Here is a 235,401-nt window from a genome sequence, read left to right on the forward strand (position 1 = left end):
GCACAAGGCTGCAGGCTGAGTTATACAGGGAACTACGAGTATCATTTGTGTATTATAAGGGATAATGTACCTCCTACTGTAAATTATAAGGATATTAGAAGTCACTGAGGGGTTCTGTGACCATATAAAGGCACAAGGCTGCAGGCTGAGTTATACAGGGAATTCTGAGCATCACTCATGTATTATAAGAGATAATGTACCCCCTACTGTAAATGATAAGGATATTAGAAGTCACTAAGGAGGGTTATGTGACCATATAAAGGCACAAGGCTACAGGCTGAGTTATACAGGGAACTCTGAGTATCACTCATGTATTATAAGGGATAATGTACCCCCTACTGTAAATGATAAGGATATTATAAGTCAGTGAGGGGTTGTTCTGTGACCATATAAAGGCACAAGGCTTCAGGCTGAGTTATACAGGGAACACTGAGTATCACTCATGTATTACAAGGAATAATGTACCCCCCATTGTAAATTATAAGCTATGAGAAGTCACTAAGGGGGTTATGTGACCATATAAAGGTACAAGGCTGCAGGCTGAGTTATACAGGGAACCCTGAGTATCACTTGTGTATTATAAGGGATAATGTACACCCTACTGTAAATGATAAGGATATTAGAAGTCACTGAGGGGGTTATGTGACCATATAAAGGTACAAGGTTGCAGGCTGAGTTATACAGGGAACTCCGAGTATCACTCATGTATTATAAGGGATAATGTACCCCCTACTGTAAATTATAAGGATATTAGAAGTCACTGAGGGGTTATGTGACCATATAAAGTCACAAGGCTGCAGGCTGAGTTATACAGGGAACTCCGAGTATCACTCATGTATTACAAGGCTGCAGGCTGAGTTATACAGAGAACTCCGAGTATCAATTGTGTATTATAAGGGATAATGTACCCCCTACTGTAAATGATAAGGATATTAGAAGTCACTAAGGAGGGTTATGTGACCATATAAAGGCACAAGGCTGCAGGCTGAGTTATACAGGGAACTCTGAGTATCACTCATGTATTACAAGGAATAATGTACCCCCCATTGTAAATTATAAGGATATGAGAAGTCACTAAGGGGGTTATGTGGCCATATAAAGGTACAAGGCTGCAGGCTGAGTTATACAGGGAACCCTGAGTATCACTTGTGTATTATAAGGGATAATGTACCCCCTACTGTAAATGATAAGGATATTAGAAGTCACTGAGGGGTTGGTCTGTGACCATATAAAGTCACAAGGCTGCAGGCTGAGTTATACAGGGAACTCTGAGTATCACTCATGTATTATAAGGGATAATGTACCCCCTACTGTAAATGATAAGGATATTAGAAGTCACTGAGGGGTTGGTCTGTGACCATATAAAGGCACAAGGCTGCAGGCTGAGTTATACAGTGAACTCTGAGTATCACTCATGTATTATAAGGGATAATGTACCCCCTACTGTAAATGATAAGGATATTAGAAGTCACTGAGGGGTTGTTCTGTGACCATATAAAGGCACAAGGCTGCAGGCTGAGTTATACAGGGAACTCTGAGTATCACTTGTGTATTATAAGGGATAATGTACCCCCTACTGTAAATGATAAGGATATTAGAAGTCACTGAGGGGTTCTGTGGCCATATAAAGGCACAAGGCTACAGGGTGAGTTATACAGGGAACTCTAAACATCACTTGTGTATTATAAGGGATAATCTACCCCCTTCTGTAAATGATAAGGATATTAGAAGTCACAGAGGGGGTTATGTGACCATAAAGGCACAAGGCTGCTGGCTGAGTTATACAGGGAACTCTGAGTATCACTCATGTATTATAATGTACCCCCCAGTGTAAATGATAAGGATATTGGAAGTCCCTGAGGGGTTCTGTGAAAATATAAAGGCACAAATCTGCAAACTGAGTTGTACAGGGAACTCTGAGTATCACTCATGTATTATTAGGGATAATGTAACCCCACTGTGAATGATAAGGATATGAGAAATCACTGAAGGGTTCTGTGACCATATAAAGGCACAAGGCTGCAGGCTGAGTTATACAAGGAATTCGGAGTATCACTCATGTATTATTAGGGATAATGTACCCCCTACTGTAAATGATAAGGATATTAGAAGTCACTGAAGGGTTCTTCTGTGACCATAAAGGCACAAGGCTGCAGGCTGAGTTATACAGGGAACTCTGAGTATCACTTGTGTATTATAAGGGATAATGTACCCCTACTGTAAATGATAAGGATATTAGAAGTCACTGAGGGGTTGTTCTGTGACCATATAAAGGCACAAGGCTGCAAGCTGAGTTATATAGGGAACACAGACTACTACTCATGTATTATAAGGGATAATGTACCCCCCATTGTAAATGATAAGGATATTAGATGTCACTGAGGGGTTATGTGACCGTATAAAGGCACAAGGCTGCAGGCTGAGTTATACAGTGAACTCTGAGTATCACTCATGTATTATAAGGGATAATGTACCCCTACTGTAAATGATAAGGATATTAGAAGTCACTGAGGGGTTGTTCTGTGACCATATAAAGGCACAAGGCTGCAAGCTGAGTTATATAGGGAACACAGACTACTACTCATGTATTATAAGGGATAATGTACCCCCCATTGTAAATGATAAGGATATTAGATGTCACTGAGGGGTTATGTGACCGTATAAAGGCACAAGGCTGCAGGCTGAGTTATACAGTGAACTCTGAGTATCACTCATGTATTATAAGGGATAATGTACCCCTACTGTAAATGATAAGGATATTAGAAGTCACTGAGGGGTTGTTCTGTGACCATATAAAGGCACAAGGCTGCAAGCTGAGTTATATAGGGAACACAGACTACTACTCATGTATTATAAGGGATAATGTACCCCCCATTGTAAATGATAAGGATATTAGATGTCACTGAGGGGTTATGTGACCGTATAAAGGCACAAGGCTGCAGGCTGAGTTATACAGGGAGCTCTGAGTATCACTTCTGTATTATAAGGGATACTGTACCCCCACTGTAAATGATAAGGATATTAGAAGTCACTGAGGGGTTCTGTGATCATATAAAGGCACAAGGCTGCAGGCTGAGTTATACAGGGAGCTCTGAGTATCACTTGTGTATTATAAGGGATAATGTACCCCCTACTGTAAATGATAAGGATATTAGAAGTCACTGAGGGGTTCTGTGACCATATAAAGGCACAAGGCTGCAGGCTGAGTTATACAGGGAACTCTGAGTATCATTTGTGTATTATAAGGGATAATGTACCCCCTACTGTAAACGAAAAGGATATAAGAAGTCACTGAGGGGTTCTGTGACCATATAAAGGCACAAGGCTACAGGGTGAGTTATACAGGGAACTCTGAGTATCACTCATTTATTATAAGGGATAATGTACCCCCTACTATAAATCATAAGGATATTAGAAGTCATTGAGCGGTTGTAAGGCCATATGAAGACACAAGGCTGCAGGTTGTTATACAGGGAACTCTCAGAATTACTCAAGTATTATAAAGGATAATATAACCCCTACTGTAAAGCATAAGGATATTAGAAGTGATTGAGGGGTTGTAAAGCCATATAAAGACACAAGGCTGCAGGTTGAGTTATACCGGGAACTCAGACTACCACTCATTAGGGATAATGTACCCCAACTGTGAATGATAAGGATATTAGAAGTCTCTGAGGGGGGTTATGTAAACATATAAAGGCACAAAGCTGCAGGCTGAGTTATACAGGGAACTCTGAGCATCACTCATGTATTATAAGAGATAATGTACCCCCTACTGTAAATGATAAGGATATTAGAAGTCACTGAGGGGTTCTGTGACCATATAAAGGCACAAGGCTGCAGGCTGAGTTATACAGGGAACTCTGAGTATCACTTGTGTATTATAAGGGATAATGTACCCCCTACTGTAAATGATAAGGATATGAGAAGTCACTAAGGGTGTTCTGTGACCATATAAAGGCACAAGGCTGCAGGCTGAGTTATACAGGGAACTCCGAGTATCACTCCTGTATTATAAGGGATAATGTAGCCCCTACTGTAAATGATAAGGATATTAGAAGTCACTGAGGCGTTCTGTGGCCATATAAAGGCACAAGGCTACAGGGTGAGTTATACAGGGAACTCTAAGCATCACTTGTGTATTATAAAGGATAATGTACCCCCTACTGTAAATGATAAGGATATTAGAAGTTATTGAGGGGTTATAAGGCCATATGAAGACACAAGGCTGCAGGCTGAGTTATACAGATAACTCTGAGTATCATTCATGTATTATAAGAGATAATGTACCCCCACTGTGAATGATAAGGATATGAGAAATCACTGAAGGGTTCTGTGACCATATAAAGTCACAAGGCTGCAGGCTGAGTTATATAGGGAACGCTAAACATCACTTGTGTAATATAAGGGATAATGTACCCCCCTACTGTAAATGATAAGGATATTAGACGTCACAGAGGGGGGTTATTTGACCATATAAAGGCACAAGGCTGCAGGCTGAGTTAAAAAGGGAACTCTGAGTATCACTTGTGTATTACAAGGAATAATGTACCCCCCACTGTAAATGATAAGGATATGAGAAGTCACTAAGGGGGTTATGTGACCATATAAAGGAACAAGGCTGCAGGCTGAGTTATACAGGGAACTCCATGTATCACTTGTGTATTATAAGGGATAATGTACCCCCTACTGTAAATGATAAGGATATTAGAAGTCTCTGAGGGGGTCTGTGACCATATAAAGGCACAAGGCTGCAGGCTGAGTTAAAAAGGGAACTCTGAGTATCACTTGTGTATTACAAGAAATAATGTACCCCCCACTGTAAATGATAAGGATATGAGAAGTCACTAAGGGGGTTATGTGACCATATAAAGGAACAAGGCTGCAGGCTGAGTTATACAGGGAACTCCATGTATCACTTGTGTATTATAAGGGATAATGTACCCCCTACTGTAAATGATAAGGATATTAGAAGTCTCTGAGGGGGTCTGTGACCATATAAAGGCACAAGGCTGCAGGCTGAGTTAAAAAGGGAACTCTGAGTATCACTTGTGTATTACAAGAAATAATGTACCCCCCACTGTAAATGATAAGGATATGAGAAGTCACTAAGGGGGTTATGTGACCATATAAACGCACATGGCTGCAGGCTGTTATATAGGGAACTCAGACTACCATTCATGTATTATAATGTACCCCACATTATAAATGATAAGGATATTGAAAGTCCCTGAGGGGTTATGTGACCATATAAAGGCACAAGGCTGCAGGCTGAGTTATACAGGGAACCCTGAGTATCACTTGTGTATTATAAGGGATAATGTACCCCCTACTGTAAATGATAAGGATATTAGAAGTCACTGAGGGGTTCTGTGACCATATAAAGTCACAAGGCTGCAGGCTGAGTTATACAGGGAACTCCGAGTATCACTCATGTATTATAAGGGATAATGTACCCCCTACTGTAAATGATAAGGATATTAGAAGTCACTGAGGGGTTGTTCTGTGACCATATAAAGGCACAAGGCTGCAGGCTGAGTTATACAGGGAACTCTGAGTATCACTCATGTATTATAAGGGATAATGTACCCCCTACTGTAAATGATAAGGATATTAGAAGTCACTGAGGAGGGTTATGTGACCATATAAAGGCACAAGGCTGCAGGCTGAGTTATACAGGGAACTCCGAGTATCACTCATGTATTACAAGGAATAATGTACCCCCCATTGTAAATTATAAGGATATGAGAAGTCACTAAGGGGGTTATGTGACCATGTAAAGGTACAAGGCTGCAGGCTGAGTTATACAGGGAACCCTGAGTATCACTCATGTATTATAAGGGATAATGTACCCCCTACTGTAAATGATAAGGATATTAGAAGTCACTGAGGGGTTGTTCTGTGACCATATAAAGGCACAAGGCTGCAGGCTGAGTTATACAGGGAACTCAGAGTATCACACACATACCTGCTCGCGGTCACTCTTCCGTATCGATTAGTTCTATCTGAAAAGAGCAGCAACTCGTTTATCGCCGCCTGGTTATCACCCCTTTTACTAAACCCCGTCCTCGGTGTCCCCGACTTCATAATCGTGCAGGGTGGGACAGAGATTGGGGGTGCTGCTCTGTGCGACACTGTAATGAGACTTTTTTCTATATTATATACGATTTTATGAACCGACTCTTCATGGATATTCCCTGTTCCAGCAGCCTGAGCCATGGAAAGCCAAAGCTTTTAGCTAGAGCTGCCATTGGTACAGAGCTGTCATGTGACTAGTGACTGGGAGGGATGTGGCCTACAGGCCTTGCTAGAGTTGTGGCCCTTTTACCAACTCCCTTCTGTAGGGGCCCCTCTTGTTTCTGATGTAGCACAGATTTCAGCAATGCATTTCCATATTTCAGTCCCTCCTTTTTAATCCACTTCCTGGTTGCTAGGGGAAATTGGTCCTAGCAACCAGGTGGCCTCTGAAAATCCAAACTAGACAGTTAATGAACAAAATGCTCCAGACTTTACACACATTCAAATGAGTTGTTCACCTTTAAAATTTACTTTTCTTATGATATAGAGAGTGATATTCTGAGACAATTTGCAACTGGCTTTTAATTTATTATTTATAGTTTTTGAGTTATTTGGCCGCTCTCCAGTTTGCAACTTCTTTAAGCTGGTTGCTATGGTCCAAATTCCCCTAGCAACCATGCATTGATTTAAATATGAGACTGGAATATGAATAGGAGAAAGTGTGAATAGAAAGAGGAGTAATAAAAAGCAAGTTGTAGGTTCATTTAACAGCCTGGTACCAAATAAAGATGCCGCACTTCTTGTATTTATAATGAGACTGAACGCAGAACTGTCTGTTTTACTAAAAGGTGTAAATGAGAATAATAAAGAGCAAATAGAAAGAATGTCAGTAAAGAAGGACAGCCATGAAGCCTGTGGTGCAGCACATATAAGTGACAGTTGTGCTTGTTGTGTAGACTTTGTGTTGGTGCCACTTATCTGTAATCCCTGCTGTTGTCTCCATGAATTCCACGACACACAATGTGTAATCACTTAGTGGATATCCACGTTCCCAGGGAGTGCAGTATCCACTCTGTCGTCCTGCCTCTCCTGTTGTGTAGAACTGGCCCACTAGCTAAGCCGGGGTCGCTGACCCTAACGGACACTGGAACCTTCAGGTCTAACCCCAGAGAAGGGACCTGACTAATGAACCTTCTGCTTCTTATCAAACAATTCCCTGAGTCCCTAACTGGGCCCTAGATCTGCACCAGCTACAGTGAGGCCTATTGGAACTGGAACCTGAGGAGCCTCAATTGCAGTGAGAGTGAAATCCTTCCCTGACTAGGGTTGTACCTCACCCCTTTACAACTGAACACATAATGAATCCACAGCCTGTATGGCTAATTAGCAATTCATTTACATACATCATACATAGGGTTGCCACCTTTTATGGAAAAAAAATACCGGCCTTCCTGTATATTTATATTTTTTCCCTATTAAAGGAGAAGGAAAGGCTGGAGACACTTGGGGTGCCAAACGTTAGGCACCCCCAAGTGATTGTAGCGACTTACCAAAAACCCAGGGCCGGTGCTCCTATCAGGAGAAATCTGCACTGGCCCTGGGTTATAGGAGCGAGCACCACGGAGATATCTACTTCCGTCTTCGCGCAGCTGCGCATTTCCCCGGACTGACGCATGCGCATTTGAACGAAAAAGCCAACTTTAAAGTTAAAGTTCGGCTTTTAGTTCTAATGCGCATGTGCAGCTGCGCGAAGACGGAAATAGATCTCTCCATGGTGCTTGCTCCTATAACCCAGGGCCAGTGCAGATTTCTCCCGATAGGAGCACCGGCCCTGGGTTTTTGGAAAGTCACTACAATCACTTGGGGTGCCTAACGTTTGGCACCCCCAAGTATCTCCAGCCTTTCCTTCTCCTTTAATACCATTGGGATCAACCATTATTTTTACCAGCCAGGTTAGTAAAATACCGGCCAGGTGGCAACCCTGAAGATGCATGGCTGAACAGAGAGATCCCATAAAACTATGGCAGCATAGGTATTCCCCTGTACTAAGCACAATTCAGCAGGAACAGTCCCCTAAGTTTGCTCATAGTCTGTACAGAGAGATCCCATAAAACTATGGCAGCATAGGTATTCCTCTGTACTAAGCACAATTCAGCAGGAACAGCCCCAAAGTTTGCTCATAGTCTGTACAGAGAGATCCCATAAAACTATGGCAGCATAGGTATTCCTCTGTACTAAGCACAATTCAGCAGGAACAGCCCCAAAGTTTGCTCATAGTCTGTACAGAGAGATCCCATAAAACTATGGCAGCATAGCTATTCCCTGTACTAAGCACAATTCAGCAGGAACAGCCCCAAAGTTTGCTCATAGTCTGTACAGAGAGATCCCATAAAACTATGGCAACATAGGTATTACCTGTACCTTTAAGCACAATTCAGCAGGAACAGCCCCCATTATGGCCCTATCACAAGAGTCTTAATACATTAAGAGAAGACAGTGGAGATGATACTTAACCTTTCTGCCTGCCCAGTGCTCCTTTTTCATTTAACAACCTCATTGAGTATTTGGATATAAATAGAGGAGTCACCATGTTTATTCTACTCCCAGGTGTTCCTTATACAGGTACCCATCACTGATCTTAAAGGAGAACTAACCCCCCTTTAGTCAAAAGTCCCCAATGGCCCCTCCCCCCTCTAGAAATAGTGACACACATGCAGAGTCAGCGCAGCGGAGCTCACGGGCGACATCTTCGGTATTCTCAGTAATGTGAGCACCGTATTGGCACATATGCAGAGTTGGAGAAATCTGCCGCTTCGAGACAACTGCGCATGCGGCAAAAGTAAAGGAAATTGCCGAAGGGACCAGATTATTACCGAAGCACCGGAAGATGGCGCCCGTGAGCTCCGCTGCACTGACTCTGCATGTGCGTCACTATTTCTAGAGGGGACACAATTCAGGGGTAACACTGTGCAGGGAGGGCAGCGGAGGGGGGCCAGTGGGGACTAGAGGGGGTTAAGTTCTCCTTTAAATGAGTTGTCCCCCTTAACATAACTTTAAGTATGATGTAGAGAGTGATATTCAATTTGCAATTGGTTTTTATTATTTGTGGTTTTTGAGTTATTTAGTTTTTTATACAGCAGCTCTCTAGTTTGTAATTTCAGCAATCTGGTTGCTAGGGTCCAAATTACCCTAGCAACCATGCACTGATTTGAATAAGAGACTGGAATAGGAATAGGAGAGATAGTTATAAATACACTGGGCAGGATGATCAATGAATGAGCAGTTTGACTTACTGGCTCTGGAGAGAGCTGTGCTGGGTTATCAGGATCTCATTCTTTTTTCTTTCCTCCCGTTGGTGCTGGAGTGGTCGCCTTCTGTGATACTCCTTCATCTGTGGAGAAAATGGGACAGAGTTACACCATGCTTAGCTATGGATAAAGGGGAAGCAAACCAGAGTGTGAGTTCATATGCTTATCTCCCATAATTCCACAGGTTCTAAGTCGTATAAAAGTCAGTTTGAGGGTTATTGAGGTTTTGTTGCTTTTGTATCTCTTTCTGCTTAAAGCGAATCTGTCATCACTTGAGAAGGAAACATATTGCAGAAGTGGCAAATGATTAGGTGCTGGGTTACATGAGTAACTAAGCGCTTCAGTGAGTGCTTCACAACAGACCCTGCAGCTTTCACTGTGAGCAGAAAAACCTCTGTATCTATGGTTCACTCAAAAGAGGGACAAACGCACATTCCTGAATATAAAACATAATATAATTATACAATTATAATGCACCATTGTAGCTACAGCTTTGTCATAGGCAATTAACAGTCCATTGGATCAGGGCTACAGCTTCCAGCCCAAAAGCCAAGATGTGGATCAACAACATACAGGGTCGGACTGGGCCGGCAGCGATAGAAAAGATGTTATTTTAGATACTGGGGCATACAACTCCCAGCATCCTCCCTGCCAGTGCAACATACAGGAATATGTGGCACAACAGGATCAAACTTTTTGTTCTATATGTGACATTTGCTACTAAAGTTACACTTCCTACGCTGAATGCAGAACCCCCTGTACCCCCTCAGTGGTTGCCCCCATCACTGTCTCACTGATCTGTGTCTCTAGCCATTGCTAAACTACCCAGCAGTCCCTGTGATAACTAGTAGCTGAGCTGTAGTTCAGTGACAGACACAGAGCTAAATGGGGACAGGGGGAGTCCAGTCAGGGGTCCCAGGAGATCTGATGGGGGCGCTGCTTCTAAAGCTGCTTATGTTTGGACTTTATTAGTGTTGTTTTAGACTGTGCAAGTTTGATCTGTACCTGAGCATGTGATTGGCTGTCAGTTACTGGGATATCATGCCTTATCTCCGTGACATCACTCCCAGCTCAGCTCTGATTGGCTGAAAGCTGCAAGGAAGGTGATGTAACGGCTCAGGTACAGATGACCGTTATTTCATTTCTGGACTCAGAGGTAAGTGCAGCTGATCCATTTACGGGGAGCAGGGGGGGCATATTTAGATGATACAAAGGGCAATTTCGGGTGTTTTGTCACCCATCATTTATAGCAGCTTGGGTAGTGGGGCCATCGCTGCCAAAATTGTCCCATTGCCTAGCACTCTAATTGCTTGGGGAGCTGCTTGTCATGAAACTGTTCCAAATGACATGTGTGTGACAAGCAGGAAAGGGGGGAGTCATTTAAGGCAACTTGGCATGACTTTCCTGCAATAAATACACTATGATGGTATAAGATCCATTGTGCTCTCTGGCTATTACTTTATTTACATGTGACATGTCTGTAATTGTACACGGGGACTGCAGCCTGTTGAGAGGCACTGAACATATATTCCATTAATACTGACTTGTCTTTTTATTTGGATACAGACACCTACATATTACACTTATACAGGGAATCAGCTGAAAATGGGCTTCTGATGGCAGCCCTGCCCCCCAATCTACTAACACATGTGGGTGTCAAAGTGCCTAAAATCTCCCCATATTCCTCTCTAATGGGAGTGAGAGCAGAAAAACTTCTAAGGCAATGGGTGTTTGGTTTACTTGTTTTTGTAGTTTTTTCTGAACCATTAGACAAATTTCTCTGCCTCTGCTGTAAATGCCAACGGTCATTTTCCAACTGTCATTTGCCAACGGTCATTTGCCAACGGTCACATTCATCGTAGCGACAGTCAGTGGCCTCAGCACTAGAGTGGGGGACGGTTCAGAGAGGCTTAAGTAGAAAGACAAGTAGCACAAATCAGAAGAATAAATGTCTGCCCTTAGGATTCCTGGCATTATGGGTGCAGGGGGCACTGATCAGAGCAGAGCTGGTTATGGGAAGCAGCCACACTGGGTACATGCAGGGGGAAATGGATTCAATAGGAATGTGGCCCCTGTATTGATATAACCAAGGAATCATAGAGCATGATGGGATCTGTAGTCCTGTTACAAGCCAGCCCTGATCATGACATTATAAGCAATACAAACGCTACCTACCTCTTATGGTCAACCCTTATAGTGCATCATGGGAGATGAAGGCCCTTTCCACATGCCAGTGATAAAAGTCTACAGCCTGGTTGCCCAAAATTTTTGTCAGCTAAATAGCACACGCAACAGCAGTCAGGCTCCCTCACTTCCAGTAATAGCCTTATAGTGGGTAAAGACCTCACAGTGCATTATGGGATCTGTAGTTTATGCATTGCCATTTATTTGCTCCTTCTAACAGTCTCTTATTTCTCCCCAAAAAGTGAAATATCCTGTGCGATTTGAGAGAGAGAGAGAGATATTGTGAGAGAGCGATTTGAGAGAGAGAGAGCGATTTGAGAGACAGCTATTGTGAGAGAGAGAGACATCAAAAGAAGAAGAAGAGAGAAGCAAGGAGAAGAAGAAAGAAGAGAAAGAAGAAAGAAGAGAAAGAAAAAAGAAGAGAAAGAAGACTTCAGTGACCCCCTGCCAGAGATAACATCTTCCCATTTGGGATCCTCTGGACAAAGGTACTGCTCCTGTATTTCCCCCTCTATAACATGTGCTTGGAACAGTAAGATTAGCTTATACCTTGGCTGTAGGAGTTGCCATGCTGCTCATTATAGATGTAGCTATAACTGTTCTTCTTTATTCTCACCTGTAGATTTGTGAGTCGGGGGATTCATCTTTTATCTGTCCCTGTACATGGCAGCCCCCCCCTCCCCGGTTGGTCCCAACCCACTATTGTCCCTGAAATTGACTGTACAGCCCCACCCCAGCAATGCACTTTATCCCACTACTAAAAACTGGACTGTATGTTTTCCAATTCCAGGGCACCCCTAACATTGGGCTCCGCTGGAAAATTTCCAGGGTGGGGCAAGTGATGTATTAAGCAATTTAGAGCAGACGGGGAGCCAATCAGAGCATTAGAAGAGTTCCAGTTCAACAGGTTCATGAAAAGCACAATAAAATAGGGCTCATTTACTATTGCGCTGGGCATAATATCATGGCAAATAAATCCTATTAGTAAATGTGCTTGTTCCTATGTGCTGTCCCTATACATATGGCACCTCTCCACATTAACTCTAACCTTCCCAAATCTCTATTTTATATTATAGGGGCGTCGGAGATGGGCCTGCGTGCCATCATGGACCTTTATATAAAAGGCAATCAGAAGGTAAGTCTGCTCTCTAAAGTGGCTGCTGATAAAGGTACCCGAGTGGTTAAAGGGGATACTAACCCAATGATAAACATTGTGTATCTTCCATGTAAATGTGATTAAAAAGAAATATAACAGGGTTTAGCTTAGTGTTTGCCCTGACTGTTACAATTCCCATATTTAGTGAACTTACTAGTGAAAAAATTCCATGTTATTTGCTCTGTCTATAGAGATCAATGTAACAGCTCCCCTAGTGGTAATAAATACATATTGCTTTGCTTATTGTGCCTATAGGAAGAAATTGTTACTCTCATTATTACTGGGGATTAAACACAAACTGCTGGAAACCTTAATGTCTTCTTGTTTCTTAAATTTCTCTAGGGCTTAGAGAGGATCTACATGGAGGAGGAGGGGATCTGTGAGATCATGGAGTTTGAGGGACCACTGGCGGCCCTTTATTTGAAGTGCATGAGGCAGGACATCATATGCCAAATGAAATGGGCACTCTTTGATTATTGGATGGCCAAAGACAACATGCGAAACACCAGGTGGTGGAAGATCAGATTGATGTCCGAGTTCCAGCAGGACAAGAGGAAGGTCAAAGCCCAACTGAGATACCTCTACAAAATACTAGAGGCGATAAACAGGGCAATTCTCCGAAGAACATGGAGAGATATCCAGGTACAGCATCTAATGAATATATTTCTTAAAATATCACTATTTTGTAATGGAAAGTATAAGGGGCTGATGTATTGAAATCCATTGCAATGCTGCGATTTTGTGAAAAACAACCACAAAAAGAACATATAACTCCTGCGCAACTGAAACCTATTGAGATGCCATAGAAACCAATGGGAAGTGTATATTCATCATTTTGGAAAGGAATTGGGATTGATCAAAAGGCTTGAAAATAAAGAGAAACCTGCGATTTGCAACTTGTCCCATGATCACAAAAAGTCGAGGGAAATGGTGCAAAAGCATTTAGTATAGTAATGTTAATTTGCGTACCTGCCATATTTCTGATTAAAATGCCCCAAAATGTAATGGAATTTCTACAGAGATATCACTTGCTAATGTAAAAACCTGTTGGTATGAGTTTAACGTTATTTTGTTTATTTTTGCAGACAGCCCTCACAACCACCAAGCGGCCACCAACACCACCGGCAGTTTCCTCTGTGTAAGTCATCTTCATGACACAGAGGTAAGTGAGCCATTCGCAATTCCACCAGCGCTGCCTCCACTCTAATCCACCATAATTCCGCACATGGTGCTCCCCCCTTATAACTAAAATATGGTCCCATAGACAGGAGCACCCTTAAGCCACTTGGTAGACCTGCATTCCTTTCCACTCCATGCCTCAGACTTAAGAAGCCGGGTCTATAGTCTGCCTGCGGTCCAATGGAATGGAATGGAATGCAGTGTTCACCTAGCAGCTTAATGGCGCTCATGTGTATGCTGCCATATTCCCCTCTGTTTCAATTCCCTCCACTGTAATTCCACCAGCGGTGCCCCCACTTACACCTGTAATATAGTTTCACAGACAGGAGCACCCTTAAGCTGCTCGGTAGACCCTGCATTTCTTTTTACTCCATCCCACAGTCTGCAAAGCCGGGTCTGTAGGCTACTTGGGGTCCAATGGAATGAAAGGAATGCAGTGTTCACCTAGCAGCTTAATGGTGCTAATGCGTATGCTGCCCTATTCCCTTCTGTTTCCCTCACCCTGCTTCCCTTGCTTTAATTTGGTGCATTGATCCTGGGAGAAAATCCGATCGCCGTTAAGGGGTCAGGAAGGAATTTTTTCCTCTAGTGAAGCAGATCTTGCTAGAGGTTTTTGCCTTCCTCAGGATCAAATAGCACAGTTTATCTAATTATTATCAATAAAAATGTGACTTACACAGATTTAACACCAAGCTGTTGTGTGTGTGTCTTTATTCTGGGTACTGGTCCCATTTGGGAGAGGTAACATATAGACGGGGCGGGATGTGTGAAAATGGAATGAATAAGCTGAGAAGAAACAGAAAAGTTAAAGAAGAATGAACGTGAAATTTACTCATGTTCTTGTTTTATAAGAAACCCTGCTTTCCATGGTATATGTCAGTGTGATTCCTTACACCCCACCCAGCACTTCAGTACCTGTGAGTGACACGTGCCAGTCCTCCTGTGGGTACAGCTGCTCCACCAAGCATTCTCACACTGGATTAACTGGTTGGAGATTCTGTTTCTAATGGTCATTCCTGGGAATCTCCCTCCATTCCCCATCATTGAATGTAGTCTGTATACTCATGTACCCACTGGCATATACAGACATAATAAAGCTGGAGGGAAAGATAAAAATATATATAATTGAGTTTAAAGTGATACAGACTCTCAAATGTATTGCAGTAAGAACAAATCCTTCTAAAAGGGAAGTAAAAACACAAGACACATATTTACTGTATTTCAGTGCACAGGGATGTTATCCATATCATAGTCAGACATTTCTGGTGCTATCACCATAGGGGTGAAGGTTAAAGTGCACAACACAATATTCATTGGGCAGATGAGAAGTTGCCTGTGGGTACAAAGCCTAAATCTGTCTCTGTAGGGATACTTGTGCAGTCATTGCCCCCGTGTACTCAGAAAGCAAAGCAAAAGAACAATAATGTACAGAATCCATCCATGCTATAGAACCCCCATACTAAGGGAAATTATTTCTGATTTGTGACACACAGGTGACTATTTTCTATGAGACCCATTCCCTTTTCCAATTATATGGATCCCGTATCCTGTTGTTACTTTTGCTCCCCCCAGAATTTTATTTTAAGAACAGATCTTGGTTAGGGCAGAATGAGGGGGTGTAACTATATAGAAAGTAGACCCTGTCACTGTTGGGGGGGGGGTAATGACTGATCAGCAGTATCACAATAAATATTTTATTCTCTAAAGTCAGTGGGCGCTAAAATGATGTTGCTTTGGGGCCTCGTATGGTCTAGTTTACAATTGATAGAATGCAGAGTTACAAATCTTACATTACGATTGGTATTTTAACATGTCTCACTGCAATATTCTAAAGAGAACAAGTAGATGGATGATGGGTTATGGCTCAGATGATCGAGGCAGTAAAACATCCCAAATTTTGCAAAGAAAGTGACATTTTCCCAAATGCCCCTCTATAAAGGGTTTGTTCACCTTTGAGTTAACATTTAGTATGATATAGAAAGTAATATTCTGAGACAATTTGCAATTGGTTTTCATTTTTTTATTATTTGTGTTTTTTTAATTATTTGGCTTTTTATTCAGCAGCTGTCTGGTTTAGAATTTCAGCAATCTGGTTACTAGGGTCCAAATTCCCCTAGCAACCATGCTTTGATTTGAATAAGAGAAAGGAATATGAATAGGAGAGGACTGAATAGAAAGAGGAATAATACAAAGTAGCAATAACAGTAAATGTGTAGCCTTACAGAGCATTTGTTTTGAGATGGGGGTCAGTGACCCCCCATTGGAAAGCTGAAAAGGGTCAGAAGAAGAAGACAAATGATTCAAAAACTATAAAAAAAAGAATAAATGAAGGCCAATTAAAAAGTTACTTAGAATTAGCCATTCTATAACATGCTTAAAGTTAACTTAAAGGTGAACCGCCCTTTAATTGGTCTGTTAAAGGCACAAACCCAGAAAAGTATAGACATGTCCCAGGTGTGTGCATCACCGAGGTCTGAATGGAGACAGGAAGTAGCACCGTGGTGAGGTCCAATCAGTCAGCGGCTGGTAGTGTTGAACTGGGCAGTGGGTGGTGAGGTTGTTAGTAAATACTTATTTTTCCAGATATTCCAGGCTAGAAACAGGGGAAACACAAGGGGAAAGTGATTCAATGATCTCCCCTCTATTAACATATAATGGGCAGGGTACAGTGTGGAATTGGGGTGCACTGCAAGATCTGCCAACTGAAAGATGTATTAGAATGGTGGCACTGTCCATACAATAATGAATGTAGAACCCTACTTAGAAGTGGATTGGTATCTTAATGGATATACAGAGATTTCAGTGGATATATGTAAAGCCCCAGATACACAGATGTTAATAAAAATGAGTATTAATGTACAAGGTTGCTGCACCTAACACTATATCTCCTGTACTGAGTCCTGTGATCTACCCACAGCGCTTGTCTTCCATTGCCGGCCGTCCCACCTCCATATGATGTTGTGCATTAGGCCTAGTTAGGATTTTACCCCCCTCTTGACTAAAGTCAGCCATAGACGAGCCATTCAGGTGTATTTTCAGGTCAAACAGAAGGAACACGTATGAGGGTCGGCTTTCTGTTGTGCTGATCTTTTGTTCAAACAGCAGCTTCTCTATTTACTTATCTGCCAAAACCCCCTGAACTGAGCAAAATGATGTACTGGCAGATTATATTTATACACCTATCTGATTCCCAAACTGACCAAAGTCCATGGGGTACAAGGTAGGAGATGGATAAGGGGTGCAAGGAGAAGCAAGCAGATCTGTATTCATGAAGCAACTGCTCCGTGTGGGGAGAGGTGACCTGTACCAATTTAAATAATGAATAGTGATATAATGACGACAGTGTGCAATAATGGTGGCCTGCACTTGTTCTCTGCACTTTGCCTTCCACTTAATAAATGAACCCTGGGTCTAACTGACACATGTATGTACTATGTAGGCCAGACCATATGTACTGAAAAGATGAAAGAGACATAACCACATCTGCATACATACATTAGTGAACAGGACCCATACTGAAAGTTGAAGACATTGGTGGCCAAGGGAAAAAGAAACATTGGGGTTCAGTGAAACTTACCTCTAAAATTCAGCAGCAAATACTTTTTCACCCCCCTCCGGTGGCTTCTTATCCGGTGGCTCCTTTATCCTTCTCCAGCGACAGCAGAGTCAGCGACAGCAGCAGGAACTGTGCCCACATGCTGGTGGCCCTGTGCAGAATGAGAGAAGGAGTGAGAGAGACTCCTCTGAACTACAATTCCCACAAGTGAATTACAGGTGGGAGGCACCGGGAAATCAGAATAAATTCTGCATTCAGCCCGACAGTGGCATCTGGAGGGTTAACTCGGTGCAGCAGCCACAGGTAGCCACGGGCACACTTACTGCACTGTAATGCTCACTCACTCACACTCTTTCTCTGACGCGCAGACAAACAAGCAGAATTAAGGTCTCACCCACATGGCAGCAGCAGCAGCACCATTTTGGTGGGCAGGTAGTTGCTTCCATACATACATACCAACATATTACTTGGGTATAATCTCCCATAATCCCTCTGCTCTGATCAGACCGTGTGGGATGTAGTAGATCCTTCTCCGCTGGTGCAGTAGGTAGAAAATCAGTAAAGCAGAGTAAGTCAGGGCACTGAGGTTGGCAGAATATCACTGGGTTGTCCAAGAGCTGAATCTGAGTCTGGTGGAGAGGTGGGAAAAGATAAGTGGTACTGACTCCCCTCTGTGCTCCTCCATGTTCCACACCAGGCTTTGGTGGTAACTGTTCAAAGCTTTCTCTGCAACCACTTCCGGAAATGTAATCAGATTCTCCTTCTCAAGTTAAACTCTGAATGAAATACATCCCCACTCTCACTTTACTGTGCAAGGTCCTTCTCAATCCTCCAGTTATTGACATCATTGTATGGGGAGCAGGTGACCTGTTGCTGGTGGGAGCTCCCACGCCCCCTTCATATCTGCACAAAGAGAAGATCTATGTAAGCCTGCAGTCCTGTCACATTTAAAGGGAAAGTATTGCCAACATTACAGTGGTTTAGCAAATCTGGGTCATTTATACTGCCCTGCAAGTGAGAACAGGAGGAGACAATGAGGATTCTCATTGAGTTTCAAACTGATGGCAGAATAGATTTTCAATGTGCTCCCAAATGAGGCTGCTGGGTAAATAGTCACCTCACAGGGTACGTGTGTTTGTGCGAGTGAAGCCAAAAAGGGACAGGTTTGCCACGAGTGTTCCTGAGAGAGATCTGAGAGCCCAACACCACTTCCAATGGGTGATCTGGGAAAGGCCTCCCTGGTTTGTACAAACTGCCACTGTTTCCATGACAACACAAGTCAAGTGCAGCAAGTGAGTGCATTTGTGTTACTCTTTAGCTCCAGGCTGCCTAGAAAGGCACTGCTCATGATGTGGTTGTGGGGCCTGGAATGTGTTAGTAGTGACAGGTGGAGGTACAACAGTGGCAGCATCACAAGCAAGGCTATGCACCGTGCCAGCAGATGGAAGAGTAGGCACACCTAGAACAACACAATGTGAGAACACAGACACAAAAAAAAGGGATTTTGTACTCACCGAAAAACCCTTTTCTAGTAGGCCCTCCTGTCAGTGCAGACGTAGTGGTTATGTTATCCTTCACCTCTGGAGGCAGGACAGAAACTGTTGACTCCTGGCCCCTCCTCCTGTTATAAGGGCTGGCTCCACCTCCACTCCTCAGTTCGATTGAAAAGCTCAGCTGGTGGAGACAGTAGATAGATAGAAAGAAGAGCAAGAGACAACAGGCAGAAAGATAGCGAAAAAGATGTCCGGAACCCATACTAAAATCAGCCTGGGTGGGACTTACTGCACTGACAGTTCGGGCCTACTAGAAAAGGGTTTTTCGGTGAGTACAAAATCCCTTTTTCTCTAGTCGGCCCTCCTGTCAGTGCAGACGTAGTGGGATGTCCAAAAGCTGTCCCCAATTAGGGTGGGTAAAAAAAACTGTAAACTGTGTAGCTGAAATTGACAGTCAGTGTGCCACTGTAGCTTGTAGAACTTTTCGGCCAAACACAGCCGCTTGTGATGCAAAAACATTTAACTTATAAAACTTAATGAAGGTATTCGGTGAAGCCCAAGTGGCTGCCTTGCAAATTTGTTCGGCAGTTGCCAGATTCTGTAGTGCCCAGGATGTACTCTGTGCCCTGGTGGAGTGAGCTTTGACTGATAAAGGTCTTGGCTGGTGGTCGAAATCATAAGCTGTGTTTATAGTCTCTACCAACCACCGAGCAATCGTCCTCTTGGAAACGGCTAGTCCCTTGTGGGATACCGCATACGAGACAAATAGAGAGTCAGCACGTCTGTAAGACGATGACCTTTTAACGTAGATTCTCAGCGCCCGCACTACATCCAGGGTGTGAAGAAGTTGTTCACGATCATTGGCTGGTCGAGGGCAAAAGGATGGTAAAACAATGTCCTGATTGATGTGGAAATCGGACACGACTTTTGGTAAGAACCCTGGCAGTGTTCGAAGTACAACCTTGTCGGTATGGAAAGAAATCCAGGGTTCCCTACAGGAAAGGGCAGCCAATTCAGACACTCGCTTAGCGGACGTGATGGCCACTAGGAAGGCAACTTTAAGGGATAACCACTTGAGGTCACAGGATACGAGTGGTTCAAAAGGCGGTTTTTGTAGGGCACGGAGCACGAGTGGTAAGTCCCAGGTAGAAAGTGGCTGTCTAAGTGGTGGACGCTTTCGTGCAACACCCTTAAAAAATTGTTGAATTTCCGGTTTGTCAGCCCAACGTTCATGAGTTAAAACTGCTAGAGCTGAGACCTGCGATTTAAGAGTTCGGAGAGCAAGGCCTTTCCTGAAACCATCAGTGAGGAACTCAATGACAACAGCAGGCGAAGTATCGTCCCAGTGGGAACCACGATGGCGGCACCACGTTAAAAAAGTCTTCCACACTTTATGATATGCTTTAGTTGTGGACTGTTTGCGAGCTTGAAGCAAAATGTCTATTGCGTACTGTGAGTACCCCTGCTGGGTCCACCAGTCGCTCTCAATAGCCACGCCGTTAAACACAGCAACGGCAAGTTGGGGTGATTGATTGGTCCTTGAGTGAGCAAGTCTGGACGTTCCGGCAATCGCCACGGTTTGGATACAGACAGTCGAATTAGATCCGTGTACCACACTCTGTTCGGCCAGTCGGGTGCTATCAGAATAGTGGTGGCATTGCTTTGCTTTAGTTTGGAGATCACCCTGGGGAGGATGGCCAGGGGTGGAAATGCGTACACTGTGTGGAAGTCCCAAGGGATGACCAAGGCGTCGACGAACGCCGCTCTCGGATCTTTTGTTCTGGCACAATATAGAGGGAGTTTGTGCTTGTGCTTGGAGGCTAACATGTCGATTTGTGGAGTGCCCCATTTGTTCACTAATTGTTGGAACACAGCATCGTTGAGCGACCATTCCCCGTGGTCGAGCGTAGTTCTGCTCAGGTAATCTGCCTCCCAATTCAGTATTCCTGGTATGAAGACCGCAGAAAGGTTGGTCACTGTGAGCTCTGTAATATCCTGGACACCTCCTGCATTGCCAATCTGCTGCGTGTGCTGCCCTGTTTATTGACATATGCCACTGCCGTGGCGTTGTCGGATTGCACCCGGACGGCTTGGCACCGTAGGAATGGGGTCCAACCCTCTAGGGCTAAGGCGATCGCTCGGAGTTCCAGAATGTTGATCGGTAAGGCAGCTTCTCCCGGACTCCAAGTGCCCTGTAAGGTGTGGTTGCGATAAACCGCTCCCCAGCCGGTGAGACTGGCATCTGTAGTTACGATTTCCCACTGGGGGGGAGCCCAACTTCTGCCCCACTGGAGGTTGGCTGGATTCATCCACCACTCCAAACTCTGAAGCGTTAAGCTGGATATGGTGATGAGTTGGTTCAAATTCTTGTGGTTTTTGTTCCACTGACCCAGAAAATTGTTCTGAAGTGGGCGAAGGTGGAATCTGGAGAACGGGATTGCTTCCAGGGCAGACACCATGAAGCCCAGGAGACGGAGACAGCCTTCTGCTGAATTCGTCTGAGATGTTTTGAATTTTGTGGTTGCGTGAACTAGTCTGTCCACCTTGTCTTGAGGTAGGAATACTCGCTGCAGTCGGGAGTTGAAGTCCAGACCCAGAAATCGGATGGTCTGGGTTGGTTGAAGTGCACTTTTGCGGTAGTTTATTAGCCAGCCGTGTTGTGATAACACCTGGAGGCAGGAGTGAGTGTCTATGGTTACCTGGGATGCCGAAGGGGCTGAAATGAGTAGATCGTCCAGGTAAGGTAGGATTTTGATTCCTAACATTCTGAGGTAGGCTATCACTGGTGTTAGAACCTTGGTAAAAACTCGTGGTGCAGTACAAAGTCCAAAGGGCAAGGCAGTAAACTGGTAATGAAGGTCGCCTATAGCAAAACGGAGGTAACGGCGGGATGCTGGACAAATGGGCACGTGAAGATACGCATCCTAAAGGTCTATGGATGTCATGAAGTAGTTTGGTTCCATAGTCGCAATCACTGATCGAATGGACTCCATTTTGAATTTTTGACTGGAGACCAAGGTGTTGAGGGCCTTGAGGTTTAGCACCGGCCTGAATGAGCTGTCTTTTTTTCTGACTAAAAATAGATTGGAGTAAAACCCTCGAAAACGTTGAGTTTGTGGTACCAATTGTATCACTTCCACCTGCAGTAAGGATTGGACCGCCCGTTGGAGTAACGGCGCTCGGTTGGGAGTAGTCGATGAAATACGGAATCTGTTGATGGGAAGATGTGTGAAAGGAATCCGGTAACCTTGATGGATTATGGTGAGGACCCAAGTATCTGTGACGTGTGTTTGCCAAGCGCCTAAGTATCTCTGTAACCTGCCGCCCACCTGATTGTGTCCTTGGAGGGCCGAGTCAGGCAGATGTGGTCTATTGGGGATAGGTTTCTTGACGTTGGTTCGTGCCTGCTGGTGCCAAGGTGGTCTGGTGCGCTTGTTCGTCTGGTCGGAGGGCGTTGGTCTGAATGCCGACCGAAAGGGCCGGGATTGGGGGGACCAATTTTTTCTATTTGGGAATCCAGTAGAATGGTCAAATCGTGGTTTTTTTCCCGTGGGAAGGAAAGTGCTTTTCCCCTCCAGTGACATCCGATATTATCTGTTTAAGATCCGGACCAAAAAGGGATTCGCCTGTGAAGCGAAGTGACAACAGTCTCATCTTGGAAGCCGTGTCGCCTGACCAGTGTTTGAGCCATAAGGCACGTCGTGTTACAACGGTATTCTCTGTTGCTTTTGCTGCTAACCTGGTAACTTCCATGGCTGATTCGGCAAGGAAGGAGAATGTGGTAACGAGTTTGTTAACTTCTGACTGTAGTGCAAGTGCCGAAGATGGTGGATGGGTGGCAAGTTCCTGAGCCCAATGTTGTGCTGTACGGGCTAAACCCGCTGAAGCAATAGCCGGCCTGAGAATTGCTGCTGCTTGGACATAGGACCGCTTAAGAGTAGATTCCATGTGGCGATCTAAGGGATTCTTAAAGGCCGCTTCTTCAGCCGGTAAGGCCGTGTGTCTGGACAGGCGTGCTACCGCTGAATCAACTCTCTGGGCTTTTTCCCACTTCTTGTGGTATTCTTCCGGAATTGGATATGTTTTGAAAAAACGTTGAGTGAGAGCAATCCGTCTATCTGGTTGATTCCATTCAGTTTCAATTGCTTGTGTGATTGAATTGAACACTGGAAAGGCTAATTTAGATTTTTTCTGGACGCCTAACAACTTGTCGGCCTTAGATAGTGCCACCGTTTCATCTTTAATCTCCAGTGTTTGCATCATTTCCCTAAGCAACTTTTTAGTGACTTCTGGATTTGTAGTTTGAATGCGTTCATCTTCGGAATCAGACTCAGTAGAATGATCAGACAAGTCTTTCTGTAAGTAGGGAATGTCTTCCTGATCCGAGTCTGAAGCTAACCCTTCTTCTGAATCTGAAGTGGAGTCTAATGTAAGTGCGGCTTTACGCTTTTTGTTTTGTTTGCCTGATTGAGCATTGTCAGAAGAGGCTGTTGGAAAAGGCTGAACGGATTTCATGATCCATTGTAAGAAGTCCCCAAATTGTGGCGGGACTGGATTTGAGGAGCTTGGTTGGTTCCAGGGTGGCACTGGAGAAGCATCCCCAGTGACCTGCAGTGGAGTAGGTGGTTGTGATGAAGACAAAATGGGTCCAGGAGATGACCGTCTGTCATCTGAGTTGGCTGGGTCAGGGGGTGGTTGAGACAGGGTATATTGTGGTGATAAAATAGGTGGTCCCTGGGCCTCTGCATTTTTGTTGGCTTTACAGTCAGAGCAATAATTTCTCTCTGATCTCCGTAAGGAATGTCTACAGGTTTTGCACTTTGGTAGTTTTTCTGTTTTTTTTTGTCTTTTTAATGGACTGTATATCAGCTCTCAATTCTGTTAGTGAGTCTGATTTTTCCATGGTTGTTGAATGTGTTCAAAAACAAAAACGAATCCACTCACCCCTGGGGAAGAAACGTTTCTGTAAGCTGGTAGCTAAGAGTGTCACAAGTTGTCCCTGCTGATGGTCTCCGTGATTAGTGGAATAATTTGTTGGAAAAGGTTGCACTGAATTAACCTGCACCCACACTAGAGCTGGTGTGTGAGCCGCAGTGAGAAAGAGCGACCGCGCCTGATAACATGGATGCGCCTATGCCTTGGCGCGAAACACTGGCGTGGTGCGTATAGAGATACATGTGCGGCCCGTACTGATGACGTCAGTGCGCCAACGCCGCGAAGAGCCGTTGGCGCGTCTATGCGGCGAGGTCTGTTGCTAGTCAACCGGCCATTACCGCGATCCCACATACTGCTGCTTTTCCCTCCATGCAGAAGATTAGGGACCACTAGGAAGGTACTAAAACTAGCAAGAGGACACAGGTAGTACTTGCGCGCGTCTAAAGACCATGCGACTCTGTGAATACCTACCCTGTGCAAAGAATACTTGCTGCACTGATCACTCTCTGATCTAATCTCGATAATTATAGAACAACCTAGTGAACATAGCGGGTAGCTCTGCATACCCTATAGGTTGTGTGCCTGTGACAGCTCTGCATGTCACCTATGGCCAGTTGGAGCCGTCAAAATCTGCGTTGTAGCAGGCTCAGGTTGGAAACTTGCATCAAGGGAACAGTTCAGCATGTCCCATAACTGATGTAGAATCCTCATTGCTTGTAGAAAGTAAAAATCACTAAAAAATAAAAGAGATTGAAAGAAAAGAATTTATCTGTCCATAACCTCCTGAGGCAGGACAAAGAACTGAGGAGTGGAGGTGGAGCCAGCCCTTATAACAGGAGGAGGGGCCAGGAGTCAACAGTTTCTGTCCTGCCTCCAGAGGTGAAGGATAACATAACCACTACGTCTGCACTGACAGGAGGGCCGACTAGAGAAAACACATTTTTCATTTTTTTTTATCAATAAAAATCAATTTGTTGTCAGTGGAAAAAAAATAAATTTTCTTCTAAATTATTTTGCAGAATTTTGCCTGGACAGTGAAAAACAAAAAGCTGGGTGAATCTAGGATACATTTACCTGGAGAGCCAATTGCTTTACATGAGATTTCAGCTCCTCTGACTGAAATAATAAGGATATTAGAAGAAACTGAGGGGTTGTTCTGTGACCATATAAAGGCACAAGGCTGCAGGCTGAGTTATACAGTGAACTCTGAGTATCAATCATGTATTATAAGGGATAATATACCCCCTACTGTAAATGATAAGGATATCAGAAGTCACTGAGGGGGTTCTCTAACCATATAAAGGCACAAGGCTGCAGGCTGAGTTATACAGGGAACTCTAAGCATCACTTGTGTATTATAAGGGATAATGTACCCCTACTGTAAATGATATTAGAAGTCACTGAGGGATTAAAGCCATATGAAGACACAAGGCTGCAGGTTGAGTTATACAGGGAACTCAGACTACCACTCATGTATTATAATGTACCCCCCATTGTAAATGATAAGGATATTGGAAGTCCCTGAGGGGTTCTGTGACCATATGAAGGCACAAGGCTGCAGGTTGAGTTATACAGGGAACTCTCAGAATTACTCAAGTATTATAAATGATAATATACCCCCTACTGTGTATGATAAGGATATTAGAAGTTATTGAGGGATTCTGTGACTATATAAAGTAATAAGGCTGCAGGCTGAGTTATACTGGGAACTCTCAGAATTACTCAAGTATTATAAAGGATAATGTACCCCCTACTGTATATGATAAGGATATTAGAAGTTAGTGAGGGGTTATAAGGCCATATGAAGACACAAGGCTGCAGGTTGAGTTATACAGGAAACTCAGACTACCACTCATGTATTATAATGTACCCCCCATTGTAAATGATAAGGATATTAGAAGTCACTGAGGCGTTGTTCTGTGACCATATAAAGGCACAAGGCTGCAGGCTGAGTTATACAAGGAACTCTGAGTATCACTCATGTATAATAAGGGATAATAATAATAATAAGGGATAATGCACCCCTACTATAAATGATAACGATATGAGAAGTCACTAAGGGGGGTTCTGTGACCATATAAAGTCACAAGGCTGCAGGCTGAGTTATACAGGGAACTCTGAGTATCACTCATGTATTATAAGAGATAATGTACCCCCTACTGTGAATGATAAGGATATGAGAAATCACTGAAGGGTTCTGTGACCATATAAAGTCACAAGGCTGCAGGCTGAGTTATATAGGGAACACTAAACTTCACTTATGTATTATAATGGATAATGTACCCCCACTGTAAATGATAAGGATATTAGAAGTCACTGAGGGGTTATTTGACAATATAAAGGCACAAGGCTGTAGGCTGAGTTATACAGGGAACTCTGAGTATCACTTATGTATTATAAGGGATAATGTACCCCCTACTGTAAATGATAAGGATATGAGAAGTCACAAAGGGGGGTTATTTGACCATATAAAGGCACAAGGCTGCAGGCTGAGTTAAACAGGGAACTCTGAGTATCACTTGTGTATTACAAGGAATAATGTACCCCCACTGTAAATGATAAGGATATGAGAAGTCACAGAGGGGGTTATGTCACCATATAAAGGCACAAGGCTGCAGGCTGAGTTATACAGGGAACTCTGAGTATCACTTATGTATTATAAGGGATAATGTACCCCCTACTGTAAATGATAAGGATATGAGAAGTCACTGAGGGGGTTCTCTGGCCATATAAAGGCACAAGGCTGCAGGCTGAGTTATACAGGGAACTGAGGGTTACTGCCTGCTCTGCTCTAATTCCCCTGCAGAAATAGAGGTTGGTAGTACTAGGTAGGTACCTAATATATATGGACAGAGATAATGTGAAATGGTGAAAGGGTTACTGCCTGCTCTGCTCTCTACCTACAGAAATAAGGAGCAGTATCTCTAGATCAGTGGAGTTTAGACTTCAAGCCCCTCTTTAAGACCCAACATTTCACCTACCCCCTTTGCTCATAACAAGGTTACAGTCGTATGTAACTATTAGCTTTTACCCAAATCTCACTTTAACTGACCTTCAAGCTGGGATTTTAGGAGAATATAATGAATAATGGTTGAATTTTACCTTTGTGTTTCATAAATGGAATAGACGTCTCATGGCTGGAACATTACCATCAATGACCCCCCCTGCTGTGAGACACAATGGAATATACCATCCCATTCTTCAACCAATCATCATCATCATCTTCTTTTATGCTGCCTGGGATTCTTATCTCCCAACAACATCCAGGGATTGTGGGATTTGTAGTTCAACAGTAGCTGGAGCATCTCATGCTGGAAATCTGTCTGCAGTGATTCTCAGTCTAAAAAGAAAGTAACAGAGATCAGGTGGGAGTTAAAGGAAAACTATACCCCCAAAATGAATACTTAAGCAACAGATAGTTTATATCAAATTGAATGACATATTAAAGAATCTTACCAAACTGGAATATATATTTACACAAATATTGCCCTTTTACATCTCTTGCCTTGAGCCACCATTTCGTGACTCTATCTGTGCTGCCTCAGAGATCACCTGACCAGAAATACTACAACACTAACTGTAACAGGAAGAAGTGAGGAAGCAAAAGGCAGAACTCTGTCTGTTAATTGGCTCATGTGACCTTACATGTGGTTTGTATGTGTGCACAGTGAATCTTACGATCTCAGGGGGCGGCCCTTATTTTTTAAAATGGCAATTTTCTATTTATGATTACCCAATGGCACATACTACTAAAAAAGTATATTATTATGATAATGGTTCATTTACATGAAGCAGGGTTTTACACATGAGCTGTTTTACTCAGTATCTTTTAATAGAGACCTACATTGTTTGGGGGGTATAGTTTTCCTTTAAGGCCTAGATCCCTTTCATTCTCCAATATGGCGGAACAGGAGAGAGTTGTTACAAAGCAGCAAATCTGCTAAATGGACTGAAATGAACTTCAGCAGAACTCCAGGATTCAGCAGGAACAGCCCCCATTATGGCCCTATCACAAGAGTCTTAATACATTTAGAGAAGACAGTGGAGATGATACTTAACCTTTCTGCCTGCCCAGTGCTCCTTTTTCATTTAACAACCTGATTGAGTATTTGGATATAAATAGAGGAGTCACCATGTTTATTCTACTCCCAGGTGTTCCTTATACAGGTACCCATCACTGATCTTAAAGGAGAACTAAACCCCCCTTTAGTCAAAAGTCCCCAATGGCCCTGCTCTGCTAGCCCCACCCTGCCTCGCCCTGCTCAGTGTTACCCCTGAATTGTGTCCCCTCTAGAAATAGTTACACACATGTACAGTCAGCGCAGCGGAGCTCACGGGCGACATCTACGGTATTCTCAGTAATGTGAGCACCGTATTGGCGCATGCAGAGTTGGAGAAATCTGCATGCGGAGGTCCGCTGCACTGACTCTGCATGTGCGTCACTATTTTTAGATGGGACACAATTCAGGGGTAACACTGAGCGGGGGGGGCAGTGGCGGGGGGGCCAGTGGGGACATTTGGCTAAAGGGGAGTTTAGTTCAACTTTAAAGGGGTTGTTCACCTTAACATAACTTTTAGTATGATATAGAGAGTGATATTCAATTTGCAATTGGTTTTTATTATTTGTGGGTTTTGGGTTATTTAGTTTTTTTTATACAGCAGCTCTCTAGTTTGTAATTTCAGCAATCTGGTTGCTAGGATCCAAATTACCCTAGCAACCATGCACTGATATGAATAAGAGACTAGAATAGGAGAGATAGTTATGAATACACAGGGCAGGATGATCAATGAATGAGCAGTTTGACTCACTGGCTCTGGAGAGAGCTGTGCCGGGTTATCAGGATCTCATTCTTTTTTCTTTCCTCCCGTTGGTGCTGGAGTGGTCGCCTTCTGTGATACTCCTTCATCTGTGGAGAAAATGGGACAGAGTTACACCATGCTTAGCTATGGATAAAGGGGAAGCAAACCAGAGTGTGAGCTCATACGCTTATCTCCCATAATTCCACAGTTTCTAAGAATACTTCCCTTTGTATAAAAGTCAGTTTGAGGGTTATATAATTATACAATTATAATGCACCATTGTAGCTACAGCATTGTCATAGGCAATTAACAGTCCATTGGATCAGGGCTACAGCTTCCAGCCCAAAAGCCAAGAGGTGGATCAACAACATACAGGGTCGGACTGGGCCGGCAGCGATAGAAAAGATGTTATTTTAGATACTGGGGCATACAACTCCCAGCATCCTCCCTGCTAGTGCAACATACAGGAATATGTGGCACAACAGGATCAAACTTTTTGTTCTATATGTGACATTTGCTACTAAAGTTACACTTCCTACGTTGAATGCACAACCCCCTGTACCCCCTCAGTGGTTGCCCCATCACTGTCTCACTGATCTGTGTCTCTAGCCATTGCTAAACTACCCAGCAGTCCCTGTGATAACTAGTAGCTGAGCTGTAGTTCAGTGACAGACACAGATCTAAATGGGGACAGGGGGAGTCCAGTCAGGGGTCCCAGGAGATCTGATGGGGGCGCTGCTTCTAAAGCTGCTTATGTTTGGACTTTATTAGTGTTGTTTTAGACTGTGCAAGTTTGATCTGTACCTGAGCATGTGATTGGCCGTCAGTTACTGGGATATCATGCCTTATCTCCGTGACATCACTCCCAGCTCAGCTCTGATTGGCTGAAAGCTGCAAGGAAGGTGATGTAACGGCTCAGGTACAGATGACCGTTATTTCATTTCTGGACTCAGAGGTAAGTGCAGCAGATCCATTTACGGGGAGCAGGGGGGGCATATTTAGATGATACAAAGGGCAATTTCGGGTGTTTTGTCACCCATCATTTATAGCAGCTTGGGTAGTGGGGCCATCGCTGCCAAAATTGTCCCATTAGCTAGAACTCTAATTGCTTGGGGAGCTGCTTGTCATGAAACTGTTCCAAATGACGTGTGTGACAAGCAGGAAAGGGGGGAGTCATTTAAGGCAACTTGGCATGACTTTCCTGCAATAAATACACTATGATGGTATAAGATCCATTGTGCTCTCTGGCTATTACTTTATTTACATGTGACATGTCTGTAATTGTACACGGGGACTGCAGCCTGTTGAGAGGCACTGAACATATATTCCATTAATACTGACTTGTCTTTTTATTTGGATACAGACACCTACATATTACACTTATACAGGGAATCAGCTGAAAATGGGCTTCTGATGGCAGCCCTGCCCCCCAATCTACTAACACATGTGGGTGTCAAAGTGCCTAAAATCTCCCCATATTCCTCTCTAATGGGAGTGAGAGCAGAAAAACTTATAGTTCTAAGGCAATGGGTGTTTGGTTTACTTGTTTTTGTAGTTTTTTCTGAACCATTAGACAATTTTCTCTGCTTCTGCTGTAAATGCCAACGGTCATTTTCTAACTGTCATTTGCCAACGGTCATTTGCCAACGGTCACACTCATCGTAGCGACAGTCAGTGGCCTCAGCACTAGAGTGGGGGACGGTTCAGAGAGGCTTAAGTAGAAAGACAAGTAGCACAAATCAGAAGAATAAATGTCTGCCCTTAGGATTCCTGCCATTATGGGTGCAGGGGGCACTGATCAGAGCAGAGCTGGTTATGGGAAGCAGGCACACTGGGTACATGCAGGGGGAAATGGATTCAATAGGAATGTGGCCCTGTATTGATATAACCAAGGAATCATAGAGCATGATGGGATCTGTAGTCCTGTTACAAGCCAGCCCTGATCATGACATTATAAGCAATACAAACGCTACCTACCTCTTATGGTCAACCCTTATAGTGCATCATGGGAGATGAAGGATAAAAGTCTACAGCCTGGTTGCCCAACATTTTTGTCAGCTAAATAGCACACACAACAGCAGTCAGGCTCCCTCACTTCCAGTAATAGCCTTATAGTGGGTAAAGACCTCACAGTGCATTATGGGATCTGTAGTTTATGCATTGCCATTTATTTGCTCCTTCTAACAGTCTCTTATTTCTCCCCAAAAAGTGAAATATCCTGTGCGATTTGAGAGAGAGAGAGAGATATTGTGAGAGAGAGTGATTTGAGAGAGAGAGAGCGATTTGAGAGACAGCTATTGTGAGAGACATCGAAAGAAGACGAGAGAGAGAATCAAGGAGAAGACAAGAAGAAAGAAGAGAAAGAAGACTTCAGTGACCCCCTGCCAGAGATAACATCTTCCCATTTGGGATCCTCTGGACAAAGGTACTGCTCCTGTATTTCCCCCTCTATAACATGTGCTTGGAACAGTAAGATTAGCTTATCCCTTGGCTGTAGGAGTTGCCATGCTGCTCATTATAGATGTAGCTATAACTGTTCTTCTTTATTCTCACCTGTAGATTTGTGAGTCAGGGGATTCATCTTTTATCTGTCCCTGTACATGGCAGCCCCCCCCCCCTCCCCGGTTGGTCCCAACAAACTATTGTCCCTGAAATTGACTGTACAGCCCCACCCCAGCAATGCACTTTATCCCACTAGTAAAAACTGGACTGTATGTTTTCCAATTCCAGGGCACCACTAACATGGGGCTCCGCTGGAAAATTTCCAGGGTGGGGCAAATGATGTATTATCCAATTTAGAGCAGATGGGGAGCCAATCAGAGCATTAGAAGAGTTCCAGTTCAACAGGTTCATGAAAAGCACAATAAAATAGGGCTCATTTACTATTGCGCTGGGCATAATATCATGACAAATAAATCCTATTAGTAAATGTGCTTGTTCCTATGTGCTGTCCCTATACATATGGCACCTCTCCACATTAACTCTAACCTTCCCAAATCTCTATTTTATATTATAGGGGCGTCGGAGATGGGCCTGCGTGCCATCATGGACCTTTACATAAAAGGCAATCAGAAGGTAAGTATGCTCTCTAAAGTGGCTGCTGATAAAGGTATCCGAGGGGTTAAGGGGATAATAACCCAATGATAAACATTGTGTATCTTCCATGTAAATGTGATTAAATAGAAATATAACAGGGTTTAGCTTAGTGTTTGCCCCGACTGTTACAATTCCCATAGTTAGTGTTAGAACCTACTAGTGAGAGATTCCATGTTATTTGCTCTGTCTATAGAGATCAATGTAACAGCTCCCCTAGTGGTAATAAATACATATTGCTTTGCTTATTGTGCCTAAGGGAAGAAATTGTTACTCATTATTACTGGAAACCTTAATGTCTTCTTGTTTCTTACATTTCTCTAGGGCTTAGAGTGGATCTACATGGAGAAGGAGGGGATCTGTGAGATCATGGAGTTTGAGGGACCACTGGCGGCCCTTTATTTGAAGTGCATGAGGCAGGACATCATATGCCAAATGAAATGGGCACTCTTTGATTATTGGATGGCCAAAGACAACATGCGAAACACCAGGTGGTGGAAGATCAGATTGATGTCCGAGTTCCAGCAGGACAAGAGGAAGGCCAAAGCCCAACTGAGATACCTCTATAAAATACTAGAGGCGATAAACAGGGCAATTCTCCGAAGAACATGGAGAGATATCCAGGTACAGCATCTAATGAATATATTTCTTAAAATATCACTATTTTGTAATGGAAAGTATAAGGGGCTGATGTATTGAAATCCATTGCAATGCTGCGATTTTGTGAAAAACAACCACAAAAAGAACATATAACTCCTGCGCAACTGAAACCTATTGAGATGCCATAGAAACCAATGGGAAGTGTATATTCATCATTTTGGCAAGGAATTGGGATTGATCAAAAGGCTTGAAAATAAAGAGAAACCTGCGATTTGCAACTTGTCCCATGATCACAAAAAGTCGAGGGAAATAGTGCAAAAGCATTTAGTATAGTAATGTTAATTTGCGTACCTGCCATATTTCTGATTAAAATGCCCCAAAATGTAATGGAATTTCTACAGAGATATCACTTGCTAATGTAAAAACCTGTGGTTTGAGTTTAACGTTATTTTGTTTGTTTTTGCAGACAGCCCTCACAACCACCAAGCGGCCACCAACACCACCGGCAGTTTCCTCTGTGTAAGTCATCTTCATGACACAGAGGTGAGTGAGCCATTCGCAATTCCACCAGCGCTACCTCCACTCTAATCCACCATAATTCCACATATGGTGCTCCCCCCTTATAACTAAAATATGGTTCCATAGACAGGAGCACCCTTAAGCCACTTGGTAGACCCTGCATTCCTTTCCACTCCATCCCTCAGACTTAAGAAGCCGGGTCTATAGTCTGCCTGCGGTCCAATGGAATGGAATGGAATGCAGTGTTCACCTAGCAGCTTAATGGCGCTCATGTGTATGCTGCCATATTCCCTTCTGTTTCAATTCCCTCCACTGTAATTCCACCAGCGGTGTCCCCACTTACACCTGCAATATAGTTTCACAGACAGGAGCACCCTTAAGCTGCTCGGTAGACCCTGCATTTCTTTTTACTCCATCTCACAGTCTGCAAAGCCGGGTCTGTAGGCTACTTGAGGTCCAATGGAATGAAATGAATGCAGTGTTCACCTAGCAGCTTAATGGTGCTAATGCGTATGCTGCCCTATTCCCTTCTGTTTCCCTCACCCTGCTTCCCTTGCTTTAATTTGGTGCATTGATCCTGGGAGAAAATCCGATCGCCGTTAAGGGGTCAGGAAGGAATTTTTTCCTCTAGTGAAGCAGATCTTGCTAGAGGTTTTTGCCTTCCTCAGGATCAAATAGCACAGTTTATCTAATTATTATCAATAAAACTGTGACTTACACAGATTTAACACCAAGCTGTTGTGTGTGTGTCTTTATTCTGGGTACTGGTCACATTTGGGAGGGGTAACATATAGATGGGGCGGGGTGTATGAAAAAAGAACGAATAAGCTGAGAAGAAACACAGAAAAGTTAAAGAAGAATGAACGTGAAATTTACTCATGTTCTTGTTTTATAAGAAACCCTGCTTTCCATGATATATGTCAGTGTGATTCCTTACACCCCACCTAGCACTTCAGTACCTGTGAGTGACACGTGTCAGTCCTCCTGTGGGTACAGCTGCTCCACCAAGCATTCTCACACTGGATTAACTGGTTGGAGATTCTGTTTCTAATGGTCATTCCTGGGAATCTCCCTCCATTCCCCATCATTGAATGTAGCCTGTATACTCATGTATCCACTGGCATATACAGACATAACAAAGCTGGAGGGAAAGATAAAAATATATATAATTGAGTTTGAAGTGATACAGACTCTCAAATGTATTGCAGTAAGAACAAATCCTTCTAAAAGGGAAGTAAAAACACAAGACACATATTTACTGTATTTCAGTGCACAGGGATATTATCCATAAGGCACAATTCAGCAGGTACGATCCCATTCTCCCTTTCATAGTCAGACATATCTGGTGCTATCGCCATAGGGGTGAAGGTTAAAGTGCACAACACAATATTCATTGTGCAGATAAGAAGTTGCCTGTGGGTACAAAGCCTAAACCTGTCTCTGTAGGGATACTTGTGCAGTCATTGCCCCCATGTACTCAGAAAGCAAAGCAAAAGAACAATAATGTACAGAATCCATCCATGTTATAGAACCCCCATACTAAGGGAAATTATTTCTGATTTGTGACACACAGGTGACTATTTTCTATGAGATCCATTCCCTTTACCAATTATATGGATCCCGTGTCCTGCTGTTACGTTTGCTCCCCCCAGAATTTTATTTTAAAAATAGATCTTGGTTAGGGTAGAATGAGGGGGTGTAACTATATAGAATGTAGAATGACCGATCAGCAGTATCACAACAAATATTTTATTCCCTAAATTTAGTGGGCGCTAAAATGATGTTGCTGTGGGGCCTCGTATGGTCTAGTTTACAATTGCTAGAATGCCGAGTTACAAATCTCAAACCGATTGGTATTTTAACATGTCTCACTGCAATATTCTAAAGAGAACAAGTAGATGGATGATGGGTTATGGCTCAGATAATCGAAGCAGTAAAAAATCCCAAATTTTGCAAAGAAAGTGAAAATCGTGGTTTTTCCCAAATGCCACTCTACAAAGGAGATGTTTGCCTTTGAGTTAACATTTAGTATGATATAGAGTGATATTCTGAGATATCCATAGGGGTTAATCTAGAGGGCACGCACAGTAGGGAGAGATGGTGTCTATAGTAACAGTGGGATAATAGTCTCTGGGAAGGGAGTGTGACTGTGGGATAGCAGGTATAGTAGGGAGAGGTGGTGCCTATAGTAACAGTAGATAATAGTCTCTGGGAAGGGAGTGTGACTGTGGGATAGCAGGTACAGTAGGGAGAGTTGGTGCCTATAGTAACAGTGGATAATAGTCTCTGAGAAGGGAGTGTGACTGTGGGATAGCAGGTATAGTAGGGAGAGATGGTGCCTATAGTAACAGTGGATAATAGTCTCTGGGAAGGGAGTGTGACTGTGGGATAGCAGGTATAGTAGGGAGAGATGGTCCCTATAGTAACAGTGGATAATAGTCTCTGGGAAGGGAGTGTGACTGTGGGATAGCAGGTATAGTAGGGAGAGATGGTCCCTATAGTAACAGTGGATAATAGTCTCTGGGAAGGGAGTGTGACTGTGGGATAGCAGGTATAGTAGGGAGAGATGGTGCCTATAGTAACAGTGGGGATACTAGTCTCTGGGAAGGGAGTGTGAGTGTGGAATAGCAGGTAGTGATTCAATTACTGATTAAATGTATGTGCCCCAAACCTATGGGTATAAAACATTACCAGGCAGGTCAGACACATATTAGATATTGGAGGCTGTGGAATGACCCTAGAAGCTGTGGGATCCTTGATGCATTGGAGCAGCCCTAAGATGCAAATGGACAAAATGGAATGGACCAAATGTAGTAGATAAAATAAAGGTCTGTTTTGTTTGAACAAATAAGAAAAGGTGGCTGAACACAGCCATTGATAAAACACAATAAAACAGGATTTCTGGTCTGAACTAACTGGATAGAAATAACTGGAATGGGCACAGACTTACCTGGTGCTTTGCCTGGGGCTGGATTCTCTACAAGATGGGTGGTCCACGTCCTATATCAGGGTTCTGGGGTCATAGAGATAAAACTCCCTGTGGGTGTCAGGGCTGCTGATGTTGGTCCCTTGCACTTCTTTCTCTAGGCCGTGTGCCGACTGCTCCAGCATTTGGGCAGATTTATCATTCAGCAGACTTTCAGCAGCTGCACAAAATAGGAGACACTGGCTAAATGTTCCAAGATTGTGTCATTATTAGACTAGGGCAGAGCCAGGCGCCTCCTCCTGTTTCAAAGGAAGTTCAAGCAAAGATGAGAATCTAAACACTCACATACAGTATAATACGCCACATTGATGATCTCACACAAGTGCAAAACATTATTTTGGAAGCAAAATGGATCTTGTATTGACACTACAGAGTCACAAATGCTTCTTGTGCCCGGCCTTCAGCCTGATGTGATGAATTATGTGCAAGTGAGATACAAATCCTGTGAGAATTGAATCCATAACAAACTTGTAAGTGATTTGCACTAAGTGCACTGTAACTGAAGAAAAGGAAGACTGTATTGTGGAGTAAAAAACATGGCAATTTGTATCCGAATTACTACATCCACTATGTTGCACTTACATTAACCAGTTTTACTGTGATCTTGTAAAAAAAAAAAAAAAAAGAATCCAGAGTGCTGAATGAGCGGATAAAAGAATAAATTATATATTACAAGTACAGCCTTTCCTAGGGAGTAAACAGGTGAAAAAAATAGAGAATAGACCCAGCGTTTGCTGAGGGAGGCATAATATATGTATAACTGAATCTGGTTGCTGCATAAGCTGGTCCCTAGCAACCATCATAGCCCAGAGAGTCTTGTAAGACTGGAAAATCCTTTCTAGCAGTCAATAAAATGTGGATCTGTTTGCAGCAGCAGTACTTACTATTCGCCTCATTGCAGCTTTCTCATCCCTTTGTCTCAACTTCAGCTCCTGCACTTGTCTGTCCAGCGTCTGTACGTCAGCCTGAATGAGAAGGAACAAAACCAAGAGCTTAGCGACCCTTCAACTGACGGTCAACTTATTGACAAGAGTTATGTTGCCCAAATTTAAATTTCTCATTACTTCTTTATATTGGGGAGGGGATCAAAAATCACCACAAATAGTGATTGCTCCTCTGCAAACTACTGCAGTTCCATTGCAGCATTATACACTTCAATGTACAGCAATTCCACCAGCAGTGATTATAAGTCTGACTGCCACATTATAATTAGTGACACTTTCTTTTCCATATACTGTAATATCACCATTGGTACTCACACTTCCATACACTGCAAACTGCTGTCTGGCACTTGTCACGCCTGGTTAGTAGGAAATGCTGGGAGCTGTAGTTCAGCAACAGCTGGAGTTACATAAGGGTCCCAGCCAGGTCAACAACCAATCAGCAGCCTCACATAGTGCTCTCCTGAGTATGAAGTAAGTGGGGCACAGAAATACAATATTTGTATATACACCAGACCCAGTAAAAGAGACAGGCATGTATATCTATATCTTAATAACAGATGCACAGAGTTATTTACAGGCTTAGCTCATTGGAAGTAAATAATATGGCAGCTCCCTATAAGTGGGACGCCATTCCCCCTATTATATTGTTCATAAGCAAGTGATATAAATGTAAATATCCCCCCTTTTAATCATTAACTATGCGACTTAATGACCACCCATAGACGTCTGTTGCAGTCTGTATTTATTTCCAATCAGAAATACACACACAAATGCAGCACCACAAATACAATACACAACACGAGGAGGGGGGTCAGGCATGGGTGCAATAGACATATAACGGTGCTGCCCATAATCAGAATATTTCCTTTAGGGCTCTCACACATGCCCGGTTTTTTCCTGTACTCCCCTGAGTTGCGCTTTCTTCCGTTCAGCCGCAGGGGAGCACAGGAGTAGACACACTCAATTATTGTGAAGGCGGCTGTACTCACACAGACGCATGCATGTGCTGAACGCAGGTGAAATACAACATGCTGCATCCTAACCTGCGTTTGGTGCTTACATGAGCTGAATGGAAGAAAGCACAACGAAGGTGAGCGCAGGAAAAAACAGCCGTAAGAGCCCGTAGGGGACTGGCAAGGCCTTTTCTGTGCAAAGCAGACGTTTTACCCCAGAATGTGATGAATCAAGACAGACTTTATTCAGCTGCTCTACACAGGGGAAGGCAAAATAGAAAAACATCAAGACAAAACTAGCCCGACTTTGATAAATACTACAATAAATACTTTCCAGCATTCTCTCTCTCTCTCAGAAGCCTGCAGTACTGCTGTCTTGTGGAAAGGAGAGTGTCGTGACCATTCAAGGGCCTCCTCTCCTTATCCCTTCATGTTTTCTTCTCTGTCCGGGGTACTAAGCCCAATAACTAACTCCTCATCGGGGCCATAGACTGCTCTTGCTACCTGACAGCTCCCTAATCACCGCTGAAATGATTCTGACACACTGAACTCCTACTCACCTTAGTTCTGGCTTAAGTGTGGCCCCTTGTTACCTTCAGACTGGCCCAGGTTCCCACCGTACTGCCATCAGTTTTCCTTAGGTCAAAATGGAAGTGCCAAGCTTATGCCCCTCATTTTTATAAGCTCCTGCTGGGGAATTCCTCTATAGACCTGCTGGCATATTGCCTCAACTATTTACAGTGAGAAAAAGGGGGTTACACAGCAAAAACAGCAATGCTCTGCGGGAGCAAATAAACAGCAATGCTCAGCAGGAAGTCAGTGTCTGCTAGAATGAGATGGATTTTCCTGTGTTTTGGTACAGACATATAGCAATTAAATATATTAATATAAAATATTGTATAAACATCACAGACACAACATTCTCCCACCGCTATTCAGCCGGGCTGCAGAACTGCACGTCCTTCCCTGTACCAGGATTTCACGGATCGGCAGTGACAAAGTCTGCAGGAAACACAATGTCAGAAAATGAGCAAACAAGCCAAGAATTCATAAGAGGAGGAAAGAGCAGAAGGCAGAGGAATGGAGGGACACTAAAGTGGCACAGAGATAGATTTGGGGTGGTTCACCTTTAAGTTAATTTTAGTATGTTATAGAGTGGCTACTTTTCAGTTGGTCTTCATTATTTATTTGTTATTGTTTTTGCATTATCTGCCATCTCCTTCTAGCTCCCAAACGGGGGACACCGACTCAATCTAAAAACAAATAATTCTGTAAGGCTACAACTGTATTGTTATCTTTAGTTCTCATCTTTTCAGGTCTCTCCTATTCATATTCCAGTCTAATTTAAATCAGTGCATGGTTGCTAGTGTAATTTGGACCCTAGCAACCAGGCAGCTGAAATTCCTAACTGGAGAGGTGCTGAATAAAAAGCGAAATAACTGAAAAACATTGCAAATTATATCGGAATATCATACTAAAAGGTAAATCAAAGGTGAACAATCCCTTTTAGTGGGAAAATTGACACCTATAAACCCATTGGTTGGCGTGTAGTAGACACCACAGAAAATCAATATTCTGACTCAAGGGTTTAATGCCTTTATTCCAGTTACTTTCAGCAGTTCTGTATGGCCCTCAAAGCTTTTGTTGTGCTCGGAGATGAGTCTTGGGAATGATCGTTGCCCGTAGTTATCTTATCACCCTGCCTCTTTCATGCTGTCACCCAGTAACAGAAGCTGATGAGAGTAATTGGAATTGTACATTACCTGCAGTGACCTCTGCTTAATTGACCTAACTGGGGAAAGATTTTCCTGTATGGCCGGCAGAGCAGATCCACTATCAGACAGATGCATAAAAGGTCACCCCCTGCACCAATACAGGGAGACCCATGTTCACTTACCAGCTTTACATTTAGTACATATTTTCTACCGAGTGTTTCTCAGGTCAAAAGATCATGGAAAATAAATACCCCCCTTAATAAATTGCAATAAAATGTATCATTTCGGGTAAACATATAACAGATTTGACACATATATAAAAAAAAAACATATGGCTTACCCAGGAGGATTCCAAGAAATCCCAAAGCAGCAATCCACTGCAACTAATAATTCTGATATTGTTTGGCCTCTTGACCAATCGGTGTAGTTAGAACAGCAAAGTAAAACTTATATTAGCACGCAATTAATGAGCAGGAAAAGTGGCTGATATGCTGAACAAAGTTTTGCCAGGCACCCGATATGGACTAAAGCTTCTAAAATCGGTAGACTTGCTGCTGAACTACATCTGCCAGCAAGAGCTATAGGTCAAATGATATAGAGTAAAGATCTGCAGTTCAGATTCACAGAAAAACACAGCGAAAACAACACATGAATTTGTGTTTATTTTTATATAAATTGGCAATACACATTTTTGTCTGATAAAACAACACTTGTACTGTACAGTGAATTATATATATTTCTCAAACCAAGGGAAATCCTAGACTCGGGGGAGGAGGGTATGTCCGATGCTGCAACATGGCCCTCTGTCTTGGACTTAGTAACGTCTGTTCATCTTTTTGAACTTTTCATAATGGTAGTCATCTGTGGCCTTCTCATTGGATGGCCTCTTGCGGTTGGGGGGTGACTCTGCAAGGAATAAAGTGAGGTTAGTGTGTTAGTATTAAGACAAGAATTTGCAACAAGGCTGCGTATGTGTCAGACACACCTGCTAATGTGAGCACAAATCTTTAAAGAGGCAGTTCAACTCGAAACTAACATTTTTAGGTTGTAAACTCTACAGGCAGGGACCTCCTATGTCTCTAAACATGTTCCACTAAATCTTTTTTTTATGGTAAAGAATACTTACTTTCTGGTTCTGGCTTTTCAGTGTCACCCACACGGAGAGGGCGTGGTTTTGGCTCCTCCTTGTGGCGCCTCATGGGAGTGTTCTGGTCCTCTTGATAAACTGAAAGCAAAAAACATATGCTATAAAAAGTGCAGATCCATAAAGGGAATGCATGTGAAATCTGGATGTAACTTATCATTAGTGAAGTGTCCTTTTTATATCGTTCACAAGTTCCGCATGGGGCAGTAGGCTCAGGTGTAGTTGAATGGGTTTAAGGCAGAATAGGAAGGGTAATCACATACTATAACACCCATTTTAGTTACGTGACCTGCAGTAAGTTTTCTAGACTTACATCGATTGTGTTGCACATAGTTGACAGCCATGTTGGTGGGCACAAAAGAAGTGTGCTTGTCTTTTTTCTTGTTCTGTTGCTCTGCTAATAGCCGAGCCTTTGCCTCTTCTGTGGAGATTATGTTCTTGATCTTGGCACTGAAATTAAACATTGCTGGAATCAGTGGCAAACAAAAAAAAAACACCCCAAAATTGGAGTTGAAATATGCAACTTGGATATAAATGTCATAAATGGAGTCATTTTGCCTGAAAACGTATAAAGAACTATTACACAAATGTTTTCTATCAGGCACCAAACCCAAGAAGCCTACACAACTTACTCTATTCCCAAGTCGACTTCTGGGATCCCACTTAGCATCTGATTGGACAACATCTCCTCTGTCTTCTTGGCAGATGACACTTTGATGCTCTCAGGGAGCTCATAGAGACAGTCCTCCGCACTCTTCGGCTTCACCTTCTTCTCCTCATTTTCCACAATTCCTTTTCGCTTCTTTAGCTCTGTCTCAATGTACTTCATCCTGATTGTTAGCAGAGGACAGTTTAGACCAACAGTAATGACATCCATTTCACCACCCATGCCAGGCACACAGCATTTGTTAATAGCATGTAGCATAAATATCTCCATGCTGGTTATGACTGAGGCTGCTGGAAATACAGTTGTGGGAGCGGATGAAATTCAAGCTAATTCTCTTTTGACCTGGAAGGGTTGGACTTAATGATCCCTTCTCCTACAAAAGCATTATCAATGATTTCACATATGGGTGTTATTGTAAATGAAGTGTGGTTTATTTTTACACAGGTTAAAGGGAGATGATCCTCAGATATATATTATATTTCTCTGCCCTGCCCATTTTAGCCCATACTAATTCAAATGCAGAGAAGCACAATGGGGATGTGGCTGGCATCTCCCACTTGGCACATATCTCAGCTTTCTGGCTGGAGCATACATAGCTGAGGTCAGGATCAAGTCGGCCTCAACTATGCATTCTCCTGGCTGTCAGAGAGCTGGGAAAGCCAATCCAGCTGGACTACTTTAAATTATTACATGTACAAGCAAACAGGGGAGTGATGGTGGTGCTTTTTTTTTTTTTTTTTTTTGGGTAGCCTTTACAAGGGATGTATGATAAATATTATATTTCTTGCCTTTCAATTCAAACATGACTGATGTTACAGATCAGATAAGTATTGGTTTCTAAGCCTCATATGCTACTTACATGTCAGCATCTTCATCCCTTCTGTTGGTTTCTGCTGAGAAAGAAGTTCCTAAATTCAGGTCCTCTTCTTCTCCAATTCTACAAACCAAAACATGCACTGATTAGTCTTCTGGTGGAGTATATGATTTAATACAGATACGAGGAGTTATAGTATTGCACGGGTAACATGCATTGTGCCCACCTGTCTTTTCCACGGTCCTTTAGCTTCTTCATATCTACCATCCCACCATTTTGCATCTTAAAAGGATCATCCTATAAAATGATGGAATACAATGAAATAAAGCAAAGGCCTGTATGAACCAACAACTTGTATTTGCAAAAGATGCAAGATTAGCCTCACCTTTGTGCTCAACCCAAGCACAACACATTTCTATAGTGAACTTACCGCCATGTTCACCTCTTCTGGCAATTTTTCACCCACCAGCAGGGCTGCAGCACTGCAAATAAAGAATACATAACTGAGAAAATAATGGGAGGCAACAGACTGATGCTCCCTATATTAAAGGGGTGATTCACCTTTAAGTTAACCAAGTAGGTTACAGAGTGGCTAATTCTAAGCAGTTTTTCAGCTGGCCCTCCTTTTTTATAGTTTCTGAATTATTTGCCTTCCTTTTCTGACTTATACCAGCTTCAAACCGAGATCACTGTCCCCAGCTAAAAAAACAAATGCTTTGTAAGGCTATGAATGTATTATGTCTACTTTTCATTACTTCTCTTTCTAGCCAGGCCCTCTCCTTTTCATATCCCAGTCTCTTAATCAAATGATGCATGATTGCTAGGGTAATATGGACCCTAGCAACCATATTGCTGAAATGCAAACTGTACAGCTGCTGAAAACTCAAAACACACAAATAACAACAATAAAATGAAAGCTGACTGCAAACTGTCTCAGATTATCACTCTCTACGTCATATTAAAAGTTATTTTAAAAGTGAACAATCATTTTAAGGGTCCAGAGTATATCTCTCTATAAAGGCATAAATACAGTTATACTTGGTGAATTGCTGGGTCGAAATATGCAGGTCGGTTTTTGGGTGATAATGGTATAACTGGTTGGTGTACACGATGGAACAAGCCAGGAGAGGTTTGAAGGCAAGAAGCTGCCATTGCACTCTGGTGATCATCACATTTTTATACAAAACAGAATATTAAACTGCAGCATCTTTAATATACCTTTAAGGATTGACCAAACTAAACTCCTCTTGGTTGTGAAATGAGAAATAAACTTTTTGCAAGATGAAATGGATATATGCTCAAAAAATGACCATTATGAGGGGTGAAGCACTCGTTCCCAAGACAAAAGCCTTTTGGGACTTGGTTACTACCAGTTAGGACTTACCTTACACCATTTTGCCTCTTTCTCAGACTCTGCACTTCTTTGGCTTCCTCCAGCTTCATTCTAAGGGTAAAATTGTCAGATGAATAGGCATTTAGTTCCTACAGCTACAAGCAGACAGAAGGAATAGAACAAGCTCTAGCAAGATGACATGCCTGTATATTAGCAAGGAAAGCATTTGCACATATCCTCTTGCTAGTAAATACAAGGTATTCTATAAGCAAGCTATAGATTATTGGTTGGAGGGATGCGTCCATGCCCAGACTGGGATTGCAAGTATATAGAGGCCCAAACAGCCCAATAAATAGTGACTGTCTGTGCCACTTACAGAAGCCCCTCTGCCATTTGCCAGAACCCACAAATTGCCAGTTCAGGCCTGGTTATGTCTAGTTCCTAGTGGGTTAATAGATGACAGCAGGGAGGTAACTACAGAGGAAGCGGACCCTGAGGCTGCAGGAGGTATGGGGGCCCCATGAGGCCCTAATTCATTTACAATTTCAATAAATATTGGTAAAACTGGTCGCTCTCGACATTTTGGGGGCCTGAAAAATAATATGCAGTGGGGCCCAGTAATATCAAGTTACTCCACTGGATGTCAGACCAGGGTGTAGCCCATATATTTAATTCAGCGTTTCTAGTCACAGAACTGCTGGTTCTCACTCCTGAAGCAAAGTAGCAGACAGCAGCTGACTAAGAGCCCTGGAGTAGAACTGACTGAGAAGCAAAGAAGCTGAAGGAACAGAGGAACACTGCCATGATTCCAGCAGCAGCATTATGAATATGACTAGCTGGTATCCATAGCAACGTGTTCTTGATAATGGAAAACCATAAGGATACGACTCCCAGACTATTCACATAGAGGCAGCGATATCAGGGGACATACCTAACCTCCCGAGTTACCCCTTCGTCTTCCACTTCTTCATCTGACGACGAGGCCTTGCGCCTCCGAAAGTTTCTCCCCGCGGGCATCTTTTCCCTCAGAGCTACACACAGAACCTACGACACCCCGGACCAGATAAACTTCCGGCGCGGTATAATGACGAAGAAATGGCAGTGTGAAGCTTCCGGGTCTCCGCCTCTCGCCTTGGCAGCTTGGGGGCGGAGTTTAGTATCATCCGTCAACATCTGCGGTGACAGAGTCGTCTGGCTTCAGGCTGGCAGGGTATAGAGAGGTAAGTGTGCGCTGCAGCCCGGATCCATTCAGCGCTCCCCAACTAGCCCCGGGCTTAATGGCTGTACTGACAGGGCTCAGTGTAATTCTGTGCAATAAGCACAGGCCTGGCCACTGCTTCATATTACAGGGGAATAACCTTCCTCCTATTTATTTACATAGAGCTGAGCCGGGCACAGGCTGGAAGATTCACAGAACAGGGATGGGCATTGGCTGAGGCTAGTAATGAAGGGACAGACTGTAGTATACACACACGACAGGCTATAGTATATACACACAGGACAGGCTATAGTATATACACACAGGACAGGCTATAGTATATACACACAGGACAGGCTATAGTATACACACAGGACAGGCTATAGTATATACACACAGGACAGGCTATAGTATATACACACAGGACAGGCTATAGTATACACACAGGACAGGCTATAGTATACATGCAGGTCAGGCTATAGTATATACACACAGGACAGGCTATAGTATATACACACAGGACAGGCTATAGTATACACACAGGACAGGCTATAGTATACATGCAGGTCAGGCTATAGTATATACACACAGGACAGGCTATAGTATATACAAACAGGACAGGCTATAGTATACACACAGGACAGGCTATAGTATATACACGCAGGACAGGCTATAGTATACACACAGGACAGGCTATAGTATACACACTGGACAGGCTATAGTATACACGCAGGACAGGCTATAGTATACACGCAGGACAGGCTATAGTATATACACGCAGGACAGACTATAGTATACACACAGGACAGGCTATAGTATACACGCAGGACAGGCTATAGTATACACGCAGCACAGGCTATAGTATATACACACAGGACAGGCTATAGTATACACACAGGACAGGCTATAGTATACACACAGAACAGGCTATAGTATACACGTAGGACAGACTAAAGTAAACACACAGGACAGACTATAGTATATACACAGGACAGACTATAGTATATACACACAGGACAGGCTATAGTATACACACAGGACAGGCTATAGTATATACACAGGAGGGGGGCACAGACTGGCTAATGCACAGAATCTAGCATGGCACTGGCTGGAATATACACAGAACAGGGATGGGCATAACCTGCTATATACACAGAGGAGGTGGGCACAGGCTGGTATATGCATAGAGAAGGACAGACTGGGAATATATACACAGGAGAGGGGCACAGGCTGGTATATACACAGAGAAGGGACAGACTAGGAGTATATACACAGAGCAGAATGGGACACAAGCTGGAATATACACAGAGCAGGGATGGACATGGCCTGGTATATACACAGAGAGGAGGTGGGCACAGGCAGGGTTATGCATGGAGAAGGTGACAGGCTGGTAACATATACACAGTAGAGGGGAACAGACTGGTATATGCATTGGGTAGGCAGTTGGTAGTGTATATAGAAGAAATGATTGTGAATGTTATATTTCCAGCACAAATGGGTCACCCTGGTGTGTGTGTGTATTATATTAAATATGGTTCCACCAATCCAAATAAATATAGGACAGAATGGTGCCAGCTGACATATACCGCCGGATTGGTGGAACACTATTCATGTGAAGCTGATGGGAAAATGACTCACACTGTTTATAAATCTGCTGACTTTTTTTATGCAATGAAATTGAGATTTCTGCGAGCTGCTGGCATTGTGCTTGGTATCTAAGGGTAACCGAGTGCCGATGTATGCCATCCTTTCATATACAGGCATCATGATTGCAGCCTTGTTCTAAGAGTCAGTGTTTTTTTTATTACAAAAACGGTCATGTGACCTTATTATCCCTATTCTGATTGAACTGCTGCCCAGGCAATCCTATCCCTCCTCAGTCTTTTCATCACATATAGAGTTTTTTTTGTTATAAATATTATTTATATCAGTTAAAACTTAAAGGACATAAATTCAAAAGAGAACATGTCCCTTTTCTTCTCCCTGCTGGGAGATGGGACCTGTTATCCAGAATGCTTGGGACCTGGTGTTTTCCAGATGACAGATCTTTCCATAATTTGAATCTCCATACCTTAAATCTACTAGAAAATAATGTAACCATTAAACAAACCTGATTGGCTGGTTTTGCTTCCAATAAGGATTAATTAAAGTTGGGATCAAGTACAAGCTACTGTTTTATTATTACAGAGAAAAAGGAAAATATTTTGAAAAAAATTATTTGGATAAAATTGAGTCTTTCAGGATAATGGGTTTCCGGATAACAGATCCCATACCTGTACTCCTATGTCAGGGACGGCTGCATTCTTAGCTTTTTGGGTACCAGAGAGCACTGGCATAAGTGGGTGACACTTGATGGTTGATTGGATGAGTATGACAGTTTGGAATTCTATAAATTATTACATTCTATAATAAGATTTTAATATGTACTTTATTAAAAGTATAAAGACACTAATAGATTAGGCCTACAGGGCACATTAACCTGTAGTACATTTTGTCATTGCCATGAACCTGGCACCTACTGATGATTTTTCCTCTTGGGCTGGGAGGACAATATAGTGGGTGTCCATCCTGCCTGGTGTAGGTTATTGCCCAGTCAAGCCAAGAGAATATGATGGCAGGAGTGGAGAGATTCGTGTAGGATAAATGTAGTTTACCTGCTCATTGTAGGAGTGTCTGTTTAGCCAATGGGCATCTTCCCATGAGCTGCTGCCGCCATATTGGAAGGTTGGTTTCCAACCGTTCCTTTAAATTGTGACAGCCATTGGTTTGATATTATTCAGCAGCTCTATTTCGCTGTGGCCAATGTCGGACTGGCCTACCGGGATACCAGGACCAACTTCTGGTGGCCCCAGGTGTCAGTGGTCCTCTTGCTTCTAACCATTTGGTCTATTTCATGGTCAATCCCTATTTCTTTGTGGGGGGAAAAAGAGGCTTAATAATGGAAGAATAGAGTAAGTAGATATAAAAGACTAGGGGAATCAAGAGGTTAAGTGAGGAGAGGATGAATAATTGTTTGGAAAGTAGGCCCATGGTCTAAGGTTCTCTGGTGGGCCCCGTCACTGGCTGTGGCAGCCATCTTGCCTTCCTGTTTAGTCATTATCCAGCAGTTGAGTGAAGCTGTGGCAGCCATCTTGGCTAGTGATTATTCAGCAGAACTGACAATTGAATGCATTCGTTATTTAGTAAATAACTAGCCTTGTTCTACAGCAAGCTCCAGGCTGGTGGGGCCACAATGGCGGATGCCGAGGATTTCTGCCCTCACCTGGACTCCATTGGAGAAGTTACCAAGGAAGATCTTATCTTGAAATCCAAGGTCAGTAGGGTGTGAGTGGGGGCAGAATATATGTGTTATGGGATGCAATCAACCAGGGTTAAAGGGCAAATATACCTCCATTGTTGTTGCAGTTTTAACCTTGGCTCACCTGCCATTGTCTGTCATGCTGCCTTCCTTATCTCTGCTCATAGCCCTCTTATTGTGTTATCATCTGCCAGTGAGCCTGAAGAGGTGGGGCCTGGCAGCAAAGGCGTGGCTTCAGTGAGAGGGTGTGGTCAGTAAACTGGACTATCCCTGTATGTATAGCAGGAATATTATGGGGCTTATTTTCTGTGTTTAATTATTGTAGGGAACGTGTGAGTCGTGCGGCGTGGGAGGACCCAACCTATGGGCCTGTCTGCAGGTAAGTGACATCGGCTTAGGCCTCTCTTTACAGGTTTGTGCCGGCTGTGTTTCTAACTCCCAGTCCTTCTTTCCAGGATGGCTGCCAGTCTGTGGGATGCGGCGAGTCGTATGCTGATCATAGTACCCTGCATGCACAGGTCAGCAAACAGAACGACGACCATTCTAGTTGGTAACACAGTTCAGCAGATAAAATATAGCCTTAGTTCCCCTTTAACCTGTAATCTGGTTGCTAGGGTCCCAACTTCACTAGACAGCAGTTAAAATGTCAGCAAAAAGCACAATAAAAAATAGCTAATGTCCAAATCACACCACAATGTGCATTGCCCCTTTAAATGCCTGTATGCCTTTCTGAATCATGTTATTCACAGCAACAGGGGTTATATTTAGCACCCATGTATCACCTGCTTCATCCATAACAACTATAATCAAGTGCTATACTGTGTTTGTGCATTTAGCTTTCCTCTCTCCCCCCTTTAAACACTCTGTTAACCCTTTAATATCTACAGCAGACTTGCTTTTGTTGTTGTTGATGGGATCGGAATTAATTCTATCATAGAATTAATGATGTCTTGTAACTAATATAGTCTAGTAAATGTCACATTGTAGAATCACACCCACTCTAAACACCACGAGGTGCCTATTTTGGGTCCCGATCCACAGGTTAAGAATCGCTGATCTACAGAGAATATTTATCCCCCCCTTCCACTTTAAAGGACAAGGAAAGTTAAACTAAAGAAGTAGCTAGAAATGTTGTAAATTATGTTTTATACTTTTGTACCAGCCCAAGGCAACCACAGCCCTTTAGCAGTAAAGATCTGTGTCTCCAAAGATGCCCCAGTAGCTCCCCATCTTCTTTTCTACTGATTCACTGCACATGCTCTGTGCTGCTGTCACTTACTGAGCTTAGGGAGCCACTCACAATATAAAGTACACATAGAATAGAAATGTCACAATATGAGGCTGATTAGTAATTAATACACATAATTACTACATGGCAGCACAGAAACCAGTGCAATTAGCATCAGAATTTAATAATCAGCAAACCTGTAGCATCAGCTTATATTACAGGGGAAGCTCATTTTCTGCTGGATAATTAGTGACGAGCCCTAAGCTTAGCTTCTCAACAGCCAATCAGAGCCCACTGAGCATGTGAGTGTCACAGACACTTTCCAAGATGGTGACCCCCTGTGACAAGTTTGAAGTCCTGGATCATTGCTGCTATTGACAAGCTGAAACTTTAAGCTGGTGCATTAAGTTTAGTAAATAAAATGGCATTTTTAGCCATATTCATTTTTAGGGTTTAGTTCTCCTTTAAAACAGGCCACACACATGTCGATATTTCAGTACTAAACATTCTTCTTTGTCTTCTTCTTCAGTCCAAGAAGCACAACCTCACTGTTAACCTGACCACATTCCGTGTGTGGTGTTACACCTGCGAGAAGGAAGTGTTTCTGGACCCCCAGGCACCTCCGGCCTCGCAGACAACGTCTCCCAGACTCAGTCACAGGGTGCGTGTGCTTCACAGGCGGACGGGTTATGGCACGGTGTAGCTTTATAGACTAAAATAAGTTGGTGGAGGGCACTCCCAATATTCACAATAGAAAAAAATACTTTTTTTTTAAGGTATATGAGGTGCAAAATACCCAAAACAGAATATAGAAATGGAGAGGGGTTGCACACTCAATACTAATAAAGTATTACTATTTTTTAATACCCCTCTCCATTTCTATGTAGCTTTATAGACTGAGTGCTGTGTGTTCTTGTCCCTCCTCCAGGACTTCCCTTCTCCTGCTCATCCACTGAAGTCTGTCCCCATTGCTGTTGGAGATGATGGCGAGTCAGAGAGTGATGAAGACGACATCAAGCCACGAGGTAGCGCTTATCTTGCATTGTTCCCTGTGCCGCTGCTGTATTTAAATACAGCCATTTAATGCGGTGCTTTTGAGACTGGGCCACTGCTTGGGGAGCCACTGTTTAAAAGATGGATTGGCTAAAACAATTGTTGATCGACTGATCTCCTTGACCGCTGTGCTTCCATTTCTCCTGCAGGACTCACGGGAATGAAAAACATTGGCAACTCCTGCTACATGAATGCGGCCCTCCAGGCTCTGTCCAACTGGTAATTATTCTCTCGGCTGCTTCTATACCACTCGGGCATCAATAAGTGCTCTAGTTAACCCCTTCTTCTCCACAGTCCTCCCCTGACGCAGTTCTTTCTGGAGTGTGGGGGATTAGTCCGGACAGACAAGAAGCCAGCACTGTGCAAAAGTTACCAGAAACTCGTCTCTGAGCTGTGGCACAAGAAGCGGTATGGGACCCCTCCAATAATATTCCCTTGTATTTCATCTTTTGCACAAAAGTGGGTTAAAATGATCAGTCATCTCATTTTATTGGTTGGATTATTCCAGTATGGAGGGTAGGGTACAAACCTGAATACTGTACCGGTATGGGACCTGTTATTCAGAATGCACGGGACCTGGGGTTTTCCAGATAAGGGATTTTTCTGTAATTGGGATTTAAAGGGGTTGTTCATCTTCCAAACACTTTTTTTCAGTTCAGTTGTTTTCAGATTGTTCCCCAGATTTTATCAATTACTTTCCATTATTTATTTTGTACTGTTTTTCCAAAATCTAAGTTTAAAGTTGACTGTTCCTGTCTCTGGTGTTTCAGTCGGGCAGCTCTGTAATTCAGGGGCAGCTCGGTAATTCAGGGGCAGCTCAGTGATTCAGGCTCAGCGATTCAGGGGCAGCTCAGCGATTCAGGGGCGGCTCAGCGATTCAGGGGCGGCTCAGCGATTCATGATCAGATTCTGAACTGTTACAATTTTGCAACATTTAGTTGATACATTTCTCAGCAGCATTTCTGGAGTATCAGCAACTATTGTATCAATTCTAACAGCTGCCTGTAATGAAACTCAGGGATTTTGCTCAGCAGGGACAAATATAAGAAATGTATCAATTTAGAACAGTTTACAAGGTCGGCGACCCCCCCCCTCCCAGAGCTGCTTTAGAAGGTGAAAAATTACATTTTATACTTCAATATTAGAAAAACAATCACCCACAGAAATAAAAAGTCATTGGAAAAAGTCATTATTTCAAGTGATCTACCTGAAAACAACTAGTTTGAGTCTACTAGAAAATCATATAAACATTAAATAAACCCAATGGGCTGGTTTTGTTTCCAATAAGGATTAATTATATCTTAGTTGGGATCAAGTACAAGGTACTGTTTTATTATTCCAGTAAAAAGGAAATCATTTTTAAAAAATTGGATTATTTGGATAAAAGACAGCCTTTCCGTAATTTGGAGCTTTCTGGTTACAGGTTTCCAGATAATGTATCCCATACCTGTTCTATGAAACAAAGGCGCTTGACTCGTCATGTCAGCTGTTTTACTTTTATACCCATGAGCTTATGGGCAAAGTCAGAACATATAACAATTGTTTATTTCTCTTTTGTAGGCCAAGTTATGTGGTGCCCTCCAGCTTGTACCATGGGATCAAACTGATTAACCCTCTGTTCCGGGGTTATTCCCAACAGGTAAAATCTGAATGATGGATAGGGAAGAGTCCTTGGGATCCGAGGAGTCATCTCTGATGGCCATCACTCATAACGCCTCTGTTCCATCTACTTCTACAGGACACCCAGGAGTTTCTCCGCTGCCTGATGGACCAACTCCATGAGGAACTGAAGGAACCCATCCTGCCTGAGAACCAGGAACAGGAAGAAGAGGAAAGGGACGATCAACGAGAGGGGGAACGAGGCGGCACAGCGGAGGAGGACTTCCTGTCGTGCGATTCTGGTGGCGAGATGGGGGACGGGGAGGGTGGAGGAGGCGTGGGCACATTGTCCGAGATGGAGCTGCTAATCCGGGAGGAAGTTGGGAGGGGGCTCTCTGAAAAGGAGAAGTTGAAGGAAAGGAAGCTGTCATATTGTCACAGAAGGACAAGCTCAGAGCAGGCAGATGAGGATGCAGATGTGGACACAGCAATGATTCCAGGTGACAGCACAGTGGCAATCATAGGGGTAGCGATTAGGGAGCTGGTATGGCCCACAACACAGATCAGAAGTTTTATATCTCCCAAGCTCTGCTGGTTCGCCTATCCGCTACCAGACAGCAATCCTCAAGGGCTGCTTATGTGTTCACCCTGAATGCTGAGCTTAGTAGTGATGCAAGGTCTTAGCTCGTAGGCTAGTGATACTGTTTGTATAAGTGCTTCAAAGCACTTGCAAATAAGTCCATATAGCAAGAGCGCCTCCCTGTGTCTGGCACATAGATTTTTAGTAAATACTTCATGCAGCTATTTACTGTGTTCCTTTGTGTTTCAGATTCATTCCGTTTTTATTTTCTAAGCAGTATGAGAGTGAATGTAATCAGACTGTCTCTGAATACGTCTAACCTCCAGAGCCTGATAATGACGCCTACATGCACTGCTCCTCTCGGTCCTGCAGCCCACACCCAGTGGAATCCATCTCCAAGCACTCCAGCACCCCTCCTCGCTCCAGTCCACTGCGCACCGCCCATTCCTACGTCTTAAAAAAAGGTATTGTGCCAAAGAGAGAGAGAAAGAAAGGAGAGTATTGTAGCATTTATATGCAATGGGAAATTACAAAAGAGAGCTGTGTAGCCTTTTTGTTGAGGCTTGCTTGAAACTGATTCCCAGGCCCAAAGCCTTTTGCAGCCCACCTTACTGTTCCTGACCATTCAGCCTGTTATTCTCATTGGCTCTGGTCTTAGTGGTAATTTGCTGAAACAGATTTGGGCTTGATGGGTAAATGGTGCAGACTCCTTTGTGGTCTGAGCAGCATATGGAGGCCTGAAGGGCATCAGAGGGATTAAGGTCCTTGCATGGGCAAGACCAACTCTTCATTCTATTCACAGCTCAAGTTCTGAGTGGAGGAAAGAAACGCTCCGAAGTCCGATATCGAAGCGTTATTTCTGATATCTTCGATGGGTCTATACTGAGTCTGGTCCAGTGTCTGACCTGCGACAGGGTACGACAAGCCTTTTCCATAAGGGTTTTTTATATTGATTAGAATCTTTTTGAACTTTAGAACTTTTTGTTTAACAATCCCCATGTTATGCCCATGGTCAGGTCTCTACTACTATTGAGACCTTCCAGGACCTTTCCCTGCCCATCCCTGGAAAAGAGGACCTGGCAAAGTTACACTCCACCATCCACCAGAGCACTGTCATTAAGGCTGGCACTTGCGGGGATAGCTATGCTGCCCAGGGCTGGCTGGCCTTCGTTATGGACTACATACGCAGGTACCTCACTCTTACATACCTTAATGTCTTTATGTGGGTGGGGTCTTTCATTTTTAAGGGTACACTAACTTAACCCACATGACCCTGCCCTGCCAGTGCCTTGTTGCCAACTGCTGGCAATGTCTCTACATTTCCCATCCGTACACACTATATATGTACATTATGGTTTCTCTTTTTCCCTTTGCTAAAGGCCCAAAGGAACCATCACTTACTTGTTCTTATTAATCCGAACTCTAGATTTGTGGTTTCTTGCATCCCAAGCTGGTTCTGGGGTCCCATGATAACGCTGGAGGATTGCCTGGCTGCTTTCTTTGCTGCTGATGAATTAAAAGGTAAGCTTACTTCTCCATCTCTGTACTCTCTCCACTCGGGTATTATTGTAAGGAAAGAGGGATCGAGTAGCCGTTTAATGCAGCCCCCATTTATACTTATAGGGCTGCAATGTGTAAGCATCACACCAAAGCCAATTATTTTGACCATTGTTGTTGTCTTTCTTTCCTCGAAGGTGATAACATGTACAGTTGTGAGCGCTGTAAGAAGTAAGCATCCTTTAGACTTGTCCTTTTCTTCCTCCCTTTCCCAAAAAGAATTGTAAGCTTCATGTGCTTTCCAATCTTTGCAGGCTTAGAAATGGTGTGAAATACTGTAAAGTTTTACGTCTGCCGGAGGTAAGTCCTGTGGTTCCTAAAGTTATGCAACATTATATGGCACCTAGTGTTTCCGTATTAATGTCCCGTATCCTCCCTTTGCTTGGCAGGTTCTGTGCATTCACCTGAAACGTTTCCGGCACGAAGTCATGTACTCCTTTAAAATTGGCAGCCATGTTTCATTCCCTCTGGAGGGGCTTAATCTGAGACCCTTCCTGGCTAAAGAATGTGTTTCCCGTATCACGACTTATGATCTCTTGGCTGTTATTTGCCACCACGGCAGTGCCAGCAGTAAGTATGAGGGTCCAGTATGGGGCGCATGGCTTATTATATAGCAGAATACTGTATACAAAAACCCACCCCTCTCTGTATAGGTGGGCACTATATATCTTATTGCCAGAATGTGATCAACGGACAGTGGTACGAGTTTGACGATCAGTACGTCACGGAGGTGCACGAGACAGTGGTTCAGAATGCAGAGGCCTATGTTCTCTTCTACAGGTAAAGGGTTACTAGACCCCTTTCGTGCAGGTTCTGTTATTCTCGTGCCTTGGTTAGCTTTTAACACTTTCTCTGCCCTTGCTCGGGGGCCAGGAAGAGCAGCGAGGAGGCTGAGCGGGAGAGGCAGAAGGTGGTGTCCTTGGCAGCCATGAAAGAGTCGGGCCTCCTGCAGTTCTACATCTCCCGCGAGTGGCTTAACAAGTTCAACACGTTTGCAGAACCTGGACCAATAAGCAACCAAAGTTTCCTATGTGCACATGGAGGTACAAATATCCAGGTCTCTCTGTGTTTTTATACTGGAGTGGAGCTCCTGAATCTGCCCATAATTGGCTATAATGGAAACTACTAGTCACTGAGCAGTTTCAATGTAAGCCAACGACGGCATGGGCAGACTTGGGCACTTATTTGACGGCCATGTGCCATTTCCTTCTGCATTGCTTGCTCAGATGAACAAGATGGATTCCATGTTTTTATTTCATCCACACTTAAGTTTTACTCTTTCTCCAGCTCAGCCTAATGGGTGCCCAGCTCCGTCTAATGGGTGCCCAGCTCAGTCTAATGGGTGCCCAGCTCATCTCCCTATGCCTTTGACTGAGCAGAGTAGGTGGGAGCATTACAGTTACATTTCCCATCTCCTTGCAGCATGTATTAGTACCCACTAATGGCAGATGATGGAACTGTGGCAACTGAAGTGGGGACATTACAGTCACACTCACAAGCCCAATTGCTCCCCTCTTGCCCCCAGATGCTCTTGTGTTGAGGTCTGGCCTCATTAAGGCTCATTGCATCTCCATGTTTTGCAGGGATTCCCCCCAACAAATATCATTATATTGATGATCTGGTGGTGATTCTCCCGCAGAGTGTGTGGGAATATCTATATAACAGGTAAGTAACTCCCAGTGGGCACTGTTGTATCTGCTTAGTTACATCTGGTAGTGGCTGTGAGAGGCAGTAATGCATGGGCTGTCATTGGCTGCTTCCCCAATTAATATCTGATTGGTCATAGTCTTATAGCAGGAAGAAAGCCTGGTAAATCCCTTTGGATGAGGATTGCATGGGGCTGTTTTTGGTCCTCTCCAGTTGGATCTGCATGGGGGAACTCAGCTTATGCTTAAGGAGGGTTTTTATATCATGTATATGTCTTATAGTACATAATGAGCATATAGCTTTTTGTATTTATACATATGGGTGGGAGTTGCCTTAATGAATAAATATCTTAATCCAAAATACCTGTTGTGTGTTCCCTCAGTTCACTTATTTATTGCGATGTTTAAACCCCATCAGGTTTGGAGGTGGACCCGCAGTGAATCACTTGTACGTCTGCTCCATCTGTCAGGTGGAGATCGAGGCCTTGGCGAAACGCAGAAAGACAGAGATTGACACTTTCATTAAGGTCAGTTAAGACCTGCAAGTCATAAATAGGGTTAGTTATATTTACTTCACTTTGAAATGACCAGTTATTAATACAGTAAGCACTATGGGTATATTGTAAAAAAAAAGTGCCACATCTCTCCATATAGGCTATGAGCAAACTTAGGGGACTGTTCCTGCTGAATTGTGCATAGTACAAGGGAATACCTATGCTGCCATAGTTTTATGGTATATCTCTGTACAGACTATGAGCAAACTTAGGGGGCTGTTCCTGCTGAACTGTGCTTAGTACAGGGGAATACCTATGCTGCCATAGTTTTATGTGATCTCTCTGTACAGACTGAGCAAACTTAGGGGGCTGTTCCTGCTGAATTGTGCTTAGTACAGAGAATACCTATGCTGCCATAGTTTTATGTGATCTCTCTGTACAGACTGAGCAAACTTAGGGGACTGTTCCTGCTGAATTGTGCTTAGTACAGGGAATACCTATGCTGCCATAGTTTTATGGGATCTCTCTGTACAGACTATGAGCAAACTTAGGGGACTGTTCCTGCTGAATTGTGCTTAGTATAGGGAATACATATGCTGCCATAGTTTTATGGGATCTCTCTGTACAGACTGAGCAAACTTAGGGGACTGTTCCTGCTGAATTGTGCTTAGTACAGGGGAATAGCTATGCTGCCATAGTTTTATGGTAACTCTCTTTACAGTATAAAAGCAAACAGCACAACTAAGAAGGCAAAACCCATTAGTTAGCTCATAGTTTGCATAGATAGATAACAAAGATATGTCAGCCGGTATTCCTATATAAATACATAGGTTTTGCCCTTTAAAGGGCCTTTTTAAAGTGGTCTTTAAAGCTAAAATTACTGAAATATAAAAGAATATTGCCCCAGATATGGAATCCCATACCTTTGTATCTGTTACTTCTGCAGCTGAATAAAGCATTCCAAGCAGAAGAAGCCCCCAGTGTGATATACTGTATCAGCATGCAGTGGTTCCGGGAGTGGGAAGCCTTTGTTAAAGCCAAGGACAGTGGTAAGTGATCACCTTGCTTGCTCCTGTTCTATATTTAACATTTGATTTCAAGGACGAGAGGCTTCTGCCCTTAATTACTGGTGGATCAGTTAGGACATGCTCAGGGTGCACCTTTGATACTACTTGAGGATGCTGGGAGTTGCAATGAGAAGCCAGTAGGAAAGAGAGCAGTGTCTTTAGATTACTTGTACAGGTATGGGATCCGTTATCCGGAAACCTGCTATCCAGAAAGCTCCGAATTACGGAAAAGCCATTTCCCATAGACTCCATTATAATTAAATAATCCACATGATTTTCTTTTTCTCTGTAAAATAAATATATTGTACTTGATCCAAACTACGATATAATAATCTTTATTGGAAGCTTATTGGAAGTTTACATGATTTTCTAGCAGATTTAAGGTATGAAGATCCAAATTACATTAAGATCCGCTATGCAGGAAAACCCCAGGTCTCGTTAACAGGCCCCATACCTGTACTGCCCATTAGGTGGAGCGCCTGCTTTTCTCCAGGTTCGCTTGGGGGACACAGGGACAGAGGGTATAACTTGTACCACTAGGAGGCAGGACACAACATAGGAAAAAACTGGCTCCTCCCCCATCAGGCGGAGACTTAGCTCAGTTTTAGTTGTGTCCTCAGGAGAATAGGACATATTGTCGTTAATTATTTTTTCAAGAATTTTATGGCTCAGCTGGACTGACTAGATAGAGGATGTTCAGGCCCTCTACACTGAGCAGAGGTTCCATTGACTTCCTCCACCGTGGGATGTGCCTCCGGTGATCTTTGGAGTACTCTGTACACACCAACAGCTGACAACGGACTCTTTATTTTAGGTTTTTTCCTTTCTACTTATTGTGCCCCTGCTAAGCAGGACACAGGTAGGAGGAGCTGCTTCCCCCCTCCTCCGCACCAGACAGGTTCGTGCTGATCTAGGCATACTGGTCCCTAGAGATTTATACTTAGCTCGCAGCCTTGCACAATCGACACCCTCTGACATGTCTGAGGGACAAAGCGTCAGCCTTTTCTCCAAGGCAGCACCTACAGCCACTGTTAAATATCTTGCTTGTGCCAAATGTCGCAAACGTCTGCCTTCAGGGCACAAACATCCCTTATGTGTTGGATTTAAACCCACCGAACATGATCCTTAACTTCAGAACCTACTCCACTCCCACTAGTGGACCAGGATTCTAGGGGGGAATCCTCCTCCCAACAGAGGGACTCTCCTCCACGTAGGGGCCCCCCCCTCCAGAATGGGCATCTCAGTTAGCCACGGGGATTCCAAAATTGGCTCAATCCTTAGACAAACTCTTGTCCCGCCTAGATAATCCCAGGGCTAGGGCCCCAAAATGCAGAGCTCCCTCTCCATCAGATGAAGAGATTGATTCTCCATCCAGAAGGGGGTTCTTCTCCTCCACTATTTTTTGCCGGCCGATGATTGTGACTGCTCTGAGGGCGAGCTGTCATCCATCTCAGACCCAGAGGAGGAAGGGTCCTCTAGGCCCTCATCTGACTCAGTGGATTCTCTAATTGCATCCGTTCTAGAGACTCTTCACCTTCAGGAACCGGAGGCCACATCCGACTCCTCTAAGGTACTCTTTAAACGCCACACCAAAACTTCTCCAGTTTTCCCCTATCACTCTCAACTTGACCAGATCATACAACAGGAGTGGGATAAACCGGAAAGGTGTTTCCAAACTAACCGCAGATTCCAGAAGCTTTATCCTTTTCCTACAGACACCACGGAAAAATGGGCTCTACCTCCCTCAGTGGATGCTCCGGTACATCGTCTTTCCAAAAACACAGCTCTCCCTGTACCGGATGGTTCTTCCTTCAAGGACTCTATGGATAAGAAGCTAGAGAGCCTTCTGTGTTCACTTTTTACCGCAACCGCCACTTCTCTACGCCCTGTGTTAGCCACGGCATGGGTGAGCAGAGCCATCCAATCTTGGTCAGATACTCTTCTCCACGCTATTGAGTCGGGCGCACCTCACCATGAACGGTTCAGTCTTTCTTACCAAAGGTGGTCTCAGAATTCCACTTGAACCAAGAGATAATTGTCCCGACCTTCTGCCCTTCTCCGGCCAACCCTAAAGAAGCGGCCTTACACACCCTGGATCCAGTCCGAGCTCTCAAGTTCTACCTACACAGAGTCCAAGACATCTGCAAGACTGACGCTCTGCTGCTACAAAACCTACCATTTCCTGTTGGATCAAACAATCCATCCAACGAGCTTACGCTGCTAAGGGCAAACCCTCTCCAGCCAGACTCACCGCCCACTCCACTGGGGGGATGAGTACGTCCTGGGTGTTCAGGAATCAAGCGTCAGCAGAACAGCTGTGTAAAGCAGCTACCTCACCGTTAAATCTCTTTGTCTTCAGTCGCTTGGGGGACACAGGGCTTCCCTCCCAGGTTTGAGACTCTCTCTCTTTTGTCTATCAGACATGTTATTGGTTATATTGTTAATGTTACATGTTATACTAATTCAATCCTATTGACCTGTATACAAACTGAGCTAAGTCTCCACCTGCTGGGGGTATAGCCATTAGGGGAGGATCCAGTTTTTTTACTATGTTGTGTCCTGCCTCCTAGTGGTACCAGCTATACCCACTGGCGACTGAAGAGAAAGAGATTTAACGGTGAGTACACAAAATCTCCCTTTATTGCTCACGACTTCTAACCTTGGGATCATGGTAATCAAGAGCTAAAGCCTGCTGGAAGTTGTAGGTGGTGATCATCAGGGGGCTGCAGATTTAGAAAGAGGGTGCTACAGAACATTATGGTGGGGCAGTTTCTCTCAGTCCTTCTATGGTCAATTTAAAGGACAAGGTAACCCTTTCTATGCTGTTTTTTTTTTTTTTTACCCATCTTGTGATATTTGGCTTCCTACCAAGTAACCGATTCCCTGTTTCTGCCGTAGACCCTCCCGGCCCAATTGATAACAGCAAAGTGGCACTTACCAAGAGTAGCGGGCACGTGCAGCTGAAACAGGGTATGTCTGCAGACACTGGATCCCCGGGTAACATGTTCACCCCCTGGCAAGTCCTTATTTTCCTTTATCCACAGGCGCTGATTACGGGCAGATTTCGGAGGAGACGTGGAATTACCTGTTGAACATATATGGAGGCGGGCCAGAGATCGCAATCCGCCAGACGGTGGCGCAGTATCAGGATCCGGAACATCTGCACGGAGAGCAGAAGATTGAAGCAGAGACACGGGCCGGGTAGCTGGACCCAAGGTGACGTTCGGTTTTATATTGATTGATACGTACTCACCCGGCTATTGGCAGGAATATCCAGTCAATCACAGGCTCTGTAACATAACAATTCTGACCCCAACAAACCTTTATACACCCCTAATTGTTATCTCTTGCCATCAGGTTCTTATGGATCCCCCGATGCGCTACAGAACAGACTGCTGCCTGCCAGTCTAACGCACTTCTAGAAGCACCTTGAGAATAAGCCGTGCAGAGACACTGTGTTTTACTCTTCGTATCGTTTGGAGCTAATGTTACAGATAGTACAGATATTTATTAAATATATATATATATATATAACTTCCCAGGTCTTTAGTTTACCAAACAGCGAGTTTAACATAAAAACTGCAGCTCAGCGACTTGTAATTGAAGATTCAGTAGGAAGATCCTTCCACGGAAACTCTGGAAGCGTAGAGGTTGGTTCAGCGCAGGAAAGGGATATTGAGCGAGTGCAACCAGATTACTGCTATAACTGTTGTTTACAAAGAGGCGCAGCCTTGTGATGATTACAGTGTACAACTCTCATCCCTAAGCCGGCTTGTCTTAACAGTACTGCCTTTCTATTATTCCCTCACGTGCGCTCATGATCAGACACATAGTAAAGGGTTGCAGGGAGTTGTCTACAGTGCCGGCCTATCGATTTAGTAATCTGGCAGAGGAAAGAAACCTAAAAGAAAGGTTACAATGCCAGTGACAGCGCCTATCTCTGGCTACTTTTGGTAAGGACAGAGCACGGTTGTCACTTTCCCCACTCTCTTTCTTCTTAGCTTTATGAAATGTGCTGTATCCTGCCTCCGACCTACTTTTCTCTATTCACTGTGATGTGCATGTCGTGCTGTAGTCGCACCATCCTGTACAGTCAGTATTACATTGGGCTCAGGCTGAGGGCCTGCTGCATAAAATCAAATAAATGTATTCATCGACTTTAACTGCGGCCTTGGGGTGTTTGTATCGCTTCCTGCTGTTCAGTTGTAGATGTGAGCATCACCCAATGGGTCTCCATAGGCCCCTATTATGATGCAGTCACTGGCCAAGTCAGCAGCTCATTGGCCAGTGTATCGGGCCATCCGACGGGCTTCCCCAACCAACCCAAGGCCCCAGATCAGCCCCACATTTTGTGGGCATATTGGACGAGATCCGCTCATTTTTCTACCTCTCCAAACTAGTGGATCTGCTTATCTATGGCCACCTTAATTTGGCCTATCACATGGGTGGCAGAATTGGATAAAGATACGTTCGTTCAGCAACCTCACCAGCACCAGATTAAAGAAAGAAAGAAGACAAAAACCATAGAAACCAGTAGAATTTTGTAATATTAGTTTATTTCTAGCAGTATAGCAGTTCTCAGAACTGAATGGCATATTGTATCATGCTTATGGCAATGGGTCCTCAAAGCTTCTCTGTGTTCAGACTCTTATACAACCCATCCAATGTTAGAAAGACCTAGAACCCAATTCTACTGTTTGACATACCTGCCTTCAGTAGACAACTACAAGAACAGAAGTTTTTAGTTCTAGATGCATGTACCCTTGGAACGGGCCTAAGACACAATTCTACTGTTCCAGGTGCATTTGCCTTCAGAATAATGATGAGCAGGTGGACCCTAAACCTGCAGGTTGGCCAAGTATGTGAGCTCCAGGTGCAGGTTTGGGTGGTGGGTCAAAGTTCAAGCAGGTACCTGCCCCTTTGGTCATCAGAGGGGGGTTTGGGTACAAGTTATAAAAGTAGAAGAGGACTTCACACTGGGTTGGGTGTCGTGTGTTGAAGTAGCAGGTTAGGGTTGAACAGTTTCTGACCCGCTCATCACTACTTCAGAAGGCTACCTAGAACACAAGTCTCCTGTTCTAGATGCCTTTACTCTCAGAAGGGGGATCTACAACAACATAGCTCTACTGTTCCAGGTGCATCTACCCTTAGAGGCCTACCTAGAAAGCAGCTGTTCTCTTCTAAATGCCTTCAGAAGGGAGACCTAGAACACAAGCCTACTGCTACGGTTCTTTTTTTAAAGAGCTTAAATCCTTTCTAGTTATTAGGGTGAAGAGACCTTTGCCGACCACAGGGCAAGACTCCTGCCCACACTAGGCAACTGAACTGCACAGAGATTTCTCTTTCAATACACGAGTGATTAAAAACAAGCACAAAACAAAGGAAAACAGGGAGAAAGGTGCTTAATATATTTTAGTTTAAAATAGAATTATGTACAATTTGGCAGTTTAATTTTTTTTTAAACCTTATAACTATTTGACGCGAGAGGAGAATTGTAGGAAAGGGACTGGGCTGTGAAAAGTTAAAAAAAAATAACAACAGTGCATAAAAACTTAGTTTTTATCAGTTTGGAAAAATACCTCTTGTAAGAGCTTTGGCAAGCGAATATCTTTCCATACAGTTTATTTACAGCCCGTTTTTGGGGTAACAGCGTAAAAACCATAGCAGGGGGTTACTGCAGGGCTGTATGAGTGGCATATGGACTGTTCTACTAGCGCTGGGAAAGGTTCTAATCTTTCTCACTACAGGCAGTTTGTAAACATGAATTACTTTCCTCCTCCGATTGCCTCTACTCTTTAGGTTTGATAACATGGCGAAAGCAAAGTGATGCTCAGATGTGCCATCAGTACTGACAATAATATACTGTCCACCTAAACTAGATAAGTACAAGAAGCGTTAGGTAAGTCGCTTGTTTAACCACGTAAATACACAACACTGGATACTCCTTTGAAAACAGAAGGTTCCCGTACGGGACAAGGTCTCGGGATCCTTTAGCCCACAAACAGATGTAGAACGGACACAAGAAGAACATACGATTTCCCCTGAACCCGGGGGGAGGTATAAATGTCAACAAGACAAAAAGAACTTGGGACACTCACAGCTTCTTGTGTTGGATGGAATATAAACGTCCTTTCCTATTGATGCTCAGTTGATGAGGACTCCTATGTTGGGTTGGCTTGCATCATTATCGGACGTATGTCCTGGGAGGCTTAACTTCATATAAACCACCATTAAAAAAGTCAATAGCTGGTCTTTAGTTGGGTGGTGGCTCCATCAGGTCTTCAATGGTCAACAGCAGGTTCTGGAAGTCTTCTGTGAAGTATTTAGGCAAGTGATGGCCTTCTGAGGGGGACATCATGGCTCTTGATTCCCCAGCAGAAGGTCTACTCCACTAGCCACCACCATTGCCCCAACCCTGTGACTTAGTAGTATCTATTAAAGGATGGTTGTCGATTTTAGCTTTCATGCAGCAATAAGGTCAGAAACCCAAACAATAATTTAGAGTGACCCTTCAGGTGAGCAGAGGCAAGGAGACAGGGCGAGCATGCAGGCAGAAAAAGAGAGTGACCAGATGTGACAGGTCCAACAGACAGCGAGTGACAAACCAATAGGCAGAAGCGTGAGGAGGACCCCAAGATAGGGCCACATAGTACAGAAGGGAAAGGAGAGATGGAAAATGGCTTTAAAAAAAAGGGAGAAGCAAAATAAAAATGAAGCATTGAGGTTCCTCAACCAGAGATGTCTAAGAGGGTGATTGGATAGATATGGCAGCAGAAGCCTCTGTCATTGTGGAAACATGGCATGGGGCATACGAAATAGACTCTCAATATGCTGTAGACAGCAGAACAATGGGGCATATGAAATAAACTCTCAATATGCTGTAGACAGCAGAACAATGGTGCACAGTGATATTCCTCATGTCACATCACTCAAACTTGTATATTATGAAAATAGAGGTCCGTGACCGGTATAAAAGCAGCTGCAAGGCGACAGTTAGTCTAAAACATACTGAGAGTTATTGTTTTTAAACCGTCCCTTGTGATTTAAAGGGACACTATGACCATTTTCGGATCTATGAATGTATTCTACATTCTGCCTCTACGTGGAACATGTAGTATCACACCCAAAATTGCCTATACCGCTTCCCATTGCTTTTAATGGACACAGCTGGTACAGGTGGTTCTCAGTTCAAAAACAACTAGCAGGCTATTTCCATTAAAATCAATAATAAGTGGCATGGTTGGTCCACTACTAGATGCACGTTAGTAGAGATACCACCCTGTAGGCTGGGAGAATTAAGGTCAGCTTCTGACCCTAAGGAGTCTATGGCTGGAGAATGCAAACAAGAGAGACCTTGCAAGCATGAAAAATACAGTTTTTAATCAGAATAAGAGCATTTTAATATACTTAAATACTTCCTGTTTATGTTAAATGATGGCTACAACTTACAGTGTTTAAATAAAAAAGCAATAGTGCCCCTTTAATATTGCAAGATATTCTTTAGGACAGGGACGTAAGGCCAATGTGCTGAAATGACTGCAAAGCCCCATGGGACGCTAAGAAGCTGCCTGTTAGGACCACAGAGTGCAACAGTTAGTGGAGCGCCGGTTTGTTTGTGTACAATAAAGACTATGGTGAAAATTAAAGGGCAACTACACACACACACACAGAAAAAAATTAAATTAATTAAAAAATTAATTAACTCGTCTCTCGCCACCATTGCCTGTTCACGCACAAAGCTGCGACCATCTGATTTTAGTGAAAATGCCTAAAACCAGATGTGTGGGCTACAACGGAAGCAGCCATATTCTGCGATTAAACTGTATGAGAAGGGATAACATAGGGCACTAATATATAAAATATAGACCTGAGTATATATCTATAACATTCTGGAAGCAGCTTCATCACCCCAAGTTGATTGGTTATGGGTTCCATGTCATGTGCTGCATGTGGAAAAAAATCAAAAAACTGCAAGTGCCATGAACGAAAGCAGCGGCGGGCGAGAGGCCGGAAATGTGCTGTTAATTGAGCCTAAGCTTTTTTTGAAGTTTTATTAGAAATAATCAGTGTGTGTGTGTGTGTTTAACTCCTGTTGGAACGGTCCGGCGGATTGGGGTTTGTGTGCGTCTGCCTGGGTGTTTCTCCTCCTGTTACAAGCTCGCCCCAGAGTCCTTGCTCCCGGCACACCTTTAGGAATCTAGAAATAAAAGAGAAAGCCAGGTTAGGCAATTAAATAGCAAGGGGAGCCCTAGGGTTATTATGCCCCAGAAATACAGAACTCAGTGCATCCCTGTGACCCCCCTTTTGCTACAGCAGTTAGTGTATCCACATAGGGCCCTGGATCTACACAGGGGGCAATTACATTGCAATACATTCTGGGCAGGGGGCAGGGGATCTGCCCAGAGAATCTGTAAAGTATCTGTCATTTCGGCACCCGTAGGTAAGAAACAAGTCCCCGATTTCACAGACACATCATTAAATCAGCCACAGGGTTCTAAAAAAATAATGGGATTTATTATTCTGTTTAAGAGATTCTGAATAGCACACAGTAGCACCTCAGTGCAGTTGTACAGACATGAAGACCCGTGTCCAAGGGAAACAAGCAGCAAAATTGTGAGGCGCTGTAAGATATGGGGACACGGGAATTAAGGGACCCTTGACACTGGGGGGCGTAATCACTGGGATGCAACATGCAGTACAAATAAAGATCCCCACCACCAAGAGGGGGTGGTGGTGCACATGGCAGAGATGGGCACATGGGTACATATACAAGCGCTTATATATCTGTTCTTAACAAAAGGATGTTTTTATTTAATTCCTAGGAAGACAGGAACTTTCTGACTAAGCGTGGGTGGTGCTAGCATTGGTACTGCAGGGGCGGGTGCAATGTTGTCCCAGATACAGGAAGTCAAGGGGAAGTGCTGTAGTTTCTTGTTCAAACATATAAGGATTGGGCAACCTGGGGCTGTCCAGATGTCCAACTGACTGGGGGGTATTGGGTACTGAAGTTTAAAGACCTGAGCAGCCACAGGTTGTTCATCTCTGAGACTAAGCCCCTGCACTTTAAGCTGTTTTTTTCCCCATATGCTCAATGTTATACTGATAACACAATCCCACCGTTTGCCTCCAATGTGCCATATGAACAGATGCCAGCCACAGACAGCAGGCTGAATACCCCATCCCGACAGACAGACGCAAATGGGGGTTTCAAATGTAAGTCATGGCACCTTTGGCATTTCTGTCCAAATAAACTTCAATGTAGGATGTTGGCACATAACCCTCATCCTCCTCGCTCCTACGGATCCGTGTCCAGCCATCTCCTTTGTCCTCCTCGATCACTTTGAGTATTTCTCCTTCTGTCACGGATATTGTTCCTTCATTTTCCCCTAATGAGACAAAAACATGGTCAGCACCCAGGGAACCTGTGCGCCCACACTGGCCTCATTCTATAATTCTATAGAAATCTTACCATCAAATGGGTATATAGCTTTACACGTCCCAATTGTTGGCAGAGGCTCCTCATCGTCAAAATCATCATCAAATTCGGTAGGCGTCACCTTCACTTCTGGCTCCTGGCTGTGATCTTCCGTGTAACTGCCATCTGGGCTGCTCAAGAAAGGAAACCATAGAAACACTATAGCAACTGACCCCAGGAAGCAGTTTATTTTTTTTTAATTATTTTAGGCCAAGCTCTGCATATAGATTAAGGGGTTCCCCCGCAGAAGGGAGATATTGGTACAATCCAGAATTCCACAATATGAAAAAAAAAACTATCACTGTGAGACAGGCCCGGACTGGCAATATGTGGGTTCTGGCAAATGCCAGAGGGGCTGCTGTAAGGTCCCATAGACAGTCACTATTTATTTAGTGGGCTGGTGGAGGACAATTTGGGCCTCTGTGTACTTGGAATGCCAGGGCCTATTTTGACTCCCAGTCCAGACCTGCTGTGAGACTTCTACTGTCCCCTTAAATTCCTCATTGTAGTAATGTTACAGAGCAAAGCCCACTTCCTACATGCCATGGTACCGCGCATACTATACTGTACCTCTCTCGATCCTGTGCACAGTTGTTGACCGTCTGTGTGTTCTGAGTGTCATATAATCCACTCTGTCGGCGTGAGCTATCATTTCGTGCTGAAAGCCTGCCCTCCACCTCTGCTAGCCAGCCCTATGAAAAGACCTCATATCATGAGTGCCACAGGCCAAACATCCCTCCAAACAACCTTCCAGTAGCAAAACATTGACCCAGTATTAAGGCACTGCTTATGATGACATGTTGTGGGTTTATTTGGTAAGATCTTTTCACTGAGGAAACTATTTCACTCTATAATAAAAGAGATCAAGATAGAAGTTGTGAATGGAGAGGACAAGATAGAAGAAAAGAGGGAGAAGCCAAGGCAAGTAGTAACAGAAAGAACAAGACAAAAGTAATGAATGGAGAGGACAAGATAGAGGAAGTGATGGAAAGGCTGACATTGAAGTAGCGATGGAAAGGCTGAGATTGAAGTAGTGATGGAAAGGCTGGGGTAGAAGAAGTGATAGAATGGTTGAGGTAGAAGTAGTGATAGAATGGCTAAGACTAAAGTAGCAATGGAATGGCTGAGACTGAAGTAGCAATGGAATGGCTGAGATAGAAATAGTGATGGAATGGCTGAGATAGAAATAGTGATGGAATGGTTGAGATAGAAGTAGTGATGGAAAGGCTGAGATAGAAATAGTGATGGAATTGTTGAGATAGAAGTAGTGATGGAATGGCTGAGATAGAAATAGTGATGGAATGGTTGAGATAGAAGTAGTGATGGAATGGTTGAGATAGAAGTAGTGATGGAATGGTTGAGATAGAAATAGTGATGGAATGGTTGAGATAGAAGTAGTGATGGAAAGGCTGAGATAAAGATAGTGATGGAAAGGCTGAGATAGAAGTAGCGATCGTATGGCTGAGATAGGTGGCGATAGAAAGGCTGGGACATAAAAAGCGATGGAAAGGATAAGATATATATAGTAAATAGACAGAAAAAAACAGAAGTGATGCAAAGTTTGAGACAGACGTAGTGATAGTGAGGCTCAGACAGAAATACTGATGGAGAGGGTAAGATAGAAATATTGAATGAGACTGAGATATTAGTAATGATGGAGATGACAAGCAGAAGTAGAGGGCAAGTGAACTGTAAGGCAATAGAGAAGAAATGAATGAGATCAATAAGAGAATGTTAGTCAATGGTCAGTAAGAGAATGTGCAGAACACAGGCTAGGGACAAAAAGAAGAGAAAACCTACAGGTAAAGCACAGGGACAATATCTACACATTAAATTCTACACAGCGTATCTTTTGCTTTATCAACAGAGATGTCCTTGTGGATTTGCACCTACTTCAGAGCAATAACCCGGCCAGGACCCTTATCCCGATATCATTTCCTGACCTTTCCAAAAGAAAAGAAAATAAATAAATAAAACAACTCGCCTCAAACTTCTGGACTTCCACTCGCAATTTCTCTATGTTATTTCCAATTTCCACCAACTTCTGCCCCACGCTGGCTGCGTCTCCCATCTGCGGATTCTTCGTATACACGTCTCTCATCTTGGTTAAGGCGTCTCTGCCAGGGACAAGGGAGACTGTTAGACAGCAGAACTGGCTTTGCTCCCTGGGAACGCCGGGACATCTCAGTGGGAATTCTGTGCAGCCTTACAATACCCATGCCTACCTCTGATCAATTTCTTTCTGGATGTCTTTGTTTAGTTCGTCCACCTTCTGCTGCAGCTTCTTTCTCCTCTGCTCCGGAGGGAGGTTGCTGAAGTCCTCGGGGGTTGAGCCCTGCCGGGAACCGAAACACTGGAATGTCACTTTTACTATCGGCTCTTGCTGCATGCACTGGCTATAAGCATGCACGACATGCCAAATGAAAAGGGGCACTCACTCTGGGAACGCCACCTGATATGTGGCTATAATAAGCTACCTTACTAGTAATTCTATTTTATTGCTGTGCTTCTACAAACTAACTTTTTTCCCTGGTGCAACCAACTTGTGCTGCCTGTTTGAAACGCATGGGGCAGTTGGCAGCGCTAGATAAACAAGGTAAGGCAAAGAAGGTGGGATCCGGTCACTGGTTCCCTTGGTGTGGAAAAAAGAAAGACTCTGTAGGGACATTGAGTGACTATTATTTCCAGCTGTGTCCCAGTCAGTCCCTGGTCGGTTGAACCAGGGGAAAAAGACCACAATAATACACAGCTTGGACAAATGAAAATTTAATATATGCTTCATGATACTGAAATAAGAAACTTTCTAAGGATGCCCCGAATCCACTATTTTGGATTTGGCCAAACCCCCGAATCTTTTTTGAAAGATTCGGCTGAATACTGAATCCGAATATGTAAATTATGTCTGGGAAGGGGAAATAATTTTTTTGTTTTGTGACAAAAAGTCAGGCGATGTCCCTCCCCAGCCCTAATTTGCATATACAAATTAGGATTTGGATTTGGTTCGGCCGGGCAGAAGGATTCGAAGCCTGCTGAAAAAGGCTGAATCCCGAACCAAATCCCTAAAACTTTCCAAATACAATCAATTGAAGATTCTGTATTGTTTCTGAAATAATCAAGTTTATCTTCACTATTCCTCTCTCAGCATCTGTTTCTCTTCATGCAGGAGTTGGGTGTCAGATATTTATTGACAGTTAGATCCAATATATCTTATAGGGGGGCTCCTTTTGCCCATAAAATGTTTTAGAGCTCACTCTATTAAAATCACCAGACATCGTGTCTCTCTACATGCAGAATCAGTGGCGGAACTACCGGGGGAGCAGGGGGTGCGAGCGGGCCAGGGCCCGCACCCCCTCAGGACCCCCCGGCAGTCCGTTCACCGCTGAAAATGTGGCGATGCGGAGGGGGGCGGGGCCCGGGCTGCGCATCATGCACCAGGGCCCGCCCCCTCAACGAACGCTACTGTGCAGAATACAAAAGAAAGCCCCCCTGTAAGATATATTGGATCTAACTGTCAATGACTATCTGACACCCAAATGCTGCAAGAAGACTGAATGAAGAGAAAAAGATCCTGAAAGAGGAATAGTGAAGATAAACTTGATTATTTCAGAAACGGTACAGAATTTTTTTTTGGTTGTATGTAGAAAGTTTCTTATGTCAGTACGATGAAGCTTATATTTAATTTTCTTTCCCAATAGTTCCCCTTTAAACACAAGGTGGTGCTGATGTGCTGCTGATCTGTGCAACAAGAAAATAAAGTGCCGCACCTCCCTGGGCTGGATAATTTCTGATTTCTGTGTATAGACCATTACGTCTTTGCATATCTGTCTTTATACATGAGGTGGGAGCTGCCATATATACTGTATGTTTCCCTTAATAGAGCATGCAGCTTATTGTGTGCACAAAACAAGCTTTCTTTGTAGATTTGCAATTATCATGTACAAAAAAGACAAATCTCTACACACCCACCGACAGCCACAGCCCAAAAAGTCAATCCAGAGAGAGAGGCCAAAGAGCATTTAAGAGGAGGAGGGAAGGATTAATCATGGTAAGGAACATCCCCTCCAATGATTCAGTGCTTTTATTATGTTGGTGTAACGTTCCTTTTAATCAGTGGAGTATTAAAGAATTCATTTTTAGTATGTTAGAATGCCCAATTTTAAGCAACCTCTGGTCTCAATTATTTATTTTTATAGTATTTGCCTTTTTCTTCTAACTCTTTCCATCTTTCCGATTGGGGTCACTGACCCTATCTAAAATCAACTGCTCTGTAAAGCTGCAAAATGATGGTTGTTGCTACTTTGTATTACTCATCTTTCTATGCAGGCCCTCTCCTATTAACATGCCAGTTTCTTATTCAAATCAATGCATGGTTGCTAGGGTAATTTGGACCCTAGCCACCAGACTGCTGAAACTGAAAACTGGAGAGCTGTGGAATAAAAGGCTAAATAACTCAAAAAACACAAATAATAAAAAAATGAAAGCAAATTGACTCATACTATCACTCCCTACATCATACTAAAAGTTAACTTAAAGGTGGACAACCCCTTTAAGGACTGTAGCAACAGCCAAGCCTATATATACCATATATAACATGTGTATATATATATATATATATATATATATATATATATATATATATATATATATATATATATATATATATATATATATATATATATATATATATATATATATATATATATATGACCCTGGATGTGCTATTAGATGATGCTATTAGTTACTTTTCCAATGGATCCAATGGAAGAGAGTTTAGGAATACACATTGTGGTTATGTGTAAGGTTACTTTTCATAGGTCAGAGAACACTGTAATGAACAAATACAGTTAATTGTGGATCAGCTGATTAATCTGACACCTGATTGGTTGGACAAAGGAAATAAAAGAATTTAGAAGGAAAGGAAATAATTGGAGAGGGGATTATACACAGCAAACAATTCATGCAATCTATGGGCCAAACCAGAGGCACAGTGGGGCACAGTTAGGAGACCAGCCGTGGGTCCAGTTCCTAATATTCTATCCAATGAAAAGGAAGAGACTTCTTTGGGGGAAAAGAAGCCATGACGGGATGATGCAACAGTCAGTTCCAGGGGTTCCTGTGCCTCTGATTCGGCCTGGGATTTATGGGGGCGGGGCATGCTAAAATGGTTCTTACCAGCTTCAGAGAAAGCTTCGTTTGGAAGAAGGGAAAGCAGAGAGAGAGAGAGAGAGAGAAAACAAGAGCACATCAGCATATGGAGGTGGTTCCAGCGGTTCCCCTGCTCCAGAGATGTGACTAACACTATGGCAAACACTAACCCAATGGAAATATGGAACAAACAGGTTACACCGGTGCTAAAAGTTCACAAGGTCAGAGGCTCACAAATGCCAAAATGGCGAAAAGTAGGTTAAGGCGGCACCTGGGGGAGGACATAGCGATGGGGTCGGCATACAAGGATATTCCTGGCCCTACAGTTTGATCACACCAAATAATGTACTTATTCATATATATATTTATCTATATATGTATAGCATTCAGTGGCAAGCCAATCAGCACTCTTCCTTCTGCCCCCCTGCACTGCTCATTGGCTGCACCATTCACTCTGGCTGTGAGCATGGCACCTGCCCTGCACCTCTATTTAAGTAAAAAAGCGGGTCTGTTAGATAAAATCTATAATACAATACAGGATTCCAGCAGGCAGAGTGGGGGCCTAGAGGAAGCACTTTGGGGGGGGGACACTGATATTATTTAGAAAATAAACCAGGCAACTAATACAGTTTACAGAGTCTTTCTGAACACTGAACATTGCCTTTGTCTTGATGTTTGTCTCCATTCACACAAACATTTGATTACTAACACACACACACACACACACACAGTATGTGTGTCAGTATGTATGTCAGTATGTATGTCAGTATGTGTGTCAGTATGTATGTCAGTATGTATGTCAGTACGCAGGTATCAGTGTTGGCTCAGCTCATCCTATCCTTCTAACATTGGTTTAGTACCAGGAGGAAAATGGTGGATCCCGCACTGGGGGGCAGCAGGAAAGGGATATATTCAGACTGAATAATGGGGGGGATGCAGGCAAATCTAAACTGCTGGTAACCCTTACTAATCCATAAACCAGGGCTACACACTGCCATAATAAAGCAGCACTAGCAGTCTTTCCAGTGTCTCTACAGCCCCTGGTGTGTGACCTTCCCCAGATTTCGGAGAAGGAGGAGGAGTAAGCGGGCGAGGTGACAGATGGAGAGCACTTACTGCAGTGACATGAATGGGAGCATACCAAATACCCATGCAGAAAGCTAATTGCCACAGACAGCGGATGGGGAGTTGGAACAAGGACCTGTAGCTGATTTCTGTCCTTTGCCTGCAAGGGGCTTGTGATCTGGAGACTAGGGATGTTCATGCATGGGGTGGTCTTACCCAAAATCCAATGCTACGAATGCTTTGGCAACAAAGGTACTCATCGAAAGAGGGACCAACACCCATCTTATCTTAAATGAAACTCATATATATATACAGTATATATATATATATATATATATATATATATATATATATATATATATATATATATATATATATATAGATAGATAGATAGATATATAGATATATATATATATATAGATAGATAGATAGATATATAGAGATATATATATATATAGTACTAGTGGTGAGCACAACTTTCCCCTGTTTGTTATAGTTATACAGGAGCAGTGACCAGCTCCATGTTGTAGCTCCCACCCCTTCCAACTATAGTCAGGTGATCCCACTGGTGTCTAATAAAAGGGCAGCCAAGTTTGGGAGTTTTACTTTGAAAGCAGCTAGTAAGTTGCAGGTAAAACATATTCGTCCCTTTTATAAAATGTATAATTAAACCATAGAATTCTTAAGGAATCAGATGAAAATTGAGCATAGGACTGGCCAGATATGGGATGACTTTGACGTAGTTGGCCAGCTTAAATATATTGCAATATATGGACAAACAATCCCTGTTTTGTTTAAAGGGTAAGGCATTTTTCAGTAGCAGTATGCACAAAATGTCGCTGTCTTAAATATATTGATAATGGGTTGAGTGCAGAGGAATCTTGTATTTGTCTATGTTTTTTGTGGTCACACCCTCATTGCACCCCCGCCTAATGTTTTTAAAAACTAGTGGTGAGCACAACTTTCCCCTGTTTGTTAGAGATATATATATATATATATATATATATATATATATATATATATATATATATATATATATATATATATAGAGATATATATATATATATATATATATATATTTATATATAATGCTACACATTCTGTTTTAAGCCACTGTACCAGCTCAAGGCCTCAACAGCCCATAAGCAGGGAAGGTCTGTGCCTTTGAAGATGCCCCCAGTAACTCTCCATCTTCAATTCTGCAGATTTACAGCACATGCTCTGGGCTGTTCTAACTTCCCTGAGCTTAGGGTCCCACTCACAATATACTGTATATTAGGGATGCACCGAATCCACTTTTTTGGATTCGGCCGAACCCCCGAATCCGTTGTGAAAGATTCGGCCGAATACCGAGCCGAATCCTAATTTGCATATGCAAATTAGGGGTGGGGAAGGGGAAAACATTTTTTACTTCCTTGTTTTGTGACAAAAAGTCACGCAATTTCCCTCCCACCCCTAATTTGCATATGCAAATTAGGATTCGGATTCGGTTCGGCCGGGCAGAAGGATTCGGTGCATCCCTACTGTATATACACTATAGCAGCAGGTTCTATGGCAGACATACCTCGCTGAAGATTTTCCACGGTCCCTTAGAATTGCTTCTCAGCAGCAGGCCAGATCACACTGAGCATGTGCAGTGCCACTGACACACAAAAGATGCCTAACATGATCCAACATGAGAAAATGCTGGCGACAATTTTAAAAGCCTGGATCATTGGTGAAGCCCAAAGTTCAGTATATAAAATACAGCATTTCTAGCCATAATCTTTTTAGGCTTTAGTTCTCCTTTACATTTTTGAAGGCTCATTTGTGAGTAGCCATTGAACCTTCTGGACCAGTATGTTGCAGACACACAGTACTAATTGAATGAGGATTTTTTTAATTTCCAGATGAGGCACATGACCCAATGAAACCAGTTATTAGCCCCCTGCTGTCATACCAGCAATGAGGATTGGCCACAATAAAAGGGGTGACAAATGACCCGTCTGGAAGCATATACGTCGGAGCAACGGCTGACCCAGGAAAGAAGGAGGGCTGCATTGTGGGAAGGAAGGCACGTGACACAACAAGCACTGGCAACTCCAGTTTCACCCAGGGGGTGGCAATAAAAATATGAGCCTCTATAGGGACCCGCTTGTGAACTTTCGCATAGACCTGATGGATGCAGTTCTAGATCTGAAATACAGTTGCACACACACACAAACACACACGCAGCTAGAAACACAGACATCACCCGAGGGTAAGCGCCTAATAATATTGGCTGGGCGGCCACATGTACCCAACACAACAATAGTTGCCACACAAACACATATAGCAGAGCATATATTACTCATTACACATGTATTACTCTCTAGCGAAAGCCTATCTAACAGCAGCACCAAGGGGAAAATAAGGCAGTAGATATTCTCTAAACTAGGGTACAGCTAGGGGTGCTAATGAGGTGTTAAATGTGTTGTTTTTTTTTTGATACTTGTATTTCCCAATTATAATTTCCCAATTATAGGGCCAATATATCTTAAAAAAAAAAAAAAACTATGAGCAAACTTAGGGGCTGTTCCTGCTGAATTGTGCTTAGTACAGGGGAACACCTATGCTGCCATAGTTTTATGGGATCTCTCTGTACAGACTATGAGCAAACTTAGGGGACTGTTCCTGCTGAATTGTGCTTAGTACAGAGGAATACCTATGCTGCCATAATTTTATGGGATCTCTCTGTACAGACTATGAGCAAACTTAGGGGCTGTTCCTGCTGAATTGTGCTTAGTACAGGGAATACCTATGCTGTCATAGTTTTATGGGATCTCTCTGTACAGACTATGAGCAAACTTAGGGGCTGTTCCTGCTGAATTGTGCTTAGTACAGAGGAATACCTATGCTGCCATAGTTTTATGGGATCTCTCTATACAGACTATGAGCAAACTTTGGGGGCTGTTCCTGCTGAATTGTGCTTAGTACAGGGGAATACCTATGCTGCCTTGATTTTATAGATTGTTATCCCATTAACACCTCTACTTGAAGCATTGCATATTTATAAATATATCTGTTATCAATACCAGAAGCTTTTTCCTATTAACCAGCATGCCTTTAGTGGTCCTCCCAGAGCAGCAGTGTTGGACTGCAATCAGCAGTGTTCTCATCTCCACGCATTTAAAATATGATCAGCTGTCTGATCTCTATCCACTGCCATAGCAAAGCCACAGGCTACACCCTAATGCGGTTACCATCCCACACAATGACACGGTGCCAGAAAAGAAAAAAACACATTTAAATTTGTTTACTGGGGACGTCTGACATTTTGGGCACTACCACTTCAGTCCGCCATAATAAAACTAGAGAACCAGGTGGCGCAGCTCTGTGAGGTCAGTAGCACAAGATGGAGAGCAGGCCAGGTTAGTACAGGTATAGGACCCCTTATCCAGAACCCCGTAATCCAGAAAGTTCCAAATTACGGGAAGGTCATTTCCCATAGACTCCATTATAAGCAAATAATTTTTAAAAAATAATTTTCTCTGTAATAATAAAACAGTAGCTTGTACTTGATCCCAACTAAGATATAATTGATCCTTATTGGAAGCAAAACCAGCCTATTGGGTTTATGTAATGTTTACTTGATTTTCTAGTAGACTTAAAGTATGAAGATCCTAATAATGGAAAGACGCCTTATCCGGAATACCCCAGGTCCCAAGCATTCTGGATAACAGGTCCCATACCTGTAGTACAAAATGGGACGGCAGAATGCGACGGGCACAGGTCAGTGGCACACAATGGAGAGATGGATGCCGACATTGTGTTAATGGATAATTTTTGTGAATCCCTTGGGAGCCAGAGATGACGGACACCCTTAGACTTGGCATGCACCCCAATGTCTGCCCATGCATTAGTATTGAGGAGCAGTGAAGCCAAGAGGCGGGGTGCGGGGCACAGGTAGGTGAAAATATTAGAGCAAACCAGCAGGGTAAGCGGGTGCTGCAGTTGAATTCCCATTACTGGTGTTAGTGACTGCAAGAGCTGGCTGGCCACCTATAACAGTGACACTTACAAAATATTCCCTAGCCTCAAAGGCACACGTGGGCTTCCCTATAGTCCTCTTCATCATCCCTTTGTCAGCACAACACACTGTGTCTGACTGTGTCTGCTGGGAAGGGAGGGGGGGTCAGCGAGAAAACAAAAGCAAGAAGGTGGTTAATAATATTAGTATTATTCTGTGACCCCATTTTCCTTTTGCATCTGGGCCTAACCAGACACCAACATCATAAAGGAGAACTAAAGGCTGTCTCGGTCCTAACAGTAACTATCCAGGGCTTCAAAACCATCCACAGCCGTTCGCCACCTTGAATCTCATTAGCAGTGTCAGTGGCACTGCACATGCTCAGTGCAAAACAATTCTCAATTCTTTGTTAAGCTTCAGTTCTCCTTTATAAGATTAGCGCTGATTAGAGGAAACTGTAAATACCTCTGTATAATGCCCTAGGGATTGATAATGGGCAGCTGGTAACAATAGGTGATCTCACTGGTTAAGTCTGGTTAAAGCACCAAGCGGCCACCTAGCTAAAGAGACATCTGGCAGAGGAAAGCTCACATAAGGACAACAACAAACCCTAGTTCCTCTGGCCTGCTTTCTCTTGGATGATTCAGTAACTGGAAAGCACTGCTGCTTACACATGACTGACTCATGCCGTATGGCAGGACAAGAGTCATTAGTCACTGGGTTGCACCAATATCTTTGCTAACTTCTCTAGGTTGGCTAAGCAATTATTATGTTTGTCTATAGCCATTTGTTGTCATTTCAAACTTGCAGGTACTTCACATTTCGATGCTTATCAATGGCTGCAGGGAGGATGGAATAAAGGACTTTTAAGGGGTTCTGTCATTTTAATTTCTAAATGACACTGTTTACACTGCAAATAATTCACTCTACAATATAAAATTTCATTCCTGAACCAGCAAGTCTATTTTTTTATATTTATAATACTGGTGTGTAGGCAGCCATCTCAAGTCAGTTTGCCTGGTCATGTGCTTTCAGAAAGAGCCAGCACTTTAGGATGGAACTGCTTTCTGGCAGGCTGTTGTTTCTTCTACTCGATGTAACTGAATGTGTCGCAGTGAGACCTGGATTTTCATATTGAGTGCTGTTCTTATATCTACCAGGCAGCTGTTATCTTGTGTTATCTCTTGTGAGATATCACTCCAACTAAAGCTGGCCATAGACACAAAGATCCGATCATTGGAATCCTCGAACGATCGGACTTTCCCATCTCCAGACCTGCCACTAACCTTTCAGATCAAATAAAGCAGTAAAAGCCGATGCTCTGCCCCTGACAGCAATCGTACGAAAGTTATTTGAAGATCGTCCGATCGGCAATATATACAGAGATATTATCGGCAGCCGACAGAAATCTTTTAACCTGGCTGATTGACCAAATAACCAATCTCACAGACGGTCCGAAAATCGTACAAATCCGAGGATCTTTGCGTCTATGGCCAGCTTTGTAGTACAGCAGTAAAGAGTGACTGAAGTTTATCAGAGCACATGACTGGGGGCAGCTGGGAAACTTATGGCTACCCTACGTACCTTGCATCAGATTGATAGTGAAGTGCAATGAATGGTGCATGAAAGCTCTGTACTTCTGCCCTAAAAAGGATAAAAGTAGAGGCCTCCTAGGGTAGCTCCCTGCTGTCAAGCGCAGGCAGCCCTGTTTACTGTGAGAATTGTGCCTATGGTTACAATGTTAAAAATGGTGGTAGCGCTTGTGTATGTGCGTGCTCTTAAAGAAGATTCTGTCTATTCACAAGGTGGTGCAGATTGTGGAAGTCAGGCCTTAGTGTACAATGTAAATACACCAGTCACTACAATGGAAAATGGGGTTGTCCTTTTGCACCATCTTGAGCCAATTGCACCATTAAACCTTCTTCATATATTGATTTAAAGGCAGCACTCCAGCCAATTATGCAGATAAACCCCCCCCAAAACTGAGCCCGATTCCTGACATATAGGTTGAGCCCGAAATATCTATTTGCGCCACAATACTACAAAAGCAAAAGATGAACAGGGAGCATGAGAGACAGAGCACAACTTACCCCTCGCTTTAGGCTTCGGAAGCAGTGCATTTTGGGTTTGGAAGTCATGAAGTCGTTGAAGCGGTGGGAGAGGGGTTCCTTTTGCTGCTTGGGAGAGTGGGGGCCATTGGGAACAGCAGAGGGAGAGGAAGAGGCAGGTGGAGGAGGAGGGGGCTGATGAGGGGATGTTAGGAGGGACATAAGCTATGTATAAGAAAAGGAGCAGTGATAGAATATAAAAAAAAATAAAACAAAAAGGTACAGGAAAAAAAAAACAAAGCAAAATCAAAATGAGGATTAAACAATACTTATTCCCAACAGAAAAGAAAAAGGATAAATATGAAAATGGCCATGGAGCGGAGAAAAATGAAAACTCGCAGAATGATAAGAGAAGATAAATGGAATACAAGGATTATAAACACCATGGATGGAAAGCGTCGGTGGAAAGAGGTCATGCAAATATCCGCCATGCAAAATACCCTTTCATTGCTTTCTAAATGCCTCTTAATGCCTCTAAAAAATGGTTGCACCCAAAACAACGGCTCTCCCACCGTCTATGCCATGCAATATTGTCCGTGCTAATGATATGCAGCCCTTGGATGGCTATGAGTGACGAATGTGAACCCCAATCATCAATCATATTGAGCAGGAACCCCAAGTTTGCCAAAACATACATGCCCGAGGGGGAAATTTAGAGGTATACGACTTTTTTTTTTTAAAGGCAGGTGAAAGGAATGTTTTGATTCGCTTAGAAGCGCATCCACCAGTGCAATGTGTTGGACCAGAACCTGAATGAAGACACAGTGGAGAGGAGACTTGAATGAGGTGATTCCCTTCTGCATGAAACTTGGGTGCCTGTTACCAAATGTTTAGATGGCAACAAGGCACTCCAGGATTCAGACAGGATTTCATTCAAGTGTGCCATGGCAGCGACCCCTTCATCCCTGAAGAATTGGGAAGCCAACTGAGCGCCAACCACTTTGTAAGGCTGTGCCCAACTCATTAAATAAATTGGTAAGGACTATATGGTGCATTTGCTAATCAAGGCTGAAGGGGTCCTGACCGCCACTGCATTAAATGCGATGGTTTGCAGCACATACCCACTTTCCAGATGCCAAGTTTGAGAAATGAAAGCCCAGGAACGTGGCATGTTTATAGCGAGTTGTATAAACAGCCGGCTGGAATGAGAGCGGTTAGCATGCGGATTATAATGAATAGCCATGAATCAAGTAATGGAGGAAATAAAAATACGATGGAGGTATGAGAAAACCAAGAACAACATCAAAAAATACCATGAAACCTACAAAGAAAATGAAGATAATGAAAATGAGGCTTTTCCCAGATCAAAAAATGAAAAAAAAAAAAAATGAAAAAAATAAAAAGGCGAAACGCCAACTAAAGAACGCCAGGAGATAAAGCAGTAAGAAACAGTTGCAGCTCCGGGAGCCGTTACCTTGTTTTTCTTGATGAAAGGCCAGAGTTTGTTGCGGGATTTACTGGGAACCTTGGGGTCTGACTTGCTGTCGGCCTTTGTCAGGCTTGTGTCAGACACTGTGCGCTTCATGTTCTGCGTAAAATCTTCAAAGTCAATGTCTCCCGGAGGCTCAAACCCAGATTTAAAGGATTCTACGACCATCTGGGAGTCCTGAAATGAAATAAGCAGAATATGCAACTTAATCAGCAGGGAACCGATAAGGTCTTAATCACCCCAAACCATTAAGGCTTGTCAGCCATAAAGCATGGCAGTGGTGAGGCCAAGGCAGGACTCCCTTCCCACTACAGAGTTCAGTAATGAGCCCAGCCCCATTATACAGCACCCCCTGAAAGAATGGAATTATCAGTACAAATATAGCGGGATAATGGAGGAGAAGCATTTTGCTTGGAGTCGTACTCGGCAGGGATAAGTGAAGCTTAAATGTCAGGGCTCTGACCCACTTGACTGCCATGTGATTGGATTAGGAACGGTGTTGCCCTATCATTAAGCTTTCTGCGTGGGTCACTACAAAAATACAAACAAGTCAAGAGCAGCAGTAAGAACCAGGCAGCGAGCCCCTCGTGTTGGTTATGTTTAAACTTAAAAATTCCGTACAGGCTGCTGATAGACTGTAACTATTTCAGCTCCAGTGCTTATTCCATTCCCCACCCCACTACAGCTCTGTCTAGTGGAGCTTTCTTTCATTTCATAATGCCTTGGCCTTTATGAGCCCAGCAATGGCAAAAAAAAGAGTTTGGTTGGTCCAAGGGGGCTTTATAAAAATACCAGAAGTGAACTAGGATGCCGCTGAATTTCAGCAAGTGTTGCAGAGTTTACATGAATGGACTCCAAGGGGCAAATTCCCTAACCCGCGAAAATTCGCCAGCAACGGCTTAAATTTGCTAGGACAACGCTAATTCACTAAAGTGCAAAGTTGCGTCCAGGGCGCCGAACGATGGCGAATTTTTGCTAGCGTTACTTACGCAAACAAAGCGAACATGCGCTAGCGTTGCCTAATTTGCATAAGACGGAAAATGATAAAGTTACATGGACATACAGTATATGCTGCAGTAAATACATTACATTACACAAGTCCAGGGAACCTTAATAAAGAAAATAGAGTTGTTATAATATCCTACACATGAGCCCACTGTATAGTTTATGTTCCATAAACTATACGGACATTTGCAGGCTATCACTTAGAAAAAAGGAAAAGACTTAAAAAAATTTGCACTAAAAATTGAAGTCCTATGCACTCCATTGCACTTCGCTTGGTCTGAGCTGGTGAAAGGCAAGTCTGCTAATGAGGTAACGTAAAATTCGCATCTTAGTGAATTTGTGGCATTATGTCCGTTCGCCAGAGCGAAAATTCACGAAGTGCGAAGCAACGCTAGCGTCTGTCTCCTTCGCTAGCGAAGTGACGCCTGCGCCCATTAGGAAATCAGTGAAGTTCCGAAATGATGTCACGCTGGCGAATTTCTCGCTAGAGTTAGTCACTTCAACCTTTATGGAATCTGCCCCCAAGTCGTTAAAGCGATGTTGACAGGTTCCTATGGAAAGGCTTGGACTGACAATATAAGGGTTTTGGCAAATGCCAGAGGGGCTGCTGTAAGATGCCATATAGACCATCATTATTTATTGGGCTGTTGGGGGATGTGTGGGCCTCTTTGAACTTAAAATACCAGGGCCTATTTTGACTCCCAGACCTGTTAGGAATGTATCTGTATTTATAGGAAAGTGGGTACACATACCCATCCCCCAGACCAGTGGTACTTTCTCCAGGCAGAGGGTATGTGCCTAGTACCCCCTCAAAGTTGAGACCTAGGCATGTGCCCCTTCTGCCTTCCCCTAAGTTGGATTCCATTGATAAAATCACAATAGTAAAAGGGAAAAACTCCATAATAGATTCAGTGAATTCTGACAATGAGGGTCTTGTTTTTCCCATAGGTAACAGGAAAGATAAAATATGTTATCAAACTGCCGTGCTTCCTCGTTGTGGGTCAGCATTTCCCAGCGTCTGATAACAGATAACAGGGTTAAAGGGTGGAAGGTTCCAGTGAGAACAAATCCCAGGACACAGGAAGGATGTGAGCAGTCCAAGAGAGATATGGCTATCTCTCTGACCAACATGGAAGCCGTGGTTTGGAATGGTGCCCAGAGAGGAACCACTGACTAAGGAGCTTGTTTTCATTCGGCTTTTTAGATGTATGGTACAGCCGGCGTCTGTAGGGGTTTAGGTTTCTGCATGGGAAAATACTAGGAAAACACCGTTATAAAACAGATCTGATTATAAATAAATCCATCGTTTTAAAGCTATTTCTATTGAAAGCAGTGTTTGTTTATATTGCTGGTTTTTACAACGTGGGAGTTTCCCAACTGGTCTGCTAAAGGGGTTGGTCACTTTTAAATGAACCTTTAGTATGATATAGAGCAGTGATCCCCAACCAGTAGCTCGTGAGCAACATGTTGCTCTCCAATCCCTTGGATGTTGCTCCCAGTGGCCTCAAAGCAGGTTCTTATTTTTGAATTCCAGGCTTGGAGGCAAGTTTTGGTTGTATAAAAACCAGGTGCACTGCCATACAGAGCCTCAATGTAGGTTGACAATCCACATGGGGCTACTAAATGGCCAATCACAGCCCTTATTTGGCACCCTGGGAATATTTTTCATGCTAGTGTTGCTCCCCAACTCCTTTTACTTCTGAATGTTGCTCACGGGTTCAAAAGGTTGGGGATCCCTGATATAGAGAGTGATATTCTGAGAAAATTTGCAATTGCTTTTCATTTTTTATTATTTGTGGTTTTTGGGTTATTTAGCTTTTTATTCAGCAGCTCATCAGTCTGCAGTTTCAGCAGTCAGGTTACAAGGGTCCAAATTACCCTAGCAACCATGTATTGTGAATAAGTATGGAATATGAACAGGAGAGGTCTGAAAGACCTAGAAAGATGCGTAATAAAAAGTAGCTATAACAATACTATTTGTAGCCTTACATTCTATAACATGATAAAAGTTAACTCAAAGGTGAACCATCCTTTTAATCTAGTGTTTCAGGAGAAACATGGCAGATACTCACTTGCTTCTCGCTGATGGATTCCGCAGATTTCGTTATTCCGTCGAGACACTTTCCGATGATCGGGACCACTTGTCGGTCGATGTCTGCATACGTTTTCAGGGATTCTCCCATTCTTCCTATCCTCTTCTCCTCCATATCTTGAAGTTTCTAGGGAAATTGGCATATCATTATTACAACAGGTTGTAAGGACATGCCCAGGAGTATATCCCGGTGGTTGGGGAGACTCCTGAAGGCCTAATACACACTAGAGAAATTTAGGATCTGCTCCTATTCTGTAGCAGAATTGGACTATTCTGGAGTAAATGTAAAAACAACCTCCAATGTAGTTGAGTGAATGTTCTGTGTGATCTGCATCAACTGTTGGACTAGTGTTACCTTCGGAGGCGACACACTCAAAGCTATAATTTAGTGATGGAGGAAACATGTGGGGTGGATATTGATGGCTGGATCTGATTCCAGCATTTGTGAGACCAGAAAATGGCTAAATGGAGGTCATACCTACTTTGTAATTAAATATTATTAAGACAAAATTGACAGGGGAGACATAATTTAGAAAAGGGATCCCCAACTTTTTTTTTTCTTTAACCTGTGAGCGAAATTCATATGTTCCTGCTGGTGCCAATTATTGTCAGCCCCTATGTCACAGCCTACAGGAGACTCTATTTGACAGTATACCTAGTATTTATGCAACTAAAACTTGTCCCCAATCCAGAATATCAAAATTAAGCACCTGCTTATTTTTTCTTTTGTTATGGGATGTCATAAGTTAAAGTTCCAACAAATTGGGGCATAGAAGCATAAGGAATATCAACTATAGTTCCAGGGGTACTCGGGGCACAAATAATCACTCACTCCAAATCTGCCCCTAACTTGCCTTCAGGCTGGGCCCCTTAATTCGTAATAAGGTTACAAATATATAGCAACATTGAGGTAACCGTCACCTTGCTATAGTTCCAGGGGTATCCAGGGCACAAATAAGCACTCACCCCAAATTTCCCCCTAACTGACCTTCAGGCTGGAACCACTTAGCTCATAACAAGGTTACAGATATATAGAAACATTGGGGTAACAGTCACCCTGCTATAGTTCCAGGGGTACCCAGGGTACAAATAAACACTCACCCCAAATCTCCCCCTAACTGACCTTCAGACTGGGCCCCCTTAGCTCATAACAAGGTTACAGATATATAGAAACATTGGGGTAACAGTCAACCTGCTATAGTTGCAAGGGTACACAGGGCGCAAATAAGCACTCACCCCAAATTTCCCCCTAACTGGCCTTCAGACTGGGCCCCTTAACTCATAGCCAGGTTACAGATATGTAGAAACATTGGGGTAATAGTCACCCTGCTATAGTTCCAGGGGTACCCAGGGTACAAATAAACACTCACCGCAAATCTCCCCCTAACTGACCTTCAGGCTGGGTCCCCTTAGCTCATAACAAGGTTACAGATATATAAAAACATTGGGGTAACAGTCACCCTGCTTTAGTTCCAGGGGTACCCAGGGCACAAATAAGCACTCACCCCAAATCCCCCTAATTGGCCTTCAGGCTGGGCACCCCAGTCAATTCTCCATGCACCGCCCAGCTCCACAGTTCGGATACCACTGAATAGTAGGTTAACTAGTTATCTCAGGCGAATATTCTGCATAGCTACATGTGGTTCTTGTCCCTTTTGCACAGACATGCAGAGCAGAAAAGCGCTTAAAATAGGTAATATTTACGAAATAGTTTTATGAGGAATGGTCCGATAAAATGGCATGTCAGAGACATATTGGGGAGGGGGGGTGATCTTTAATCTGATGTTTTACCTGAAATATGCCAGGTATGTGCGTGAAGTAGTGCTCGTGCTGCTCACGATTAAACTTCTGTAGCACCGAGGAGTAGTCTCCTTTGCTGTCGTCAGACATCTGGTGCCGTATCTGGGCTTGCTGCCGAGCCTGCACAGAGGGAAGAGTATCTGGTTAGTAGGCAGTCAGTTGTTCTTATATAAGAGATATCAGTATACAATTACCCTACACTGGGAATTTCCAGGTGGGTCCTTCTCAGAACGACTAATGACTAATAACCTATAAAGAGGCCCATCAGGATATTTCCTGGTACCCCAGTGGGCCCTGACAAAAGATCGAAAAGCTAATGTCAGCTCAGGTTGTAGAATTAAAACAAAATTCTCATTGGTTATACTTTTTGAGGTCCCCCACTAATATCCAATAGTAAGCTCGGGGAACAATGCATTAGAACTGTGAAGCATAAAATGAAACTATGGGATTTGTCTATCCATGGCGCAGAAATAATAATGCTGCACTGTATCAGATGTTAAATCCATTTTTGTATTTTTAATCTCAATGACAGTTCCTCCTTTTAAATCACAAAAATGTACTCTGTCCTTCAAGTGAATCACCGGGGTGGTACAAGATCTGCAAGGGCCAGGGATGGGCTGGGCTCGTACTTGATTACTACGAGTCCCTCACAGGCCTAAGTCCACGACCCGAATACAGAGACAATCGTTTCTGGACAACAAATCTCTGACATTCCAGCAGACGGAACAGTTTATTCACCAGAAATGGAAACTTCTTTCCGGTGCCAAAAGGGACAGCCATGGCATCTCCTTAGAGGTTTATTTGTGAGGACTGGCACATGGGAGGTGAGAGAAGACAAATCCCTGGCTACTGATTTGGTCACTAAGCACATAGGGAGAAATGTCTAGGGCCACTATAGCCCCCACCCGGGATTCAATATTTCCTTTCTCAGCAGTGCGTGGCGGCCAAGAAAGTACGGGGAAAAGGGGGGATGATACAATGTGCCTTATTCCCTTAAGACTCCAACTTATTCTTTTAATTAGCTGTGATGGAATCAGGAGACATCTGGAATATTAATTAGAAAAAAGAAAGAAAGACAAAAATAGGACTTATCTTGACTTAAAGGCATGGTTGAGGAGATGCAAAGCACAGAGGTTTTTTTTTTTGGGTAATTACAACAATAGATAGACAGATACACATACAGATAGCTAGATAGATATTAGATAGATATCAGATAGATAGATGATCGATGGATAAACAGATATTTGATTGCTAGATATTAGATAGATGATCAATAGATAGAAAGATAGATAGACAGATATTTGATTGATATGAAATAGATGATAGACAAAGTGGTATTTGATTGATAGACATTAGATAGATGATAGATAGATATATTTGATAGATATTAGATAGATGATCAATAGATAGATAGATAGATAGATAGATAGATAGATAGATAGATAGATAGATGACAGATAGATAGATAGATAGATAGATATATTTGATAGATATTAGATAGATGATCAATAGATAGATAGATATATTTGATAGATATTAGATAGATGATCAATAGATAGATAGATATATTTGATAGATATTGGATAGATGATCAATAGATAGATAGATAGATAGATAGATAGATATACAGATATTTCATAGATGGTACATGAGGTAAGGTGACTGTATATTTAGCACCTATGAGTGAGGTATAGAGCACAAGGCAGAGCAATCGCTACAAAGTGAATATAAACAGGTCTATGTGCCAGGCTCCTTTCTGCACTGAAGACAAGGGAGTTGGACAGAGCCGGCAATCTGCCATTGGCTGCTTATTCCCTGGAAGGATGAAGTCATATTTTTAATCAACACCCCCCCCTCCACCCCATTCAAGTTCACTGGTTTAGAAATTTCCACATTCCATTCTTAAGAAGAGGAGAAATAAACCTAAAAAATAAAAGAGTCCAGGAAGAGTCCAGGGTTTGTTGGAACTTTTCATCCCAAGACAATGCAGAGAGCTGAACAAGAAAACAACTTAGCCAGCCCAGTACTCTTTCCCAATGAACTAAATGGGGAATACATCATTATCCTTTATTTATATAGACCTTTACAGAGATTATACATCAGTCCCTGCCCCCCGCAGAGATTACAATCTAAGGTCCCTATCACAGTCATTTTATCAGGAGCCAATGAAGCTGCCTATATGTTTTGGAGTGTGGGAGGAAAGCCACACAGGCACGGACAGGCATACAAACAAACTCTTTGCATACTGTGCTCTGGCTGGAATCGAACTCTCCAGCTCAAATATAATAACTGAATATCATAAAGACTGTTTGGGTAAAATACTTCTGGTTGTTCCCCTTTAAATTAACTTTTAATATGATGTAGAGAGTGATATTCTGAAACAATTTGCAGTTGTTTTGTTTTTTTAATTATTTAGCTTTTTTATTCTGAATAGAAAGTAGAGTAATAAAATGGAGAAATAAGAATAAACTTGTAGCCTTACAGAGAATTTGATTTAAGACGGGGTCAGTGACACCCCCCCCCCATTTATATCTGGAAACAGAAGAAGGAAAATAAAATCTATAAAAATTAAGACCAATTGACATACTAAAGGTGAACCACCCTTTTAAACAACCACTGTTCTTGTTGTATTTCTGTGTTTATTTCTATTTTTCTGTTTTTACTATTATGGAACGGAGTGCATGGATGGTTGCCATGGTAACATGCGTACTCTCTATTCGGGCGATGTGATTTATCTGGGAATCAATGAGTTGTTCTAGCTCCAGACTAAACACACTGTGGCCTCTTCATAGCAGCCCCAGCCAATCAGGCATCTTGATTGTGTCATGATTATCAAACCCTTTGATTATAAAGCACCAAGATATTTTATATATTCAGTATCAGACTTGGGTATATGAGGCCACCACCCGAACAGAGGAGAACCCCATTCCCCGCGCTGCATATCTCCTTACTGTTTCTGCCGGGGGTTGCAAAGTTGCAAAGTTCAGGCCACCATCATGATTATAGATTTATTAGGAGACAATAAACCTGTCTTTATGCTTTTAAGAAAAGATGGAGATTGGGGTCCCTGGAGGAAATCTACGCAGAAACTGGCGGTGGAATCAAACCAAGGACCCCAGCCATTGTGGCACCCCTAAATCAGGAAAAATGAAACTATACTGGGATGTGATTATATGACACCCTTAACTATGTGCCCCTCTCCGTAGGTACACAAGTTGCTCAAGTGGCTTATTGGGATGTACCTGGGCAAATTAGGGGCAAATTAGGGGACTAGCATCTTTCACTTAATCCTCACCCTCTTCCTAGAGATTAAAGGGGTGGTTCACCTTTGAGGTAACTTTTATTACATTATAGAACGTCCAATTCTGCAATTGGTCTTCGTCATTTATATTTTATAGCTTTTGATTTTGTCTTGCCGTTCAAGCTTTCCAATGGGGGGTCACTGACCCCATCTCATCTCATCTTTCCGTTCAGGTGCTTTCCTACTCATATTAGATTTTTTTGGTCAAATCAATGCTGGTTGCTAGGGTCATTTGGACCCTAGCAACCAGATTGCGGAAAATGAGTTGTTGAATAAACAGCTAAATAACTCAAAAACCACAAATAATAGAAAACCAAATCCAATTGCAAATAGTCTCAGAATATCATTCACAGTGACATCACTTCTAGTTTTGTGGGCCCAATGTCGGAAAGGTAAGCTCTAGGTCTAGGTAAGGGAACACAGGGCCACCATCAGAACTTATGGGGTCCCATTTTCCGAGGCCCCTGGTTCCCCCCCACACCACAGTAAAAAGGCCACACAGACATCAGCGCTTAAAACGGTAAACAAACACACAAGTTGTAAAAAGCCATTGGTGGCCAGGGCCCCCCTACAAGTTAAAAAAAATCATTGGTGATCAGGGTCCGCTATTAAAAAAAAAACATTAACGCAAGGGCCTCCCATAAAAGTTTTAAAAAAACATTGGTGGTCAGGCCCCCCTACAAGTTAAAAGAAATGAATTGGTGGTCAGTCCCCCCTATAAGTAAAAAAAAAAAATTACCAGCCATAAAAGTTTTTCAAAAACATTGGTGGCCATTGTCCACCATAAAAGTTAAAAAAAGACTAGCTGTAGCCAAGGTTTTAAAAAAATTATTCGCCAGGTCCAATCGGAGGCTTTGGGCTCTTTTCATGGCTTTCAAGTCCAATATCGAGGCTTTGTGCTCTTTCCGCAGCTTTTGGCTAGAATCGACGGCTTTCGGCTCCAATCCATGGCTTTTGGCTCTAATCGATGGCTTTTGGCTGCAATCCTAGGCTCACAGCGTCAATCAATGTCTTTCTGCTATTTCCGCGGCTTTCAGAAGCTTTTACCATTTTCGGAAGCTTTTGGAAACTTTGGCAGGTTTTGGCGACACATGGGGGGCCCGGCTAATCCAGGAAGTTCAGCACGGCCAGGCCCCATTTAAAGCACTGGGCCTGGTACAGTTGAGTCCCCTGTGCCCCCCTGATGACGGCCCTGGGGGAACATATTGGGTTGCAGGTGTGGGCCAGTTTGCAGGTCCTGGTTGAGCATGGGTCTGCCCGACTGGACCTGTGCAGGACTCTACTTTAGGGGATAAAATCTCATATTTTCACAATTTATCAGCAGCAAACAGATTCACAAACAATTTTTAGGTGTTATTTGTCCTTTAAGCTATTCTGGGTGGACTTGAGCCCCCCAAACAATAAAGCACTAAACAATCAAATTGGGATCCCATCCTGCTGCAAAGCCACAAATGTTATAGCAAATAACAAACCTTTTCGGCTTTCCAGGAACGTAGGGATACACCCACAATACCAGTAGCTAAATATAAAGGGGGGATGAAGGGGGGTAGAATTTGAGAGTAAAATCAATGTACGGCCTATTATTACACAACAAAGAAAATGTAAATGTTCCTTTGTCTTGTGTTACTGCTACAGCTGCTCCCTGATATTAGACTTCTATTGCCTGGTGCTCTGATATACCTGCTGAATTAGCCCTGTGTACTGGCTCTTATTGCTGAAGTGGCTCAGTGCTGCTCTTTATGCACAAACAGTGAATACAGAGAGCCGTGGCCGGTTGCCTGATCTCCCATCCAGGAATTCACAGGCCCAGATCCTGCCTTTTTTTTTTTTAGCTCACAGAATCAAAGGGCAAAGCTGCTGTGCTGCAGAGACAATATGGCAGGGCTGAGATTTGCAATCTCATCTGCATAGCAATACCCAGCTTGCCCGCTGCTGCCAGCTCTGTGATTTAGCAGGGCGGGCGCCAACCCTTTAGAGCTGAAAGAAAAGGCCGGGGAAGATTTAATGGCATGAGATCAGCAGTGGGTTGTGGGAAAGAATAAAAAAAAAAAGTCCAACCTGCAGGGGACGGCTGAATGGATTCCATTTGGGCATTATGAATGCTCCGTGCCATAAACATCATAATTAAAAGGCCGATAAATAATTATGTTCAACCCAAAAGCCCAAGGAATAAACCCAAATGAATTCTCCGTATTGTTCATTTTTTACATAAAAAAAAAAATCAATAGTTTCCAATTAAAATAAAACTATTCCTCTTTTTAATTATGCCTGAGAGCACAGGCAGCAGGGGAGATAAATTTACATTTCATCCAATCTTGCACTGGGAGAGAGAAGGTGACATATATGTTCACTAAAGGAGGAAAAATTATGAGCAATCCACTATTTTGGATTCTGCCCAACCCCCTAATCCTTTTTGGGATTTGGCCGAATACCGAACCGATTCCGAATCCTAATTTGCATATGCAAATTAGGGTTGGGAAGGGGAAAACATCTTTATACTTCCCTTTAGAATTCGGATTCGGTTCGGCCGGGCAGAAGGATTTGGCCGTATTCGAATCCTGCTGGAAAAAGGCAGAATCCTGGTCGAATCCCAAACCGAATCCTGGATCCCTAATATATAATACACAAAAGCTGTAAATTATATCATTATAAACTGTGAGTAGTGATGTCATTTTTATCACATGACTCAGTAAAATGTGTGTATTATAATAAATAAAGTACCCCTTTTTGGAAAATGAGGATATTCGAAGTAACTTTCGGCCTCGTGCTTTTATATGGTCATGAAACTCCTCTGTGACTTATAATATCCTTAAACAATACGGGGTACTTTATTCAATATATAATACACAAAAGCCATGAATATCTTGTAAATTGCATCCTTATAAACGGTGAGTACTGATGTCATCAGTTATAAACGGTGAGTAGTCATTTCTGGCACAAGACTCACTGAAACTTGTGTATTATAATAAATAAAGTACCCCCTTTTGTGTTTTTATATGGTCATGGAACTCCTCGGTAACTTATAGTATCGTTATAATTGACAAGAGGGGGTACTTTATTCACTATATATATAACACACAAGAGCTATGAAGATCCTGTAAACTAAATCCTTATAAACAGTGCTTAATGAGGTCATCGTTTATAATCGGAGCTTAGTGTTGTAATTCCTGTCACATGACAGAAACGTTTGTATTATAATAAATAAAGTACCCCCTGTTGCAAAATATGAGGATATTAGAAGTCACCATGGAGTCCCATGACCTGTATAAAAACACTTTGCCTTTGGCCTCATGTTTTAATATGGTCATGAAACTCCTCGGTAACTTATAATATCCTTATATTTTACAAGAGGGGGCACTTTATTCACTGTTGTGTGTGTGTAATTGTAGCACATTAGGCTGGGTTAGAAAAGGGCAGATTGGGGTTGGAACGGGTTAATAAAATGTGGCTGCTGGGGTCAGTGACCCCCTTTTGAACGCTGAAAAGAAGGCAAAAGAAGAGGGTAAATAATTAAATTAAAAAATTTAGACCCAATTGATAAAGTTTCCAAAAAAAGGCCACTGAATAACATAAAGTTGAACTGCCCCTTTAATACAAAAAGTGACAGTGGAAATGTATTTGTGTTAAAACCAGGGGCAGAGCACAAGTGAACAATAGGGCTCTTCTATTTGGGTTTATATAAAAAGCAGGTGCACAAATCCCTTCTGGCTCTGCTGCATTAGGATTGGTCCAAGTTGCAGACCCATAATAGCACTGGGATTTTCTGGAAAGGGTGTGGGTTTTAGGGATGGTCTAAGAGCGGTTTAGGCAAATCTCAGGCTACGAATTATACTAAGGTATATACTGTGCTAAGGCATCGGTTAGTTCCCCTTTAAATGAAATCATGTAAACTGTAACATTCCACTGCGATTTGCAATTTTCCTCCTTTATCATCTTTATGGTAATAATGGAAAAAAAAAACCCCCAATGCCGTGTACGCGGGGCAGCGCTGTGAGATAGGGAGCAGCAGCACACACTTATCACATTACAAACAAACCCTACTAAAGTAAAACGATGATGGAGTCTGGCGCGTAATAGACAGGCGATAATCAAATCACTATATGTGTTTGGTTTCCCAGATGACTTGGAACATCAGTCATAAACTGGATATGACATTAGCCAGAGGAAAATGAAATATTAAAGGGGAACTCCACCCAATAATTGTTCCTTGCCTAATGAAAGAAAATGCTAAACAACCCTCCATGTATTAAAAATGTTCAATTGTTTTAATGTTATATATATGTGTGTAACAGTAACTGCTAGTGAAAGCAATGCTTCTGTTCTGTGTGTCTGAATCCTGAAACAAAGTAGCTGGTCTCTGCCTACTTGTTTCAGGAGTCAGAACCAGCAGTGCATAGAACATAAATTTATAAGCAGCGAGGATGAGGAATGAAATGTATATTGGGAGAATTACAGTTAATTACTGAGGGCAACAAGCTGCTTGTCTCGTAATGATAGTGAAACCCATGAGCGCCCTGATGGCTAGAGTCACAGGAGATCACTCGTTCCCTTCCTCCCTCTGTGATTTGGGAAGGGAAGTTCGGCGGGCTAATTACCATCATGTCTTTAATTAGGCAGAGCTGGTTTTGGAAGCAGGAGCTGATGACAGGGCTCACACTGGGACAGTATCAGTGACATTGGCCAGGCTGGCAACCTGCACCAATCACAGCTCTGCCTGGGAGTGGTTAACCCTTTCGGCGCTGTCAATAAGTTACTAATCACAGCTCTGCCTGGGGGGGTGGTTAACCCTTTCAGCACTGTCAATAAGTCACTAATCACAGCTCTGCCTGGGGGTGGTTAACCCTTTCAGCGCTGTCAATAAGTCACAGCTCTGCCTGGGGGTGGTTAACCCTTTCAGCGCTGTCAATACGTCACCTATCACAGCTCTGCCTGGGAGTGATTAACTCTTTCAGCGCTGTCAATAGGTCAAATGATAACCTAGCAAGGTGGCCAAAGTTGTCTACAGCAAGCCTACAACTCTTTATTCTGCAGCTGAGCCAGATGGCTACCAATACTAATTAACTAATAGCCATCTGGCTTGTGATGTCACACCCGGGATCTGGTCATACATGTGCAGATCCGCTCATTTGGAGAAGTTGCTAGACGAGTGGACTTTGTCCCGATATGCCCATCTTGAATGGGTGAGATCGGGCTGATTCGATTGTGGGCCCTAGGGCCCAATGATCGGATCACAATGTGGGGAATGCAGGCAGTCGGTGCAAAGACCGCATCAACACATCGATGCGGCCCTCAATCCAACAGGGTTTATAAACCTGCCAGATTTTCGGCCAAATATCGGTCGGGGAAGCCTGTCGGAATTTGTTGGCAACTTTTATCTGCCCATGTATGGCCACCTTTAGTCTACGTGGCACCACACTAGTAGCACTGGTCAGTTCCTATTATTTAGGTATAATACACAAGCGCCATGAATATCCTGTATATTATATTTTTAAAAAAAATTGTGATCAGTTATCATAGGTGCTTAGTGATGTAATTTGACACGACTCACTATTATAATAAATACAGCCAGTGGTGTATTCATGGTGTGATATGCAACACTAAATGGACCCGCAACTTCTGCTGCCCGATTTATTAGGATATACAGGTATGGAACCTGTTATCCAGAATGCTAGGGACCTGGGGTTTTCTGGATAATAGATCTTTATGTAAATCTTCATACCCCTACTGGAAAATCATTAAATAAACCCAATAGGCTGGTTTTGCTTCCAATAAGGATTAATAATATCTTATTTTGGATCAAGTACAAGTGACTGTTTTATTATTACAGAGAAAAAGGAAATCATTTTTACAAATTTGGATTAAATGAAGTCTGTGGGAGATGAATTTTTTCTGTAATTCAGAGCTTTCTGGATAACGGATCCGATACCTGTATAAGCATAAACATCCAGTAGCAGGGGAAGTAGGGGTTTTTATATGTTCATGAAACTCATCTGTGACTAAAAATATCCTATATACACAAAAGACCTGAATATCTTGTAAATGATGTCCTTATAAACGGTGACTAGTGATGTAATCCGTTATAAACGTTGAGTAGTGATGTCATTTTTGTCACATGACTCACTAAAACTTGTGTATTATAATAAATAAAGTACCCCTTGTTGGAAAATATGAGGATATTAGAAGTCACCTTGAAATTCCATGACCTGTATAAAAGCACTCCACCTTTGACTATATGGTGATGGTTCTCCTGGGTGACTTATAATATCCTTATATTTTACAATAGGGGTACTTTATTCACTATATATATATATATATATATATATATATATATATAATAGGGATGCACCGAATCCAAGATTCGGTTCGGGATTTGGCCTTTTTTAGCAGGATTCGGATCCCTTTTTTTTCATCCCCTTCCCACCCCTAGGATTCAGATTCAGTTTTGTATTCGGCCGTATCTTTGGCGAAGGATTCAGGGTTTCGTCTGAATCCAAAAAGAGTGTATTCATTGCACCCTAATATATATATATATATATATATATATATATATTAGATTAAACAGGGACCCGCACTCCAATGTTGATTGAAGAAAATTAGTTTTTATTCAAACTTGTGTATCCAACGTTTCGGCCCAGGCAACGTTTCTTCACTCAACATTGGAGTGCGGGTCCCTGTTTAATCTATATATGCTCAAGCCTTGACCCAGCACCCACAGTGAATCCAAGTCTGGATTAGAGTGCGGGCGTTTACCAATATATATATATATAAATGTATCCCATGCACAAGTAATCTCCGTGATGAGATGCCCAAGAGGCCATAATTGTGGTGGAACTGGACACCTGGAGGGGAAAATCACTTGGAGCTGTTTGTTCTCCTGAATAATAAATATGGCTGAATATTAAATGGTGCGGAGAGGGAGAACCCACTGTGCAGCGACACTGCTCATTCTCACCATGAGCTTGTCACTGCTGTCAGACTCAATTGCTCAGCCATAATATTAGATGTTCTGCCCGGCTCCTCCTCCTGGCTGGAAGCGACTCATGAGCCCAGATCATTCCCAACACACAAAGGGGGCTGGGTTGGCTTGTGAGACTCCCAATTTCTGAGCCTAATTGAAAGCATTTCAGGATCCAGAGGAGCAATGGCATCAGCCAGGATTGCACAAGGCCAAGCTCAGGGGAGTTATGTAATAGTTCTGCCTTATAATATTTATTTCAGCTGGTTAAAAAAAACAAAGGGGAACTGAACTCATTAAACATCAGTTCAATCGCAATTCCGGAAAGGTGGTACGTGGTGGGCTATGCATGTGACAAGGTTGAATTTTAGGGTGCTCCCACCATGGGCACACTTGTGCTGAGCCCCAACCCCATGCCTCCCCTTAGAACATATAAGGAGGATTATGGGAAGAAGACAACAATGGAGTTCTAGAGAACTAGTGAACTGGCTTTCAACTCAACCCAGGTTCTCTTTCATTTGTGCAGCACTTTCTGTTGTTTGGTGACACGTGGAGTGGAAAGACACCCAGCACAGAAAGGGTTAATGCAGCAAAGTAGGAGAAGATGGTAGGGGGAGGAGATGCTCTGGAGTAGCAATGCTGAGGATATGAATTATAACCAACCGATTGTCACACTCCACTAATTTATAGCAATTATTCTTCATATCTATTCTCCAGCCTCAATACCACGTGTTTGATTTGATAGCTCCGCTCCAATGAACCAGGGAAATGTAACCACTGTACCGACACCACTACCCACACTTGTAATGTTACTGCTGTGCATACAGAATCAGTACTGAGCCTCATACTGTACTGTCTAAGGGAATCAATATGGCACCTCCTCCTCCCATATGTATAAATACAAATATACAGAGAAGGAATGTTCTGGGCACACAATAAGCTATACCCTCATATTGTACTGTCTAAGGGAAACACTATGGCACCTCCTCCCATATGTATAAATACAAATATACAGAGAAGGAATGTTCTGGGCACACAATAAGCTATACCCTCATACTGTACTGTCTAAGGGAATCAATATGGCACCTCCTCCCATATGTATAAATACAAATATACAGAGAAGGAATGTTCTGGGCACACAATAAGCTATACCCTCATACTGTACTGTCTAAGGGAATCAATATGGCACCTCCTCCCATATGTATAAATACAAATATACAGAGAAGGAATGTTCTGGGCACACAATAAGCTATACCCTCATACTGTACTGTCTAAGGGAATCAATATGGCACCTCCTCCCATATGTATAAATACAAATATACAGAGAAGGAATGTTCTGGGCACACAATAAGCTATACCCTCATACTGTACTGTCTAAGGGAATCAATATGGCACCTCCCTCCCATATGTATAAATACAAATAGGGAAGGGATCCAGGAAATTATAGTGGAAACTGCTAGACGGGGCCCACTGGGACACCCTCTGGATTGTCAGTATGACTGAACCCTAATAAATAAGATATATTTCCCTGTAATGCAGATCTTATTGATTAGGTTTATCATTTTCTTTCTTTTAGTGTTACAACTGTTGAAAATGGGTATAAAAATATCCCAGTTAAGATTAAATGCATAAATATGAGAGTGTGGGTTTATATCTGAGATGCAGAACACTGAATGTGTTTTATTATATGTGTACAAATAGCCAGAAGGTGGCGCTAGCTCTGTCTGCAAGTAAACAGCTTAGAGACCAGAAGCCTCACGCAGCAAGTTAACCCCTTCTTAGCTGCTGCAAAAAAATACTTAATTATTTGGAATGCGTTAGGGGGATCACTTCTGAGAATGTAATGTATCTGTTACGCTGCAGGCAAGTCCCCCTGTTAGAAAACTAACTCAGTCCAGAAATCAAGAAAATCAGTTACAAGTTGCTGAGAGTGTTGTCAGAGGCTGTTACAGGGAAACTGTAATCTATTTAGACGCAGGGAATACATTTAATTCATTTACAAAGAAGCACGAGGGCCTTGCATTTCAATATAATTGTGATCATGCCGTTTAAAGGGGTTGTTCACCTTTATATTAACTTTTAGTATGATGTAGAGAGTGATATTCTGAGATAATTTGCGATTGGTTTTCATTTTTTTAATGGTTTTTGATAGGGATGCACCGAATCCAGGATTTGGCTCGGGATTCGGCATTTTTCAGCAGGATTCGGATTCGGCCGAATCCTTGTGCCTGGCCGAACCGAATCTGATTCCTAATTTGCATATGCAAATTAGCGACGGGGAGGGAAATCACTTGATTTTTTTTGTCACAAAACAAAGAAGTAAAACATTTTCTCCTTCCCACTCCTAATTTGCATATGCAAATTATGATTTGGTTCGGTATTCGGCCAAATCTTTCGCGAAGGATTCGGAGGTTCGGCCAAATCCAAAATAGTGGATTCAGTCCATCCCTAGTTTTTGAGTTATTTAGCTTTTTACAGCAATCTGGTTGCTAGGGTTCAAATTAACCCAACAACCATGCGCTGATTTAAATAAGAGACTGGAATATGAGTAGGAGCTGTTCTGAATAGAAAGATGAGTAATAAAAAGTAGCAATAAATGTGCAGCCTTACAGAGTTTTTTTTATTTATTTATTTTAGATGGGGTCAGCGACCCCCATTTGAAAGCTGGAAAGAGTCAGAAGAAAAGGCAATAATTTAAAAAAAGCTATAAAAAGAAAAAATGAAGACCAATTACAAAGTTGCTTAGAATTAGACATTCTATAACATACTTAAAGTTAACTTAAATGTGAACCTCCCCTGGTACAGCTATAAGAATTGAATGTTAACAGGTTGGAGCTGCCATAACAGTACAGTATGAGGACAAGGAATGCTCTGGATTTGCAGTAATGTGTTGTAATACTTTATTATGCTTATAAGGACAAAGATGGGGAAGAAAGCCCCTAATTGTACATGTCGCTTTTATGCATCTGCAAGAAACCACTTCCTAAAAGAACTTCTGAGCTGACAAATGCCTTTTACTGACACACAGCCCATTTTACAATCTGAGTTCCCCAATTAAGCAGCAGCCAAGTCCCTCGGTCAGTACCTGGTGTCCAATAAGCTCTGAAACAGAGGCACTAGAGGAATGTGAGGATAAAGGGGTTGTTCCCCTTTAAATTAACTTTTAGTATGAAGTAGAGAGTGATATTTTGAGACAATTTGCAATTGTTTTTTAATTTTTTATTATTTGGTGTTTTTTTCAGTTATTTAGCTTTTAATTCAGCAGCTCCCCAGTTTGTAATTTTCGCTGTATGGTTGCTAGGGTCCCAAATTACCCTAGCAACCACACATTGGTTTGAATGAGAGACCGGAATATGAATACGAGAGAGTCCGAATAGAAAGACGAGTAATAAAAAGTAGCAATAACAATAAATTGGTAGCCTAACAGAGCATTTTGTTTTTTTAGATGGGGGCAGCGACCCCCATTTGAAAGCTGCAAAGAGTCAGAAGAAGGCAAATATAAGCTACTGCCTCTGTTGATGTCATGGCATGAAAGAAAGTGAGCCTGGGCAACTTGTCAGATAGACTTAAAGCAAGACTTTTCTTTACCCAGCCCTATTTTCTTTTTTTAAAGGAACAGTAACATCAAAAACGAGAGTGATTTAAAGTAATATGAGAGTGATTTAAAGTAATAAAAATATAATACACAAAAGCCATGAATATCCTGTAAATTATATCCTTATAAACGGTGAGTAGTGATGTCATCAGTTATAAACGGTGAGTTCTGATGTCATTTCTGTCACATGACACTAAAATTTGTGTATTATAATAAATAAAGTACCCCCTCCCATATGTATAAATACAAATAGGGAAGGGATCCAGGAAATTATAGTGGAAACTGCTAGACGGGGCCCACTGGGACACCCTCTGGATTGTCAGTATGACTGAACCCTAATAAATAAGATATATTTCCCTGTAATGCAGATCTTATTGATTAGGTTTATCATTTTCTTTCTTTTAGTGTTACAACTGTTGAAAAATGGGTATAAAAATATCCCAGTTAAGATTAAATGCATAAATATGAGAGTGTGGGTTTATATCTGAGATGCAGAACACTGAATGTGTTTTATTATATGTGTACAAATAGCCAGAAGGTGGCGCTAGCTCTGTCTGCAAGTAAACAGCTTAGAGACCAGAAGCCTCACGCAGCAAGTTAACCCCTTCTTAGCTGCTGCAAAAAAATACTTAATTATTTGGAATGCGTTAGGGGGATCACTTCTGAGAATGTAATGTATCTGTTACGCTGCAGGCAAGTCCCCTGTTAGAAAACTAACTCAGTCCAGAAATCAAGAAAATCAGTTACAAGTTGCTGAGAGTGTTGTCAGAGGCTGTTACAGGGAAACTGTAATCTATTTAGACGCAGGGAATACATTTAATTCATTTACAAAGAAGCACGAGGGCCTTGCATTTCAATATAATTGTGATCATGCCGTTTAAAGGGGTTGTTCACCTTTATATTAACTTTTAGTATGATGTAGAGAGTGATATTCTGAGATAATTTGCGATTGGTTTTCATTTTTTAATGGTTTTTGATAGGGATGCACCGAATCCAGGATTTGGCTCGGGATTCGGCATTTTTCAGCAGGATTCGGATTCGGCCGAATCCTTGTGCCTGGCCGAACCGAATCTGATTCCTAATTTGCATATGCAAATTAGCGACGGGGAGGGAAATCACTTGATTTTTTTTGTCACAAAACAAAGAAGTAAAACATTTTTCTCCTTCCCACTCCTAATTTGCATATGCAAATTATGATTTGGTTCGGTATTCGGCCAAATCTTTCGCGAAGGATTCGGAGGTTCGGCCAAATCCAAAATAGTGGATTCAGTCCATCCCTAGTTTTTGAGTTATTTAGCTTTTTACAGCAATCTGGTTGCTAGGGTTCAAATTAACCCAACAACCATGCGCTGATTTAAATAAGAGACTGGAATATGAGTAGGAGCTGTTCTGAATAGAAAGATGAGTAATAAAAAGTAGCAATAAATGTGCAGCCTTACAGAGTTTTTTTTATTTATTTATTTTAGATGGGGTCAGCGACCCCCATTTGAAAGCTGGAAAGAGTCAGAAGAAAAAGGCAATAATTTAAAAAAAGCTATAAAAAGAAAAAATGAAGACCAATTACAAAGTTGCTTAGAATTAGACATTCTATAACATACTTAAAGTTAACTTAAATGTGAACCTCCCCTGGTACAGCTATAAGAATTGAATGTTAACAGGTTGGAGCTGCCATAACAGTACAGTATGAGGACAAGGAATGCTCTGGATTTGCAGTAATGTGTTGTAATACTTTATTATGCTTATAAGGACAAAGATGGGGAAGAAAGCCCCTAATTGTACATGTCGCTTTTATGCATCTGCAAGAAACCACTTCCTAAAAGACTTCTGAGCTGACAAATGCCTTTTACTGACACACAGCCCATTTTACAATCTGAGTTCCCCAATTAAGCAGCAGCCAAGTCCCTCGGTCAGTACCTGGTGTCCAATAAGCTCTGAAACAGAGGCACTAGAGGAATGTGAGGATAAAGGGGTTGTTCCCCTTTAAATTAACTTTTAGTATGAAGTAGAGAGTGATATTTTGAGACAATTTGCAATTGTTTTTAATTTTTTATTATTTGTGTTTTTTTCAGTTATTTAGCTTTTAATTCAGCAGCTCCCCAGTTTGTAATTTTCGCTGTATGGTTGCTAGGGTCCAAATTACCCTAGCAACCACACATTGGTTTGAATGAGAGACCGGAATATGAATACGAGAGAGTCCGAATAGAAAGACGAGTAATAAAAAGTAGCAATAACAATAAATTGGTAGCCTAACAGAGCATTTGTTTTTTTAGATGGGGGCAGCGACCCCCATTTGAAAGCTGCAAAGAGTCAGAAGAAGGCAAATATAAGCTACTGCCTCTGTTGATGTCATGGCATGAAAGAAAGTGAGCCTGGGCAACTTGTCAGATAGACTTAAAGCAAGACTTTTCTTTACCCAGCCCTATTTTCTTTTTTTAAAGGAACAGTAACATCAAAAAACGAGAGTGATTTAAAGTAATATGAGAGTGATTTAAAGTAATAAAAATATAATACACAAAAGCCATGAATATCCTGTAAATTATATCCTTATAAACGGTGAGTAGTGATGTCATCAGTTATAAACGGTGAGTTCTGATGTCATTTCTGTCACATGACACTAAAATTTGTGTATTATAATAAATAAAGTACCCCCAGTTGTAAAATATGAGGATATTAGAAGTTACCTCGGAGTTCCATGACCTGTATAAAAACACTCGGCCTTCGGCCTCGTGTTTTTATATGGTCATGAAACTCCTCTGTAACTAATAATATCCTTATATTTTACAAGAGGGGGTACTTTATTCACTATATAATGCAGTGTTGCCCTGCACTGGTAAAACTGCTGTGTTTGCTTCAGAAACACTATATAAGCTGCTGTGTAGCAATGGAGGCAGCCAGTCAAAGGAGAAGAGGCTCAGGTTAAACAGCAGATAAACTCTGTACAATACAATGGTGTTATCTGTTATCCACTATTTAACCTGTTCCATATAGTCTTTTTTTTCCATTTCAGCCATTGCTCCACAGCAGCTTGTTAATATGAACTATAGTAGTGTTTCTGAAGCAAACACACCAGTTTTACCAGTGCAGGGCAAATGTACATGATATTTTCATTGCTTTAAAAAATGTTCAGCTCTGGTGCCTATAGGATGTGGTTAAAACATAGATAAACGCAGTGACAGTCTGTGGGGCTGAATGAAGCTTGCACTCTATGCAGAGTGAGACTCGCGCTCTTAAGACAGTCTGCAAAGGAGTTAAAGAGAGAGACGGGGGGCATCCAACCAAGCTGGAGGGCAACCGACTCCCAGCAGCGGTGTCATGCGGCCACTAACAATATCCATGAGATTATTACTGGCTCTTCTAGGAACAATCAAGTGTTTGAATTCTGTCTCAACAGCCTCTTATTCGGTACGAGAGGGTTATGTAACTAAAGGGCAAGTCACATGCTGCAGCCCCTTGGCTAAATAGAGAGCATTCACCCCCCCCCCCCTCCGTACCACAAGACACTATCTCCTTTGCACACACCCAGCTGGCGAGGCACAAATACCACTGCTGGAATTTTGATAACCATTCAGCAAAGGGCCACAATACCCCCACAAGTTGTGCATAGATTTGGCAGCATATAGTGCACTTTTAGACTGGCACTGGCCAAGATAAACAAGAGTCATTGCTTCAAGTATACAAAGAAGGAATGTTCTGGGCACACAATAAGCTATACCCTCATACTGTACTGTCTAAGGGAATCAATATGGCACCTCCTCCTCCCATATGTATAAATACAAATATACAGAGAAGGAATGTTCTGGGCACACAATAAGCTATACCCTCATACTGTACTGTCTAAGGTAATCAATATGGCACCTCCTCCCATATGTATAAATACAAATATACAGAGAAGGAATGTTCTGGGCACACAATAAGCTATACCCTCATACTGTACTGTCTAAGGCAATCAATATGGCACCTCCTCCTCCCATATGTATAAATACAAATATACAGAGAAGGAATGTTCTGGGCACACAATAAGCTATACCCTCATACTGTACTGTCTAAGGGAATCAATATGGCACCTCCTCCCATATGTATAAATACAAATATACAGAGAAGGAATGTTCTGGGCACACAATAAGCTATACCCTCATACTGTACTGTCTAAGGGAAACAATATGGCACCTCCCTCCTCCCATATGTATAAATACAAATATACAGAGAAGGAATATTCTGGGCACACAATAAGCTATAAAAGGCTCATCTTACCTTTTCAACATCGGCTTTTGTCACGTTAATGTCGGCGTCCATTTTCTCAAAGTGTTGCTGTGCTCGTTCAGCCTCCTTGCAGTCCCGTTCGAACCTTCTTTTACTCTGAAAAAACAGGGACAGAAAGGAAGTGAATGTATATTTTGGATTTGGCATTTTAAAGTAAGTATTGTATTTAAATGTTGAACAGTCATATAATGCACAAAGATTTCTCTTGGCTATGCAGTGTCTTTTACAAGACAATTTGCAATTGGTTTTTATTTTTTATTATTTGTGTTTTTTAAATTATTTAGCTTTTTATTCAGCAGCTCTCCAGTTTGCGATTTCATCAGTCTGGTTGCTAGGGTCTGAATTGCCCTAGCAACCATGCATTGATTTAAATAAGAACTGGAATATGAATAGAAGAGAAACTGAATAGAAAGATGAGTAATAAAAAGTAGCAATAACATTTGTTACAGAACTTTTGTTTTTTAGATGGGGGTGAGAGACCCCCAATTGACAGCTGAAAGAGTCAGAAGAAAAATGCAAATAATTAAAAAATTATTAAAAATAAGAAAAATTAAGGGTTATTGAGAAGTTGCTTATAATTTGCCATTTTATAACATACTAAAAGTTAACTTAAATGCAAACCACCTCATTTAATATTTCCATGATAAATTCCAGTTAAAGGGGTTGTTCACCTTTGAGATAACTTTTAGTTTAAAGGAGAGAGGGATATTGTGAGACAATTTGCAATTGGTTTTCATTTTTTATTATTTAAAGATTTTGAGTTATTTAGCTTTTTATTCAGCAGCTCTGCAATTTGCATTGGCAAATTCCCCTAGCAACCATGCATTGATTTGAATAAAAGACTGGAATATGAATAGGAGAGGCCAGAATAGAGCAATGAGTAAAAAAAAGTAGCAATAACAATAAATTTGTAGCCTTACAGAGCATTCGTTTTTTTAGATGGGGTCTGTGACGCCCATTTAAAAGCTACAAGGTGTCAGAAGAAAAAGGCAAATAATAAAACTATAAAAAATTAATAATGAAGACCAATTGAAAAGTTGCTTAGAACTGACCATTCTATAATATACTAAAAGTTATCTTAAAGGTGAGGCACCCCTTTAAGCTTTGTGATGACACCAGAGATGGGAGGGGCATATAAGTAGTTACATCATAGGAGGTGATGTCACCAGCAGCTAAAAACCTTCCGTTTACAGAAAAGAGGAATATCCAGGTTTATAACAATGCTTTTAAAGGGGACATCAACCCAAAAATTTGCATAATGAAAGAAATGCAATTTCAAAGTAACTTCTCTTTCTACATGAATTCCTCGTTTTCATTGGTTTAATAGGATATATGTTAAAGAGGCTGTTCACTCTCCAAACCATAAACTTTTTTTCAATTGCTTTATATCTTTTATTTTTTACTGTTTTCCCAAAATTAAAGTTTAAAGTTGAATGTTCGTGTCTCTAGTGTCTCAGTCTGGCAGCTCAGTGATCCAGGAGCATCTGAACTGTTACAATTTGCTAAATTTAGTTGTTACAATTAGTTGGTCTATTTCTCAGCAGTGTCTGTGGAGTATTAGCAACTTGTATCAATTCTAACAGCTGCCTTTATTGAAGCTCAGAGATTCTGCTCCGTAGGGATAATGAACAGTTAAACAGTTGGCGAATAGTGATGTGCGGGCCAGGCCCGATACCCGTGGGACCCACAGGTTTACCCATGGGTCGGTAGGGTTCGGACCAACCCCGCACCCCCCTTTGCGGGTCGAGCTCTTCCTCCTGCTCTCCCTGCCACGCCTGCTTGACCCACCCCTTTTGTGACGTCATCGGTGTGGCGGCTCGGTGCCGGTCTGTAAAGGGAAGCCGGACTCGGTGGAGGGAGGGCGGGTGCGGATCAGGAAAAAACGACCCGCACATAACTATCGGCGACCCCCCCCCCCCTCAGAGCTGCTTTAGAGAGGTGAAAAATAAAACTTTACTTTAATATTAGAAAAACGGACACACATAGAAAATAGAAAGTAATTGGAAAAAGTATTTATGCTTGGTGAACAATCTGAAACCAATTGAACAACCCCTTTAGGGCAGAGACAGCCGAGAAGATTCGGGGAGATTTAGTCGCTCGGAGACAAATCGCCTATTTTTCCGGGCGAGTAATCTCCCCAAATTGCCTCCCCGCTGGCTATAATGTAAATCACCCGCGGGATGGCACTTCCGAAGTTCCTCGTGAGGCAACTTCGGAGGACTTCGGAAAACGAAGCACTCTCGTCTGAGATTTTCATTCTAGCCAGCGGGAAGGCAGTTCAGGGAGATTAGTCGCCCAGAAGAAGAGATTTGTCGCCGGACAACTAATCTCCCCAAATCTAACCGCGCGTCTCTGCCCTTATGTAACTGCTACTGAAAGCAGCTTCTGTGTGTCCCTGTCAGGCCTCGGGATGTTTGTTTGCCAATAGCAACAGCAAAAAAGATAAAACCTTCCCATGCCCATAATTTGTGGTTTCACTTCTGAATGGCAAAGGTCCAGCCAGAGATATCTAATGTCCTTAATTTCCTATAAATGTACTGCGGTCACTGCAAAACCAAGAAGCAATGCCACTTAAACTACTAGATACTATGCAATTGTATATTAAAGGAAAACTACAGTACTATCTGTCTTCTGTCAGCACCAGGCAAAACTATGCAATTGGGCTTTATATTTTTTGGATTTTTAAAGGATTTAGCTTTTTGGCTCTCCAGACTGGAAATTCAGATGCTATCTGGTTGCTAGGGTCAAATTTGCCCTAGCAACTAGACTGTGGTTTGAAAGACAGAATGCAAGCAGAGTAGAAAAGGGCCAGAATAGAAAGATACAGGTATGAGATCGGTTATCCACAATGATAGGGAAATGGGTTTTTATGAATATTAGATCTTTCCATTATTTGGATCTTAATTCTACTAGAAAATCATATAAACATTAAATAAACCCAATAGGCTGGTTTTGCTTCCAATAAGGATTAATTATATCTTAGTTGGGATCAAGTACAAGCTACTGTTTTATTATTACAAAGAAAAAGGAAATCATTTTAAAAATTCTGAATCTGAATTATTTGATTATAATGGAGTCTATGGGAGACGGCCTTCCTGTAATTTGGAGATTTCTGGATAACGGGTTTCCAGATAACCGATCCCATACCTGTAATATCAAGCAACAATAATATTGAAATAAAAGCTTCACAGAGCAATAGTATTTTTGGCTGCCAGGGTCAATGACTCCCAACAACCAGAAAGCATTGTAATTTGCAAGCCAGAAATAAGCAAACAATTCAAAAATGATTTTAAAAAAATGAAGACCAATTGAAAAGTTGCAAGGACTAGGGCATCATATTAGTTCACTTAAAGGAGAACTAACCCCTTTGCAATTGGTAAATGTAAACATTTAGGGGCATATTTATCAAGGGTCGAATATCGAGGGTTAATAAACCCTCGAATTCGACCCTCGAATTTAAATCCTTTGAATTTGAATATCGAATTTGAAGGATTTAGCGCAAATCCTTCGATCGATCGATCGAAGTAAAAATCCTTCGATTCGAACGATTTTAAGTGGTCGATCGAAGGATTTTTCTTCGATCAAAAAAAGGTTAGGAAAGTGCTGGGGAAGGTCCCCATAGGCTAACATTGTACCTCGGTAGTTTAAACTGCCAAAGTATGAAGTCGAAGTTTTTTTAAAAGTACTTAGACTATCGAATGGTCGAATAGTCGAACGATTTTTAGTTCGAATCGTGCGGATCGAAGTCGAAGGTCGTAGTAGCCTATTCGATGGTCGAAGTACCCAAAAAAATAATTCGAAATTCGAAGTTTTTATCATTCGAATCCTTCACTCGAGCTTAGTAAATGTGCCCCATAACATCACAAACTGACAGCTAACAAAGTTAGTGTAAGGTATATGTTAGTGGCAGGCCTCAATTGACCCCCCATTAAAGGGATGGTTCACCTTTAAGTTAACTTTTAGTATGTCATAGAATGGGCAAATCTAAGCAGCGTTACAATTGGTCTTCATTATTATTATTTTTTCTTTTTTATATATAGTTTTTGGATTATTTGCTTTCAACTTCTGACTCTTTCCACTGACTTCCAGCTACATAACAGATACTCTGTAAAGCTCCAATTTTATTGTAATTGCTACTTTTTATTACTCATCTTTCTGTTCAGGCCTCTCCTATTCATATTCCAGTCTCTTATTCAAATCAATGCATGGCTGCTAGGGGAATTTGGACCCTAGCAACCAGATTGCTGTAATAACAATCTTAAAAGCTGCTGAACAAAAATCTAAATAACTCAAAAACCACACATAATAAAAATGAAAACCAATTGCAAATTGTCTCAGAATATCATTGGGTACATCATATTAAAAGTTAACTCAAAGGTGCACAACCCCCATTAAGGTGCTGCACGGTGCATGGACACCGTATGGGGGGTATTTTCGTGGCTGCGCTTCCTCTTCAAACCATTTCCTGCGCTGAGTAATCGCTTCCGTGTTCTCGGCTCGCTCTCTTTTCTTCTAGGTGCTGCCGAGTCAGATTCACAATAACAGAACTTCAAAGGGCTTTCTGTAATAAGGAACCTCTGGTGCAAAAACAAAGGTTGCTAGGGAAGTGTTTTTTCCTTTGCACCCCCCCCCCCTTGCTATTGGCAAACTGAGTTTAGAGTTAGAGGGACATTCACCTTCTTATTCAGAAAAATATTCGGAAGAAAAAGGGAGTGGTACACCGCCTCTTGGAGTAAAAAATACCATTTATTAGACATTAAAAAATTGGAGTGCATAGGACGTCTAACGTGTTTCAGGAACACCCCTAAATCATAGGCTATGATTAAGGGGTGTTCCCGAAACCACGTTAAGCGTCCTATGCAGTCCAGCTACTTAATTTTCTGGTAAAAAATCACCCCCAGTATTGTCAACTTTGTCCCCTTGGCTTGCACTCGTCTTGGTTTAAAGATGCACTGACCCTTAGAATATTAACAGTTAAAGTTAACTTTCAGTATGTTATAGAATGGCCACTTCTAAGCAACTTTTCAATTGCTCTTAATTTTTTTTCTTTTGCATAGTTTCCAAATTATTTGCCTTCTTCTTCGGACTCTTTCCAGCTTTCAAATGGGGTCACTGACCCCATCTAAAAACAAATACTCTGTAAGGCTACAAAAGTATTGTTATTGCTATTTTTTTCTATTCAGTCCCTCTCCTCTTCATATTCCAGTCTCTTACTCAAAGCAATGCTTGGTTGCTAGGGTAATTTGGATCCTAGAAACCAGATTGCTGAAATTTCAAACTGGAGAGCTGCTGAATAAAAAGCTAAATAACTAAAAATTAACTATATATATATATATATATATATATATATATATATATATATATATATATATATATATATATATATATATATATAGATAGATAGATAGATATATCTATATCTATATATATATATATACACATACATACAGATCCTGCAGCTGCAGGGGGGCCCAGGAGGCATAGGGGGCCCCATAAGTCCCTAACTGAGTAGTTTTAATATATACAGTATTGGTAATACAGGGCAACCCCTAGATATTTTGGGGGCCCTAAAATTATTTTGCTGTGGGGCCCCAGTAACATCTAGTTATGCCACTGGAGAAGCTCATTGATTTTAGAATGACCCATCCCTGCCCTGAAACACAACCATCCTTTACACTAACCACGAATAGTGGGTGTATCTGAGGAATAAAAGGACTAGGAGGAAATGGGCTAATAAAGTTATCCATGTGACTATAAAGAGAGCTACCCATGCACACAAAAAAAAGCATTTTATTTTGATGTGTTATTTAACACAGCATGAAGCCACGAGCCTGTAACAATACACACATTTCCTCTTTTCTGCTTCCTCCGGTTACTACTGATACTTGTGCCACTTCCTCCTGATCACACAACTGTTATTCTGGTCAACATAACTTTACAAGCAGCTCATGTATTCAAGTCTCTGGTCCAGGGGGGCCGTGGTCACAGACAGATGGACAGGTCCAGTTGGTGGGTATGTTTAGGGGGGACTGGACAATAAAGGCAGCTGCCCTGGGCCCTGAACTTGCCCCGGCCCCTCAACCAACTGAGCAGATTATGATCATGGTCAAGTGTACTGTAGAAGCTTATATATATATATATATATATATATAATACACAAAAGCCATGAATATCCTGTAAATTATATCCTTATAAACGGTGAGTTCTGATGTCATCAGTTATAAACGGTGAGTTCTGATGTCATTTCTGTCACATGACTCACCGAAACTTGTGTATTATAATAAATAAAGTTCCCCCAGTTGTAAAATATGAGGATATTAGAAGTTACCTCGGAGTTTCCTGACCTGTATAAAAACACTCGGCCTTCGGCCTCGTGTTTTTATATGGTCATGAAACTCCTCGGTAACTTATAATATCCTTATATTTTACAAAAGGGGGTACTTTATTCACTATATATATATATATATATATATATATATATATATATCGATATTCGACCGTCGACGTAAAATCCTTCGACTTTGAAGTCAAAGCATTTACCGCTATTCGGTCATTTGAACGATCGTAGGAACGATTAAATCCTTCGAATCGAACGATTCGAAGGATTGTAATCCATCGATCAAACTATTTTCCTTCGATCAAAAAAAGCTAGGAAAGCCTATGGGGACCTTTCCTGTAGGCTAACATTGATGCTCGGTAGGTAGGTAGTCAAAGTTTTTTTAAAGAGACAGTACTTCGACTATCGAATGGTCGAATAGTCGAGCGATTTTTAGTTTGAATCGTTCGATTCGAAGGTCGAAGTAGCCAATTCGATGGTCGAAGTAGCCAAAAAAATACTTCGAAATTCAAAGTATTTTTTATTCTATTCCTTCACTCGAGCTAAGTAAATGTGCCCCTAAGTGTAGTGAAAATGAAAAAAACCAATAATAAGGGCTAGTTTGACCACAGAAAGGTATATGGCAGCAGTCTATAAATTAGTGAAAGGATTCTGCTTACAGGCCCCAGGCACATGGGCCCCAACCTCTTCTAATTTTGGTATGTTGTGACTCAGGGCTTACTGGGAAATTAAATAGCCTGGGATCGACCTCTGACCCCCATTTCCTCACTTACTGCTTCCAGCTGTTTCCAGCATGTCTCGATCTGTTGCTGTGCTTTGCGACCTTCATGGAAGTGCTGTGAGAGAAAAAGAAAATAAACGGGGAAAAAAAGAATTAGGAGCCAGAAGTGACAAACAACTGGGAACTTAAAACACACACATTTCTACTATAAACACATCACATTCTCCCTTGCAGTGTTGCCCTAAAGCAAACAGCCTCTAGAACAAGATGCTATAAAACTAGGTCAGCATATAGGTATTCCCCTGTACTAAGCACAATTCAGCAGGAACAGTCCCCTAATTTTGCTCATTCATAGTCTGTACAGAGTGATCCCATTAAACTATGGCAGCATAGGCATTCCTCTGTACTAAGCACAATTCCGCAGGAACAGTCCCCTAAGTTTGCTCATAGTCTGTACAGAGAGATCCCATAAAACTATGGCAGTATAGGTATTCCTCTGTACTAAGCACAATTCCGCAGGAACAGTCCCCTAAGTTTGCTCATAGTCTGTACAGAGTGATCCCATTAAACTATGGCAGCATAGGTATTCGCCTGTACTAAGCACAATTCAGCAGGAACAGTTCCATAAGTTTGCTCATAGTCTGTACAGAGTAATCCATAAAACTATGGCAGCATAGGTATTCCCTGTACTAAGCACAATTCAGCAGGAACAGTTCCATAAGTTTGCTCATAGTCTGTACAGAGTGATCCCATAAAACTATGGCAGCATAGGTATTCCCCTGTACTAAGCACAATTCAGCAGGAACAGCCAACTATATCTGCTCATAGCCTGTACAGAGAAATCCCATACCTCTATAAGGTTTTGCTTATATTTGTCTGGCTACTCCAGAGGAAACAGTTTTATCCCCTTGATGATAATGTTTTCATTAGAAATAAACATTTTTCTTCCTGCCTCCAGAAGATGTCACAAGAGCCAAATAAGTTTCTGTCACTTCCTTGGCAACGTAATGTTGGCAGCATCTCCTATACCCACAGCAAGAGAGTTCCCTGCAGGTTTAATGCTAGTATTTCTTGTACCTATATTTGTTTAGGTAAGAGACAACATTAGAGGTCACTGCCTGTACCCCGATAAGGAGAGGTGTTGTAAAGCAATATAACATTATAGCCACACTATAACCAAGCCCAACGAAGAGAATTCTCAGCAGCAGCTCAGCACCCATAAAAGGCACTGCAGATATAATCCTGGCACCCGTACAGCTCCCCATATCAGATGTGCTCACATTAGTGCAGGCAGAAGGCACCACCGCTGACTCCTAGCATATTAGGCAGATACACTGCAGCAGGCTCCCCCATTAAGGACTCCCTACATCCTGCCCCCCTCCTGGCCTAAAATAAAGAGCTCCTGGGGGGCTGGAATGCTGTGTATTGTGTTTTTCATTCCACTTGGAAACCATTCAATTAAGGCTTCTGTGTATAATGTCATACCTTCCCCTAATGAGCCTGCGGACCTTACATGACCTCAGTTTCAAGGGACAGTTCACATCTAAATTAACTTTGGGTATAATGCAGAGAGACAGTTCTGTTCTAAGACAATTTGCCATTGGTCTTCATTTTCTGCAGGTTCTAAATGATTCTGCTCTGTGTTCTACGGCTCTCCAGTTTTGAATTTCAGCAGCTATCTGCTGGCTAGGGTTTAGTTTACCTTAGCAACATGTAGGGATGCACTGAATCCCCTATTTTAGATTCGGCCAAACCCCCGAATCCTTTGTGGGACATTTGTCCGAATATTGAACCGAATCGTAATTTGCATATGCAAATTAAAAACGGGAAGGGATAAAGAGAACCTTGCACATATCTCACCGCTAGAAAAAAATTTCACTTCCTTGTTTGGTGACAAAAAGTCACGTGATTTTAAGGATTTGGATTCGGTTCAACCAGGCACAAGGATTCAGTTGAATCAGAATTCTACTGAAAAAGTCTTCTTGCTGAATACCAAACCAATTCCTGGATTCGGTGAATCACTAGTAACATGGCAGTGGTTTAAATGAGAGACTATGAACGGCAAAAAGCTCTGAGAAACGTTTGCTTCTCTACCCCTTTTGGATTCGGTTCAGCCAGGCACAAGGATTCAGTTGAATCAGATTTCTGCTGAAAAATGCCGAATCCTGGCTGAATACCAAACCGATTCCTGCATTCGGTTTCACTAGTAACATGCCAGTGGTTTAAATGAGAGACTAGAATATAAACGGCAAGAAGCTCTGAGAAATGTTTGCTTCTACTTCTTTTATCATCAAGCTGAGCCCAGAGGGGTCCGAAACGTTGCCTTTATTTTGATGTATATGAGCTTAACCAACCACTTTTGATATAACTTTAACAAAAAGGTGTGCATCCTGATTTTTTAGCAATTGCTCCACTGACTCTAAAGGCAGCTTATTGGCCCGTGTGTGGGGCCATCCAACGGGCTTTCCAGATCGATATCTGGCCGAAAGTCGGGCAGATCTCGATCAGGCAGATTAAAAAATCCAAAACGGGTGGATCTCTACGTCTGTGGCCACCTTTATGCAAGGGAAGGGTCTTCAAGGTAAGCACCAGGCCCGGACTGGCAATCTGTGGGTTCTGGCAAATGCCCGAGGGGCTGCTATAAGGTGCCATAGAAAGTCAGTATTTAGTGGGCTGGTGTGGGCTGTTTGGGCCTCTGTGTACTTGAAATGCCAGGGCCTATTTTAATTTTCAGTCCAGCCCTGGTAAGCACCCTTTACTTTCAAGAAGTGTTATCCTTCAAATTGGGTTGAGCTCTCCCATTATCATGCAAGCTGAGCAAAACAGGAGAAGTTGGCAATATAAAAGTTAAATTGTAATTTTCACTTCCATAGATCCCTCCCTTCTCCAATCTGATTTTAACATCTGGAAGCCGTGTTTCCTGCGTGGACTGGTAGTTTTCTCTCATAAAAAAAAATATTCCAAAGCACAAACAAGTCACTGATCATCGGCTGGACTCTCCCACGGTGGGGAGCAGATGCCACTGCCAGAGAATGGAAAGTATGGCCATTCTGTGCTGTTAAAGGTAAGTGGTTCCTCCAGGTTATGACCATGAACAGTATGTGGTTTTTGGTCAGCAGTAGTTGGCTGTGCAAAGCTAGAGGAGGTACAATTTTTACAAACATTTTTACAAAAAAAAGCTTTGTGGAGTCATTAGGAGTCATTAGGAGTTGATTCAGATGGCATGATGTTGACCTCCCCCAGTGCCCACTATAACAGTTAATTACCGAGCCACTGCCAAGATTATGATGTTAGGCTAAAGATTTGAATAAAAGTTATTCATGGCTGGCCTTCAAACCTGAGCAGGTCTAATTGGGTAGACCCACAACCATGTCCTGCCTGTACTTGAGGTTATATCCACATAAACCTGAAGTGTTTCATCCATGGGCAGGGAAAAGTGACAAGTTAAGATAGAAAAGCCCACTTTAAGGCCTGACAACCAGCACCCATGCTCTCTTCGGTCAATGAGAAGAATATAAGGTCAGTAGCCTAGACTTGGATTCAGTTATAACCTGCTGAAACCTCTGTTGCTTTTAACGGACCACCAAAAATAAGAGCATTTCGGCACATCCGTTATCATTGCTGCCACCTAGCACTGGGGTCCTATGTTTGATCCCATCTGCAAGGCGTTGTTTTGCAATGTAGACAATGTCCAAATGAAGCGGCTTCTCTGAGCGACACGTAAGTAGTGTAGGTGCAGCAGACCACGGCACAGTTTTAGGCATGACTTGTAGGCTCATACATGTGAATGTTTGCCATAATGGTTCAGTAAATAAGTGGCAAAATGAGTTAACAGGCCAGAAGATTGAATTACAGTGTGGGCTGCACCGGTTGGTATGGAACGTATCTATGATGCTTTTGAACGCAACCAAATCTCATTCTTGCTCAAATACTCCCCCACTGCAAACACAGCTCTATAGTCCAGGCCCCCTCATATACTAGTAGGGCGATTGAGCTCTGGAATGTTGCCTGGAACTTTAAATACACTCCAGGCTGCAGCTACATCATGACCTCTGCTCATTAAGAGAAGGGGGAAGTTGCATTTAAATGTTTGCATTGAAACAGGGCTCTTTCTCAAGTCGATTTCTACCGAAGTTACCCAAAATTTAGAGTGAAATGAAATTCTGGGGGTGCGCGTTATGCTTCCTGCCTAGATATTAATATGCACGGTACTATAAAAAAAAAACAATCAAGCAGGAAATAGGTTTCTGTTTTTGAATAATTTTACCCACAAAAGATAGCACGTGGGGGAGGTGGCTCTCAAAAAGCAGAGGGTAAAAACTTGTGATATCGGCTATTTCCTATGCAACGCTGTTGGCTCAGCAAACAGATCAGACAGGGACAGACTGGTTTTTGAAGTAAAGGAACTGACAAAATGCACCCAAAACTGCTCATGTTGGCACCCTTTAACCTGAACTGGGAACTCCCGACAGACAGGGCCGTACCAAGGGCAGAAGTTTTAAGGGTTGGCCTATATGGTAAAGAAAAAAAGTGCACAAAAAAAATCCCCCCAATCCTTCCACTGCTTGTCCTTCAAACCAACCTTCCAATCAAACATTAAAAACTTGTTAAATGTTATTTATGAAACCAAAATGTGTTGCTGTCGTTTCCCCTGCTATCTTCCATGTGCTATTAGTGGTACTTCTGCACTCTACACTAGAACTCCAAAAATAGACTCATATCAGTGTTTCATTCTAAGTGCTCACATAATATCTGCATGACTCTATCCGTTGCCTTCCAGCTTACAGGGTGCATGTAATCACAGCTTCAAAGGAATTGCCACCATCTCCCAGAGTTAGTTTGGTCCACTTTACAGGGGTCTGTAGAAGCTCCCAAACAGTTTCATTAGCAATGCATAACAAAGCAAACTTATAAGGTAGCAGTTCACTTATGTAAAAATATGGAAGCGGATGCCTTAATGTACCGACCCCTTAAATGTGGCTCCCAGTTGTCTCAAAGCAGATGCTATTTTTGAAAACCAGGCTTGGAGGCAAGTTTTGGGTGGAAAAAACAGATCTACTGCCAAACAGAGCCTCCTGTAGGCTTCCAGTTCACATATGGGCTACCAAATAGCCAATCACAGCCTTATTTGTCACCTCCAGGAACTTTTTTTATGCTTGTGTTGCTCCCCAACTTTTTATTACATTTGAGTGTGGCTCATGGGTAAAACAGGTTGGGGACCCCTGCCTTATTGAATTGGTTCCCAAACAGTAGGGCTGGCCCTTCTGAGGGACCTGCAGCAATGGCTGGAGAGGGGAGGTAGGCTGAAGTCCAATTAAGGATTTGGGGAGACTTCAGATCTGTTCTTTTATATACTCCTGGAGGCTTAGCATAATTTTTAAAGAGTAGAATTTAGGAACAGGCGCGTATATATATTTCTATATCTATAACCTTGCTATGAGGGTGCTCAATAAAGGTTCAGCCCCCAAGGGATCCCTTGGTGCTAAAAAGAGTCCAAAAACCAGTCACTTGGGACTGAAACAAAACATGAAACAAAGACCCTCTTTCTTCAGGGCTGTAGTTGCCTTGACTGTAGGCAGTGCCTTTCCCAATCAAACAAAGATAAAATACAGCTTAGCGAATCACTATATTCTCCTTTTTATGCCAAAGGCCAGTTTCCGGTTAGAGATAAAGCTGCTGAATGAACAATCCATGTGTGACTTCCTAACTACGTCTCTTCCTACTGAGTACTTCCTAGCCGAAGGTTATGTGGGAGATGAATGTTTCCCTTTGAGCCCCTCCTGTTTCCGTCTCAATGTGTCAGGCATAAGTGATTTTGCACTAGACCTTCGACAATCGGTGAGATGTTTCCACTGGCAATAGCGTCAAGAGAAGAGTTTATCTGCCAGGGAAGGGCCCTTCACCTTTTGCTTGGGATAAGTGTTCCCTCAAAATAATTCTACGCCTCCATCCTCTATATTTGTGCATCCGCAGGCCGATGACCTCAAACTCATCTCTTGACAAGGACTTCTTGCGTTTATACATGCCTACCAAGTACTCAGAGAGCCCACTTGCCCAGAACACAGTCATATTCTTGTTTCGTTTTCAACGATATTGGCAGTTGGACATGGTGCAGGATAGCCATACCCATTCTGCCAAACTAGATTGAATTAGCCATAGAATCAACCATACTGCAACAGAGAAATGAAGACTCCAGCCTCACGAATCAACATGGAGATGAAGGTTACTACCCAAGCAACCAATTTGAACCATGAACGATGTAGTTTTTGCCCAAAACGCTCGTATTGATTTTCACTTGGAGGCGCATCAATGGTACGCAAATTCCCAACAGCAGTCAACAATGGTCTACAACCCTAATTGTTAATTGAATCCAATAAGAAAAAAGTAAATGCAGATGAAAAACAATCAAAAACCACATTTTTCAACTTTTCTGCGTTATCATGACCAACAGAATCCAGCACATCACTAAATGTGTCTGGGATGAGAAGCCAAGTGAAGTATTTAAAGGTGTGGATTTTAAACCATACCAATGACTAGAAATAAGTAAGAGAGCCTCTCCCTGTTTCCCGGATTACTCAAGGCAGGGGGTGAAGACAGAAGCCTAGGTTGCCTAGTTATTAATCCTGCCATAAAATCAATTCTATAACCCATAAAAAAAAAAAAGAGGCGAAAGAGAACTCTCCCATTAGTTCTGTTCCTGTACGCTGCGCTGCATTTGCCACTACAAAATATCATCTGGCTTATTAAACACAAGAACTTGAATTTACAAGAGAAGACTGTAATTGAAGCTAACTTTCCACGAGTCCCCGTGACGGTCGTTGACCAGTGGAAATATAGCTGCTACAAACCAACGGGTCAGCAGTTTAATCCATCAAGAAATGCGCTAAGCCAACCTTTATATATATAGAAGTCACGTCCTTCACTGACCCAGACTTGCCTTCTTAAGCATTCCATTATTTCTCTGCCCAACTCTATCCATGTGAATTAACCTCTACCCTAACCTCATTCTCCTTATAAATTTCCCCAATGCCAATCCTTTCAATATTAACCAACCATTGCTCTACTCTATACTGCAGGACATGGAGGTCTCTTAGCTCTACTGGAAGCCTGTGGACCAGGTTTGGTCCCTCATGAGATTTTTATGCCCCAAGGAGGCTCAAGACCTCTGTAGATAAAATTATTTTAATAACCGGCCCTCTGTATGGAAACAGTTGCGAGTCTTTACTCCCGAGTGTAAGTTGGACTTTCTTTGTATGCACCACTCTTTATATTTATAATACACCCACACCATCCCAAGGTATTATTGTCTCAAAACCAAACCAAAACCAAAATATTACCTCTAATCCCTCCCAAGCCAAAATGTTCCACTTGTGCAGGTCACCTACACCCCGTTACCAGGCAAATATTTACTGAGAAGCCATCTATATTTATTTAGCATTCATAGCATGCATTTACTAACAATACAGCATGTTTCCATTTAATGCAGATCAGGTGCCAGAGATTATTTTAACACAGGATGAGAGAAGCTTGAGAGAGGGGGAGATGTTCCTAATATAGAAATAGATATTCCATGTATCTAAGTGTATAGAACAGTGATCCCCAACCAGTGGTATTTGAGCAACACGTTGCTCATCAACATCTTGGATATTGCTCTCAGTGACCTCAAGGCAGGTGCTTATTTTTGAGAGGCAAGTTTTGGATGCATAAAAAATAGGGGTACTGCCAAATAGAGCCTCTAGTAGACTGCCTGTCCACATAGGGGCTACAAAATTGCCAATCACAGCCCTTATTTGGCATCCCCAATAATTTTTTAATGCTTGTGTTGCTCCCCAACTCTTTTTACATTTCACGGTGGCTCACTGGTAAGAAAGGGCCCCCCTGGCATAGCATATAAATGCTTCCAAATTATGTTCTCCTTCTTTGCAACCTTCCCTTCCTGCTTAGAAGGGTTATTTAGTCAAATAAGGAAGTCATTGAACTAAAACAACTTTCCTGCAACAGAGAGAAGTACATGTACGATTCCTTATCTGATCCGCAATAAACAACATGTTCATCTAGAGTTGTCTCTACCATTTTATTTTGCATTCTAATGATACTTTTCAGCCGTTTGACTCTGCTGAAAAGAAGCAGAGATGGGGGTCACACAGGCCACAAATATAATTTGCAACATGTATAGGAGACACTGATAATTAAATACAATGTTCTCTATTTCCTTTCTTAAAGGACCAGTAACATCAAAAAATGAAATTGTTTTAAAGTAATAAAAATATAATGCGGTGTTGCCCTGCACTGGTAAGGGTCGGGCCCACAGGCAGATTCGGGGAGATTAGTCGCCCCTGGGCAAGGAGGTTTAAGCTGAAAACAAGAGGACTCAGAGCAGCATTACTTTAAAGGTTTACTGGTGTATTTACAGTGGTGTGAAAAACTATTTGCCCCCTTCCTGATTTCTTATTCTTTTGCATGTTAGTCACACAAAATGTTTCTGATCATCAAACACATTTAACTATTAGTCAAAGATAACACAAGTAAACACAAAATGCAGTTTTTAAATGAGGGTTTTTATTATTTAGGGAGAAAAGAAATCCAAACCTGTGTGAAAAAGTAATTGCCCCCTGAACCTAATAACTGGTTGGGCCACATTTAGCAGCAATAACTGCAATCAAGCGTTTGCGATAACTTGCAACGAGTCTTTTACAGCGCTCTGGAGGAATTTTGGCCCACTCATCTTTGCAGAATTGTTGTAATTCAGCTTTATTTGAGGGTTTTCTAGCATGAACCGCCTTTTTAAGGTCATGCCACAACATCTCAATAGGATTCAGGTCAGGACTTTGACTAGGCCACTCCAAAGTCTTCATTTTGTTTTTCTTCAGCCATTCAGAGGTGGATTTGCTGGTGTGTTTTGGGTCATTGTCCTGCTGCAGCACCCAAGATCGCTTCAGCTTGAGTTGACGAACAGATGGCCGGACATTCTCCTTCAGGATTTTTTGGTAGACAGTAGAATTCATGGTTCCATCTATCACAGCAAGTCTTCCAGGTCCTGAAGCAGCAAAACAACCCCAGACCATCACACTACCACCACCATATTTTACTGTTGGTATGATGTTCTTTTTCTGAAATGCTGTTACTTTTACGCCAGATGTAACGGGACGCGCACCTTCCAAAAAGTTCAACTTTTGTCTCGTCGGTCCACAAGGTATTTTCCCAAAAGTCTTGGCAATCATTGAGATGTTTTTTAGCAAAATTGAGACGAGCCTTAATGTTCTTTTTGCTTAAAAGTGGTTTGCGCCTTGGAAATCTCCCATGCAGGCCGTTTTTGCCCAGTCTCTTTCTTATGGTGGAGTCGTGAACACTGACCTTAATTGAGGCAAGTGAGGCCTGCAGTTCTTTAGATGCAGGCCCGGATTTGCGGCAAGGCCGCATAGGCCCGGGCCTAGGACGGCAAAGAAATAGGGGCGGCATGCCGCCCAGCCGCCGTTCAACTGCACCAGCTGCGCTGGCGTTTTTTCGCAGGCGCGCTGGGAAGGCGGGCGCTAGGACCGCGCGGCCGCCTGGTCAGACCACGCGGCCTAGGGGAGCGCAAAAGTCAAATCCGGCGCTGTTTAGATGTTGTCCTGGGGTCTTTTGTGGCCTCTCGGATGAGTTGTCTCTGTGCTCTTGGGGTAATTTTGGTCGGCCGGCCACTCCTGGGAAGGTTCACCACTGTTCCATGTTTTTGCCATTTGTGGATAATGGCTCGCACTGCATTTTGTGTTCAATTATGTTATCTTTGACTAATAGTTAACGGTTTTTGATGAGCAGAAACATTTAAGCGTGACAAACATGCAAAAGAATAAGAAATCAGGAAGGGGGCAAATAGTTTTTCACACCACTGTATATAGACCTTTCTGATAAAGCTTACTTAATTTTAACCTTTTCTTCTCCTTTAAATAAAAAACAGGACATTGCCTATGGTAGACATGGCACCGATACAGTAGGGATGCACCAAATCCAGGATTTGGCTAAGGGATTCGGCCAGGATTCTGCCTTTGTCAGCAGGATTTGGATTTGGCTGAATCCTAATTTTCATATGTAAATTAGGGGCAGGTAGGGAAATCACGTGACTTATGGTCACAAAAGAAGAATTTTTTCCACTTTTTCCTTTCCTGCCCCTAATTTGCATATGCAAAAATGCGGATTTGGTTCGGTATTCAGCCGAATCTTTCCCCAAGGATTTGGGGATTTGGCTGAATCCCAAATAGTGGATTCGGTGCATCCCTAATATACAGTGGCGGCACAGCAATAATTTTATACCCAGAACTTAAAAAGATTTAGAACCTGAACGCAGGTTCTACAAACCCATGCAGCAGCTTGTCTGCCCTTTATATGAATACTAAGTAATTTCTCAGTTATTACACAAGGCTATAATCTTGCCAAGAGCCCCATTTTGAGGCTGGGGGCCCAGAGCCAAGAATTTATAAAACATCTTTGCCAGATTGCCCATGAAAGCTTCCAGTGCTCGCTACCTGTGTGTCAGAAAGCTTCTAAGCATATTTGCTGATTAATCCTTAACAGCTTACATTTGAAAGCCAGACATATTGCATTTCTGAGTTGGAAAGGGGAATCTATAAAGAAATATAATGGCAACAGAGAAAAGTACCGAGCTTGGGCACTGGGGTATACAGGCTCCAAATACCAGCGAACAACAAAAAAAAATCAAGAGGACATTCGATAAATTTAAGTTTGCACAGAAAATGAATTCCGATTCCATTAAACACCCAAAGGAATAAGAGAGATAGCATTAAAGAATAAGGTCTTAGCTCTGAGGGCCTCAGGCTATTTCTATGCATGCAACATCCTTCCTCATATTTCATAGAACATGCACTTAAGAATTCTTCTCACTTGAACGGAGCTGATCCATTCTTTCCGTCTATAGAAGACCCTGACCCACCGTGACCCAGAGAGGAGAAAGTCGGGATAAGGCGACATCTCTGCCAAGTAATTTCACTTTTTAGTGGAAAAAAAAGTGCTTGACGTTCTCATATTGCATTGGACTTTTTTTATGAAAGGGGCACCAACCACTAATCAAACTGGTGTTTAAAGGGCAGCATAACCCCTACCATCAACCAGCCACCTTTTGGAAAAGTTTTTGAAAACCCATATTAAAAAGTATAAAATATTAAAGGGATGATTCACCTTTAAGGTAACTTTTAATATGTTATAGAATGGCTCATTCTAAGCAACTTTTCAATTGGTCTTCGTTTTCTCTTTTTTATAGTTTTTGAATGATTTGCCTTCTTCTTCTGGCTCTTTCCAGCTTTCTAATGGGGGTCGCTAACCGCATCTAAAAAACAAATGCTCTGTAAGGCTACACATGTATTGTTATTGCTGTTTTTATTTCTCCCCTTTCTATTCAAGCCTCTCCTATTCATTTCCCAGCCTCTTATTCAAATCGATACATGGTTGCTAGGGTGACTGGACCCTAGCGACCAGATGGCTGAAATTGCAAATAAAACGCTAAATAACACAAAAACCACAAATAAAAGATGAAAACCAATTGCAAATTATCTCAGAATATCGCTCTCTACATCATACAAAAAGCTAATTTAAAGGTGAACCACCCCCTGCCTGAGAAAAATCTTCGCTACTGCGGGAGACTAATCCCCCTGTAATGCCTTCCTACCAGCAAGAATGCGAATCGCCGGTGGGATGTCATAAGCATCGCTTCAGTTTTTCAAAGTCATGTGACCGCGTCTGAGAGGTGCCTGTTTCACTGCAAGTTAAGAGAAGTTATCTCATTACTCCAAATTGTGGGGTCAGTTTTACTTGTGCGTCTTGCTGGGAATTCCAGTGAGGACTCTGGCTCTCTATAACCGACTCCTAATTTATGTCTTTATCTAGAACAGAGTCCAAAAATGTTTTTATGCTTAAAGGAGAAGGAAAGACACAGAAGCAGTTTATTGCCAATAGATTAGCCACAATAGTGCAAGCTATAAGACTATATTTATTCTACAGAATGCTTTACCATACCTGAGTAAACAACTATAGAAGCTCTCTCTGTTTGTTTAGGATAGCAGCTGCCATATTAGCTTGGTGTGACATCACTTCCTGCCTGAGTTTCTCCCTGCTCACTGATAGCTCTGGGCTCATATTACAGCAGAAAAGGGAGGGAGGGAGGGAGAGAGGAGCAAACTGAGCATGCTCAAGCCCTAGCCCTGGAGGTTTAAGCTGAAAACAGGAAGTCTGATACAGAAGCCCATGAGTACACAATAGAAGGAAAGAAATGTGGTGTTTCTTTTGACAGAGGAGCATTACTTTGAGGGTTTACTGGTGTATTAGGGATGCAACAAATACAGGATTCGGTTAGGGATTTGGCCAGGATTCTGCCTTTTTCAGCAGGATTTGAATTTGGCAGAACAGAATGCATGTAAACGGTTTTTCCATTCGGATTCGTTTCGGTATTCGACCGAATCTTTCGCAAAGGATTCGGGGGTTCAGCCAAATCCAAAATACTGGATTCGGTGCATCCCCAATTTATATAGACCTTTGTGACAAACCTTGCTTAAGTTTAGCGTTTTCTTCTCGTTTAAAGGCATTGCATTGTAGCTCATCTGGTTGCACATCTTCCTATACGCAATCTATAAAACAGCAAAAGATACAGATATCCCTAACTGTACTTTTGGCTGTGACATCTATGAGTGAGGCTCCCAATATTCAAAAAAGAGTCAACTGCAGAGGTTTAGCAACTCTGCTGCGCCCGATCTTCTTTTTATAGGTCAAAGCCGATAGAGCGTTAATAAAGGAAACGGATGTGCATTAAACACAAGACATTCTAAGAAAATCTAACCACATAGAGCACAGGAAAGATATCTCTGCAAGCAGATCCACTGCAAGACAGTCCAATGTATTAGGGGCCCCTGATGTCACGGCACCGCCCCCTCCATGTCACCGTCCCGCCCCCTGGTGTGTCACGGCCCTGCCCGGGTTCTACGGGGGAAAAGGTGGCAACCCTACTGGGCTAGCTGCTTTCTATCAAACACCGACTACCGCCTTAACTATGAGTCTGATATTACACGTTTCACTTAAAGATTGAGGTGCTCTTAGATCTAGGCCTTCTAGAGTCCTTTTAGAGAAATACATATATATATATATATACATATATATATATATATATATATATATATATATATATATATATATATATATATATATATATATATATTTAATTTTTTTATTTATTTAATTTTTATTTATTTATTTTATTTATTTATTTATTTTTTTAACACGTTAAGTATACTACAAAGTTAACATGTTTAATGAGAATAAATTGAGACATTTGGATGCAATATTTGGGGACAAATATGTATTTCTATGACACATATATATATTATATATGTGATACTATTATTTATACAGGCTACATGGAATAGGAATACGACCTACGAATAGGAATATGGTTGATAATATGTGTAATTAATGAAGTGGTTTGACCAACTCATTTGATTGGTTTTAAATTGAGAGTGGTTTTGGAACTGTTGTAATGCTGACATTATCACCTATGATCAAGTACCGGCAGGTGCGAAACGCATAAGGTGGATCGTGGAGGTGTCGATATGTAAACTATTTCATTACGTGAATTGATTAAAACTGGATTTTTATGGATCTTGAGCTACAGGATATAATTTTTGCAAAGTCGGCAGCGTTATGTCCAGCTGAGTAGACACAAATGGAATTGTCTTCTTTGAGCCACTATACTTTCCATTTACTATTCATCTGCCCTAAAGGCACAGGCTTGCTCTAAATCTGCTGCATATTTTGTGTTTATTCCGTCATGCAGAACAGGGTCTGTGTCTACTGATATTCTGCAACAGCAGTAAGCATTCTATTGTGTTACCCCAGCCATTTATACAATTGGCCAACACATGACACAGATAGATGTAATGTAAGAAGCAACTGTGCTTGGAGCTTAGGCTAATGTCACACAAGGATGCTACTGCATCAGACTGGGTGCTGATTAATTGATTAATATTAATAAGCAGTGACAGACGGACACAGGGACACTCCTGCAATGAGAACCTTGCCTCGGGCAGCAATGTACAGTAGTTTACCAGGCGGGTCAGGCGGGTTCTGAGTTGAAGCCTGCCAGTGGCGTAACTAGATATTACTGGGCCCCACAGCAAATTATTTCTCAGGCCCCCAAAATGTTTAGAGGTTGACTTGTTTCTACAATATTTATTGAAATTGTATATGAATTAGGGCCTCGTCGGGCCCCTATACCTCTGCTTCCTCTATAGTTACGCCCCTGAAGCCTGCATATGTAGATAGGGTTTGGGTCCGTTGAGGGTTACTATGGACTAGCTGCAGCATACAATAACTACTAACTGCACAGCTGGTCTCTTTGCCAGTCGTTGGTTGGAAAGTGCTGCCCCAAACACACTCCATTGGGCGTAACTACAGCCCCCACGAGTATAGAGGGCCTAGTAATGCCCTAAATAATGAGCAGTTTAAATATACATTGGCAGACCCATTCCCTGGGGCGTAAATACAGAGAAAGCAGACCCTGAGGTTGCAGGAGGGCCCAAGAGTGTAGAGGCACTAGTAAGGCCCTAATAATGAGCAATGTCAATATATATTGGCAGACCAGTTCCCTAGGGTATAGCTACAGAGGAAGCAGACCCTGTGATTGCAGGAGGGCCAAGAGTGTAATTTATGAGCAATTTCAATATATATATATACAGTATTGGCAGACCTACTCCCTGGGGCGTAACTACAGATGAAGCAGACCCTGCAGTTGCTGGGAGGGTCTAGTAAGGCCCAAATTAATGAGCAATTGCAATATATATTGGCAGACCCATTGTAACTACAGAGGAAGCAGACCCTGAGGCTGCAGAAGGGCCCAAGTGTGTAGAGGGCCTACTAAGACCCTAATTAATAAGCAATTGCAATATATATTGGCTGACCTACTCCCTGGGGCATAACTACAAAGGAAGCAGACCAGTGGCGGAACTATCAGGGGGAGCAGGGGGTGCGAGCGGGCCAGGGCCCGCACCCTCTCAGCTGCGCGTCACGCTCCCCTCTAGTTACGCTACTGAAGCAGACCCTGAGGTTGCAGAAGGGCCCAAGAGTGTAGAGGCAGGGCCGGAACTGGGGGTAGGCAGAGTAGGCACGTACCTAGGGCGCAAAGCTGGGGGGGTGCCAGGCACATACCTGCTCTGACACCTACCCAATTGTCTGGTCCCGTCTCTCCCCGACTGCCACGGATATTTTTTTGTAATTGCGCTTCTGAGCGTCTGCGTGCGAAGTTTCGTGCATGCGCGCTCGAGCGCATTTTCGAGGATGCGCACCAGAGCACGCACTCAGTCGACGCCGTGCCCAGGCCCGGATTTGCGGCAAGAACGCATAGGCCCGGCCCTAGGGCACCAACAAATAGGGGCGGCATGCCGCCCAGCCGCATTATGGGGACGTGCGTGTCCCCATTCAATTACACCAGCTGCGCCGGCGCACTGGGAAGGGGAAGTGTAGGCGGGCGCTAGGACCGCGCGGCCGCCTGGTCGGACCGCGCGGCCTAGGGGCGGCCGGCAAAGAAATCCGGTGCTGGCCGTGCCCAGCCAGGTTGCCTAGGGCGCCTGGCTGAGTTGGCCCGGCTCTGTGTAGAGGGACTACTAAGGACCTAACAAGAGTGTCAAGGCCCTAGTAATGAGCAATTTCAATTTATTATATTGACAGAATTGGTCAACTTACCAATGTTTTAGGACCCTAAATTGAACCATTAGGCCCAGTAGCATCTAGTAACACCACTGTCCACTCCTAAATGAAGTCATCTCTGGGCATGAGTAGAAAAATCCTTACTCAACCTTGGGCCGGGCTGAGGTTGGGACAAGGAGTGCACAAAATGTTTAGCGTTTGACCGGTTTTACCAATATTTATTGAAATTGTACATGAATTACATGATATACCTCCTGGGCCCCCCTGCAGCTGCAGGGTCTGCTTCTTCTGTAGTTACACCCCTGCAAGCAAGGTTCACAAGGGAGGCTGGCATGACACTGATCTACAGAATAGCTCATTGATCCATCCTGCTGTCTAATCTCAGACGTGCATTGCTGCTACATGTAAAGTTTAACCCCTATGGGCTAGTCCACACGGGGAGATAGCGACGCGTTTGCGGTCGCGGCGACAAAGCGCCGCGACCGGCGCAGGCGACAGTTTTGTATGGGCGCCTATGTAAAAACGCCTGTGCTAACCACACGAGGCGATGCGCTTTTCAACAGTCGCCTGAAAAAGCCTGGCGAGGCATTTTCAGGCGACTGTTGAAAAGCGCATCGCCTCGTGTGGTTAGCACAGGAGTTTTTACATAGGCGCCCATACAAAACTGTCGCCTGCGCCGGTCGTGGCGACTGTCGCGGCGCTTTGTCGCCGCGACCGCAAACGCGTCGCTATCTCCCCGTGTGGAATAGCCCTAAATAGAATTCCATACAATGGTGTAGTAACGGCTAGTGCTGCTGTTTCACAATGGGGGTCTTGGACTTGCTTCAAACCACATTGCTGCTTTATTCAACAGCCCAAGTTGCCAAGTGATTAAACTGACCGTAGAATATAAAGCACAATAATCTGCATAATAAAAATAATGATGCTAATTTTCCAGTTTATTAACAAGATGAAAGGCTCACCCTCACGGAGGTTTATAATATATGTCAGTTTTGAGTTCATTGGTCCTGGCCAGTCTTCAGTCACACAAGAAACCCCTGGCATGGAGTGTAAGAAGTGGAGAATGGCTGCCGCACAGTTATAGGGTTAAAGGAACAGTAACGCCAAAAAATTCAAGTGTTTTAATGGAATGACAATATAATCTAGTGGTGGTACCCTGTATTGGTAAAACTGGTGTATATGCTTCAGAAACTCTACTATAGTTTATATAATCAAGCTGCTGTGTAGCCATGGGGGCAGCCGTTCAAGCACAGGATACACAATAGATAATAGATACGTACTACTATAGTTTATATAAACAAGCTGCTGTGTAGCCATGGGGGCAGCCGTTCAAGCACAGGATACACAATAGATAATAGATACGTACTACTATAGTTTATATAAACAAGCTGCTGTGTAGCCATGGGGGCAGCCGTTCAAGCACAGGATACACAATAGATAATAGATACGTACTACTATAGTTTATATAAACAAGCTGCTGTGTAGCCATGGGGGCAGCCGTTCAAGCACAGGATACACAATAGATAATAGATACGTACTACTATAGTTTATATAAACAAGCTGCTGTGTAGCCAGGGGGGGCAGCCATTCAAGTACAGGACACACAGTAGATAACAGATAAGTACTACTATAGTTTATATAAACAAGCTGCTGTGTAGCCATGGGGGCAGCCATTCAAGCTCAGGATACACAGTAGATAACAGATAAGTACTACTATAGTTTATATAAACAAGCTGCTGTGTAGCCATGGGGTCAGTCATTCAAGCACAGGATACACAGTAGATAACAGATAAGTACTACTATAGTTTATATAAACAAGCTGCTGTGTAGCCATGGGGACAGCCATTCAAGCACAGGATACACCATAGATTACAGATAAGTACTACTATAGTTTATATAAACAAGCTGCTGTGTAGCCAGGGGGGCAGCCATTCAAGTACAGGACACACAGTAGATAACAGATAAGTACTACTATAGTTTATATAAACAAGCTGCTGTGTAGCCACAGGGGCAGCCATTCAAGCACTGGATACACAGTAGATAACAGATAAGTACTACTATAGTTTATATAAACAAACTGATGTGTAGCCACAGGGGCAGCCATTCAAGCACTGGATACACAGTAGATAACAGATAAGTACTACTATAGTTTATATAAACAAGCTGCTGTGTAGCCACAGGGGCAGCCATTCAAGCACTGGATACACAGTAGATAACAGATAAGTACTACTATAGTTTATATAAACAAGCTGCTGTGTAGCCACAGGGGCAGCCATTCAAGCACTGGATACACAGTAGATAACAGATAAGTACTACTATAGTTTATATAAACAAGCTGCTGTGCAATAATGGGGGCAGCCATTCAAGTACAGGATACACAGTAGATAACAGATAAGTACTACTATAGTTTATATAAACAAGCTGCTGTGTAGCCATGGGGGCAGCCATTCAAGCATATTTTCTTTACTTTAAGACATTTTCATTTTTTGGTACAACTGTTCCTTTAAGGGAAGGGAATGGAGATACAGAAAGGATGAGTTACTGCATGCCCCTTGGCCACAAACTTGGCTCTCGTGTGAAGTGTCCTTGTGTATTGCAGACATAGTTTAACCATATTCCTCTGACACAGACGGATGGAGGGACTTGTGGGAATTCTGACCTGATTTCCTGGACATTACCCTGCAGCTCTTAGGAACGGCTGGCTGTGTAACATGCACGTCTGTCCTAGTGAAAATCTCAGACTTACACTGCAGGGCAAACATCTATCTCGTCCCCAAATACCTTGTTAACCCCCTTGAATAAATTAACCTCTTGTTCCTTATGCCTGAGAGCATAAGTAGCACAGAAGGACTGCTCAAGCGAAGGTTCAGCTAGATATTAATACTAAAAAGACAATGAAAAAGAAGCAAAATACCTGTTTCCTCTCCTGTTTCAGCTCCTGCACGAACCGCGTTAGTTCCACCGTTATTAGGGACGCGGCGTTCTCTGAAATGACCTCATGCTGCCCGGCGTAGTCGTTCATTTCATTCAGTGTGGTTTGGAAGGCTTTGCACGATGTGTATCTGTGAAGGGGCGCGAGAAATAATGAGACGCGTGCTTGAGAAATAATTGGGACGTAATATTAAGGCTTCAGCTACATTACAGATATGCTTATTTCTAAATGTATCACTTCATAAAAACAAGTAAACATTCTACTACGGGTATGGGACCTGTTATCCAGAATGCTCAGGACCTGGGGTTTTCCAGATAATGGATCTTTCTGTAATTTGGATCTTCATACCTTAAGTCTACTAGAAAATCATGTAAACATTAAATAAACCCAATAGGCTGGTTTTGCTTCCAATAAGGATTAATTATATTTGAGTTGGGATCAAGTACAAGTGACTGTTTTATTATTACAGAGAAAAAGGATTAATTGGATAAAATGGAGTCTATGGGAGACAGCCATCCCGTAATGCGGAACTTCCTAGATAACGGGTTTCTGGATAACGGATACCATGCCTGTACATCGTTTTGGCTACAGGAGGTCAGCCTTTTATTACAATGTGTGTTTTATTCCCACTCCAAAATCTATAGGGCAGATTTATCAAGGGTCGAATTAAAAATTCGAATTTTGCAGTTTTCTTATCGTCAGATTCGACTAGGGAGATATTTGAATTCGATTTGAGTTTTAAAAAAAATTCAAATTCTATTTTCAAGATTGATCATACTCTGGCCCTTGAAGAACTCAAATTTGCCTAATTGCTACCTAAAACCTGCTGAATTACTGTTTAAGTCAATTGGAGACGTCCAGGGATCACTTTTGAGCTGTTTGCAGTCTTCCTGACATTCAAAGTTTTTTTGGAGTTCGAGTTTTAAAATTTAATTTTTTTTTAATAAATTTCGAATTTATGGGAGTTTTTAAGGACAGAGACACATGCGAAGATTCGACAAATCGCCTCTTCTTCAGACGACTAACCTCCCTGAAAAGTCTTACCACCGGCTAGAATGTAGATCGCCGGCGGGATGGCACTCACGGGCGATTTTCAGAAAACGAAGCGCTCTGAGTGCCATCCTGCCAGCGATTTACATTCTAGCCGGCGGTAAGGCTTTTCGCGGAGATTAGTCGTTCGAAGATGAGCCAATTTGTCGCCAGGCGACTAAATCTCCCTGAATCTTTGCGTGTCTCTGCCCCAAAAACTCAGACGAATTCGAAATTCGACTCTTGATAAATGTGCCTCCCAGTGTTCCCTTTCCATACAGACCATCCAGTGTCTACCTTCCAGGAGTCCCCTGTATTTATACTTGGTAGGAGAGTGGTAGGTTTGTATTTGGCTGTGGTCATGCAATCACCTAAATTTGGTTCCCAATAGGTTGACGTCTCTCATCAGTAGTGGATACTACCTGATCACAAGTTAAGGAGATCTACTGACTGCTCTTTCCGTAAGGGAGGAGAATTAAGCACCCATTCAGGCAGACCCACCCAAATACAGGTCTACCCAGTACTGCATATTAAAGGGATTGTTCACCTTTATATTAATTTTTAGTATGACATTCTAAATTTATTTATTATTTGTGGCTTTTGAGTTATGCAGCTTTTTATTCAGCAGCTCTACAGTTTCTGCAATCTGGTTGCTAGGGTCCAAATTCCCCTAGCAACAATGCATTCGTCTGAATAAGAGACTGGAATATGAATAGAAGAGGCCTGAACAGAAAGATGAGTAATAACAAGTAGCGATAACAATAAATGTGTAGCCTTAAGCTGGCTATACACAAGGAGATCTGCTCGTTTGGAGATGTCTCCAAACAAGCGTATCTCTCCCCGATATGCCCACATTGAGGTGGCCGATATCGGGCTGATCCTATCGTGGGCCCTAGGGTTAAGAATGGAGGCCATATGGGTGCCTTTACATTTGTTTTTAGATGGGGTCAGTGACCCCCATCTGAAAGCTGGAAAGAGTCAGAAGAAGAAGGCATATAATTCAAAAACTCTAAAGTATAAATAATGAAGAGTAATTGAAAAGTTGCTTATAATTACCCATACTATAACATACAAAAAGTTAACTTGTGAGCCACCCTTTTAACCTGAGCGCATGCTAAGGAAATCTGGGCATTTCTCTCTCTGGCACAGGATAATTAGGTGCCCATTTGGGGTGCAGACCCGGCTGGCAATCTGTGGGTTCTGGCAAATGCCAGAGGGGCTGCTGTATGGCTCCATAGAAAGTTACCATATAGTGGGCTGGTAGGGGGCTGTTTGGGCCTCTTTGTACTTGGAATGGCAGGGCCTTTTTTGACTCCCAGGCCAGGCCTGAGACAAAGCATAGAGTAAACTATAACTGGGAATCAGGAGCCGTATTTTCTCTATATACACCAGACCTAGAGCAACGGCTTCAGCAGGGCGGCCAATAGTAGCCTATACAAAAAAAATCCTTCCAAGCCCCCACCCTTCTACCAGGCACTTCTAGGAAACCATGAAAAGAGCAAAACCTCTGTAGGGGCTTTTTATGTAAATAATAACAAGAATGGGCGCACTCACTTTGATTCTTCCTCTTCTTTGGAGTTCTTCTTGGTTTGGTATTTTTTGGAAAGATTCCTACAAGAAAACAAAGACATTTCAAAAGCGGAAATAAAAACCAAAGCCAAGGACACTGTTTGTTTAATCATCTCTAGCCGGGCAACCAATACAGGTATTGGACCTGTTATGCAAAATGCTCGGGACCTGGGGTTTTCTGGATAATGGATCTTTCCGTAATTTCATATAAACATTAAATAAACCCAATAGTCTGGTTTTGCTTCCAATAAGGATTAATTAATTATATCTTAGTTTGGATCAAGAACAAGCTACTGTTTTATTATTACAGAGCAAAACGAAACACTTTTTTTAAAATTTGGATTATTTGGATAATATGGAGACTATGGGAGACAACCTTATTCTAATCTGGAGCTTTATGGATAATGGGTTTCCAGATAACTGATCCCATACCTGTACAGTGAGACCTATAAATATAGCACTCAGCTGTTCCAGGCTATTAATATGCACCAGGGGAAAAGGATCCGCAGCACTGCCGGCAAGAACAAACTTGTATTTTATTTGTCATATTAACATTTTCTTATTAGTAACAAAGTTAGCTCATAGTCTGTACAGAGAGATCCCATAAAACTATTGCAGCATAGGTATTCCCTGTACTAAGCACAATTCAGCAGGAACAGACCCCTAAGTTTGCTCATAGTCTGTACAGAGAGATCCCATAAAACTATGGCAGTATAGGTATTCCCTGTACTAAGCACAATTCAGCAGGAACAGTCCCCTAAGTTTGCTCATAGTCTGTACAGAGAGATCCCATAAAACTATGGCAGCATAGGTATTCCCTGTACTAAGCACAATTCAGCAGGAACAGCCCCTAAGTTTACTCATAGTCTGTTCAGAGAGATCCCATAAAACTATGACAGCATAGGTATTCCCTGTACTAAGCACAATTCAGCAGGAACAACCTCCTAGATTTGCACATAGCCATTCCATTAAGCTGCTCTAGTCTTGGTATTTCACTGTACTAAGCACAGTTAGTAAATTGCAAGTCCACACACTATTTAAAGGGTACACACGAGCCAGAGAGATATTGCAGAATAAAACAAACACAAGTTGAGCAAAAACATTTTTTTGTTTTGTTGCAGAAATGGTTTCAGTGCTGTATGAATCCAGGCTGATGAACCCATTAAATGAGCCAGGGAGCTGCAGTACCTGAATAATTCAATAATAATTAGCAGAATGAGGACGTAATGAAGGCAGGACTCAATATCTCAGGGATGTGTACAAGCTTCACATATGCAATGCTATCTTGGCTGTAGAAAAAAATCAACACCAGTCCATGGGGATCTGTTTTTAGGGGTCCACGTGGGACAACTCCGTGGGGCCCCAGCACAAAATAGCGCGTTTGTCTGTAGGCAGAGTGGGGGTTAACACCTTAGTAAACCACAGCAGGGAAAGATGTGACAGTGGGGCATTTGATATTTGATCAAGCTGCAGCCCTCTAGATATTGCTGTACTACAATTCCCAGCATGTAACTGTTGTAGGATACTCAAAGCTTCAGTTCATTGACAAGTGCCCATACTTGGCCTATTTATACTGGACTGTTACATAAGAATCACTTTAGGAAACACTGACCCTATAATATAACCACGTCCAACTGCCTCTTTAGCTGGGCTTTAAGGGGGTGATTCACCTTTAAGTTAATTTTTAAAATGCGATTAGGCTAATTCTAAGCAAATTTATAATTGGCCTTTTATTTAAAAAATTATTTGTGGACTTTTTTCGGCTTTTAAATGGGGGGTCACTGACCCCCCCATCTAAAAAGCAAGTGCGCTGTAAGGACCTGTAAGCAACTTTTTAATTTTTATAGTTTTGAATTATTTCTTCTTCTTTCCAGATTTCAAAATGGGGGTCACTGACCCCATCTAAAATCAAATTCTCTGTAAGGCTACAAATGAATTGTTAGTTCTATTTTTTTTATTATGCCTTTGTTTATCCAGGCCCTCTCCTATTCGTATTCCAGTCTCTTATTCAATTCAATGCAAGGTTGCAATGGAAACTTGGCCCTAGCAATCAGATTGCTGAAATTGCAAACTGGAGAGCTGAATAATAAAAATCTAAATAACTCAAAAACCAGAAAAAATTCAAAAGTTGCGAATTGTTCTCAGAATATCACACTCTACATCATACTAAAAGTTCATTTAAAGGTAAACAACCCCTTTAAAACACCCCTCCGTAATGACTTGCAATGACTTTACACTATGTAAGCAGAGATGGTTCAGGGAAGGGAGTGTTTGGGGTTGGCCGGTGTGAATAAACACCATGCGCAGAGGGGGAGAAGAAGGCTTGGAAGCAATTCTCAGGACACCCAAGTTGAAAAGCATTCTGGCTGCATGACTGCAGCACTGACGCATGCCTTTGCTATTGGGTGGGCAGTGAGTAATAGAAGCGACCAGCCCCCATATGAAATAAACACGTCTTTACTCATCCCAAAACTCCACATTCCACATCAGGCCTGGAGCTCCCAGCAAGATGAGGAGAGTGTGTAAGGGGAGGTGCAGGGCAGGGAGTGATTAGGACACTAACACACAGCATGTGTCCTGCTATCTGAGGCCGACTCAGGAATGCAATCTTGCCTCGCTGTTGTGCCAGAAACTCTGACGGAATTTAAGAATAAGGGACACGCGGTCAGATTCGGGGAGATTAGTCGCCCGGTGACAAATCTCCAATTTTGGGCAACTTCGTAAAATTAAGTGCTCCGAGTGCCATCCCGCTGTCGATTTAGATACTAGCCGGCGGCAAGGCAGTTCGGGGAGATTAGTCGCCTCGAAGAAGAGGAGATATGTAAATTGCCAGCGGGATGGCACTTGGAATGCTTCATTGCCCGAAGTTGCCTCACGAGGAAACTTTAGGCGACTTTTGGAAAACGAAGCGCCCTGAGTGCCATCCCGCCGGCATTTACATACTAGCCGGCGGGAAGGCAGTTCGGGGAGATTAGTCGTCTTGAAGAAGAGGAGATTTGTTGTCGGGCGACTAATCTCCCCAAATCTGACCGTGAGTCTCTGCCCTAAAGGGAAAGAGAGGTTTTGTAACAACCTCTGGAAGGTCCCAGATATCCTTTATTTACATAACTCCCAACTGTCCCTTTTTTGGAGGGACAGTCCCTTTTGACAGCTCAACCTGCAGTCCCTCATTTGTACTGGAAAGTCCCTATTTTCTCTGCACTGAACAGCCAGAAAAAGAAACAAAGTTTCTCACTTAATTGGCTTTTAGCAGACAGCTCAGAACGGGTGCAAATAAGATACTTTGTAACAATTTTGAAACACAAAAAAAAAAACAGTTTAGATAAGGAGAATTATTTTCAAACTTTCATAACCTGCCAAATTTTGTAAAATGAACATGGTAATTAGGGGGTGTGGTCATAGAAAGGGCGTGGTCAACAAATGTTGCTGCGCTACTTTTTTGTCCCTCTTTTTACTTCCAAACTGTTGGGAGGTGTGTATTTACATAAAGCTATGCCTACATTTCTTTATAAATGAAACAGCCACCAAAATCAGCATCTGCCTGTCCTTCTATGCTATTGATAATAATGTATCAGTAATCAGCTCTCCTCCAGTCAAGACTTCATTTCCCACAATGCCTTGCATGCATGCAAGGCATTGTGGGACCTGAAATCTTGGCAGGAAGAGGGCTCACTTCAGATACAACGTTGAACTGGTGTGAGCAATCAGGGGAGGGAATTAGAACAGGAACTACATTTCATAGCCATTAAAATTACAAATCACCTGAAACACGGCGAAAAAGAGCAATGAATGTACATTGGAAAGCTGCTTAGAATTGGATTTTCTAAAACTCTGCAAAAAAATGCTTTTTGGGTACAGTTCCCCTTTAAGGCCTATGGAAGCAGAGTGCAGAGAAGGGACCTAGCTGCTGTGTGGACAGACTGGCTACTGATTCTAAAGCAAATTTAATACAGTTTTATATTAAGAAAGGAACAGTGACAGTTTTGGTGAATCAAGTTCCCCCACATCAGCCACTTCCCCTCTCCTCTCGCTCTATACAAGTCTGCTTACCTAAAAGGAAACCACCACACTCCTCGGGCGGCCATACTTGCATCATAGAGAAGAATAAGTAAAAGGGTATTAAGTGCTTTAGTGCTACCTTGTCACTGTCACAAGCAACTGAGGAATAGCTGAACTTACCGATTGAACTGCAGGGGCAAGTGCTGAAAATTCCGGGACAATTGTGAAAGTACCTTCTAATCTGCTAAGGAAGTCCCCTCTGTGGTTGTGTAGTCCCCATGGAATTTAGCAACATCAATTTTTTTTAAAAAAAACAACAACAATCGAAAAAAAAAAAAAACAACGCAAATTAAACTTTAAAATCGCAAAGTGTTTATAAAGAAATAACTTAACGAAACTCTGCTTGCGACACGGCGATGATCCATCTTGCAGCGCTCAATTTCTCCTCCCTGGCTATCTCCTATAAGGAAGGCAGGGAGGAGAAATCGAGGGACGCACAATGGATCGCCCCATCGCTTTCTGAAGAGGAGCGCAAGCGGAGATTCGGTAAGTTATTTCTTAATAATGACCTTGCAAGTTTAATTTGTGTTTGTGTTTTTTTTTTTTTTGATTTATACAAAACTATTTTTTTTTTTAAAACCATTTGATGTTACTGGTCCTTTACAGTGGCGGAACTACCGGGGGAGCAGGGGCTGCAATTGGGCCAGGGCCTGCACCCCCTTAGGGCCCCCCGGCAGCTCGGCCGTTTTCGGGGCAGATATTCTGGTACGGAGGGGGGCAGGGGCCCGGCTGCACATCCCGCACCAGGGCCCGCCCCCCTCCAGTTACGTTACTGGTCCTTTAAGTCAGGTGACCACCTCAAGGCAATATAAGGCTAGTTAAAGGTGAAGCTCCAGCTCTATGTCATCATATAACACAAGATTTAAAATCCGAATTTTTAGTGGGGAAAAAAACCTCACATTTTTTGGGATTTATTATACCCCGAGGGGTATAGTAATCTCAGACCTGCTAGGGTTGTATATAAATCAATGGGAGAAGTCCCAAAGATATCTTGATCTGCATTGGGTTTCGTGCAATAATCAGAAGATTTTGTGGTTTTCAGGAAAAAATCCGAAAAAAAAAAAAAAAATCAGTTTAAGAAGAAAAGACGAAAAATTTGTACTAATCGTTTTTTTCACAATTTTTTTTTCCAGCACAGGAAATTTTAAAAAAAAAGTAAATAATGATTTTGATAAATAACCCCCTTAGTATGACATGAGAGAGAGTGAGAGCCTCAGACATTTAATTTTTTATTATTTGTGGGTGTTTTTTTGAGTTAATTAGCTTTTTTTTCAGCAGCTGAATTGCAGCAGTCTGGTTGTTGGGTCCAAATTCCCCTAGCGACCATGCATTGATTTGAATAAGAGACTGGAATTTGAATAGGAGAGGATCTGAATAGAAAGATGATAAGAAATAACAATATATTTGTAGCCTTACAGAGCATTTGTTTTTTTAGATGGGGTCAGTGACTCCCATTTAAAAGCTGTAAGGGTAAGGAAACACGAGGAGATTCAGGGAGATTTTGTCGCCTGGCTACTAATCTCCTTGTCTTTTGAGCAACTATCTCCCTGAACTGCCTCAGCGTTTTTCCCCATAGGCTACAATGAAAAGTCGCGCCTGCGCTAATGCACACAGGGCGATGCGTTTTCAATAGTTGCCTGAAATAGCCTCACTGAGGCAACTTTGGGCAACTATTGAAAACGCATCACCGTGTGTGCATTAGCGCAGGCGACTTTTCATTGTAGCCTATGGGGAAAAACGCTGAGGCAGTTCAGGGAGATAGTTGCTCAAAAGACAAGGAGATTAGTAACCAGGAGACAAAATCTCCCTGAATCTCCTCGTGTGTCCTTACCCCAAAGAGTCAGAAGAAGAAGGCAAATAATTAAAAACTATAGAAAAAAAGAAAAAATTAAGGCCAATTTAAAAGAATTAGCCATTGTATAACATACTAAAAGTTATCTTAAAGGTGAACCACCCCTTTAATGCTTAGTATCTCGTAGGCCTCAACCTTGGCAGCACTCATGTCTAAGTCACACGTTTATAGATTTCTTAAGGAAGATGAGCGGTATACTTGACTTGCCAACATATCCACTTCGGACAATATGGCTTTAAGTAGTCGAAATCTTCCAGTAATGGCCATTAGCATTGAATCTATGGCAACTTTAACAGAAGGCAGAAATATGTGAAGAATGAAGAGGGCCTGCCTAAATGCTGTCAAACCTGGTGCCAAGCATTCCTGAATTCCCCATCAACAAACTTTATGGAACAGCAAAAACAGCCGTCTGTAGGGTAATCACTCCCCTCAGTGTTTTTTAGATGAAAAAAAAAAAAAGATTTTTAACTTAAATTGAAGAAATGTTACTTTCCCCAATGTAATTTGAATTGTGCTTTTAATTACGTCTGTGAGGTTTTCTTTTTATAAATCCAGTTTCCAATAAGTTATGTACCTGCAAACAACTTCCTCTGCCTTGCTAAGCTTACTCGTCTCAGTCACTCCCCTAGCTAACCCTATTACAGGAGCAGAATCCTGCAGTAATGTAAATCATTTTTGCTGGCAAATCAGCCAACTAGGACCATATGCTCTGTTATACAGATAGCTAGAATTGCAGCCATAAAGCAGGGCAGGACTGCTCCTTACAATGGGGATCAGATAGGATCTGTGCAGCCACTGGGACAGAATGTTCTGTTATACAGATAGCTAGAATCTCAGCTGCCATAAAGCAGGACAGGACTGCTGCTTACAATGGGGATCAGATAGGATTTGTGCAGCCACTGGTACAGAATGCTCTGTTATACAGATAGCTAGAATCTCAGCTGCCATAAAGCAGGACAGGACTGCTGCTTACAATGGGGATCAGATAGGATCTGTGCAGCCACTGGGACAGAATGCTCTGTTATACAGATAGCTAGAATCTCAGCTGCCATAAAGCAGGACAAGACTGCTGCTTACAATGGGGATCAGATAGGATCTGTGCAGCCACTGGGACAGAATGCTCTGTTATACAGATAGCTAGAATCTCAGCTGCCATAAAGCAGGACAGGACTGCTGCTTACAATGGGGATCAGATAGGATCTGTGCAGCCACTGGGACAGAATGCTCTGTTATACAGATAGCTAGAATCTCAGCTGCCATAAAGCAGGACAGGACTGCTGCTTACAATGGGGATCAGATAGGATCTGTGCAGCCACTGGGACAGAATGCTCTGTTATACAGATAGCTAGAATCTCAGCTGCCATAAAGCAGGACAGGACTGCTGCTTACAATGGGGATCAGATAGGATCTGTGCAGCCACTGGGACAGAATGTTCTGTTATACAGATAGCTAGAATCTCAGCTGCCATAAAGCAGGACAGGACTGCTGCTTACAATGGGGATCAGATAGGATCTGTGCAGCCACTGGGACAGAATGCTCTGTTATACAGATAGCTAGAATCTCAGCTGCCATAAAGCAGGACAGGACTGCTGCTTATAATGGGCAAAGTATGGGTAGAGTTGGGGTGTGTATAATTAAAATGGGTAGTGCAGAAGAGAGGTGCTTTATAAACCAGATATGCTAGGGTTTGGCATATTATTCATAATTGGAAGGGCCACTACTACTTACCGCAGCTGTTTTGCATAGTTGCTTTCAATCTCTGCTCTCTCCTTCACAAACTTGATGTATTTTTCCAGCACTTCTATTCCCCACTGTGTGTGTTTTTCTAAGTTGTCAAACTGATCCTGCGAAAAAAGCGAAGACAGAAAAAGAGGTGTAACTGGCAGCGCACTGACGTGTTGAACAAGCTGAATGCACACGCGTGGTTTCACAAGCACCGGGACGTCACATAACTGCAGGGCAAGACTTTGGAAACACATTGTAATGGCATTGTGCATGGATAGGTCTCACAAGCCTTTATCACCGCCTTTGGATACAGATTCTATGCACAGAATAAATACATAGTTTAGGCTGAACATTCTGCACTGCTTATCTACGATCTGGGCATCTGGCAGGATTTAGCCCTTCTTACACTCAGGGAGATTAGTTGCCCGGCGACAAATTTCCTCTTCTTCGGGGCGACTTACCTCCCCGAACTGCCTCCTGCCAGCTAGAATGTAAATCGCCGGCTGTATGGCACTCGGGGCGCTTTGTTTCGAAAGTCGCCCGAAGTTGCCTCACAAGGGGAACTTTGCGCAACTAATCTCCTCTTCTTCAAGACGACTAATCTCCCGAACTGCCTCCTGCCAGCTAGAATGTAAATCGCCGGCTATATTACACTCGGGGCGCTTTGTTTGGAAATCGCCCAAAGTTGCCTCACAAGGATACTTTGGGCGACTAATCTCCTCTTCTTCGGGGCAACTTATCTCCCGAACTGCATCCAGCCAGCTAGAATGTAAATCGCCGGAAGGGTGGCACTCGGATCGCTTCGTTTTCCGAAGTCCACCAAAGTTTCCTTGTGAGGCAACTTCGGATGACTTTGGAAAACGAAGCGCTCCGAGTGCCATCCCTCCGGCGATTTACATTCTAGCCGGCGGGAGGCAGTTCGGGAAGATTAGTCACCTCGAAGAAGAGGAGATTATTCGCCCCGAAAAAGAGATTTGACGTCGGCATGTGCCTTGACCCTAAAGTTGCTATAAAAGTATCATTGTGCTAAAGCCATGGATTCTAAGGTTTCAGGGTTCTCACTGGTCCATTCTGTTTTCAGCAAAATCAGAGAGACATGGCATGAAAAGGGTTAATACACATAAAAGAAGTGCAATAGTATAGCAAGACAACCTGACACTTTACTGGTTCCTTTTTTATAGCTTCAGTTCCTTTTCCGACACAGATGAAACTTAAATGGATGTTGTATTAGTGGGCTCTGCGGAGGCCGGGCACCCAATCTAAGTGACAGCATACATTAGTTTTACTTATATTTACAAGATGAGGCTGGGAAAAGGGACTTGTCCACCTTTTTAGTCCAAGTGAGACCTGTCTTGTGATTGACCCAGAGGAAAGCTACATGTAACATAAGCTTAAATGCTGTATTAAATTGGATCTACATCCAAAAATGTTTTTGTTTGTTTTTTAATGAAACTAATGTAATTCTAAGCAACTTCCCATTCATTCATTCCTCGTTATACTTACATTACATCTACATTGTTTAATGAGTCAGAATTTGCAGTGCAGGAAATATAAACAGCCAGACTGATGCGGCCTTACAAATGCCGGCTTCTAACTTCCAGGTTGACACGCACCTGCTCGCCATGCCCTTTTGTGATGTCATCAGCGGGTCGGCGCAGGTCTATAAATGAAACTCGGAAGTCGGGCTTGGGCAGGCGCAGGTGGAGGGCAGGTTTCAGCCGGGTGTGGGTAGGGAAAAGCCCGACCCGCACATGACTAATATGGAGAAGTTTTGATTTTTGGGTTTTTTTCTGCGGTTTTTGCTCGAAAAATCTAAAAATTCTAACCATTTTTTCGCAGATAACTCGATCAATGCAAGTATTCGAGTTTCCCCCCATCGATTGTACTGAGTGTGTACATTTGAGTTATTTCATAAATAAGCAAACATTCAGGTTGTGAGTTTATTCAAGGTATAAAAAAAACCTCACAAATCTGACCTTTGATAAATACCCCCCCATTATGTCGCTGCAACTAAAGGGCAGTATCTGTCTGACTGTTTATATTCTCTGCACTGCTAATTCTGACTCATTAAACCTTGTAGCAGGAAGCAGCTGATTAACTGATCTGCAGAAGAACTAAATTCTGTTCTAAAGGATGTTGAAAGCGGTGTCTGTCGGTCTGATTGAAGAGAGAGAGAGAGGACAGAGGAGAGAGAACAAGGTACTGTTCTATTATTACAGAGAAAAAGGAAATCTTTTTTTTTTTTTAAATTTGGATTATTTGAATAAAATGGAGTCTACAGGAGAACGGGTTTCCGGATAATGGATCCCATACCTAGCATGTAGTTTGCACTCTGTTTGTATAAGCTAATTGCCTGGGTGCCAGAATAAAAAAAAACTATATAACATCATATGAAACTGCACTCACAGGTCAAGGTGAAAAAAGTGGTAATTTATATAGTGAATAAAGTACCCCCTATTGTAAAATATAAGGATATTATAAGTCACCGAGGAGTTCCATGGCGAAGGCCGAATACTTTTATCCAGGTCATGGAACTCCGAGGTTACTTCTATTATCCTCATATTTCCCAACAAGGGCTACTTTATTTATTATAATACACACCTTAGTGAGTCATGTGACAATAATGACATCACTACTCACCTTTTATAACTGATGATGTCACTAATCACCGTTTATAAGGATATAATTTAGAAGATATTCATGGCTTTTGTGTATATATACTGTATATATATTTATGCATATTTGGCTGGAATGGTGCCAGGCAGGCAAGTGGAATGAATGTTTTACTGGAATCAAGTGAGAGTAATACTGAAATATTTACTATCACCCACGTACAATCCGGCTAGCTCTCAATGACTCAGGGCCAGGCTGCTGATGTAAGAGAATGTATCAGAACCATTCCGTGGCTGCTGAATCAAAGCCAAAGAAATCTCACTTGAGGTTCCCATAACTGTCAGTTTGTGCCTCTTATGAATCAGCGTCACTGTCGTCACGGCAACTTCTGCCCCAACCACGGTATCGAATAGATTTCAAGCTCTTGCAAATGTTGGACTGGGCCTCCTAGGGCCCAACACACAACCAGACTTTCTCACAAAATTTAATTATGAAATCCAACTGCATAGTCTCTGCCCAGGTTTGGACTGGCATGCCAGAGATTCTCCCAGTGGGACCCAGTCAAGATCAGTTCCCAACATAGACCTATTAAAATCTATTAAAGGGGTCATTCACCTTTATATTAACTTTTAGTATGATGTAGAGAGGGATATTCTGAGACAATTTGTAATTGGTTTGCATTTTTTATTATTTGTGGTTTTTGAGTTATTTAGCTTTTTATTCAGCAGCTCTCCACTTTGCAATTTCAGCCACCTGGTTGCTAGGGTCCAAATGACCCTAGTAACCATGCACTGATTTGAATAAAAGACTGGAATATGAATAAGAGAGGGACTGAATCGAAAGATGAGTAATAAAAAGTAGCAATAACAAAAGAGCATTTGTTTTTAGATGGGGTCAGTGAAGCCCATTTCAAAGCCGGAAGAATCAGAAGTCAAAAACTATAAAAATTACAAAATGAAGGGCGATGCAAAAGTTGCTTAAATTAAGCCATTGTACAGCATACCAAAAGTCATCTGAAAGGTGAACCACCCCTTTCACCACCTTTAGATTAAAGGGATGGTTCACCTTTAAATTAACTTTAAGTATATTGTGGAACAGCCAACTCTAAGCAACTTTTCTATTGATCTTCATTATTTCTTTTTCATAGTTTTTTTAATTATATGCCTTCTTCTTCTGACTAGTTCTAGTTCTCAAATGGGGGTCACTGACCCCATCTAAAAAAACAAATGCCATGCAAGGCTACAAATGTATAGTTTTTGCTACTTTTTATTACTCCTCTTTCTATTCAGGCCCTCCCCTATTCATATTCCAGTCTCTTATTCAAAGCAATGCATTGTTGCTAGAGTAATGTGGACCCTAGCAACTAGATTGCTAAAGTTGCAAACTGGAGAGTTGCTGAAAAAAAAAACTAGTTTTTGAATTATTATCTTCTAACTTTTCAGCTTTCAAATGGGGAGGGGGGTCACTGACCCCAGCTAAATAAAAACAAATGCTCTGTAAAGCTACAATTTTTTTGTTATTGCTACTTTTTATTACTCGTTTTTCTATTCAGTCCTCTCCTATTCATATCCGAGTCTCTTATTCAAATCAGTGCATGGTTGCTAGGGTAATTAGGATGCTAGCAACCAGGCTGCTGAAATTGCAGCTGCTGAATAAAAATAACTTAAAAACTCCAAATAATAAAAAATGAAAACCAAAAGCAAATGATCTCAAAATATCAATTTATATATCACAAACCCTTTAACTTTTAGTTTTGAGAACATAACAAATGATTTTCATTGTATTATTTGTGGTTTTTGAGTTATTTAGCTTTTTATTCAGCAGCTCTCCAGATTGTAATTACAGTCTGGTTGCTAGGGTCTTGTGTGTTCTGTCTGGCCCACTAATTTTCCAGTATTTGGTCCATATTTTTAGAAATATGCCTGAAATAATAAGGAAACTGACGTAATAAAGGAATACTAATACAAAAATGAAGTGCCAGGGGAGTTTGTATTCAGATTTTTCTCTAGAAGGGAGTCTGCCAGATGAATTCCAAGAAACAGAGGATGGCCCCATTTACTGGAGCCTTGACGTCAATATGCTTTTAAGCTGTTTTTTCCTTTAGAGCCTCCATCGCAGTTAAAGGAGTCGAGCAGCAACATCAGGTGAGGACCACAAGGGAGGCAGCTCTTGTACAACTCTCCTTCTACAGCAGCACTGAGCATGCGCAATCCCGAAACGAGCTCTGCCTGCAGGCTGCACAAATTCAATAGCAGCGTGTGTTCAATGGAAACTATGGGCAGAGGTGCTTTAAATTTTCATAATCCTATTTTTAAAGGCCAGCCAATTAGATTTGTTCCGAGTTTCGTAAATGAGTGACTTTTAAAGGGAACAGGAAAACATTTGGCAAGCCTGCTTCAATAGGAAAACAGGGTGGTTCACCTTTTTGGTATGGCCAATTTTAAGCATCTTTTCAATTGGTCTTCATTATTTATTTTTTTATAGTTTTTGAATTATTTTTATTATTCTGACCCTTTCCAGCCTTCAAATGGGTCTCACTGACCCCCATCTAAAAATGAATACTCTGTAAGGCTACAAATGTATTGTTATTGCTACTTTTAATTACTCCTCTTTCTATTCAGGCCCTCGCCTGGTCATATTCCAGTCTCTTAATCATATCAATGCATGGTTGCTAGGGTCCCTGGACCCTACCAACCAGATTGCTGAAATTGCAAACTGGAGAGCCACTAAATAACTCAAAAACCACCAATAATAAACAATAAAAACCAATAGCAAATTGTCTCAGAATATCACTCTCTACGTCATACTAAAAGTTAATTTAAAGGTGAACAACCCCTTTAAAGGACCAGTAACAATTTCTTCTTTTTAAATTCGTTAGTATAGAACGAAAAAAAAACACAAATGAAACTTTTAAATCGCCAAGTCTTTATTAATAACTAACTTTTCGTTCTATACTAATGAATTTTAGTTACCCAGGGTCTGTCATTGGACCCTCGTCTACTCTACATACAAGGGTCTGTGTGGATCTATACATCTCCCATAGACCAGTGTTTCTTCCCCTTAAGGAAGTCGGAAAGCTCCTTGCTTATTATCATGCTAGAGATTAATGGCAGGGATTATAGTCTAGTCAACACTTAACTCACTGCGGATTATAGTTCTTATCAGGATCATAAAAGAAGGACCAGGTTTACTAAACGGGAAACAGGCTATTTAATAAGGTGTGTCAATTCCTTCAACAAACAATGGGAAACCTCAAGTTTACATTTCTTTTTTAGCCCTAAATAAACAACATTTCAATGTTCCTTAAAGGAACAGTAGCACCTAAAAAGAAAAGCAAGTAATTAAAATATAATGTACTCTTGCCCTGACTTGGTAAACATTATGCGTTTGCTTTAGAAAGACAACTTTATTTTATGTAAATGGACTGTTGTATAGTTATGGGGGCAGTCATTCAAGCTAAAAAGAAAAAAAAATAGAAAAGGCAGATAACAGAGAAGCTCTGTAATAACAAATAATGGGATACAGTCCTGCACGGATCCATTTTTTGAAACTTGTGTGATCCCCACTTAAGTTAGGTATATCTGTGAAAGATCTGCTCATTCTTTGTTAAAGAATGGCTAAATAGTTGCCACCCTAACGGCCTAGCCGGTAAAACACCTGCTAAGGATGGGGCCAGTATTACAAATTTACCGGCAATGTAGTTGCCGGTAAATTTGTAATACCCTTAATACCCTTAACAAAAGCCCTTGGCCCTCTGCTGGCAACTTGCCTTTTCTCTGTCTTCTGCCCATCGAGTGACGTGGCTCTGAGCCCTTTTGCGTCATGCCCGCAGGTCCGCCGCTTTTGCATCACGGCCGCCTTTTTACGTCACGCCCGCCCCTTTTGTTCCTGCCCCCACCACTGGCCGGTAAAAAATTGATCAAAAGGGGGCAACGCTAATTCTTAGCAACTTTTCAATTGCGCTTAATTTTTTCTTTTTTATTGTTTTTGAATTAATTACCTTCTTCTGATTCTTTCGAGCTATCACATGGGGAGGGGTCACTGACCCCCATCTAAAAAAACCAAAATGCTCTGCCAGGCTACAAATCAACTTTTTATTACTCATCTTTCTATTCAGGCCTCTCCTATTCATATTCAAGTCTCGTATTCAAATCTGTGTATGGTTGCTAGGGTAATTTAGACTCTAGCAACCAGCAAGATTGCAAACTGGAGAGCTGCTGGATAAAAAGCTAAATAAGTCAAAAACCAATTGCAAATTTTATAAGAATATCACGCTCTACTAAAAGTTAATTGAAAGGTGAACAACACCTTTAGGGTCAGGGCACACAGGCAGATTCTGGGATATTAAGTCGCCCCGAAGAAGAGGAGATCTGCCTGTGTGCCCTGACCCTTAATGTACGCCAGATTTACTGTAGTAAACCAATGAAAATGAACCAGCATTTACTATTTACTAAAAGACCGGGGGCTAGGGCTTATCTGATGTAACTTGCTTAGGTTAAAGGGCAGTATACACAAAGCAGGTTGCATAAAGGTAAAGCTCCTAAGGGCAGGTGTGGGGGGAGGGGCTGCAAATAGGTATGACAATAGGGACATTCCTGTGAGGCTCAAGTCAATAGGAAACAGTGAGATGCATAATACATGCCATTATATTGACCAGTCCAGTCTGTGGTGCAAACATGGTATCTACTTCCATGTAACTGATTTCCTCTCTTAATCACCATTTTTGGCTCAGAGAGGCTCATTGGAACAGCCCTTTCTAGATGTCTTTAGAAATCTGAAGTGAACAGGGAAAACATTAGAATTAAGATACAGCAGAAGAAAGAATTCAGACCACTTTTCAGTATAGATGGTGGTAGAATCACGTGACGGGAAGAAAGTAGATAGGCCCACGGTATACCAGCAAATATGCAATAGCAAAGGCCCTTGAAAATAAATCAGAAACTCATTGTTTTCAGCCTGACTTTTGACATTAGTGTACCTTTAATTTTCAGAAATTGTTGGAAAAACTTGAAAATCTTGCTTTAAAAGGTTATGGGGAAAAGCTTCTGCCCTTCAGGCACACAGAGGGCCACCAGGGCTGTGAATGTGGTTTCCCAGAAGCTTCTAACCACGCTGGAGCGGTGACAGACAGTAACAAATGGTGCAGCTCAATTTTGGAACGGGGAAGCGAAGGGACATAGAAGGGCAGCATTCATACGTCCGACGGCACAATCATCCCCAAGGTAACGTATCGGCAGTCACTGTGCACAAAAGCCGGCACATCTGTCTGATGTCAAACATTCCATCGCTCCAGGCATTAAAGGGTAAATTAGAAATTAAATAAATCACTTGAGGCTTCTATGAAAAGGATTAGTTGGTAATATTTATAATTATGCATTTTTCATGCTTCTTTAACAGGTTTAAGGTATGGGATCCTTGATCCGGAAAACTCACTATCCACAAAGTTCCGGAATACAGGATGGCCATCTCCCATAGACTCCATTATAATCAAATAATCCAAATTTATAAAAAATGATTTCCTTTTTCTCTGTAATAATAAAACAGTAGCTTGTACTTGATCCAAACAAGAATATAATTAATCCTTATTGGAAGCAAAACCAGCCTATTGGGTTTATTTAATGTTTAAATGATTTTCTAGTAGACTTAAGGCACGAAGAGACAAATTACAGAAAGATCCCTTATCAAGAAAACCTCAGTTCCGGACTTGTATACACCCACCCCTTCGGCAATTGTTTTTATTGAACTATGCAAACATTATGTGCACATAATAACCTTTCGTGATGCCACAAGACACAAAGTAACCTGTTCTTAATTAGCCCCAAAGGACTATAAGGATTGAGTTGTTCAGCAACTATAGAATAACATTTTATTGTACAGTTAGAATTGCCATCTCATACTCAAACAATATAAGGGGCATATTTATGATATAATATTTATTGAGGTGTGTAAAAATACGGCAGGGGTACACACCAAATATCACCACTTTATAGAGCGGCGTCATTATATTGTGTAACATTCTGGCAGGCAGGCTTCCGCTTCTTCCGTATCATGAGCAGAAACTGGACTCCCCAAAACAGTCCTGCACCCCCAAACCTGATCTCAGAAGGCAGAGGTGCAATTGTCAGTTCTTGTGCAGTGCAGTGATCACCAGACAGGAGTATGCACGCTGCAATCAGAATCGGTTCTGGCTCCTATTGTGCATATTCCTGGTCAGTGATCTCAGCCAAAGAGCCAGGCAGCAGATAAGATATTGAATCCAGGAATGGGAGGCAGGGTTGTTCTTGGGAAACTTGCCAGAAATGCTGGATTTTATATACCAAAGGTTCAGCCTCTTTGTAACGATCTAGGCCTCCAAAGTTATGCACAGGAGCTCCCCTATCCTGAATTGTCTTAAGAGTGTCAGCAGGGTCGGACTGGGAAAAAAGATCCAGGCCTCGTGGATCCAGCCGACCCACTCCCTACAGCCGCCAGGTCCTGGCCTCCTGCTCTCCTTTTCTGACTCCCTCCCATCTGATTGAAGGGACGTGCAAGCAGGTATGCGCTGGCTGTGTTTGGGGGGGGGGAGAGATTAAAGGAGAGCTGAAGCCTAACTAAAATAGTGAAGTAGTAGTAGGTAGAAATGTTGGACATTATGTTTTGAGCTTCTGTACCAGCCCAAGGCAACCACAGCCCTTTAGCAGTAAAGATCTGTCTCTCCAAAGATGCCCCAGTAGCTCCTCATCTTCTTTTCTGCTGATTCACTGCAAATGCTTTGACCCGCCCACCACCTGAGCTCCCTCCCCCCATGCCCGACTTCCCGCCCACCACCTGAGCTCCCTCCCCCCATGCCCGACTTCCAGGTTCATTTTATAGACCTGCGCTGACCCGCCGATGACATCACAAAAGGGACGGGGCGAGCAGGCGCAGCGCCTATAAGAGAAGAACTCGGAAGTCGGAAGCCGCCACCCGGGAAGAAGAGTGCGAAGTCAGTCCAAACCCGACCGACCTGTGGGAATCGGGCCGGTCCGCATATCACTAGTGGGCAGCTGTTAAGAAACTAAGCTTAGGGGTCATGGCAAAATATCAAGCAGAAAATGAGATTAATTTGTCATAAAAGCTGATGCTACAGGGCTCATTATTATATTCTGATAAATTACACAGTCGACAAAAGTAAATAACAGCAGCCCAGGGTATATGCAGCAAAAAGAAGATGGGGGGCTACCGAGGGGCATTTTCAGAGGCACAGATCCCTTGCACTGGGATGATACAGAAGCCGAGAAAATAATGTGCAACATTTCTAATGTATTTCTTAATTAAGCTTTAGATCTACTTTCAGATGAATAATTGAGAGGGAAAGTGGACGGCCTGCCCATAGCGAAGTGCTTTCAATGCTTGGAGTGCCTTAATACAAAGCAGAAAATAGCTGTACCGCACAGGACTTCCCGAATCAGGCAAGCGCCAAGTGTAATGTGTTTTAGGGATTCCCCTGTGGAAAACCTTCTACCAAATATGCATCAGATACATACCTCTGACTAATTCTGGACTTTTTCTTACATTAATGCGTGACTGTTACTTTCATAAACAAAAAGATATGGGTGGTAGTATCTGTAGTCTAGAAGTGAGTTAAGAATTGTTTTAAGCAAAGAGTTGAACTCAGCTAGGGAAGCACCGAATCTAGAATTCGGTTGGGATTCGGCTTTTTTCAGCATATGCAAATTAGGATTCGGTTTGGTATTCAGCCGAATCTTTCGCCAAGGATTCGGGGGTTCGACCGAATCCAAAATAGTGGATTTGGTGCACTCCCTATTTTCAGCCTGAGCTACTATGTTGTCACTGAAACAAACAAGTGGCTTTAACCTTTATGTTACATCTCAAGGAATGTTAAAGGGGTTGGTCATCTTACAATTAAGTTGTAGAGAGATATTCTGAGACAAACTGCTATCGGTTTTCATTTTTTATTATTTCTGGTTTTCAAGTCATTTAGCTTTTTATTCAACAGCACTCAAGATACAGACTTATTTTATTTTATTTTCATAGTCCTTGAATTATTTGCCTCCTTCTGATTCTTTCCAGCTTTCAAATGGGGGTCACTGACCCCTTCTAAAAATCAAACGCTCTGTTATGCTACACATTTATTGGCATGTCATTTTTAGTACTCCTCTTATTACTTCTCTTTCTAATCAGGCCCTCTCCTATTCATATTCCAGTCTCTTATTTAAACCAGTGCATGGTTGCCAGGGTAATTTGGACCCAAGCAACCAGACTGCTGACATTGCAAACTGGTTTGCTGCTGAATAAAAAGCTAAAAAACTCAAAAACCACAAATAATAAAAAATGAACATCAATTGCAATCTATTTGTGGTTTTTGAGTTTTTTACCTTTTTATTCAGCAGCAAACCAGTTTGCAATGTCAGCAGTCTGGTTGCTTGGGTCCAAATTACCCTGGCAACCATGCACTGGTTTAAATAAGAGACTGGAATATGAATAGGAGAGGGCCTGATTAGAAAGAGAAGTAATAAGAGGAGTACTAAAAATGACATGCAAATAAATGTGTAGCATAACAGAGCGTTTGATTTTTAGAAGGGGTCAGTGACCCCCATTTGAAAGCTGGAAAGAATCAGAAGGAGGCAAATAATTCAAGGACTATGAAAATAAATAATGAATAAATAGAATTGGCCATTCTATAACATACTAAAAATAAATCACCCCTTTATGCTGCCCAATGCCTTGGGTGTAAAATGAGGAGGAGTAGGGTCGTACTAAAGGTATATGCAGGCTGAAAAAAAAGGGCTGGATGCTATGGCAGGCAAAACAGGCAAGCCTATTTATTTGTGGCCTTACTTGCCCTTTAATATCAGAGTGTGAGCTTGCTCTATTCGCCTCCCAGGGGAATTCACAGAGACCAGACAACGTGTGACTGGGGGAGTATTTTGGAGAAAACATGGGGAAGCACAAGGTGCCAAACCATGAATCATCCTATGCATTGCTCATCCACAGCCCCAATCTGTTCCTGCATATGATAACTGACACATTAGTACCGTCTGTTTGCACAACAATTAACAGAAACTGTACAAAGGTATTGATTTGGTAACGTGGGGATAATTGAGCCACTAGCAATACATTTTGCTTTCACGAGTGCAAGCTCTTGGGCCCGCTCATGCACAATGCCCTTATCTGTTCCTGCATATGAGAACTGACACATTAGTACCATCTGTTTGCACAACAAGTAAGGGAAATTGTACAAAGGAATTCATTTGGTGACATGGGGATAACTGAGCCACTAGCAATACATTTCGCTTTCACGAGTGCAAGCTCTTGGGCCCGCTCATATTGGGGCAGGTGAGATGTGAATGTGAATTCAAATGTTCCATTGCACTAGCACTCAATGCTTCCAATATACATAAAAGCAAGAGAGCAGATTACTATGGCGGTGCACAATAGCTTCCCCCTAATGTTTATAAATAATGAAACAATCCATGAAAAGCTACATTGTACTGAGAATGAATAAAGGAGATAGAGTACACAGCAAGACTTGGCACGGCACAAATAGCGGGGTGGGTAGAGCTGAATCTATCATATAGTTGGGGTATATAACCACGGGAGAAAACAGGTTGAAGTCCTTTTCTTAGGGTATAAATACAGCCCTGGGGGTAGAGAGTCACCTTTGCTGCCCATCCCCAGGAGAACGAAAGCCTAACTAAAGTAGCTAGAAATTTTGTTCATTTATGTTTTGGGCTTCGGCATCAGCCCAAGGCAACCACAGCCCTTTAGCAGTAAAGATCTGTGTCTCCAAAGATGCCCCAGTAGCTCCCCATCTTCTTTTTCTGCTGATTCACTGCACATGCTCTGTGCTGCTGTCACTTACTGAGCTTAGGGACCCACTCACAATATACAGTACACATATAATTTAAATATACAATATAAGGCTGATTAGTAATTAATACAGATAATTACTACATGGCAGCACAGAAACCAGTGCAATTAGCATCAGAATTTAATAATCAGCAAACCTGTAGCATCAGCTTATATTACAGGGGAAGCTCATTTTCTGCTGGATAATTAGTGACGAGCCCTAAGCTTAGCTTCTCAACAGCCAATCAGAGCCCACTGAGCATGTGAGTGTCACAGACACTTTCCAAGATGGTGACCCCCTGTGACAAGTTTGAAGTCCTGGATCATTGCCGAGAGAGAGACAAAATGAGAATATAGAAAAGCTTATGTGAGCCTAATAGCTGAGATCTTATACTGTACTATGAAAGCTAAGCATAATTTAATTTTAAAATATATAATTTGTAAAACAATACGGCACAAGTCGGCTGAATAACAGACTTGGAGGAGAACAGACTTCTGCTACAATGTTTCAGACACCGCTTTAAATAGCGATTTTTATATTTTTGTCTACGAATAATGATGGTTGGTATGCAAATAACCCAGAGAACGTGTCATGAATATAAATGGGTAAAGTACTGGGAATCAGCAAGACCATCCATTGGTTTTTGGGTGGAGAACCTGTAGAAAGACGCATCCATGAAGAGCGAGCGCAGCAGGAATATGGCAGATTCAGACAGTTTTCGTGGCAGGCCCGGACTGGCAATCTGTGGGCTCTGGCAAATGCCAGATGGGCTGCTATAAGGTGCCATAGAAAGTAACTATTTAGTGGGCTGGTGGAGGCTGTTTGGGCCTCTGAGTGGGCTCATTGGGCCTCTGTGTACCTGAAATGCCAGGGCCTATTTTAATTCTCAATCCGGACCTGTTTCGTGGATATTGTACAGCAGGCCCCTGACGTCATGCTTAGTTTATAAAACCCCCTGGAGGAATGAACTTTCCGGAGTCTCAGTAGAGAGATAACATATTCTCAGTGTGACGCGCCGCAGCTTTAGATTTCCTCCAAACAATTTGCTAAGGATCGACCAGACAGAGGGCTCCCTTTGTTCCAGCCATGCACAGGCTAAAGGGAGAAGAATGCGCCCAGTATGTGTGTAGGTGGGGACCCAATAAAGACCTTTTTTTTTGGCAGAATTCTGACCTGCAACAAAAACTACTCCATTTTTATCTAATCATAAATAAAACAACATATATATATATATATATATATATATATATATATATATATATATATATGTACATACAGTATGCCAGGCCAGCGCATATGCTAATTACAGGGGGTGAATTACTTTTGCACCCCATATGCTTGCTCATTGTACTGCATGACTATACATGTGGAACGGTGTGTGTCTGTTTTTGTGTCTGTATGTTGTCCTGCCAATGTACTAATGATGTGCCGTAGTGATGTGCGGGCCAGCCAAAACCAGCCGGACCAGCGGGTTGGGCTGGTTCGGGTCGGGGTGGTTCGGGCTGGCTACTGCAAAAAATGTTCGGGTCACGCTCTACTCTCACTGTCACTAGTGATGTGCGGGCCAGCCCAATACCCGCGGGGCGGTCGGTCTGGGCCAATCTCGCACCCCCATTTGCTCTCCCCGCCCGCTACCTTGCACTGTCGGCTTCCGAATTCCGGTTTTATAGCCACGCGCCTGCTCGCCCCGCCCCTTTTTTTTACATCATTGGCTGGGCAGGTCGGCGCGGGTCTATAAAAGGAATCCAGAAGTCTGCTGCGGCGGGCACGGGTCAGGGTCGGGTTTTACCCAACCCAAACATCACTACTGCCCACGACCCTGTTCCATGAATTGATAGATTTGTGCCTGCCCCGACCCTTTTGTTATGTCACTGCAAGGCGGGTCGGCTGCATCGGTTGGACAGTCTGCATAGAGGGGACAGGTTGGGAGGGGGCGGGTTAGGGTCGGGTGCAGGTCGAGGGAAACCCCTTTAACGCACAGCTCTGACCCTTATGTCAGTGTCCCATCCCATTTACCCAAACAGCCATGGAAAACCTAGTACAAACCAGTTCCCATTAATGTCTAGCGAGAGGCGAATTATAGCTCCAATCTGACTTTTGTGTTGTAACCCTAAGGGTAGGCCTACACGGACGTTTTCGGTACAATCCGACGCGCTGCGACAAATCACACGCAACGGAAATAAGGTAAGAGATAGAAATGTTGGATGAAGTTGCAGCATTGATCCGACGCAACACGACTGCCGGATGCAGATGATGCGTCTGTATCCGGCAGTCGTGTTGCGTCGGATCAATGCTGCAACTTCATCCGACATTTCTATCTCTTACCTTATTTCCGTCGCATGCGTTTTGTCGCAGTGTGTCGAAAACATCCGTGTAGTCCTACCCTAAAGTTGCCAGAGTTAAAGGGGTTGTTAACCTTTAAATGAACTGTTAGTGTGATGCAGAGAGTGATATTCTGAGACAATTTGCAATTGGTTTCCATTTTTTATTATTTCTGGTTTTTGAGCTATTTAGCTTTTTATTCAGCAGCTCTTCAGTTTGCAGTTTCAGCAATCTGGCTGCTAAGGTCCAGATTACCCTAGCAACAACAAATTGATGTAAACAAGAGACTGGAATATAATTAGGAGAGGGCCGAAATTGAAAAATAAATAATACAAAGTAGCAATAACAATACATTTGTAGCCTTACAGAGCAATTGTTTTTTAGATGGGGTCAGTGACCCCCATTTGAAAGCAGGAAAGAATTAGAAGAAGGCAAATAATTCAAAAACTTTAAAAAAAGAAATAATGAAAACCAATTAAAAAGTGGCTTAGAATTGGCAATTCTATAAAATACTTCAAGTTAACTTAAAGGTAAACCACCTGTTTAACATAGAAATGAGCCAGTGCAATAGAGAAAGTGACTTGCCATCTGACTGCCGGCCGAGTCTTGGCTGCCAAGGGCATCTGGGCTAAAAGGCCACCTGTTACTAAAGGCTTGCTTTTCATTTAAAGGGACACTAGCTTATTTTAGAGTCTTATGATTTTATAATGTCCGGCATACAGCTTAAGGGTCCTGAGCTACTTTTGACAGTGGGGAGTCGAGACATCACCTGCCCCATTAAAAGAAAAATGTTTTATTACAGGGTGCCGAGTTTGGCACAAGTGATGGCAAAAGTCACCAGGAGACAACTGATGGGAGAGAAGGCACGAAAGTCACTCGTTTAAGGTTCAAGGTATGTGCAGAAGCACTCAATAATACAGATCAGAACAATATCAGTACAGGTATGGGGTCTGTTATCCAGAAAGCTCCTAATTATGGACTTCAATTTAACCAAATAAACCACATTTTTAAAAACTATTTCCTTTTCCTCTGTAATAGTAAAAGAGTACAGGTATGGGATCAGTTATACGGAAACCCGTCATGCAGAAAGCTCGGAAATTACGGCAGTCTTCCATAGACTCTATTTTATCCATATAAAACAAATTTCCTTTTTCTCTGTAATAATAAAACAATAGCTTATACTTGATCCCGACTAAGATATAATTAATCCTTATTGGAAGCAGAACCAGCCTATTGGCTTTATTTAAGGTTTACATGCTTTTCTAGTAGAGTTAAGGTATGAAGATCCAAATTATGGAAAGATTTATTATACGGAAAACCCCAGGTCCCAAACATTCTGGATAACAGGTACCTATATTAGGACCCTGCTTTAAAGAGGTGGTTCACATTTAAGTTAAATTTTACTGTGTTATAGAAAGACCAATTTTAAGCAACTTTTCCATTGGTCCTCATGACTTATTTTGTTTAATAGTTTTTTAATGATTTGCCTTCTTCTGACTCTTTTCAGCTTTCAAATTGGGGTCACAGACCCCATCTAAAAACTAGGGCTCTGAAAGGCTACAAATTTACTGTTATTGCTACTTTTTGTTAGTCATCTTTCTATTCAGGCCTCTCCTATTCATAGTCCAGTCTCTTATTCAAATCAATGCATGGTTGCTAGGATTATTTGGATGCTAGCAACCAGATGGCTGAAATTGCAGCTGCTGAATAAAAAGCTAAATAACTCAAAAAAAAAAATAATACAAAATGAAACCCAATTGCAAATTGTCTCAGAATATCACTCTCTACATCATACTAACAGTTACCTTTAAAGGTGAACAACCACTTTAATGACAGTACCATATCCACACTGGGGGTAGAAGCGAGTTAGACGGGATTTTTCAGTTTTGGCTGAGGAGATGTCATACTCGGTGGAACCCTCTCTATACACACACAACATGAACTCTCCCTTATGCTCTGGCCTCACAATACTAAAAACACACACAGCACAGTTAAGGGGTTGTTCACCTTTAAATTAACTTTAGTATAATGTAGGGAGTAATATTCTGAGACAATTTGCAACTGGTTTTCAATTTTTATTATTTGTGCTTTTTGAGTTATTTAGCTTTTTATTCAGCAGCTGCAATTTCATCAGTCTGGTTGCTAGGGTCCAAATTACCCTAGCGACCATGCACTGGTTTAAATAAGAGGCTGGAATATGAATAGGAGAGGCCTGAATTGACAGTAAGAAAAAGTAGCAAGAACATTAAGGGGCACATTTACTCAGTTCGAGCGAAGGAATAGAATAAAAAAAACTTTGAATTTCGAATGTTTTTTTTTGGCTACTTCTAACATCGAATTGGCTACTTCGACCACGACTCGAACTAAAAATCATTCGACTATTCGACCATTCGCTAGTCGAAGTACTGTCTCTTTAAAAAACACTTCGACCCCCTACTTCGTCATCTAAAACCTACCGGAAGGTCCCCATAGGCTTTGTAAGCTTTTTTTGGTCGAAGTATAATCGTTTGATCGATGGATTTAAATCCACGACTAAAACGAATTGCGGTAAATCCTTCGACTTCGATATTCGAAGTCGAAGGATTTACCTTCGGCAGTCGAATATCGAGGGTTAACAGAACATTTATTTTAATTGTAGAAAGGGATAACAAGGATGTCATAAAATGACTTAAAGGGGTGCTTCACCTTTGAGTTAACTTTCAGTATGTTATAGAATTGCCAACTTTGTTATTTTTTTATATAGTTTTTGGATTATTATCTTCTGATTTTCCAGCTTTCAAATGGGGGGGGGGGTCACTGACCCCATCTAAATAAAAACAAATGTTCTGTAAAGCTACAGATATAGCTTTATAATTTTTTAATGATTTGCCTTCTTCTTCAGACACTTTCCAGATTCCAAATCAGGGGACCCATCTACAAACAAAGGCTCGGTAAGTCTGCAAATGTATTGTTAATGCTACTTTTTATTACTCCTCTTTCTATTCAGGCCTCTCCTATTCATATTCCAGTCTCTCATTCAAATCAGTGTATGGTCGCTAGGGTAATTTGGACCCAACAACCAGATTGCTAAAATTGCAGCTGCTGAATAAAAAGCTAAATAACTCAAAAAACACAAATAATAAAAAATGAAAACCAATTGCAAATTGTCTCACAATATCAGTCTCTACATCATACTAACAGTTAACTCAACGATGAACAACCCCTTTAAGATTAAAATCACTGACTTTGCGATTGGCTTGGGAAAGCTATCAGTTAGCAGCCACATGGCTATTTCTGGATGGCTAAATTCAGAAGTCCACTCTGGGTTTTAAAGACACAACACTTCCTCTTAAGGCTGCCTGCCTTGTGCTCAGGTCATAACTTGGGCCACGGGAGTTTCCATATTAGGGAGACCCCTTTCTGCTCACCATACCTAAAATACAGTAAATATTAAATAAACATACAGTAATAGGGTTGATTTTCCACTGATATGCTTAGTCTCAATCATGTACAAGGTGTGCTTTTATTATCATTACTACTGAGAAAAAGGAAATCATTAAATAAAAAAATAAGAATACATGAGTTTTATGGGTAAACAGATCCCATATATATTCTGCACACAGGTGTCCAAAGTGAAACATCAGGCACGTATATTTACATATATCTCACTTGTGCTGGGAAGGGCCAGAGCTGTAAGACTAACAGAGCAGGTTTAGAGACTTGGTTAATGTCTAAGGCCGGGTTACTTGTCAAATGTGTAAACCTCCAAATGAACATACCTCTGCTCAGAACGGGGATATCCTGATAGTAGCACTGAGAGTGGTTGTAGTGACACTTACATGTCTATATGCACAGGAAGAATGGTAAGTGGAACTCACACGCAAGTACCCACAGTGCAACAGACTCACTAAGCTACACATAAACAAGAATATAATAGAAGCAACAGCTAAGCCAGGACCATTTCTGCTATGAAGCAGCAGTCCTACCCTGCTTTAGGGCAGCTGAGATCTTATCTGAACCCCTATCTGTATAACAGAGAATTCTGTCCCAGTGACTGCACAGATCCTATCTGATCCCCATTGTAAGCAACAGTCCTGCCCTGCTTTATGGCAGCTGAGATTCTAGCTATCTGTATAACAGAGCATTCTGTCCCACTGACTGCACAGATCCTGTCTGATCCCCATTGTAAGCAGCAGTCCTGCCCTGCTTTATGGCAGCTGAGATTCTAGCTATCTGTATAACAGAGCATGCTGTCCCAGTGACTACACAGATCTTATCTGATCCCCATTGTAAGCAACAGTCCTGCCCTGCTTTATGGCAGCTGAGATTCTAGCTATCTGTATAACAGAACATTCTGTCCCAGTGGCTGCACAGATCCTATCTGATCCCCATTGTAAGCAACAGTCCTGCACTGCTTTATGGCAGCTGAGATTCTAGCTATCTGTATAACAGAACATTCTGTCCCAGTGACTAGACAGATCCTATCTGATCCCCATTGTAAGCAACAGTCCTGCCCTGATTTATGGCAGCTGAGATTCTAGCTATCTGTATAACAGAACATTCTGTCCCAGTGGCTGCACAGATCCTATCTGATCCCCATTGTAAGCAGCAGTCCTGCCCTGCTTTATGGCAGCTGAGATTCTAGCTATCTGTATAACAGAACATTCTGTCCCAGTGGCTGCACAGATCCTATCTGATCCCCATTGTAAGCAGCAGTCCTGCCCTGCTTTATGGCAGCTGAGATTCTAGCTATCTGTATAACAGAACATTCTGTCCCAGTGGCTGCACAGATCCTATCTGATCCCCATTGTAAGCAGCAGTCCTGTCCTGCTTTATGGCAGCTGAGATTCTAGCTATCTGTATAACAGAACATTCTGCCCCAGTGACTGCACAGATCCTATCAGATCCCCATTGTAAACAGCAGTCCTGCCCTGCTTTATGGCAGCTGAGATTCTTTAGACACAAATGGAAACTAACAATGGAGGCCTTTTGTAGCAATGACTAAGGTGCTAGAAATTCAGTAGGGTGACCCCTGTCTATGGAATGAGGGGTTTTACGGTAAAAGGGATTATACTGAGAAAATTCATGATCTGGTTTAAGTAAACAATACTAGGGGTGAGTCAGTCGACACCCAAAATCTAAGCATGCCTCTGGCTTTTCAGGAATATTCAGGATACAGCTAATTATACAGGAATCCTAATGCCTATGCATTGTGGGACAGTGACCTCTCACACTCCCTCCCGAGACAGAAGCAGAGCATGTCGGCTAGACAGTCGCTCAGGGTGTGTGGCTACATTTGCACATACATTTAATAGCATTTAAACGATCAGGCCACAGTAACCAGCGGCTTCAGGCGGATATTCCCTGGGTTTTAAGAAAGTAAAAATTTGCGGTTTTCAAAGGCCATAAGTTTATTTGCGTAAAAATTCACATGATTGCACTTGGTAAGCCATAGAGAAATACAGTAGCGTGCGGGGGGGATTTGGATTCTGAATCAAAAGCAGGCGGAACAAGGGGTGCCTCTGTAGGACTTGGTTTCATTCCAAGATCAGCTTTTTTTTTTTTTTGAGTTTCCAGACAAATCACATTATCTACCCTGTGCCCCTGGGGCACCAAACATGGGATTCTAGGTTTTATAAGGCAGTTGGTGTTCCGCAAACAGCTTTGCTACGCATCTCAACCACTTTAACTAAGGAGCTTTTGGCTAATTTTGGCTAAACGGTAGTCGTCCAATCCAGACAGAGTTGGAAGCCTATCGGCCTGCTTAGGTGCCCTTCCCAAGGGCTGGAAATTCACATTTAAGTCAATGAATAATTGGCGGTGATCTAAGGTGCCTTTAAAAGGGTGTTTCACCTTTAAGTTAAATTTTAGATGTTGTAGAATGGCCAATGTAAGTAACAAATCATTATTTATCTTTTATACTTTTTGAATTATTTGCCTTCTTATTCTCTTTCCAGCTTTCAAATGGGGGTCACTGACCCCATCTAAAAACAAATGCTCTGTAAGGCTACAAATGCATTGTCACCGCTACTTTTTATTACCCCTCTTTCAATTCAGGCCTCTCCTATTCATATTCCAGTCTCTTATACAAATTAGTGCATGGTTGCTAGGCTAATTTGGACCTTAGCAACCAGATAACTGCTGAATAAAAAGTTAATTAACTGAAAAACCACAAATAATAAAAAATGAAAACCAATTTCAAATCATCTTAGAATATCACTCTCTACATCAAGCTAAAAGTTAATTTAAAGGTGGAAAACCCCTTTAAGCTGCCCGAAAAGCCACACTTCCAGACTTGGGCTAGTGGGCTAGTAAAGCATGAGGACAGAAATGTTTCCACCAGCTCTCAACCGTAACCCGTCTCAACCCGAAACCAATCAGGCTTGAGGCTGAGAGGGCACTTGAAGGCCTTAGCCCGGCACCCAGCACCCATAGCTGATTTCAGGGGGTTCATATAAAGGTTAAAACATTTCCACAGCCTATTTCTGAAATAAGCAGGCCACGCTGTAGATGGCACGATCACATACCTCCCAACTGTCCCTTTGTCAGAGGGACAGTCCCTCTTTTGACAGCTCAACCCGCAGTCCCTCATTTGTACTGGAAAGTCCCTCTTTTCTCTGCACTGAACAGCCAGAAAAAGAAACAAAGTTTCTCACTTAATTGGCTTTTAGCAGAGAGCCCAGAACAGGTAACAGGTACAAATAAGATACTTTGTAACAATTTTGAGACAAAAAAACACAGTTTAGATAAGGAGAAATATTTTCAAACTTTCATAAACTGCCAAATTTTGTAAAACAAACATGGTAATTAGGGGGTGTGGCCACAGAAAGGGGTGTGGTCAAAAATTGCTACGTGCGGAAAAAAATTTTTGTCCCTCTTTTTACCTCCAAAATGTTGGGAGGTATGCGATCATAGAGCAATGGATGGCTTGAATGTCCAGGCAGAAGAAGAGGCTGGCACATATACACATAAGTAACTATAAGTTCAAAAACAAAAATAACTTATTCTTATAGAGCAATAGAGCAGGGGTTCCCAACCTTTTTTACCTGTGAGCCACATTCAAATGTAAAAAGAGTTGGGGAACAACACAAGCATGAAAAAATCCCTTCGGGTGCCAAATAAGGGCTGTGATTGGGTGTTTGGTAGCCCCTATGTGGACTGGCAGCCTACAACTCTACCTGCCGCTATACTTAGTTTTTATGCAATTAAAACTTGCTTCCAAGCCTGGAATTAAAAAATAAGCACCTGCTTTGAGGACACGGAGAGCAACATCCAAGGGGTTGGAGAGCAACATGTGCGTCACTTATGGTTCAGATACAAAACATCTCTCAGAATTGTGCCATAAAGCAACACCGGACTGCTGATTCTAGAAAGGAAGTCAAGCGATACTGAATAATTAGTGTAATACAACAACACAGCAAGTCTCTTATGTCTAAATACAATGGATTAAATAGCTCCCCTTTAATCCTCCCCATATACAGCAATAGCAATCTATCAGCAAGAGCTACACCAACACTACTGCATTGGATTTTTCAGGGTGGCTAAAAAACATGGTGGTGACTTGCTTCTAAAACATTGCACTTTGTTCATAAATGAGCCCTTATGCATGAAACACACTATCCTGCAGTTGAGGAAGACTTCTAGAATACAGTGTTATTGGGAAATCACGTTCGTCCAGTTTACGTCTCCGTGTCACGCTGTAACATGACTTGGAACAGCTGAAGCACAAATGGCAGCTGGAGAGGCTAAAGGCCGACTCTTCTTTGGAGAGGTCTCTCTGCGCTCGAATGATGTATTCTCACTGCGACCGCCGATTTCAGCACTCACAATATCCACTATTATTAAGTCATAAAGAAAAACCCACAAAACATTAAAACAAAAACCACCCAAGTGTTATGTTTGGACACAGCCTGATGCAGAGACTGCTGAACAAGGATCTCGTTGTCAAAGGCAGCCAAACAAGAAGAGCATTAAAGTTGACTTTTAGTATGTTATAGAATGGCAACTTTTCAATTGGTCTTCATTTTTTATAGTTTCTGAAAATCATATTTTTTTTATTCAGTGCACCCTTCATATTACACTTGGCAGGGGCCGAGATTTTAGATTTTTTTTATTGTAGAAAGGTGTTACAAGGGTGTCATAAAATGACTTAAAGGAGAACTAAAGCCTACATGATTTTTTGGGCTTCTCTACCAGCCTAAGGCAACCACAGCCCTTAAGCAGTAAAGATCTGTGTCTCCAAAGATGCCCCAGTAGCTCCTCGTCTTCTTTTCTGCTGATTCACTGCACATGCTCTGTGCTGCTGTCACTTACTGAGCTTAGGGACCCACTCACAATATACAGTACACATAGAATAGAAATGTCACAATATAAAGCTGATTAGTAATTAATACAGATAATTACTACATGGCAGCACAGAAACCAGTGCAATTAGCATCAGAATTTAATAATCAGCCCTGTAGCATCAGCTTATATTACAGACCAACCTCATTTTCTGCTGGATAATTAGTGACGAGCCCTAAGCTTAGCTTCTCAACAGCCAATCAGAGCCCACTGAGCATGTGAGTGTCACAGACACTTTTCAAGATGGTGACCCCCTGAGACAAGTTTGAAGTCCTGGATCATTGCTGCTACTGACAAGCTGAAACTTTAGGCTGGTGCAATAAGTGCAGTATATGATATATGGCATTTTAGCCACATTCATTTTTAGGGTTTAGTTCTCCTTTAAAGGGTGGTTCACCTTTAAGTTAACTTTTAGTATGTTATAGAATGGCTAATTCTAAGCAACTGTTCAATTGGTCTTCGTTATTTTTCTTTTTTTTATAGTTTCTGAATTGTTTGCCTTCTTCTTCTGACTCTTTCCAGTTTTCAAATGGGGGTCACTGACCCCGCCTAAAAAAATCCTTTGTAAGGCTACAAATGTATTGCTTGTTATTGTTACTTTTTATTACTCATCTTTCTATTTAGATCTCTCCTATTCATATTCCAGTCTCTTATTCATATCAATGCAGGGTAATTAGGACCCTAGCAACCAGATTGCGGAAATTGCAAACTGGAGAGCCGCTGAATAAAAAGCTAAATAACTCAAAAAACACATTAAAAATGAAAACCAATTGCAAATTGTCTCAGACTATCACACTCTGCGTCATACTAAAAGTTACTTTAATGGTGAACAACCTCTTTAATAGCAGAACTGATTTCAGTTTTATCATCCCATCATTGCTGCTTCAGTTCTAGTAAACCAGGTGTCTAGTTTATGAAAAGTCTAGTTGCTATGGGTTACTTGACCTGGAACTTTCCACGTATTATTACACTGAATCAGATATGGTAAAATCACATGTTCTATTAACAGCCAATCCCCTTCCCAGGAAATTCTGCAACACAAGGGCAAGTCTATGCCCAAAGTGCCTACAGTAGGACACACGTATGAATAAGTCTGTGCCAGTAAAGTAATAAATTAAGGCTGTAGAATAACATTTGCATTAGGAAGAATTCGAGTGCGGTGCCAGCCCAGGCTTGTATCACTAATGTGTTATGTAAGTTTTCCCAGCCTGTGTCACAAGGTACAAATTCAGCTTGACACATACACAATTATCTGTCAGTAATTAATGCCTTTTTTTAATAAATTGCATGCTGCGCCAGAAATATATCAGATTCTCAGAAGATGAAAATGAAGTGTAATTGTAGCTGTGAACCCATTGCTGCTTCTCAGAATGACAATACAGCACTTGCGTTTCTTTTCCACCGCGTGCACTTGTGCGTCACTGCAGCGATAAGGAACTCGCACCTGTTTTTACATTACACTAATTGCACTTTATTCTGCCGTATACAATCCCTGTCCCCTGCACTTTATTATGCCCATACAATCCCTGTCCCCTGCACTTTATTCTATCCGTACGGTCCCTGCACTTTATTCTGCCCGTACAATCCCTGTCCCCTGCACTTTATTCTGTCCGTATGGCCCCTGTCCCCTGCACTTTATTCTGCCTGTACAATCCCTGTCCCCTGCACTTTATTATGCCCGTACGGCCCGTCTCCTGCATTTTATTCTGTCCTTACATCCCCTGTCCACGGCAGTTTTTTTCTGCCCATACAACCCCTGTCCCCTGCACTTTATTTTGCTCATATGGCCCCTGTCCCCTGCACTTTATTCTGTCCTTACAGCCCCTGCAGTTTATTCTGCCTGCACAGCCCCTGTAGTTTATTCTGCCTGTACGATTCCTGTCCACTGCACTTTATTCTTCCCATACGGCCCCTGCACCCTGCAATTTATTCTGCCTACACGGCCCCTCTCCCCTGGAATTTATTTTGCCTGCACAGCCCCTGTCCCCTGCACTTTATTCTGCCTGCACGGCCCCTCTCCCCTGGAATTTATTCTGCCTGCACAGCCCCTGTCTATTATTCCCATACTGCCCCTGTCCCCTGCACTTTATTCTTCCCATACTGCCCCTGTCCCCTGCAATTTATTCTGGCAGTTCAACCATCAGCCCTCATAACTAGAGGGGAACCCTGCCACAAATGAATTGGAAAGCTGTGCATTTCAGTCCTGTGCACCAAAACTGCAGGAAAACCATGATTTGATTTAGTTTGGCCGAATCCCAGGGATTCTGAGGAATCTGAATCTCTCCAAAAATCTTCAGATTAGGCAGAATCCCTAATCCAATCCAGGATTAGTTAGATCCCCAAGGAAAACCTGCTCGGCCACTGGGAAATGAGTTGCCACAAATGATCAGCAGCTGAACCTGTAGAAGTTATATGTGTTGCACATGGAAACTGCAGCCACGGCACTCACTGTCTCATATACAGCATAAATAAGATCCATGCAGGAGGAGCCCAGCGTGCGGCCATCATGCTCAGGCAGTAGCACACGACACGAGGGGAGGGGTTTAACACGACATATTACATTGTTATGATTACACAGGAGATCCTTGTTGCTGTCATCAGCAAAGCACGGCTGTTGTGCATCACGAGAAATATTAGCATTGCTCAGTCTGCGGCATGTGTTCTCCTTTACAAAAAAAGGGGGGAAGTTCCTTAGACCGGGGTCAGGGAAATCAAACCGTCAGCAGCCCCCCATCAGGCACATTTCTGCTTCCAAATGGAAAAGCTGTTGCAGGTATTACCTGCGCTTAGTCTGCAGTAAAATGACTTCCAGTTCTGATGTTATTATGGTTTAACTCACACAGGGAGAGAGACCCCCCTCCAACCCACCCCGGCCGGCTCCTGGGAGATCATAAGGGATTTGAGCTAAGCTGCAAGGGCCCTAAGGCTATTTCACAGGCCCTGAATTAGCGATCACCCAGTTAGCACAGACTTTGCTCGTCCCTGTACTTATATACAATGCACCGTTTACATCTTCTCTGGTTCTGATCCAAGTAGAAGAGAATATGATCTATTAGTCACGGTAACTTGGATTAAAGTGCGGCTTTGATCATCAGGCCAGTGTGGCGTTGGATCATGGGCCAAGTTTTGGCATAACAGGGGAGTGGCTAAAGTAGATCAGGGGTGTGGCATTGAGGTGACTTTTTTTTTCTTTTCAGGGGGGCCCCCATGAATAGTAAAGGCAGCCCTGGTGTTAAAGCAGTTGCAGCACTTTTTCTGGTTCCATTATTTTTAGATAGTCTGCCAGAAATAAAGAAGTTTTTCAATTACAATCTATTTTCTATGGGCAGAGACACAGTCAGATTTGGGGAGATTAGTCGCCCAGCGACACATCTCCTCTTCTTCGGGGCAACTAATCTCCCCGAACTGCCTTCCCGCCGGCTAGAATGTAAATCGCACTTGGAGCACTTCGTTTTCTGAAGTCGCCCGAAGTTTCCTCGTGAGGCAACTTCGTGAAAACGAATTGCTCCGAGTGCCATCCCGCAGGCAGTTCGGGAGATTAGTCGCCCTGAAGAAGAGGAGATTTGTCGTCGGGCGACTAATCTCCCCGAATCTGTCCCTGTGTCTCTGCCCTATATTTTTAATCTTTTTACGTATTTCAGAAGCAGCACTGGGAGAGGGAGTCGCTGACTGTAAACTGTTCCAATTTCCAAATTGATACATTTGTTATATTTGTCTGTTAGTTGCTACTTTGTTACATGTTATGTAGTTAGACATGCTACACACAGGATAATGACAAACATTCTCTCCATGCTAAAGGTGGCCATAGACGCATGTTTGGTGGGACACGAGGCGATCGATATGGGCAGAAGAATTGGATATCAGTCGGCTCGTCGATCGGGCTGGCTGGAAGATTTTGATTGGTCGCTTTTGAAGGTACCTGAACAACGGCCATTGTTAGAGATGAATCGTCAGATACATGTAGAATTCTATTGTTTCAATCTGTATATTTGACTATACAACTCTACACGTGTGTATTGAATGAACAATCTTTCCAGGCAAGAACGTAATTGTAAAGTCTATGGCCACCTTAACTAAAGTCACCAGGTGAGGTTACAAAATGCATCAAAAATAATTTTGCCCACAGCAAAATTCTTATGAGAATGAGACAAGTCGTAACATCTGATTCATTTGTTGCAAATTACCCATACAAGTCAATTTCCTCCTCTGCTCCATTATGATTCATCCTCTATTACGGTCTAGGAGTCTCCCAATACATAGTACACTCGGCTTAACCCTAAGCATGGAGATGTTGTGTTGTTTCTCAAGGCACGTCCCACCAAAATCTGGGGAGGGAATCTTAAAGGGGTGGTACACCTTTAAAGTAACTTTTATTATGTTATACAACGGCCAATTCTAAGCAACTTTTCAATTGGTTTTCATTATTTATTTTTTACAGTTTTATCGTTATTTGTTATTTTCTTCTGACTCTTTGCAGCTTTCAAATGGGCGTTGCTGTCCCCTTCTAAATAAACAAATGTCAGGCTACACATTTATTGGTATTGCTGATTTTAATTACTCATCTTTCTATTCAAACTCTCTCCTATTCATATTCCAGTCTCTTACTCAAATCAGTGCATGGTTGCTAGGGTCATTTGGGCCCTAGTTACCAGATTGCTTAAAATGCAAAAAGAGCTGCTGAATAAAAAGCTAAATAACTAAAAAACCATCAATAATACAAATTGCAAATTATCTCAGAATATCACTCTCTACATCATACTAAATGTTATCTCAAAGGTGAACAACCCCTTTAATTTTAAACTAGGGATGCACCAAATCCAGAATTCGGTTGGGAATCTGCCTAATTTGCATAAGTAGGGAAGGGAAATCACATGACTTTTTCATCACAAAACCTTTTTCCTTTCCCGACCCTAATTTGTATATGCAAATTAGGATTCTAATTCGGTATTCGGCAGAATCTTTCACAAAGGATTCGAGGATTCAGCTGAATCCCAAATAGTGGATTCGATGCATCCCTTTTTTAAAGGACTAAAGCCTAACTAAAGAAGTAGCTAGAAATGTTCATTGCACATTATGTTGTGGGTTTCTGTACCAGTCCAAGGCAACCACAGCCCTTTGGCAGTAAAGATCTGTGTCCCCAAAGATGCCCCAGTAGCTCCCCCATCTTCTTTTCTGCTGATTCACTGCACATGCTCTGTGCTGCCGTCACTTACTGAGCTTAGGGACCCACTCACAATATACAGTACACATAGAATAGAAATGTCACAATATAAGGCTGATTAGTAATTAATACACAATTACTATATGGCAGCACAGAAACCAGTGCAAATAGCATCAGAATTTAATAATCAGCAAACCTGTAGCATCAGCTTATATTACAGGGGAAGCTCATTTTCTGCTGGATAATTAGTGACGAGCCCTAAGCTTAGCTTCTCAACAGCCAATCAGAGCCCACTGAGCATGTGAGTGTCACAGACACTTTCCAAGATGGTGACCCCCTGTGACAAGTTTGAAGTCCTGGATCATTGCTGCTATTGACAAGCTGAAACTTTAGAAGGAAGGGAGGCCGTACAAAACAACATATTTTCAGTAGGTCACCATTAAAGAAAAGTGAAAATGACGTGCTTCAGCATAAAAAAAAGCCAACAGATAAGCTGCAAACTATCACACTCCTAGTTGGGCATGGCAATAAAGCTAGATGAATGGGCTAGGACTGCAACGGGGTCTGAAAGAAGAAGCAAATGCGGATAAGTCGCTTCCTCATCGACATCATCATCTAAGCAGATTAGCAAATATTACATTCTCATAATTTGCTTGGGACAAATTCAATTTGTGGCTCCTGACAAAATAAAAGCTGCCCACTGAAGGCACACTGAGGAGTCGGCACAGGGCTGCTCCATCTTACGTATTTACAGAGACAGAGGAGCCTACAAGCAAAGCAGAGAAGAGAGGCAGGGATGAGCAGAGAGTGGCAAGGGGGAAGGGAACATGGCTGGGAATTAGAGATGGGGGGCAGGAATCTTAAGTGGTTATATCTATTCTCATTATAAAGGGGTGAGCTGGGTGTAGGGGGCAGACAGCAGTCAGAAGGTTTGATACTACAGCATGCTTATGGCTTAGCACTGGACATATATAATAATAAAGCATGTTGAGCACATAAGAGGAGGGGCAGTGTATTTTGAAGGGAATGTGAGTGTTTGGGGGTGACATTGTGCTTAGTAAGGGGGGGTATCATATTGCAGCACAGACATGGGGGACTGGAGCAGACAGTTGCACAGACTGCAGAACATGATGCAGACATTACACATAGAGATTCACAGACTGGGGAATGATGGATGTACAAGGTAGCTGAGCAAATTTCTCTGCAGACCGAGGGGAGGGTCAAGCAGTCATGCAGACCGAGGGGGAGGGAAAAAGAGACAGAAACGAAGAGCAGAATAGTAATAAAAAAACGGTCATACAAACATGTAGATGTGATGGCAATTTACTGGCAAATAACTATAATATAAACTAAAATACAAACAGTACAGATAAAAAAGAAGGGTGCAGGCTCCCGTACAGACTGTAGGGGAGGAAAAAAGAAACCATGTGGACAAAAGACAAATCACAAAGATGAAAGGGGAGGAGTCATGAAATAAAGAATGGGGTGGGAATGAGCAGCCGTGCAGACCAAGGGGGAGGGATTGAGCAGCCGCGCATACCCAGGAGGAGGGATCGAGCATCCGCGCATACCCAGTGGGAGGGAACGAGCAGCCGCGCATACCCAGTGGGAGGGAACGAGCAGCCGCGCATACCCAGTGGGAGGGAACGAGCAGCCGCGCATACCCAGTGGGAGGGAACGAGCAGCCGCGCATACCCAGTGGGAGGGAACGAGCAGCCGCGCATACCCAGTGGGAGGGAACGAGCAGCCGCGCATATCCAGTGGCAGGGAACGAGCAGCCACGCATACCCAATTGGAGGGAACAAGCAGCCGCGCATACCCAGTGGGAGGGAACAAGCAGCCGCGCATACCCAGTGGGAGGGAACAAGCAGCCGCGCATACCCAGTGGGAGGGAACAAGCAGCCGCGCATACCCAGTGGGAGGGAACAAGCAGCCGCGCATACCCAGTGGGAGGGAACGAGCAGCCGCTCAGACCCAGGGGGAGGGAACAAGCAGTCGCGTATACCCAGTGGGAGGGAACAAGCAGCCGCGCATACCCAGTGGGAGGGAACAAGCAGCCGCGCATACCCAGTGGGAGGGAACAAGCAGCTGCGCATACCCAGTGGGAGGGAACAAGCAGCCACACAGACCCAGGGGGAGGGAACTAGCAGCCACGCAGACCCAGGGGGAGGGAACATGCAGATCTAGGGGGAGGGCAGAAGCAGCAGCGCAGACCCAGGGGGGAGGGCACAAAAAAAACATGTGATGAGAACAGGCAGCCTCACTTATAGGTGGATTGATCATAACGCAACACAGATTAGGGCCATGGGTATAAATATGCCATCAGAAATCTTGACTGCTGGCTGCTTTCATGGTGCGGGCCCGATTGGGCGCAATAGGTCCAATCAGCCTAAGGCCGGCACTGATCTTGAGATCCCATAAAATTAAATGGTCAGGGCTCCTGTGACCAGTGCTTTCAATCCTGAAGTTAGTGCTCAGGACTATACATTACATTGCCTGCCCAAGAACAAGTCCAATATTTTGGCTATCCAACCCCTCCAGACTGTCCTGAAAAGAAAGACAAACGAACAGGGCAGAGAGCCACAGAAACTAAAAGTTAGGACTGAGAAACATGCAGTTCAAATAACAGGACAGACGGGCCTTCTAGGGCAGTGATCCCCAACCAGTAGTTTGTGAGTAAAATGTTGCTCTCCAACCCCTTGGATGCTGCTCTCAGTGTCTTCAAAACAGAGACTTATTTTTGAATTCCAGGCTTGGAAGCAAATTTTAATTGCATTAAAACTAAGTATAGTGCCAAGCAGAGCCTATTGTAGGCTGGCAGTCCACATAGGGGCTACCAAACAGCCAATCACAGCCCTTATTTGGCACCCCAAGGAACTTTTTCATTATTGTGTTGCTCCCCAACTCTACATTTAAATGTGGCTCAGGGGTAAAAAAAAACCCTGTTCCAGAGTAAAGCAAGAGAGCTACAGACAAGAAGGCAACGTACGGACCCAAGGACAAGGCATTCAGAAACATAGGGACTGTAAAAGACAAGAGGCACAGCCATAAATGACAGTCAGGTTAAAAATGGGAAAAACGGGGCAATGAGTCTAATGCCACACAGAAAGGAGACTGATACAATGATCAGTGGGTATGTGGCAGCCGCTGAGTAACAAAAACACAGATAATGGAAAACAGTTGAAACGTGTACATAAGCCAACAGAGAGCTGGGGTGAGTTACATGTGTTGTATAAAGAGGCAGGCATATCTATCTGATCCTTATTAAGGGCCAGGTATGAATATCAATTAATAATATTGGGTAATCAGAACTCTGTGAAGAACAGGAAGGGACATCAAACACCATATAAAGGTCCATCTAAGGAGTTGGACCCCTGTGTGGGTCCAGGCAGGGGTGGTAGAGTGCATATAAGAGACCAGGCAAGGGTGTAAGGACCCAGGAAGGGACAGGTAGGGGTTTAAGAACCCCAGGAAGCAGCAAGTAGGGGTGTTAGAGTCCCAGGAAGCAGCAGGTAGGGGTGCCAGAACCCCAGGAAGCAGCAGGTAGGGCTGTTAGAACCCCAAGAAGCAGCAGGTAGGGTTGTTAGAACCCCAAGAAGCAGCAGGTAGGGGTGTTAGAACCCCAGGAAGCAGCAGGTAGGGGTGCCAGAACCCCAGGAAGCAGCAGGTAGGGGTGTTAGAACCCCAAGAAGCAGCAGGTAGGGGTGTTAGAACCCCAGGAAGCAGCAGGTAGGGGTGCTAGAATCCCAGGAAGCAGCAGGTGGGGTGTTAGAACCCCAGGAAGCAGCAGGTAGGGGTGTTAGAACCCCAAGAAGCAGCAGGTAGGGGTGTTAGAACCCCAAGAAGCAGCAGGTAGGGGTGTTAGAACCCCAGGAAGCAGCAGGTAGGGGTGTTAGAACCCCAGGAAGCAGCAGGTAGGGGTGTTAGAATCCCAGGAAGCAGCAGGTGGGGTGTTAGAACCCCAGGAAGCAGCAGGTAGGGGTGTTAGAACCCCAGGAAGCAGCAGGTAGAGGTGTCAAACCCTTAGGAAGAGCATTAGAGCAGGTAGGGAGGGCAGAATCGCTGTGAAGAGAGGGAGGGTAGGGGTAAGTAGGGGTGTCAGAGCTCAGGGAGGGGGCAGTTAAGGTGTCAGAGTTGTTCCCTGTGCTGAAGGACAAGCTGCTCACTGACTGACTGACTGACTGACTGACTGACTGACAGAGACATTACAAGGACACACAGCTACAGGTACTTACCCATAGTTCCGTGCCCCAGCTCATGATGCCCGGGGGCCGTGGGGTTGGTGGATAGGATCCCACCCCCGTGTGTACAGATAGCGGCTCCTCAGTGTCGGGACCCCGGGGAGGTGTGTCCCTCAGTCCGGCCTGTCACAGCCCCGTGTCCCCTTGTCTCTCCTCCCTATTCCAGTCACGTTCCGGCGAGTAAATCCCAGTCAGTCCCGCCGCTCTGTCTCACACCGACTCTCACCTCCTCCTCCCGGGTGAAAAGCTCCGGCCACAGGCAGCCCAGCAGGCACGGCGAGAACGCGCGCGCAGGCACAACAGGGGTCGGAGAGGGGAAAGGCAGCGCGCGCTGAAGGGAGAGGGAAAGGGGCGTGGTTATGCCAGACTCTCCGCATGCCGAGGGCGGGGTTAGAGTACAGGGAGGAGGCGGGGCTACCATGAAAACTTTCTCAGCAGTGAGCGAGTGACAGATTGAGGGCAGTGGAGTTCCATTAGAGACACACGTGTAGCGCTACCTGCCCCTCTAACCCTCACGTGACATCGCTGTGACACTCACGTGACGTCACACCAGGAGCCAGAGAAGCAAAAAGCGTGACGTTTGGCTTTGCTTGTCCTTTTCTATGCATTTCACTCTGGTCTCAAGAGCTGACAGTCTAATGGAATGTCCAGCGAGACGTGATTAAATGGCTACAGCTGGGAGTCAATCAGCGCCTGAAATCTGAATCAACGTCACCTGCAAGAGCTTCTGCAGCAGCTGTAGGGGAGGGGGATTATTCCTGCAAGAGGTTCTGCAGCAGCTGTGCGGGGGGGGGATTATTCCTGCAAGAGCTTCTGCAGCAGCTGTGGGGGAAGGGATTATTCCTGCAAGAGGTTCTGCAGCAGCTGGGGGGGGATTATTCCTGCAAGAGGTTCTGCAGCAGCTGTGGGGGGGGATTATTCCTGCAAGAGGTTCTGCAGCAGCTGTGGGGGGGATTATTCCTGCAAGAGGTTCTGCAGCAGCTGTGGGGGGGATTATTCCTGCAAGAGGTTCTGCAGCAGCTGTGGGGGGGGGATTATTCCTGCAAGAGGTTCTGCAGCAGCTGTGGGGGGGATTATTCCTGCAAGAGGTTCTGCAGCAGCTGTGGGGGGGGATTATTCCTGCAAGAGGTTCTGCAGCAGCTGTGGGGGGGATTATTCCTGCAAGAGGTTCTGCAGCAGCTGTGGGGGGGTTATTGCATCTGAATGTCTGAAATGTGGGTCAGTCTGATTCATTACCCCACTCTCCTAACCTAAGCGCCTCCTACTTCTGCGTTACACATGCTCAGTTGCAGCGAAGCAAGAAAGAGGCGGGGTGAAGCGAGCAAGGGGCGGGGCTTATATTGACAGCTCGGGGACGCGCTCTGCCAGAATAACGGTTACGAGAGGATGTTTTAGAGGATAACCAATCACAGATCAGAGGGGCGGGGTAAACTGCGGTGGTTCAGTCTTCCGTACCTAATGATCAGAGGAAGGACAATGGCGCCTCCTAGTGACAAAATGTCTTCTTTACAATTACCTTCTGTGGGACACTTTAGTTCTCTGTGGTAATGAAACAATTCTCTCAGCCAAATACATGTATTAGTCCTCCTGAGATACTTGTATAGGGCCCTGTGCTCATAAATGTAAAAGAATAGACACTACTGGCAAAAAGGTAAAAGAATACAAAACAAAGAGGAGGCTGGGGGTTGTTTGCAAACAAAACAACAGGCTTTATTCAATATAAAGCGCCACAGGGCTGACAATACTCTGGGGTTGCCACCTGTCTGGTTTTCACCTGCACAGCCCAGTTTATTTGAAGAGCTGCCTGGTTTAGTGATGTGCCGCCCAATATCCGTGGGTCAGGCAATTTCAGCCTCGCTCCCCTATTTTCAGGTCCAGGGAGGGTCCGGCGCCCTTAAACTGCCGGCTTTATAGACGCGCGCCTGCTCACCCTGACCCTTTTGTGACGTCATCAGTGGGGCAGACAGCGATGGACGATAAAAGGAAGGCGGGCGAGGGCGGTCGGGTTCGGGTCCTGAAAAACCCGACCCACACATCACTAGCCTGGGTCATAACTGCCCTATTATTAGGATTCCCTATGATTGACGCAGCGATCAGCAATCGCCACATCATAGCCCCGCCCCTGACGTCACAACCCATCCATTTGTTAGTGTCAGTTTTACCTTGATTGTATGCATAACAGAAGTGATTCTGGGAAAGGACAGTGACAAATACACGTTGCAAAGAAATACTAAATTTATTGAAACCAGTGAAATCCACATAAACAACACAAACATTCAGGAGAGGCCTCCGTCAAACCCAAAAACCTTCTGATTCTACCGGAGTATTTTGTTCAATCTGATAACATCACAACACAGAGGCTTTTTGGATTTCAGACTCTGTGCCCATGAGCTGCTGGCTGAGGATTCTGGGAGTAGTAACAGCTTCTCTCTCTTTGTCTCCTTGTTTTATATCCCAGAAATAAAAAAAAAAAGTAATATTTTGATCATTAAAAGTAAAAGGTTTTTTAAAATAAAACTTGGTCCCAACTCCGGTGGCCTTCCAGCTATTTCTGAACGACAATTCCCAGCGATATTCCTGGAAAAGAAACGGTTAAGCTGCACATTCGCAGTATAAGTCTGTAACAGGGCAGAGGCATGGAAACAGTTAATTGCACTTGAACCGGAAAACATCACATCAGGATTTCATGCAAATAAAACAAAACATTGGTGTCCGTCCGTCTGTCTGTCTGAAAGGCATTCGCTCAGCTGCAAATAAAGGGAAACTAGTGGTTGCAGTACAACTACAAGAATCAGTACAAGGTGGAGAGTAGGGTCCTTATTGGTTGCTGGGTACCAGTCACGTGTCTGCCAAGCCTTTTTTTTTTTTGTTCTAGCTGCCAATAGGATGTTAGATATATAGTTTTAAAGGACAACTAGAGTCAAAATTAAAAGAGGAAATTTACATTTGAATGAACTTTTTAGTGTTAAAGATGGGACTTATGCTTTGGTCTGATTGATGGCTGAGCAAATATATCTGGACACGATTTGGCTGATCCAAAGGTTACTTTAGCCGCAATCTTTAGCATAAGCCTTACATCATGACACCAGGAGCAGCTCCTGTTCTTGGCAATACAATTTCAAACTCTGATGGGCAGATTTATCAAGGGTCAAATTGAAAATTCAAATTCATTTTTATGGCGATAACTGTCAAATTCAACTAGGGAATTGTCAAAATTCTATTCAAGTTTTTTTTAAAACTCGACTCTGGCCCTTCAAGAACTCAAATTCGACGTCCTGGGATCAATTTGGAGTTGTTCGCAGTCTTCCTGACGTTCAAGGTTTTTTTTTTCCGGAGAGTTCGAGTTTTTGGGTCGATCCTATTCACCAGAGTTTTGAAAATTCGATTTCTTATAATAAATTTTTTTTAAAAGACTCCCATGAATTCTGAATTTGACCCTTGATAATACTGCCCCTCTGTTTTGTTTATTTAGAAAAAATGTTTTGAGCTCTAAATCCCTTTTAAATCTTTTTTTGCTTTTATGGTTGGAGGGGTTCGGCGAAGGCTTCACCAAAAGGGCTGCCACTTAAAAGGAGAACCAAACCTTTAATAAGCCTAGGTGTGACCCTTGGTAAATGCCCCTAACTCTTTACTTACCCCTCGGTGCAGATTCTGTCCAGCGGAGTTCACAGGCTCCATCTTCTCATCGGTAATCTTCGTGCAAAAAGCAGCGTATCGGCGCATGTCCATCTGGAGCAATCTTCTGGTTTGTGGCAAAAGTCTGGTTTGCCAAAAGTCATGGAAAATGCCGAAGCGAATAAAGATCTGAAGATTACCGAAGAGAAGAAGATGGCTCCCGTGAACTCAGATGGACAGAATCTGCACCGAGGGGTAAGTATAGAGTTAGGGGCATTTACACCTAGGCTAGGGGGGGAGGGAGTAGGTAGGGGGTAGAGGTTTTTTATTAAGGGTTTGGTTCTCCTTTAAAGGATCAGTAACATCAATTTAAAAAAAAAAAAAATTTGTTAGTATAGAACAAAAAAAAAAAAAACCACAAAGACAAATGAAACTCTTAAATCGTTAAGGCTTTATTAAGAAATAACTTACATAAACTCTGCTTGTGCTCCTCTTCAGAAAAGGCGACACAGCGACGATCCATCATGCGGCTCTCGATTTCGATAAGGAAGGCAGGGAGGAGAAATCGAGCGCCGCATGATTGATTGCCGGATCGCCTTTTCTGAGCAGAGTTTTCGGTAATTTCTTTCTTTTTTTTTCATTCTATACTAACAATTTTTTTTAATTTTTTTTAATGATGTTACTGGTCCTTTAACTACAGTATATGGCCCCAGAAACCCAAATGTGTGTGGGATAGTGGGAAATGTAGTTCACAGCAGCTGGTGGGTACACCAATTGGAAATTTGACATGCTGTAGAACTTTTTAATACTTTCAGCACTTGCTGCCTTGAATAGAAGAATAAGCATTATCCTTATAGAGACTACAGGGGGGTCCATTAAACAGTGTTATCCAATCAGAAAGGGTAAAGCTCTGCTATGGGACATGAACCATCCTGATGGCCAGATTACAACAGCTAAACAAGGAGTAGCAATATGCCAGCATCTTACTCAAGGATGGGACGCATTTCTATTGCTGAGAGGCTGACAGCTGGAGTATGTTGGGAATTGCCCTAGGATTAGACCATGCTGCACCCACGTTTGCTAAAATCAAGGATGGTGGTTTTCTTTATACAATAGGGATAAAACACATGGAGATCCCAGTACATAAAGAAAAGGAAACATATAATACAAAGTAACATAACATTCCTGTATATAACACAACAGGCGACATCAGGGGCAGCTTTCAGCTGCGAGATGCTACAGTGTGTCTCTAGCAGTCTAAAGAGGAGTGCGAGGACTGATCAGATCAGCAGCCATGACAGGGAGGTGCACATGTCTGACGGGGATGTGTTTAATGGAATGAATGAGATCAGACAATGCTGCAACTCCCATGATTTTGGTCTCCGCTCCCACTAATGCAGAAGAAAGTCAACTCTTGCTGTGTTGGTCATCACTTTAGTGCAGAATGGCTTTGACCAGAAGCCAATTAGTCAATTAGTGTCTGGATTTCTGTGTCCATCATAGTTTGGGCCGCATGCTAGTCCAGCGACTGGGGATACCCGCGGCACAGATGTCCTTATGGAGGTCGTGGGAGCAGTATCTCGCCATTTTATTTGGAGTCCTGCAATTCTTTTGCTTTTTTCAGTATTGGTAGAACATCCCCATTAGGCAGCGGATAATCCTACAGAGGCAAAGGGAGACTGGCATCAGTCAGCAGATCACACTACTAAAGCTGGTCATGCATGGGCCGATAAAAGCTGCTGGCAGTTTATTGGCCCGTGTGTAGGGCCCTTCCAACGGGTTTCCCCGATCGATATCCGCCCGAAAGTCAGGCAGATGTCGATTGGGCAGGGGTAAAAATCCCATGGGATCGCGGACCGCATCTTTTCGATGATATGGTCCCGTGATCCGAACGCCTGTATCGTTGGGCATCAGCCCGATCGCCAAACGAGTGGATCTCTATGTGTATGGCCACCTAAAAGGATAAGGAAAGTTAAACTAAAGAAGTAGCTAGAAATGTTTTATGTTATGTTTTCGGCTTCTGTACCAGCCCAAGGCAACCACAGCCCTTTAGCAGTAAAGATCTGTCTCTCCAAAGATGCCCCAGTAGCTCCCCATCTTCTTTTCTGCTGATTCACTGCACATGCTCTGTGCTGCTGTCACTTACTGAGCTTAGGGACCCACTCACAATATAGAAATGTCACAATTTGAGGCTGATTAGTAATTAATGCAGATAATTACTACATGGCAGCACAGAAACCAGTGCAATTAGCATCAGAATTTAATAATCAGCAAACCTGTAGCATCAGCTTATATTACAGGGGAAGCTCATTTTCTGCTGGATAATTAGTGACGAGCCCTAAGCTTAGCTTCTCAACAGCCAATCAGAGCCCACTGAGCATGTGAGTGTCACAGACACTTTCCAAGATGGTGACCCCCTGTGACAAGTTTGAAGTCCTGGATCATTGCTGCTATTGACAAGCTGAAACTTTAGCCTCATGCAATAAATTCAGTATATAAAACATGGCATTTTTAGCCACATTCATTTTTAGGGTTTCCTTCTCCTTTAAGCCTTGAGTACAGGTTGCAGAGTTACTCACTTGTAACAGCCTCATGTTTATTGTGAAGTCTCCTTCAAGTAGCTGATTCCGGATTAGTCTGCAAGAGAAGTACAGTTACATATTAAAGGGACAGACAGTATGCAGACAGTAAAAAGGTGAGGGGGGAGGTCTGCAATTTGATATCACTACAGTATCCTGCTTCCTGGTTGAAGGGACCCTTTACTCCACTGTTCTTGCCCCCCCTAGACATGAGTGAAAAACAACAGCACAATGAGATCCTTATGGTATCAATGGGGGTAACTACAGAGGAAGCAGACCCTGCAGCTGCAGGGGGACCAGGAGGTATAGTACCCCATGAGGCCCTAATTCCTATACAATTTTAAAGGAAAACTATACCCCGAACAATGTAGGTCTCTGTAAAAAGATATTGCATAAAACAGCTTATGTGTAAAAACCTGCTTCATGTAAATAAACCATTTTCATAGAAATACGTGCCATTGGGTAATCCTAAATAGAAAACTGCCATTTTAAAAAATAAGGGATCCTAGGATTCACGGTGCACACAAACAAACCAAATAAACTATACATGCTAGGTCATATGAGCCAATCAAATGACCGAGTTATGTCTTTTGCTTCCTGTTACAGTTAGAGTTGTAGTATTTCTGGTCAGGTGATTTCATCCTGTTACAGTTAGAGCTGCAGTATTTCTGGTCAGTTGATCTCATCCTGTTACAGTTAGAGCTGCAGTATTTCTGGTCAGGTGATCTCATCCTGTTACAGTTAGAGCTGTAGTATTTCTGGTCAGGTGATCTCTGAGGCAGCACACAGACCATCATGAAATGGTGGTTCAAGGCAAGAGATGTAAAAGGGCAATATTTACTTAAATATACATTCCAGTTTGGAAAGATTCTTTAATATGTCACTTAATATGATATAAATAATAATATGATATCTGTTGCTGAAATATTAATTTTGGGGGTATAGTTGTCCTTTAATAAATATTGCTAAAACTGGTCAATCTCTAGACATTTCGGGGGCCTGAAAAATAATTTGCTGTGGGGCCCAGTGATCTCTAGTTACGCCACTGACTGTATCACTTACATCAGCATAGCACAAGAGACCATGAGAAGGAAGTCGAATCTCTTCTCGTCTGCGAAGAGCGAATCCCAGATCCGAATGACATCGGGAAGGACAAACTCCTGGGAGAGGAGCAGTGTCAGCCAGCGGAAAGTAAAGAACTGAGGTTTGATGTTCTGTTCTTGCTAGAGGGGATAAAAGATATAGAAATGATTGGGGATTCAGCAAGACTTACTGGGGCTCATTTATCAACACTGGGCAAATTTGCCCATGGTCAGTAACCCATGGCAACCAATCAAATTGCTGCATTCATTGTTCTACTTGCAGCTGACTTTAAAAAGCTATTCACCGATTGGTTGCTATGGGTAACTGCCCATGGGCAATTTTGCCCAGTGTTGATAAATGAGCCCCACTGTATGTACCAGAGAGAATAACTAGTCAGGCAGCATGCAGGTGCTCATATACAGCAGCTGCTAACTACACAGGTCAGGTCAGTTTCCCCAAGCTCCAAATTTCAATGACTTTGTTCTTCCCCATAAGATTCCGTAAGTTCTAGTGACACCTGCTCCCAGTGAGCAGACATTGAAGGAACAGTAACACCAACAAATGAAAGTGTATTAAATGAATTAAAATACAATGCACCGTTGCCCTGTATTAGTAAAACTGGTGTGTTTGCTTCAGCAACTCTACTATAGCTCATATAATCAAGCTGCTGTGTAGCCATGGCCATTCAAGCACAGGATACACAGTAGATAACAGATAAGTACTACTATAGTTTATATAAACAAGCTGCTGTGTAGCCATGGGGGCAGCCAGTCAAGCACAGGATACACAGTAGATAACAGATAAGTACTACTATAGTTTATATAAACAAGCTGCTGTGTAGCCATGGGGGGCAGCCATTCAAGCACAGGATACACAGTAGATAACAGATAAGTACTACTATAGTTTATATAAACAAGCTGCTGTTTAGCCATGGGGGCAGCCATTCAAGCACAGGACACACAGTAGATAACAGATAAGTACTACTATAGTTTATATAAACAAGCTGCTGTGTAGCCATGGGGGCAGCCATTCAAAGCTGAAAAAGGAGAAAAGGCACAGGTTATACAGTAGATAACAGATAAGTACTACTATAGTTTATATAAATAATCTGCTGTGTAGCCATGGGGGCAGCCATTCAAGCACAGGATACACAGTAGATAACAGATAAGTACTACTATTGTTTATATAAACAAGCTGCTGTGTAGCCAGGGGGGCAGCCATTCATGCTGAAAAAGGAGAAAATGCACAGGTTATACAGTAGATAACAGATAATTACTACTATAGTTTATATAAATAATCTGCTGTGTAGCCATGGGGGCAGCCATTCAAAGCTGAAAAAAGAGAAAGGGCAAAGGTTATACAGTAGATAACAGATAAGTACTACTATAGTTTATATAAACAAGCTGCCGTGTTGCCATGGGGGCAGCCATTCAAAGCTGAAAAAGGAGAAAAGGCACAGGTTATACAGTAGATAACAGATAAGTACTACTATAGTTTATATAAATAATCTGCTGTGTAGCCATGGGGGCAGCCATTCAAGTACAGGATACACAGTAGATAACAGATACGTACTACTATAGTTTATATAAACAAGCTGCTGTGTAGCCATTGGGGCAGCCATTCAAGCACAGGATACACAGTAGATAACAGATATGTACTACTATAGTTTATATAAACAAGCTGCTGTGTAGCCATGGGGGCAGCCATTCAAGCACAGGATACACAGTAGATAACAGATAAGTACTACTATTGTTTATATAAACAAGCTGCTGTGTAGCCATGGGGGCAGCCATTCAAGCACAGTATACACAGTAGATAACAGATAAGTACTACTATAGTTTATATAAACAAGCTGCTGTGTAGCCAGGGGGGCAGCCATTCATGCTGAAAAAGGAGAAAATGCACAGGTTATACAGTAGATAACAGATAATTACTACTATAGTTTATATAAATAATCTGCTGTGTAGCCATGGGGGCAGCCATTCAAAGCTGAAAAAGGAGAAAAGGCACAGGTTATACAGCAGATAACAGATAAGCTCTGTAGTAAACAATGGGATTCTGCATATCTTATATGTTACCTACTATTTGTCTTGTGCTTGAATGGCTGCCCCCATGACAACACAACAGCTTGTTTAAATGAACTATAATAGTGTTTCAGAAGAAAACACCCCAGTTTTACCAGTGCAGGGCAACACTACATTATTTGTTCATTACTTAAACACTTTCATTTTTTGATGTTACGTTTCCTTTAATGTTTCAGTCTAGCCTTTTTAAATACTATCCCCTTCCAAAAGACACAGGACTTCTCACCAGTTTTAGGTAAAGCTCCTCATCCTCCTCCTTCAGGGTGGAGTAAACGCTCTCCATCTTGGAGGTGATGCCACACTGAGAGTCATCCAGGCTCTTAATGAAATTGTCTCGGATTTCAGCCATCAGATTGGTAAAGCAGAAGAACGTGTCTGCCTCTGCGTGCTCTGTGGGGAGGTAAAGAACAGGAACATGGAGTGTCAGAAGATCAACAAACCAAGAGGTCTAATAAAATTGAAAGCAACAAATACAATTAATGAAATAGGATGCACCACAGTAAGTTCTAAGTGATGTAGGCAGTTGTATCTGACATGAGTTATTGGAATATCCAAGTGGAGAGGGAAAGGGGAACTTGTGCACTGGGGGGATGTTTTCCTTTAAAGTAAGGGAAATAGTATGATGGACCCCATAATAGCCACAGAACATCAATGCAAAATAAAATTGCAGCAATAAATAATTTATAAATGGCTGTTTGTGCCAACCCCACCCCTCAGCAATGCTCTGTGATCTCACCTTTCCAGTCGCTCTTTGGGTTAGTGGCAAAAGTGTAGTAAATGGGCCCGACGATTTCATTCATGCCTTGGACGTAAGCAATACCGGGGTTCAGCTTGGCATAAATGAAGAGGATCCTTTCTACCACCTCCCAGTGTGCCTCGCTGCCATTAGGAAGGGGATCGTAGTCTCCCACAGAGTTGGAAGCGGAGGATTTTAGCGGAGAGCTTACCTGAATGGAGAAAGTAAGAAGGTGCATGGAATAGGGAAATAGCTTTTAATGGAGAACTAAAGCCTAACTAAAGAAGTAGCTAGAAATGTTGTACATGATGTTTTGTGCTTCTGTACCAGCCCAAGGCAACCACAGCCCTTTAGCAGTAGAGATCTGTGTCTCCAAAGATGCCCCAGTAGCTCCCCATCTTCTTTTCTGCTGATTCACTGCACATGCTCTGTGCTGCTGTCACTTACTGAGCTTAGGGACCCACTCACAATATACAGTACACATAGAATAGAAATGTCACAATATAAGGCTGATTAGTAATTAAGACAGATAATTACTACATGGCAGCACAGAAACCAGTGCAATTAGCATCAGAATTTAATAATCAGCAAACCTGTAGCATCAGCTTATATTACAGGGAAGCTCATTTTCTGCTGGATAATTAGTGACGACCCCTAAACTTAGCTTCTCAACAGCTGCTCAGAGCCCACTGAGCATGTGAGTGTCACAGACACTTTCCAAGATGGTGACCCCCTGTGACAAGTTTGAAGTCTTGGATCATTGCTGCTATTGACAAGCTGAAACTTTAGACTGCTGCAATAAGTTCAGTATATAAAATATGCCATTTTGAACCATGTTCATTTTTAGGCTTTAGTTCTCCTTTTAGGCTGTTTATGTTGCTCCGTTAGTCTATTAGAGTCCACTAGTACCGAGACATACATGCAATAGCCAATTAGATACTTCATATTCCATAAGCATCGGTCTACTGGCGCTCTAAAAATACATGTTAATAATTATAATACTTCTGTCCTGCTTCTAGTTATACCCTCAGGATACTGGCAACAGTTATACAAAACAACATTCATCTGAATGACTTCATGTTGGATGTGTGAGGGCAGATTCTGCCATATGACCCTTATCTGGAAAACCTCAGGTCCTGAGCATTCTGGATAACAGGTCCCATACCAGTACTGAAACAAGAGTAGTCTAAGGGTAATGACACATGGATCTCTTCTGTGTGTTTTGTTTCTCAAGGCGGCTGGCTGACAAAGTACTTAGAATGGCCCGCCCTTCATTCCTATGCAAATTACCTGCACCCACAGGTCAGGGGATTAACGCTGGAATCACTAGCTAATGCATTTTAGAGAAATAATCACTAGACCCACCAGGGTGCAGGCTTTTAGCATAGGAATTTATTGGGGCAATGCCAAATGTTTTGTCCTTTAAAATACCTTATGCACACAGTTCCGTCACTAAAAATGTCAAAACCCCCGACACAGAAATCAAGGGCAAATAAGGTTTTGAGCTGTATTTAAAGCAGCACCGGAGGAGAGGGTTATTCTTCCACTGTACAGAGCACTGTTAAGGCCCCATTAGAATATGCCGTACAGTTTTGGTCTCCATCACTCAAACAGGTTATTATTGTAATAGAGAGGGTCCAGAGAAGGGCAACTAAGCTGGTAAAAGGTATGGAACTTCTTAGCTATGAGGCCAATTGGAGAGGCTTCAGATGGGGTTTTTTGCCTTCCTCTGGATCAACTGGCAGTTAGGCAGCTTATATATAGACTTAAAAGGTTGAACTTGATGGACTTGTGTCTTTTTTCAACCTATGTTACTATGTAGAAATGGTTGCCAAGCTGCAGCAAATGCCTGTGCCAAACTGATCATGTCAGACTGGTTGAAACGGACAAAGATCTACATCAGTACTTACGTTAGTGACACCGCTTCGGTTTCGCGCTACAGTCTGAGACTTCAGAGTGGTTTGTTCTACCCGTTTCCGAAGAGTCTCGTACTCGTTTTCCGGATCCATGATCAATTGGCATGGGTAATCCGTGGGGTTCAAGAAAAATGAGAAATCAGGGCACAGTCTCCTGAACAGATAAAAGAAAGAAAATATTAAATCTGGTCCCACGGCAACTGCTTTTTATTTGAACTACAGAAAATACACATAAATAACATGAGCCAAAGTGAGCCACAACATCAAAATCTCATAAGATTGTGAAAATGCAACAGCTCCGCCTGCTGGTCATTTTGACTACGGTAATTGCCTACCATCAGCTGAAACACCTTTAATTCCTTATGTCTATTCAGGCCCTCTCCTATTCATATTCCACTCTCTCATTCAAACCAGTTCACAGTTGCTAGGGTAAATTGAATCCTAGCAACCACATAGCTGCTGAAATTCCAAATTAGAGAGTTGCTGATATAAGCTAAATAATTTAAATTCCCAAAACAATGAAGGTCAATTGCCAATTGTCTTCAAATATCACCATCTCCATCATACTAAAAGTTAATTTAAAGGTGAACTATCTCTTCAAATAGAAAAGTATGCAGGCACAGTAAGGGGCTGATTCACTAAGGGTCGAATATCGAGGGTTAATTAACCCTCGATGTTCGACTGGGAATTGAAATCCTTCGACTTCGAATATCGAAGTCGAAGGATTTAGCGCAGATAGTACGATCGAACGATCGAAGGATTATTCCTTCGATCGAATGATAAAATCCTTTGAATCGAACGATTCAAAGGATTTTAATCCAACGATCGAAGGAATATCCTTCGATCAAAAAAAGTTAAGCAAGCCTATGGGGACCTTCCCCATAGGCTAACATTGACTTCAGTAGCTATTAGATGGCGAACTAGGGGGTTGAAGTTTTTTTAAAGAGACAGTACTTCGACTATCGAATGGTCGAATAGTCAAACGATTTTTACTTCGAATCCTTCGATTCAAAGTCGTAGTCGAAGGTCAAAGTAGCCCATTCGATGGTTGAAGTAGCCCAAAAAAAACTTCGAAATTCGAAGTTTTTTTACTTCGAATCCTTCACTCGAAATTAGTGAATCGGCCCCTAAGAGTCCCATTTAGCTTGTCATGCCTCTTTAACGTCAACGAGTCTTGGTTACCTGACGTCCTTGTCTATCTGCAGGAGCACCTCATTATCTTTGAAGTACGTGTTCCACTGACTGTCCGGGTTGGGATTCAGGGGCTGTAAAATATATAGTATAACATTTACAATAGTTATAGGAATGGCTGACAAAGCTGCTTTCTCTGAACCACTCTCTCACTTACGTGATCTTCCAAAGTGACATCTTCTCTGGACACCCCAAATTTGACTTTGGCGATCCCTGGTTGTATAATCATCTCTCTTAGGAAATGTGCGTAGGTTTCCCTGATGAGAAGATGTCCTTGTGTCACATAACCATAACAGAAAATAGCAATACCCCAAGGACATTAATACTTTTAAAAATTAAAATGAATGCTGAAGAGAGTGCTAGTAGTTCTGCATCAAGAGAGATAGCAGTTATGGTGGCTCTTAGGTTGAATAACGCTACTTCAAATGCTTACATTGCTGAAAAGTCTATCTATTAAGCTGCTCAGACTCCCTGTTGCTCAGGCAGTGACATCACTAGTGGCCGTCAGTACGGAGTACGACAGTCAGGGGCCCCACGGCAAAGGTTAAAAGCACAGTTCAGTGTAAAAATAAAAACTGGGTAAATAGATAGGCTGTGCAAATTAAAAAATGTTTCTAATATAGTTAGCCAAAAATGTAATGTATAAAGGCTGGAGTGACTTCATTTCTAACAGAACAAAACAGCTCTCTAACTCAACTTGAAGGAGGGACATAACTGTTCAGTGAGTTTGCAATTGATCCTCAGCATTCAGCTCAGAATCAAAAGCAAACAGTTATGACCACGTTCTCCCACTCAAGACTCTGATTGGTTACTGCCTGGTAACCAATCAGTGGAAACCAAGAGAGCTGAAAAGCAGGAAGTAGTGTTCTGGCTATTATGTTAGACATCCAGTCACTCCAGCCTTTATACATAACATTTATGCCTAACTAACTATATTAGAAACATTTTTTATTTAGCCAGTTTTTATTTGTATACTTAACAATTCCTTTAAGACTCAAAAGTAAGATCCCCACTTAATGAAGCGTGTGTTGGGGAGTACACTGAGGTCCCATTCTGCTTGTTTTATGACCATCTGCCCAGAGGCCCAATCAAATAATTGGTTAAAAACTCCTTTGGGAGACAATACCCTAATAAATTAGCAGTATGGGGCGCGTGAGTCCTGATGCAACCATGGCCTTCAATAGGGTGACAATCACTTTACATTGTTACAGAAAATTAATATTTAAGAGTAGCCCCCCACACACACACACACAAACACCATGTTCTCACTCCTCCCCTAGACTCTCAGCAAGTTATAGAACTATTAAATGCAGCCTGAAACAATTTGGTGCACCCAATCCAGACCATCAGATTGCTTTGCTCTTGGGTCAACCATCAGATCACAATGGGTCCTAGGAAGCAGAGACAGCGTTCAAGGGTCTGTATAGTCGATATTTGGCAGGCGTTCCTGCGGGCCCCATACAAGGGGGTTAATAAGTTGCTGAGTTTTCTACACCTGTGTCTCACCTCTGCTTCTGCAGCACAGTGTCCCATAATGACCGATCTCGGGGTAGATAATTAAGCAAGACCTGAAAGATAATTAACAAGACCTGTTATGTATCCAATCAGATATGTTTGGTGTGGCTATCCATGTGGACAACCAAACAGTACTGATCTATTTGCTTGCTTGGACCAAGCGTCTGGATGAGCATCTCTGAGTGCTGCACCAAGACATAATATTCTATATAGCGAATTCTCTGGTAAAGAAGAGTCGCGGTAAAAACACCCTTGTCCTGCTGACAATGGAGAATGTTCATTTGCTGAACCAGTTTCATAGCTGAAATGTCTCACAGAATAATGTTGAGTTGTGTGCTATAGCCCAAAGGTTCCAATGATCCCAGACCCAAGTATTAAAGGGGTTGTTCACCTTTGAGTTAACTTTTAGTATGATGTAAAGAGCGATATTCTGAGATAATTTGCAATTGGTTTTCATTTTTTATTAATTGCGGTTGTTGAGTTATTTAGCTTTTTATTCAGCAGCTCTGCAGTTTGCAATTTCAGCAATCTGGTTGCCAGGGTGCAAATTCCGCTAGCAACCATACATTGATTTGGTTACATTGTTACATATGAGTAGGAGAGGGTCTGAATAGAAAGGTGAGTTATAAAAAGTAGCAATAACAATACATTTGTAGCCTTACAGAGCATTTGTTTTTAGATCGGGTCAGTGAGTGACCTTCTTTTGAAAACTGGAAAGAGCCAGAAGAAAAAGGCAAATAACTCAAAAATAAATAAATAATAAAGACAAATTGAAAAGTTGGTTAGAACTGGCCACTCTATAACATATTAAAATTTAATGTAAAGGTGAACCACCTTGTATGCTGTAGAGAGTAATATTTTGAGACAATTTGCAATTGGTTTTCGTTTTTAATATTTGTGGTTTTGGAGTTATTATTGCTTTTTATTCAGCAGCTCTCCAATTTGCAGTTTTAGCAATCTGGTTACTAGGGTAGAAATGACCCTAGCAACTATGCACTGATTTGAATAAGAGACTGGAATATAAATAGGAGAGGCCTGAACAGAAACAGGAGTCCTAAAAAGTAGCAATAACAATAAACGTGAAGCTTTGCGGAGCATTTGGCTTTAGGTGGGTCAGTGACCCCCATTTGAAAGCTGGAAAGTATCCGAAGAAAAAGGCAAATAATTAAAAAACGATGAAAAATAAACAATGAAGGCCAATTGAAAAGTTGCTTAGAATTGGCCATTCTACTGAGCATGTGCAGTGTCACTGACTCAAAAGAAGCCCTAATGATACCAATACGGGGAGCAACTGGATATATAATGGTAATAGGGCTGCTGAACCTCTGGGCTGGTACCATACAAACTATGTATAAATAAATACAATATACATTTAGACTCACCTTCCAGCACAGACACCGAATACCGCCTTCGAATGGAATTCCTGTTATAAGTAATATGTCATTTAAAGAGACAATAAAAAACAGACAAGTGATTTACAATGTAACAGAATATACTTTACTATATGAAATATTCAGGAGATGAATGTGAATGCAAAGGAGAGTGGAAGCATGGCTTGGTCTCCCAGTTTAGGTGGTAGGACTGCCACAATAACAAATGGCAGGCTTACTTTATGGAAGAGGGTTAAGTCCCTTATTATATTTGCAGTGCTGACCAGTTAATTCCTCACTAATAAAACTAAATTACAGAGGAGGAATGTCGCGTGGCTGCTGAAGAGAAAACACAAGAGGTAAAGTCCAAGATGGCAGGAGGGGAGGGTTAGGGCTTACCATTGAAGCAGAGCTCTCGCAGCACTTTCAGGTTGATGTGTGGCTCACTGAGTAGGCTCTGGAATTCTGCAATTCTGCAATGAGAGAGAACGACATCTGATATTACAATGTGTGCACAGCCAACTAGTCATGTGATACTACTACAGAGCTGCATCCTGTGCGCTAGGGTTTAGGAAACCAGTATCCTCCCTGCTGCTGCCGTACAACTAGATCTCCCATCACGTGCAGCAGGGGCTGTGCTTACAGTAAGGCTGGGTGATTGCTGAGAGGGAATCTGTAACCTTGATTTTTATATGCTGCACTGAACACCAGCCTTGGAGACCTTGGACTTGTTAAAGGGGTGGTTCACCTTAGTATATTATAGAATCAATTCTAAACAGCTTTCCAATTGGTATTCATTATTTATTTTCTATAGTTTTTTATTTTTATTCATGTGCCTTTATATTCCGAATCTTTTCAGCTTCCAAATGGGGGTTACTGACCCCATTTAAAAAACAAATGCTCTATAAGGCTGCATATATATTGTAATTGCTACTTTTTAATGACGCATCTTTCTATTCAGTGCCCCTCCTATACATATACCAATCTCTTATTCAAATCAGTGCATAGTTGCTAGGGTTATTTCTACCCTAGCAACCAGAATGCTGAAATTGCAAACCGGAGAGCTGCTGAATAAAAAGCTAAATAACTCAAAAACCACAAATAATAAAAAACGAAAACCAGTTGCAAATTGTCTTAGAATATCAGTCTCTACATCATACAAAAAGTTAACTCAAGGGTGAACAACCCTTTCAGACATATTTGCTCACTAGTGATACCCGCTTGTCTGGCTTCACATCCCCATTTGCGGGGGGGGGGCTTACACTGCCGGCTTCCACTTTTATAGACGTGTGCCTGCTCGCCTGCCTCTTTTGTGACATCATCAGCGGGGATGGGGCGGGTCTATAGAAGGAACTCGGAAGTCCAGCGCGGTCGGAGGGAGGGCAGGTTCAGGTTTTACCTGACCTGCACATCACTATTGCTCACATCCCCTATGATACTAACTCACCCATACAGAGGCTCACAAATCAGCTACAGTTTATTTACCCCTAATAGCCACTTGCAGCTCAGTAAGGATCTGCACTAAACAGCTCACAGGCCAAGTTATGACAGTTCCCATTATAGCACATTGGGGTCACATCTCAGCAGCTTTCCTACAGAACAGCAGGATATTGGGTCACACAGCTCCATCATATGAAAGTTAAAATAGTGCAGAAGTAATACAGTGCTGGGGTATGCACTACTGGTACAACCAACTGAACTTCTGGGAACAAATGCATATGTGGGTCACACACACTGTCATCCCAGTTACATATAATGTGACATCCACCTTACCAACCAACATTACATCCCCACAGTAATACTCGTCACCCCCAGCTCTGAGACTGTTTGGGGTCAGTAGGATAAATGGGTATCAGAGCTGAGGAGGAAGATAAATGGGAGTCAGTAGGGGTGAGGAAGATAAATGGGGGATAAGTAGGGGTGAGGAAGATAAATGGGGAGTCAGTAGGAGTGAGGAAGATAAATGGGGATCAGTAGGGGTGAGGAAGATAAATGGGGGATCAGAAGAGGTGAGGAAGATAAATGGGGGATCAGTAGGGGTGAGGAAGATAAATGGGGATCAGTAGGGGTGAGTAAGATAAATGGGGAGTCAGTAGGAGTGAGGAAGATAAATGGGGATCAGTAGGGGTGAGGAAGATAAATGGGGATCAGTAGGGGTGAGGAAGATAAATGGGGGATCAGAAGAGGTGAGGAAGATAAATGGGGGATCAGTAGGGGTGAGGAAGATAAATGGGGATCAGTAGGGGTGAGTAAGATAAATGGGGGATCAGTAGAGGTGAGGAAGATAAATGGGGGATCAGTAGGGGTGAGGAAGATAAATGGGGATCAGTAGGGGTGAGTAAGATAAATGGGGATCAGTAGGGGTGAGGAAGATAAATGGGGATCAGTAGGGGTGAGGAAGATAAATGGGAGTCAGTAGGGGTGAGGAAGATAAATGGGGGATAAGTAGGGGTGAGGAAGATAAATGGGGAGTCAGTAGGAGTGAGGAAGATAAATGGGGATCAGTAGGGGTGAGGAAGATAAATGGGGATCAGTAGGGGTGAGGAAGATAAATGGGGGATCAGAAGAGGTGAGGAAGATAAATGGGGGATCAGTAGGGGTGAGGAAGATAAATGGGGATCAGTAGGGGTGAGTAAGATAAATGGGGGATCAGTAGAGGTGAGGAAGATAAATGGGGGATCAGTAGGGGTGAGGAAGATAAATGGGGATCAGTAGGGGTGAGGAAGATAAATGGTGATCAGTAGGGGTGAGGAAGATAAATGGGGATCAGTAGGGGTAAGGAAGATAAATGGGGATCAGTAGGGGTAAGGAAGATAAATGGGGATCAGTAGGGGTGAGGAAGATAAATGGGGATCATTAGGGGTGAGGAAGATAAATGGGGAGTCAGTAGGGGTGAGTAAGATAAATGGGGATCAGTAGGGGGGAGGAAGATAAATGGGGATCAGTAGGGGTGAGGAAGATAAATGGGGGATCAGTAGGGGTGAGGAAGATAAATGGGGATCAGTAGGGGTGAGGAAGATAAATGGGGATCAGTAGGGGTGAGGAAGATAAATGGGGAGTCAGTAGGAGTGAGGAAGATAAATGGGGGATCAGTAGGGGTGAGGAAGATAAATGGGGGATCAGTAGGGGTGAGGAAGATAAATGGGGGATAAGTAGGGGTGAGGAAGATAAATGGGGAGTCAGTAGGAGTGAGGAAGATAAATTGGGATCAGTAGGGGTGAGGAAGATAAATGGGGATCAGTAGGGGTGAGGAAGATAAATGGGGATCAGTAGGGGTGAGGAAGATAAATGGGGGATCAGTAGGGGTGAGGAAGATAAATGGGGAGTCAGTAGGGGTGAGGAAGATAAATGGGGATCAGTAGGGGGTGAGGAAGATAAATGGGGATCAGTATGGATGAGGAAGATAAATGGGGATCAGCAGGGGTGAGGAAGATAAATGGGGATCAGTAGGGTGTGAGTAAGATAAATGGGGATCAGTAGGGGTGAGGAAGATAAATGGGGATCAGTAGGGGGGAGGAAGATAAATGGGGATCAGTAGGGGTGAGGAAGATAAATGGGGGATCAGTAGGGGTGAGGAAGATAAATGGGGATCAGTAGGGGTGAGGAAGATAAATGGGGATCAGTAGGGGTGAGGAAGATAAATGGGGATCAGTAGGGGTGAGGAAGATAAATGGGGATCAGTAGGGGTGAGGAAGATAAATGGGGGATCAGTAGGGGTGAGGAAGATAAATGGGGAGTCAGTAGGGGTGAGGAAGATGAATGGGGATCAGTAGGGGTGAGGAAGATAAATGGGAGTCAGTAGGGGTGAGGAAGATAAATGGGGGGTGAGTAGAGTGGATGAGTAAGATACGTGGGTATCAGAGCTGGGGGGTGAGTAGGATAAATGAGGGATCAGTAGAGATAAGAGATAAAAGGGTATTAGAGCTCTGATACTCATTTAGCCCTACTGACCCCCAGCTCTAATACCGATTATCTCTCTCCTACTGACCCCCCATTTATCCTACTCACCTCCAACTCTGATCCCATTTACCCCACTCGCCTCCTAACAACAATGGTCCTTATTTACCCCTCTCAGCTGCTCATTGTCCCTATTCCAGCCCTGACACTCATTTACCCTCTCAGCTCCCGCCTCAGTCACGTCCCTGGTGTATGTGCCAATAAATAGCGTCAAGAAGAGCTGAGGCAGCACAACACCGCACAGCCATTTGTTATCTCTCCCCTGTGACTGACACCGTGTCCGGGTACAACACAAGGCAAATGCCTGCGGACTACAAACCGCTTGTGTAAACCACAAACCTCTTCTCTTTTACCCCCCGCAATTCCCCCCGAACAGATACCGGACCCCGGAGCTGCCTTACTTGTTCTTGTGTGCACTCGACATGGTGACTTCCTGTGCCCACTCGGGGACGGGGGGAGGGAGGGAACATTCCGGCAGGAAACAGGAACAGGAACCTGCCACTTACTCCCTCTCCCCTAACCCACTGGCTGCTGCCTGGGATTTGGGGTGCTGCTCCTTATCAACTGACTCCCTAATGGGCTGCCTACTAGGTGCCTAGGTACTGTATATACTGTATATGGCAACAACATCTGAATGTGTAATAATGTATGGAATGTATTTATATCATCTGCCTTCCATTCATCCTCTGGCTGCTGTGTTGTTTATTCTTCTATTATTCTAGACTGTGCTTGTCTATAGTATCTCTATCTATTTATATATATCTCTCTTCCTATGGGATTTTATTCTACAGTCATCCCTTTTATCAATATGTATCCAGCTTTATTATTTCCATTGTATCTTCTGACTTTATTTGAATAAATATTTAAGTGTGCCCTGTTATATCTATCTCTGTCTGTCTGTCTGTCTGTCATCTCATCTATCTGTATGTCTGCTTGTCTGTCTATCTATCTCTCTCTCTATCTGTCTCTATCCATCCATCCATCCTTCATCTCTATCTATCTATCTATCTATCTATCTATCTATCTATCTATCTATCTATCTATCTATCTATCTATCTATCAGCCTGACTGTCTTTTACCTCTTGTACTTAAAGGACTGGTAACATCAAAAAATTTAATTGTTTTAAAGTAATAAAAATATAATACAGTGTTGCCCTGCACTAGTAAAATTGCTTTGTTTGCTTCAGAAACACTACTATTGTTTATATAAATAAGCTGCTGTGTAGCCATGGGGGCATCTATTCAAAGGAGAAAAGGCTCAGGTTACACAGACGATAGAAGATAAACTCTGTAGAACATAATGGTGTTATCTGTTATCCATTATTTAACCTGTGCCATATAGCTTTTTTCCATTTCCGCCATTGCTACGTGTTTATATGAACTATAGTAGTGTTTCTGAAGCAAACTGATCCGTTTTACCATTGTAGAGCAACAGTACATGATATTTTCATTACTTTAAAACACTTTCATTTTTTGGTGTTACTGTTCCTTTAACTAGGTTTATTTCTCTTGTAATTGCTGCTGTACAACTCCCAACAAACTTCAGATAATACTGACTATTGTGTTGGGAGTTGTAGTTTATGAACTGTAGTGTACCACGCACACACCTTTTCTAGGAAAGAATATAGGCCTTCCTATATTGTTTTCCCTGTTAATGACTATACTACATTATTATATAATGATATCAATGATAATAATCAAGTAGTATTTTTACTGGGCAGGCAATCATGTACTGAAATGTGAAACAATTGCCTGTTCCATCCTACTGAAGAGCAGAATATTTGTCATCTTATAGTTTTCACAAGGACTGGTATAGTTTACATAGGGATCTATGAATATCAAATCCAGATCATGCAAAGTGCATTTTAAAAGGCTAGCATGGCATTTAAAAGAAGCACTTTTTACTTAACTGTGTTGTTGATGTTGCTTGGAACTTCACTTTCTATGTGTTTAACTGAATTTATTGCAAGACAGACGCTCTGCAAATTTGTAATACTAGATATCAGTGGGTAATTATACAGTTAATTTGTTGCAGCAGGCTAATCTGTATGTCCATGCATATGGGGGGGGGGTAGTGCTAGTCATCTGACTGGGAAATACATATTTTTTTCCAGTGAAGTTTGGGCATGAAAGGAGTTAGTCATGTTAGTGTTTATCTGCATTTAGGTCAGGTTGTACGCTGCCATTCCTGGGCTGATGTAGTTGCTCCCTTAATATTTTTTTCCCTGTCAGTCACTTATCTTTCATTTTCTTTTCTAGTTTGTATTTTTCTTTGGATGTTCTGTGTAAAATTATGAACTGAAGACAAGGGGGAAGTATCACAAAACCCTTCAGAGCTTTTAATTGGTAGCCCTCCAGCTAATGGAAATGGCAACTCAACATATTAAGCTATGGATGCTGGAAGGTTTTAGCTCAGAACAAGTGGTGGAACTACTGAGGTCACAATGATATGTGCATGTGATCGGGCATGTGTCTCCCATGGCATCCAGCCTCCTGTGTTATATCAAGGGTCACCAGCATAGCTATGAGACAATCAACTCATTAGTCTTGTAAATTGGTTGGGACTAGGGTTGCCACCTAAATACTGGCCTTCCTATATATTTCTGTTTCCCCTGTTAATAACATTGGGATCAACCATCATTTTTACCAGCCAGGCCAGAGTAAATACCGGCCAGGTGGCAACCCTAGTTGGGACTGAGGTTGAGGACATCTTGTCTTGACTGTTTAGTACACTTGGAGCTGAAGTTAAAATGGAGTGTGGGTCTTAGCTGGGATATAGGCTTGTACAATACCACCAGCACCCCTTGGTCTTCTGAAAACCTTCTGCTAGGTGCTTGGTAGGGTAGGGATCTGCAACTGTTTACAATGAAGCCTGTATTAAAGGGACAAGCCTGTTTATTGCAATGTTTTGGAGCATGCAAATTTCTCAGTACAATAGAGAGGGCTGTTTGTGTCCTCTGTGTTCTGTCTTGCTGATAAACTCAATGGTACCTGTCCTTCCAGAGATGCCAACAATAAGGAGGATGAAAAGTAACCTACATAAATGTATGGGCAGAATTGTATTGTTACAGGGCTGCTGTGTCTGTGGGCTTCTACATAAAACCTGCCATTTTACAGGTTAACCATTTTCTAAGGTTTTAGCTTGGAGTCTGACTGCAGGGTTTTGGGGTTTCAGAAGATTTTAGCTCAGGTGTGGGGAATAGAAGCCTGACAGCATCTGAAAGGCAGTAGGTTGCTTTTGAGGGTTTTTACAGTCAGGATTAGGATATAGTGATTTAGGGGCATGGTGGGAGGAGGTGTTACATTCTGAGTAAACCCCCCTTAAAGGGATGCATCACCTTTAAGTTAACCACAGCATGATTTTATTTTCATAGGCGGAACCTTATTGCGCGACTGCAGTTTCCTGCCGGCTTGTTGATGCGAATGTAGCTGCCCGGTCGCTATGGCGACTGGCCGGCAGTGACGTTGGAATTTGTTGACAGCGGAGTCTGGAGGATGCCTTGTGAGTAGGAGGCAGTGAATGCGGCCCGAATCGGAACCCGGGTAGTAGGAGACGAGGGTCGGTGACAGGCCAGCTGCGGCGATTACCTTGAATGAGAGGGTGACTGTCTCGGTACATGGGGTCGGGGGAAACAGGAAAGTGACACAGGGGGAGATCGGCTCTTCTTCTGGTCTCTGATGCCATCTTTATCCAACAGGCTGACAGGACAGTATAGACTTGTGATTGTCACTCTACTACTTTATCCAGCTGCTTTGTACTTAAGGTTCATTCATTTACCTTGTGCTGCAGTAACACCTAGAACAATTCATAAGCATTAGATATATATATATATATATATATATATATATATATATATATATATATATATATATATATATATATATATATATACACACACACAAATAGTATAGTCTATATAATAAGAATAATTCATATGGATTATAAATATATATATTATATATATATATATATATATATATATATATATACACACATATAGTATAGTATAGATAATAAGAATAATTCATAAGCATTTTGGGGTCCCATTTATATAAAATACTAGGGCTCTAACACATCCACATTGTTGCCCAGGATCTGTTGTCCCAGAGTCAGTTTGGTGTCAGGACTCATGGGGTTCCAAACACTTTTTTTTTTCAGTTCAGTTGTTTTCAAGTTGTTCCCCAGAAATAAAGACTTTATTCAATTACTTTCCATTATTTTATTTTTTACTGTTTTTCCAAAATCTAAGCTTAAAGTTGAATGTTCGTGTCTCTGGTGTTTGAGTCTGGCAAATCAGTAATTCAGGAACAGATGCAAAATTTTGCAACATTTAGTTGAAACATTTCTCAGCAGCATCTCTGGAGTATCAGCAACTATTGTATCAAGTCTAACAGCTGCCTGTAATGAAACCCAGGGATTCTGCTCAGCAGGGACAGAGATAAGAAATGTAACAACTAAATGTATCAATGTAGAACAGTTTACAGGGTCAGAAAAATGACACTTTACACTTCAATACTAGAAAAACGGTCACACATAGAAAATGAAAAGTAATTGGAAAAAGTCGTTATTTCTGGTGATCTATCTGAAAACAACTAGTTGTTTAAATCAGAACAACCCCATTAAGGGAATGCGAAAACCATAATATTCCAGCGTCAAGATACTTTAAAGGAGAAGTAAGCCCCTTATAAAAAAAAAACCTACCCTACATAGACCCCCCCTCCCTCCTCCTCCCAGCCTAGCTGCTACCCCGTGCAAATGGCCCAATCTTTTTACTTACTCTTCGGTGCAGATTCACGGCATCTGAGATCACGGGTGCCATCTTCTTCTTCTTCAGTCTTCGGGAAGTAAGTTCCATATCGGCGCATGCGCAGTTGGAGCAATCTTCCTTCAGGTTTTTTTGTCAACTGCGCATGTGCCGAAAGTCACAAAAATTGTCGAAGCACCAGAAGAAGACCCGATGAAGACCGGAGAAGATGGCACCTGTGAACTCCGATGCACTGAATGCACCAAGGGGTAAGTAAAAAGTTAGGGGCATTTGCCCGGGGTAGCATATAGGCTGGGGGCAAATGTAGTTTTTTTTTAATAAGGGGTTTACTTCTCCTTTAACTGCAACTGAAGGGCCACTTGTCTGGCAACCCTGCAGGAGCGGATATAGGGGTAGGTACCTGCCTAGGGCACGGTCATTGGGGTGTACTGTACCCTACTAATAGGGTTGCCACCTTTTCTGGAAAAAAATACTGGCCTTCCTATACATCTATATTTTTTCTCTATTAATAACATTGGGATCAGCCATCATTTTTACCGGCCAGGCCAGGTGGCAACCCTACCTACTAACCACCAGCACAGGAGTGAATGATCTCTTGGGGGGGGGGGGTGAATAGCAGAGGAGATTACTGGGGGGGGCAGAGGTATGAGTGACAGCTTGTGGGGACAAGCAGAGGGGAGTTGGGAGTGTGCAGGGGTCACAGGGCCATGGTAGATTTGCCTTGGGCCAGCTCAGCAAAGTGTAGACCTGCATTTCTAATAGCCATACAGGGGCATAAGCAAAGTACTGGCAGGGACGTTGCTCTGAATGGCCAGTGTAATTGCATGTGGATACACAGCCGCTAATTTTTAGCTGAATGTGCAATGGGCACCATCAAACAAAATGTGCTGGGAATGCAGAAAAAGTCAAATATTGATATTCATGGCTAGACAGTGACAGACCCAGTCTTCTAACCTCCACTATTGAAGATGCAGGGCTTTACTTGTACAATAATTGTGTGTGTTGTTTTTGGGGGGGGGAGTCTTTATTTATGTTTACAACATCACGGTTGCTGGGAGCGGCAATCTCATACAGGCAGATTTTTAAAAGCTAATGAGTTCTTTTGCTGGGATCCAGGATGAATACATTACTGATAACACAAAGTAGGCTATGGCTGCTTAGGTTTGTAACAATGCAGTGGTTGCTAGGGGTCACAGCATGGCTCCTGACTAATGTGAAATGATGTAGTGTTCAGGATTTCACCCTAAGGCTTTGAAGGTTAGGGGGGCTGAAAATAAATTTCTTTAGGCCCCAATAACTTCAAGGTTGAAACCACTATACAGATCTACTTAGGGAAACAGAAACTGTGCCAGTGCCCCAGGATTCCTGTAACTTGTCAACATTTCCCTCAAATTAAAGCAGGGAGTGTCTAAGGTGTTACAATACGCTGTTAAGCATAGACATTGATTGCATACATTGTGGCCCTGCTAAACAACTGATATTGGGCCCCAACGACACCAGCAGCTGTTAAGGTTCAAGGCTCTATTCATATAGAATTGAATAAATAGAGGATATAAACCTTTCAGGAAGAGGAAGGGGCTTTACTTCTGTGTAAATTTCCTTTTTGTTAATAGGAACAACAGGTGTGTGTGTTACAGGTAACCCAATAACTGCATCAGGCTGTGACACTCACTGTGTAGCACAGCAGGTAGAGTTTCATGGGTGATCCTTTCTGTACTTAGGGTTGGACATAAACACACAGTGGTATGTGATATGCTTGGTAGTGCAAACAGTAAGTGTGAGCCGGTTTATGGGTTTTCTGTCCCACCTTCTCCCAAAAGACCTGTGATTGGCTATTTTTCATATAACATGCACAATATATATTATATTATACCATGTTTAACAGTTGTTTCTTTCCATTTGCTCCTAGAAATCTGATGTCCTCATGATTCAGGAACAATAGCTAAATAGGAAGGCAGCCATCTATTCAGGGGCCTTTTTTTTTGTATGCTGATCATCCCCCCTCGGGTGCACCTACCAAGATGGCATCTGACAGCCCTGACTCGCTCATGAGCATTTGTACGGACTTCTGCCTCCGAAACTTAAAGGGAACCCTCTGCTACCTCCTAGACAATGAAATCCTACGCTTGCACCCAGACATCTTTCTGCCCAGTGAGATCTGCGACAGGCTTGTGAATGAGTACGTAAAGACATGAAGGGTTACGTGATTTATGAATCTTCAGCATTCTTTACTGGGATTTTAAAAACATATTTGGGGGTTTGGCTCTATTACTGACTCAGACAAAGGCTTGTGAACCTGGGAAAAGGTAGTAGAACCTGGACCAAAATGTTGATACTGTATTAAAACAAGTCTAGTGAGTGTGTACAATTTATCCTATATACATGTGTGCTTTGTTGGGTATATGTTTGCTAACCTCTTTTATTTGTTTCAGATACATCGAGTTGGTTAATGCTGACAGTAGCTTTGAGCCTCACGATAGTTTCTTCACGCTCTTCTCGGAGCCACAAAGCACGCGGCTCACACGCCTCCACCTGCGAGAAGACATTGTGCAAGATCAGGATTTGGAAGCTATACGGAAACAAGTGAGTAGTAGGGAGTGATCGCATTGGGTACCAAAGGGAATATTGCTTATATATAAGCAGGGCTAATCTATCATTTCTTTTATAGTAAAAAAAAGTATTTTATATTAAATGGACAGTAGAATGTGAAGCTTTTATGTCTACATTTTTATTTGGACCCATAAGCAGAAACTGCCGTATTGTTTCCCTTATACAATATAGTATAAGGGTACAGCTTATTGTGTGCCCAGAACATTCCTTCTCTGTATATTTGTATTTATACATATGGGAGGAGGTGCCAAATTGATTTCCTTAGACAGTACAGTATGAGGGTATAGCTTATTGTGTGCCCAGAACATTCCTTCTCTGTATATTTATATTTATACATATGGGAGGAGATGCCATATTGATTCCCTTAGACATTACAGTATGAGGGTATAGCTTATTGTGTGCCCAGAACATTCCTTCTCTGTATATTTGTATTTATACATATGGGAGGAGGGAGGTGCCTTATTGATTCCCTTAGACAGTACAGTATGAGGGTATAGCTTATTGTGTGCCCAGAACATTCCTTCTCTGTATACTTGTATTTATACATATGGGAGGAGGGAGGTGCCTTATTGATTCCCTTAGACAGTACAGTATGAGGGTATAGCTTATTGTGTGCCCAGAACATTCCTTCTCTGTATATTTGTATTTATACATATGGGAGGAGGGAGGTGCCATATTGATTCCCTTAGACAGTACAGTATGAGGGTATAGCTTATTGTGTGCCCAGAACATTCCTTCTCTGTATATTTGTATTTATACATATGGGAGGAGGAGGTGCCATATTGTTTCCCTTAGACAGTACAGTATGAGTGTATAGAGTGTGTGTTCAGAACATTATGTTGTATTTATGCTTAGGGGCCGGTGCAGTCATATTACATGCTGTGGCGAAAGTATTCTCCACAAGATAATTTTAGTTTTCCTTTAATTAGTGTGGCAATGTATATTATGATAGCTGAGAAGCTTAAAAGAAACTATAGTCCTGGTGACTGTGTTACTTGTACTGACTCGGGTCCAGTTATAAAACAGCAATCTGAGGCTTTTTCTTTTACATTTCAGGATCTGGTTGAGCTCTACCTTACTAACTGTGAAAGGCTAACGGCCAAGAGCTTACAGACACTGGCTAACTTCCGCCAAACCCTTGTGTCCCTCAGCCTTTTTGGATGTAGCAACATATTCTATGAGGAGGAGAGCCTGGGGGGTTATGATGAGACTGACCGCCTGGTAAACCCCACTAGGCAGGTCCTTGTCAGGGACTTTACATTCCAAGGATTCCAGCAGCTGCGCTTCCTCAACCTCGGGTGCATCACCAAAGTGGTGGATGTGGAACAGATGCTGCGCCCCCTCGTCTGCATGAAAGCCCTGAACCTCTCTGGAATCCAGCTGAATGACATTGGCTTCCTTACACAGTGGAAGGACAGTCTGGTGTCACTAGTCTTGTACAATATGGACCTGTCTGAGGAACACATCCGGGTCATCGTGCAGCTACACAAACTGAGGTAAGTCTTCTGCGGGGAGAAGTGGATCCAAGGCTTTCGGTAACCACATACCGGCAGGTCTTCTACAAGAACATAATTACGTAGCCTCTAATATAAACTGATCAGGAATAAATCTAGGGATATAGCTGCAGCTCTTTGGTGCCACCCACAATTAAAGGCAAATGTGACCTCCGCAGTTACACTTCCTTCTCCCCCTCGCTGTCACTTGTGTTGCAGAGCTTTAAACAGAATTGTGTCCCTAGTTGCCTTGGTTGACTTACCCTCTAAGTGTTTAGCTTGCGTAGCTGAAAGGAGAACTAAATCGTAAATAAAGAAGTATCTAGGAATGTTGTACATTATGTTGTGTGCTTCTGTACCAGCCCAAGGCAACCACAGCCCTTTAACAGTAAAGATCTGTGTCACCAAAGATACCCCAGTAGCTCCCCATCTTCTTTTCTGCTGATTCACTGCACATGCTCTGTGCTGCTGTCACTTACTGAGCTTAGGGACCCACTCACAATATACAGTACACACAGAATAGAAATGTCACAATATAAGGCTGATTAGTAATTAATACAGATAATTACTACATGGCAGCACAGAAACCAGTGCAATTAGCATCAGAATTTAATAATCAGCAAACCTGTAGCATCAGCTTATATTACAGCCAGGGAAGCTCATTTTCTGCTGGATAATTAGTGATGAGCCCTAAGCTTTGCTTCTCAACAGCCAATCAGAGCCCACTGAGCATGTGAGTGTCACAGACACTTTCCAAGATGGTGACCCCCTGTGACAAGTTTGAAGTCTTGGATCATTGCTGCTATTGACAAGCTGGTGCAATAAGTTCAATATATAAAATATGGCATTTTTAGGGTTTAGTTCTCCTTTAAATTTCCATTTTTAATGTCCTGCTGGTACCTTTTTACTTTTTTTGTCACTGGCAAGTGGCTGAACCAGATTTCAGTGAGACACATGATCAACGTGTTTTGTTTTCACACCTTAAGTCTTTGTCAGGTGATGCTATTTACACAGTCTACAGGAACTACAGTATATGAAGCATATTCCATGCTAACCCTAACCACAGTTTTCTCTGGAGTAGTGATGTGCGCCTGACACTAGCTTGCTAGCTCCCAGCCCGAATCCTACCTGACCCCATCACTACATATATACCTGTGTCTTACAAAGTTCCGATGCAGCCCGCACATCACTACTCTGAAGCTATTATCAATTATTTCACTCTGTCTATATTACTTCCTGTAAGAACAATGTTCATTATATTCAGCCAATCAGTACGTTAGAGTAAACATTTTCAGTGGATGTTAGGTCTCACCTTCCTGGTGGGAGGAGAATAAGTTATGTAATTAGATCTTCCGCGCAGTCCTCTTCTTCTGATCTGTAAGCCTGACACAATGGACTCAGTAAGAGACTGTTTATACAGAGCTTACTTGGGGCAATATTAAGGGTAAAAAAAAAAAAGCGTAAGAATTAAAGGAATTGTAAAAACTGTACATTTTATGATTAATATATCTGCTTGATGTTGAACACAGGTTATATTGCCCTTTAAAGCCACATATGTTTAAGAGCTGTGATTCAGCTCACCCCAACTGAAACCCTATATAAATTGGTGGGTTATGTCTGTATCCCCTCTGGATTTGGTGTGTCCCTAATTGACACAGAGCACAACAAGTGTTGTAACAATATGATAATTTATTCACCCATCACATGATTCCTGTGCATTCTTTTTCCAGCGAGCAATTGGCAATAAAGTCAGAGCATTGGCATATTAGCCAATAAAGTCAGAGTAGAGTCTTGTGTTATAGGTCCCAGCATTCTATGATTATGGATTGTTCTGCTGGAATAGACATGCCTATACAAGTCTGTTTTTAAACTTTCTCTCTGTTCCTACAGGCATCTGGATATCTCCCGTGATAGGCTCTCCAGTTATTACAAATTTAAGCTGACCCGCAAAGTTCTGAGCCAGTTTGTACAACATCTTGAGGAGCTTGTCTCTTTGGATATCTCTGGGCACCTGACCCTGGAGAATTGTGCTGTCTCCAAAATGGATGATGAGCTCGGCCCTCCCAGGTATTAGAGCAGTAGCTCCCAGCAACCAAAGCAGAGACTTAAAATGAAGGCCAAGTAGGGGTGGGTAGTTATTTGTGCCCTGAGTACCCCTGGAACTATAGCAGGGTGACTGTTACCCCAATGTTTCTATATATCTGTAACCTTTTTATGAGCTAATGGGGCCCAGTCTGAAGGTCAGTTAGGGGGAGATTTGGGGTGAGTGTTTATTTGTGCCCTGAGTACCCCTGGAACTATAGCAGGGTGACTGTTACCCCAATGTTTCTATATATCTGTAACCTTGTTATGAGCTAAGGGGGCTCAGTCTGAAGGCCAGTTAGGGGGAGATTTGGGGTGAGTGCTTATTTGTTCCCTGGGTACCCCTGGAACTATAGCAGGGTGACTGTTACCCCAATGTTTCTATATATCTGTAACCTTGTTATGAGCTAAGGGGGCCCAGTCTGAAGATCATTTATGGGGAGAATTGAGGTGAGTGCTTATTTGTGTCCTGGGTACCCCTGGAACTATAGCAGGGTGACTGTTACCCCAATGTTTCTATATATCTGTAACCTTGTAATGAGCTAAGGGGGCCCAGCCTGAAGATCATTTATGGGGAGAATTGAGGTGAGTGCTTATTTGTGTCCTGGGTACCTATAACAGTATAACAGTATGGCAATTGCACTGACATTATGATATAATCTCATTATAGGAACCAGACAAATTGGGGCTTAAACATAAGTAAAGTAGCAGTAAAGGTAGGGATGTTAGTGTCAGGCACAGTGAGTTTAAAACTATGTCAAAACCAGTAACCTATAAACGTAACTGGGGTTTAACGTCATTTGCTCAGGGTTAAGACACTAAAAGAAGACAGAAACATCTAGAGAGGTTCTAGAGCTGCCCCAGCACAATTGTGAAAACATGTTGTCAATGTTTAACTGGTGTCGGTGATACACCCAGATGTGTCATTCCATTTAGTTATGTGAGAATTAAAGACTCACTTGATACACACTATATTGACAAAGACAAAATTGTATTCATCTTATCTATTCACGGTTTAATGTTCATAATAGATTGTGCTGCTGGTAGTTATATGGCTGCTACATGGGCAACTGGCCAGACATTCTGTAATGTAACCTGGGTGAATATAATTCAATATTTTTTACTTCTGTTCCCCTTCAATAAACTAGAGAGAGAATACAATGGCGTCTCTAAGTGATATTTAGGGTCATTTGTTACCTGTCTACTTTCTCCATATAGCAACAATCCCTCAAAAAGCAGCATCAGTCCCTTCCGAGCCCTGAAAAGACCCCTGCAGTTCTTGGGCTTGTTTGAAACATCTCTGTGTCGTCTGATTCACATCCCAGCCTTCAAGGTAAATGGATTTAGATTGCTCTTTACATATAATATATAAATAGTGTTGTGCTTTGTAGCCCTTCACTTCTATACAGTTGTATACTGTACTAAGCACAATTCAGCAGGAACAGCCCATAAATTTGCTCATAGTCTGTACAAAGAGATCCCATAAAACTATGCCATAGATCTTTCTATGTTGTAAGAATGCCCTTAATCTTGTGCCATTTCACAGGTGAGTGGGGACAAGAATGAAGAGCAAGTGTTGAATGCAATAGAGGCCTACACGGAGCATCGTCCTGAGATTACCTCCCGTGCCATTAATCTGCTCTTTGACATTGCCCGTATTGAGCGCTGTAACCAACCACTTAGAGCCCTGCAGGTAATTACTGAGTGTGAATGTTTATTATTATACTATGCTGAGGTTTGCATAAGTGTCAAGTGCCAGTGTCCAATCATGGAGCACTTACCTGTTTGCAGCTGGTCATCGCCGCTCTGAAGTGTCACAAGTACGACAAAACCATCCAGGTGACAGGGAGCGCCGCCCTTTTCTATCTCACAAATTCCGATTACCGCAGCGAGCAAAGCGTCCGCCTGAGACAGCAGGTCATCCAAGTGGTGCTAAACGGCATGGAGTCCTATCAGGAAGTCACGGTGAGCCATACGATAATGCGGATATCCCTCTTCCCTAAACCTTGTCCGCTGTCTGAGACGAGGAATGAAACCTCTTGGGTCCCGTTTAGGTTCAGAGAAACTGTTGCCTCACCCTGTGCAACTTCAGCATCCCGGAAGAACTAGAATTCCAATACCAAAGGGTCAATGAACTGCTGCTCAACATACTGATCCCTACGAGGCAGGACGAGTCTATCCAACGCATTGCCGTGCATCTCTGCAACGCATTAGTCTGCCAGGTGGACAATGACCATAAAGAGGCTGTCGGCAAGATGGGCTTTGTCATGGTCAGTACATGCAGTTATAACTTCCTGTGTTATTGTTGATCTTCTGATACAATGAGCACAGTGTATAAGGGGCTTTACAGATAACCCTGTTTCTTTTCTGCTGCAGACAATGCTTAAACTAATACAGAAGAAGCTGCAGGATAAAATGGTGAGTATGGGCACAAGCTGCAGCGTAGAACATCCGTTATAGACACAACAAAGGAATCCAACATGGAGATGCAGCATTAAGTTTTAAGGGATTCTGTCATGATTTTTATGATGTCGTTTTTATTTCTAAATTACACTGCAAATAATTCACTCTACAATATATTTAATTCCTGAACCATCAAGTGTATTTTTTAGTTGGAATATTGGTGTTTAGGTGCATCTCAGGTCATTTTGCCTGGTCATGTGCTTTCAGAAAGAGCCAGCACTTTAGGATGGAACTGCTTTCTGGCAGGCTGTTGTTTCTCCTACTCAATGTAACTGAATGTGTCTCAGTGGGACTATTGAGTGCTGTTCTTAGATCTACCAGGCAGCTGGTATCTTGTGTTACGGAGCTGCTTTCTGGTTACCTTCCCAGTGTTCTGTTGTTAGGCTGCTGGGAGGGGTTGATATCACTCAACTTGCAGTACAGCAGTAAAGAGTGACTGAAGTTTATCAGAGCACATGACTGGGGGCAGCTGGGAAACTGACAGTATGTCTAGCTCCATGTCAGATTTCTTAATTAAATATATATAAAAAAAAAAAATCTGTTTGCCCCTTTAAAAAAAGGATTTCAGTGCAGAATTCTGCATGAGCAGCACTATTAACTCGTGTGTTTTGAAAAAAAAAAAAACATACGTTTTCCCGTGACCGTATCCCTTTAAGTTGTGGTATTGGCCAGGGCTAAACTGGTCAGCTGGTGCCCAATAAATACCCCCGTTTCTTATTTCCCGGTGCCAGTGCGATCAGGTGATGGAGTTTTCCTGGAGCGCCTTGTGGAACATTACCGACGAAACTCCCGATAACTGTGAGATGTTCCTCAACTACAATGGAATGAAGCTGTTTTTGGAGTGTCTCAAAGTAAGTGGAGGGCCCATGTTATGCATTGATGTACAGAAAGATATGTACAGTAAATAGTGTCTGCTAAAAAGGCGTAGTTCACCTTTAAATAAACTTCTAGTATGATGTAGGCAGTAGAATTCTGCAATATTTTGTAATTGGCATGGCTTATTTAGATTTTTTGTTTAGCAAATCTCCAGCTACAAATTTCATCCGCTATCTGGTAGCTAGGGTCCGATTTACCCTAGCAACCAGGCAGTGATTTGAATGACAGACCTATGAGAGGGAATAAAATGTAACCGTTGTAGCCTCAGAAGAGCAATATGTCTTTGGCTGTTGGGATCAGTGACCCCAATTTAAAAGACAGAAGAAGAAAACGTTAAAAATCTGTTAAAATCACGTATCTATTTCTGTCGCTGGGTAGAAAAAAAAACTAGGGATGCACCAAATCCAGGATTCGGTTCGGGATTTGGCCTTTTCCAGATGGATTAGGGCGAATCTGAATCCTAATTTGCATATGCAAATTATAGGTGGGTAGGGGAATCGCTTGACTTTTTATCACGAAACAAGTTAGTAAAAAATGTTCTCCCCTTCCCACCCTAATTTGCATATGCCGATTCGGATTTGGTTCGGTATTCGCCCAAATCTTCCGGCAAGGATTCCTGGGTTCGGCCGAATCCAAAATAGTGGATTCGGTGTATACTTAAAAAAACGTTACTTTTTTTCTTAGGAATTCCCAGAAAAGCAAGAGCTGCACCGGAATATGCTGGGACTTCTGGGAAATGTAGCAGAGGTGCGTGAGCTCCGACCTCAGCTGATGACATCACAGTTCATCACAGTTTTCAGGTATTCCAATCTACCGTGTGACATGTTTTAGTCTATCAGCATGGCAGGGGGTGATAGGCCGATGTTGCTCTGTTCTTTTAGCAACCTCTTGGACAGCAAAGCAGACGGGATAGAGGTGTCGTACAACGCCTGTGGGGTGCTGTCTCACATCACGTTCGATGGGCCTCAGGTCTGGTTCATTGCTGAGCCGACCCGACAAGAGGTGGAAGATCGGATGTGGAGCGCTATCCGCAGCTGGGACATCAGCTCAAGAAGGAATATTAACTACAGGTTAGAGGAATTCAAGATACAATTAAAGATCAGAGTCACAGGCTATGGAAAAAACAAATAACAGAACCTAGTGAAATCACCAAAGTGTTACAACACTAATCTGTGTGTGTCTTGAACCATAGAAAGTCTATGCACAGATATTTTGTGTGTGTTTTAAAGTCAATCACCAAAGTGTTTGAGGAAATGCTCCGTGCCTCACGTATGCTGCTGGCTTGGCTGATTTAGTTCATTTATGGATAAGATGCTTGTTATTCAGGAACTTCATGGCTATGGGAGATGAGTATTTATGAAGGCTACTGTTGTCTGCTTGCTAATCAGCCCTCTCCCTATGTGCTTATATTGCTGTTCCTTAAAGGAGAAGGAAAGGCTAAAATTAAGTAAGCTTTATCAGAAAGGTCTATATTAATACACCAGTAAACCCTCAAAGTAATGCTGCTCTGAGTCCTCTGTCAAAAGAAACACAGCATTTCTTTCCTTCTATTGTGTACTCATAGGCTTCTGTATCAAACTTCCTGTTTTCAGTTTAACCTCCAAGGCTAGGGCTTGAGCATGCTCAGTTTGCTCCTCTCCCCCTCCCTCCTCCACTCCCTGCTGTAATCTGAGCTCAGAGCTATGAGTGAGCAGGGAGAGACTCAGGCAGGAAGTGGTGTCACACCAAGCTAATATGGCAGCTGCTATCCTAAACAAACAGAGATTCTAGAGATGTTTACTCAGGTATAGTAAAGCATTCTACAGAATAAATATAGTCTTCTATCTTGCACTATTGAGGCTAATCTATTGGCAATAAACTGCTTTTGGTAAATCACCCCGCTGACCCGTATGCCTTATTTTTATTGGCAGATCTTTTGAACCAATTCTCCGGCTCCTCCCTCAAAGTATTTCCCCTGTCAGCCAGCACTGGGCGACCTGGGCCTTATATAACCTGGTGTCTGTGTATCGTGAGTATCTACATAGTGTTCATAGAATGAATGCATAATCCCCCCAAGGTAAAGAAGAGCCTTTGCTTTTGATGTCATGTGACTTTTACTGTTGCCTTTTATCATTTCAGCGGACAAATACTGCCCCCTGCTGATCAAAGAGGGAGGGTTACCTCTCCTGACGGATTTGATCAATATGCCTTCTGCCCATGAGGAAACCAAGGACATGGCAAGGTAATAATGAAAGGTCACACTCTATATATTATATGACATACAGGAGCAAATTAATCATTCACACCCATTTTCTGCTCTAAAAAAAAATCATTTAACAGAAACCTTATTTTACTACTTGTCCTTTAATTTCTCCTTTTCTTGGGGGGGGATTCCAGGAAAGTCCTTGACCTTTGCAGTAATTATAACGAAGACACCATGGACACATCGCTATGAGAAGACGGACGCAGTCGAGGCTGTTTCACCTGCTGCTTCTCGGCGCCCCGTGTGTTCCAGCGGGAGAGGAGATCTCCGTCGTTTCATTTATTTGTTGATTTTGTCTAAATACGAGTGTGATTTTTCTGATGGGGGGAGGGGGGACCTCAAGTAATCTTTCCCGAATGCTCTGGCAATAAGGCACTTTAACGTTGTGGCTAAAACCTTCTATGGATAATCCGTAGCTCCTTTTTATCACGTGTAAGAATGAACTACAAATGGTGATGGAATCATGGTGTAAATTGGCCGCTCCGCTAACACTACGGCGTTCCACCAATAGGTTGCCCACTGAGTGTGCCATCTTGCCCACCTTCAGGAAGGCTGAATGCTAAACTGGACAAAGTCATTGGGGATTTTCACTCATGACGGTGTGGGATATAGCACAGAACACTAGAACAAAGACTTCCTTCAGCTGCTTTACCCCCTGCAGGGATCAGTCTTTCTAGTGACCTCAAGGAGACCAGATCACAGCCAGTCCTTTCCGAAGGGATCTATCTGCGGCCAGTCCTTAAGCCTGGCACCAGGGATCATGGTTGAGATCTCTACCCTAGGAGTCGCTCTACTCTGGGCCAATCACAAAGCTACTTCTCCACCAATCCATGTGCTGTTAATAGGATTGCAAGTACACAACGTGGAACAGATCAACGTCCCATTAAAATATATTCCTTTTCAGCGTGATCTATACATAATTAGGTTCAGCATCTTCGCAACTGCCTCTTGCAAGCAACAGCCATTAATAAACATAAACTGTCACATGGGAAGAGCTGAGCTGTCCAAACTGTCCTCTCCGTAAAGCCCGCAGGATGAAAGCCGCCGTAAGCTGGCCAATGGGCCACCGAGTGTTCTACAATTTCAAGTTTATTATCAGTATCCCTGGCCATGCCTTCAAGTCTGTTCTCTCGGTGCTGAAAAGGCAGAATGGTTTGGTTACTGATGGCGCAGCACTTTGATCAAGGACACGTGCAAACTTTTCACAGTATCTTATTGGCCGACGTTCTAGAATGAGCACGTTCCTCAAAGGGGAACTATTGCGAAAATGAACATTTAATATAAGCTTCAGCATACTGAAATAAAAAAACTTTAAAAATACAATCCATTAAAAAGTCAGTATTTTTTTCTGAAATAATCAAGTTTATCTTCACTATTCCTCTCTTAGCATCTATTTCTCTACATTCTGTTTTCATGCAGCAGTTGGGTGTCAGATATTCATTGACAGTTAGATCCAATATATCTTATAGGGGGGCTGACACCCAACTGCTGCAGAATGAGGAGAAACAGATGCTGAGAGAGGGATAGTGGAGATGAACTTGATTATTTCAGAAACAATGCTGAATATTTAATTGATTATATTATATATATTATAGTTTCTCAGTTCAGTATTATGAAGCCTGTATTACATTTTCATTTTCACAATAGTTCCCCTTTACTACGTTTGACACGTGTAAGTATGTATGTTTGTAGAATATTATTTCACCCTTTTTCATGTCTCATATAGATCTATCTCTGCTGCTTGTCTTTTGTTTGGGTTCTCTCTCGGCTGAAGTATTTTTCCCAAGTGTTCTTCGCCATTCTGCAGCAGTTTTCGCTCACGTATAATAGAGCCTTCCTCTCCTAAGCCTGCCCATTGAGATCTGCTCACCATCATATAGTGCCTAGGAGACAATCTAGAGAGGGACTGGATATTATTGGGGTGTTTTGTTTTCGGTCTTCTCCATATTCTTTGGTCGTGCACAATCACGAGCAACATCGGCCCGGCTTCTTATCCAGTGTTTTTACTGGTCTACTGCAATTAGAATAATGAAAGCAAATATTTGATTACGGTTACGGGCATTAGAGGGTTAGGCCAGTTATTTGTGTTAGTCCATGGCCTGTTGGACAATTGAATGGCATCGCAGTGTTTAAGAAGATTTCCATCCATCGCTTATTCCACTCCGTACCTTTCAACCATCTTAAAGAACCTTCACCTTTTTATTCATGGATCTCCAAGATTATGCTAAAGTCTACTACTGCCCCCCGAAGATCCAATTTTTTCTTTTTATGGGTGTTGCGTTTTGTTTGCATTTGGTCCCTGTACCACCTGCTGGGAATAAGGCGAGAGAACCGAGGCGAGGGCAAGGTACAATAACATCGTGCATTCTGTTTTATAAAAAAAAGTTTTAAAAAAAAAATGAACGAATAAAAGTCATATTAAAAAGATTTACTGTGGTTTGTTTTCTCCAAGTCTTATGCAATCAACGATCTCGGACCTGTGGGTTCTGAACATCCCCGGTTGCTTTAATTGGCTTGTTGTGTAGGACACAGAATCGAGACCTGCCTTAAAGGAGAAGAAAAGCTACCAAAGCAGTTTATTGCCAATAGATTAGCCACAATAGTGCAAGCTATAAGACTATATTTATTCTGTAGAATGCTTTACCATACCTGAGTAAACTGCTCAAGAAGCTCTCTCTGTTTCTTTAGGATAGCAGCTGCCATATTAGTTTGGTGTGACATCACTTCCTGCCTGCGTCTCTCCCTGTTCACTCTGCGCTCAGATTATAGCAGAAAGGGGGGAGAAAGGAGCAAACTGAGCATGCTCAAGCCTTAGCTCTGGAGGTTTAAGCTGAAAACAGGAAGTCTGATACAGAAGCCCATGAGTACACATTAGAAGGAAAGAAATGTGGTGTTTCTTTTGACAGAGGACTCAGAGCAGCATTACTTTAAGGATTTACTGAGTATTTATATAGAACTTTCTGATAAAGCTTACATAGTTTTAGCCTTTCCTTCTCCTTTAAGGAGTTCACTTTTAGGGTATACTCGCACCTATGCATGTTAGTAAATGATGTGCTACTGGAGCCCTACAATATACCCATCAGTGCAGCTTCCATGCCCTCAAGTTGTCCTGGTCATGTATGGATCTTTTCGATGGGGATTGTGGGTTTTACCACCTTAGCTGCACCTACCGGCCTGGGCTTTAGGTTACCTGTAGGTATGTACTGATACAGACATTTAAAGCAACAAACACCCAGGGCTTTTGGCTCACACAGGACTCATATAACACACAGTCATGCAGGTAAGCTCATAGTCTTGGGTTTTACCCATCTGTTTGGATGCAATAGTCCACTCCAAATGGTTGCTCCTGTCTGCACGCCAATAAATGGGCTCCATCCCAAACACAATGCATTGGGCTTATGCGCATTATTTTGGTCTGATCTAGCCCTTGCCTGATGTCAATAAGGGTTTAGATGGCCCCAAAGGTAATGGTATGGGAATCCTGATGCCCATTCAGCTCCTTAGAACTATGGCTGTGCCTGGTAGGTGGAAGGGTGCAAAATAGCAGATCAAAATGTATCCATAATGCAGTTACTTCCCTGCTGGTCTCCTCAATTGTCTTTAAAGGAATTGTTCAGTATAAAAATTGGATAAATAAATAGTTTCTAATATAGCTTGTTAGGCAAAAATGTCATTTTAAAAGGCATGGATGTCTAACATAATAGCCAGAACACTAGTTCGTGCTTTGCAGCTCACGTGGTTTCCCCTGATTGGTAACCAGAGACTTGAGGGGGTACATGTCATAACTGTTACTTTTGAATCTGAGCTGAATGCTGAGGATCAATTACAAACTCACTGAATAGTTATGTCCCATGTGGCCCCCCTTATAGTCACTGACTAACTCAGAGTTAGAGAGCTGAAAAGCAGGAAGTAGTGTTTTGGCTATTATGTTAGACATCCACTCACTCCAGCCTTTATACATTACATTTTTGCCTAACTAACTATATTAGAAACATTTTTTTCATTTTACACAGTCGATCGAATTTACCCAGTTTTTATTTTTACACTGAACTGTTCCTTTAATGTTAATTTTGGCCACCGGGGGGGCGCCCTTTCATTCCAAGTCTATGGATAGACATTACCCAGCACCTTCCGCTGAGGTTCAGTGACACATTTAAACCAACTGCAGTGAAATTCAAAGACAATCAGCTACGGAATGTGGGGGAATTATATGCCCGTACTAACACAAATACAAAATATTACTGCTCACTGCAACTAGTCAACAAGGAGTCTGTGTTGTGAGTGTACAGTTCATCTCTAGTGGTCGCCTTTCCATGAAACCAGCGAAGAAGGTGAGGCCAAGGCAATGGCATTAGGGATATGTGATAAAACTCACACAGGTTTCATTGGACAAGTTTCTTATATTTGCGTCTCTATTTCCCGTACAAACATTGATAAATTAACAATCTGTAAAAACAGAAACACACACATATATATATATACACACATTACATCTGGCTAGAAATGTAGTCTGATTCTTCATATTCATTCACAACTAATAACCTCCAACATTGTACATGTCCTGCTCGATGCTACAGCAACGGCTTTACTTCATATTCAGGCACCAACAGCAGGATTTATACCATAACGGAAACATGAGGAATGCAGTTATTTAATAAAAAATATAAAGGGAAACCTATAGTAACTCAGCATGGAGGGGGCAAATGCTGCAGCTGACGGCTGGGTGTATTCCTCCTGTGCATACAGAATCCTGCCAGGCAGACTGTACCAGGGATGTACCGAATCCAAAATTTGGCAGAATACCAAACCGACCCTTGGATTCAGTGCATCACTACTATGTACTTATCAGTGGCGTAACTACCGGGGGAGCAGGGCCAGGGCCCGCACCCCCTCGAGGCCCCCCGGCAGCTCACACGCCACTCGTAAATAGGAAATGCGGCCGTTTCCGGAGGGGGCGGGGCCAGGCTGCACGTCCCGCCCCCCTCTAGTTACGTCTCTGGTACTCATGTTAGGTTTCTTAAATGATTATAAATTCAGTTTATATACTACAAACTATCCAGGATTCGGTTCGGGATTCGGCCTTTTTCAGCAGGATTCAGATTAATTCTTCTGCCCGGCCGAACCGAATCCGAGATCCTAAGTTCCATATGCAAATTAGGGGACAGGGAGGGAAATCACGTGACTTTTTGTCACAAAACAAGGAAGTAAAAAATGTTTTCCCCTTCCCACCCCTAATTTGCATATGCGTATTCGGCCAAATCTTTCGCAAAGGATTTGCGGGGTTCGGTGTATCCCTACAAACTACTTTCCCACCTGGTCGAATTTTCAGAGCTCTATGGGACAAAGCAGCCCACCGAGGATGACATCACATACTCCTGAATGACATCATCTCTTCCTTAATTTTAGGCCTATTGCCTGGAGGAGGTAGAATTGGATGGAGTGTCAGTGTCCCAACTATTCACATTAATAAGAACGTAGAACTGGAAGGTATGGGGGGTGACCTTTAAGATAAGATAATTTTAGGGGTAACAAAGTGCGAGATATACTTTCATTGAAGTGCTGCATAAATGGGCTCTTTGGTCTCGAAGTAGTGAGAAGCAAATAAAGAGAATGGCCAATGAGAACCTTTTATAGCATCTATCGGGTAGTGTGCAATGGGAACCCCAAGCATTAAACCCTCTATTACTCTTTAAGTGATCACATGACATTAAATGAAGTGAATTGTAGGGCATAGTGTATATTATAATGGTGTGTTTGTTCTCCTTTCAAATAACAAGAGAGATGGCTACCAACCAAGTAAGCAGGACACGGGCCGACTAGAAGAATGACCTAACTAGGGATCAAGGAGAAGTTCAGAGGCAAAATCAAAGTCCTGAAAGAGAATTTGATCGGCGGAGGTCAGAGGACGAGGGTCATCAGAAGGGGAGAGTATGGCTTTCTGCCCAGTGAATTCCTCATCAAAGTTCCTGATATCAAAGGGGTCACTTAATACGGGAACAACGGGGGGTTTCACCCGCCGGGCATAAAGTGCATCCCAGTCCATCTCCTGTAATGGGTGGGGAGTGAAGAGGGTTAAGGGTGCATCAATACATACAATGCAATGCTCTGCTGTAAGGAATTCACAGTACCTGAAAGAATGGCTGTGGCTTTATCTCCTCTGCATCTCCAGCACCAGCACCCAACCGGCGTTCCGGGGATTTTCTCAAAAGCTAAACGAGATTAAACAGGAGAACGCAGGCTTGTAGATCAGTAATCTATATGGTATTGCTAGAGAACTACTTTAAGAGGTCCTACATGACCATGGTTTCAATTGCCCATAAGTTACTGGGTTGGGGGGAAACGCAAATCTAAATGACTGTTCAATATAATATAAAACTATTATCATCATGGTGGCATAAGATATCTATTCAATGGAGCCTGCTAGCGCCATACTGTAGAGCAGTGGTCCCCCAACTCCTTGGATGTTGCTATCAGGGTCCCCAAAGCAGGTGATTATTTTTGAATTCCAAGCTTGAAAGCAAGTTTTAATTGTATAAAAACTAAGTATAGTGCCAAGTAGATCCTCTTGTAGGCTGCCAGTCCACATAGGGGCTACCAAATAGCCAATCACAGCCCTTATTTCACACCCAAGGGACTTTTTCATGCTTTTGTTGCTCCCCAACTCTTTTTACATTTGAATGTGTCTCACAGTTGAGCCTGCTGTAGAGCTTCAATCCCCATAGTGTGGGCTCCTAGAGAAATAAAAAGTAAAGTGATACCTTGCGGATAATGTTGATGACGTCGTTAGATAAGAAGCGAGGATACCGCACCTCTTCGTTGACAATACTGTCAAACACCTCTTCTTCGTCATCGCCAGGAAAGGGACACTGAAATACAAATGGTGTTATCCAAAAGATATCGCTTGGGGCTGCCTGTATCTTTAAATTCTTAGCCGCTACTCGCGATTGGTTCCTTTGGTCCTGCTGGTACCAGTCAAAGCAACTCTACAAGTTCTACTTTTTCTTTAATTTTCAATTCTTCAAAAAACCACAAACAATTTCAAAAGAAAACAGGAAAGAGAGAGAAGCACTACATGCTCTTTGCACCCGTTTGCCGATTCATCTCCTACTATGGGCATGGGATCGGTTATCCGGAAACCTGCTACCCAGAAAGCACAGAATCACCGAAAAGGCCGTCTCCCATAGACACCCTTTTATCCAAATGTTTTAATGTTTACATGACTTTCTAGTAGACTTAAGTATCAAGATCCAAATTACTGAAAGATCCATTAGCCAGAAAGTCCCAGGTCCTGAGCATTCTGGATAACAGGTCCCAAACCTGCAACACTGGAGGCCTTTGCATGTTACCCCAGGTAAATGGCATGGATCTGAGAACAGGAGAGAAAAAGGGTACCACCTTTCCTCCAGTATATTCTTCCTGGCCTGCCAATTTAAAGTAAAAAGTTTACTGCCCAGTATTAGAATATAATCATGTTTAGGGCTGAGGGCAGATGAGGTTGGTTCCTCTGATCTAGAAGAGATTATGGGAGTAGTAGACGCCTCTGTGAGGTTAGGCTCCAGGCTGATGGACCCAGGAGTTAAAGGTGATGTAAAGGCAAAAAAATAAAATCCAATTTTTACTTTCTTTAATGAAAAAGAAATCTCCAATATACTTTAATTAAAAAAATGAAACCTGATTGTATTAAGTGAGATTCCCCCTTCATTTTACTTGCTCTGACTGCTGAGGATAGGAAACTTCAGATGGTCCCTAACCCTAATGATCATGCTTTCAAATGGCAGATCTCAAGCTGCTTAATTTGTTTCCCTGTAGAGCAGCCGGCGACCATGTAGAGATTCGTATCCGCAGAACCAGTGCAGTCTGCATATTCTGATTATTAATCGGTCTTGCTATATCAGCTTCTATGGCAGATATTATTTGACGTGTGCTGTTTTGATCATTTATGACGATCCCTAAGCTTAACCCTTTCAACTGAAGCCCAGACCACACTGAGCATGTGCGTAGTCTTGGTCTTGCAAAGATGTGTAAAAAAAAAAATGTCCAGTGGTTACTAAATGGTTGTGTAATGCCATTACATTCTTTACTAGCAACCCCTTACCTCTCCTACTAGCATCTCGTAGATGAGAACACCAAGCCCCCACCAGTCCACAGCATACGTATATGACGTGTCAGTCAGGACCTCCGGAGCCAGGAATTCTGGGGTTCCGCAAAAGGTGCTTGTACGATCTCCAAAACCCATGCCTATAGGCAGATAGTTAAACTCTTGTAACTACTCCATCCTGCAGTCACAACCCAAAAGCGAGCTGGGGCACACATTTAAGTCTCACCTTCTTTACACAAGCCAAAGTCGGCAATCTTCACAAAGCCGCTCGCATCCATCAGGAGGTTATCAAGCTTCAGGTCTCTGGAAAAAAAAAAAACATATGGGGGAAAAAAACAAGAATGTTGATATAGGAGATATTACGTGTAATAGGTTGTTATAAGTGTTATAGTAGGATGCCAGTTACAAGAGCATCTGTACCTGTATATGATTTTCTTCTCATGGAGAAACTGGAGGCCGAGCACCACGCAGGCCGAATAGAACCTGCCAGAGAGGGACTGTTACACACCCTAAAATATATTTTGTATAAGAAGCATGTTGTTCAATGTTGCAACTACATCTAAAGAGTATATGGAAGACCATGGTTTAATGCATAAGCAGGAAAATAGATGAGAACGGAGCTGGATTTGGCACAAAGAAGCTTAAGATGGACAATAAAAGCTGCTCACTTGGTCCCATAAGCTCAAATCACCCTATTTATGGGGAATTTCTGCCAAAAAAATGACTAGCTAAAGAAGTTGATACACTTCATCTCCTAACGGGTCTCCCTAGGCCCCATTATTGGGCAGTGACCAAACCATTGGTTCATCCAGCATGTTGATGGCCAAATCAGGTAAAAATCTGCACAATCTTACAGTTTATTCCCAACTTTAGCATTCCTTTTGAGATAATATTTTCCCCTTAAAATAATACAAGGAGCTCCCCTACAAGATGCCTCAAAGCTTTTAATTGTAGGTGACCTTGTTGTCGGCTCTGAGAAGACGTTGCTGTGTATGTGCATCATGAGGTCTCCCCCGGGCATATATTCCATCACAAAGCATGCGTGTCCTTGGGTCTGGAAGCAACCAAACAGGTTCACCAGGAAGGGGTGTCCGGAGGAATTAACAGCTTCGAAAATCCTCTTCTCGCACTGCAAGCTACACAAACAGAAAAATTCCATGGCACAATTATCTTAGCTGGATAACAAGACTAGCAAGTCAGACACCATGTTGTTTTCTGACTAACCTTTCAAACTCATCTCTGCTCACAATGTCTCGCTTCTTCAGGGCTTTGATCGCGAAAACTTTTCCCGTCTCTTTAAATTGTGCCAGGAGCACCTGAAATATAGGACACGTCCAGAGTATGCCAAGAAAGAACAAAAAGCCTACAATTGCCATGGAAAGAGGGTGGATTCATTGGCATTTTTTAAAAAAAAAAATGAAAGGCAAAGGTGGTCTCCAAAAATATGTTCCACAACATGGTGGGCTCAGAGGACATGTTCCACAACATGGTGGGCTCAGAGGACATGTTCCACAACATGGTGGGCTCAGAGGTCATGTTCCACAACATGATGGGCTCAAGAGGACATGCTCCATATGATGATGAGCTTAGGAAACATGTTTCACAAAATCATGGGGTGGTCTTTCTACACATGATAAGTTTTTGGTGATTACATGCCATGGGAAGGGGGTTCCACTAGAAGATCTGCCCAGCTGGAGGCCTAGGGAATAGATATGATGCATCTATTGATACAGTCCCAGCCTATCACTCTGACCTACGTACCTTGCCAAAATGCCCCCGACCGAGGACAGATATAAAGGTAAAATCTTCCGCTTGCAAAGTTGTTCTACTGCAATAAAATAGAACAGGGATGAGTTAAGGTAATAACCATGGGGCTGGCTTTGCCATGCACAGACTCCAGGTTTAGCAACCCATAGCAACCAATAATATCTTTACTTTCCAGTCAACAAAAGCTACCTGTGGACTAGCTGTTGGGTTACTAGAACATTTGAACACCTGGCTCCTATAGATTCATCTTCCAGTAAATATAAAAAAGGCTTGGATGTCTTTATAGCAAGGAACCATGCAGGGTGGATTACCTTCTCCTCAGCTGAAGATGACTGGAATAGATTTGTGTACAATGTACATCTCATTCTAGTGGATTCTGATCTCTTGGGCAGCTAAAAAATGTTTGTAGAGGACAACCGTTTATTTATATAAGTGAGTCTAGCAGATATTTTAGAGTAGACAAGGATGGAAGAGCACAATATGTAGAATATTAGAGAACAGAGAGAACCATGTCTCTCCATTTAAAGCCCAACATCTGACCTATGCACTTTAGTGGGCTCAGAGTTGCTCTGTGCCCCGCCTTCTTCTCCATGGATCCGCTTCATTCTCTGAAACAAAGACAGAACGCATGTAAGCAAAAAGTAAGAGAGAGAGAACGCCATAAACCCATAAACACGAAAAATGGCCGTCCCCTATGCTCACCTTTCCTGTTGCTTGGCCAGGAAGTTCCACAGTGGAGGGTGGAGTCACTTCCTCTGACTTCAGGTAGAGCCGCGGAGGTTTAGGAGGCGGATTCGGTGATGGTTCTTCATTGAATAATAATTTTTTGATAGGAAAATCACTGCATCAGAAATAATGTATAGGTCAATGCCACAAAGTGGCTATAGAGAGACTGCAATGGCAGACACATTTAACTGGATACTATTATTTATCTTCTCTTCTCGATGAGGGTAGTGGTAGCCCAGAATCATATATTATAGGGAACCCGGTATGTAATGCTTTTGCCCCTGCATAATACAAATGTCTAAGGCACAAAAGGCTCATTATCTTCATTAAGTGGACAAATGCACAGCTCAGTACTGACCTGCCACCTGCTACATATGGATGAGAGTTTGCGGAATTGTGGTCGTTAAGAGGAGGGCTCAATGTGGTCATGGCGCTGCACGGAGGCAAAATACTCATCATCAGTCGCCCCCACGTGGCAAAGTTAATGTTCATCTGAGTGGCCCGAAGGAAGTCCTTTCCTGGTAATAAGAGAAAACAAGTAGAAAACTAAAATTCATGACCCAAAACCGAGTGTTAGGCCTAATGATGCTTTACTGGACCATTTTTGATTGGTCGACAAGTGATAAAACACAAGTGTGCAGGCGCTTTGTATAAATAGGTTATTACCTTTCTGCTTGGGAAAGATCCGCTTCTGCCTCTGGACTGTGCCCCTTCTCTCAATAATTGGGTTACAGAACATGACCTGAAGGAACAGTTGACAGGTTAGATATGCACCCCTTCTCCTCAATCCTAAACCCACCATGTCCCCGCCACCTGGTCTCACCTCTGCAAACAGCTTCCCCTGGGGTTCCAGCTGCAGACACATTCCGTGGCGCTCGTTATCCAGGAAGTCCTCCAGGCGCAGGAAGCGTACGGCGCACAGCTCCCGCCAGTCCCTCCAGTGGACAGAGATTTCAAGCTCCCGTGACTAAAGGGCAACAAAGATTGAGGAAAATTCAAGCAACTTGCACATCAGGGGCTGTAGCCAAACTACAAGAATGACTATGTGGGTCAACAATGTTTCATTTACATAAACCCGCCCCCTTAAAAGGGTGGTTCACTTTTAAGTTAACTTTTAGTATGTTATAGAATGGCCAGTTCAAGCAACCTTTCAATTGGTCTTCATTATTTATTTACTTTTATAGTTTTTAAATTATTCTGATTCTTTCCAGCTTTCAAATGGGAGTTACTGACCCCATTTAAAAAACAAATGTTCTGTAAATGTATTGTTATCCGCTATTTGGGATTCGGCCGAATCCCCGAATCCTTGGTGAAAGATTCAGCCGAATACCGAACCGAATCCTAATTGACATATGCAAATTAGGGGCAGGAAAGGAAAAAGTGGGACAAAAAAAAAAAAAGTCACGTGATTTCCCTACCCACCCCTAATTTAAGTATGCAAATTAGGATTCGGATTTGGTTCGGCCAGGCACAAGGATTCAGCCAAATCCTGCTGAAAAAGGGCGAATCCTTGCCGAATCCCGAAACCCAATCCTGGATTCGGTGCAACCCTAATTGTTATTGCTACTTTTTATTACTCATCTTTCTATTCAGGCCTCCCCTATTCCTAATCCAGCCTCTTATTCAAATCAATGCATGGTTGCTAGGGTAATTTAGACCTTAGCAACCAGATTGCCAACATTGCAAACCGGAGAACTGCTGAATAAAAAGCTAAATAACTCAAAAAACACAAATAATAAAAACCTAATGTAAATTGTCTCAGAATCTCTCTCTACATCATACTAAAATTAACAAAAAGTTGAACAACCCCTTTAAGGACTCACCCTAACCATTTCTATGGTTTATCATTGGCTACTTAAACCATAGAGACTCACCCTCTCCAACTCTATGGTGAATCTCTGGTCCCAGCACTGATTATGGACAGGTCCCCAGCTGGTGTGGGCCACCTGCTTGTTATCGACCTTCAAGACACACATGACATCTCCTAAAAAAAAGGCAGACAGAACCATTTAGACAAGAGTCCAAGGAACTTAACCAGCGCAACATAGAAACCAAAACTCCAAAACCAAAAAGTCCAAAACTAACCACAGAGCTCATCAGACCGCAAGTGTCGGCCTGATCCCCCCCATCCATGGATACTTCCCCCGGGGCGGTAGCGAATAAAGTTCTTGGACTCGCCGGGACTCCCTTGAATAGAAGTTGTTCGAGAACGGCCAGGGACAGTCTCTAGAAGATCCTGGCAGCCCAAGAGGTGGATTTCCAGTGTCCCTGATGGGGCAGAAAGGAGATCAATTCAATAAACTGAAGCTGTTGCAGTATACCTCAAGCTAACCCAAATAACAGCTATTGGCTGAATTCACTTGTAGTTGGTTTCGCGTCTAGAGGTATAAATACCTGTGAGCGCCGTGGGTTTGATGAGTAAAGATAAAGGGTGGCTAGGGCCTGGATCTTTACTCCTCGCGGTTGTTGGGAAGTTCTTCAGTTCCTCTTTGATGAGCTGCTGCTTTGGGTGATCAGAGGGAAGTTCTGCCAGGCATCTCTCAAGGGACAGACGCAGAAGGTCAATTTTCTGGCAGGACTCATGTAGTCGTGCTTGGGCCTAGAAATAGGGGATAAATATTATGGATGCCATCATGCAAGAGTATATCCCCCAAAGTATTCTTTCAAACCTCAGCCAGGGCCTTGCGGTCTTGCAATCGACGACCTCCAAGTAGTTTAACCACATTTTTGGCTCCTTCTGATACAGCAGTTTCCACCTGCAAGTGATGCCTCAGCTCCTCTAGGCGCAGCTCCAGAGGGGACAGGGTATCTTTGGATTCACAGGTTGTCCCGGAAGCCTGGGTGAGCTTCACGATCTGCATGCGCAATAACTCAGTCTTTATCCGACTGTCCTGAAGCATCTGCTGGGCTGTGCAGAGGAGCTTCCGATCCTGAAGGAGGCAAAAGCAAAGTCATAGAAAGATGGTGCGGTCATACCAAGCCCATTGGATTGTAAGCATTGTTCTGTCCAACTCACCTTGGAGGTCCCGTTGGAAAACATCTGAATAATGTTCTCTGCTCCCTGTTTCACCTTGTTCTCTATGTGCAACTGCCTCTTCAGGGCTTCCACCCTTCGCTGCCAGGGGTCAAAATTTTGATCCCATATGCAAGGATCAGGGGACACGGTGCCATCTATAAAACATTGGGTCACGGTGGAAAATTGCTTCAGCCTCTACTCGGTTTATAATAATTACACTGATGTGATCTATATTGACAGGCACCCCGGTAACCCATGTGTCTTAATCTCTTGAACAATCAAGATGGCTCCATCTACTGTTTTATAACTGAATGACCTTCATCTTTTGTCAAAGTTTCTGCTTGTTTAACTTGAAAAAACAATAAAAAATAATTTTAAACTGACAGGTACCCCTTTATTCTGCATGGATATATGCTGCCTGCTCCCCTTCTTGTAAAAACTTGCACCACCCCTTACTGCTCATACTTCCTATGCCAATACCACCCCCATAACCATGTCCTCCCAGCCTTCTTCCCTGATCATATTCCTGTACCTAGCCCAAGCCCATTCCTGATCCAGCCTAGATCCTAACTGCTGCCACCTGCTCCCATTCCATTCCAGACTACTAATTCAACCTAGTTCCCAATCAGTTACCGACACTCATGTCATTCCTACTCCAACCCAGTTCCTAATATCTGCCACCTACTGCCATTCTGTTCCAACTTCATTCCAATCCCATGATTCAACAAAGTTCCTAATTACGGCCACCCATTCCATTCTTTTATATTTTTCCAACCCATTTCCTAATCACTTCTGCTTTGTTTCATTCCATTCCTGCGCCAACAATTTTGCTATGTACTGCCACCCGCTCCTATCTCATGCCAATCCTCTGGTCCAACCAAGTTCCTAATTAATGCCCTCATTCCCATTCCATTCCTTCATCCTTCTTCAACCCAGTTCCTAATCACTTCTATGTGCCCCATTACATTCCCGCCTTACCCCAGTTCATAATCACTACCTCCTGCTCCAATGCATTTCCTAATCACTGCTACCCACACCCATTTCATTTCTGATTCCTGCTCACCAACACCAGCTGCCATACCATTACTGTACTCTGCACCCACTGAGATCCGTCTTGCAACCATGCTCTCCCATAACCTTCATGCCTCCCAAAAACATCTTGTTTCTTCTCCCTAACCCTAGCCCCTGTCCCAGGGATCCCCAACCAGTGGCTCATGAGTAACATGTTGCTCACCAAGCCCTTTGATGTTGCTTCCAGTGGCCTCAAAGCAGGTGCTTACTTTTGAATTCCAGGCTTGGAGGCAAGTTTTGGTTGTATAAAACCAGGTGTATTGCCAAACAGAGTCTCCTGTAGGCTCCAAGTCAACACAGGGGCTACCAAATAACCAATTACAGCCCTTATTGGGCACCTCCTGGGAAATGCTTGTGTTGCTCTCCCAACTTTTTATATATTTAAATGTGGCTCATGGGTAAAAAAGGTTGGGAACCTCTGCTCTATTTCATTCACACTGTCATTCTATTCAACCGTATTCTGCTTGCTTTGTAGTCCTTGGCCAAGTTTACTCTTCCCCTACACTGCCCAAACCACCCTCCAGATCTCCATTCTCTCTTACTCGCTAAACGAATGGGTGCAGTAATCTGGGACTGTGACCGCTCGCCTATAGACATGAATACCTTGTTTGCGGTCTTTCTCCATGATGACAATCCTCCCATTGAGTTCCTGGAGCTGCCGATGGAGTTCGTGAAGCCGCCGGTTGGACGCCCTCAGCTGTCTCTCTACATTGCCCTGGTGCTTCTTATCCATGGACACCTTGTGCATGTTTTCAGCCCCTTCCTTTATCTTCAGCTCTCTCTGGATCTCCTGCTTAAGCTGCTCTCTGGAGTCCTCCAGCTGCTGTTGGAAGCTGGGGTCCAGGAGCTCTGGGGGCCCTGCATTTTTGAACTCCATCCAGCAAGAGCCCTGGGAGACAGAAGTTACATAAAATAGGAAAAATCGCATTGTATCATGTCACGCCTCAGCAAAGCTCAAAAAAGCCATCAGAGAAGCCACCACAAACTCTCCACCAATTAAAAATCTCAGGTCAAAGCACCCCAAAATCAATAGGCTTGCTTTGACAGAAGCTTTAAGAGTCTATAACAAGATCCAAAGCAGGAAAGTTCTGAGTCGGCTGTTACTCATTTACCAGAGATTTTACCTTCTTGGCTTCCTGCCATTGTATTTAGAAGGAAGTGTAAATTGTGTTTGGGGTTCTCAAGCTCTTTGACTACCTTGTATTTACTGCAAATATGAAAAATGTCATAGTCCATTTTGTGTGAAGTCATCAGTCCTGTCCTGCTTTATGGCAGCTGAGATTCTAGCTATCTGTATAACAGAACATTCTGTCCCAGTGGCTGCACAGATCCTATCTGATCCCCATTGTAAGCAGCAGTCCTGCCCTGCTTTATGGCAGCTGAGATTCTAGCTATCTGTATAACAGAACATTCTGTCCCAGTGGCTGCACAGATCCTATCTGATCCCCATTGTAAGCAGCAGTCCTGTCCTGCTTTATGGCAGCTGAGATTCTAGCTATCTGTATAACAGAACATTCTGTCCCAGTGGCTGCACAGATCCTATCTGATCCCCATTGTGAGCAGCAGTCCTGTCCTGCTTTATGGCAGCTGAGATTCTAGCTATCTGTATAACAGAGCATTCTGTCCCAGTGGCTGCACAGATCCTATCTGATCCCCATTGTGAGCAGCAGTCCTGTCCTGCTTTATGGCAGCTGAGATTCTAGCTATCTGTATAACAGAGCATTCTGTCCCAGTGGCTGCACAGACCTGTTATTTACAGTAAAATAAAGTTGCCGCAGTGTAGGACCTATTTATAAATACTGTGTATAATATATATATATATATATATATATATATATATATATATATATATATATATATATATATATATATATATATAAAACTTTTATGAGCCTTCCTAAACCGATCATTTCCAAGTTAAAGTTATTTAACTCTGATATTTGTCTATGCTAACAAATCCATAACTCCTCCCATCTTTACACAGGGACTAGTTCTGTTAATCATCAAAATACAAATCTCCTTCCTTCAGAACATTCCTTCTCTGTATATTTGTATTTATACATATGGGAGGAGGTGCCATATTGATTTCCTTAGACCGTACAGTATGAGGGTATAGCTTATTGTGTGCCCAGAACATTCCTTCTCTGTATATTTGTATTTATACATATGGGAGGAGGGAGGTGCCATATTGATTCCCTTAGACAGTACAGTATGAGGGCATAGCTTATTGTGTGCCCAGAACATTCCTTCTTTGTATACTTGTATTTATACATATGGGAGGAGGTGCCATATTGATTTCCTTAGACAGTACAGTATGAGGGTATAGCTTATTGTGTGCCCAGAACATTCCTTCTCTGTATATTTGTATTTATACATATGGGAGGAGGGAGGTGCCATATTGATTCCCTTAGACATTACAGTATGAGGGTATAGCTTATTGTGTGCCCAGAACATTCCTTCTCTGTATATTTGTATTTATACATATGGGAGGAGGGAGGTGCCATATTGATTCCCTTAGACAGTACAGTATGAGGGTATAGCTTATTGTGTGCCCAGAAAATTCCATCTCTCTGTATATTTGTATTTATACAAATGGGAGGAGGGAGGTGCCATATTGATTCCCTTAGACAGTACAGTATGAGGGTATAGCTTATTGTGTGCCCAGAACATTCCTTCTCTGTATATTTGTATTTATACATATGGGAGGAGGGAGGTGCCATATTGATTCCCTTAGACAGTACAGTATGAGGGCATAGCTTATTGTGTGCCCAGAACATTCCTTCACTGTATATTTGTATTTATACATATGGGAGGAGGTGCCATATTGATTCCCTTAGACAGTACAGTATGAGGGTATAGCTTATTGTGTGCCCAGAACATTCCTTCTCTGTATATTTGTATTTATACATATGGGAGGAGGGAGGTGCCATATTGAATCCCTTAGACATTACAGTATGAGGGTATAGCTTATTGTGTGCCCAGAACATTCCTTCTCTGTATATTTGTATTTATACATATGGGAGGAGGAGGTGCCATATTGATTCCCTTAGACAGTACAGTATGAGGGTATAGCTTATTGTGTGCCCAGAACATTCCTTCTCTGTATATTTGTATTTATACATATGGGAGGAGGGAGGTGCCATATTGATTCCCTTAGACAGTACAGTATGAGGGTATAGCTTATTGTGTGCCCAGAACATTCCTTCTCTGTATATTTGTATTTATACATATGGGAGGAGGGAGGTGCCATATTGTTTCCCTTAGACAGTACAGTATGAGGGTATAGCTTATTGTGGGCCCAGAACATTCCTTCTCTGTATACTTGTATTTATACATATGGGAGGAGGAGGTGCCATATTGATTCCCTTAGACAGTACAGTATGAGGGTATAGCTTATTGTGTGCCCAGAACATTCCTTCTCTGTATATTTGTATTTATACATATGGGAGGAGGGAGGTGCCATATTGATTCCCTTAGACAGTACAGTATGAGGGTATAGCTTATTGTGTGCCCAGAACATTCCTTCTCTGTATATTTGTATTTATACATATGGGAGGAGGGAGGTGCCATATTGATTCCCTTAGACAGTACAGTATGAGGGTATAGCTTATTGTGTGCCCAGAACATTCCTTCTCTGTATATTTGTATTTAAACATATGAGACTATGGGAGGAGGGAGGTTCCCTTAGACAGTACAGTATGAGGATACAGGTATGGGACCTGTTATGCAGAATGCTCGGGACCTGGGGTTTTCCGGGTAATGGATCTTTCTGTAATTTGGATCTTCATACCTTAAGTCTACTTGAAAATCATGTAAACATTAAATAAATCCAATAGACTGGTTTTGCTTCCAATAACAATGAATTATATCTTGGTTTTTATCTTATCATAGATACAAAGGATATCATTTAAAAAAAAAAAAACAAACTTGTATTATTTGGATAACATGGAGTGTATGGGAGGCAGCCTTTCCATAATATGGAGCTTTCTGGATAAAGGGTTCCTGGGTAATGGATTGCCTATGAGTGCCCCTATAGGCACGAAACGCGTTAGGTCTTCATGTCCTAATACATTTTTCTACTTTTTACATTTGCCTCTTTATTTTTGGAGACCCTCACACCCTTTGGATACAGTGTTAATGGATTCCATACCTATATAGCTTATTGTATGTTCTGTGCACAGCTGAGCTATACCCTCATACTGTTCTGTCCAGTGAGCTTCAAAATATGCTCTGGCATTTCAAATACACAGAGGCCCAGACACCACCACCCACCTTCCCAAAAAAAAACAACCAACCTAGTAACAGTCTATGGCATCTTACAGCAGCCCCTGTGGAATTTGTCAGTACAGGGCCTGGTCCTGTCTATTAAAGGGTAAAAAAAAAAAAAAATATATATATATATATATATATATATATATATATATTATATATAAGATAAATCACCCCTATAAACATACAGGACACCCCATTTGGGGCATGTCACACAGTTTATAAACAAAAAACCCAGGTTAGGGAAATAGTGATCTGACGCACAGTCATTTCCTGAATGTACTTCCTGAACTGGGCGTTGCCACACTGGGAGCCAATCCAGTTGCTCCTTGTACAGTGGCCCAGTGTTTGCTGCTTTTTCCCTCTGCTTCACCTTTAAGTTAACTGTTAGTATGTTATAGAAGGGTCAATTCTAAGCAACTTTTCAATTGGTCTTTAATATTTATTTTTTATCGTTTCATTATTTCTTCTGACTCTTTCCAGCTTTTACAGGGGGGGTCACTGACCCCATCTAAGAACAAATGCTCCGTAAGGCTACAAATGTATAGTTATTGCTACTTTTTATTACCCCTCTTTCTATTCAGGCCTCTCCTATTCATATTCCAGTCTCTTATTCAAATCAATGCAGGGTTGCTAGGGTTAGTAGGACCCTAGCAACCAGACGGCTGAATATGCAAACTGGAGAGCTGCTGAATAAAAAGCGAAATAACTCGAAAACCGCAATTAATAAAAAATGAAAACCAATTGCAAATTGTCTCAGAATATCCCTCTCTACATCACACTGACTGTTAATTTAAAGGTGAACAGCCCCTTTAACTCAAATACCTAGACTTGTACTGTCCCAGGTATAGACACCCCCCCTCTTCTACACACAGACCAACTGCAAAGAGTCTCATACCTGCAGTCTATATATAATAACCCCCCAAAGATATCAGGGCAAATCCCTCCGGCCAATTCTTTCTCCTCTGCCATTTGCTGGATTTTTAACCTAAATGTCAATTCCCATTTAATAACCGGGGATGAGTTGTCCTGGGGCAGTGGGCGGAGTCAGAGAAGGAACAAACAAGGTTGTTCTTTAGCCACATAGATGAGTGACCAAAGTGGACCCCACCTATATACAAATAGGACAAATAAGTCCTTTCTTTCTCACTGCTTTCCATCAGCTGCCTTCTGCTACATTATTTCAGGAGTCAGAATTGCAAGGAATAGAGACAGACACTGGCTTTTGTTTCAAATACATTTACAAATAGCTTTAAACCCAGAGAGCATCAGATCCAATGGCACCAGCAGCCCATACTAATGGGTCAGACACACACTTGCCTTCTGCTACATTATTTCAGGAGTCAGAATTGCAAGAATAGGGACAGACAGACATTGGCTTTGGTCTCAAATACACTTACAAATAGCTTTGAACCCAGCGAGCATGAGATCCAATGGCACCAGCAGCCCATACTAATGGGTCAGACACACACTTGCCTTCTGCTACATTATTTCAGGAGTCAGAATTGCAAGAATAGGGACAGACAGACATTGGCTTTGGTCTCAAATACATTTACAAATAGCTTTGAACCCAGATAGCATGAGATCCAATGGCACCAGCAGCCCATACTGATGGGTCAGACACAGACCTGTCTTCTGCTACATTATTTCAGGAGTCAGAAGTGCAAGAGACAAATACTGCCATTGATCTCAATTACATTTACACACGAGTTTAAAGGCAGAGAGCATCAGATCCAGCCCTGGCCTATGAGCAAAGTCAGAGGTGTGAGTATAAAAGCTGGGGGAGCCCAATAGAACACTAACTAATGAGGGGCACATATGAGGGGAAGTAATTCCCTTTGCACTCCTGACTTCCTGTTCAGTAACAATTATATCACGTTTATGTCTGCGAATGTTTTTTAAGCCTCACTCATACACCGACACTCACTGTCACTACTTTGTACCGTACACTCACCTCTGACACTTCCCCCTGTCCGCAGAGCGAGTGGTATTTCCCGCTGACGGATACTTGAAACTTCCCGGCGAGCTCACTTTACAGAGGGTGAACAAACGGATAGATTCGGCTCCGCCCAGCGGCTATTCCTACACGGTGGTCCATTTACAGGTGCGCGGCGCCATCTAGTGGTTGAGGACGGAAATAACAACGAGCACAAAACAAGTCTAATGGCGCCGCCGTCTGGCAAGAAAAGAAATTGCAGCTCCAGAACTCGTTGAGTCGGTGTTAGCGAATACACTCAATATACTCTCATTACAAGGCTTTCTACGTTATTATTACTATACAACTTTGTCATATATATAGATATATATATATATATATGGGCTTATAATAAGGAAGGAATGCTTCCCAATTTAAGTGTATAAATAGATACAATGATTGTTTTTTGCAGTGGCGTAACTAGATGTTGCTGGGCCCCACAGCAAATTAATTTTAGGGCCCCCAACATATCCAGTGTTTGTCCTGTTTTACCAATATATGTTCAAATTGCTCATCAATGAGAGCCTCATGGGGCCCCCTGTACCTCCTGGGCCCCCCTGCAGCCGCAGGGTCTGCTTCCTCTGTAGTTCCGCCCCTGGTTTTTTGTAGACTGTAAGCTCTAAGCAGGGCAGGGACTTGCTTCTCAAATGATCTCTTAGCGCCTTTAACTTAACTTTCAGTATGTCATAGAATGGCTAATTCGATTGGACGTCATTTTTTAGACTTTTTGAATCATTTGCCTTCTCATTCCTTCCAGCTTTCAGATGGGGGTCACTGACCCCATCTAAAAAAAACCAAACAAATGCTCTGTAAGGCTGCAATTTATTGTTATTACTACTTTTTATCACTCCTCTTTCTATTCAGGTCTCTCCTATTCATATTCCAGTCTCGTATTCAGATCAGTGCATGGTTGCTATGGTCATTTGAACCCTAGCAACCAGGTTGCTGAAGTGACACTGGAGAGCTGCTGAAGAAAAACTGAATGGCTCAAAAACCACAAATAATAAAACATGAAAACCGATTTGCAAGTTGTTTCACAATATCAGTCTCTACATCATACTAAACATTTCAATGTAAAGGTGAAAAATACACAAAAGCCATGAATATCCTGTAAATTATATCCTTATAAACGGTGAGTTCTGATGTCATCAGTTATAAACGGTGAGTTTTGATGTCATTTCTGTCACATGACGCATTGAAATTTGTGTATTATAATAAATAAAGTACCCCCAGTTGTAAAATTTGAGGATATTAGAAGTTACCTCGGAGTTTCATGACCTGTATAAAAACACTCCGCCTTCGGCCTCGTGTTTTTATATGGTCATGAAACTCCTCAGTAACTTATAATATCCTTATATTTTACAAGAGGGGGTACTTTATTCACTATATATAAAACAAAAGCCACGAATATCTTGTAAATGATATCCTTATAAATGGTGAGTAGTGAGGTCATCAGTTATAAACGGTGAGTAGTGAGGTCATCAGTTATAAACGGTGAGTAGTGAGGTCATCAGTTATAAACGGTGAGTAGTGAGGTCATCAGTTATAAACGGTGAGTAGTGAGGTCATCAGCTGTAAACGGTGAGTAGTGATGTCATCAGTTATGAACGGTGAGTAGGGAGGTCATCAGTTATAAACGGTGAGTAGTGAGGTCATCAGTTATAAACGGTGAGTAGTGAGGTCATCAGTTATAAATGGTGAGTAGTGAGGTCATCAGTTGCAAACGGTGAGTAGTGAGGTCATCAGTTATAAACGGTGAGTAGTGAGGTCATCAGTTATAAACGGTGAGTAGTGAGGTCATCAGTTGTAAACGGTGAGTAGTGATGTCATTTGTCACATGACTCACTGAAACTTGTGTATTATAATTAGGGATGCACCGAATCCAGTATTTTGGATTTGGCCGAACCCCCAAATCCTTTGCGAAAGATTCTGTTGAATACCGAACCGAATCCTAATTTGCATATGCAAATGGGTGGTAGGAAGGGGAAAACATTTTTACTTCCTTGTTTTGTGACAAGTCACACGATTTCCCCCCCTGCCCCTAATTTGCATATGCAAATTAGGAATTGGTTCAGCCAGGCAGAAGGATTCGGCTGAATCCTAATCCTGCTGAAAAAGGCCGAATACCGAACTGAATCCTAGATTCAGTACATCGCTAATTCTAATAAATAAAGTACCCCCAGATGCAAAATATGAGGATATTAGAAGTAACCTCGGAGTTCCATGACCTGTATAAAAGCACTGCCTTCAGCTTTTATATGGTCATGAAACTCCTCGGTAACTTATAATATCCTTATAATTTACTTTATTCACGATATATATATGATACATATTTTATGTTCTTGTATCTTATATACCGATGCACCAGTTATACGCAGGCCAAAGCAAATCAGCTGCAAATGTACTTGCTTTGCTGCACTGCTGGACTCACTGACACACGGCAGGCTAACAGGTACTGGTTGTAGTAGAAAGAGTAACCATTGTGTGCTCTTAGAAGCAATTCCCAGGAAATACTAGCATTCATCTGGTTGGGCTTTTTGGGACAAAAAGCTCTAATTTTTGTGGAAAGAAAACAAAACGTTTTCATTATAAGCAACCCAAGAGAAAGAGCTTTATATGAATCCAGGGAGTGGAAGGGAGTGTTGCAGCAGTCATGATAACTGATGAGCTCCTCCCTTACACTGACAGTAGAATGTGCTGCAGCCCCGCCCCAGAGGAACAATCCCTAGAAGTGCTACTGACTGCTGGAGGGGCCGGACGATCATGACTTTGGACAAGGGGCAGCTGGGAAGAAGCCCACACAAATGAGCCGGCTACACTACAACTCAGGTTTTGCTACAGGCTCAGTGTTAAATAGAAATAAAGTGCTGATATATAAGTAGAGACACTCGCCCCCTGGAACATGTGAATCACACGCAGCAAATGTCACTTCCCTATTAAACGCGACAGTCAGTCTGAGGCTTAATATCCAGGGAAGCAACAGCAACGGGTGTTTTAGCCACAACACACTATTCCCCAGCACTTGCTCCACTCACACAGGGGGATCAAAGGGATGCTTCACTAGTTGTTTGCAGATAGATCACCAGAAATAACTTTTTCCAATTACTTTTTATTTTATATGTGTGACCATTTTTCTAATATTGAAGTGTAAAGTTACTGAGCTGCCCCCGAATCACTGAGCTCCCCCGAATCACTGAGCTGCCCCGAATCACTGAGCTGCCCCCGAAACTGAATCACTGAGCTGCCCCCGAATTACTGAGCTGCCCGAATCACTGAGCTGCCCCGAATCACTGAATCACTGAGCTGCCCCCGAATCACTGAGCTGCCCCGAATCACTGAGCTATCACTGAGCTGCCCCCGAATCACTGAGCTGCCCTTGAATCACTGAGCTGCCCCTGAATCACTGAGTTGCCCTGAATCACTGACTGCCCCCAAATCACTGAGCTGCCCTTGAATCACTGAGCTGCCCCCGAATCACTGAGCTGCTCCTGAATCACTGAGAGTTGCCCTTGAATCACTGAGCTACCCCCGAATCACTGAGCTGCTCCCAAATCACTGAGCTGCCCCTGAATCACTTGAATCACTGAGAGCTGCCCCTGAATTACTGAGAGCTGCCCCTGAGAGCTGCCCCTGAATTATTGAGCTGCCCCTGAATTACTGAGAGCTGCCCCTGAATTACTGAGAGCTGCCCCTGAATCACTGAGCTGCCCCTGAATTACTGAGAGCTGCCCCTGAATTACTGAGCTGCCCCTGAATCACTGAGCTGCCCCCGAATCACTTGAATCACTGAGAGCTGCCCCTGAATTACTGAGCTGCCCCTGAATTATTGAGAGCTGCCCCCGAATCACTGAGCTGCCCCCGAATTACTGAGCTGCCCCTGAATCACTGAGAGCCGCCCCTGAATCACTGAGCTGCCCCTGAATCACTGAGCCGCCCCTGAATCACTGAGCTGCTCCTGAATCACTGAGAGTTGCCCTTGAATCACTGAGCTACCCCCGAATCACTGAGCTGCCCCTGAATCACTTGAATCACTGAGAGCTGCCCCTGAATTATTGAGTTGCCCCTGAATTACTGAGAGCTGCCCCTGAATTACTGAGAGCTGCCCCTGAATTACTGAGCTGCTCCTGAATCACTGAGCTGCCCCTGAATTACTGAGAACTGCCCCTGAATTACTGAGCTGCCCCCGAATCACTGAGCTGCCCCTGAATCACTTGAATCAATGAGAGCTGCCCCTGAAATACTGAGCTGCCCCTGAATTAATGAGAGGTGCCCCTGAATTACTGAGTTGCCCGACTCATCTGAAAACAACTGAAAAAAAAAAAAGTGTTTGGAAGGTGAACAACCCCTTTAATACACACACATTATGGGTATGTATATACATGTTAAAATGCAGCGAATATGATCTGCTTTGTGGAGGGCAAGAGGTGTAAATGGCCTTCTAGCTACAGAACTGACCCAAAAATTGTATTGTACATGACAATAAACTTCTTGTTACAGTTAAATAGAATTTTGTTCTTCATACCTTAAGTCTATCAGAAAATCATGTTAACATTAAATAAACCCAATAGGCTGGTTTTGCTTCCAATAAGCATTAATATCTTAGTTGTGATCAAGTACAAGCTACTGTTTTATTATTACAGAGAAAAAGGAAATCATTTATAAATGGAGTCTATAGGAGACGGCCTTTTCCTAATTCAGAGGTTTCTGGATAACGGGTTGCCATATCCCATACCTGTATAAAAGGTAATATGTAGGCACACTTTGCATTTAGGCTTCCTGCTCCACACCCAGGAGACATGACAAGTCAATAGCCATTACAGCCCTATTGTTTATGCCTCTGTACTACATCTTCAGCGATTCCCAAAGGAAAGACAACATGGCCTCTTTCTTTCCAGGGAACTTGGGAGTCTGAGCTGGAGGGTCTCGTCTCTGACAGGCCAACATTGGGTGGGATCAGGCTTAGCTCAAGGTCACAGGGACAGTAACGTGCTATAATTATAAGGAGCCTTCCCTAAACTATTTTACTCTAGATCATCATTGTCATCTGTAGCCAATGGAAGCAGGTGCCCTGTCCCAAACAATACACAGTTTGCTTGTGGTATGATGTAGAGAGTGAGCTTCTGAGATCATTTGCAATTGGTTTTTTATTCTGTTTTTTGTGCTATTTAGCTTTTTATTCAGCAGCTCTTCCATTTGCATGTTAAGCATTCTGGTAGCTAGGGACTAAATTACCCTAGCAACCATGAACTGAATAAGAGACTGGAATATGAATAGGAGAGGGACTGAATATAAAGAGTACAAAGTAGCTGTACAGAGCCTTTGTTTCATAGACTGGGTCACTGAGCACTCATTTGAAGCTGGAGGAAAGTCAAATTAAAACTATAATAAAATAATGAATACCAATTGAGAAGTGGCCATTTGTAGCCTTAAAGAGCATTTTTTTTTTAAGATGGTGCCCCTTTTGAAAGCTAGAAATTAAAAAAAAAAAAAAAAATTGAATGCTAATTGCACAGTTGTTTAGAACTCTCCCTTCTATAACATATTAAGTTAAAGGTGAACCACCCCTTTAAAGAAAAAACAAAAACCCCAGAACACAAGCTAGATAAGGAACAGCTTACTTATATTACTTATGTTTTAGAATCATCAACATTTCCCTCGCCACCAGCCTCAAAACCGAACCTGCAAACACAGCAGTGGTGTAAGAGATGGGGGGTTCGAGATCCTTAAAAAAAAAAAAAACAAAACAGACCTTGCAGTAGCACAAGCAGACCCAGTGGGTAGAGCTTACTATTTCCAAAAGCTACTGAATGCCTCCTGGGATACGAGATCCAAAAGAATAGTACATATAGGTCACACCAATTACTTTATTTATAGCTTTGATTGACAGGCAAAGATGTAGATCGATAAGAGACTAGGATCGGATTAAAGGTTAAGTAAACTTTTAAAATAAGAGAATGTAAAATGAATGAGGGGGCTATTCTAAGCACTTTTGCAATGTACACATTTATTTTGTTTGTATTCCAAGATATTAAGGGATACATGTACTTTTAATTGGAATGAATTGTTTTACAACAGCGCCATCTGCTGGTTATTTTCCCACCAGTCTGACCACCAAGTAGTCAAGGAAGTTGTCAGGAGAAATAAAGAGGCTGCTCTGATGTTCTTCTGCT

At 42.6% G+C, this 235,401-nt stretch overlaps 6 protein-coding genes and 3 long non-coding RNA genes across 42 annotated transcripts in view; 3 read left to right on the forward strand and 6 right to left on the reverse strand.

The window, feature by feature from the left end:
* The window catches only part of LOC121397103, a 26,279-nt gene extending 14,520 nt beyond the window's left edge, over positions 1–11,759 (reverse strand). The window contains exons 1-3 of one of the 3 annotated variants that reach the window (XR_005963447.1): positions 11,502–11,759; positions 11,067–11,235; positions 9,312–9,409 (exon numbers count right to left, since the gene is read on the reverse strand). This is a non-coding gene — a long non-coding RNA (uncharacterized LOC121397103). Of the gene's footprint in view, positions 1–5,968; positions 6,075–9,311; positions 9,410–11,066; positions 11,236–11,501 lie in introns of those variants that run through there. The other 2 variants (XR_005963446.1, XR_005963448.1) reach the window with 2 other exon arrangements.
* Positions 11,760–18,310: 6,551 nt separating this feature from the next.
* On the reverse strand, positions 18,311–37,763 carry LOC121397105. The gene is made up of 7 exons (XR_005963450.1): positions 37,087–37,763; positions 36,712–36,792; positions 35,792–36,066; positions 33,801–33,982; positions 28,639–28,736; positions 26,932–27,169; positions 18,311–18,860 (listed from the first exon to the last, which is right to left on the reverse strand). It is a non-coding gene; the product is annotated as an uncharacterized LOC121397105 (long non-coding RNA).
* Positions 37,764–40,079: 2,316 nt separating this feature from the next.
* On the reverse strand, positions 40,080–44,466 carry c9orf78.L (chromosome 9 open reading frame 78 L homeolog). The gene is made up of 9 exons (NM_001094436.1): positions 44,329–44,466; positions 43,449–43,508; positions 42,495–42,546; positions 42,291–42,361; positions 42,110–42,187; positions 41,216–41,413; positions 40,897–41,033; positions 40,566–40,664; positions 40,080–40,345 (listed from the first exon to the last, which is right to left on the reverse strand). The coding sequence occupies exons 1-9, from the start codon at positions 44,412–44,414 to the stop codon at positions 40,254–40,256; spliced, it is 873 nt and encodes a 290-aa protein (NP_001087905.1). The 5' UTR covers positions 44,415–44,466; the 3' UTR covers positions 40,080–40,253.
* Positions 44,467–44,480: 14 nt separating this feature from the next.
* On the forward strand, positions 44,481–61,280 carry usp20.L (ubiquitin specific peptidase 20 L homeolog). 3 transcript variants are annotated; one of them, XM_018241022.2, is made up of 25 exons: positions 44,481–44,617; positions 47,803–47,908; positions 48,219–48,272; positions 48,349–48,411; positions 49,651–49,782; positions 50,050–50,146; positions 50,324–50,393; positions 50,469–50,582; positions 51,735–51,813; positions 51,913–52,273; positions 52,680–52,817; positions 53,156–53,268; positions 53,370–53,542; positions 53,780–53,874; positions 54,048–54,081; positions 54,165–54,210; positions 54,300–54,480; positions 54,564–54,690; positions 54,784–54,953; positions 55,494–55,575; positions 55,975–56,083; positions 56,997–57,099; positions 60,016–60,087; positions 60,162–60,333; positions 60,475–61,280. In XM_018241022.2, exons 2-24 carry the CDS (start codon positions 47,828–47,830, stop codon positions 60,320–60,322), a joined length of 2,655 nt encoding a protein of 884 aa, XP_018096511.1. In that variant the 5' UTR covers positions 44,481–44,617; positions 47,803–47,827; the 3' UTR covers positions 60,323–60,333; positions 60,475–61,280.
* Positions 61,281–61,653: 373 nt separating this feature from the next.
* On the reverse strand, positions 61,654–172,069 carry fnbp1.L (formin binding protein 1 L homeolog). 20 transcript variants are annotated; one of them, XM_041572012.1, is made up of 19 exons: positions 171,726–172,067; positions 139,244–139,359; positions 131,590–131,646; positions 128,989–129,136; positions 110,446–110,508; positions 103,327–103,431; positions 85,216–85,344; positions 83,405–83,551; positions 80,313–80,504; positions 79,960–80,037; positions 78,881–79,063; positions 76,842–76,937; positions 71,765–71,779; positions 68,818–68,945; positions 68,577–68,709; positions 67,163–67,284; positions 66,587–66,723; positions 66,345–66,503; positions 61,654–65,314 (listed from the first exon to the last, which is right to left on the reverse strand). In XM_041572012.1, the coding sequence occupies exons 1-19, from the start codon at positions 171,747–171,749 to the stop codon at positions 65,307–65,309; spliced, it is 2,040 nt and encodes a 679-aa protein (XP_041427946.1). In that variant the 5' UTR covers positions 171,750–172,067; the 3' UTR covers positions 61,654–65,306.
* LOC108704473 lies at positions 147,968–166,566 on the forward strand. Its single transcript, XR_001933599.2, has 4 exons — positions 147,968–148,387; positions 154,810–154,899; positions 156,889–156,937; positions 166,128–166,566. It is a non-coding gene; the product is annotated as an uncharacterized LOC108704473 (long non-coding RNA).
* A 4,290-nt stretch (positions 172,070–176,359) lies between the features above and the next one.
* tbc1d13.L (TBC1 domain family member 13 L homeolog) lies at positions 176,360–192,317 on the reverse strand. Of its 4 annotated transcripts, none has more exons than XM_018241043.2 (12): positions 192,179–192,317; positions 188,220–188,293; positions 187,833–187,873; positions 186,442–186,503; positions 185,093–185,192; positions 184,927–185,009; positions 183,739–183,898; positions 181,829–182,039; positions 181,319–181,482; positions 178,988–179,148; positions 177,926–177,983; positions 176,360–177,006 (listed from the first exon to the last, which is right to left on the reverse strand). In XM_018241043.2, exons 1-12 carry the CDS (start codon positions 192,199–192,201, stop codon positions 176,935–176,937), a joined length of 1,209 nt encoding a protein of 402 aa, XP_018096532.1. In that variant the 5' UTR covers positions 192,202–192,317; the 3' UTR covers positions 176,360–176,934. The 4 variants fall into 4 exon arrangements, with proteins under 4 accessions (XP_018096532.1, XP_041429156.1, XP_041429155.1 ...); XM_041573222.1 differs by having other exon boundaries at positions 192,117–192,247; XM_041573221.1 differs by lacking the exon at positions 176,360–177,006 and adding an exon at positions 177,021–177,300 and having other exon boundaries at positions 192,117–192,247.
* Positions 192,238–209,671, forward strand: zer1.L (zyg-11 related, cell cycle regulator L homeolog). 7 transcript variants are annotated; one of them, XM_018241037.2, is made up of 17 exons: positions 192,238–192,376; positions 195,152–195,390; positions 198,453–198,722; positions 198,976–199,126; positions 200,210–200,649; positions 202,537–202,713; positions 203,947–204,061; positions 204,275–204,421; positions 204,520–204,693; positions 204,783–204,998; positions 205,105–205,146; positions 205,923–206,042; positions 206,752–206,867; positions 206,949–207,137; positions 207,978–208,075; positions 208,186–208,288; positions 208,444–209,671. In XM_018241037.2, the coding sequence occupies exons 3-17, from the start codon at positions 198,565–198,567 to the stop codon at positions 208,499–208,501; spliced, it is 2,304 nt and encodes a 767-aa protein (XP_018096526.1). In that variant the 5' UTR covers positions 192,238–192,376; positions 195,152–195,390; positions 198,453–198,564; the 3' UTR covers positions 208,502–209,671. The 7 variants fall into 7 exon arrangements, with proteins under 7 accessions (XP_018096526.1, XP_018096524.1, XP_018096528.1 ...); XM_018241035.2 differs by having other exon boundaries at positions 195,152–195,378; XM_018241039.2 differs by having other exon boundaries at positions 195,152–195,336.
* Positions 209,672–212,689: 3,018 nt separating this feature from the next.
* On the reverse strand, positions 212,690–229,400 carry pkn3.L (protein kinase N3 L homeolog). 2 transcript variants are annotated; one of them, XM_018241045.2, is made up of 21 exons: positions 229,211–229,400; positions 223,591–223,876; positions 221,917–222,071; positions 221,570–221,830; positions 221,295–221,499; positions 220,986–221,168; positions 220,775–220,884; positions 219,724–219,867; positions 219,567–219,642; positions 219,259–219,418; positions 218,877–219,015; positions 218,715–218,782; positions 218,169–218,232; positions 217,632–217,723; positions 217,367–217,543; positions 216,828–216,890; positions 216,634–216,710; positions 216,405–216,547; positions 215,068–215,175; positions 214,438–214,518; positions 212,690–214,355 (listed from the first exon to the last, which is right to left on the reverse strand). In XM_018241045.2, the coding sequence occupies exons 2-21, from the start codon at positions 223,862–223,864 to the stop codon at positions 214,143–214,145; spliced, it is 2,793 nt and encodes a 930-aa protein (XP_018096534.1). In that variant the 5' UTR covers positions 223,865–223,876; positions 229,211–229,400; the 3' UTR covers positions 212,690–214,142. The 2 variants fall into 2 exon arrangements, with proteins under 2 accessions (XP_018096534.1, XP_018096533.1); XM_018241044.2 differs by having other exon boundaries at positions 218,169–218,235; positions 229,211–229,398.
* Between the last annotated feature and the right edge of the window lie 6,001 nt (positions 229,401–235,401).

Source organism: Xenopus laevis, chromosome 8L (assembly GCF_017654675.1).
Source record: "Xenopus laevis strain J_2021 chromosome 8L, Xenopus_laevis_v10.1, whole genome shotgun sequence".
In the NCBI taxonomy this organism is placed as follows: Eukaryota; Metazoa; Chordata; class Amphibia; order Anura; family Pipidae; genus Xenopus; species Xenopus laevis.

What these genes read in the sequence shown, in the direction of transcription:
- c9orf78.L (NM_001094436.1), bottom strand. Translation starts at nt 44,414, where the DNA reads ATGCCCGCGGGGAGAAACTTTCGGAGGCGCAAGGCCTCGTCGTCAGAT. An exon ending in CAGAAGAGGTGAACATGGCG is followed by an intron (nt 42,362 to 42,494) that starts GTAAGTTCACTA and finishes ATCATTTTATAG; the next exon opens with GATGATCCTTTTAAGATGCA. An exon ending in AGGGATGAAGATGCTGACAT is followed by an intron (nt 41,414 to 42,109) that starts GTAAGTAGCATA and finishes GCTAACAATCAG; the next exon opens with GATGAAGTACATTGAGACAG.
- usp20.L (XM_018241022.2), top strand. Translation starts at nt 47,828, where the DNA reads ATGGCGGATGCCGAGGATTTCTGCCCTCACCTGGACTCCATTGGAGAA. An exon ending in TTCCTACGTCTTAAAAAAAG is followed by an intron (nt 52,818 to 53,155) that starts GTATTGTGCCAA and finishes TTCTATTCACAG; the next exon opens with CTCAAGTTCTGAGTGGAGGA. An exon ending in TGTTAAAGCCAAGGACAGTG is followed by an intron (nt 57,100 to 60,015) that starts GTAAGTGATCAC and finishes TTTCTGCCGTAG; the next exon opens with ACCCTCCCGGCCCAATTGAT.
- fnbp1.L (XM_041572012.1), bottom strand. Translation starts at nt 171,749, where the DNA reads ATGAGCTGGGGCACGGAACTATGG. An exon ending in GCTGGGGCACGGAACTATGG is followed by an intron (nt 139,360 to 171,725) that starts GTAAGTACCTGT and finishes CTTTTTTCGCAG; the next exon opens with GATCAGTTTGACAACTTAGA. An exon ending in TGTGCACAGGATCGAGAGAG is followed by an intron (nt 66,724 to 67,162) that starts GTACAGTATAGT and finishes TTTCTTGAGCAG; the next exon opens with CCCAGATGGCAGTTACACGG.
- tbc1d13.L (XM_041573221.1), bottom strand. Translation starts at nt 192,247, where the DNA reads ATGTTCCCTCCCTCCCCCCGTCCCCGAGTGGGCACAGGAAGTCACCAT. An exon ending in ACTGTGCTGCAGAAGCAGAG is followed by an intron (nt 185,193 to 186,441) that starts GTGAGACACAGG and finishes TCTTCTCATCAG; the next exon opens with GGAAACCTACGCACATTTCC. An exon ending in TAAACATGAGGCTGTTACAA is followed by an intron (nt 177,301 to 177,925) that starts GTGAGTAACTCT and finishes TTATCCTTTTAG; the next exon opens with GTGGCCATACACATAGAGAT.
- zer1.L (XM_018241037.2), top strand. Translation starts at nt 198,565, where the DNA reads ATGGCATCTGACAGCCCTGACTCGCTCATGAGCATTTGTACGGACTTC. An exon ending in TGTTTTTGGAGTGTCTCAAA is followed by an intron (nt 206,043 to 206,751) that starts GTAAGTGGAGGG and finishes TTTTTTTCTTAG; the next exon opens with GAATTCCCAGAAAAGCAAGA. An exon ending in CAGTTCATCACAGTTTTCAG is followed by an intron (nt 206,868 to 206,948) that starts GTATTCCAATCT and finishes CTGTTCTTTTAG; the next exon opens with CAACCTCTTGGACAGCAAAG.
- pkn3.L (XM_018241044.2), bottom strand. Translation starts at nt 223,864, where the DNA reads ATGGAGTTCAAAAATGCAGGGCCCCCAGAGCTCCTGGACCCCAGCTTC. An exon ending in GGAGAAAGACCGCAAACAAG is followed by an intron (nt 222,072 to 223,590) that starts GTATTCATGTCT and finishes AATGTTTTATAG; the next exon opens with ATGGCACCGTGTCCCCTGAT. An exon ending in AGCAGAGATGAGTTTGAAAG is followed by an intron (nt 217,544 to 217,631) that starts GTTAGTCAGAAA and finishes CTGTTTGTGTAG; the next exon opens with CTTGCAGTGCGAGAAGAGGA.